The 288,358-nt window shown below is 44.1% G+C and overlaps 2 protein-coding genes across 6 annotated transcripts; both read left to right on the forward strand.

Moving 5' to 3' along the window:
• Positions 1-12,445: 12,445 nt before the first annotated feature.
• ARMC9 (armadillo repeat containing 9) lies at positions 12,446-167,372 on the forward strand. Of its 5 annotated transcripts, none has more exons than XM_083177456.1 (27): positions 12,446-12,644; positions 35,214-35,303; positions 38,514-38,639; positions 43,140-43,310; positions 47,852-48,007; positions 49,417-49,509; positions 52,419-52,443; positions 60,051-60,196; positions 86,574-86,672; positions 95,421-95,456; positions 109,570-109,604; positions 114,494-114,605; positions 117,775-117,930; positions 122,027-122,116; positions 122,310-122,403; positions 125,564-125,687; positions 132,157-132,296; positions 132,463-132,539; positions 134,140-134,214; positions 135,404-135,494; positions 137,995-138,053; positions 147,230-147,334; positions 152,829-152,944; positions 154,368-154,489; positions 155,415-155,541; positions 155,722-155,870; positions 166,681-167,372. In XM_083177456.1, the coding sequence occupies exons 2-27, from the start codon at positions 35,253-35,255 to the stop codon at positions 166,701-166,703; spliced, it is 2,598 nt and encodes an 865-aa protein (XP_083033582.1). In that variant the 5' UTR covers positions 12,446-12,644; positions 35,214-35,252; the 3' UTR covers positions 166,704-167,372. The 5 variants fall into 5 exon arrangements, with proteins under 5 accessions (XP_083033582.1, XP_083033583.1, XP_083033584.1 ...); XM_083177457.1 differs by having other exon boundaries at positions 12,448-12,644; positions 155,725-155,870; XM_083177458.1 differs by lacking the exon at positions 95,421-95,456 and having other exon boundaries at positions 12,451-12,644.
• A 66,435-nt stretch (positions 167,373-233,807) lies between these two features.
• On the forward strand, positions 233,808-274,265 carry B3GNT7 (UDP-GlcNAc:betaGal beta-1,3-N-acetylglucosaminyltransferase 7). The gene is made up of 2 exons (XM_083177461.1): positions 233,808-233,977; positions 272,409-274,265. The coding sequence occupies exons 1-2, from the start codon at positions 233,925-233,927 to the stop codon at positions 273,577-273,579; spliced, it is 1,224 nt and encodes a 407-aa protein (XP_083033587.1). The 5' UTR covers positions 233,808-233,924; the 3' UTR covers positions 273,580-274,265.
• Positions 274,266-288,358: the final 14,093 nt, after the last annotated feature.

Here is a 288,358-nt window from a genome sequence, read left to right on the forward strand (position 1 = left end):
ATATATATTTCTTAGTCTCTAATATAATTATTTAAAAAATTGTAGTGCTCACAACATCAATACAAAACATGAAATAATGCTTCTTTAATAAATCTTTCGGACAGGGGTAGGCCACAGTTGATGAATAAAAAAAATGTCAATCTGTCAGGGCAGGTGATGTTGCAGCCTGCAAAAAATCGGCTTCTAAGCTTTAGTTAAATTCCTTCCAGTTGTATCTTATTAATCATATAGGCTTATTCACATGCATGAATGCCATACAGTATGAGGCTTTAGCTGAAGTATCTCCAATTAACTCATAACCTCATGTGCTGAGTCACAAAAAGAATTGTATTACATTTTAATTAATAACTGCTTTCGTGCCACACTTCCTGTCTAAGGCTTGTGACAAAACATTCAGCTATCTCCATTTTATTACATACATACTCAAGAGGAATGCATTCCTGGTAATGCCACACTACTGCAAATAAACTTGTAGAAAGAACACAAATGTAAATACAAACTTTAGCAGCAGGACAATATAAATTGCTGAGTTTGGGAAAAACTAGGTGTTCAATACGTTCTGGATGTGCATTGCTGAAGATACAGTAGAGTAGGTACAGTACAATCAGTCTGCACTGTAAATCCTGCTTAAAGTCCTTGTGAAATGTCAAGGTACAGTATAACTGTATATAAGCAGCACTGCACACTGAAGCTGTGTGTATGGTCACTTCATTCACAAGCTCATTGTGGAGCTCACCAGATGCCAATGAAGTGCCATTGATTAATGACTACAAGAAGCAGTAGAGGTTTGACCAACTGCAAGCTGCTTTTGGGGAGGAAGCACTGCCCTGAAACACTGTTTGAGTAGCTTGCAGAATTTCACCGAAAGAGACCGTCCCTGAAAGAATTGCTGTGGCTAACTTGTGTCTCTCATCATAGAGGAACATTGCTGTCATGCAGAGCATAGTTTAGGTGGTCTCCAGGGCAAATGTGGATTAGAGGGGATAGGCATCTTATCGGTATCCATCTGCTGGATAATCCACTAGTATTAAGTGCACACTGAATGTCCATCTAGCTTAAGGTAACCACACTACAATTGCCGTGTGCGATGAGATGTGCGCTCCCCTGCATATCCCATTGTACAGGTCAAAAAGTATGTGCTGCATTTACTTTTTGTACTAGATTGGATCTCATTGCATTGCAAAACATATCCGATGCGATCTAGTCCAAATTGCATACAGTAATTGTATCGTGTATAAGGCACCTTTGTTCTGGAACAGAAAGTGGCTCAGGGGACTAGGTGTCACAACATGCAGGCAAGGTTTTGATGGCTTTCGCTCAAAGTTAATAAGTAGCAATAAATCCTAGATCTACAGTTTCAACCCGAGACCAATCTGTCAAGTGAACTGCCACATAAGTTCTGAGGTGAGCACAATGTGACCAGCTGATAGTGGCAGTTTTTGTGGCCAAGACTAATCATGTGGCTATTGTACCACTCTACAGTAGCAGGTTGGGACACCAACCAATGCTTTCTGCAGATGATAGGAAGCCATTTCCAGATGTCATCCCAAGAACTTGCATTCATTGTGTCCTCAATCACGACAATGCACCTGTCCACAAGTCCTGGAAAGGGGTGTATACGCTATCCCATGAATGCATCCAGGAACTTGGTCATTCCCTGTACTATCCAGACCTGGCCTCATGCAATTTCATGTTCATACAAATCAAAATCCTTGCTGGATCACTCTTTAATCAAGCAACAACATTGGCCAATATAAGAGTGTTATCCCCAAACCGGGAAAAGACCCCACTCTGTGTACTAACTGAAAACTGATCTCCCTTATTAAATGTGTATCTTAAAATATATGCAAAAGTCCTCGCCACCAGACTCTCTCTTTCCTTTGATAATTCACCAAGATCAGGTTGGTTTTGTCACAGTCTGTCAGGCCTAGGATAATACAAGATGGATCATTGACCCCCTGTATTCTCCAACAAAAATACCTCTAATTATGGTGCTTTTGATCGCATCTCTTGACTATTCATGGATACAGTGCTTGGGTCGACTGGTTTGATTTGGAAAATATTTTACAGGAATTTTAGCCTTGTATTTCTGCCCTCCTGCAGTTGTGTCAGTCACGGGTGTTACCTTTTGATGGGTAATGGTAATCATCAAAAGTGCCCCCTCACACCCCTTATTTTTGCGCAGCTCATAGATTCAATGCTACACTAAAATCTCTGGTATCAGGACTGGTGTAGCCCAGACTTGTCTATCCTTCACTTGTGTGAACAAGCCCTCAGAGGGCAAAATGGCCATCACTTCACACCATGCACTTTCAGGTTTCCATGCAGCGTGCACCTTCCTGGCATCAGGCACAGGGGAGAGATTGCACTGGGGGACAAATGTATTCGGCCTTAACAAGTGATAAAGTGAAGGATGACAAAAAGTGATAAAGTACCAGCCAATCAGCTCCTAACTGCCACGTTACAGGCTGGCTTTGAAACATTACGGATATAATTGGCTTTGTCACCCTCCACTTTATCACTTGTTAAGGCTTAATACATTTAGGGGTATATTCAATTAGCGTCGGATGCATTCCGATATTCTTTTGAAGGAATGGATTCAACACTACCTATTCGATGCAGCGCCCAAATCCAAATGTCGGATTCTACCGCTGATTGATGCTCACTCAGCCGGGAACTGGTGAGTGCGTCAGCGGAAGGTGGTGGTATGCGCAGCGGAAACAAGTCTTTGCAACTAAATGGGCGTTCCGACTAAATATAAACCATAGCATTTATCAACTCTATGAAACTGGTCCACTTACATTTTCTTTAGTTTCCTCTCATCAATGCAGCTCTACCTGAGGGCAACTCTGCTGTGCACAACATGGCGGACTGACTGCACATCTCTGCACATGTTGCATCTGCCCCACCTGCAGTGTACATGGTTTTGTTCATTTGAGAAGGAATTTGCCTTTGCAAGTGAACCAGAATAATGGCCTTAATGTATAGTGAAGCCTGTGTTCTGTAAAGATTGTACTATATAGGTATAATAATTATGTCTCACTCTCAGGAAGTCACTGAGACAACATATTTTGTGATTTCTAACACATCTGTCACCTTAGTTCTATTTCTGCTTCACCACTAGAATCTAATAAAGTTAAAAGCAAAATTCTAAGCAGAACAGAAGCCAAGCTACCAAGAATGACTGCATTACACAGTGGAAGCAGATGTGCTGGAAACAGGGCAGAGCGTCTCATTAACAGAGGATTTCACATCAGCAAATTAAATGGAGTATTGTGCTCATGTACTGTCTGCAAGGAGGTTTTAAAAACAAGTAAACATTTTGCTCATTGTTCATATTGTGTAGCCACTATATTATGCACATTTACTTTATCTTCTGTATTTTAAAATCTTAAACAATATGCATATTTACTTTAAAGAAAAACCATCTCTGATATTATAGAGCCAAACAATGTTCAATGTATTTATTTCTCCTGTTTTTAATAAGGACACATTTTAAATGAAAATAATAACATGGATCTCAAATATAATTTGATTAATATTCACATGCACAGGAAATTCCGGTCCATTGTGCACACCAGGAGTGTTTTTCATTAGAGGGAACCTGTGCGCAATTTCTGTGCACAATCCAGAGCCAGATGAACCATGGGGTGGGTGTAGCTGCAGCTCCAGGCCTCCACATATAAATAGGCCCATTAGCATGACAGAAAGATGATCACCAGCTGGCCACATGGTTGGCCATATATTATAAGTATTGTATTGTATAAGTATATATAATATATATATATATATATATATATATGGTCCCTGATGTATGGAGGCCTTAAGGCTGTGTACACATGGGGGCGATAGGGGCTGAAATCGCTGGGAATATGGTCGCAGGTGACCATATTGCCAGTGATGGGAGTGTGACCAGGCGATAAATCGCCGGGTGCGCGCTCCCGTTTTCAGCCCTGTTCTAATCGCTGGTCGCAGGAGCTTGCTGCTGCGACCAGCTGATTCCCTCTGCAGCACTGCCGGCAGAGGTTCCCTTTCATCAGTGACCATCTCTGGTCGCTGATGAAAGGGAGATACTGTGCAATATATCTCCCCCGTGTGTACGCACCTTAAGACATGGAAAGGGATGGCTTGTCCTTTCTGTATGATGAAGTCTTCGGTGCACCAAAAGCTGGGAAATTGGTTGTAGAAGATTTATGGTAAGCTTGGTCATTGCTTTATTCTTTGCCCTGCAATGTGATAGTGTTGTAAATAATTAAAGCCATTACCAAACTTTGTACATGTCTCCATTTTTTTGTTCTGATTTAGACAGATTAGTAAGGCACGTGCAGGTCTGCCTCTGCCCCTAAACAACACAAGCATTATATGCATTTTACCAGTAATTTAAACCAGGGTTGCCTACCTGATCCTCTCCTTCAGGGAGAAAATGCTCTGTTCCTGGAAAGAGAGGATCAGGTAGGCAAAATCGCATCCGATATCGCATGCGATGCGATTTTGCATAGGATTCAATGTTAACAAGGTCCTGTTCATTTCCCTACTATCCAAGTGGGCATAGAGTTGATTTTATATAGCGTGGCGAGCGCAGCTTGCCACCGAGGCCAAAGCGTGGCAAGCGGACGCGGAAAACATTTTACGTAATCCGCGGCCCCTCGCTGCGCTCGCCATGCTTTATAAAATCAACTCTATGCCCACTTGGATAGTGGGGAAATGAACAAGACTATGTTAACATTGAATCCTATGGAAAATCACATCAGATCGCATGCGATTCGATGCGATTTTTCCGACCTGATTTTAAAATCGGGCGCCCAGATACTACATAAGTACCACTCAATGTAATATTTTTACAAATTTTATAAAGAAAAAAGCTTTAGCTGAGGGGTGCTGCAGACCACACATCTGTTCAACGCATTTAGTGGGACAGTTCCATTTATCTGGGACTATCTCACAGTGGGGTCGGAGGAGAGTTGGCAGGGCCGGCGCCACCACTAGGCAAATCTAGGCATTTGCCTAGGGCGCCGGCCACTGGAGGGCGGCATTTTGTGCCGCCCGGGTACCTGTCCTACGGCGCTGTGTATTTAAATCTGGCGGCGGAGGCAGCGGGGGTCCCTGCAGTCCATTAGAAATCACGAGCGCTATCCGCCGGGCTATGCGGAAGCGCTTCTAGTGTGAAAACTCTGGCAGCACGGCGCACGCTGATCTCAGCCAATCAGCGTGCTGCCAGTGTTTTCACACTAAAAGCGCTTCCGCATAGCCCGGCGGATAGCGCTCGTGATTTCTATTGGACTGCAGGGACCCCCTCTGCCTCCGCCGCCAGATTTAAATACACAGCGCCGCAGCAGGACAGGTACCCCCCCCCCCCCCGCACCGGGGCGCCCCCACCCCGACTCGCCTGGGGCGCTCCGGTGCCTTGCGCCGGCCCTGAGAGTTGGTGGAGCATACACCACTGCCCGAGAGGGGGCGAGCGGATACTAATTTCCAGTGTAAAATGGAGGGGCCCGGCGGGGGCCCTGGTCTGCAGCACGCACCCTCCTTCCTCTTGGACTGCAGCAGCTCAACACGTGCTGTTGGGAAGAGGCTGCTGCTGAGTCTCTGCCAGTGTGATCCACAAAACCCTGGGTCTTTGGTGGGTCAGCGGCAGTGTAAATGGGTCACGCTGTGTCCCTTTACACGGGACTTCTACCCAGGTCCTGACCTGGGTAGAACACGGCTAGGACCTGGGTAGAGGGCGGTGTAAATGGGTAAGCCAGGTCATCCGACCCGGCTCCCATTTACATCAATGGGGGACGTGCAACCTGCGGACCACAGTGCCCGCAGGTTGGATGGGGGGCAGCAGGCGATCAGTATTTCCGGCGGGGATAACCGCGGTCCCGGCACTTGGAGAAAATGTCATCTCCAAGTGCCGCCTACGTCTACACCGCACTGCAGTGTAAACGGTGTAAATGCTGGATCCGACCCGGCTTGGATCCTTCTTCCAAATGCCGGGTCAGATCCGGGATTTTTGGTGCAAAAGGGGTATTGTTTTAATCAGTTTTCCCTAAGGGGACATGGCCATGTCTCCAGAGATTAGACCATGCTCCCAAATTTTTACCAGGGCCCAGTAGACATCTCTGCAGCACTGGGTGTGGCCAGCCACTACAATGGTTTGCCTAACCACTATAGAGTGCATGGGCTGGGTAGCAGGCTACTTAATAAATATAATATATATATATATATATATATATATATATATATATATATATATATATATATATATATATATAGAGTTATTCACGGCTGCTGGCGGCACTCAACTGAGGGTCTTGACAACATGAATGAAGAACACTGGAGCCGTGTACAGTTCGTGACTAACAGTTTCGGAATTTTAATTCCTTCATCAGAGTACAAAACAAGAACACAGTGCACTTACCTATATAAGCTCCCACCACATACCCCGTGCTGCAGGCTCCGGCGGCCCGGCTCCGGTGACAGAGGCAGACGTCATCGTGGCTGCGCCCTGCATCAGACAGAGCGGGTTGCCATGGAGACCTGCATAAACAAATAAGTGAACAAAAGCGGATAAGTATAAGGATATGTACAGGAAACGTCAGGACATGTAAAGCATATCAAGGAGAATGAACATAAGTACACAAAATATATAAAGAAAGCAAAACTGTGCGAGTTCAACAAACCCCTGAAAATAATAGCATGTTAAGGGAAAACGGTATGCACACGCAGATACAAGCAAGTGCCTGTATTAAACGAGAGTAGCTAGGAGAAAGGCAAATAATGAAAGGGAGAAAGAAACGGAGGAGGGAGACATAGAAAATATAAGCAAACTATGGGCAACAAGGTAAAGGCAGGCTATGCTGAATGTGTCAATGAAGCTTTATAGGAAACAGTTCAATGATAGATATTCATTGAGACCCGATGGAGAGATGGTATTGAGTCTATGAATCCAAGCCGCTTCCTTTTGCAGCAACAGTTTACCCCGATCACCTCCTCTTCGGAGCGGAGCCACTTGTTCAATCATCCAATATTTCAGTGATGGTAAAGTGTGCCTGTGTTCTTTGAAGTGACGTGCGACCGGTTGGTCCGATACTGCACCCTCCAGAGCGAGCTTTATGGAGGAACGGTGCGCCGCCATGCGCTCCTTAAACGTGCGGGTAGTCTTGCCGACATATAGTAACCCACACGGGCATTGGATAACGTATACAACGAACCTGCTGCTGCAGGTGAAGGTTTGTTTGAGCACAATGGTGGCACCAGAGGTAGGGTGTTTAAATGAGTTCCCAGTTACGAGGAATCGGCAGGTGATACAACCTGCACATCTGTAGTTCCCTGGTTTCTTGGTAAGGAAATGTATCTTGGGTTTACGTATTCCGGTGACATCACTTTTGACAAGATAGTCACGTAGATTGCGTCCCCTTTTGTAGCAGGGTAGTAGTGTAGATGAACGAAATTGGGGGAGATCGGGGTCCTGGGATACCAGGGGCCAGAAGGTTTTGGCTGTATTCACAATCTCGCTGCTATATGTAGTAAAAGAATTAATGAACGGGATACGGCCCGCAGGAATAGTTTTGGTGGTCCTCGGTAGCAAGGTGTCACATCTGGGCGTGTTCATAGCTCGCTCCTTGGCTATGCGAAGTTGGGCCGGATTATAGCCCCTAAGGATGAATTTGTTCATCATCAGGTCCATTTTGGCAAGGGCATCCGTGTCAGAGCTGCAAATTCGTCTTACTCTTAGAAATTGAGAGAATGGAAGTCCCCTCTTGAGGGATGGGGGGTGATGACTCGATGCCTGTAGCAAGTTGTTGCGGTCAGTCGGCTTTTGGTACAATGTGGTGGTAATGCCATCCGGCGAGATATTAATGCACACATCCAAGTAATGCACTGACTTGGTGCTGCATTCAGAGGTGAACTTGATGTTCTCATCGAGACTGTTGAGCTCGATCAGGGTCGTGGCCAGGAGGTCTGGGGGTCCTGTCCATACAAGGAGGACGTCATCGATGTACCTCAAGTACAGTGCTAAGTGCTTGGCGATGAGTGGTTTGGACAATATGAGATCTCTCTCAACCTCGAACATGAACGCGTTGGCGTAGGTTGGAGCCACACAACTGCCCATCGCGCAGCCTTTAAGCTGCAGATAGAATGCCCCATTGAAGACAAAGTAATTTCGGGTAAGCGTGAGTTCAAGTAATTGTAGGTAAAATTGAATGTCAGGTCCAGTGTACTTGTTGCTGCCAGTGATGAGCCTTCTAGTCGCCTGCAAGCCCCTGTGGTGGGGGATGTTGGTGTAGAGACTGACTACGTCCATTGTGCAAAGCGTGCTTTGAGGGGGTAATGCCGGCAGGGTCTGCAGTTTAAGTATAAGATTAGTGGTATCTTTGAGATAGGCTGACTGCTCCTGGATCACAGGTTGAAGGAAAGCGTCCAGATACTGAGAGATCGAGTAGTACATAGACCCCCTGGCAGATATTATTGGGCGTCCTGGGGGATGCGTGGGGTTCTTATGTAACTTAGGAATGGTGTACAACAGTGGAATGGTGGGATTGGTAACCGTCAGAGCCTCCTTGCAATAGTTGGAGATGATGTTGTCCGCAACAGCCATGGTGAGAATATCATCAAGTTCTTTTTTGAATTCATTAGTGGGGTCCTTATCCAGTCTGCGGTACACCGTCTCATCCGCAAGTTGTTTATATACATCCTCGATATAAAAGTCAAGATCCATGACGACAACAGCACCCCCTTTGTCGGCAGGTCTGATATTAATGTCATCATACTTGCTGAGGTTGCCAAGGGCTTTAAGTTCAATTTGCGACATGTTCTTGTGTCCTGATGGACTAGCTTCTGCTGTAGAACAGGCTTTCTTGTCCAGAATTTTATTGTAGCTTTTCAGCGAAGCACTGTTAGAAGGGGGGTCAAAAACAGATTTGATACGAATAGCAGGTGGAAGAGTGCGCGGCAAGGATATGGTCTCCCCAAAATGCTCTTTTAATCTGAGTGTGCGACCAAATCGGTGCAATTCAACCTTACTGGTGAAGGTATCATGTTGATTGGTGGGCACGAAGGACAAGCCGCGGTTGAGAACTGACATTTCAGCTTCGGACAGGTTTCTGGAAGATAGATTAAAAACTAATGTCTCTGTCCCTTCCCTCCTCTTCGTGTCTCTTTGCCACTGCCCCCCTCGCCTAGTCCTGGCTCTAGGGTTCCTGGCCGGGCCCGTGTTTTGGCCCCAGGCGGTGGTTTTCCTGCAGCAGTTGCCTGGGAGTTTTTTGACTGCTCAGGTTCACTAGCCGAGGAAGTGCCAGATGTCTCAGTGTCGAGATTGCGCTGTCTCCAAGGTCTGGTGCGTCTGCGCTGGCGAAATTGCTGGTTGGTGCCAGTCGTGTTATACACCCACTCGTACACCTTGTTCTCAAGGTAATCTTTTTGTACGGTTTGTACTTTGTCCCGTTTGAATTGAATGAGGTCTGCACGATACTTGCTAATTTGATCCTGCAACTTTTGCATCCAATCTGCAGATTTGTCGTTGGAGATTGTTGCAAGGTGTGTAGCCTCGAATTGGACAATTTTTTCTTTCACGTTTCTCAACTCCCTACCCGACTCCTCTATGACAAGGAGCATTAAATCAAAAGATGCTTTGTTAAGAATTGCCACCCAGCGTCGGCAGAATTCTAGGTTGTGACGACCAATCGTGGGTACATTCTTGATTCTGAAACCACGAGGAATATGGTGTTCTCTGAAATAATCAGACAACGTTATCCCATGCAGCATGAAATCGATTTCACGTTTTTTGAATCTGAGTAGTTGAGTGAATAGTCTTTCTGGCGTTTCCTCGCCACCAGTTGATGCTAGATTCTGCGTAAACAGTATTGTGTCCGCATCGGATCCTGAAAACGTAAGGGTATCAGCCGGATTCAGTTGTATTCTTGAGAAACCACTGGTGGCTTGTGTATCCATTTACTTGTCCGGAAAACAAAAGTGCTAACACCCGTGGCAGTGAAGTGAGGTCGCTCCGGTATATGAAGATGTCGGGTGCCTTGAAAAAACCACCGGGACACCCGGCTGGTGAATATAACAAATGTTGATATCCGGCACTCCTGTTTAAGGGGTATAACAGCCCCCGGTGCCCTCCAAAAGAGGATATGCAGAGTTATTCACGGCTGCTGGCGGCACTCAACTGAGGGTCTTGACAACATGAATGAAGAACACTGGAGCCGTGTACAGTTCGTGACTAACAGTTTCGGAATTTTAATTCCTTCATCAGAGTACAAAACAAGAACACAGTGCACTTACCTATATAAGCTCCCACCACATACCCCGTGCTGCAGGCTCCGGCGGCCCGGCTCCGGTGACAGAGGCAGACGTCATCGTGGCTGCGCCCTGCATCAGACAGAGCGGGTTGCCATGGAGACCTGCATAAACAAATAAGTGAACAAAAGCGGATAAGTATAAGGATATGTACAGGAAACGTCAGGACATGTAAAGCATATCAAGGAGAATGAACATAAGTACACAAAATATATAAAGAAAGCAAAACTGTGCGAGTTCAACAAACCCCTGAAAATAATAGCATGTTAAGGGAAAACGGTATGCACACGCAGATACAAGCAAGTGCCTGTATTAAACGAGAGTAGCTAGGAGAAAGGCAAATAATGAAAGGGAGAAAGAAACGGAGGAGGGAGACATAGAAAATATAAGCAAACTATGGGCAACAAGGTAAAGGCAGGCTATGCTGAATGTGTCAATGAAGCTTTATAGGAAACAGTTCAATGATAGATATTCATTGAGACCCGATGGAGAGATGGTATTGAGTCTATGAATCCAAGCCGCTTCCTTTTGCAGCAACAGTTTACCCCGATCACCTCCTCTTCGGAGCGGAGCCACTTGTTCAATCATCCAATATTTCAGTGATGGTAAAGTGTGCCTGTGTTCTTTGAAGTGACGTGCGACCGGTTGGTCCGATACTGACTATTAGTGCGTGCATGATGTGAACTGCATTTTAAAAACGCACCCGACAATCGCACCGTGTGGGCAACATTAACCTTTCCAAATACCTCACAGATGAGTTACTATCTAGCTGTGTACACACGGGGGCGATATATTGCTCAGTGTCTCCTTTTCATCAGCGACCACAGGTGATCTCTGATGAAAGTGAACCTCTACCGGGGGAGCCGCAGAGGGAATCAGCTGGTCGTCGAATTACTGTATCGCTGGTGCACACTCCAATCGCTGGCAATATGGTCACACAGTGACCATATTGCCAGCGTTAAATGCCTGTGTGTACGCACTTTTTTTTTTTTTTTTTGATAACTGTTTTTATTAGGTTTTTTACGAAATATACATATATAAAAAGCATTTCTAAAGTTGACATGGAATTCACAACATTAGTGTCATCTTACAGTATTGCCATCATGAACTGAACAATATCTTTAATTTGTTATGTTTACACCCTGGTGTCTGTCTCTCTTCTCTATGTAGGAATGTCCGAGACTGGTTTCCCTGTGCTCACTCAACATGTGTTGCACTAATCTGACTAACACACTTCAGCTTGGTAAACACCTACAGATTTATGTGCCCAATATATCTGGTGTGTACAAAAATATGGTAATGAATGCATATGACTATCAGTTAATTCTCTCATAAGGTGGAAAATGGACAAAAACAATTATTTGAACAAATCGGTTAGATCAAATGGATTTGACCAATTTCTCTGAATTATCATTGTCTGTTTTCTAGAATTTTAGAGCAGAGTCGATTGTTATTTTACAATACACCACCAGATTTTTGATCCCACTAGACCAGTGATGGGGAACCTTCAGCCCTCCTACAGGTTTGCTATTTGGCCATTCTAAAACTGTTGCAGGGCATGCTGTGATGTGTAGTTCAACAACAGCAGGAGGGCTGAAGGTTCCCCATCCCTGCACTAGACAGATTGGAAAGCAGCAGCACATCACTAGAGGACTGTGGGGCAGATTTATTAAGCCTGGTGAAGTGATAATGTTCCTGGTACTTTATCATCCGCCAATCAGCTCCGTACTGTATTTTTTCAAACCCAGCCTCTAACTTAACAGTTAAAAGCTGATTGTCCGGTGATAAAGCCACTTTATCACTTCACCAGGCAGGCTTAATAAATCTGTCCCTGTGTCGCCGAAACGACTAGCTGTCTGGTTTATCCAGGCATAATCTATAGCGAATGCCTTTAAAAAAAAAAAAAACTTTATTGTTTTTCTAACAGTTAACAGGTCGGGACTGACGCCGGGTTGATACCCTTTGCAAATACTTGCATAGATTTGTTTTTTATGATAACGCTTATTCTCCTCATTTACATGGCAGGTAAGAGGACGGAATACTGTTGTATTGTGTGCGGGGTCATTCTCCACGTCCGCCTTCTTAATCGCTGAATTGCTTGTTACAGCTAGAGAAGCGCTGACATTTTGTGTCGCGGCTTCTGATTGGTCTCGTTGGCGCAACCCGGTAATGACCGGCTTCTTGACTTGATTGGTTGACGCTCCCAGTGCCAGAAGTGTGTGGATGGAAGCTGAGCGTTGCCCTGGTTACCGTGTAACAGTCTGTTGGGCCTGCTCGCTCTTGCTGCTCCGGGCGTAGTGATCTTGTTTGTTACCGTCGAAAAGAGGGTGATAGTGCTCCTCACGTCTCGGATAGCGGTAAGCTTTTTGTACCAATTGGGGTTTTCTGTTGCTTATAGACGTTTAAACCATGGCAGTTGTGACACTCTGTGTTTATATTCAGTTACCATATTATATTTATAATCAGTTTCCAAAGAATACGGTGTGGTAGAGGCTCTTTTATACGTCTCTCTCTGTCCCTCCTGCGTTTGGTATCTCTGTCCACACGCCCCCCTCCCTTTTTTTGTTTTAGTATACATGTTGTAGTGGCAACAGGACCACATGGAGTAGATAGGTCCATCATCATGGCAGCAAAGGCGGCTGAGCATCAAAAATAGAACATTTGGTACTTCCTCATCAATGGCATATATTCAATGCCGTGGGCGAGCGGTGACTGCGAGCAGGACTTTTTGCTCGCTGTGACCGCTCACCCTGTCAGTATTCAACTGACCCCCCTCATTCGCAAATTCCCCCTCGCTCCGTTTTTTGAGCGAGGGGGAATTTGCGAATGTGCCTCCAAAAGCTGCGAGAATCGAGGCTAATTACAGCGAGTTTGCTGCACTAGCCTCGGCTCTCGCAGTTTAGGGGAATCCTCGCCGTTCTGTGACTGCGAGGATTCCCCCGGAACGTTGCATAGTGCGAGCGGCCAGCGCGGGGGTTAAACTGCGAGGATCACTGGTTTTCTGTGATCCTCGCAGTTTAACCCCCTCGCCGGCCGCTCGCACCGGCATTGAATACCTGCCTTTGTGGCCACCGCTTACGATACGGAACTTACGTAGCACCATTGTACCTTCACCACACTTTGGGCTCGGTGGCTCGCTCCGCTTTGCTCGCCACAACTTTACTAAAGGTAATAGATGGTGGTGTGGACACAGGAGAGTGAGGTACTTTTCTCGCCTAAAATCCTTACGTAACGGCTAACGTAACTGGTGTAGCTGTGGCTGCAAAGATGAAGAAGGACCGAAAATGTTTATTTAACACCAGCTTATTGCAGCTGGAGCACCAGGTGGCAGCCAGGTAAAGACAGCTCTGGTGGCATTTCACATATGGACTCGGCCACAAGCCAAGCAGAGCGTGCAGACCAGTAGCCAATCAGGAGTTGGTGTGGGGTTGTGGCAGCTCCTAATTGGCTGCTGGGGTGGGGGGTTGTTTGTTTGTAGCCAGTATATCTGGGAAACCCGCTTTTATAGTTTATAGAAACCGCCTGGTTTCAGAACCCCCGACAATTGGCTTGCGCCGCCCGCTCCCTACCTGTGGAACCACAAGTCCCCACATGGGCGTTCCAGCTTTGGCAGTATAGTCGCAAGAACGGCCAGCATATTGATCACACACTGCACTTTTGTTCCGATATGGGCCCATCCTGTCGGATGAAAATTGAACAGCACTGAACCTTCGACCGACCGAGTATGGACGGTCAAGACCGGTTTTGCCCGTTTATCGCTCGTACAGGACAGCGTACACACCTATACAATTGAACGGCCGTCCGACCCAGAATAAAAGAACGGCCTGACGATTGTATGTATGTGTACCCAGCTTTAGTGTGTTAAAGGACCTTTCACGGCCAGGAGAAGGAGCAAGGCCTGTGGCTCATGCCCTGAGGGTGGAGAAAGGCATGTGGCCTTGCAGTGTCACTGTCCATGCCTCCACCAGTTGCCTTTAGTATCCAGGTGGCGAGTGAAGCAAGCTATCTTGGCAAGCAAAGCATGTCTGCAAGGGGCTATTTGGGCTTCCTTATTCAGACCCCACCCACCCTGTTCTGCCATGTCATGTGACAGGTCCTTTCTCCTAATAGGAAATGGACTTAACCTATTCCAGTACTGAGTGTCATTCTGTAGGGCCCTATTTGCTATGATAAACATCTGTGGGATGGTAGAGCTATTTTCTGCAACTGGATCCTAGAGGGGGACAAGGACATTAGACAAGGCATACCACCCAAATTTTTCATGACTTTCGGCTTACATTGTGGGCCTGATTCAGACCAGTTAAAAAGGCTGCACTTTTTGCAGATAGACAAAACCATGCTGCACTGCAGGTGGGGCAGATGTAACATGTGCAGAGAGAGTTTGATTTGGCTGGTTTATTCTTACATTGCAACTTAAATTTTCGCTTGATCACACCCCACCCAAATGTAAATCACTCTGCACATGTTACATCTGCCCACCTGCAGTGCACAAAAATTGCAGCCTTGCTAACAGGTCTGAATTGGGCCCAGTGTATGTATCATCATAATTGCTTCTTTTTCAATCAAGTAATTCAGTGGCGGAAGTTTATACCAGTTGCCCGGAGGCAAGATAAATACTGGTGCCCAAAAATAGCCCTATCCGTTTAGTTGTCTGTCTCCAGTAAGACAGGTCAAGGGTTCTAATACAGGGTGTGACACTTGCAAAAATGATGTTAAGAGGGGGAGTCAGCCACAGAAGCTATATCAACATCTTTCAATGAACTGATTCAAACTGGCAGGGGAGGAGAGGTGCCCCCTTGGGAGCAGGAGCCCGGCGGCAGATGATTTTATTGCCTCCCTGAGATACGCCTCTGCCAAGTATAGCTTGTCATAAATATTTGTATAATTTATATGTTGCCACAAGGGTTTCTCAGCGCCTAACAAAATACATGAACAAATGAGCAAAACAGGAAAACAATTCCAAGTTGAAAAGTTACTGTTGGGCCGGGTGTGGTATATTACGTTGAACTTTCAGATCCTTGACATCTGACATCTTCCTTATTAAGAGTAATAATATCATTATTTGTCATGTCGACACTAATGTTATGTTAACAATGCCTTTGTAATTGCAATTCTATCCCTAACCTTAATGGTAATTTTAATATTAAACCTAAGCCTAATGGTAATTCCTTCTCTGGGTTTGTATAAAGCAAAGTGCTTACATCCAAGAGGGGGTTATGCTGCCCATACACATATGCGATCAGATGCGATGCGTCATCGCAATGCGATGTCCCATTGCATCTGATCGCATAAAGTGGTGCCCAGTACAGCACCCGATGTCATATGCAATCTGCGATGGACATCGGGTGCTGCGGCGTACTACCTGGCTGGGGACGGGAGCTGTCAGGCGGTGGGACTCAGCAGCGGCAGCATATGACTTTAAAATACTGGACGGCCCTCTCTCAGCCAATCAGCAGCCTCACATTCAGACCACTGATTGGCTGAGAGAGTTCTCTCTCAGCGGCCTCAGCCAATTAGAGGGCCTTCCAGTTTTTCATCTGCTGCTGCCGCTGAGTCCCGCAGCCTGAAAGCTCCACCGCTCCGGTCTCCAGCTCCCACTAAGGTACCGGCTCCCGCTCCTCGTCCGCCAGCTCCGGTCCCCATCCCTGCCCCGCTCCCGCTAAGGCACCGGCTCCCGCTCCATGTCCGCCGCCACGGCTCCGGTCCCCAAAAACCACATGCGATTGCTCATGTTATTCGATAAATATTATGTGCAGCTCGTAATATTTATCGATGCGACATTCGACGGCGTGCCTGCGCATTGTGTCGAATGTCAGCTTAAAAATGCATGCAATCATTCGATTTATCGGCCAGATGTGGCCGAAATCGAATAATATCTGACATATGTATGGGCAGCATAAAAGGCAAGGATGCTAATAACTATTTAACAGTTCATCTAATTAATTAACCACTTGCAAAAGTAGTTTCCAGTTTACCCAAGAAATTCAATTGTTTTTGCTCTAATACACCCAGAGGTCTGTATAACATACTTCCCTACTTTTGAAAACTAGTTTCAGGGAGATTATAGTTGGTGGTAGAATTTTGCACAGCGCCCCATTGAGAGGGCATGTCATGCTCCACCCAAAGGGCGTGTCCAGTTCCATATATGGGGATATTGTGAAAAGAGATTGTGAATGTGGCACCTGGAAGCGTGGGTGTGTACTGCTACATCTGAGAGGAATATTTTAAAATGACTTATATCCAAATGTAGATGAGCCCCAAAGCAGTTATTAAGAGCTACTATACTTGGTAAAGTGCTGGGAAATGGTGCTGATGATTCAATGTAAATGTATCTATCTCTCATTCCTTTTTTCCCCAAAAAATGTAACCGTGTAATGTGGGCTAGGTGACATAAGGAAGATTGCTAGACTAATGAGGGAGAGAGGGAGATTTCTGCTGTTTCAAGGAGTCTCCTGCACAATGCAGGAGGGTAGGCAACTATGCTGTATAAAGCTGTGTACACACTGTGCAATATCGCTATCAATATGGTCGCTGAGCGACCATATTGCCAGTGATTTGTTTGTGCTGCAGCAATCAATCGCCAGGTGCATACTCCCCTGTTCAGGCCCCTAATGGTCGCTGGTCGCTGGTCGCAGGAGCTAGCTGTTTCCCTCTGCTCCCCAGCAGAGTCTCCTGTTCATCAGCGACCATCTCTGGTCACTGATGAAAACTGGACACTGAGCAATATATTGCACCGTGTGTACACAGCTTTGAGGCCTACACACGGGGAGAGATGTGCTGCAAGAGTTTTCTGAGCGATATTAGATTGCTCAGAATGCTCAGCACTGCATAGTGATGTGCCGCTGAGCGATCTGTCATGGCCGCTGAGATCACTGGCCCTGATCCTGGCGATTCTGTTGTCATTACGATTTAAAAAGAGTCATCTTGCTACAGTGTATCAATGATAAACTTCATCTGGTGTATTAATGCCTTCTCCCTGTCACCGCTCGCCCGGTCAGTATTTAACTGACCCCCCTGCATACGCCGATTCCCCCCTCACTCTGTTTTTGGAGCAAGAGGGAATAGGCGTATGCGGCCGTTAAAACAGCAAGAGACTCATGGCTAAATGCAGCGGGCTCCGTACATTAGCCACGAGCCTCGCTGTTTGGGGAATCCTCGCTGTCATGTGACAGCGAGGATTCCCCTGGAACGTTGAATTAAGGTAAGGGGCGGGCGCAGGGATTAAACAACTTCATTTCTGCGATCCCTGCCATTTAACCCCCTTGCCGGCTGCATTGAATACGGGCCATATGTTGATATTAAGGGGATATGGTATATGGCTACCACATTAGAGATTCTCTTGTTGCTCATCATATCTCCTTGATATTATTGTGGTGTGGTACTTGACATAGCTGTGGAATGGTTTTTTTCACAGTTTGGTTGCCTGTCTTATAAGAAAATCTTATCTGTTATTTTTGGGACCAGGAAACTATACTATCGCTGCAAAGATATGGTGGCAACTGTTATCCTGGCCATACACCAGGCATTTGACCTTGCCATACACTGTCAGAATTGGTCTCTTAGGGGGGCATTTATCATTCAATATTTGCAGCTAAATCCCCCGAAAACTCCGGGGTTAGCCGCAAATTAAGTATCACTAGAATGTACCATAGGGGGACCGCTCCAGGAATCTCCCCCGCATCGCTGCTGGCCGCATCCCCCATACGTTTCTATGGGGAATGCGTGTCCACATTGGGCAGCAGCACTTCGCATCCCTGGGCTACTGCCATTCTGAGATGGTGGTAGCCCATTGGGTACTTATATACCTTCACAGCCCCCATCGCATGCCATATGTAGTGGCATGCAATGGCATTCGATGCGATGCGATTTTCCGGGTTTGCATTTGTTGTAAAAATCGCATGTCATCGCCTTGCATGCCATGCGATGCGATGACATGCGATTTTGATCACAAATGCATCCAAATGCATTTAAATTAGTAGCAAACATGTTAAATGCACCCCAAATGTATTTTTTCACACTGTACCACCCCCACTATCAACGCCAACCCGAAGCGTGGCGTATACACCTCCTGAGGAAGCCGCTGACGTGAGTAGGCGGAGAAACGCGTAGAGGGCGACAGGGACATCTGGTGGTGACTGGAGACAAGCCTAAGGGGAGCACAGCACGCTGTAAATGACCGCAGTGAACTGCTAAAGAATTGGTCGATACAAACTCCCAGGTACCAAGAGCCGGATCCCCATGTGTCAGCTACTAAAACCTCAATGAGAGTGAGTTACAAACCACTAACCATGTGCACATGAGTGGGGGACAATTATATATATATTTTTTAACAGCTGTGAAGCAATTGAAAGTATACTAACCGGTTTACTAATGGACTAACAAGATAAATACAGAGTAATATCATTACTAACAAACGTTGAAAAAGAGCATTTTTGTTATATGTGTGTTTGTCTTGTTTGTCACAGTGGCCACCTAACATCAATTGTATCATAAAAGTTTTTTTAATATGTATTATATGTTTTAATAAATTGTGTACTATTTTGCAAAGCGCAGCCCCACTGCTTTTTTCTGACCGGTCAGAGGGCTGAATGCTTTGGCCGGGGGGACTTGTATAAAAAGTCTCCCCCGGCTGTGGCATTACCCTGCTGGCTGGTTTGGCCTGGGGCTGGTTCTTAAAATACGGGGGATGTACAGGTACAGGTGTGTACACGCGTGATCGGACGGTCCGACGGGAGTACGGTCGGCTGAACGGTTGCAAGAAACAGGGATTGTATAGATGTGTACCCAGCTTAAGAAGTAGCAGCAGCTGTTGAAGTCAGGAGGTGGGTAAACTATCCGGCAAACCCCACTCCCTTCCAGACATTCTAAGTAAAGTGGCGCTGCTGTGCAGAGCAGTGCTTCTCAGCCACCTACTCAGCCACCTACACAGGGGCCGCTCCCCAGAGGCAATGGAGGGATGGAGTAAGAGAGGCTCACGCTGCTACACTAAGGGCCTTATTCTAGTTCACTCTTTCTGACAATCTAATTCTCTCTGCACATGTTACATCTGCCCCCCTGCAGTGCACATGGTTTTGTCCATCTAAGAAGGATTTTGTCAGAAAGAGTGAACTAGAATAAGGCCCTAAGTTCCAGTGTTGTCTCTGCCAAGAATCCTGCAGCATCATCGACACAAGCATTAGGTCGACATGAGGAAGGTTGACAGTCAAAAGGTCGACATGGCTTTTTTCACTTTTTATTTTTAAATCGAAATGTGCTGACAGGTGGTATTTAATGCCCTACCAAGTATTGAATGCTCAGAAAACAACAATTAGTTGTCAGAAGCTGTATGAACCGGTGCCTGATCATCTTGGTATAGATAGACCTGGTCAGCCAAAATGTCTCCATAGCCTTGGCAGTGACTGAACCAAGCATAGTGATAATGGGGTCAGCTGAATACCATGATATGGCTGCCCAAATCATCAAACCTCCGCCATACTTCACTCTTTGAACCAGACGTTCCTTATCGTACACTTGGCTCAATGTTCTCCAATGTAAACTTGTCCTACAGGGTGAAGGACCCTTTCATCTGACCAGATCAGTCTTCCATTGATTGTCGGGCCACGATAATGAGTGTTAAGGCCCCCATACACTATGCGATTTTCGGCTCTTTGGGCCAATAAATCGGGTGAAATCGGCCCAAAATCGCATGTGTTTGACATCTGATCTGATGCGCGGTCCCACGCGCATCGGATCGGATCACGGCGTTGGACCTACAGAACATAAGATATATCGGAATCTGAGCCATCATGGGTGCTTTTTAGCACCCACGATGTTCAGATCCGATATATCTTTATATACAGCCCCCCTGTCTTACTAGCAGCGCCCCCCCGCATTGACGGCTCCCTGCGGAGGTAGTGCAGGTGGGGACCGCAGGCGTCGCAGAGCAGAGACCGTCGGCGTGGCGGGAGAATAGGAAGAAATCCTATTCAAAAGACCGGGCGGCCGCTGATTGGCTGAGCTCTCAGCCAATCAGCGGCCGCCCAGTCTTTTGAATAAGATTTCTTTCTATTCTCCCACCGCGCCGACAGTCTCTGCTCTGCGACGCCTGCGGTCCCCGCCTGCACTACCTCCGCAGGGAGCCGGGAGCCGTCAATGCGGGGGAGGGGGGGGCGCTGCTAGTAAGACAGGGGGGCGCTGCGGGGGACACAGAGTTGGCAGTAACAGAGCCGGGCAGGAAAAGCTGTCAGCGCTGGAAAAAAAAAGCCCATACAATGAATGGGCAGCCTGTGATTGGCTGAGCGCTCTTTCAGCCAGTCAGCCAATCACAGGCTGCCCATTCATTGTATGGGCTTTTTTTTCCAGCACTGACCGCTCCCGCCTCCCCCTGCCCGGCTCTGTCACTGTCCCCCGCAGCATCCCCTGCATGCTGCCTTAGCAGCGCCCCCCACCAGCAGCCCTGTTCTGCAGCCCCCCCTGCTCCCTGGGTTTACATGTGATAAATCGAGACGATTTATCACATGTAAAAAATGGCACATCAAGTGCCAATCTTATCAAGCTCCCCCGGGGAGCTTCCGGGGAAGCTCAGGGGGAAGTCGGGGGCGACTTGTCCTCAGGACAAGTCGCCCTAGTGTATGGGGGCCTTTACATCACTCTCTCCGCTTCTTGTCATTAGCAGAGTTTACCAGTGGGATGGGAACTCCTGGTCTCCCATACTTATGGAATTCCCTTCTCACTTTTCTTGCAGACACAGAGGCCCTTATTCAGATCTGATCGCAGTACAAATTTGTTTGGAAAATGGTAAAAACCATGTGCACTGCAGGTGGGGCAGATGTAACGTGCAGAGAGAGTTAAATTTGTGTGTAAAAATAATGCAGCCAGTATTTACCCTGCACAGAAACAAAATAACCCACACAAATCTAACTCTCTCTGCAAATGTTACATCTGCCCCACCTGCAGTGCACATGGTTTTGCCCATTTTCCAAACAAATTTGTACTGCGATCAGATCTGAATAAAGAAAGAAGTCACATAGAACGCGCTGGAAACATTTTATATAAAAAAGAAAACATATTTATTACACTAATATTTACTGGACAGTGATATGGTACACAATTAAAAGTGAAATTGAATTAAATTTACAATATAAAAAAACAAGCAGATAATCTGACACAGCATATGATTTTTAAGCGTCCCAGCGGGGATAGATGGTATTTATAGAAAGCACTGTTGCTATTCCCAGCTCTATGGTGTCCCCCTGGGGAGTGGATCAATGATGATGATAATAAGTCCACTATAAGGAAGACAGAGGCATGGGCTCTCTGTTAGCTTGTCTGGCCAGACGCAAAAATTGAGATTTAAAAAGAAAGGGAGGTACCTCCCTGTACCTGCAGTTTATACACCGGGTGGCTGTATTCAGCAGTAGTCCAGTTCTGGAAGCCCGGGCTCCTACTTTACAGCAGACAACACACAGACCTTGACATTCCTCCGTAGAACATACTTGTACAAGCCATTTTAATGTCTTCCTTTATGGTACCATTTGATGTAAGCCAATTTCTGTTTTCCTTGTTATATACTCATACATACAACACTAATACTAGACAATAACAGATGCTTACCAGATCTATAGGGCTAAGGTTATAGACTTCTATGCAAACTCGCAAGATGCTGATACAAAACTGGAGTAGTGCAGTAGGTGAGTGAGATGGAAATCCTTGAGTAAAAATACATAACTATTTTCCAGGAATCCTTGCCAACTTTAATGGGATGTAGGACGATGATCTTTTCTTCTCGGAGTCTGTAGGGCAGTGGTTCCCAAACTGTGTGCCTACGCACTCTAAAGGTGCCGACACACTAGAATGAATTTTTTTTTTTTTGCTGATTTCTGACCGATCGGCCCCAAAACAATTGCTGATTTTTACTGATAATCCGCCGATATCGATCGGTTGCAGGCTCCCGCGGATATTTTGCTAAATCTTCTGATCTTACATGCTTAATGAAGGATCAGAATATTTACCAAAAGATCCATAGGAACGCACAGTGGATCTTAAGTGAAATCTTTGGTGAAGATGTGTGTTTGCCTGAAATCTTTTGTCCAGAATGGACAAAAGATTTCTAGGCTAATTTATGCACACATCTTAAGATCGCAGATCTTTCCAGTGTGTGGGCACCTTTTATATTTGGGGGGGAGAAAAAATCCCTGATAATTGACCCATTTTCATGGTCACAATTGTGAATATTGTGTTTTCTCCTGAACCTGTTTTTTTTTTTTTTTGAGAGGATGCTCTGTAATTGAAGTGACCAAGAATGAAAACTTGGGGCAAAAAATCAGGGTAAATTCCTTTTGTTTGTCCTTAATAGAATAATGCACCTCTGTGTCTTCTAATGTCCAACAAACTCTTTACTGAATGCTACAGTAAGTTCAGTGGTACTTGTTTCCTAGCACGGCGCCCATCGGGTCCCATTGCATACCTTAACTTAAGGTATGCGATGAGACCCGATGGACCCGATTTTCAGGCTTTTTTTGAGGTTTCCCGACAAATGTGAAATCGGGTCCATCGCATGCCATTATAATGGCATGCGACCGACCCGATTTTACATTGTAAGCATTGTATGTAATGTTAAATTCCTATGTAGAATCGGGGGTACTTGTGGAATATCACGGCTCCCATCGCATGCCATCGCATGCCATATGTAGTGGCATGAGATGGCATGCGATGAGATGCGATTTTTACCGGTTTTTAGCAAAAATCGCATGCAAACAAATCGCATGCGATGCGATCGCATCCGATTTTGCACTGAAATGCAGCCAAATGCATGGAAATGTGTTGCAAACATGTTAAATGCCCCCAAATGTCATTTTTCAGAGTGTACCACCCCCCACTATCAACGCCAACCCGAAGCGTGGCGAGCGCAGCGGTACGCGTCCTACAACCTTTTCATACCCCCACTATCTACGTCGGCGTGGAGTTGAGAATAGAAAGTGTGGCGAGCGCATCGAGCCACCGTGCCCGAAGCGTGGCGAGCGGACACCTGTGATGCCCGCGAGGGGACGCGTATACCTGTAAAGCCCGCGAGGGGACGTGGATACCTGTGAAGGTATCCGCGTCCCCTCGCGGGGCTCGCTGCGCTCGCCACGCTTCGGGCTCAGTGGCTCGCTGCGCTCGCCACACTTTCTTTTCTCAGCTCCACGCCGACGTGGCATTGATAGTGGGGGTGGTACACTCTGAAAAATGACATTTGGGGGGCATTTAACATGTTTGCATTTAGTGCAAAATCGGATGCGATCACATCGCATCGTATGCGATGCGATTTTTTAGCATACGATGCACATCGTGGGAGCAGTGATACTCCATAAGTACCGAATCGGGTCCATTGTATGCCATTATAATGGCATACAATGCGACCAATGCGATGGACCCGATTTTACATAGGAACCAATGTTAAATGGTCCCCCATACCCAATTTTTGATTGTATACCCACCCTGATGGGTAATTTCTATGTCAAATGCCCCCCATTGTTAACGCCACCCCACGGTGAATGGCAACCCGAAGCGTGGCGAGCGGACGCGTAATACGTCTGAGCCCGAAGCTGCGCTCGCCACACTTCAGGCTCGGTGGCTCGCTGCGCTTGCCACACTATATAAGATCAACTCCAAGCCGACATGGATAGTGGGGGTATGAAAAGGTCGGCGGACGCGTACCGCCTGCGCTTGCCACGCTTCGGGTTCACGTTGATCGTGGCATTAACAATGGGGGGCCTACAATGAAAAATGGGGTCTGGGGGGCATGTAACATTGGGGCCAATGTAAAAAATTGGGTCGGTCGGGTTAATCGCATCGCATGCAATTTGGTTGCATGCGATGCGATTGACCCGATTTTTGCAACCTGATTGCATACAATTAAAATCTGTGGCACCATGCGAGGAAACAAGTACCAGTTCAGTAAACAATGCATTATGCTCTGTTCTTTAGGTGCAGTATTTTAAATACTTCTGTTTATTGTCTTTACTTGTGGAAGTTTATTTTAAACATGAATTGGTCTGAAAAACAGTTTTGCATCCCCTATGCTGGGAACATGATTGGGCTGCTTTACAGCATATAATCATGCAAAAGATAAGCCAATATATTAACAGTTAAATACATTAAAGTGCATTTTGCTGTAATAAAATAATACAGCTAATGTTTAGAAAAATAAAATCAAGAACATTGATTCAATAATAACAGGTTAATCATTCTATGAGTGGTGTGCAGCAGTACATATATGCCAATAACTGTGTTAATTACTAGGCAGGATTGATCAGCAATACTTTATTTCCTTTTTATGTGCTTATTGACCCAATTTAACAGTCTAATAATAGTGGACATCAATCACAAGTGGTTTGTATAAAACTGAACTCAAAACACAACATAAAAAAATAAGACCATACTGTATGTGCAACAACTTTGAAACCTGGTATTGAATCAATTGATTTTATTTTTCTAAACATTAGATGTATTTGTTTATTACATCATAATACATTAAAAAGTGTATTTAACTGTTAATATATTGGCTAATCTTTTGCATAATGATATGCTCTAATGCAGCCCAATCATGTTCCCAGCATAGGGGATGCAAAATATTTTACATATCACTTCTGTTTATTGACAGAAAAACTGATACATTAGACAGTTTTAACTGTTACTTGTAATACTTTTTGTAACAGTTACTGTTTTTCAACAGACTGCAACAGTTAAGGCCCCCATACATTAGTCCGACTTCATTCAACTCCCAGGGAGCTGCAGGGACAATGGGAGCGAGGGACAGCAGCGGGGGTATGCCTGCGACCATAGGGCGGGGTGGGGGGCGGCACAGGGAGCCGGGCGAAGGGAGCCGGGCAAGAGAAGACTCTGCCGGGCAGTGGCGAGAACAGACGAGCACTTCACTGATTGGCTGAAAGAGGTCTCAGCCAATCAATGGCTTCCTATTCGTTTGTATGGGTCTTTTTTTTTTTTTTTTTTTAAGTGCTCTGCTCGCGCTGCCTGCTCCCGCTGATGGCAACGGCTTCTTCCTCTGCCCGGCTTCCTGCAACGCCCCCCTGCTCCCTCCGCCCGACTCTGGTAGCTTCCCTGCCAGCTGCAGTCCCCCGCACGGCTCCAGGCAGCGCATACGATTTAGCAAATTTTATGTGCAGTCCGTCAGACCTTCCGACTCCGATCCGATGCGCACGGGACCGCGCATCGGGTCGGAGGGGATCTCTCCATATGAAACGGGCGAAATCGTGCCCAAATCGCATAGTGTATGGGGGCCTTTATTTCTTATTTATGTACACAAGATTGTCTATCTTTGTAAATGCACTGCAAAGAGAGCAGCATAAATCCAATTACCTCCTCACTGGAATGGAATTAGCAAGATCGGACAACCAGACACTGTTATTGATAAGATAAAACATACAGTGCTCCAAAAAATGCTAAATAGTATGTTTTTTTATTTTTTTTATTTATAGATTTCAAAAACAGTGCAGGGATTTTATACTTGATTGCCATTACTATCACAAAACATTAAGGTGACCATGATTTGTACCATGTACCTCCACAACCACTGTTTGCAAAGCCTGTAGGCTGCACCATCACTGGTTGACAGCTATGGAAGAAAAGTGCTACATAAATAAAATTAATGGTACTTGTTTAGTTTCACGGTGGCACTTTCCACTAGATCGTATGCAAATCGCATACGATTCGATCTGCGATGCGATTTAGCACCCCCCACTATCCACGTCAGCCCGAAGCTTGGCGAGCGGACGTGGTATGTGTCTTCCGGACCTGTTCATACCCCCACTATCCACATCTGCGTGGAGTTGACTTTATAAAGTTTGGCGAGCGCAGCGAGCCACCAAGCCCGAAGCGTGGCGAGCGGCCTCGGAAAACGAGATCGAAGCATGGTGAGCGGACATGAAATACATGTCAAGTAATCCGTGTCCCCTCGCGGGGCTTGCTGCGCTCTGCACGCTTCGGGCTCGTTTTCCGCGTCCCCTCGCTACGCTCACCGCGCTTCGGGCTCGGTGGCTCGCTGTGCTCACCACACTTTATAAAATCAACTTCACACTGACGTGGATAGTGGGGGTATGAACAGGTCGGGAGGACGCTTACCTCGTGGACATAGATAGTGGGGGTGTGCTAAATCACATCGCAGATAGAATCGTATGCAATTTGCATGCGATTTGCATACTATTCGATCTGCAGTGCCACTGTGAATCTAAACAAGTACCACATTAATATTATTACTGCTATCATTGAGCAGCATGATCAAGATGGCGCTGCAAATGGCTGCCTAGGAACTGTGTCACTCAGCCATATGTACCCCTGTGTCTCCTCTGTCTCGCACACTGCATAGCAACCTAAAACTGTACTATCCCTGCTTAACGGTTACCTAACTGGCTGTTGCAATGACCAGTGGCACCGCCGTTGGCTGCCTAGGCAATGTGCAGCTTGGCGGGTAGGTGTTCCCTGCATCTACAATCCCCAGGGCACATCGAGCGTATACCTGTATGTGTTATGTATATCTGTACTGTCACTGTTTAACTGTTACCTAAATGGCTGTTGCACAGCAATCCAAATCAAATTCCTAGTATACGCAAGTATATCTGGCCAATAAAGCTGATTCTGATTCTGAGGTTGCGAAAAATATAATCAGCTTTACTCCATATGTGCTATTGTCCTATTATTATATGGACGGTTTGTAGGACATTACTAGTGAAAAGATAATGAGGCTTTTCTGTGAACTGTTCAGACCTGATCGCAATACAAATTTTTTCTCAAAACAGGCAAAACCATGCTGCACTGCAGGTGGGGCAGATGAAACATGTGCAGAGAGAGTTAAATTTGGGTGGGGTGTGTTGAAACTGAAATCTAAATTGCAGAGTAAAAATAATGCAGCCAGTATTTAGCCTGCACAGAAACAAAATAACTCCCACAAATCTAAAGGTCCATACACACTGGGCGACTATGCATACACACTGAGCGGCTTTCCCCCTGCCCGGCGCCGACGGAGGACGGCGTTGCATAGCACAGAGCTATACAAAGCTGTCCTCAACGCCGCACATCTGCTGGTATTACCAGCAGTTTATAGCGGCTTTCTCGGCGATGATGCGGGACCGCTCATCGCTGGGGCATACACACTGGGCGGCTTTGAGCTGAAAGCCGCTCAAACAGGCAGTTTTGAGCGGTTTTCAGCTCAAAGTTGCCCAGTGTGTATGGGCCTTAAATCTCTCTGCACATGTTACATCTGCCCCACCTGCAGTGCAGCATGGTTTTGTCTATTTTGAGAAAAAATTTGTACTGCGATCAGGTCTGAATAAGGGACAAAAGGCAGTGATATATTTCACACAGTGTCACTGAAATTCCATTTAGAGTATTTGTGCTTCTTCTATTCTAAACATATTCAGGAGAAAACACAATATTCACAATTGTGACCATGAAAATGGGTCAATTATCAGGGATTTTTTCTCCCGCCAAAGTCAGTCACTTTGCACTAGGACAAGTTCGTACTCTCTTTTACTAAGCTAAAGTATATTAATGAACCACTCTAAGACATCCTGACATATTTTTAACTAGATCGGAGCTTCTTCATAGGTTCCATTATTTTCACCTAAAAAGCGAAACTTTAGGTCTCTTGCCAGAAGAAGATGTTGATGCTTTTGCACGTTTCTTATTCAGGTCAAGTCACAACTTTTCCACACTAGCCGATTTTGAATATCTCAATTTCAAATTTATCACTCCGCCCTACCTATCATTATTTTTTTTCTTCTTTTGAGTGATTAACATAAGTCTGTGCATGCATCAAAGTGTCACTGCACATGTGCCAAAATGGTCTTGTGATGGCGGTCAAGGTGATTGACAGTCACAAACAGTTTGGGTGCGGTAACAACAATGCTGTTTTGGGGGCGTGTTTGAGACTACAATTTTGAATGCTACTCTCAGCTATGATAACCAACTGTTCTAAAATGGATGCTGCAGCCACTAGGATTTACACAGCTAACGGTGAGCATCTCACTATAAATCCAGGTAGTAGTGACCTAGTGCATAGTTTCACATCTTAATTGTGAAGCTTATTTAAGTAGGCTCTGCACCTACTAAAAATTCAGTACAAGAGAAAACATGCATAGAGGGTCTGATTCCATGATCATTTGCATAAATCTCTTAATTGGACCCTTTGCGTGTTTTCTCTTGTATTGATTTTTAGTCTTGGCAGATTTCATTTAAATGAGCTGCTTAATAAAGATTTAGATCTAGTAGGTACTCCAGTGTACCAGTTTCTGTTTACTTCAATCTCCACTTGCAGCTCAGTGCGTGTAATTGGGCAGCCACTGGGTGTTCTGTAGGTGCACAGATGGCATTGTGGATGGATCTGATGTGAGCGGCTCATTTCGGGTAGATCTCCTACATCATGCATAGGGCTAGGGCAAATATGCAGTGTCAGTGATGGCTACGTTCTCAAGTGGATGTGTAGGGAGTGGTGTGGCCCAATAGATATGTTTATCTCTGAATATAGAATGAAAACTGTGAGTGCCTGCATGGTTTTTTTGCATGTGCAATGTACTTGTACTGTGATCAAGGTTGTTTACTGCAGGGGTAGTTTAGTGGGGTCAATAAAAATATATTTTTAAGTTTCTTATCTGGGATTCGAGCATTTGTTCACCACTGCATGTTAAATGCTTGTTTGTGAAGCCCCATGACAATAGCCAGTCATGGTAGCCCATACAGTTCATGTTTTTCAACGGGGTGCAAGGAAAAACTTCCAGAGCCTCAATTGCTTCCATTGCTTAGTCTTTAATTCCCTATTAGGCTTTTTATAAGGTATAGTTGATGTTTATTTTTTGCTTGTGTTTAAAGTTTGAAAATTAAACTGATTTTCATTTTTTTTTTCCTGTCTTTATCCATATGTAAATAGTGATTTTGATACAACAATGCTCATTCTAAAGGCCCCCATACACTAGGGCGACTTGTCCTTAGGACAAGTCGCCCCCGACTTCCCCCTGAGCTTCCCCGGCTGCTCCCCGGGGGAGCTTGATTAGATTGGCACTTGATGTGCCATTTTTTACATGTGATAAATCGTCTCGATTTATCACATGTAAAAAACCGGGGAGCAGGGGGGGGCTACAGAGGTGGGAGCAGGGGGGCTGGGGACGCTGCGGGGGACACGTCTGTGTCCCCCGCTGCTGGGGACGTTGCGGGGGACAGCGTCTGTGCGGCGAGGCGGTAGAGGGAGCAGGGGGGGCTGGGGACGCTGCGGGGGACACTTCTGTGTCCCCCGCTGCTGGGGACGTTGCGGGGGACAGCGTCTGTGCGGCGAGGCGGTAGAGGGAGCAGGGGGGGCTGGGGACGCTGCGGGGGACACAGGCGGCATAGAGCCGGGCAGGGGGAGCCGGCGGGAGCTGTCAGTGCTAGAAAAAAAAAGTCTATACAATGAATGGGCAGCCTGTGATTGGCTGAGCGCTCTCTCAGCCAATTGCTGACTGGCTGAGAGAGCGCTCAGCCAATCACAGGCCGCCCATGCATTGTATGGGCTTTTTTTTTTTTATTCAATACTGACAGCTCCCGCCGGCTCCCCCTGCCCGGCTATATGCCGCCTGTGTCCCCCGCAGCGTCCCCAGCCCCCCCTGCTCCCTCTACCGCCTCGCCGCCCCACCTAGTAGGTCCCAAGTCGGGTGGTCGGACGTGCAGCAGGTCCGACCACCCAACGCAGATCCGATGCGCACGGGACCGCGCATCGGATCTGAGGGGACATCAAAACTAGCCGATTTCGGCCAGATCCGACTGATCTGGCTGAAATCTGACCAAAATCGGCTAGTGTATGGGGGCCTTTAGGCTGGAATCCTATTAGTAGCAGTAATTCACCACTATTAATACTGGGGCTATCCAATTATCCCTGATAACCCAGATTAATGGGAGGGTCAGGGGTTCAGTACCCCTGATTCCCCCCCCCCCCTTCCTCCTGAGGAATGGGATCATTCGTCAGACTGCATTTAGGTCTACAAGCATTAGGTCGACTTGCATTTAGGTCGACCTGACTGAAGGTCGACCTGACTGAAGGTCGACAGGGTCATTAGGTCGACAGGGTCATTAGGTCGACAGGGTCATTAGGTCGACATGTGTTAGGTCGACAGGGTCATTAGGTCGACAGTGAAAAAGTCGACTTTAAAAAAAATAAAGGTACTTGTGTATTTTGGCGGTGCCGATTTCAGCATCGTTCGATGAACGCATCGCATGCCATGTACCCGATGGCATGCGATGCAACGCGATTTTGACCCCCTATGCGATGAAAAATCGTATAAGCACCCTAAAGGGTGCTTTTGAGCACCCTAATGGGTGCTTACAATGTTAAATGCACCCCCACACCACCCCCCCACTATAAACGTGAACCCGAAGCGTGGCGAGCGCAGCGAGCCCGTGAGGGGCGGCGGTACGCGCCCTACGACCTTTTCATACCCCTACTATCCACGTCGGCGTGGAGTTGAGAATAGATTAGTGTGGCGAGCGCAGCGAAGGGACGCAGATACCTTCACAGGTATCCGCGTCCCCTCGCTGCGCTCCCCACGCTTCGGGCTCGGCGGCTCGCTGCGCTCGCCACACTAATCTATTCTCAACTCCACGCCGACGTGGATAGTGAGGGTATGAAAAGGTCGCAGGACGCGTACCGCCGCCCCTCGCAGGCTCACTGCGCTCGCCACGCTTCGGGTTCACGTTTATAGTGGGGGGGTGGCGTGGGGGTGCATTTAACATTGTAAGCACCCATTAGGGTGCTTAACATTGTATAAGCACCCATTAGGGTGCTTATACAATGTTTAATCGCATCGCATCATATGGCATTGTATGCCATGTACAATGGCATACAATTTGAAAATTGTATGCCATCGTACACTAACTAACGAAATCGCGTCGCATCGCATACCATCGCATGCGTTATGGTATGGTATGCGATGGGCGCCGCCAAAATACACAAGTACCAAAATAAATTCAAAATTTATTATTATTTTTTTTTCATTTTTTTTAAGCGTCAACATAGCACCGCGTCCCCTCGCATGGTTTTGCTGCGCTCGCACCACCACGCCCTAGTGGATGGTAGGGCATGAAATACTGCCTGTCGGCACATGTCGACTCATAAAACAGTCAAATTACCCCATGTCGACCTTTTGCCTGTCAACCTTCCCCATGTCGACATAATGACCCTGTCGACCTTATAAAAGTCGACCTAATGACCCTGTCAACCTAAATGCATGTCGACCTAAATGCAGGTCGACCTAGTGGTGTAGACCTAATGCTGTAGACAATATGACCGTATCCCCCTCCTGAAAGGGCCTTTTAAATGTGAAAGCATTTATAATATGTGTTTGTTTTATCTCATTTTAGTCCTTTTAGTCCCCCTGTCTGAAATACCCCGGGCCCTCCAGAGCCTTTATCCTACTCAGTGCAAAGCACAATCCACAAAAAATGACCCTCAGAGCTGCAATAACACATGGGATAAGATTCTGGTCCCAATGTGTTATCCCCCGAAAATGGCAAAATTTTCTGACTAAAATAACCTGGGGGGGGGGGGGGGGGGAGGGGGTGTTTGGCTACAAAATTATTTAAAGGAACCATAACTGATTTAATGAGCCAATCGCAGTTTCACTGTACCGGTGAAACACATACCGTATATTCCGGCGTATAAGACGACTTTTTAGCCCATAAAAATTTACCCTCTAGTGGGGGGTCGTCTTATACGCTGGGTACGGCATATATTCACTAAAGGGTACCTCTCCTCGCCCCCCCCCCCCCCCTTCTTATGCATACGTACCGTACCTTAATAATAAAAGATAGAAGTACGGTATTTGTCTGCATCGGTGTTTTCTTCAGCCTAACGGCCTGTCAGATTGCACATTTGATGTCGGCGGCAGGCTCGGGTGTTTTCGGCGGGGCTCGGGGGGACTCGGGAGCGCTCAGGCACACGAGTACCCCCGAGCCCCGCCGAAAACACCCGAGCCTGCCGCCGACATCAAATGCGCAATCAGACAGGCCGTTAGGCTGAAGAAAACACTGATGCAGACAAATACCGTACTTCTATCTTTTATTATTAAGGTACAGTACCTATGCATAAGAAGGGGGGGGGGGGGCCGAGGAGAGGTACCCTTTAATGAATACCAAGGTACCCTTTAATGAGGACAGCGGCATCACTGCAGGGAAGCTGCAGATGAGGGGGTATTAAAACTTTATGTGGTGGGTTATGCTGGGGCAGGACAAACCTGCCCTGATAGGTTTGTCCTGCCCCAGCAAAACCCACCACTCAAGGGACCAGACAGCTGCTAGTGACAGGGAGGTGTGCGGAAGAGGGGGTAGTCTTATATGGCGAGTATATAACAAACTCTACATTTTGAGTGGAAATGTTGGGGGGTCGTCTTATACGCCTAGTCGTCTTATACACCGGCAAATACGGTAAGTGTGTTGTTTTCAAGACTTTTGTAGACTGTGTATATAATTATATGAGAAGTGTCAGGCAATACGTAATAAAGTTACCTAGATATGTAATCAGATTATATTTTCTTGAGTCTGCATCATCCTCCATCTGAACCGAACAAAGAACAGTACGCTGCAGTACAAAGTGTTCTAATATAATAAATCCACCTAAAGTAAAATTACCCCTTTTCTACTGGAGACAAGAATTGTAAATAAGTACAGGTTGAGTATCCCCTATCCGAAATGCTCGGGACCACGAGCATTCCGGATAGGGGAATTTTTCGGTTTTTGGAATATTTTTTTTAAAGCATACTTACCTGTCCCCTGATGGTGTCCGGTGGTCCCTCGGCGTCCACGCAGTCCCCTGGCGTCCACAGCAGGCCTCCAGCATCTTCTCTGGGTCTCCAGTGGTCCCAGGAATGCATTGCGCGAGTGTGCGCGCGCACCGGTGACGTCACCGGCGCGCGCGCACACACTCGCGCAATGCATTCCTGGGACCGCTGGAGACCCTGGAGAAGATGCCGGAGGCCTGCTGTGGACGCCCGGGGACTTGGTAAGTATGAAAAGAGGGTTAGGGGGGTTAAAAAAATAAAAAATAAAAAAAATTCGAATGATTCCAAAAACCAAGGTGTTTGGAATAATTCGGATAAGGGATGTCCGGATACAGGATACTCAACCTGTAACATATTTGAATGCTACACTATGGAGAACACTCAAGGAGTGTGGTTTCTGACAATTGTAGAGTAGTTGGGAATATCTCGGGATTTAGGCTCTATGATCTTGATTTAAAATAAATGATAATAGTACCCTTTATGGTCAGGAATACAAACTGACTCTCCATTGAAATACCTTGGAGTAGCCATCACCAGACACCCCGCTTGATTATTTGAGGCCAACTTCACTCCCCTTTTGACTAAGCTTCGTAATGATCTGCGTTCTTGGAGAGCTTGGCCCTTTTCTTGTTTTGGGAGACTGGGAGTCCTTAAAATATAACTTCCTTCCTATGATCCTGTACCTCCTGCAAGCCCTATCCATTAAGATCCCTCAGCGTTGGTTTTGGGATGTCCAGACCATCATCCGAGATTTTGTATGTGGTGGAAAAAGACCATGGGCCAAATGTAATAGGGTGAGAGTTTCAGAAAGTGAGAGATTTGGGAGAGTTTTCCCATGTTTTTTAAAGCAGCAATCAATTACATGGCAAAATCAGCCTGGTTTTGCAGAGTAATTGATTGCTGCTTTAAAAAAAAGGGGAAAACTCTCCCAAATATCTCACTTTCTGAAACTCTCACCCTATTGAGAGAGAAAGAGATTATTATTATTATTATTATTATTATTATTATTATTATTTTATTTATAAGGCGCCACAAGTGTTTCGCAGTGCCGTACAAGGGAACAATACAGGGAGACAAAGCTTGGCATAACATTGAATAAATAACAAAAATACAGTACAAATAAAGAGCGCACAGTTCAATACACATTACAGCTTAAATGTAAGTAGTGAGGACTCAATCAACATACAACTAGAGCAGTGGTTCCCAACCTGGGGTACTAGTACCCCTGGGGGTACTCTGCAGACCAGTTGGGGGTACTTGGAAATAATATTGGTAATGGCGGAAGAAGAAAAAGTATCCCAATGGTAAAATAAATCTACCATTGACATGGAAACAAGCCACGTTGTGTCATTTCCAGTTCCACCTGCAGCGTCATCAGCGTCTACTCGTGCTTTTGCCCAACCAGCAATTCACTGAGAGCTACCTGCAAACATCTGCCCCACACTGACATGGGTGGAAGAAGCATTAATCCTACAGGCGTTAGCGGGAACTCTGGAGACAATACACAGCCAGCGACCAGACAAAGACGGACCTGATTCCTGACCATATACTAGTCCACGGCTTAATATTAGGACACGCATACTGCTCACTTCCACTCATAAGTACTGTGGAAATTTCAAATTGAGAGGAGGGGTACTTATAAATGAAAAGCCTAAACAAGGGGTACGGGAGAGAAAAATGGTTGGGAACCACTGAACTAGAGGCTTGAGGCCAATGATGGAGATGAGTATGCAGACGAAGATGGTCACTGAGTGTTGGAGTATAGGAGAGCTGTGAGTGAAATGTGAAGAGAAGTGTGCTTTGACAACAGGAGGGAAGAGGGCCCTACTCGGAGGAGCTTACAATCTCTAGTAGGAAGGGGAGACAGACAGATTACAAGAGGTGCAAGCGAGTGAGTGGTGGTTAGATAGCAGGATGTAAACAGGCAAGGGGTTGGAGAACCAGCTGGTTTATGCAGTGGAAGGGTATGCTTTGATGAATAGGTGAGTTTCTCTTTGATGTGAGTTTCTCTTTGATGAAGAGATGTAGTTTTACTTTCTGACAACAGATGGCAGTGTTTCAGAGACACAAATACACTAGACATATATATATATATAGATGATCTATGTATGTTTTTCACTTTACCTTGATTTTCTTTTCTTTGTTTTTTAGTCTTTCTGGCTATGTGAAGTTTAAAGCAAGTTTTCTAAAATGGGTGATATTTTGGCTTATGAAGCAGACTTGCTTGGATTAGTGAAAGAGGTAAGTGTAACATGCGTGGCATTATACATGGATGAAAGTCTTAGTCTGTGTTTTTTCCATTAACAACACTTTAGAAGTTTTTTCTAACAAATATTTACTAACATTACTGCAATGCTTCCAATTTGTTATGTATTCGTATCAGCTGGTAAGTTTGTATTACATTTTTTTGCTGTGTGTTTACATTCATTCTCTCCCATATTTCTGTCTCTCAACACTGCCATTCATCTTCTCCATCACCACTTCTAGCAGGCAGCATGCAGGAAGCTGTGCTGAGGTGGTCGTAGTGAGGACCATTAAAGCCAGAACCAGAGGAAACTTGAGGACCGTATGGGGGCCAGCATATTGTGACTCTAAAGACTGGTCCCCATACTGGGCTGATTTGCTAGAATAAAAGAGAGACTAGATCATTTGTAATGACCTAATTGCCTCTGCATCTAGTAAGTGTATGTTGCCGTGCAGCAACAGCTACTCCTTCCGAATGATCAGTATTCTTAGATGTAATAAGAGGTACTTATGTAATATCTGGACTCCCGTTTTTCTTAGGAGACCGCGTCCCCTCGCGGGGCTCGCTGTGCTCACCACCCTTCGGGCACGGTGGCTCGCTGCGCTCGCCACACTACATAAAATAAACTCCATGCGTAGTTGGATAGTATGGGTATGAAAAAATGGGGTGCATTTAACATGGGAGTCCAGATAATACATAAGTACCATCATATCACTCAGAAGGGCCCTTGTACACGCAATATCATTAATGATGTGTGCTCCCGCGCATTGTAAGTTCTGCAGAGGAAGGTCTCCGTTAACGATGACCATGCTGGTGCAGCATAGCTCCCCCCCAAGTATGCACTTGCCAATTCCGGCACCCTGCTGCCACCAATATCTGTGTCAGCAGGGATCTTCTAGTGTATATGCGTTGAAACCTTAGGCTTAAAGTAGAGAGTAAGCCATAAGATAGGAGCCAGCAGTTTTGACATATAACATTGTGAGACGCGCTCTTAGATGGGCTGTATATTTTACCAGGATCAGTCCTAATAATAACCAGCTGCTGTTTCTGGAAGCATTCCATTTTATACATCCCGAATAACCTTAATTGTCTTTGAATGCTGTGCACAATACCTATATCTAGCCCACAGTTTGCCAGTCTGTACCCGAATAACAGATGTTTCCCTCCAGTTGTTATACCCAATGCCAGTCAAATCTCCAGCCTTTATTGTATCCTTTTCTGTACAGCCATGAACTTTACCCAATTCTTTTTTTTTTTCTTATTTTCTGTCTTTTTCCTACCCTTATTCCCCAATGTATGCCTCCGGGTGACTAAAGTAATAGATAAAGAGGGGCCATAAATGTAGCTTATCTAGACTTTAGTAAAGCTTTTGACACTGTTCCACATTGCAGACTGCTAAATAAACTTGAACATAGGATTGGATACTAATGGGTACATTCACTAAAACTTCTAAAAAGGTTATGTGCGTAGCAACCAAACAGATAATGTCCTATCATTTCTCTATTGCATTCTAGAAAATGGCCGCTACGGGCAAAATCATCTCTATTCTTTTTTTAGAATCTTTCGTAAATTCTAGGATGGTTGAATGGATATCCTTGGTTGCAGGATAGGAAGCAAACAGTTGTATTAAATGGAGTACAGTCACAGGAGGGAAATGTTACCAGTGGAGCACCCCAGGAATCTGTACTTGGGCCAGTATTTTTTAAATATGTTTATTGCTGACATTGCAAATGGTATTGAAGGGAACGGATGCCTTTCTGCAGATGACACAAAGGTATGCAACAGGGAATACAAACCAGGATGGTTAAAACAAATGATTGACCTAGTCCTAGGTAGACTGGAGGAATGGTCACGAGCATGGCAATTTCAGTTTAATGGCAAAACTCAAAAATCATGCACTTGTATCTCAAAAAAACAAAGTCTATATGTCGTGTTAATGGCACTACAGTATATTGAAAACTACTGCGTAGGAAAGGGATCTAGGAGTCACTATGGGGCAGATTTATTAAGCTCGGTGAAGTGATAAAGTGTCTGGTTTTTATCACCGGCCAATCAGCTCCTACCTGTCATTTTTCAAACCAAGCCTCTAACTTCACAGGTAGGAGCTGATTGGCCGGTGATAAAAACCAGACACTTTATCACTTCACCGAGCTTAATAAATCTGCCCCTATGTCATATAACTTGAATACAGGTAAGCAATGTAACAAAGCAATGAAGAAGGCAAGTCGGATGCTTGATTGCATAAGGAGCGGAATCAGAAGCAGAAAGAAGTAATAATGGGGCAGATGTATTAAGCCTGGAGAAGAGATAAACTGGAGATAAACTGGAAGAGTTAATGCACAAGCCAGTCAGCTGTGTTTGAAATATGACAGTTTAGATCTGATTGGCTGGTGCGTTATCTCCTTCCACTTTATCTCCAGTTTATCTCTTCACCAGGCTTAATACATCTGCCCCAATGCCACTGTATAAGTCATTGGTACAACCTCATCTAGAGTACTGTGTTCTATTCTGGAGGCAGTATATCTCTAGAAGGATATTTAGACAGTGTACAAAGAAGGGCAACTAAAATGGTGCATGGTCTACATCACAAAACGTACCAGGAAAGACTAAAAGATCCTAACATGTACAGTTTGGAGTAGAGAAGGGAAAGGTGGGACATGATAGAGACTTTCAGATATACAGTATCAAGTATATAAAAAACATTTAGTGACAGAGGATAGTGTTAATTGTAAATTTGTAGCTCCTCTAAAACAAATATATATTCCCTGTAACTCTGACTTTGCCTGAAGACCATATATACATATTTAATGGTTAAAAATGGTGAATATAAAGTTGTGCAACATAAATATTATTCGTTCAATGTGCAGAATCAATGTTAGTCTTCCCATGACCTGCACTGGGCCCCTCATCAAACAATCATTGCGTGCTCTGGCTTCCGTTTTACAGAATGTGCATTAAAACAACCTACGTGGCTCTCCATATATACAAATATTCTGCTTCCAGAATAATTGAGTGGAATACCACCAAAGTAAAATAAAACAGATTTAAAAGTTTTGCAAAGAAAATATTAAAGATAGTTAAAAGTGTATCTGATCATACACAAACTGATTGCCAGTATTTATCCACATAACTACATTTTGTTATCTCATTAAATCTCCAACATAGTATATTGTTCTTTGAGTTATGTTTTATGTGTTGTTTCTTAGTTTCTTAACTATGAGGAATTCGGTGAGACCCTGAAAAGCTTTGTGAAGGAGTGTAAAGTTAAAGGAAAACCTCTTCCAAGAAGTAATGGATCTGCCACAAGAGACTCGAAGACTTTACTTATACAGGTAGGAACATGGTAATGATCTAATCAGTTCAGATTTAGGACATAGCCTTTAATATCACTGTTGGGTGTAGAAAATAACTAGATTTATAGTTACAATACAGATCCGTATAAAGATGCTTAATGCTGTATCATTTTAAAGATCCATATAATGTATTTAGTTTTCATGTTGGCATTATAATTGCTATATCAGAAATTACTTATGGGGGCACTTTTTTTTATCACAATGGAGACAGGACAATGTTTGATTGAAATAGAGACCTGAATGTTATTTTCATATTCATCCATGTATTTATATTTGAGCTTTATATGTATTTTGTACATGTATTTATAAACAGCCTTATGCTGTGTACACACCGTGAGATTCCCTTGCTATTCGACATTAGGTGCGATGCTCTCTCCCGCGGGCATCTCATCGCATCTTGCTGGACATACTTTGTGTACTGCCTTAAGATCGCATCGCACACAAATCGCATGCAAATCTCATGCGATTTGATTGCATGCGATCCGATGTGATTTAGTACAAAACGCACGTGAAAAATCTTACCGTGTATGGGCACCTTCAAGATTCGAGAGCTATGCAATCTTTGCTAACTGTGTACTATTTACATAGAATTCATGCTGTCTGCATTAGATTTCCACTATATAATCATTGCTGCCCTGTCTATCTGGGTTTCGATTTGTGCTGTCACGGAAGCGTGCATCGGGATCCCAAGGTGAAAACCTGTGCGATCTGCATGCGATTTTGACTATATAGTCAAAACCTAGGGCCTTATTCTAGTTGACTCTTTCTGACAAAATCCTTCTTAGATGGACAAAACCATGTGCACTGCAGGGGGGCAGATGTAAAATGTGCAGATAGAATTATATTTGGGTGGGGTTTATTTATAGTGAGATCTATATTGCAGTGTAAAAATAAAGCAGCCAGTATTTGCCCTGCACAGAAAAAAAATAACTCACCCAAATCTAATTCTCTCTGCATATTTTACATCTGCCCCCCTGCAGTGCACATGGTTTTGTCCATCTGAGAATGATTTTGTCAGAAAGAGTGAACTAGAATAAGGTCCCTAATGTCAAATCTCACCGTGTGTACACAGCATTAGATCCATCTCTGCCCATTAATATCACAAGTGCTGCAATAGCTTACACACAATAAAATCTTATTTGGCCTGTGTTCGCATCACACTTTGTTTGGAGAGTACTTGAAGTACAGTTGAAACTCAGAAGTGCTTCTATGTCCTCTCAAATATTATCATTTTAAACAAAATTAAAAAACAACAAAAAACCCATCACTTTAGCTTGTGAGGATTTTTCGCTAGAGAACTGCAGGTGTAAGGATGAAAAACAGAAAAATCAGTGTTTATGGGGGATTTTCTTTTAATACTGTCTGTTTAGACCTAGGTTATTTTTCTTGCAGCCAAGCCTTATAATTTTGTTTAACTAGTAATAGATGGAAAACCTGCACACCTTTTTCATATTTCTGGAGGAATCCTTTTCTGTGGTGTGGGGATCGTCGTTTTGGTTGTGAATGTATTTAGGAATGTTAAATATGTGTATGTTTACCAAGCTGTTAAAAAGTTCGCAGACTTGCAGGAGAATATCATTGGAACATTTATTGTTATTAAAAATGTAAGCTGTTGTGAGTAACATTTCTGGAACAGATAATTTAGCAATGTGTGGAATTTTTACTCTGGGGAGGGAGAGGTGTCTTTCTGGTAGCACGTAGCTACACCCTGTCTGAGCTGATCTTCACCTTCTGGTGCAACCTCCTGCAGACGGGTGGTGAATGGTAGGAAATGTCCTGTCTGTCAGGATGTACAGTGTTGAATAATTATTCTGTATTTATGCCAGATAGGGTAAATTAGGATAAGGTCATCCTTCCTGTCATGGGAGGGGGAGCACAAGGGTATTGGGGTATGTATGTGTGTGGTAGGAATATGATAAGGAAACTCCCTATCTAATTATAAAGTGACTGATGATTTTTTAATTAACCTCCATCACACATTCATTATCACAAATTTTTTCTGCTATTTTTATATCACTCTATAGCAGGCATTCCCAAACACGGTCCTCAAGGCACACCAACAGTGCAGGCTTTAGTGATATCCAGGCTTCAGCACAGATGGTTTAATCAGAATCCCTCAGGTACTAATTAAGTCACCTGTGCTCAAGCCTGGATATCTACAAAACCTGCACTGTTGGTGTGCCTTGAGGACCGTGGTTGGGAATGCCTGCTCTATAGCATATAAGGCATTTTGCTTGCTTCTATAGGAGTAATGCATTGATTGGACATTGTTGTTATTATTTTATTAGGACCTCCATTAATATACAAATAGTTTTCCATCACTATATGAGTAATGCATTGTACGTTATTATTACCGTACCGAGGGTCCTGAATCAGACATGTATGCAAATTACACAGGCGCGGCATCTCTTTACGCAGTGGCTGTGTGATAATATGAGGTGACTTGTGTAAATAGGCGCTTCCTGTTGGATTCTCTGGTCCTTTGCTGTGGCTGAGGACGCAACATCAAATCATCTGTGTGAACATTTGTTATATGGGTAGCCCTCAGGTTACTCAGGCCAGGGAATTCATATTGCTGAATCCAAGGACACATCTACTTACTTCACGCCTGGACAACGGGTAGGATGGAATGAGTTGCAAGTCTGGAGGTCTTGCGGGAATGCTCGCCTAGCTCTTTTTTATTTTATTTTTTTAAAGGGCAATAATTTACAAGGCAAAACTATGCTTCGTAAATGGCCGCCCCTTTTTATAAAAACAAAAAACCAAGTTCGGCCGGCATTCCCGTCGGACTTGCAACGGTATCCGGACCAGTCCTAGACAGACTCATCATCATAGACAGAGTAAAAATAGGTTATTTGTGTAGTTTCACGGCGGCAGTGCCCGCGGATCGATTTGCATACGATGCGATTTAGCACACTTCCACTATACAGGTCAGCCCGAAGCGCGGCAAGTGCAGCGAGGTCCGCAAGGGGCCGTGGTACGCGTTCTCCCAACCTGTTCATACCCCCACTGTCCACGTCGGCATGGAGTTGTCTTTATAAAGTGTGGCGAGCGGACGCGGAAAACGAACCTGAAGCGTGGTGAGCGCAGATGACTTGTATTACTTGACATGTATTTTGCTTCCCCTCGTGGGGCTTGCTACGATTCGGGCTTGTTTTCCACATCCCCTCGTGGGGCTCGCTGCACTCGCCACACTTTATCAAATTAACTCCACGCCGACGTGTATAGTTGGAATATGAACAGGTCGGGAGGATGCGTACAGCGTCCCTTCACGTAGCTCGCAACGCTTCGTGCTGACGTGGATAGTGGGGGTGTGCTAAATTGCATTGTATGCTAATTGTATGCAAACGTGTGTGATTTGCATACAAAGAGATTTGTATCCGATGCGGTCCGTGGGCAGTGCCGCTGTGAAACTACACAAGTACCTAAAATAGTCCGAAGCATGGCGAGCGCAGCGCTACACTTAGACCGTGTCCATGTCAACCTATGTCGACATAGACACCCTAAAAACATTAAAACCTCATGTTGACCTTTTGACCCTGTCGACATTTTGACCCTGCCGATCTTGTGACTGTCGTCTATAAGTGGTCGACCATATGACTGTCTATGATGAGTCTGTCTATGATTTATACCATAACCCTTGCAGACCATTATATCCCACCCAGCATGTCCCAATTTTCTGGAACACTGCCTGTTGCTGCCCCTGCTCCAACCCCTAATGATAAACAGGATGTGGCATCCAGGGCACTGCGAGCGATTGTTGCCATGTGAAGATGTCACCGCATCTGAGATGTACATAAACGATGGGGTTTGCAGTTAGGCCCACTGCAACCTAGACTTACATTAGTAAACCTTCTCTGTAGTGAGCCGTGGAACGTGCCGCTATGTAAATATAGGTTGTTGGCAATAATGTTGGTACTTATGTACTAACTGGGCTGCCGATTTTGAAATCGGGTCCATCGCATTGCATCGCATCCGACCATATCGCATGCCATGCGATGCGATGCGATGGACCCGATTTTTCCATAGGATTCAATGTTAAAATGGACTGAGTCCATTTTAACATGTAATTCAATGGGAAAAGGGGTCCTTTTCATACCCCTACTATCCAAGTGGGCATGGAGTTGGATATAAATCTGTGGCGAGCGGACACAGAATACCGTCCGCTCGCCACGCTTCGGGCTCAGTGGCTCGCTACGCTCGCCACAGGTTTATATCCAACTCCATGCCCACTTGGATAGTAGGGGTATGAAAAGGACCCCTTTTCCCATTGAATTCCATGTTAAAATGGACTCAGTCCATTTTAACATTGAATCCTATGGAAAAATCGGGTCATCGCATCGCATGCGATATGGTCGTATGCGATGCGATGCGGCATTGCATCGCATCTGATTGTATGCCTTAAGTAAAGGCATACAATCAAAAAATTGGCAGCCCAGATAATACGTAAGTACCATAATGTTTTGTCTTTTCTTGCAGAAAGATCTTCTCCTTGCTTTTGAAGATGGGGACAGGAAAGCTTTCTTTGATCAGTGGGAGGAGCATGTCCCTCAGGAGATGCGCAGCAGCGACCCCCTGGCACAGAAGTTGGAATTTTATCTACACATTCACTTTGCCATTTTTCCCTTAAAGCATACTGCAGGCCGGATTGTAAGTTTACTGCCTCACTTAAACTTTTTATTTTTCTGGGGGGGGACATGGCAATATAAACAAGGGGCAACACGTGATCTATTTAATGTAAAATGTGTACGGTTAACACCACCCATCTGGGATTACTCCGGACAGTCCAATAAATAAGTCCGGAGTGGTGGCGTTCCTGGCCTATACAATGTGCAGGAATAGGCAGCTAGTAGCAGCCTAATCCCGGACATTGTATAGTCCTGGAACGTGACCCCTCCAATACAAGCCAGATTGGACTGTTCGAAAGGCAGTCAGTGGGAGTAGTCTTTTGAGGTAAATTAACTGTCTTAACTATTTGTCTATGTCTGTGGTACCAGTAACACTGTGGTACCAGTAACACAGTGTAGACTGTGCATGCATTGCTGTGGTGTAGCACTAGTCCTCTGCTACTTTAGAATGGGAAAATCCTATTTCTCTGGTTTCTGTACAGAGGTTCATGTGTGACTGGATAAATGAGGTAGACCTTGTTATATGGAGATTAACCTCATATGATTTTGCTCCAAGGAGTCATACATTAATCTTCAATAGTAGATTGAATAGTTATTTTAACCAGATGGATGGCTTTGTAAACAGAGAGTTGGAGAACAGTGTTTTAAATACCGTTATTTCAGCGTAACAATCCTTTTTTTGAACTGAAAGATTAATTTATATGTATCTAGGCAAAATAAATGGTTTTAATCAATGATCTAGTGCAATAGACTACATTCTAAAATGGAAAAATGTTTTCTCTCTGCAAGTAATAATCCGTAAGATCACATTGGGATGGACCTGCAGGAAACTCTAGACACGGGTGTAGGTCTACTGTACCATTAAAGGTTTTCTTTCCTATAACTCAGAGGGTGTCTGCTCAGTGCATACATTCATTTTTACACGTCTGGTTGGTGATTATACTGAATTTGACTTAATTTATGTGTCACAGTCTCCGGTGTGGCTTGCTTTTCTTGGCTTATTAGAGATAGCTACTCATATCCTTGTCATCGCAACTTTTGAATGGTCTATTGTCTATGATTATTGATGTCCTCTACTCCCACTTTACTTGACTGTATTATTTCTGTACTTCCCTTCATTTGATGCTGTAATAGGCATATTCCATGTTATGATGTAATAGGCATTGGATACACATAACTGATAAATTATAATGTTCATTCTAGCACCTGCCATATTTGAAAACCCATGTAGTTCCTCTTCCCTGCCTGGGGTGTCGCTGTGTGGTGTAGTTCTTCTAGCACAGTGTGGTCTGTATATCAGCACTGGTATGCAAACCAGACCTGTGCTAGAAACACTACAGCAGACAGCGACACCCCAGGCAGGGAAGAGGAACTGCATGGGTTTTCAAATATGGCGGGTGCTAGAATGAGCACTAAATTAGACCATAGTGAAAGTTCAATATGAAGTGTGTCCCAAAGTCATTGGTGCAGATTGTGAAGTAAATCACCTGTCACTTGTGTTATAATTGTCTTTAGTTCACTTGAAACTAGTGCTTCACCAAAAGGAATGCTGAATGTGTTAGAATTTTGATGTTAGGCTTATTGCGGATGTGTGTTCCATTTTCTACTTTTGACCTTCCAGTCACTTGTCCCAGTAGGGAACTGACAGAAATGACACCAGGACTGAATTAATTTAATTATTAACCATTGCATTGTTTGTGGTTTCCTTTTTTTAAATATAGGCTGTAATGTGGTAATACTTCTGTAGCACTATAAAATGCTGAATATACTTCTGACTATAAAAGTAGATCATATGTTTAATAATAGATTGTAGTTTTGGTACTTGTGAGTTATCTGGGCGTCCGATTTCTAAATCGGGTCGGATCGGGCACATCGCATCGCATCGCATGCGACCATCGGATGCGATGCGATGCGATGACCCGATTTTTCCATAGGAATCAATGTTAAAATGGACTGAGTCCATTTTAACATGGAATTCAATGGGAAAAAGGGGTCCTTTTCATACCCCTACTATCCAAGTGGGCATGGAGTTGGATATAAACCTGTGGCGAGCGTAGCGAGCCACCGAGCCCGAAGCGTAGCGAGCCCCGCGAGGGGACACGGAATACCGTCCCCTCGCGGGGCTCGCTTCGCTCGCCACGCTTCGGGCTCGGTGGCTCGCTACGCTCGCCACAGGTTTATATCCAACTCCATACCCACTTGGATAGTAGGGGTATGAAAAGGACCCCTTTTTCCCATTGAATTCCATGTTAAAATGGTCTCAGTCCATTTTAACATTGATTCCTATGGAAAAATCGGGTCATCGCATCCGATGGTCGCATGCGATGCGATGCGATATCGCATCGCATCGCATCTGATTGTATGCCTTAACTTAAGGCATACAATCAAAAAATCGGCAGCCCAGATAACTCACAAGTACCGTAGTTTTTAAAAAAAATGGAACCCCTTTTCTGAATCCTTTTTATACTTTCACAAACCTGATTTAGAGGCTGATAACCCTTTTTTTTCTAGTAAGGTCATGTACTATTAGACGTATAATTGAATGTTGTGTGTGTGTGTGTGTGTGTATGGATGTTTCATGATAACTCTCAAACTAATCTTCTTCAAACTTTGCACACTACCTTATCACCTAAAGAGACCATCTAAGTTTGAAGATCTGTATAATCAGACGACCCCTCAAAGGATCTGTATAATCAGACGACCCTTCAATTCATGCTATTTCTGTTTTTATGCATTGTGATATGTCCTTGGAAAGCTTATGACTTTCTGAATACATCCAGGGGCGCTGAAAACCCTGCTTGGCCTTGGTAAAAAGAGGTGTGGTCATCAGTAGGGGGTGTGGTTGTGGCTAATGGGAGGGGGTGAGGTCACACACCTGTAAAGTAAAAAAAAATATTGCAGGGGGTGTAGGCTGTGTGCTGGTGCACAGGCTGCAGCTCCCTCTCTCCCCCACTCAGCACACGCACTTGTGCGCTATGTGCTGAGTGGGGGAGAGAGGCTGTGCTGCTGCGGCAGACTCTGCTCTCTACTGCCGGTCGCTGCAGCAGGGAACGGGGATGTTGGACCCGGGACCCTCCATAAGACCCACCCTCCCCTCTCGAAAGAACTGAATACAACACCATAAACAGACTCCCTTAAGTGGACCATTAACCCGTTGAGTGGTGGGTTTTTCTGGGGCAGGACAAACCTACCAGGACAAGTTTGTCCTACCTTACAAATACCACTGCCTTCTGCAACAGCCTTTGCTCCCTTGGGGCTGCTGCTGCCAACGTCGCTGAGCGGCAATGGGGGCAGTGACAGGAATGATCGGCAACTGGGGGGGGGGGGGGGGGGATCAGCCACATGGGGGGATGGTGCTGGAGGCACCACTGGCACACCCTTTCTTTACAGTGATATGCCAGGAAATTTCTCTGCAGCCCAGCCAGAGAAATTTCCTGCCATACCACCGAAGGAGTTAAAGACCTATGAGGGTCCATTAAATGAAAAACATTTTCACTTTACAAAACTTTTGAGAATTGTATAAGCATAAACTAGCCCATTCGTTGGATGCGCCTTAAGACTAGTAGCTGTACATTTTCCTTTAATAAACAGCTCTGTATTATCTGAAATTGATTGAAAAGTTGGCCACTGAACACTGCTACATTTTCCATTTTATATCATCCAGCCACAATTTATGAGAGATCATTTTACTTTTTCATACAGTGTTTTTGCTCTACTTAAACCTGGTTATTCCTGGATCAGCACTTGGGTGCAGTGCCAGTACTTGGTGCCAAAAAAGTATCTCTCCCCATTCTGTGAACAGGTCCTCGGTCAGGTGACCCAGGTTACCTTTTTTCCACTGCAGTTCACCTGGGTGCATGCCATGTAAAAACCTGGTAGCTACTAAGGTTGGAAACTTGGCTCACTGTACACTGGTGTACCCTGTTCCACTGAGGGGTAGATTTATTAAGCTCAGTGAAGTGATAAAGTGTCCGGATTTTATCACCGGACAATCAGCTCCTACCTGTCATTTTTCAAACCAAACCTGTAACTTTGCAGTTAGGAGCTGATTGGCCGGTGACACTTTATCACTTCACCAAGCTTAATAAATCTGCCCCTGTGCAATTTACTGTGACTTTACCATATTACTTTGCCTTTTTCCTCGGTTCTCTTCCCTCCCTTACAATTATCTATTGTTTGTTCTGTTCGTGAAAAGTGTTCATGTTACCTATAAAACCGCTCACATGTGTGACCTATGCTTTCTTGCTTTGTACCTGTTCTTTTTTTTATTATTCTTGCTTGAACAAGAAGTGCTGACTTAGTAGTTCAATGCTCTCATATCAAGTGATGGTGATGGTGATGGTGTGGGGAGTGGGGTATGTTTTATTAAGGAGTGGGTTACAAAAGTAGATATTATCTTTTAACTGCCTGTGTAACAAATGATAGATGTCTCTTTCATGGAGTTATTAATGTTGTTTCTGTTTTGTTTTCTTGTTTTTATACATTTTCTGTTTTTGCAGCATGTACCAAAATATTTTGTTAATAATAAATAAAATTGATATGTTATTTTGTGGTTTATTTTAGGACCGGGCTGACTGCGATGAGAGGATTTCGCACTTCAAATCCTACTTGGAAAACAGCGGAGCGGCACTGAGTCAGACTACAGAATTCCTTCCATTTTATGCCCTTCCCTTTGTTCCTAATCCAGCTGCTCATCCATCTTTCAAAGAGCTTTTTCAGGTAGCTAATAACTTCTATTAAAGTACCTGGCTGTAAAATGAAAATGTGTCTGATTTAATTTGTTACATATATTTTATTCTTTAGTTTGCCCAATTTTTGATTTGATGGGTTTTTTCCTACACGTGACTCTATTGAGTTCTCCTGAAAGTAATACATGCGAAGTAAAACACTTGAGTACCAGTTCAAAGTTATACGCTATGTTGTAACCCTTTTAGTAGTTACCATATAATTGTAATCTGTCTGTCTGTACAAAACCCTCCAGGCCATCTGAGAGGCACTTAGGTTAGGAAATCAGTCTAGAGCACTTAAGAAACTCACAGGATATGTTTCTTGTGAGTATGAAGAGGGGACTCTGTATGTCAAGAGACTCTACATAAACTGCAATACTCTAGGGAAATATTACCAAGTAGTAGCTTTCAGCGACTGATGCAGTGGTATGACAATAGATACGATCTTTTTATTATATGATGACTGAAAATATGGATTTTGAGCATCGAAGGGATGCACATATTTCAGCTATTCTTAAGTAAACAAATGTAATATTTTGCGAAAAAAAAATTTTTTAATAAAAAAATAAAAAGTTTCTTGTGATCAATATTACGCTATTCATTTAAAACCTGTTTACATTAATCATGTTATTGCTTCAAACAGGAAAGTATTTGTATATAAGGTAATGTAAAAATGCAATTAAAAAAACCTTATCGTACTCCTAATTACACACTAGATCTTGCCTTCACTTATTTAATACTTGAATGTTTTAAACGTGCTTCTTTTTGTATACAGTACAAATGTTGTTGTTTTTTTAAACTATAGTACTTCTATTGTAAACCAGAATTGGTGACATTGTTGGAGAATCGCCTTCAGTCTCTTGACAATGCATTTACATTGTAACATTGGCTATGTTGTCAGTTGGACAATGCGGGTGTGTTCCATTGCCACTTGTGTGGGGTATCTAGTTAGCCCTGAAGAAACATTGGGTGCACACAATGGATGGGCCCCATTGAGAGTTGGGCACACGTGCCGCAATGGTCTTTGTAAGGCCTCCAGTAGGCATCTCCGTACCAACCAAGTCTGCTGCTACGTATCTGATTTAAGCCCTATGTCTTTATAAGAATTGGATGTCTCTATAATCAGAGGGAGAGCTAAGCAGAAACCCCTCTTCCAAAGAAATGTTCTGCATTCCGGTACATTGAATCATCAAATACCATCTGCCCGATCTGTGAGTTCACTGAGATTCTTTAGCTTGAGGAGAGCATTGTGATGGGAGTTTGTGATGTCTGGGATCTCACTACCATGTTTAGAACATTCTATTGCTTGTCACACTCTGAGATTATCCATGTGATGCTTTATAATTCCCATTGCAACACAATGTGTTCTGTGCTCAAAAACTTGGTATGTTTCATTCACAGGATTCGTGGGCTCCTGAGCTGAAATTGAGATTGGAAAAGTTCTTGTCTTTGACCCTGAAAGCTGGGACCACCCCTCGTCTTCTTACATTATATGTATCCTTTGCAAGTTGTAGAAGCTGATGGAATGGGCAGTTAGAACTAGTTCTCTCGTGTCTCACTGAATGTGTATTGCAGGCAAGCATCCCCTTGATAAACAAATCTGTCATGCAAGATGTTTAAGATGATGTTACTGTTTGCTTAGCAACTTTAGATGTGAAAAGTTACAGAGAACCTGCAAAATACCCACTGAAGTATTGTGTAGATGGAATCGGTACATCTATCAGAATGAACTTAGGTCTACAGTCATTAGGTCGACCCTACTAGGTCGACTGGCAGGAAGGTCGACCTGATTTAAGGTCGACATGGGCCAAGGTCGACATGACTTATGGTCGAATTTGCATAAAGGTCGACATGAGGAAGGTCGACTGGTCATAAGGTCGACATGGGGTTTTAACTGTTTTTTGATCCGAATGTCGACAAGGTCGACATGGACACAGTTGGCAATGAGAATCGGACCCTCGCATAGCTCGCTTCGCTCGCAATGCTTTGGGCACGTTGGCTCGCTTCGCTCGCCACAGCTTTAATAACCTCCTCCACGCCTAGTGGATGGTAGGGCATGAAATACCGCCTGTCGGCACATGTCAAAAAACAGTGAAAAACCCCATGTCGACCTTATGACCAGTCGACCTTCCTCATGTCGACCTTTATGCAAATTCGACCTTAAGTCATGTCGACCTTGGCCCATGTCGACCTTAAGTCAGGTCGACCTTCCTGCCAGTCGACCTAATGACTGTAGACCTAAGTTCATTCTAATAGATGACCGCTTCCCGTGTAGATAGGCTTGTTGAAGAAAACCATTTAGGTTCACAATTGTACAGTTCTTGAGCCCCCCAGTGGCCTTCAGTGACTATTACTTTAACTTCCCCTTGTATATAATTAAATTACAGTGCAAATAGAATATATATAGTGTTGAAATTCTTAGACTTTTTTTTTTTTAGTCGTTGCTGTAGAATATGTGTGAACAACATTTTATTTATGTATCCTATCCTGGAAAGCATTTTAATGGTGCTGCTATCAATAAGTAAAATAATTCAGTCTTATTAGCGCTTAACCCTTTGAGTGGCAACATCTCTGTGAGCTTTTGTTATAGAAGTTAAAAAAAAATGTTGTGTAAATAAAAAAGATTATATTTCCTATATAATATATAAATTACAGGTCAATATGATGAATAAAAATGTTTGCTAGGCAATTGTTATACCTATATTGTCAAATTCACTTGGCACTTAAAAGGTTAAGCAACAATTAAAATAAACAGTGTTAAAACTTATTCTGTAAAAATAGATGAATAAATATTAACTAATGGTTGAATGGTTTTCAAGTACTGTCCATCATCTGCCTCATTTTGATAGGATCACCTGTTTTCATGGGCTGGTGGGTGCGAATGGGACGGTGAACTTGCAGTTCACCATACCGATTCACACCCGGCATATGCTCATACGCAGACTTCAAACATCAATCCCCTGTGCGAACAGACCTGAATAAGGTCCTATATCTGGGGACGAGAAAGGAAGCTATAGCCTAGTCCCTTTGAATTCAGACTGCAGGAAGATTGCTTTTAGGATCACCCGCCCTTCTGAAGCCCAGTTGGCAGGATTGTGCTAAAAAAGAATTTGGCGAGGTATCAGAGGGCTCAGCAGGATTCTGCTGAGGAGAGATTTCGGTACTTGTGTAGTTTCATGGCAGCAGTTACGCTGTCCGCGTCGCGTCCCTGTCAGACTCAGCGTAGTAAATATAGTCAGAAGTAGCGTAGCCCAACGGCTGCCTTACTTGTGTAGTTTCACGGTGGCAGACTAAGCTACATTATCAGCGTAGGCTGCCACCGTGAAACGACAGAAGTAACTACCATACTGTTGTCAGGAACTGCATCTCTATCCCCGACGTCCCTGGCAAGCCTAGTCAGCGCCTCTCTCACACCGCTGGTGCCAGCATGATCCCCTCTCTTTGGTGCAGAGGTGATCATGCTGGCGCCGGTGGAGAGGCGCTCCATCTGTTTGAGACGCGGGAGCGTCTTAGACGCTCCAGCAATGAGACGCTCTTGCATCTGAGTAGCTATTGCAGCATTTGCCAGTGTTCCATGTTACATACTAGCAAATGCCTCCTTTTCAAACCCCCACTATCCACGGCAGCCTGAAGCGTGGCGAGCGGATGCATTACGCGTCCTCTCGACCTTTTCATATCCCCACTATCCACGTCGGCGTGGATTTGATTTTATATAGTGTGGCGAGCTACATGTATATGTAATCTGCGTCCGCTTGCCACGCTTCGGGCTTGGTGGCTCGCTGCACTTGCCACACTATATAAAGTCAACTCCATGCCGACGTGGATAGTGGGGGTATGAAAAGGAGGCATTTGCTAGTATGTAACATGGAACACTGGCAAATGCCACAATAGCTACTCAGATGCAAGAGCGTCTCATTGCTGGAGCGTCTAAGACGCTCCTGCGTCTCAAACAGATGGAGCGCCTCTCCGCCGGCGCCAGCATGATCACCTCTCCGCCAAAGAGAGGGGATCATGCTGGCACCGGCGGTGTGAGAGGCACTCACTAGGCTTGCCAGGGACGCCGGGGACAGAGATGCAGCTCTGTTGGGCTACGCTAACGTAGCTTAGGCTGCCGCCGTGAAACTACACAAGTAAGGCAGCCGTTGGGCTACGCTATTAGCATAATAGGAGAGACATAATTGCGCGCATCTCCACTTGTGTATTTTTTTGGGTAACCGCTGTGTGTCTGCATGTAGGCGTATTGTTCCAAGTTGTGTTGGCTTTGGTTGTGAGGTTTTCACAAACATTATCAACTATTTCAGTCAAGTATATACTATTTGATATTCAGTATATGTAATGTGAATAAATCTATTGCGATAAATTGTCTTGCCATTACCTTTTTTCTTTAACCTGTTTTAACAAAGAAAGAGAGCACCCACCACAACAGAGGTAATCTTAAATGTCTGGTCTTTTTATTCAGTTTTTGTAACTCCAGATTAATACTTGCCATATATAAAATTGCAACCTACAATTGTCACTTCTGCGTAGTCTTTATCAGATCTTAGAAAGGGTGATGATCTTGTGTTTCCTGCGCACCCCCTTGCTGCCTAGGTCAAAAAACTTCCTGGTGTCTTCCCACAAGGCACCGAAAAAACTGGAGTAGGAGAGTAGGTGGAAGTGACCTTTGGCGCACTGGGTATAGGGATTTCTTCCAATTAATAGTGGAGTAGGTTGATTGGAATCCAAAATGTATTTTATTGAGACACAAAATTGATAAAAGGCAAAAACAATAACATCAAAAATCCTTTCTCACCCAGCTAGAGAGGTGGAGCCAAGGATGGTGTAGACAGAGTGTTCCAGGGGGTACACCCTGTAGGCTCCACAAACTTTAGACTGGGTAGTACTAGGCACAGAATAAAACATCAAATATAGTGGATACAATTTTCTAAGTCCTTCTCACCCAGCTGAGGAAATGGAGCCAGGATGGTAGGTTGACAGGGGGTCCAGAAATGAGGGCTCACCCTGTCGGCTCCACAAGCTTAGGCTGGGCAATGATCCTCCGTGGTAAGCTGCAATCCTGTAGGGCCAACGCGTTTCAAGTCTAGAAGACTCTTTTTCAAGGCTAAGGATTGCTGTGGGGATTTCCTATTTATTGAAGAAAAAGGCGGGAAATGATGGAGGTGGGGAGTGGGTGTGTCTCCAAACACCATCCCCGGATTTGTCGTGTCCGTCTGTCATCTCCGGCGCAACTTCCGGTTCTGTTACCGGAAGTGTGCGACTGACGTGATAGCGGCAACTTCCGCCGGAAGTTAATGTTCCGTCCATACGGGGGATGATTTAGATAGTGTCCCTGATCATCCTGATGAGGAGGCGGCGTCTACCTCCAGAGGTGGGAATTCCGTCTCTTCATTGCGGAGGTTCTTTGGCTACATCCGTGGCCATTTTGGAAAAGGGAAAGATTCATGATGTATGGGAATCACCGGGCGCCATCTTAGGATCGGGTTATTCACTATTATAGCGGTGGCCATCTTTAATGTGGTCACAATATCGAGAAGTCCGGAGTAAATAGTACCTCAGGATAAAACAAAAGGACATGATTAGGAAGGCAATTGATAACTAACGATATTCAATACAGTATTCATCTGAAGTAAAAAATTCCAAACTGCCCGAAACGTTGGAGCAATAAAGCCATTTTTGACACGCTTGCAAACCCTGTTGAGTGCCGCTGCTTGTTAGCTACCGTCATATATATATATATATATATATATATATATATATATATATATATATATTCGGACGAAGTCTCTGACAAAACGCGTTATTAGGGCGTGGTCTGTGATACCCGTTCTTGACTGTGCCCGGAGCTTTCCCTGACCCGCGTCCTCCTCGGCTGTTGGTGTCCGAGCCCTGCCTGCGCAAGCCAGCGTCTGTTGGTGTGTCTGGATCTTCTGTCCCTGGAGTGAGCAGTGGAGCAGCTTTTGCCCGGGTATTTACTATTTGTGTCATGTGGTAGCCAGCCTACAGTGATATCTTTTATTGTACGAGCATCTGCTTTTATTTGTTTGCCTGGAGTTTAGTGTCTCCTAATTAAATCACTTTTACATGCACCATGGAGCGCCCTTTGTTTCTTTATATTTTATATATATATATATATATATATATATATATATATATATATCTCCAAGTTATTGGACCGGCACTCAGGACTTAGTTTGAGCCCAAACGACGTAGCTTGCCCTGGTGCCAGCTATTGGGACTTTGCAGCCCCTTGTAGATAGGCGACGAAAAGAATGGGCACTCAGGGACTTGCACTTGCACTGTCCTATCTTCACCACGCAAGTGCAAGTCCCTGAGTGCCCATTCTTTTCGTCGCATATATGTGTGTGTGTGTGTGTGCGTGTGTGTGTGTGTGTGTGTGTGTGTGTGTATATATATATATATATATATATATATATATATATATATATATGTGTGTGTATATATATATATGTATATATATTATAAAACCTATATATGTATTTTGAGAATGCAGTAATAAAAGGATACAGAATTTTGTCAGTTGATTGTTAATAGGACAGTGAGAGTTAACTTCTTTCCAGGTCTGTCTAGAAATAGTTGGGAAATCAGCCAATGTCTGAAAGAAACCATTTTGGAAAATTAAATTGATGGTTATCAGACTGTGTTCGGAGAGAAGTAATGTGGCCCTTATTATGGTCTGGAAGGAAAGCAAAACACGATGTGCCCTGAGAGTTAGATTTGGGTGGGGCATGTCAAAACTAAAATCTAAATTGCAATGTAATGATAAAGAGGTCTAACCTTTGTGGGCTACATGCACTATTTGCCCTGCTCACAAATAATATAAATGTATTTGCGCCACTTACTTTGCAACATGGTTTGTTTGATGCTTTATTTCTAAATCAGAATCAGGCTCCTACATATTGAGAGCTTTATTGCACACAGACTATGGGGGGTATTCAATGTTAGGCGTGCTCCCGCAGCCATCTCCCGACGGGGGAGATGGCTGCGGGGCCCAATTCAATGCTGTCTTCCCCGACAGCATTGAACAGGGGTTTTGCGCAGAACGAGCCCGACAGCACAAGCTGTCGGGCTCATTCTGCCGAGAAAAGCCGGAAATAGGCGAGCTCCTATTTTCGTCATCAACTCGCGGCCACGCCCCCTTCTCGCCGCTCGGCGGTCGTGACATTGAATCCCAACTGCCGAGCTCCAAGCGAGCAAAACGAAAACGGGACAGGGGCACGGCTGTCGAGCTTGCTCGACAGCCGTTCCCTTGACATTGAATACCCCCCTATGAGTGGATAATTTATTGTTACTGAGATCTAACCAATTTGGTATAATATAATTCTACTAATAATGTAATCCGGATTAAAGTTTGCACCCAATTATTTATTTTTAGTGTCTTTATGCTGATTACATACACGTAGGCCAGAAAATCAACTACTTTCCTGGACTTGTAGGCAGGTGCATTGTTGTGATGGAGAAGGGCACCGCAAATGCCAGTTCTGGAGATGGCTACCAGCAATTACAGTTAGCATTGGTTGGCATTCCATTCCCCAGTAACAGTGCACTGCTGCACGAGTGGTACGGTAGCTACATGACCAGTCTTGGCCACAAAAACAGCCACATCTGCTTGGCCATGCTGTGTGCTCATGCCAAAACTTCTTTGGCAGCACACCTCCAACTGGAGTTCACTGGGCCAATGTTTGGTCTCGAGATCAAAACTGTAGATCCAGGATTCATCACCATTGACTATCTCCCAGGCAGAGTTTTAGTGACTACCATTCAATCTGGCCAGCATCTTGAGTCACCCAAGTCTTCGTCTGCTCTTGAGTCAGTTGATGGGGAACTTTGCATGCAGAAACCTTGCTCAGGCCAAGCTTTTCATGGAGTATGAAGTGGATGGATCTCAAGGAGAGGAGTATCTCCTTCTCTAACACCTAACCTATGACCTGCATGGCAGCAACGTTTGCCTTGGGGATGATGGACATTGGTCAGCTGCAGAACTAGTCATCTTCCAGGGACCATCTCCTCCGCCAGAATTCTGCAAACCTCTCAGATATAGTGATTTAGGGTTATGGTCCTCTTCAACAACAACAGTTAGTCAAAACACTTCTGCTGTCTTACACCACTCTTGTAGTAGTAGAAGATCTTGGCTCTCCAGTGGCCTCTGTTGAGCTCCATAACCAGTGTGTAAGGGAAGTAAACATACTGACTTCCTTGTGTGCCTTGCTGCTTATGTAAGTTCTGTGCCTTTTACATTTCACAATGACTTTAGTCTAATATAGTTCACAACCAGACAATCTGATTGCATCTACTCTATGTATGCACTACCCATCTGGAAACTTATTATATACCCCTGGTACCTTAGACACAACCAAGCTGCAAGATTAACAAATTAGTAATTGCTTTTTTTCGGCGATATATACTTCAAGCTTCTGAAAGGGAAATAGTAAATAAAAAACAATCAATACTGCAACTATGCAACTACAAGTTAAAACCATAATTGAATTGTTATGCTATATGATAAATGTACGATTCATAGTTGTACGCTATGCCAGTGTTTTTGTAGTGGGCATTTTTTTTTCTTTTTGCTGTTGCACATGTGTGAAATGCTGAGGAAACTTTTTTTACTCCCTGAAGCAAAAAGAGCCTGGTGCACGAGCATGTTCTTAAAATGTTAAGATTTTGTCTATGATCATGGTTGTATTCCCAGTTACAGTCTCAGAAGCCATTATTAGAGAGAAAAGTGAACTGTAATCTCCACAGCTCAGAACTTGCTTGACAAATCGATTTGCATCCGATATTGCATCAGTGGTAATGTGTTCTCCGTCCCCAGTGGAACTGCACAGAACGCAGATAGGGAAAGGGGGTGTAGCAACATTTGCACAGTCTGTTGCACACTATTTCAGGCGGGGAAGCTGTTGGCAGGCATTAGCATATCTTCACACATAACTTGCAAGCGTGATCGTGGCTGCAAATGCAGTGGCATAAAACTATGAACCAGGCCCTCTGTTCCATAACTGGATTGAGTCACTTTTATTTTATTTTTTTAAATAATTTTTAAAGGTTTTGATGTGAATGTTATAGTGCAGAAGTTAAAATTTGCTTGCTTATTTATCTGTTTTTTTTTTTTTTTTTAATAACGTATTTCTTACATGTTACAAACATCCAAAACTATATCAAAATAGAAAATGTGGTATAATAAGCCACAAAGCAGAAACAATTAGGCAACCACATGTATCACAGTATTTGTAAAATACTGGCAATGCAATAATAATAGGATTCACTTGTAATTCCGAAGAACACGATCAAAATCCTTATACCCCCCCCCCCCCAAAAAAAAAAACAGTCTACACACTTCCATCACCCCATATTCCCTCCTGCCAAATCAAAAGCACCAGAATTTATTGTGCTTGCATACCTCCTAACTTTCCCTGTTTCAGTGGGACAGTCCCGTTTTCATACTCTACCGAACCCCCTTTTCTTTGTTTTGCAGTGTCCCATAGGCAGGGGAAAGGTTGGGAAGCATTTTAATCAACTCTGTTCTGTGCAGTTCCCTGAATAGATGAAGTGCAGGGTAGTGAGCCTGGGGCTGCTCGGGGATAGAAAAACATATGGTTATATCAGAGCATGAAAGGGGTTTCTTCCAGGGAAATGCCAAAGAGACCTATCATAGCATCCAATGAAGGCAAAACAGGCGCAGTCTCTCTAATACAGTTCCAAACTTTAACTCAATATTGTTGCACTTCCTGCATTTCCAGTAAGTGCTAGAAAGACCCACTAGGGACTCCTGTGATGTTTTGAATCAGCCATACTAAACAAACCCATGTGCATATAATACAGGTTGAGTATCCCTTACTTGGGTTTTTGGAATATATATTTTTTAACATACAGATGGAGCCAGCCTGTTCTTTGCAGGGGATGGCGGCAGAATAGCCAGCCGCCATCCCCCTGCCATCTGATATGCGAAAGGGGATGCACGCGCACGAGATGCGCGTGTGTCCCCTTCCGACGGTGCTTCACCCGGGTCCCCACCGCTTCCCCCGGGTCCCCACCGGCGGCGGTCACCCTGGGTCCCCACCGCCTCCCCGCACCCCCCCTAACCCTGTCCGTCTCCCTGAAGTGGAGACGGACAGGGTTCCCGTCGCCCGGAAACTGAGACGCGCACACGTCTCAGTCTGATGGAGCGCATCGCTGCTGGCGGATCGCCAGCGGAGACAGTCTGGCGATTTTCCAGCAAGAGGGAGCCCGGCTCCATGTGTACTTACCTGGTCCCCGGCTTCCACAGCGGCCTTCAGGATCATCTTCAACAGTCCCACGGGTGCATTGCGCGAGTTTGCAGGCGTGCTGGTGACTTCACCGGCGCACCCGCACAATGCACTCCTGGGACCGCTGAAGAAGTTCCTGAAGGCCACCGTGGACATCAGGAGACTTGGTTAGTATGAAAAAAGGAGGCTTGGGGCGGAAGAGACAAAAATTCAAAATATTCTAAAAAACACAAGGTTTTTGGAATATTTCGGATAAGAGATCTCTGGATACAGGAGACTCGACCTGTAATATACATATAATAATATATATATATAATATAATAAACATATGCTGTGGTTCTTGTACTACTAATCACCCGTGACCATTGTTCATCGGTGAGAACCCCAGCCTCCCATTTAAGTTTGTGTCCGTAGTGCCCCAAGATAAATCTGCATAATGAGGGTAAAGTATAACATAGAGGTTTATTATTTATTTTATGTCTGAGCCCCAAAGATGTTATGTAATTGGATTGTATATTAAGAAAGCAATATTAGGAATGTTACATTACAATCTCTGACATTACTGTTTACCAATGCCATGCTAGTTTTGTTAGATCCCTCCCAACTATGCCTATTTTAGATTTAAGGGGTTGATGTATCAAGCAGTGAAAGAGTGTTTCCTCCAAGCCAGTTGGTTCTGTGGCAAACGTCTCCACTGGACAACATCTTTAATCTTTTTACTGCTTGATATTGAAAATTAAACCCCAAAATCACCAAAGCAAATAATCTTTCTTTTGAGTCTGATAAATTAGCATGCTCCAATTATTTCAGGGTCTTCTAAAGTGTATGCTTAGGTTGTTATTTATTTTATGGAAAACATCCTATATATTACACATTTGTTGGGATTTTTTATCCATGTATTTGAAACCGTATACCATGTATTTGAAAGAATTCATGAAAGGTGTGTTTTTATGTTTTGGAACAGATCTTAATTGTAAAGGCGCCCACACACTACAGTGATATTTGGGCCGTTCAGACGATTGGCAGTTTGCGAACGATCACCATCCGATGCGCACTCCCACGGCTCTTTAGCTGCATCTTCTGATTTCCCTCCTGCCGATCAGAAGATGCAGCTTAAGATCTGTGGGACTCTTGTGCATGGGTGTTCTGGTGCTTGGGTATTTGGGAGTTGGGGCATTCGTGCGCGCCAGTGTTCGGGTGCTTATGTATTTGGGCACGTTTGGGTCAGGGTATTTGGTAGTTGGCGCTCGGGCACATTCTGGCATTCAGGGGGCATTCAGGCACTCGGATACTCAGGTGTTCGGCTGATCGGGTATTTGGGAGTTGGGGCGCTCAAGCGTATTTGTGCGGTTGGTATTGGGGTGTTTAAGTGCTCCCAGACAATTGGTGGTGGGGAAGCAGTGGCGGAGGGTGGTTTTATGGCTTGCAGTTGATAGGGTGAGCTACATGTCAGCAGCATTCAGGGATATTTTTCCGCGCTGCTCAGTCCAGAAAATTTCTGGGCATACCACCAAAGGGGTTAAAATTTTGCTGTAATCATAAGATAAATCGTTGTCCAAATGTACTCTTTTGTCCAGGACTGATGGGGAGTTCATGGGAAACCTTAAGACGAATCTCCTCTTTTACACATCTTTCTAGTGTGTGGGCACCTTTACTCTTTTGCAGTATAGTTGGAAATCATAAGTTCCCTTGATTTCATACTATGATATTTGATAGCCGAGGTACTCTTTGCACATAGACTCTAAACTACTGCCTTTTTATATTCCGCAGAACTGCAGCAGCAGTTGGTGGAAGCTGAGCATAAAGCTATCACTTATATGAAGCGCTTCAATAAGATGCAGTCTGATTATCATAAACTGATTGGCGTCACTGCTGAGCTTGTAGACTCTTTGGAGGCAACAATCAATGGAACGCTGGTAAGGACCGTTAGATTTTGGATAATTTCTGTTTAAGTATTTTAAAGTTGTTTTAAATGTAGAATACAAAGCTGCTGCTTTAACCCTTAAACCTTTCTGTGAGAGATGGGCAAAAATATTTGCTAAAAATGCCGAAATCTATGTGAGAGTTGCGCCAAATATGAGTGATAACAGCTCTGTGAGAGATACGCAAAATATCGTCAAAATTTTTTTTTTGTGTAAAATAAGATATTTGCTATATAAGGTAAACTTTACAGGTCATCATGATGAATAAAAATGTTGACTTTCAATTTTCACACCCATTTTGACAAATTAACTTGGCACTTAACAGGTTAAACTGAAGCTCAGAAAAGTCAAAAATACACATGTTTTGGTTTTAGGAATTTGCGAGACCTGGAAATATTTTGAATACGATTTTGATCATGGGGGACGGTTTATGGTCTTTTTTTTACATTTGATTATTAGTAAATCTGTTGAACACCATATACATTAGAGTATTAAAATGGTGAGCCAGAACAATACCAAACTGGTTAGCAATTTCTATACAAACCAGGCCACTATCAATGCTCTCACTGTTCTGTGGTTTCCTCATGTGGTTTAGTCATGCTGTATTCTGATACAAGGGCCCATTTACAATGCAATCTGGGCAGATTACCACCCAGGATCGTGTTGTAAATGCGATCCTATTGGTGTCATGTGTCATCCCCTACGCACAGGGACAGGGCTCCAAAAGGATGATGTATACCCGGAGCAAGCACTGTTTTAATTTGAAGACGCCGGAGACCAGGAAGCGGGAGGAGCAATAGAATGGAGACCCGCAGTGCCAGAAATTTATGGCGAAAAGACAAGGAGCGCGCGGCCACCAGGGAGCATTATAAATAAGGGATAAGGCAGGCGCCCACTTGCCACTAACTAAGTATGTGCGCTATGTCGCCTGCCCCGCATCGCCGCACGTTAAACCCTGCATTGCAGGTGTCATAGATCAAGGGAAGAGCTATCCCCTGCAATAACGCACAGTGATAGCACATATTCCCCTGATCGACCTTTAATAAATCTACCCCTAGAAGCTGGGTTACCTGCAAGGAAGCACATGCAGTCATCATTGCTTTGCAAAAAAAAGAAGAGTTTCACAGGCAAGGTTATTGCTGCTAGTAAGATTGCAACTCTATCAGCCATTTATCGGATAATCACGAATTTCAAGGAGAGAGGTATAATAGTTGAAAAGAAGGCTTCAGGTCTATCAAGCACCAGGACCGTCTGCTTAAGTTTATTCAGCTGTGGGATTGGTTCACCACCAGTGCAGAGCTTGCTCAAGGTGTGTGGCAGCAGGCAGTTGTGATTGCATCTGCTCACACAGGGGTGTCATTAAGATGTGAATATATTGAGTATGGGATGTTGCCCATAGCAACCAATCAGAATCTTCTTATTTAGCACCTTTTTGTCGACCATAGATAGAATCTGATTGGTTGCTATGGGCAACATCCCATCTTCAAAACAACTCCCATCTTCAGAAATAAACCCACAGTGAGGCGAAGTCTTTTGGTGTCAAGAAAGGCAGAAAAAGTAGCCACTTCTCCTCAAGAAATATTGATCCTTCTGCGAAAGTCATCTCTGATGAATCCCCTTTCAGTTTGTTTGATGCATCTGAAAAATGTTTGTTTGTAGAAAGAATGAGTGCTACAGTCAGTCCTGTGTCATGCCAACGGGGAAGCTTCCTGATTCAAGATTTATTTTTTTGCTTCTCTAGATATGTTATATTTAAAACTCTTAAAATCATCAATTATCAGAGAAATTGTCGATATTATAAATGATTATCCTCCTAGGTAATCCAATATTAATGGCTGTATTCAATTAGCAGGGATAATTAACCATGGACTAATTGTCTGCTTGGGCTCTTCAATTAAAGCCCACAGGTTGCACTTAACACAGATTTCTGTTTGAGTCTGAGGGCGTCTCAAAGTAAAATCCGAGGTAATGCCTTTATTGTGGGTGTCACAAATGCACAAACCTATAGTTCTGGGTATTAAGCACAAATTGTATGAACAAATGCACATTCGCTACAAATATACCAAGCTAGAAAAGGGATTTAGTTACCCCTCACCGTAAATGACTTACTAATTAAATTCTGAATCTAGGAATTTAAATGGCTCGCTCACACTAGTAAATAACAATTACATAGAAGATCTCTAAATACTGACATTTAATACCCCTTTCCTCTACCTTCCCCCATGGCAGCCATTACTATGGGTTCCTCCCTTCTGGGTAGTCCTTCGGAAAAGAAAAAAAGACACCAGCCCCTATAAGAAGGCTCCACCTCCCTGCTCCGGTGTCTTTTTTTCTTTTCCGGGTAGTTGGAGAAGGGCTTACCCTGTGAAGTGCTGCCTGGATTAAAATAGACCGCTGCTCAGGTACTTGGACCTTGCTGCAGTCGGTGGGATCCGGTCCCAGTGTTTGTGTGCCGCATGCGAACCCGTTTGCAGGGGGGAGCTGAGTCGGTGGCACCCGCAGGGATACACTGTTAAGCGGCGCGGGGTAGCGTTGTGGTGTATTCCCTGGCCTGTGTTAATCTGTCTAAGAGAACAGGCGGGTGTCAGGTGGTGCGCGGCGCGAGTAGATGACGGAGCGGGAAACGTCACCTGCATATTAAGTAGCCGGCTGGGGAAGAAGCCGGAAGACGCCGGAGACACGAGGACGCACTGCGGCGGAGAGAAACGGAGTCGGCTGGACGGGTAAGAGGACTCAGGATAACCGCTGTACCACCAATGTTGCTGAGGAGACATAGTGATTATGCATATATTACAGTGTGTCAGGATACCGGAGTAAATAGCCAGCGCTGTGGTTGTGGTGACTGGACGCTGTCAGCAGGATTGGAGGTGATTTACTGGTCTATCTTAATTGCTATTTGGAAATGAACAGTGTTTTTTCTGGCAATTCAGTGGAGACAGAGTCTTGAATGTTTATATATGCTTATAGTGCGCACCACCTAAAAATTATGGAGGAGGAAAACCGGCAGGCTGCTAGGAAGTCAGGGTAAGCCCAAATAAGTTTTTTTCCTATGGTGGTGGTCATTAGGTTTTTATTTTTTCTGAGTGACACCGCTGTAGTGATTAGGCTGTTCTTTGTTGGTAGGTCTGAGACCAGCAGAGAGAAAGAAGCCAAGCAAAAGAGATCTCATAAAGCTAAATGCAGTTCTTGTGACAAATCATTGTCTGAAAAGCATGTGGGCAACCTATGTGAGGCTTGTAAGACCCCGCTGCAAATACCAATGGTTCAGATGAACAGTTTGGTGAATATGCTGAGAAAGTCTCTGTCGGATACTTTTATGACAAAAGAGGATTTTTCTAAAATGAGATCTAAAAGAAAACATGCTGTGTTAAGTGATTCAGATGAATCAGTGGAAGCAACCGGCAGTGTGCATATGCTGGATCAGGATCCTGATATTGATGATGAGGATCAGGTGCAGGACAAGTCTGAGTCTGACTTTAGCAATGACATGATTAATAATTTGTTGGGACTTATTCACAAGTCGCTTAACATACAGGATCAGACAGAAGATCTTAATTTACAAGAAATGTTGTTTAAAGATAAAAGGAAAAAGAGTAAAGTTTTTCCATTGTCTCAAACCTTGAAGGAGGTGATTTCTGATGAGTGGAAACACCCAGATAAAAGGATTGCTATTCCAAATAGGATAGCAAAAATGTATCCGTTTGAGAAGGAGCAGGTGTCATCCTGGGATGAGGCCCCTAAGGTGGATGCAGCAGTCTCTAGGATATCCAGGAAGACTACGCTTCCACTAGAGGACGCAAACCTTTTTAAGGATCCCATGGAAAGGAGGATCGAATTGGGCCTTAAAAGGCAGCATTTGGTGGCAGGGGCGGCATTAAAGCCCGCTGCGGCAATGGCAGTGACCTCCAGAGTTCTCAGAGGCTGGTGTCAGCAGCTTGAGGCTGATGTATTAGATGGCATAAAGAGGTCTGAGTTAATCAAAATGATCCAGGACATACAACTGGCAGTACAGTTCTTGTGTGAGGCCTCGTTGGACTCAGTGCGCCTGGCTGCAAGGGCAGGGGCCACTACAGCAGCTATCAGGAGAGCATTATGGCTGAAGCCATTGGCTGCAGACGTTCAGTCAAAGAACAAGTTAATGTCTCTTCCGTTCCAGGGGGATTACTTGTTCGGGAAGCAACTGGATGATCTGGTGACAAAAATTTCTGGGGGCAAGTCGGTTTGGTTGCCCCAGGATAAAACTGCCAAAAAGAATGTGCCTAGTAAATTCAACAGATACCAGCCACAGGACTATAGGGAGGCCAGAAGTTATAGGCCTGGTAGGGCCTATAGAAGGGGATCGTGGATATCCAGGGCGAATTTTCGGACCCAAAGGGGCAGAGAAAATAGATTCCCTTCCAAAAAGGAACAGCAATGACGCCGACCCTCAAAGGGTAGGTGCCAGGCTGTTAAAGTTTCATCAGGTCTGGCAAAGGTCCACCACAGACAGGTGGGTCTTGGAAATCATCCAGTCAGGATACAAGATAGAGTTCAAAACATGGCCAGGAAATCTGGTAGTAGAATCCCCTATTCCCAGGGACAAAGAGGAAAGGGAAGCTTTTTTTTTGAGTTTGGAAGAAATGATGGCCCAAGGCGTGGTCACTGTAGTACCAAGAGGACAAGAACCTCTAGGGTGGTACTCTCGTTTTTTTGTTATAAAAAAAGCATCCGGAGGCTTCCGTACTATTCTGGATCTCAGGCGTCTCAACAAAAGGGTGCGGATCAGGCCTTTCAAGATGGAGTCAATCAAGTCCATACTTCCAGAAATAGGTCCAGGAGATTTTATGACTTCAATAGATCTCAAAGATGCATATCTTCATGTACCAATATTCGAGGGACATCGAAAATTTCTGCGCTTCAGAATTCTAGGTGTGAGTTATCAATTCACAGCCCTTCCATTCGGGTTGGCAACTTCCCCAAGGACATTCTCAAAAGTACTGATAGTACTAGTGGCAAAATTAAGACAAGAAGGCATAAAGCTATGGCCTTACCTGGAAGACATACTTATAGTGGCCAGCTCCAAAGACATTGTGCTACGTCACACAGAAAGAGTGATTCAATGTTTGGAGCAACATGGGTGGCTTATAAATCGAAAGAAAAGTCATTTAGAGCCAACTCAGAGAATACAGTACTTGGGGGTGATAATAGATTCCAGCCAAATGAATGTAGCATTAACCGCCGGCAGGAGGTTGAAGTTGATACAACAGGCCAATATGATGCGGATGAGATCAACAGTGAGGTCACAGGACTGTATGAAGGTACTGGGACTCATGGCGGCCGCACTGGAGACAGTGCAATGGTCCAGATTTCACATGAGGAAGATGCAGGCTTGTTTTCTCATACAATGGAACAAGGACAGCAAAAATCTGATGCAAAGAATAGTTTTGACAAGGGCGGCAAAATTAGATTTGGCCTGGTGGTCAGACGACGATCGGCTAAAGCAGGGAAGGTCATTCGCCGCCATGGAACAAGTAGTCGTGACTACAGATGCCAGTCAAACAGGCTGGGGGGCAACTTGTGGTCCGGAGATTGCACAAGGAACATGGTCCCCATCCTGGGGAAAGGCACACTCCAATGTGAGAGAAATGGAGGCAGTGGTCAGAGCGTGTCGTCAGTTCCAGAGGCAGATTCAAGGCAAAGAGCTCATCATCAGATCAGACAATCGAGCTGTAGTGGCCTATATAAATCGCCAAGGCGGAACAAGGAGTCGCAGTCTGATGGAAGTGGCAGACAGATTGTTGGCCTGGGCAGAGTCTTATGTTCTAAATATAACATCGGTCTTTCTAGCAGGAAAGGAGAACTACATGGCAGACGAATTAAGCAGGAAGGCCTGTCTTCCAGGAGAATGGTCGCTCAACAACGAAGTTTTCACCATGTTAGTGAGGAGATGGGGTCTACCTCAAGTGGACCTCATGGCCTCAGCAGAGAACAACAAGGTGCCAGTGTATTTTTCTCGCTTCAAGGATCCACAAGCAGAGCAATGGGATGCGCTGACGGCCACCTGGTGGATGAGGCGCGCCTATGTTTTCCCTCCGATTCCGGTAATTCCGAGATTGTTGAGGAAAATTCAGAGGGAGAAAGCAGAGGTGATTGCGGTTTTGCCTTATTGGCCACGGAGGGCGTGGTTTGCTTCAGTACGCCAGATGGCGGTGGAAGAACCGTGGACGCTTCCGTCAAGACCCGATCTCCTAGTTCAAGGGCGGATATGTCAGCCGCAACCATCGACCTGGAAGTTGACGGCCTGGCGGTTGAAACCAGGTCATTGACTGAAAGGGGTTTTGAGCAGGAAGTGGTTCAAACCCTGCTCAAGGCTAGGAAGGGGTCCACTTCTGCAGCGTATTACAAGGTGTGGAAGAAATACGTATCAAGGTGTAAGGAGAAAATGCAGTCACCAAGGGAAGTTACATCAGTATTAAGTTTTCTGCAAGTAGGACTGCGGATGGGACTGTCCTTAAGTACTTTGAAGGTACAGGTCTCAGCCCTGTCGGCAATGTTGGACTGGGACTTGGCAGGGGACAGGTATGTCCGAAGGTTTATTCAGGCAGTGAGAAGACTGAAACCTAAATTTAGATCTCCCGTGGCACCCTGGGACTTGAATTTGGTGCTTGGGGTGCTTATGGAACCTCCGTTTGAGCCCTTACATGAAATTTCATTGTTATTTCTTTCTTGGAAAGTTTTATTTTTGGTGGCAATTACGTCTGCAAGAAGAATTTCAGAATTGCAGGCGTTGTGGGCGGAAGAGCCTTTTCTAAATTTTTTTGAGAATAGGGTAGTTCTAAGAACTAATCCACAATTCCTACCAAAGGTTGTGACAGAGTTTCACATAAATCAAGAGATTGTTTTGCCTTCTTTTTGTATGAACCCTACAAACGAAAAGGAAAAGCGTTTGCATAACTTGGATATTGTGAGAGCGCTAAAAGTTTATGTTCAGAGAACAAAAGAAGTTCGAACAGTCAAGAATCTTTTTGTTCTAACAAGTGGTGCTAGAAAGGGACAAATGGCCTCAAAGGCGACATTGGCACGGTGGATCAAGGACTGTATCCTTAAAGCGTATCAAATGAGGCAGAGAGAGCCACCTGTGAGTTTGAAGGCACACTCTACAAGAGCAATGGCCGCTTCCTGGGCGGAGAAAGGATCCGCTTCAGTGGAAGAATTATGTAAGGCGGCAGGATGGTCGTCGATACATACATTTACAAAACATTACAGACTGGATGTAATGTCTTCAGCAGACGCTAAGTTCGGAAGGAAAGTTCTTAGCGCAGCTCTGTGAAAGTTTGAAGAAGTTTTTTTCTGAAACTATGATTTACGATTATTATGATTTCGAGGAGGCAACAATTCGGTCTGGTTGTGAGTATGCCCTCCCGAAAATAATAACTGCTGGGGTATGACCCATAGTAATGGCTGCCATGGGGGAAGGTAGAGGAAATATCAGATTATTACCTGGTAATATGTTTTCCTCTACTCCACCATGGCAGCATATATTCCCATCCCTTACGAATTGTTGTGTATTGTGTTATGTGGAATAATTGTTTCTGTTTATATATTTAAGCTGGAGAATGCAAGACACCGGAGCAGGGAGGTGGAGCCTTCTTATAGGGGCTGGTGTCTTTTTTTCTTTTCCGAAGGACTACCCAGAAGGGAGGAACCCATAGTAATGGCTGCCATGGTGGAGTAGAGGAAAACATATTACCAGGTAATAATCTGATATTTCACATCGCCGACACGTTTTAAAAACCGATATTTTAAAACGGTAATTAAAACGGGTCAGAGCCTTAACATTGCCGCAGATTACCGTTTTAAATACCGGTTAAGTCTCATTCAACATAGCAGTCAAACCGTTTCAACCCGAACACGTTTCAAGCCAGAGTGTCAACATTGCCTGTCATTTTAAAGGGGACAGCCTATCACTGCTCTGTAGCTTGTGTTGTTTGCCTGAAATACCGTTTCAGACACATTGTACACATTCACATTGCTCAAAAAACGGCAAGGAACCGGAAGGCTTAAACGTTTTAAAATGAAAAAAAAATCGTCAATTTACCGTTTTAAAAGTGCGATGTGAAAGGGGTATAACAGAGCTGAACTTGAGTACATAAACAATATATTTTTTAATTATTATTTACTGTTTTTTTATTGTTTTGATAATATGTATCTGAGTACTAATATATATACAACCTGGTGCTTCCAACTATAGTCATGCCAGAAATTTGAAAGGACAATGCTTTTAAAAGCCATGTTTTCTAGGAATAAACGTGATTGCAGTTATAGAACCTGGTGCTTCGTAAATAAAGCCCTTAAGGGGTGTACACACGCTTCAATATTGACAGGGTTTTTTTCGATTTTGCTTATAGCATCAAAATCGAATTGAAATCGAATGATTTTTAAGACTTTCAATCTGCATTCGATTCAATGTGCGCTCCCGGTTTTCTCTAGATTAAAAATAAAAATAGACTGTGCAGGCAACGAAATATCAAATTCAATCCAGTAAATCGAATGTGTAGACTGTGCCTTGAATGCACATAGAAATAGATATCAAATGCAAAAGTGCAGATCAAATGTGAAATCGAATGGAAAGCAAAGGCCAAATCGAAAGGGGGTGGAATTGGGGAAATCAAAAGCAAATGGAATTGAAAGTAAATTTATGCGTGTATACACACCTTATGTCTCAATGATAGTCTCCTGTTGATCCTCTTTTTCCATTTTCTTAATTATTCCCACAGAAAGTTTACCCTTCGCTATACCATTGTGACATTTTTAATTCTTTTATGTAATCTATGTACTTTTTTCTACTGTCTATTCCAAAGACGATTTAAATCCCCAATGTTTTTTTAGATGTGATATTGTATTTATTTATATATATACATTTACTACCTGGATTGATTTTTACCACCAGCATCTTGTTGATGGCAGTTGTTTACTATCAATTCAGTTGCATATACTAGGACCACTGGGACCATGGGTTGATAGATATCAGTGATAATCACAGCAGTGATCAATGTTCCTATATCTAGTTATAGACTTTGAGCAGGGCACTTTTGTGTTAATATATTGACTGTGACATTTCATTAGCTTTGTTGGGAATGAGTAATGGAGAGTAAATGTGCTATTCCCCATTTCTCCCATTGTACCACAGAGGGAGACCCATTCTGTACTGTCCTGACTATGCCACCCTCTTCTACTCATTCTGGGGGAAACAAGCAGTTTAGAGATGTTTTCTGCAGCCAGCCATCAGGGATTCTAAAAAGTGTACATCCCTCGTAGCTGGCTCAGTCAGCTACGCCGCAAGGCACCAACAGCAAAGACTGGATTTGCTCTATAAAAAAAGTAGGATTTTATGATTTTTACCCCACAGGAAAGCCACCTTTAGCTGACAAATACAACACATCCACTGCACAAAGGAAGCCGTAGTGTGTAGTATAATGTTCTTATTACTTTTCAGTTGTGGTTGTCTGTTATTTGTCTTCCTTGTGACTTTGCAGTGCCCACTTTTTGCACACTTTTCTTTTCACCCCCCCCCCCCCCTTGACCACTGGTACCTGCCTGCAGGTTGCGCCCTTCCTCCACGAACAAAGCTGTTCCCCCAGTTAGCGGCTCTACCCACCGTAGGTGCTCCTCCGGTGTGGAGGTCCCCGGAGATCTGCTGCCTGCCTCTGACGGTACTCACAACTGCTCCTCAGTGCGGAGACTGCTGACACCATTGAGGGGGGGTGCCTTGCTATACTGTCGGTCACCACGGCAAAGGGCCAGCTGTACTTCTTTTTCCCTTGGCTGCTTGGTGGCACTGGGGCAGCTGCTGCTGCAGACCCGTCTGTCCATTGCTGGTATTTGCTGTTCAGAGTCTGGAGGTGCAAGAGGATGCCAGCAACTCCCCGGTCCTGATGTCTATTGTGTACCCAGATCTCCCTGTGCCTGATCCAGGGAAGTTTTCAGAACACAAGACCTGTGGGTTGGAGATTCCATCAGGTGGGAACACTGATATACAGGTTGAGTATCCTTTATCCAAATATCCGTTATCCAAATTATTCCGAAAACCATACATTCCAGCACAAATGGGGACATCTGTAACGGCACTACTGGGGACATATGTAATTGGCACTAAATATGTGCAAGAAAATGATTGCTTGGCACTTAAATTCAGTACCTGAGATGCTACACAAACTTTGTTTCATATTTTGAAACCTTGCTTTATGCACAAATAAAATATATGTGTGTATTTCATGTGTTTGATGTGTTTGTGCAACATAAATGCAAGATAACTGAAGATACATCATTGAAATATAAATATATTCTGAAATACGGAATAATCCGTTATCCAAAATTCTTCTGGTCCCGACCATTTTGGTTTGGGATACTCAATATAAATATAGATAGATAGATAGATAGATTTATCTATCTATCTATCTATCTATCTATCTATCTATCTATCTATCTATCTATCTATCTATCTATCTATCTATCTATCTATCTATCTATCTATCTATCTATCTATCTATCTATCCCTTTTTACCACTGTCCTGAATTGTGTGAAATCCATGGCTGTAGTTTTAAATCACAGTTCACTTAACAGGTGAACTAGAGCTCCACCTAGTGTTCTTTGGATAAAATTGCATTCATTTCACTACATATACTGTATATCTATTGTCATTGATGATGCTCCAACAAACCTAGCCAGTGACACTGATTCCCATCTTTTTTAGTGTGTAATCTTTAACCTATTTTCATATACAATAAGACTCACCTAGTGGCAAGCTTATCAGGTTCCAGAACTGCCTACATAACCTTCATAAACATTTCCTATCAAATGACATTACCGTGCAGCTCAAACATGCTTGCTTATTTTCTCTCTAACCATTCCATCCTCCTGACCTCAGGCGAATATTGCTGGGTCACCGTTCATTCAGCCCACCAAGAACCCTTGCAGTCTTATGGACCATTATGACATAGATCACCTCTCTCCTTGTGTAACAATGCCTATCTCCCTAGAGATTGTAAGCTTGCGAGCATGGCCCTCCTACCATTTTGACTGTCTGTAACTACCCTTTTGTTTAATCCCTATCTTCAATTGTAAAGCGCTGCACTGTGTAAGAAACCGTTTATAAATAATAAATAAATATGCATTGCCCATTGGTCACTCTAAACTAGTCATGTCCAATCTATGGCCCTCCAGTTGTTGTGAAGCTACATGTCCCATCATTCCTTGCCATAGTTTTAGCATTCTCCAATAGTAATACTATGGCAAGGCATGTTGGGACTTGTAGTTTCACAACAGATGGAGGGCCATCGTTTGGACATGCCTGGTGTAACCAGTTTGGACAGAGCCACAATGCCTGAAAAACAAAAAATCCCTGGCTGCTTCAGCCGATTTCTTTGGAAACAAATCTAAAGGCTCGATCGGTTCTATATTTCAACCCAAATCACCATCTTTGCTTTAATTTCCTAAAATGGGCATTGATCCTCAGATTCAAGCAGTTATTTCTACTCTACTAGAAACAGTCAGCCTTCCACTAGGAACTTTCTAAAGCTGTCTCAGACTTTAAGCCAGAAATTGCGTCCCTAGGTTCCAGAACTGACCTTCTAGAAACAAAAACTGATGCTCTCTGAACCTCCCAGGGCCATCTGTATAAAGTACTAACAAGCCTCAATGAGTAGATTGAGTCTAAAGGCCCATACACACTGTGCAATTTTGAGTGGAAAGCAGCTCCGTTTTGTCATTTGAGCTGCTTTCAGCTCAAAAGCCAACCAGTATGTATGGGCAGGTGGTGAGTGCTGATGCGCACTTCGGCACCATCGCAGGTGGCCGCAGTTGGTCTGCTGGTATTACCAGTAGACTGAACGGCTTTCCATAGCGTCCTGTAGGGTGGCCAATCCCAGGATTTGGCCCCAAAATTGCCAAAATTTCAATCCCAGATTGGATTTTCCAATCCCAGGATTTCAAGATTAGACTGCGCATGCACTCGGTCAGACGCTACATGGCTTCTCCCATCCCCGGTTGTGCGGCTCTATGTTCAGTGGTCAAGCTGCGCTGGCCTCACAGCCACACCGACTGCCCACCCAGCTCCTGGCTGTGCTGCCCAACTGGCTCCTGGCCACACCCGCCCATGTAAGTAAATATATGGGGTCACCAGTGTGTTTATTTTAAATTAGGGAAGCCAATCCTGGGATCCCGGGATAAAGCATTTTTCAATCCCGGGATTTGCTTCCCTGTTGTCCTGCTATAGAAAGCCGATAACAACGGTGAAAATCACTGGGCAGGGAGGAAATCGCTCAGTGTGTACGCACCAAGATATTTTCACCCCAGCTTGTATGCACCTTTTTAGGGTAAACAAGAGGATCACTCTATACACAATGATCTTTGGATCCGAAATGTACAGGAATCCTTTCTGAGCTCAACACGACCTTTTTCAACATATTGCTTTGGATCTCTTGACTAAAGATTGCCTCCTGGATAGAGCTCTCAATGGTAAACCCTTCCTCGAGATATTGTAGTCCACCTGCACTATTATACATCAAAAGAAAAAAGTCATGTCTATTTGTTATTTATTTTCGAGATATGCAACAGCAACCGTTCCAGGACTTAGCTCCTTCTACTATCCAGAAGCGCAGAGATCTGCAACAGATCATGAAGATCCTTCAACAAGATCACATCAGATACATATGGAGATTCCCCTTCCTACTACAAGTATTCGCCAACAATTCAACACATCAAGCGAAAACATAAACTCAAGGACAGCAATTGGATCTTCTTCCAGAACAAATCTCTATATCTCCTCGTAATGGCTCTCAGAAACCTCACTGAACCAGACCTCCTCAGCTAGAATGGTCACTGGTGACTCGCAGTAACAATAGTGTCTGATCTCCCCATGAAGACCTCATGCTCTTTTCTCTCACACCTGGACTTGAGTCCAGCAACCCATTTACCCCTCCGCAGTTAAGGATGTGTTCCTTTTATCTCGGTGGTCTACTCCGCTGTATCTTTTGCAAGTTAATTTGTTGTCCTTTTTGTTCATTACACTTTTTTCATGTATTTGCATATTTAATTGCTATTACTGTAGGGCTTTGATATATGGTGTGATTGGTGTTTTTTTCCTACCTTCCACTGCTTCCCTTTCTGTCTTTTCCCGGCCCCCCTTCTCATCCTAGATTACATACCTCTTCTCTCAATAAAAGGCCTTTCCATTTTGGCTTTGGTTGTGCTACTGGGAGCCATCTGGCTGTATCTGACTACCCCCCCCATGCACCCTCTTATTTGTTTAGCATTGCCTAGATTCATATGTTGCAGTCCTGAACAGGGACTGTTTTTTTTGCAGGGTTTTTCCCATTAGGATTATTTATCTGTCCTTCTTTCTCTTCTGCTCTTTATTTACCATGTGGATCACCAAACCTTGGGGTGATTCAGGTTGGCTCGCAAAGCACATTTGGTTTGCTAATGGACAAAACCATGTGCACTGCAATTGGAGCTGATGTAACTTGTGCAGGGAGAGTTAGATATGGGTGGGGTGTGTACTTCAAACTGATATCTATATTACAGTGTAAAAATAAAGCAGCCAGTATTTACCCTGCACAGAAACACAGTAACTCACTCAAATCTAACCTCACTGCACATGTTACATCAGCCACAACTGCAGTGCACATGGTTAAGTCCATTAGCAAACCAAATTTGGTTTGCGAGCCAATCTGAATACCCCCCTTGTTCATTGATTGGAAGATGGGATTTATAAATTCTAGTGTGCTTTTCCCACTTGTTCTATCTGTAAATGTCATTGGGCTTAACTCACCTAAGAAATGGACCGATTTCCTGGAGGGACCTGCAGGAGAGAGGGGAAATACATAAGGCCCATACACTCTGGGTGATTTTGAGCTGAAAGCAGATAACTTTTACCGTTTGAACAGCTTTCAGCTCAAAAGATGCCCAGTGTGTATGGCCTGGTGGTGAGCACTGATGTGCACTCCCGCATTATCGCCGGCCGCTATGGAAAGCCGTACACCACGGGGAAAATCGTTTGGACGGGTGAAAATCGCTCCTTGTGTTTGCACTGAGCAATTTTCAGCCCAGCAATTTTTTTCTTCTTTTTCTCCCCATCGACACTGTGCAAACACGCTGGGCAAACACTCCCAGTGTGTCTGCACCTATAGTCTTCCTACACGAAACCCATCTTACTGGTATTTACTCTCAACTGCAAGGTAAACCATTTGCCCTGGCCTTTTTTTTCATGTGCTAGAAACTCGATGTTACAATTTTAATTCACAGTAATATATCGTTCATACATATTTAAAACTACCAGACCCTAAAGGGTGTTACTTAATTGTATTTGGCTGCCTCTGCTCTGAAACTCTTACTCGTCTCTGCTTATGCACTTAATTAAGACCAGTCACTCTTCTTTAAAGCTTTGTTTCACCTCTGTAGCTAGGGTATGCGCAAGTTTGTGGACTTTAATACTATGGTGGATCCTGTCTTGGATAGATCTGGTTCTCTGAGAACAAAACAGGATGCAGCTTTATCTAAGGCCTTTCTCAGTCTTACGTTTACCATAGACAATTATATATATATATATATATATGTCTAGTGGCGCTCTTTATTTGTACTATATTTTTGTTATTTATTCAATGTTATGCCAAGTTTTGTTTCTCTGTATTGTTCCTTTGTACGGCACTGCAAAACACTTGTGTAAAATTATAATATTAATAATCTACTTGCTTTGTAAACATGTGCTTGGAGCGGGCTTACACTGCCATCTGTTGGCAGCAATGAAACTACATCTACTAGCTTTCTAAGCATTTACTTGGAGCAGGCTTACAGTGACATCTGTTGGCAGCAATGAAACTACATCTACTAGCTTTCTAAGCATTTGCTTCGAGCAGGCTTACTAGTATAAGGTTGTGGTATAACACATCGACAGTCGGGATTCCGACAGTCATTAGCCTGACGTCCGAATCTTGACTGCCCAGACTCACCACACTGGCGGCACAGTGGCTCACTATGCTATTCTCCCTCTATGGGGGTCATTAACCCCCACGAGGGAGAATAGCCGCTGCCCGTGTGTTGAGCTTTTAGCAGTCGGGATTCCGATGTTGGGTGATGACTGTCAGAATCCCGACTGCCGGTGAGTCCTCTGGCACCCGTAGTATAATATATATGACTCTTGGTGACTTAGATATTCCTTCTCTGGAGACTACACCCACTACTCTGCCTCTCACCAGTTCTACATGCCTATTGACACGACATAAGTTTCTCATTTGATAACTTCAGCTATTATAGATGCAGGTATTGCCACACTGTCTTGTCAAACCATGCAGGGGTATAAATATTTCTGGACATATACAGAGCTCCTTGCAAGTGGCGCCTAGATGACTTATTGCACCCTTTAATATTCTCTGATATCAAAATGGCCATTTCACACTACTTTTCTGCAGCTTCAGGACAACTAAACACGATTGACATGTTGCTTGCTAATAAACTTATATATATATATATATATATATATATATATATATATATATATATATATATATATATATATATATATATCTAGGGAGAGATAGATATGTATATGTGTGTTTGTTATGAAGGAAAGCCCACTAACATGATAGGTCACATTAAATCGCATGACTGTATTATTTCCCAAAGATCGCTTCTTTCAGCTGAAACTTGCAGCAGCCCTATGCTAGGTGCCAATCATCCATCTGAGTATAGCCTCACTGTCATCAATACACCCATGTCACTTCAATAAAAAAGCTGCTCCCCTCTCATTCACCCTATCCTTGCCCCAGGAAGGGCTCCTGGGTCATCTGTGCTGCTGGATGAAGAATGGCGGCTGGAACTGAATCACGATTATTATCACATTAGGGAGAGATGGGGTGAGGATATACTGTATATGAGATGTGATAGTTTCCTAAAGTACTGCAGTACCACTCTTGGACATTGGGCCTTATTCTAGTTCACTCTTTCTGACAAAATCCTTCTTAGATGGACAAAACCATGTGCACTGCAGGGGGGCAGATGTAAAATGTGCAGAGAGAATTAGATTTGAGTGAGTTATTTTGTTTCTGTGCAGGGTAAATACTGGCTGCTTTATTTTTACACTGCAATATAGATCTCACTTTGAAGTAAAACCCCACCCAAATCTAATTCTCTCTGCACAAGTAATCTGCCCCACCTGCAGTGCACATGGTTTTGTCCATCTAAGAAGGAATTTGTCAGAGAGAGTGAACTAGAATAACCCCCATTGTGTGCACTGTAGAACACTATCAATGTTCTCTTCCTGAATATGTCACTTACTAAAATTGTCACTGGACAGCTCTCTTTCGTCATAGATAAATGGGTACTTGTTTCCTAGCACGGTGCCCGTTGGGTCCCATCGCATACCTTAACTTAAGGTATGCGATGGGACCCGACCGACCCCGATTTTCGGGCTTTAAAGACGTTTTTAACGCACTTTGTAACGTTGTAACGTTTTTAACGCACATTATAATGGCATGCGATGCGACAGACGCGACCGACCCGATTTTTACATTGGACCCAATGTAAAAATGGTCCCTGAGACCCGATTTTACATTGGACCCAATGTTAAATGCCCCCCAGACCTGATTTTTAATTGTAAACCCACCCTGATGGTTAATTATGTCAAATGCCCCCCCATTGTTAACACAACGCCACGATCAACGTCAACCCGAAGTGTGGCGAGCGCAGCGAGCCGTGAGTGGCGGCGGTATGCATCCTCCGACCTTTTCATACCCCCACTATCCACATTGGCATGGAGTTGATTTTATATAGTGTGGCGAGCGCAGCACGCCCCGCGAGGGGATGCGTAATACGTCTGAAGTAATGCGCGATGCTCTCGCCACGCTTTGAGTTGACATTGATCGTGTCGTGGCGTTAACAATGGGGGGGGGGGGGGGGGGCATACAATTGAAAATGGGGTCTGGGGGGCATTTAACATTGGGGCCAATGTGAAATCGGGTCTCAGGGACCATTTCACATTGGTTCCAATGTAAAAATCGGGTCCATCGCATGCGATTTGATTGCTTGCGATGCGATCGACCCAATTTCATACAATTAAAATCTGTGGCGCCGTGCTAGGAAACAAGTACCGATAAATGTTTTATTTGGCACCTATACCTTTCTAGAGAAATGTTATATAAAATGGTAAAAACCTCTTGAAAATCCAACTTTCTCAAGGTTATTGCTAATGAACAGACAGATGCTTACAAGGAACTTTATTGTGTGTGTGTGTGTGTGTGTGTTAATTTCAAAATATTCTTCAGAGGGGAGCTAGGTACTGCACCTCATTTAATGATAAAACAAGAATATAGCTATTGCATCTGATTACAGGTCTAAGTATCTGAGTAATGGGTTCTGAGCAGTGTTGGCAATCCGGCACTAGTGTTTTGACTATTGTGATGCCAACTACACTTCGTTTTGAAAACCGGCTTCGCAATTTGTCAGCAGATAAAATGTTAAGCATGGTCTCTCTCTGCATCAAATAGATGCACTGTAGGTTTATTGATCATTTGCTAGATGATCCTAAAGTCTGGTTTATTTTTAGCAAGTTTCATCCCCAGCAGTTTAGTTTTGGGCCACAGGAGGGCAGCAGAATTCAGTTATTGTTTGGACAAAAACTTGGTTGCTATTATGTAGCAGAACTGTATGAATGGAAACATTCTTGTAAATCTGTATCTACAGCAATGGTAAAATAGTAGGTAATGATTAACTGTCAGATTGCATTGTGCTTTTTATTTTTCACATAATAAAATAATTTAATGAGCCCCTGTATCTTAAGATCTCAGTTTTGAGTGCTGGAACATGGGTGAGACTTGGTAGTATGACTTTTTATGGGCAGCACGGAAGGTGTAATGGTTAGCATTACTGCCTCACAGCACTGAGGTCATGGGATTGATTCCCACCATGGCCATACTTGTGTGGAGTTTGTATATTCTCCCCGTGCTTGCGTGGGTTTCCTCCGGGTACTCCGGTTTCCTCCCACAATCCAAAAATATACTGGCAGGTTAATTGGCTCCTAACAAAATTAACCCTAGAATGTCTGTGTGTGCGTGTACATGTGTTAGGGAATATAGATTGTAAGCTCCATTGGGGCAGGGACTGATGTGAATGTTCAAATATTTTCTGTAAAGTGCTGCGGAATATGTGTGCGCTATATAAGAAACTGGTAAAATTAATAAGGTACTTGTGTAATATCACGGCGCCTGGCTACGCTACATTTTCAGCGTAGGCTAAGCTGCGTTGTCAGCGTAGACCAACGGCTACCTAACGTAGTCAGCGTAGCGCGCCTGCCAACGGCTGCCTAGCATAGTCAGCGTAGCGCCCCTGCCAGCTCTCCCCAGGGAGCAGCTTGTACTGCCTGTGTCCCTGGGAGTCCTCCTACCCCCCTCACACAGCCTCCGGCGCAGGCAGGGAGGCTTCCATCTCCCTGCCTGCTGCCATTCCCCGCCTCCCTGCGGCATGCAAATTTATACCAAGTTTTGTGTTCTTTAGTACTGAGAAAGGATTGGCGTGCGAATTTATACCATGTACTTTAGTACTGAGAAAGGATTGGCCTGTGAATTTATACCAAGTTTCATGTACTTATTCCCAATAAGAAGGGTTTAAAGGAAATTATACCTGGTGTATTTAAGTGTGTTTAAGTACTTAGTACTGAGAAAGGATACCGCTTTTCACTTAGTGTCCATCGGTTTGGGATTATTTTGGCAAATGCCTCCATTTCAAAACCCCACTATCTACGCCAGCCCGAAGCGTGGCGAGCACATGCGTTACGCGTCCTCCCGACCTGGTCATACCCCCACTATCCACGTCAGCGCGGAGTTGATTTTACAAAGTGTGGTGAGCGCAGCGAGCCCGAGGCATGGCGAGTGGACGTGGATTACTTTACATGTATTCCGCATCCCCTCGCGGGGCTCCCTGCGCTTGCCACACTTTATAAAATCCACTCCACGCCGACGTGACAGGTTCTGCAGCCATTACGCAGTCACTTCACCTTCACCTCTGACTGACTACGGTACTGCGTAACGCTGACTGACTACGCTGAATCGGACAGGGATGCTGACTATGCTGGCTGTGGGAACACTACGCCGAACCTGACAGATAAGCGGACTACGCTGGCCGCGGGAACACTACGCTGAATCTGAGAGATACGCTGACTATGCTGGCCGCGGGAACACTACGCTGAATCTGACAGGGACGTTACGCTAACTACTTAACGGGCGCCGTGATATTACACAAGTACCAATAATAATGTATGGGAGAGTGCTGCTTGTGTGGGAAGTGCATGCTCCCAGCTTATGTGCATGCCTAGCCCATAGGTTCCCAAATGCCATTCTCAAGGTACCCTTACAGTCGAGGGTGTAGGTATATCCATGCTTGGCCACAGGTGTTTATTGGGTACCTCAGTCACTTTCAAATAACCATCTGTGCTAAGCCATGGATTATCTTATTCCCTAGCCCACAGAGTTAACAATATCCATGAGAAAATCATAATGTAGACAGAGGCTTCATTTTCTAAGTAATACCTGACCTTGTGCTTAGCTATGTTAATTGTTAATGGTGTGTTAAGAATTTTAATAGCTTCAAGGGTCAATTTAGGGAGATTGCAGCTAGGAAAATAGTCCTCCCATTTATCCTACAGATCCACTGATTTGCAAAGTTATCATCAAATACTTCAAAAATAAATATTAACATTAACTCAGTCCTTTGAAATGTCTTTATATTTGGTACCTGTTTCCTAGCACGGCTCTCACTAAGAAATTTGCTTAGTGGGCTATTCTGCGTAGTGAAATCGCATCACATCGCATGGGCCATTTTAGGGCCATGCGATGTGCGATGCGATTTTCCTATGTAATTTATTCACTGCTCTCTCATCCCCGGGCCATCTCATTTGCCGCAAAATCGAATGCAATCGATTGTCATTTTATAGGGTGTATACAATCATATGATTGTATGTCCCCAAAAAAGTTTAACGCACCCCCCCCCCACTGTCCAGGCCAACCCAAAGTGTGGTGAGCTTCGGTTGAACGCGTTCTCAGACTTTTTCATTACTCTACTATCCACGTTGGCATGGAGTTGATTTTATATAGTGTGGCGAGCGGATGCGGAATACATGTAAAGTAATCCGCGTCCCCTCGCGGGGCTCGCCACGCTTCGCGCTCGGTGACTCGCTGCGCTCGCCCCACTATATGGAGACAACATTGAACCTATAAAAAGACAGAGGTAGTTTTTTAATTAACCCAAATGCTATTACATTGGTCAACTTTGCATAATCGTCTTCCATTACTTGTGTCATCCTCATATGACGCAAGGTGACGCCAGTTCCGCCGCCATTTCTCACCTTTTGAGGAGACAGAAGTTGTTTATGATACATGTCAATGCTAAAGGTGACCAAGCACTAGTATGTTTTGGCCCTTTTTCTAGACGATTTGAATGCATCGGGCCAATAAATCATTTGAAACGAGTCAGATTGTATGCAATTTACGTAAAATTCGGATGCGCGCGGCCTGTGTGCATCAGATTGGATTTGCATAATGGGCCCGATTTCAGATCTGATCGCACGGCTCGTAAATATATGTTTAGCATTGTGACTCTCAGAGACTGCTTTATCATTAGAGGTAAGTAAGAAATGGACAAGTGTATTGGACAATAATTGGGTGCAATTTACTATTTGCAGATTTTATACTTATGGGTCTAATGCCACTTTATTGTATGTTTTTATCTATATAAAAATCAATCCAAGCGTAAACAATATAATTCTAATGTATTCCAGCACTGCTACCCCCACCAGTATTTATTTACCTCTTTATCCAGGTCTAACTACCCTGTTTACTAGCAGCTGCTAACATTGTTCAAACAGCTCAGGTCAAACTCCCCCCCTTTTTTTTTGTAGACACATGAAAATATCGACATGAGGTTTCTATTTTAATTGGTTTCAATTTCTATACCTGCCAACATGGACCCCCAATTAGTGTAACGCGTACCCCCGCACTTTGCTCACCATGCCTTTGGGCCTGCACAATTTACAGTTATCGGTTGTAGTCCAAAAAGTAAAAAAATATGTAAAAGTCCAAAAAATAAAAAAAAGCCAATCTTTTTATGTGTCTACCTTTTGCCTATGTCGAACTTTTGACCCTGTTGACCTATAGTTGTCAAACTATTAGTGTCATCCTATTGACTGTCTAACTAGACACTGTAGAACTATCAACCAGAACCACAAAGTATCTTGGGGCAGTGAATGGATTGCATGCGAAACATTGTATACAAAATGACCGCATATGAGTTGCAGAGGCACGGAATTGACAAGGTATTGCATGCAAAGCTGTGTGCAATTCTTCCGCCTAATATATGGGGACCTTTAGCCACACTGCAGCAATGCAGGATATCTCTCAGCAGAGTGATAAGGGGCAGCATAATACATCATCTCCATGATGAACCAGCAGTTCAGGAATATAGCTTATCCGTGTTTACCGGTCAGTAGAGTGTGTCCAGGTAGTGTAAAAATCAGGTGGAGGTTGATGAGATCTCAGAGGATAGAGTTTGTTTTCCTGTAACAATGGGGCAGATGTATTAAGCCTTAACAAGAGATAAATCCAAGGGTAATAAGGAGAGATAAACGTCCAGCCAATCACATCATAACTGCCATGTTACAGGCTGTGTTTGAAAAAAGTCAGTAAGAAGATGATTGGCTGGTCGTTTATCTCTCCTTATCACCCTTGCATTTATCTCTTGATAAGGCTTAATACATCTGCCCCAATGATTTTAATATGAATGTATCCCCTTCCTGTTTAACTGTTTTGTAACTATGAATAATGTATAGGTATGTGAAAGGATCCCATGTGATGATTCGCATGTGACCCTGCTGCTCGGGATGGTCCCGGGCGGCTCGCGTGGGAACGGCTGGCCATACACTGCTGCAAAAGATCATAGTAGTGTATGGCCAGCTTAAGTAAAGCAAAAAACAAAAAAAATCAAGTATACCTTCTTATTGCTCTTCAGAAACTGGTAAACGGATATAGATAATGACCATGTCATTGAAAATTGTACTTCTTATAATAGTTCAGACACTGGAAACACTAATCCAGATTAGATATAGATAATGACCATGTGATTAAGTGAAACAAAAAAATAAACTTCTTTTAATACATCCGAAACTGGTAAAACTGGTGCAGAGAAGATCTGGGTAATGATTTGGTATTAAATGACAAAGAAAGTGCGCATTGTAGTTTAGAAACTGGTAAAGCTAGTGCAGGCCACTTATAGATAATTTCCATAGATAAAGCGCTTAGGTCAGAAATTTGTAACAATGGAAGAATGGTTTCTATACCGCGCTCACCTGTGGTTATTGTTTTTGTTTTGGCGCTGCTCTAGCCTCAGGGGTGTCCCGTACCCCCTGTGGAATTACAAGTTACAAAGAGAAGTAAGGCTGAAGCGCTGCCTGTGTCTAAGTAGAATGAAACTTAAGTCCGTATTGCGTGCATAAAGTGCTTTATTGAAAAATACAGATTAGTGCAGATGGAGATATAAATAAATAAGTGAATTGTGAGAGGGTGATGAGTACAGTGCGGGCCCGTGGCGTGCAGCCACAGAGAGCCCCCTCGGGGAATCAGGGAGTCAGCGGATCCCTTTACACCATAAACCCGGCCTGGGTTTATGTCTCTCTGGGTTTGTGCGCCGATTTTTCTGGGTAGGCACTGTGGGGATAGAGGGCCTTATTCTGGTTGGAGCGGCCGGGCCGTACGCGCACGTCCCGGGGTTTTTAATGATCTGCGCATGCGTACATTCGCTAATGCGCAGGCGCGAACACTCCACAACGCTTACGGCCGGGTCTCTACGTGCGAAAAAACCTGTACGCGAGTGTACGGGCATTGGGGGCGGCATAGGGGCGTGATGAGGGGTGCGGCCGAAATAATGAGGGAAAATGGGCGTAAATATGGGCGTACACGGGGGTGTGCACCAAAAATGAGCGGTGCTACTACCGCACGATCGACTAAAGCACCATTCATTTCGGACACAAAACAGGCGGCCGCCAACCGCCATCTCAAACCACCCCTACAGATACCGCATGTCAGCGTGCGCCTGGGTTAGCTAATTTACGCGGATTACTACCAAACACATACACCTGAATGTAATAAGCAATGCTGCAGTCTATTAAGTCCAAACCATGATTTCACTACCTGCAAGCCACACACATCACTCTAACACATTGGAAGCTTATCTTTCTATACTTCTCCCCCACCCCCGATGATGCTCCGTTCTGCCCCGTATAACATCAGTGAAATGGCAACATTGCTGGGTCGCAGAAGGGGCCAGAGAAAGCAAAATACAGGGTTGCTTCAGGACTGAACCACTTCCAAATCAATAGTGATCTGAATTCTTTATTAATCTCACTTGGGGTGTTGTGATTAGACTCCTTATAATGTGCCTATAAAGTCTAAACACTGGGCCTGATTCAGAGGTGGGCACTGCTATATTCGCATGTTTGTCTATGGGCAGAGATACGGGAGGGATAATATGCAAATGTTGTATTCAGCGTTCCCCTCATAGAGATGCATGCATCTGAATGTGCATGCACTGGGACACCCACTTTCTGTCCTTTGAAGGTAGTAGTACGGTCAGTGGTTCTAGCAATGCCACCATCTGTGCACCACTGGTCATTGCCCCTGTCTTATGCCAAAATAGTGTTTTCATCTGGAACATGACCACTGTAGAAGCAGCTGTGTGTCTGAGAATGTAGCTGCGACATGCCCAAGAGATGGTGTTTTTTTTTACTTCAGGCCACCCACTAGTCAATGCAGAGGAACACCGATCACTTTTCTGCCACCTTTTGTGCGTACACTCAGGGTAATGCATGAGCTATTGGAGTTATTCGTAGCAAATATTCGCTAAACTACATGACTATCAGCATTGTGTGCCCCTCTGAATCAGGCCCACTGTGCAGTTTATATAACTTACATTGTTGCTAATTAATTTGACACTGTGCTATACATAATCTTAACCTAGTATAAATTCAAGTCCCTGATAGTTTTCTTTCTGTCTGTTTGGGCTAATCTTGAGAACCTCTAAACTGTTTTTAATGCAGGTTTCACAAATCTATAGATTATTTGTCAAGGAAGGTTTTAGGTGTATGAAGATTAATCTATGACAAAAGGGAGCCAAGCAATGGCATTTTAGTGAAGAAAGTCAGAGAAAAAAAACTGCCTATCCGTGACTTCTTGGCCTGCACTACCTAATCCATTAAAGATATATCACAACCAAAGACTCTTATTTCTTACTATGTAGAGGTATTACCTATGTATTATCTGGTTTCTCCATAAAAATTGATGTTAGCTCTGTTCCTATAAACGGTACTTATATGTTAGTTGGGCGCTCGCCACGCTTTGGGCTCGCTGCGCTCGCCACACTAGGGCCCTTATTCTGATCGGTGCGGATATATCCGCGTGCGTTCGGCCCGCCGATGTTTTGTGTCTGCGCATGTGCAGAGGCGTCTCTGCGCATGTGCGAGCGGGGCGTACGGCCAAATCCCGCATGATATGTGAACACTCCGAACAGGGGGTGGAGAGGGGCGTGAAGGGCTATTTGGGCTCATTACCATATGCATACGCCCCACGTTTCATGGGAGTTCCCATGAAAACGCTGGGCGTACGTATGGTAATGCGGCCGTGACGCACGTGTAGGGGGCGGACATATGACATCGCCGGATGTCAGCTGCCCGCCCAGATCCCTGCTTTTGCAGGGAGAAATGTCCGTGTGGTCTGAGGTTGCGGGTGCTGGTGGAGCACACGGTCCTGCATTCTGCGACCATCGAATGATGGGGGAGGTTCCCTTAGATGGAGGAGGCGTATTCCGTGAAAAATACACGTGCGGTCCGTTCGGCCAGCTTGTTACCGCATACGGACGGAGTTGGCGATCCATATGGAAGGCGGGGTTTCGCACGCACGGTCCTGGCCGCATAATCGGCTCCGGCCGCACCGATCAGAATAAGGGCCTATATAACATCGACTCCATGCCGACATGGTTAGTGGGGGTATGAGCGTACTAACTATAGTGGGCGCCCAACTAACATATAAGTACCAAAAAAACTATTATTTTTCCTCCAAAGTAATCATTAAGACCTCAGGTAAAAAAAAGCCAATCTCTGTAAATTTAAAATAGCTCCCATGCAAAGCCATTGTGGGTCGCTAGTTTATAATAACAGTAGCCTTTGACCAAACTGCTGGGTAATTTGGCTATACCACAAGAAACCAAGTATCTACTGTAAAGCGATATGGCTTATAATATGATCAATGGTTTGTGTGTAAATCTATCAGAAATTACATAAGGGATGGACTCAATTTCTGCCAGTTTTAATATTTATGACGCATTCTGATATTTTTTACCCTTTTATTGTTGATGAAAATGTGTACGTAATGACTTGATGCACTCAGAAGATTCAACTTGTTTATTTAGTAATCACAAATAATAGAAACAAATATATTTATAGGTATGAGACTATTCTATACATGATTCATCTACTGTGAATTAATACATTGAATGTGTATTTAGAAGTGACATCCATGTTTTTTGGATACAAGATATTGTGGAAATGGGAGCGCAACAAATTAAAAGGGTGCAGCCCACTTTACCATAAACCGTCCCCAAAAGGACAATTGTACAACAAAGAATAGTATGGTGTTGCGCAACCCTCTTAAACAGGGCTGGGCAACACCGGCCCTCCAGATGTTGATGAACTACACATCCTAGCATGCCTTGCATCAGTTTCAGCATGGCCACATAGCAAAACGAATGCAAAGCATCCTGGGATGTGTAGTTCATTAACATCTGGAGGGCCGGTGTTGCCCAGCCCTGCTCTTAAACAATGTTACTGACACTTATTGCATGAAAAGCAAATTTTATTTGACATGAAGCAGAACAAAATATGGGCTATGCTTTGGATCAAGACTGCGGCACCACCGCAGTAGGCTCGGGTAGTTGATTTCACAGTAGATAAAGTGCAGGTGCTTTCAAGAGTAAGGTGCGTCCAAATAAAGTGATCCTGTGCCAAAGTGCTGTATTCTCAAAGTGAAAACGGCATGGATGTAGCAGCAATATATATTTTTTTAAATGATCAGGTCCAGATATTTTCAGGACTTGTCACAGTTTCAGTATTTAGTGAAAATTACTGTTTTTTTTTTTTTACTGTGCCTCGTATCTGTTCAATCTCCCATTATCAGCGCTTTCTGGGGAATTTATTTCCTTTTTAAACCATAATATGCCACAAACCTGAATAGTGTTATTTTGACTTGAGTAGCATTGATGTCCTCGTTCACAAAATAATTTAAGTGCTACTTGTGTTTTCAGATTACTCCTGAATATCTGCAGAGTGTATGTACACGGCTGTTTAATAGCCAGATGAGACAAAGTGCTGTTCAGAGCATCGATTTCACCAGACCTGGAACCGTAAGTACACAGGGGGATGGAGTCCTCCTGTTTTGTTGCAACATTTTTGTTTTTAAACCTCTCTACCTATAATTTTGACCATGATGTCAGTGTGGTTCGGCATTGTGACAAATACATTTAACACATATGCAAAAATACCAACAGCGTGCACACGATTATCACACTTACAATGTAGGCGTGCTATCATGATTCTTTATCAGAATTTAATCTTCTGTTATATTTTTACAGGTGTATAGATTAACAATTTGCATAATACTTTTGGCATGTGGCTGCATTCCTTAGGGTGGTGTCATGCAAGTGTTTGAACACTAGTGCTTTTGTAGCTGGGAAAGGACTAGTATTTAAAACTCGGGTCCACCGCCACCCTTATAATCTGTTTTCGTTCCTGTTCGTTCTTAGGATTCTTGCAAAAAAACAAAAAAAAAAAGCTTGTTTAAGGAAGTATCATGTGCATCGTAGCCTAAGAAAATTTTCAGTAGCATGAAATAGTTAGAATAAGTAAAAAAGTAATTCCGAATGAGAATACACCAATATTGTTTTCAAAGTAAAATGTTGTATTTTTTTTATTTAGTTGTACTTAAATACATAGGTAATAAGTGAAGTGGTTGATTATTAAAAACAATCCAGTACTCCCAGTACTCCCATGCTCTAGCAGGCAGTGTGCAAATAAAGCTTCAAACATATTGGACAGATCCGAGTTAAATATTAAACCATTTATATACCTAATTAAAGCCTCTTAATGACCATTTGCAGCTCCATGCACATAATTACCCTTATCCTTCCTTGGAGGCCTTTAGGTGCCAATTCCTTTTAAAATGTTCTATCTGAATGGCAGTCTCTCTAGATGGTTTAAGTTGTCCTTTTGTGATGCCACACAAATGTAAAAATAGATTGGTTCTTAAAATGGTGTGCCAACCAAATGCCCATTTGTTTTTGTAACCTGTCAGTACAGTGTTTCATCTGGGATTAGTATCTTCCTGAAACTGGCTAGATAATGGCATAACTGTTGGGAGAGTAATACCAGGAACAAACTGTCAGATTATTGTTACTGTACTTTCTGTTTACTTAAGCAAAATATTAACACTGATTAATAACCAGTTAAGAGACTGGTATAATTGTTATTAACAATGCTTTTGTTATAGAGGGTGTGTAATACATCTGTCAATTTGTAATAGGACAGTTATGAACAAGATATATGCATAAGTAGAATTGAATGACGTGTGTGTGTGTGTGTGTATGTTCCAAGATAACGCCCAACATTTTAACTATCGTCTTTAAGCTTTGCATACTATCTTATCATCCAAAGGGACAATGGGCCACATATCAAGCATCAAAAAGTGATAAAGTGGAGGGTGATAAACAACCAGCCAATCTGCTCCTACCTGTAATTTTTCAAACCCAGCCTTTAACACGGCAGTTTGGATCTGATTAGCTGGCTGTTTATCACTCTCCATTTTATCACTTTGACGCTTGATACGTCTGGACCAATCTAAGTTTGAAAATGGGTTTAATCTAATGACCCCTTAAGGGTGCTGTGATAAGGATCCATGCTATTTCTGTTGTTTTCATGCATTGTGATATGTTGTTGGAAAACGTATGACTTTCTGAATACATCCAGAACTGAAAGCGGGCCCCTGTAAAAAAGGGTGGCCAACGGAAGGTTGTGTGTTCGTCTGTCTGTTCAGGCATCTCTGTGTTTGGATGCCCAAACACACAAACTGTCATGTGGGGCCGATCCTCCTCCAGCGGTAAGTATCAGCAATTGGGGATCAGTGAGGGGGGGGGGGGGGAGGCGGTGCGCCAGTGTTTCACCACTGTAGGCACCACTGGCGCACCCTTTCTTTACAGTGGCCTTCCCCTGCTTTTTCGGGAGAGCCGGTATCTGTAAATAAGCACAAAATGAAAAGGAGAGGTATGCAGAAAGTGTTGGTGGGAAAGATAGAAAAAGGGGGAGGGGTCAAGGATTTGGGGAGCAATTATGGGAGGGGCAGAGCGATGGAGAGAAAGGGGTGGTGTTAGTAGAGACAGAGAGAACCAAAATAAATGTCATGCAGAGCAGGCATTAAAGTTAGTCCTGTTACCAGAATAATAGCTGCTTGTTGCACATGATTCCATTTGATGTGGTGTAACTGAAATTACCCCAACACCACTGTTTCCTAAGCCATATGATTTATTTATGGGAAATGTAGGTAAGCTGTTAATGGAATGGTGGAGTGTTGCCTGTCCATGTAGCAGTCTATAGTATATACTGTTTATAAGACTCTAATGTATTGCATGCTATCAGGGTGGCTCAGGGGGGTTGGATGGCCATACACTGCGCGCGATACATGGCAGTAGTGTATGGCCACCATAACAGATCAACAAAGAGGTAGGAGGGCCCTGCTTACAATCTGTATGGATAATAGGAAGGATACATAAGGATAGTAATCTATAGCATATCAGTCCCACCAGATTGCAATACAGTCCTGATGGGATGCAGTTAGATATGAATGCTATCGTATAGATCAGTGTTTTTCAACACAAGTGTGCCTAGAGCTATTCTCAGGTGTGCCACTAGAGCTAGAGATGTCCACACCAGCGTATAGCCATTACCACCAGTTCAACTATTTTTCACTGGTCTCTTGCTTTCATGTGAGGGCCAATGTGTATTATGTTTGTTACCTGTGGGAGCCAGTGTGATTTTTTTTTTCAAGGGGGTAATGTATTTTTTTATTTCTGTGAGTGCCGATGTGTTTTTCCCTGTGGGGGTCTGATGGTGTGCCTTTGCAATTTTAAAATCTTGTTTGGTGTGCCACGAGTTGAAAAAGGTTGAAAATCTGGTATAGATCAATATGGGGAGAGCTCTGTTGCGTGCTTGGTATATTCTGGTATAAACTAATTTTAGCAAAGTCTCCTAGATTGTATTACAGTAGTACAACCCCTGGAGTACAGTAATATGGACACAGAGAGAAATAAATGCATTATACAACTTTTTCCTGTTACTAAACATCACAAGGTCTATTATGTCCTCATGCCTAACTGCAGGAACAAAGACTCTGCTTTATATCACACAGACTGAAATGACTTAATTAAATTGTATTACATTTTGGTTATTGGCATAGCGTACTGCCCTGCAGTGTAAATCATTCAAAGGATTGTTTGATATTATTAGTCCAAATCTTCCAATTACTTTACAATATTACTAATCTGAAGCAGTCTTTAATTCCATGAATCACAATGTCTATTGGATTTTACTTGTCCAAATCTGATTTTGTGATTCCGTGTGCCTGCAAGAATGTTGCAGTATGAGACCTATATTAAGCATCCTCCAGTTTACAATGTTAGGTGCAGATGGGTAAATTCAGCAGAGCAGTAGATTTCTTGGAATATGTGCTGTGGATGTGTCCCGCCTGCTGGCCTAGGAATCATGATGTTGGCTGTGCCTTACTGAGCATTGCCACAAATGAAGGTATCTATAGAATACGGGGAGGTACAATATATTAATGACCCTCTCAAATACATCAGAAAATCTAGTTCATATACTTATATCCTTTAGGAAGCTTCAAGTAGAATGTCTGAATAATTCTGTATTTGGTTCTGGTAAATACAGAGGCGGATTTAGATCTCATGGGGCCCTAAGCAAGATACCAGTTTGGCCCCCCTCCCTCAAACAATTCATTGCACTATATGTTTGCTATTGATTGCAGCTAGCATTGATAGAGTACCTTGTCACGTGGGCAGACTATCCATAAATGCTCTCTTGTGTAATAAATAGCATTGCGTATATCAGACTCGTGGTCTTTTAGAATTCGGCTCAATACCTGTTTCACATTACAGTGGATGAAACCATTTTGTGTGTCCAAACATTTTTTATCTGGTCAAAGAACATCATAAGGATTTTGAAGGTGCAAGTGGCTCTGTGTGATGTCATAATGCCACAGGGTAGATGCGCATTGATTTATTAGGAATGTTTTGGGTGACCATGATATCTTTATGGGGCCCATTGGGACCTGCTGGGCCTTGGTTGACTTGTTGAAAATCTGCCTATGGCTAAATGATAGCTTATGTACAGAACTGGGAAAGGCTGCTGTACATGCAGTTGTAGGTACTTCTAAACACATACAGTGCATTCCCATTTATTGCTATATGGGTTAATACAGCCACAGCTGCTGTACCTTTTATTACAATAATCTATATTACATTACTTGCTTTTATTTTTTTTTGTAAATAACTGAGATTTTATATTAGTACAACCCACTTTACTAGCCTAAAAATAGCCAACAGCCCAAAGAATCGCTCCATTTCCATCACTTGTGAGCAGGAAAATACTATTTTAGAACCAAGAACCATATGTTACTAGAAACCAATGTATTCTACATTTTGACAGACTTATACGGCCTACACACATGCCGATATTAAGGCATTTTCTAAGCGATTTTGCTTAGTTTGGCAAAGTCGCTTAGCAAATGCCCTCACATCGGTGTATGTGTGGGGGCTATATCGGCAGCCGTGCGCGTCCCCGCGCGTCTTTATCGCTGGCCGAGATTGATGGACAGTGTCCATCAATCTCGGCATCGGCAGTGTTCTCCCACCGGAGAACACTGGCGCTGTCTGCTCGCTTAGCACACAGAGCTGACAGCTCGCTCTGTGTGTGGGTTGTCAGCTCTGTGTGCTATGCGATAGCGGCGCAGCACAGCCCGACCTAGCATAGCTAGGTAGCCCTGCCCACATCGCTATGTGTGTAGGGCCCATTAGAGTGAAATTTAATAGGATGAGAGATTCAGAAAGTGAGAGATTTGTTAGGAAATCTCCAGTTTTTTTAAAGTGCCAATCATTTACACCAGTTTGATTTTGCAGTGTAAATGATTGCCGCTTTAAAAAAACTGGAGATTTCTTACCAAATCTCTCACTTTCTGAATCTTGCATCCTATTAAATTTCACCCTTAATGTCTGGCAATTGGTTTCATCAGTACTTTTGGGATACAATGGGTGATATTTAATAGGATGAGAGAGATTCAGAAAGTGAGAGATTTGGTAAGAAATCTCCAGGTTTTTTTAAAACGGCAACTCTGACTTTCTGAATCTCTCATCCTAATTTCCCCCAATATGTTCCAGCACTTATGTGCTAGTTATACCTCATTCAGCTTTAGTTGAGCACAGAAAATACTGTAGTAAGTAAACAGGTGGGATGTTTCTGATTTGGAATAGTAATACCATATATACTCGAGTATAAGCCTACTTTTTCAGAACATTTTTTATGCTGAAAAAGCCCCCCTCGGCTTATACTCGAGTGAGGGTCCCACTTGAGTCAATAAGTTTTCCCAGTTTTTTGTTGTAAAATTAGGTGCCTCGGCTTATATTCGGGTCGGCTTATACTTGAGTATATACGGTATATATATTGTTGTATGTGGCAGAGACACAGCTGTAAAGGGCTAACCACAATGCAGGAATAAAGGAAGAGCACACTTTTTTTCTTTTAATTAATATAGTATAAAAAAAAAAAAAGGATCATTACATGTCACATATGCTTTTAGAATAGAAAAGATGTGAGACATGGAATCCTAAGACAAAAGGAAGATGAAAACTAGAATTGATCCCAGAAAGGTAAAGGGAAATAGATGTCTGCTTGGCTATGCTTTGTTATTAGACAGGGTTGGGGGGAACTGCAGATGCATGCATCAATTGTTTTGAATATTAAGGCCCCCATACACTGGTGTGACTTGTCTGGGACACAAGTCGGACCAGTTTTACTTTGAACTACCCCAGCAGGAGTCTTTCTTTTGACTTGGCACATAATGTGCCATTTTTTACATTCTATATATCGCACATGATTTATCCACATATAAAAGGACTCCCAGGGAGCTGCCGGGGAAGTCTGATGTGATACTGCACAGTGCGGATGCTGAAAAAGCACATGCTATTTGTAGCTGATGGCTGCGCATATGATTTCTCTTATGTGCAGCCTGTCTAACCTCCGACTCGATGTGCAAGGGTCCATTCAGATGTCAAACACATACGATTTTTTCCTGATTTCCAGCCGATTTATTGGGCCAATCCATCGTAATCGAGAGAAAACAGGCCAAATTGCACTAGTATATTGGGGGCCTTTAGTGTATGTGTATTAAAGAGTGAGAGATGGTCTGAAATTTCCAAAATGTTTTCCCTTCTAGAGCTTCTTTCTAGAGTTTGGTATTTGCACTGTTGGTGCAGTCTATCAGGCTAGAATGAGCTCTGTTGGCTTGTCAGCAGCTATCAAGCATAATAATAATGATGATATTTATATAGAGCTTTTCTCCCAATAGGACTCAAAGTGCTTCACCATTGTCTTTACAGCTCAAAATACAAAACAAGCTTAACAGTGAATGTCTGTGAAATGCTTGAGTAAATGGGTACGTCTTTAGACTATTCCATAGAGTTGGAGCAGCAAAGTTGAAAGCTCGACCCCCAGATGAATTCAGGGGAATTCTGGGTACTGTTAGTAGTCCTTCTTCAGTGGATCGTAGTAATCGAGTAGGACAGTAAGGAATCAGAAGCTGCTGCAGGTACCTTGTGCCCTGATCATCTAAGGCAATGATTTTCAACCTTTTTACCTTGCGGCACACTAAATAAGATTTTTACAATTTCCAAGGCACACCATGAGATCCCCACAGGGCAAAACACATTGGCCCCCACAGGAAAAATACAAACCTATTGGCCCCCATATGAAAAACAATCACACTGGTCACCACAGGTAACACAAATAAAATACATTGGCCCTTTACAAGAAAAGAAGAAACCAGTAAATAACAGTTGAACTGGTGTTGGCTGTAAACTGGTTTGGGCATCTCTAGATCTGGGGGCACACTTGAGAACAGCTCAAGGCACACTAGTGTGCCACGGCACAGTGGTTGAAAAACACTGATCTAAGGCCTTGAAAGTGAGTAAGCCAATCTTTAAAACGATTCGCCATTTTACAGGTAGCCAGTGAAGGGCGTAGAGAATGGGAGTTATGTGGCTGGAGCGGGGCTGGTTAGTTAATAGTCTGGCGGATGCATTTTGTACCAGCTGCAAGCGGTGCAATTCTTTTGCTGGAAGACCCAGGTAGAGAGCATTGCAGTAGTCTAGTCGTGATGATATAAATGCATGTATGACTTTAGGCAGGTCTTCTGAGGGAATTAAATGCTTGATTCTGGCTATGTTTCTCAGATGAAAGAATGAGGATTTGATTGTGGCTGACACCTGATGTTTAAGTGTCAGGCCATTATCCAGGACAACACCAAGATTCCGCACATGATCAGAGTTTTTTTAGTGCTGTGCCCCCCAGCTTAAGACCTGTCAGTTGGCTATGCTGCCGTCTTGTCCTGTGATTTATCATCAGGACTTCTGTTTTATCTTGGTTCAGTCTCAGCCAACTGGCACGGTTCTTATCGTGTAATCGGTGCCTGGAGCAAAGGACAGGTACAGTTGGGTATCATCTGCATAGCAGTGGTAGACCAGGCCATGACGTCTGATTATGTCACCAAGTGGAAGCATGTATACTGCAAAAAGCATGGGAGATAGTATACTGTCTGATTGTGTGTAATGCTGGAGTTGTAATATTTTTAAATGTGTATTTGTTGGGGATCATTTAGTTTGCTAATAATGGCTTACTGTTGCACCCCACGGAGGCCAAATTGAAGCAATTTGTATTAGTTTTAAATTACATAACACCCTCCTGATTGATCGTGCAGTGATATCAATACATTCTAAATATGTATTCTGGCTTCTTCTTCCACTTTCTCCATCTCTTTCACATCTTGGTAATGGTTGCTCTAGAGCAGGGTTTCCAAACCACCTAGCTGGTGCACAGGTGTAGTCATTACTAACTGTCACATGTTCAAACATGCTGCATTCATTCCTAACCGACACATTTTAAAGATCCACAAGTGACTTGGAGAACATGAACTGTTGGTAGATCCCAAGCTTTTGAAAAAAAAGCCATTTAGACTTGTGCTTTGATAGGATCATGTTACAAATGATGTCGGTTTAATTTTTAGCTTGCTGAAATGTTTTTCCGTTTAAAACTATTCACATAATTTTCTGTAAGGGGTACAGTAGAAAAATTACCACCCACGTATCAATTGTGGTAACCAGCTCAATCAGTTGGTATCATGTATCATTTTGGTATTTGGGCAACATAGCTGAACTAAAATCAACACTTGTGAAAGTGACAAAGAGGTGTATGTACTAAAACAGAGGGGCTATTCAATGATTGCTGGATTTTTTGGCAGGCAAAAATTTGCTGATCTGTATTCAATCACAGCTGTTTTCACTGGGTTTTAGTACGTTTTTGCTTTTTTTTGTCAAATTGTCATAGGCAAAAATGGCCCACAAATTCAACAACCCACATGGATTGGCTGCAAATTCACCGATCCGCATGGATTTTTCCCATGCCTGCTTTTTCGTCCAAGCAAAAATCATCACAGAGATAGAATAGGGCGAATCTTGTTCACCCTAAAAATGGATGGAAATTGCAGATTTTTTGCCTGGCGAAAAATTTGGCACAGATTGAATGCCCCCTTAAAGAAAGAGAAGTAGACGGAGATAAAGCACCAGTAAATCGGCTGTAAATGACAGGAGTTGGTTGATTGGTACTTTACCCCAGTCTACCTGAACTCTCTCCTAGACTTAGTGCATAGACACCATACTATATACAGAACATGAATGCATCCTTTTCTTTTATGACATCTTTTCTACATTGATTTTATTCTACTGACTTTTTTTTTCATGGCTTGATTGTGTCCCAAGCAGAGTTGGCATTGTGTGGGCCCCTCTCATGGCACAGATGTAAGTTACTTCTCTGCATCACCATCCTCCTGCATCTCCCCTGCCTGACCCTGTTGCCACTTGAATGTACCTGGTTATTTTAATGGCATGAACCACATCTGTGAAATCATTAGTGTCAGCCATATGATATCTTAACATATTTATATTTGTCTTTGTGTATATATTTATTTGTTGTATATAATAGAACACATTTGTTCAGGCAATTGTAAAGGTAACTGTATACATTTTGTGCAAAATTGAAACAACATTCTCTTGCATCTCGTCAGATAATTGCTTATAGTTGTTACACTGTATAGCAAGAAAGAGGAAATGTTGTGTCACAGCTAAAAGTATATTGATATTAAACTAGTGTTCACTCTAGAATTTGTGGTGTAGGGCAGGGTGCTGACCCCCAGGCAGGGCACTTTTTTTCAATCGGAAGGGCACATTTTATATTAGAAATTTACATTAGAAACAACCCCCCCCCCCCACATATATATAAAAAATTGCACACTAGATTACGCCCATTAAACATTGCCATACTCTGCTATGCCCATTACATATTCTGTCAAAATGACATCTTACACAAAATGCCTCTTACACATTATACCACACACCATAATACCCATTACACATGATGGCATATACTGTAATACCCATTACACATGATGGCACACACCAAAAGTTCCCAGTGGCATGTCAGCGCGGTGGGGGGCAGCGTAAGTGCGCACAGTGCCACACACAAAAAAGGAAGGGTGCATTTTGAGGTTTTAAAAATGGGCAGGGTATGGCAACCTGCAAAAAAAGCGTAGAGGGAACACTATTAAACACATAACGATCAAGGCAGAATGCGCTAATTAAAGTGTGTAATATCTGCTGTGATGACAGCCAAACGGTGCAGAACCTTGTGCCTGATTCAGACCTGATCGCCTCTGTGCGAATTTGTAGATGTCCGCAAAAAGTTTGCCACCGCCCTGACCAAGCAAAATCCCGCCATGTGCAAGTCTGCGAATGACTTGCTAATGGATGGCTGAGCTGCAAATCTATTCACAACTCCCTCACCATTGAATGATATTGCCCAGTCTGTGCAAGTGTGTGTAACTCTGACCCTTCCATAAGTCTGCGACAGATACAGGATGATCAAGGCCGGAACTAATGTCACACACCCTTCCTGAAAACACATGGGCACGCCTGCATTTTTCCTGACACTCCCAGAAATCAGCTGGTTACCACCCCCAAATGGCAACTTACTGTCAGGCAAACTGCCAGGTGATGGCGTATAGATTCATTGCTGTTTTTTGTCACCGTTTGGCTTTATGCATGTGCGCTGTGATCCAGAGAGATGCTCTTGTCGTTCGATAATCGATAGGCTGGTGAATTTGCACAACAGAGATCAGTGTAAATAACCCCCGTGATCCCTTCTATAGGTCACGCCTAGGACCTATACAGTGAACGGCAGAGTTTCCAAGAGGACAGGAACACTGTTGAGATGCGGTATGAAGTAAATGTAATTTACGGTGAACCCCCTCCCTTTTAATATGATTTATCCTCAGTCCTATGTCCCTGCATCACAGATGGGATTCCACATTGTCACTGAGGCACCCTGGACGATGCCTGAGGGCAGGACATTCCTTGAACAAAAAAGGATATTAATGTCCGACCACATGATCTCTATGCTAAGACGCAGGAGATAAAAACATAAGCAGTGGTTCATTTTATTCAGCCCTTTTTGTGGAAAACAGGCTTACCATAGGACAGGTAACTTTTTGTGCAAATTGCATCATATGATACTGCTATGTAATGCAGTTATCAAATAACTAATGCAAACACTCCAACATACAATGTTGTAATAAGTGATTTATTTTATTTTGAATGGTGTGTTATTTTGAATGGCATTACTGCTATCTTTCTTCCTGGTCTATAATAGAAATCTCATTCATTATTGACCTTTTTTTTTCTTTAATAAACTTTGAAAAGAAAATGCATTGTAGGTTTAGGAGTCCAGGGTATAAATTTTGTTTTTTTTGGGGAAAAAAGTCTCATTACTAATTTAAATAAGTATTGGTGCAGCGTAGTTTGTAAATGATGATATTTTGTTTCTTATTTTTGACCTAAAGAGGATGTAAAAGAAACTAAGTACATAAATGTTTTGACACTGGCACCAGCCCACCCACATGCTGCTCTGTATTAAGTCTGTATATAACCTCTGTATAATCCTACAGGATCCTCCTGTGACAGGAGGTAGGAAGACACAAACTGATATGGGCCCTCACAATAGAGGCAAACGTGACTCATAAGTCCTTAGTTATGTATAGTTTTTCATTAACATTTAGTGTGCATTGTTTGTAGTGGATTGGTTGTATTATGATGCAGTGACTCATTGGTATGCATAATAGTTACCCAATGAATGCCCTTACCTCACCAGTCATGCTTTCTGTAATTGTACCTGAGCCATTTTCATCTGGGAACCATTCTGGTGCTAATCGCATCTATTCTCATGGCACAATAGGTATTGTGTGGTAAATGTAAGTTGAGACATAGCTAGTAATAAGACTCCCACTCCTTCTGAGATTTTTTTTTTTTTTTTAGAGATGTAATGCTATAACTGTTATTAAAAATCTAGTGAGGAAAGAGGCCCTTAGTGATGGCGTGATGTGCCTCTTGTGACAGGACCATTGTTATGATGTGTGGAATGGATTAAAGTGGGGCTCAGAGATTGCCCTCACAATGTAGGCAAACTTTCCAAAAATTCCCAATCAGTTCGTGTTATACTCCTGCAGGGAACAACAACTTAATGAACCTGAAATCAGAACAGTATAGTGTTCAAATATTTTATACTAACTTGTGATTTATAGGTAGAACACACATATCTTAAAAATAACCTTACAGCTCTCCTACCCCTTAACATAACTGGGTACATACAGGGCAGACGACGGGGGGGGGGTTTAAAAGGGATACCTGTACTGGGCTCCGAGCTTGTAAGCATTGCAGTGCTTAGCAATGGTTCATAAAGGGGCCGGCGAGCCAGCCAGCCGTCTGCCTTGATACCCTGAAGGGAACCTACCATGACACCCCTGGGTGTGGTCACCTGTTCGGCTACCCATGCTAATGAGTTTAGTGACATTACCTGATGCACCAAACCGCACGATGCACAATGGTGTGCGCTCCATCTGCTCTTCACTAATCTGGCCCTGCAGTGGCGATGGTCTGAGCAGGACTGCAGGTGATACACAGGCATCGATGACTAAAACCTGGAGCCTGGTTATTGGCGCCGGTGGTAACAGGGAATTGCTTTGGTAAAAGTGACACTGCGAAATTGCAACTATGGCTCACTGTGCTCAGCAGTAGTGCAGCGGATTTTTAATACATGTTCATTTTTTCCCCCTAATAATAAAAAAACACATTCAATATGCAATGCAATACAAATCTGTTGCTCTAGGGGGGCAGGGTTGGGGTGGGGAGCCCAGATATCAGTGTACCAGCCACCAAGATTTCTGTTTGAGGCCACACCTGAATCTTTCAACATTCCAGTGTCTGTATACTGACCGCCGGCATCCTGACAGCCGGGATGCTGACTGCATCCCAACATAACATATATAATAAGCAGTACTCACAATAATGTATTGGGGCCTACACACGGGGCGATTTCAGGGCATTTTCTAAACAATCTGACTTAATTTGACTAGATCGCTTAGAGAATCCCCCTACATCTCTTCATGTGTAGGGGCCATACCAATAGCGATGCATGGCCCAGCAGATTGCTCACCACACATCACTGACATATCGCTGCAGTGCTGTGTGCGGAGCGATCTCGAGATCACTCAGCAAAATCTCTAAGTGTGTAGGCCCCATAAGCCTTCAGATGATGAAAAAGCAGTATCTCTTGTATGACTAAAGGCCCATACACACTTCCGTTTTGAGCGATTTTCAGCTGTAAATCGCCAAGTGTGTATCGCCCAGTGCTGCCTCACCAGTGTGATTGCGCTCCCGGCGACAGTCTCCCCGTACGCACAGGGATGTGGCTACAATTGCCCCATGTGTTTGGGGCTTAAGCGGCACTTATGTGGCATAATATGTAATGGGCATTACGGTGTGTGCCATATTGTGTAATGGCATTACAGTGTGTGGCATTGCGAGGTGTGGCATAATTTGTAAAGGGCATTACGGTGTGCATAATGCCGCTGTCACATAAAGCCAGGGACGGATCCAGGAGAAAATGACGGGGGGCACCATGATTGGGGAGGGTGTTAGTGGTGCCAGTGTGCCCGCTCAAAGAGCTGAGAGAGGGCAGGAATGGGATTATAAATAGGCCCTGGCATTTAAAGTACACAGGTCCCCCTTGGTGTCAAAAGTGAAGGATGTAGTTGTGGCCACTCAAAAGGGGCGTGTGATTGTAGTGTACCACACCACATCATATACCACTTCTACACTTGCAACAAAATAGTAGACCCAATTATACACATAATGCCACACAAATTAAGCAAAATTCACATAATGCCACATTGATTGAGCCAAAATTCACATTAAATTCCACCAACAGGGACATTGCGCACCGAAGGCGGGCGTCAAAAATTTACACCGTTAATGCCCATTACACGTTAAGCCACACACTATACTGTCCATTACATATTATGCTGAACACCGTAATGCCTATTATAAATTATGCTACATATATGCTGCTTACCTACATTCTCGTTGCCAGGGGTTCCATGCTCGTTGCCAGGGGTTCTATGCTCGTTGCCATGAGGGATTACATGGTTATTGCCATGTGGGATTCAGTGGTGTAGCTAGGTTCCACAGCGCCCGGAGCAAGGGCATGTTTCACGCCCCCCCCCCCCCTTTCCCGATTTGTAGTAGGTGGGACCCTTGCACGGCGAAAAGGGGGCATGGCCTAACCTTATACCACGCACCGTAATGCCCATTGCACATTTTAGCGATTTTCGTAATACCCATTACACATAAAGCCACATGCCGTAATGCCAATTACACATAAGGCCACACATGATTCCCATTACATACTATACTAAGTGATTCATTGCGCCCTATGGGCACTCTTCGCACCATCGTAAGGGGCTCAGCCCCCTTAACCTTCCATAAGTGGATGTGGGGGTACCAATATGATGTACCTATTATGATAATAAACCTTCCTATGTACCAACGGGATGCAGTTACGATCCCGGCGGTCGGGATCCCGGCGTTCAGAATCCCGACGCCTGAATTCCGACCGCCGAAATGCCGACACATTCTCCCTCCTGGAGGGAAAGCGCAGCAAGCCCGCAAGGGGGGGCGATCCACGTCCCCCCCTTGTCGGCATTTCGGCTGTCGGGATTCCGTCGTCGGGATTCTGAACGCCGGGATCCCGACCGCCGGGATTCAATACTGAATCCGTACCAACGGATTGGAGCACTGTGTGCTCTCTCTATATGAATGAATGAAACAGCGCTCCTGTTGATTCCTATAATAATGAATAGACAGTGCAGAATAGATTATGTGAATACTTTAATCTAAGTACAGTAAATGGTGCACAATGACTAAGGGGGCTAAAATATACAGAAATGGATGCAGAGTGTCCATGCAAAGTAAAGCAAGTTAATGCAGTCTCTGTGGATGAGGGGGTCGTGTTGCAGGGAGCTGGCCTCCCGACTCCCTACAGTGCACGCCCCCTAAAGGTACCTGGAAGAGTCCCGGCGATGCTACCACAGTGGTGCAGAGGTCCCCCACTTTTGTGTTGGTCCCCCGCCGTCTATTGCCACTGTGCTGTGCGCTTTCTCCGGCAGGCAGCGGTCGTGGTGAGGTCTTCACCGGAGCTTACTCACACGCCGCTCAGTTTGTCCGGCGCGCGCCTGGTGATGACGTCACCGGGCGTCGGACTTCACTACGCGGCTCCGGACTGATTGCTGGAGGCTGGTCAGACGCCGTATATGTGGTGGTCAGTAGGGAGATGTGCGTGTCTCCAATGTTTATTGTGTCTAGGGCAGGGCAGGGGAGCCGGCGGCAGTGCTCCGGCGCCAGGTGACATGTCTGCGCCTGGAGCATGTGCTCCGCCGGCTCCACCCTAGCTACGCCTCTGGTGGGATTACATGCTCGTTGCCAGGGTATCTATGCTCATTGTTATGCTACATGTTCGTTGCCAAGGGGGAATAAATGCTCATTGCCATGTGGGTTACATGGTCGTTGCCATGTGGGAATACATGCTCATTGCTAAGGGGGAATATATGCTCCCGGTAACGGGGGGACAGAGGCCAGGCAGAAGTGACTTCCAGGCAGAGAGCCAGTGGCTGCCCGGCTGTATTCAGAGCACTGCACGTCCCGGCAATTTGAAATCTCGCGCTGCTGCCTGCTGGGTCTCAGGAACGGCAGTGGTGGCTCCTGATTGGCTGCCGGACCCGGCAGGGGGCAGCGTGAGATTTCAAATAGCCATTACCCTTTACTGCGAGCGGCTCCTACATGCCCAGCGGTGGTCTCCGAGGGACAAAAAAAATTCACAAAGCCATGCCTTACATTTTTCGCAGGCCAGCAATGAATGTATAATGTTACTGCCGCCACTGCCCCAATGTATATTTTGTTATGACAGTTATGTATACGTTGCTGGTTCAGGTGAATGGATTTCTCCCTATGTGCATGGCTGCAAATGAAATCATAGCCGTGCACATGGGCGGGATTTTCCCCGGTCGGAGCAGCATTTACCTGATAGCTGGGTTCTGAATATACACAACCCAGCAATCAGTTCTGAATCAGGCCCCAAGAACAGAAATGCTCTGAATAAAATTGCCCCTGCTCCCACCCTTGGAATTAAAACCCAGCCCATTACATACCTCCCAACTGTCCCGCTAAACGCGGGAACGTCCCCAAAAATTCCCGCCTCCCTCCCGCGGCCGTCAGTGTCCCGCTGCGGGCGGGGGGGGGGGGGGGGGGGCAGTTGGGAGTTCCCCCCAATCTGACCGAATTGACGCTGTGCGCACGAGCACAGCGTCTATTCGCGGGCGAAAATGGGGGCGTGGTTTAATTAGCATAAGTTGCACCCTCATTTGCATAGACCACACCCCCTTTCAGGTGCTAGCCGCGCGAGTGTCCCTATTCTGCTATGAAGAAAGTTGGGAGGTATGCCATTATGTTAATATCCTTTTATATGAAAGATTTTCAGCAAATTTTTTTCACCTCGCCTCCTGAAAATCTCTTGCTTTTTGGGAAAATAGCTCAGTGTGAATGCACTACTATGGTGAAACAGTAGATCTTAAGATCCATAAACACTGGCCGATTTATATAGGAAAGCCGCTTAAACGAGAAAACTGAGCGGCTTTCATGTGAAAGTCGCCCAGTGTGTATGGGCCTTAACAGAGATTTTCTCAAAGTCTTTTGTAATGAAAATCTACCAGGGTGTATGGGCCTTTAGTTACAATGTTGCTGTCACAGTGAAATATGAAGATATATTTTATATATGTGTGTGCGTGTATGGATTTTTTTTCTATTGTGCTTTATTGGTTCTGAAGCAATAACAATACAAATTACACAAATGACTTCACATTAGGACAATACAATAATATAATTCTGAGAAACATCTGCTTACAAGTGATATTAAATAAGGAAAAATTGTACTTCTAGTAAGCACAAGGGAAGTTGACAACTCATAGCAGGCACAGCACAATACAAGATAAAGGGCCTTATACCCAGAGTAGGTTTCTTGGCACCCTAGTCAAAACTTCGGACGGGCAGCTGCTGAAGGATGTTGGGCGGAAACTGCACCACAAATGGGACCCTTGAAGGAAGAGCACCCTCCAGCGACCGGCACTCTAGGCAGCTGCCTAATGGTAGCGCCGGCCCTGCGTATACCATATATTTATTTATTGCATAACATACAGTATAATACTGTATGATCTACTTCCCTTACACCTTTTGCCAACCCCAGATCAGTACCGTAGTATCAAGAAACATCTAGCAGATGCAAACAATAAATATATACTTTCTACTTTCCCTATTAAATTTATATTTATCTTTTCTGCATTTGAACCAACATGCTAATTTGTTTAACAGTTTAACTTTATTTGATATCCACAAAGGAATCATTTTTTGAAGTTAAACAACAGTATTTTTGTGTATGATGTGCCTTAATCCAAGTCATTTTAGGAAATGAGAGTTACAGATCTCTCATTTATTACTGTTCCTATGTTTTTCTACCCAATCAATAAACAGATATTCCTATATTTCTCTACACATAAAGGCTCTTTTATACCAGGCTTGCCTACCCCCGGGAAGGTGGGCAAGTCTCCCGCATTCTGCTAATTGCCCCCACTCCCCCCTTGCCCGCTTGCGTAATTACCTGAAATCGCGGGTCCGCTGAGAGGGGGCGGGGCTAAAATGACGCAATCGTGGCATGTAAGCCCCGCCCCTTCTCCCCGGCCTGCTAATCACAGAGTTTCCCCCCTGACATGTTGCCTCTCCGGGCTTCTCCCAAAGAGGTGAAATTAAAAGTAGACAAGTATGTTTTATACATTGATTTATATCAGTGCTGTTTTATTTTATTTATATATTTATATTTTTTTTATGATGAAAGTACGTCATAAGCTATGTGGTATAAGTCACCAAAGAAATATCAGAGAGATAAGACCGACTTCATTGCTATTGACAAATTTGTTTGAACAGGATGTTTAATAGGCACACCTAAAAGTCTAGCTTTCAGAATAAGGATTGCAAAAGGTCCATGTATATGCGCATGTATATGTATATGTGTGTGTGTGTGTGTGTGTGTGTGTGTGTGTGTGTGGAGTAAAGTTGGAAAACTAGGCACCTCAGGTCCAGGTGTTTTTTTGAAAGTTTAAATATTCGTATTGAAATGCCAATAACAACATTAATTACGCTTGACATTACATCAGGGCAAAATTTCTTTAAAATCGAGGAGCCAGACAAACTAAAAATAGTTTGTGTGCGCCGAAGGAGTGTGCAAAAATTTACACCGTAATGCCTGTTACACGTGTCACGCACCCATTACATATTATACCACATGCCATAATGCTGATTACACATTATGCCACACCGTAATACCTATTACATATTATACCACATGCTGTAATGCCTATTACATAATATGCCAGTTAAGTTCCACTTACCTACATGCTCGTTGCTATGGGTTTCATGCTTGATGCCAGGGGGTAACCTGCTCTGCCAGGGGTAAACATGTTCTGCCAGGAGTAAATTCTTGTTGTCATGGGGTTAACATGCTCTATCAGAGGTTAACATGCTCTGTTAGGGGTACATGCTCTTTGCCATAGTCATAGACTATTCGACGGGAGCTCACACACAACAGTGCGTGGGGCGCTGGGCATTCTCATGGTAATTCCTCGATGGTGCGGGTGGTGGGCAGCCGACCTCAGCGGATGTCTGCTGCCCCCCCGCTTCCCACGCAGGGTGCCCACATATCTGAGACACTACAGAGTTGTCTCAGATCTGCGAGCGCTGGAGAAATCATTCAATTGTCGCCGACCATTGAAGGATTTGTCCCCTATACCCAAGGCTCTGAATGGATGATTATGATAAACGTCCATTCGCAGCCATGCGAGTCAACCAGAATAACCTCCATAGTGTGGGTAGGATACAGTGCAGGTCAGATATACTGAGGGATATACTGTGGTTTTGATACAGTGCAGGTTGCATACAATGGGGAATATAGAGCGGGTTGTATACAGTGTGGGATCCAAAGCGGGATACAGAGTGTTGGAAATAGATAAAGTGCTACAGATCATTTGAGTTGAATACAGAGTGGGTTGGATATGGTGGGGGATGTGTACAGTGTCAGATACAGTTAGTGCAGGATATAGTGCAGGATATAGTGCAGGTTGGATAAAGTATGCATTGCAGTGCGGGCTGGATACAATGCAGGATGGAAAGAGTGTGGGTTGGATACAGTGTGGGATATACTGTAGAGCAGATTGGATACAGTGCAGATCAGATATTCAGCTGGTTGGATATAGGGTCTGATTCAGACCTGTTCGCGTGGCTGTGAATTCACACAGTGGCTGATTATCGATGAATTGCGCATGCCTGCCAGCGACGCCTGCAACTTCTTCTGATCGCAAGCCTGTCAGGAAAAAAACACAGGGAAACACAGGCATGCCTAGGAAACTGCTAGGTGTGGCACAGCCTGTTAGGGGAGTGTTTGTGATATCCGCTCCAGGCCGGACAGGCTGTTTTTCATTGCAGCACTGAGTAAGTCCTGGGCAATGCGCCACCTGCTATGACTTGTCAGCGTAAAAATAATTTGATGGTGAGCCTGCAACGAGGAAATTGGACATATATGCATGGGTGCGCATGGATGTGCACCCGTACACATCTATTGGCACAGCAATCACATTAATTCACAAGGTGGGATTCCAATGGAGTGGGGCGGCGGGTTAACCAAGCTCTGACCACTGCACATTTGCAGCCATGCGGTGTGAATCGGGCCCATAGTGCGGGATGCAGAGCGGGTTAGATATAGTGTGTTTTGGATACAGTGCAGTGGCATATAGGGGCTTATTCTGGTTCACCCACCCCATCCCATCCCCAAACTAAAGGCCCCCATACACTGTGACAACTTCTCGACTCTGAGAAGTCACAGGCAGTTCTCCCTTGAGCCACCCAGGAAGATCTCGGAAGAATCAAGGGAACATGCGGTAGTTTTACATGCAATCCTCAGCCAAGCCGAGCGTAATGCGCACAGGACCACACATTGCATTAGACCCACTTTCTGTCATCTGCAATTAAAGTTCTTTACCTGTGAATAATTGCTGCAATCACAGGAAAATAACTAAATTGCAGGTAAATTGCCCAGTGCATGGAGGCCTTAACTGTCTCTCTTCTTCTGTAAGCCCCCTGGTTCCTGCCCCTGTTGCAGCCTTACCCCCCAGCGACCCCTCTCTCACTTTTGTAACATTACAAACTACTCATACAGCCCCCACGTACTCTGCATCTGCTAATTCATTATGCCCCTCACCCCTCTTCCGGCCTTCACCTCATATTGTGCTCTGTAGTAGAGCACATTAGTAGGGGCAAGCTGAGAGAGGGGGGGGGGGGAGTGATGTGTGGGTACTTGTGTAATATTTGGGCGCCCGATTTTGAAATCGGGTTCGAAATCGGTCCGATTCGACCCGATTTTTACATTTGAACTAGTGTTAAATGCCCCACAGACCCCATTTTTAATTGTATACCCACCCTGATGGGTAATTACTATGTGAAATGCCCCCCCATTGTTAACGCCACGATCAACGTCAACCCGAAGCGTGGCGAGCGCAGCGGTACGCAAACTTTTCATACCCCCACTATCCACGTCGACGTGGAGTTGACTTCGAGCCCGAAGCAGGCGAGCGGCCGCAGAATACATGTTAAGTAATCCGCGTCCCCTCATGAGGCTCGTATTCCACATCCCCTCGCGGCGCTCGCCACGCTTCGGGCTCGTGGGTCGCAGCGCTCGCCACACTAAATAAAATTAACTCCACGCCAACGCGGATAGTGGGGGTATGAAAAGGTCGGAGGACGCGTACCGACGCCCCTTGCGGGCTCGCTGCGTTCGCCACGCTTCGGGTTGGCTTTGAATGTGGGGTGGCGTTAACAATGGGGGGGGGGGGGGCATTTGACCTAATAATTAACCATCAGGGTGGGTATACAATGAAAAATTGGATCTGGGGGGCATTTAACATTGGATCCAATGTAAAATCGGGTCTGATGTACAATTTAACATTGGGTCCAATGGCAAAATCAGGTTGGTCGCATCGCATGCCATTATAATGATTTTTTTAATTGTACAGGAACGTCTTAAAAACTCTGAAAATCGGGTCCCATCGGGTCCCATCGCATGCCTTAAGTTAAGGCATGCGATTAAAAAATCGGACGCCCAGATATTACACAAGTACCGATGTGTGCCCAAGCACTGTCCCTTAATCCATCCCTGCTGCAGTGTTGCCTGACCTGCCTGGATGCCAGAGAGAGGCAGCCCTGGCCCTTGTAGCAGCTGCATCAACAGTACTTGCACCTATGAAAACAGAATAAACAGAAAATAGAGCCTCCAGTGACTGCCATACTGTACACACTCCAGTGACTGCCATACTGTACACACTTCAGTGGCTGCCATACAATCAATATAAAACACATTTTTATGACCCCCACACAATGCAGAGAGCATTTTTATAACATCATACAATACATACTAGACAGCCACTGGATGGCCCTGCACTGACTGGTTACCAGGGGCATACTTTTGGGGCCTGATTCTGGTTGACTCAGCAAGCTGCAAAGATCGCACCTTACCTAGTACCAGAGATGCCCTAACCCCCCCCCCCCACCACCACCGCCAGATGTGTTAAAACACATTCCCTCACATGTTCCTGCAGCAGGAGAAATCTTTTGATGGTCGGCGACCATAGAATGATTTCTCCTGGGCTCGCAAATATAAGTCAATGGGGACTTATACTTATATTTGCGGGCACTGGGGTGAAGACAGGGCGGGCAGCTGACTTCAGGTGACATAAATGCGCAAACCACGATCATCGGGGAAGGGGCTGATTTCGGTTCCCTGTGAGTGAACCAGAATTGGTCCCATGGTGCTGACGGCCTAATTGATCCATAGGGGTCTTTCTGCACAGCACACACTCGAATTTATGCAAGGAGACACCTCTAGGCTGGCGGATGTGACAGGGTCCATGCGAACAGTATCAGGCTGAGCAGACACCACAATCCTGCTATTTTTATGTACAGTAAATGATGGTCTTTTGCCTGTCATAGTGCCAGATTTTATTCTTTAATCTTGATTTATTATTACTAATCTGGCACTAATATTACTGCATCTGGCATTCCCCTTCCCCATTAGTTCATGTGTGCAGGGCCAGCTCTACCATTAGGCAGCTTCCTAGGGCAGTGGTTCCCAACCATGGTCCTCAAGTACCCCCAACAGTGCATGTTTTGCAGGTCTCCACACAGAATCACAGGTGATGTAATTAGCTCCACCTGTGGATCTTTTCAAATGTGCCTGAATAATGAGTGCACCTGCCGGGTGACCTGGAAAACGTGCACTGTTGGGGTACTTGAGGACCAGGGTTGGGAACCACTGTCCTAGGGCATCAGGATCTGAGGGGGTGCCACAAGTCTGCCTATCACAAAATTAGGGATATCTATGAGGAAAACATCCTTGTTCTACTTGATGCTGATGGTGGCTGTGGAACTTCTAGGACACAATCCTCTCACTTTCACTTGAGGGGCTAGTAAGTATGAGGGGTGTGCTATAGGTTTTCTGATGTTCTAAAAGTATTATATTTACAAAGTGAACATGATCTTTTTCCAATGTGTTTATTTATGCACACTGCTTGTTAAATTTGATGGGAATAGGGGATGTACTTTCAAATGTGACAATAATACTTGTAATCACCAGAGTTTGTAAACATATGAGTTTTTTTTTTTTAATATATATCCTACCATTGTGGTGAGTGTGTGTGTGTGTGTGTATAAGCAAAAATGGTTAGAGCATTGCAGCATACAGGTCTCAAAGCATAGTACAAACTCTTCAGAACGCTCCAGTGGTCCTTACCATAGCCCACACCTCGGCCTATCACTTGGACAGCTATTCCACCATCAAGAGGCATGACCCTCTAAACTGGAAACACCTTTTTTAGGAAGCCACAGGTGCTGCATGATCATATCAGTTTTCTTGCTGCTGCTGTAAAACCTGGATTGGATCGTTCACATTATGAACGGCACTCAGGGGACTGGATAATAAAACAAACGGCTGTGTTTACATAATCAAAGGTTACATGCATATACAGTATGTATGTGTGTCTGTGTATATACACGTGTGTGTATAATATGCATAGAGAGAGAGTGAGAGATGGTACTAATTTTGACTTAACTGATTTTTTTTTTTTATTATCTGCCATTTCCACCATTATTACCCATTACTGTATTTACTTGATATTCTTGGTAACAGCTGCATGATGCATACATATATGTTTGTCACTCTGCCTGTTCCTGTCCAATCACCCACTGCTTTCTAACCAGCATAAATACATAATAATCATTCTGAAACATTTCTAAAGTATTTCCATTCTGTTCATTTGTGAATAGCTTGTTTTTTAAATTCATATTTTCATTGTTTTTTTTTTCTTTTTCTTTTCAGGCATCTTCTATGCTGAGAGCGTCAATTGTACCCATGTACGTGTTCTGCTGTGAAGAACATTGTATTTACTGTATATTAACCAAACCAGCCGAACAAGATAACAGGCCACATTAACAGATTACAAGACTATGTACACATACACTTACTGACCTGGCACACATTCCAGTTGCCTTAAGATGCAGCATATTCCACTGCCTTGTCACCCTTTAAGTAAAGCAATGTTGCAAAGAAAATATTTTTGTAGCTTTGAATAAATATATACATTACCAGCTATTTATGGCTTGTGATGGAAAATATATATACACATTATTTTAGTTCATTTACAATTGTGTTCAATCAGTGCCGGCGCCACCACTAGGCAGCTTTAGGCATTTGCCTTGGGCACCGGCCACTGGAGGGCGGCACTTTGTAGCTTGGAAGCGGCGACCGAAGCACTCACCGTGGAGCCAGGTTAGCGGCATCCAGGTCGGCGGTGGTAGGTCGGACGGGCTGCATATTAGATTTATCAGATCGGACCCATCACTGGCACATCGAAGGTGCTTTTTAGCACCCACAATGTGTTGCATCTGATCCCAGTTGTGTACCAGCAGTGAAGCATCGCTAGAACACACCTATGTGCAGCGGCAGAGTCTGTGGGGGGAGCACAGCAGGGTTCCTGCAGCGGCTGGAAACTAGTAGCGCTATTTTGCCGGGCAGCGGGGCAGGAAGCAGCTTCACACTCAGTGAAATCCTATTTTGAAAAGACTTTCCGGCCGTTTATTGGCTGAGAGAATTCTCTCAGCCAATCAGTGGCCTCCCATCCCAATAAATGGCCGGCCAGTCTTTTAAAAATATGGTTTCACATTCAGCAACCACTTCATAAAAACACAAGGGGGTACACTGCGCTAAAGAAAGTGGTAATAAACAAATATGTGCCAATGGAATGAAAGGTATTAAATTTTAATTAAAAAAACATATAGAAGAACATGGGGTATGACATAGAAATGTGGATAAAAATCACCAAGTAAAAACAATAGAGGGGTGTTAAAAATTGTCCAGTAGATACGGTACCGTATTAATGTAGCCACTGATAAGTAAATCCGTTCCTATATTGTCTCCTTGTAAATAGCTGGGTCATGTGGTGACCAAATGTCCAGAGTCGCCCGCGGTAGGAGTAAGTGTGGAGTGTTGTTCTCCTATTTAGAATAGATGTCCTCCGTTCGGGTTCGATCCTGGATGGGCCCTAAAAGAACTGGGGTTACCTGGTGCTAGCTGCAGCACTCTCCCTCCTGCCTGCCATGCACACCAGGAAGGAACGTTTCCCTGGTAACACAAGGAGACAATATAGGAACGGACTTACTTATCAGTGGCTACATTAATACGGTACCGTATCTACTGGACAATTTTTAACACCCCTCTATTGATTTTACTTGGTGATTTTTATCCACATTTCTATGTAATACCCCATGTTCTTCTATATGTTTTTTTAATTAAAATGTAATACCTTTCATTCCATTGGCACATATTTGTTTATTACCACTTTCTTTAGCGCAGTGTACCCCCTTGTGTTTTTCTGTATCCAAAAGGAGGTTGACTACCCCCTACCCACACTGCAGCTTGGCGAAGCACCCCATATCCATTGCGCCCCCTACACGAGGCGGTAACTAGTTACCCCCTCTCCCCCCATCAACCACTTCATGCCTGCTGCCCGGCAAATAGCGTTACTAGTTCCCAACCGCCACAGGGACCCCGATGACTGCCCCTCATAGCAGTCACCCCGCGCCGCAAGGACGCTGCTGCCCGCCGCTTCCAGCTCCCCCGGGGATATACATGCAATAAATCTCATGCGATTTATTGCATGTAAATTTGGCACATCAAGTGCCAAATCGTAAGCGAGCCTCCCGGGGAGCTGCCGGGGGCTCACATGGGCAAACTGGTCCGACTTGACCTTAGAACAAGTCGGACTAGTGTATGGGGGCCTTAAAGGTGAGAGCTGAGATCTTAAAGGCCCCCATACACTATGCGATTTTCGGCCGATTTCGGCCCTTTAGGCCGATAAATCGGGTGAAATCGGACCAAAATCGCATGTGTTTGACATCTGATCTGATCTGATGCGCGGTCCCGCGCGCATCAGATCGGATCACGGCGTCGGACCTGCAGAACATAAGATATATCGGAATCTGAGCCATCATGGGTGCTTTTTAGCACCCACGATGTTCAGATCTGATATATCTTTATATACAGCCCCCCTGTCTTACTAGCAGCGCCCCCCCCCCCCCCCCCCCGCATTGACAGCTCCCGGCGGAGGTAGTGCAGGCGGGGACCGCAGGCGTCGCAGAGCAGAGACCGTCGGTGCGGCGGGAGAATAGGAAGAAATCCTATTCAAAAGACCGGGCGGCCGCTGATTGGCTGAGCTCAGCGGCCGCTGATTGGCTGAGCTCAGCGGCCGCCCGGACTTTTGAATAAGATTACTTTCTATTCTCCCGCCGCACCGACAGTCTCTGCTCTGCGACGCCTGCGGTCCCCGCCTGCACTACCTCCGCAGGGAGCCGTCAATGCGGGGGGGGGGGGGGGGGGGTGCTGCTAGTAAGACAGGGGGGCACTGCGGGGGACACAGAGTTGGCAGTACAGGCAGGAAAAGCTGTCAGCGCTGGAAAAAAAAAGCCCCTACAATGAATGGGCAGCCTGTGATTGGCTGAGCGCTCTCTCAGCCAGTCAGCAATTGGCTGAGAGAGCGCTCAGCCAATCACAGGCTGCCCATTCATTGTATGGGCTTTTTTTTTCCACCACTGACAGCTCCCGCCTCCCCCTGCATGGCTCTGTCACTGTCCCCCGCAGCGTCCCCTGCACGCTGCCTTAGCAGCGCCCCCCACCAGCAGCCCTGTTCTGCAGCCCCCCCCTGCTCCCCGGGTTTACATGTGATAAATCGAGACGATTTATCACATGTAAATAATGGCACATCAAGTGCCAATCTTATCAAGCTCCCCCGGGGAGCTGCCGGGGAAGCTCAGGGGGAAGTCGGGGGCGACTTGTCCTCAGGACAAGTCGCCCTAGTGTTTGGGGGCCTTAAGTTGTGCACATAAATTAGCTTTGAAATCTTTTGTCCTTCCTGGACAAAAGATTTCAAGCAAGCACATATCTTTACCAAAGATTTATCTCAAGATCTGATGTGCGTTCCTATGTATCTTTTGCTAAATCTTCTGATCTTTGATGCAGCATGTAAGATCAGATGATTTAGCAAAAGATCTGTGGGAGCGCGCGCCCGATTTTGCAGTAAAACTCGGCCGATCGGTTGAAAATCTGCAAATAAATCGCTCTAGTGTGTGGGCACCTTTAGATTGGAATACAGTGGTCTATAGAATGGTGAATAAAGCAGTGCTAGTTTTACAACTGTTTTTATTAATTAAACATAGCACACTACCGACAGTCCATGTTCCATCAGAGTTGTTAGGGGAGTAAGTTCCACATTCTGGGAGGCAGTGGTCTGCAAGAACAGTGGATTCTCTGTTCTACTATTTTCTCCTGCTCCTGGACAAAGCATTCCAGGTTGGGCTTATTTGTGACATTCTAGAAGTATCTGAGAAAAGCTTTAGCCGTTAGCAAGGTACACAGATGGTAATATGTCTCAAAGCCACCTATTATTAAGAGGCAAGGGACAGCCATCTGCAAAAGGCAAAGAAAGTGAATTAAATGGTCAATTGAGAAGCTTGCATGAGTTGCAAGAGTCTTACTTTGCATACCCGGGTTGGACCCTGGTCCTGTGCTTTCACACTAAACACGGGTTGCCCAATATACAACGGGCGACCCGGGTTTTACCTTTCTTTTAACCTCTGTCGAATTAGCGGGTTAGTCAACCCATGTTATAGGCTGTGGTGTTTTCACACTACATCTCGACCCGGGTCCATACGTCACCAACACTGTAATAACCCGGTTCCGAGATGTAATGTGAAAATAGTATGAGTGTTTTAGCTTAACTTATATAGGAGAACTTTCTTCCTCACTCCCCAAATGCAGTACAGATTTATTACAGGTGCAAGTGCTATAGTAAGCCATGAGTTAGATATACAGGGTCTGTCTGGAAAGTAATGAGACTAAATCCGGGAAAACATTTTTTTTTTAACTTTCAGATGCATAGGGTTAATAATCTTCAAAGTATGACTCTTGAGCAGTGATACACCATTGCCAGTGTGTCTGCCATCTTGCTACACCTCCTGGAAGCCATTAACCGGAACGCCCTTGAGCGTCCTTGTCGTGGCAGCTTCGAATTTGTCTGTGGTCTGAAAACATTGTCCTATTAGGCCGCATTTGATCCCGGGGAGCAAAAAGAAGTCAGCCAGGCCAGATCCAGACTGTAGGGTGGTTGAGACAGCGTTGTTATGTTGTGCTTGGCCAAAAACTCCATCACTTGCAGCGATGTGTAACTTAGCGCATTGTCGTGAAGAAGGACCCAGGTAGTGCCAATACCCTTGCGGACATGGAAGACAACCGATTGAGCACTTCCATGTAAAATGCACCGTTGACAGTTTGATTGGTCGGTAGAAATTCCTTGTGGACCATACACTTAGCGTTGAAAAAGACAATGACTATGGATTTGGTCTTTGATATGCTCATTTAGTCCTTTTTGGAGTGAGGCGACGATGGTGTGTGCCACTGTGCTTTGAGCATGCTCCAAATGTTAGCAGGAAATCGACACATGCTTGTCTTTGAGGCTCACAAGCAACTGCCGCTGAAGGGAATGTGTAGTGGAGACACCCCTCCACCCAACTCGTTCTACAATCCCTTCTGTGTGGTATGAACAAATCGGTCTCTTTACTTTCCGGAAAGGCCCTGTATAGTCTTGGAATTCCAGAGCATTCAAATACAAATAAAATAAAACAAGCACAGTAAATGTCAGTTACAACTGGTATCCGGAGAATGTCTAATTTTAAAATCTTGTTTGTTACAGAAAACCACATGAGGTGCCATTGTTGCCCTCTTTAGATTATGAAAAGCTGAAAAAAGATTTGGTATACGGTAATGATCGTCTTAAAGCATTGATTCTGCAAGCCTTGCGCTGGGTAAGTAGCATATGGGACAACAGATACAGGGACAGTGCACTCAAAAATTTCCACCGTAAAGCCTAGTACGTCATACACCCATTACATATTATTCCACATACCATAATGCCCATTATACGTTACATCACATATTACGTCACACCATGATGCCCATTGCACGTTTTGTCACACACTGTGATGCCCATTACACCTTATGCCAGGGCTATACAAATGTTTGGTCAAATCTAGGAGCCAGGATGACAGTGTATGAGCCAGATTAAATAAATCTAAACAGGGACAGCGCGCGCAGGAGAAGCGCGTCAAAAATTTCCACCGTAAAGCCTATTACGTCACACACCCATTACATATTATACCACATACCATAATGCCCATTACATCACACATCATAATGCCCATTACACGTTTTGAACACACCGTGATGCCCATTACACATTATGCCTAACACCATGATGTCGTTTACATATTATACCACACACCGTAATGGCTACTACATGTTATGCCATATAAGTGCCGCTTACAGTACCTACATGTTAATAGCCAGGGCCTTCATGCTTGATGCCATGGGGGATTACATGCTCATAGAGCATTTGTAGTGAATGAATCGGTGGTCTGAGGAAGGCTGAGCTCGCCATGAGGGCTGAGCTCGCCATGAGCTGCCCAGCAGCAGTCCAGACCAGTCCTTTCCTCCAGTGGGGCCACAGCCTGGGCCTGTACTAGTAGTACCGGTAGCTGGGAGTGCAGGTCGGGAATAGGGCGGGCCGGCTGGGCTGCGCAGCCTACTGTACTACCCAGCGGTAATACTGTGCTGCACCACAATTCGGTCCGTCTGACCATCACCAGCGGCACAACTATCATCACGCAGCGAGCACCACAGGAGCAGCCGGAGAGGGGGGGCACAAGACACACTGTCCCTTAAGCATAGTCGCCCAGTGTGTATGGACCTTAATTCTTAAGACTCTTAAGTCTTTTTCAATTCACTGCTGCGCCCGCATGTGCAAATCTAAAAATATAGGAGGTATACATAAACAACGGTATTATGTACATCTGAATTAAATCCTCTATTCTAAAAATAAGCAATTTGGTACAGTATTCACCTTTGCACGTCATTCACAAAATAGCAAAACGAGTTTGAGCTCAAGTGATTTCCTCCTGCTGATTCCCTTTAGCTTCTGTGCTGAGTCATGTCTAACAAAGTCAACTTTCAGGTTCTTCCACACAGTTGGGCAATATGTGGTTACCACACAACAAAACTGGAACTCTGACACGTGATTCCGCTTATTCAGATAGAATCACTTTTATCCAAATCCATACAAGCAACTGACCTTGTGTTCTAGGTTATAAAGCTGAGCACTACAGATATACAATATGGTGTTAATCCAAATCAGGCGGTGAACTCGCAGGTGCAAGTCATCGTCACAGCATCCACACTTCACGGCAGACGAGATACACACAAAAGTGCTTGCTGCCCCATAGGGCTCCAAATACCTTGTGCAATGTGGGGCTGTTTTCAGTCTTGAAGGGTGCAAATTCAGGTGCCGTTACCAGTGTTAAATGGCGGAGGCAACGGCACTTTACAATGTTTGCATAGAATAGGATTGACCCCTACGATAAAATAGTTTTTGTTTGAGAGTATTTTAGTGTGTATGGCATGGTTTTAACACCTAGAAAAACATTTTATGAATATATATATATATATATATATATATATATATATATATATATATATATATATATATATATATATATATATATAGACGGTTCCAGTGTAGATCACCAGAGAGGGCACTCACCACCAATAGCAGGTAAAAGAATTGATTTATTTGACAGAAGTCAGCATAAGTTGTCGACGTTTCGACCCCGAAGGGCCTTTTTCAAGACAAAGTAAAGCGATGCAGTGTGTCACCAGTAGAAGACCAGGAGTACACTGATCAGCTTCAGAAACCCATATATACCTTAGCCAATCAATTGAAATCAAACATTTAGCCAATTATAATCAGGTATGTCCTCAAGGGGGGTGGCTACGTTGCTATAGTAACTGAACAACCATGGTCACGTTAGGTACACAAACGCACAAAAGTACAAAAGCACAAAAGTAAATCCATAACACTATCGTCAGGTAACCTGTATAATTACCGATGGGGCAAGCGGCAGCGTGTCCATGCCATGTGTATGCAGAGACTCTGCTCCGTCTCTCCGGCTGTGATTACCGGAAGCCGGAAGTGCGCGCGTCATCTGCGCTCCACTGACACACGAAACCCGGAAGTATGCGTGTCAGATGCGCTCCAGCGCTGTTATATGAATAAATCTACTGATGTTAAATAGCGGTGTCAATAGAATAAATAAGGATCATGTAGTACCTGCAGAGCTTATGTTATGGGTGAAACTACATATCTTTCTCTCACACATGCACAAACACAGAGGCAATTGCAAGGTAGCAGACTAGCTTTCGAGCATTTGCTTTGAGCGGGCTTACTAGTCCTACATATTTTACATCTGTTATATTGTTGTCCCAAATTTTACGGTACTGTATCCTGTTCAATCCCTGTCCCCTGAACACATGTTGTCCTGTTGAGGGGTCAGTATTATCCATACTTGCCTACTTTTGAAAAGCAAAATGAGGGAGATTTTAGATGCTAGCAAAAAATGCACCAAGCGCAGCGTCGCGCACCATTGAAGGGGTGTGTCATCAACCAAACGGCATGTCTAGTGACACATATGGGCGTATCTTTTTCCACCCAGGGGTGTGTCCTGCAGTGGCTGGTGATAAAAAATATGAAGAGCCGCATACCACCAGAGCAAGTTTGTATAAGGGCAACCTACAAACAGAAACTGTACAATTGAAACCAGCAATCATGTGTGTTTGATGCTCATGAAATATTTTCATATAAATAAGGGCATGTTTTCAGTCAGGCTGAAAAATTATAATAGAAAAGCATATGGGCACAGAAAGACATAGCAGCATACCTCCCAAGTTTGGTGTGATAGAAGTTGTGACCTTGAAAATGGGTGGGGCTCTGAATAAAGGGGCGCGCCCTGGCTTTCTCCCTGAACTGGAGTTTCCATGAACATGTGCATGGCATCTCTTCAGCTATCACCGGTTGCTCGGTAGGGCAGCTGAGATCTCCAGCTCCCCCAACTGACCCAGCCCACTGGACACTGTCACCCGCAGGAGGAACAGCAGGACAGTCTCCAATTAGTGGGACTACTACTTATCCGGAGTGCCGGGGATTCCCTCTACACACACATATATACTGTATATATACCAAACCAGCCGGCGGCGGGTGTACGGCGCGCTACGGACATGCTCCCTCCTCTCCTTTATAAGGTAAGCACTGTCCACTTTATCTTTGTTATCATCCACATGCCTTGACAAAGGGGGACCACCTCCAAAACGTTGGCTAATTTGCTTTGAAATACAGCACGTTTGATTCAAGACCCTGGAGTGCCATCCTTTCTTCCGTCTCATACCATTCATATTGGAGGGGCACCAGGGCAGCTGACTGCCACGGGTGCCACCCGCTGCATACTGTTATATTGGAGCGAGCTTCTATCTCTCTTCCCCTGGGAGGGCACCCGGCCCTGTTTTTCTGCTATTTGGAGTGCCGGCCATCCCCTGGAAACCTGTTTTACTGTATATATATATATATATATATATATATATATATATATATATATATATATCCAATCAGGAGCCCGGCACACACTGCTTACTTGTAGAAACGTTCCTGGTGCCTTCCGTGCGGCGTGCACAACAGACACTCCGATATACACACTGGATGCGGCGGCACTCAGTCCAAATAATTCACCAAACAGACGCCTTTAGACGCCCAAAGGCGTCTGTTTGGTGAATTATTTGGACTGAGTGCCGCCGCATCCAGTGTGTATATATATATATATATATATATATATATTTATTTTTTTTTCCAGTATAGCCCGGCACTCCACAATAAATAGCTTGCAATAATTTCCCGGTGCCTTCCTCTCTGGACCCGCGGGTCCGTGTAAGCATGGGATATCGATCAGGCGGCACTCCCGGAATTTGGTGAAAGCAAATGTGGTTTATTTTTCCAACATGTTTCGGGCTATTGCCCGTCCTCAGGGAACCTGAGGACGGGCAATAGCCCGAAACATGTTGGAAAAATAAACCACATTTGCTTTCACCAAATTCCGGGAGTGCCGCCTGATCGATATCCCATATATAGGTACTCATCCACACAGCACTCCAGGGTCTTTAATCAGTGGTGTATTTAATGGCAACGTTTCAGAGCACGTAGCTCCGTTGTCAGACAACAAGTGAACAATTCAAATAAGTGACACTTACCTCTTAAATAAGATTCCAGATCACAGTGCGCCGTTCTCCGTCCTCCCTCCGCTGACAGGCGCTTGGGGATGACGTCAGCATAGTTCCAGCAACTGCAGGGAGCTGGTCTGTAGCCGCGCCCCCCGTCACCTAGCAACCCCGGGACTCTGGATTATCGGCGCTTGCTGCTGTCTGGAAATATAAGTGTACAGGTGTAAAACAGTGCATATAAAACAGTAAAACGAAGAGCATGAAGAAGTGAATAGATTAAGTTAAGGAAAATAGGTGGTTTAAAAAGCTGGAATACATATATTAGTAAATGTATATTAAAATATACTATATATATATATATATATATATATATATATATATATATATATATACACACACATGTACACACACACACATATTTATATATATTTTTATATATGCAATATGGCGAAGGCGGCACAGAATTTGCATTAAAGAAGTCTCTGAGTGCCGCCTTTATTATATTGCATGTCATATATATATATATATATATATATATATATATATATATATATATGTTTGTCTGTATCCCTGTAAGTATATATGTAACCTGTATTATTGTAACTTGTCCTGATGAAAATTGCGACTATGCAATTGAAACGTTGATGTCACATAAAGACTCTGTGTCGTGCTTTTGAAGTCCGTGGAGTGTCACCTCACACGCTGTATGTATGTATGTATGTATGTATGTGTATATATATATATATATATATATATATATATATATGGGAACACAGTGAATGGCACTCGCGCAGTCAATTTTTTGGGGGGAATGGGACAAAAACCATGAGGAACCGAGGGATTTGCAGGGGAGCGAGAGGAGGATTAAAAAACGGGAGCCTCCCACTAAGGGGCCCATTTATCAAGTAATATTTGCGGCTAAATCCCCCAAAACACCCGTTTTGGGGGGTTAACCGCAAATATTAAGTATCACCTAAATGTATTAAAGGGGGCTGCAGCAGGAATCTCCAATCCCTGCCGCGATCCCCCCCTGCAGACCCGCCGGCCGCATCCCCCATAGGTTTCTATGGGGGGTGCGAAGCTGCCCAATGTATCAACATCGGGCAGCCCGGCATCGCAGCCCTGGGCTATCGCCATTCTGATATGGCGATAGCCCATTGTAGCCTATGGCTGCGGGATCGCACTGCCGAGTGGGGCAGTGCGGTCACAGGGGTCGGAGGGGGTCAGCGCGTAACAACGCATGAGCAGACCACCCGGTTTCCGGCTCCTGTATTGCAATGTCCGGCGATGTCACCGTGCCGGCATCGCTCTCTAATGATAAATGCGCCCCTTAGAGAGGGACACATAAAAGGGATCCCACGGATAAGAACACAGCACACAAAGTGTGGCACCAGACATTATACCAACCTTAATAGCCTCCATGTACTGTACATATCACCTCTGGTAACCTAGCCATATATAAAAATGTGTTCTTCATCACAGTATTCCCATTTGGAGCTCAGCCTTTGCAGGCAAGCACAGATTTGAAAGGTGAATGGGCGGAGCTTCAGAAAGTCAGTGGTCGGGGTTTTGGGGGCTCCGTGTGTGGGCAGGGCTTACACTATTTGCATGTAAATGAGCAGTGCTTTAAGGTAGGTACAGGTTGAGGGTCGCGGCTGAGGATGGTGGTGTTTTACTGGCTTGGGGTTGCTCTGAGAGAGTGGGGTTTCAGCAGCTTTGTGTAATATGGCAGGGCTTTCAGACAGCTGTGGCTCACTGTTGATGTGAGACAGTGTGGCTGAGGTCAGCAGAGAGTGAGTGGACGGGGCTTTGCACTGCTGTTCTGGAGGTGTGGACAAGACTTTATTTTCTGTGCTGCTGCCGGAGCTCTTACCCACTGTTTGACCCTGGACACGGATAGTATACTGATGCTTCTTCCCTACACACATCAGAGCCCCCAGGACCCCCTCCCTCCCCAGAGTGCCGGAGCTCTTAAACGCTGATTGACCCTGGACACGGACAGTATGCTAATGCTCCTACTTCCCTGCCTGCACACATCAGAACCCCCAGGCCCCCCCTCCCCAGAGTGCCGGAGCTCTTACCCGGGGGAGAGAGGTTGCAGACTGTATACACTGCTGGTGGTCCCGGCTCCTGCTGCCACTCACAGTCAAATGTTGACACTTCACAGTCTCCGCGCTGCCCTCCTACTCCGTGCGCTTCCCGGCTCCCGCTCACACTCTGCTGCTGCAGTGCTGCCGCTCGTGGAAGGCGGAAGCTGCTCCTGCTCAGACCTGTCGCACCACGGCTCAGTTCCCACACAGCCCCGCGGTACCCGGCATATTAAATGATGTGACGACTTCGCGCATTAGAGCCCCGCCCCCGAAACATAGCGCTCGCGCATGCGCAGTCCATTTTTTTTTGGAAATAGGACAAAAACCGGGAGGAACTGAGGGATTTGCGGGAGAGCGGGAGGAGGCTTCAAAAAACGGGAGACTCCCGCTAAATGCGGGAGGGTAGGCAAGTATGGTATTATCAATGCACGTAAGTACAGCACTGCCTGGAGCATCTCCCCCCTACAGGCTGCCTGCATCCTGTATAGCTGCAGGGAACATCCAAAGGACGCACTGGGCAGCTATACTGGCTGCAGAGTGCTGTTACATGCCACCCACCACTTGTGTATGAAGAAACAGATATCGGATGCACATCAGTTAACAATCAACCTTCAGAGTAACACTGTGGTCACTCTATTAATTCACTTAGCCAAATGTAGTAAATGCTGCCAAAGGTGCATCATAAGGGTGGCTGACTTTACATAATAGTGGAGAAGAATGCAGGAGCTCACCTACCTAATTTTTCTGGTAAAAGTGACAACTTGCGCAAAATTACTTTTGGCCCAGTGTCTCCGTGATGACATCACTTAAATTGTAAGCTCCTTTAGGCAGGACTATCTCAGTTTTCTGTTTTAATGTTGTAATTTTATGTATTTGAAAGGATCTTGTATAGTTTAGAAGTGATGTAAAATAATTTTCATATACACCAGTACAAGCAGGAAGGGAAAAATTAGCGCTGTGAAACACGCAAACATACTGTAAGATGTGTATTATACTTTAAAATCTGGGTGTGTTTCAATATGTCTCCTTTTCCCCCCCAGCGCTTTACGTGTTCCCAGCCTGGGGAGCAGAGAGACACCGTTCTTCAGGCTTATATAACAAATGATCTTTTAGACTACCAGAGTGGAAAGGTAAGCAGGACCTAGAAGGCAAGCATTTACCAGGCCCTAAATGCAAGGCTTAAAGAAAATCAGTGCACAATCTTCCCTGTGTCCTCATTAATGCTGAACCTACCCTCCATCTCCTTGAACGTGAAATCAGAAAAATTGTACTATTGTATGAAGATATCTGTGAAAACGTTTTCCTGTTTGTTGTTGTCTTCAGAATAGAAATGTTTTGCAGCTGCTCCACTCCAAAAACGACGTTGTGAGACAATACACTGCCCGCCTTATCAATGCTTTTGCATCGTTAGCTGATGGTAAGTCACTAAGTACATATTTTATTGACCAGTTTATGTACAATATAGTAATATAATCATCTACAGTTAGTGGCATGTAAAGAGAAGTATGGAGATAAGAAATGCTGTTATATATTTTTAATAATAAACATTTTAGGGGTATGCCCTCTTTTATATATGACTTCTTAGGGCAGCATGGATGGTGTAATAGTTAGAATTACTGCCTCACAGCATACGGTTCATATGTGTTCAATTCCCACCATGGCCCTAAATGGGCAGCATTTGTATATTCTCCCCGTGCTTGTCCTCTCACAATCCAAAAATATACTGGTAGGTTAATTAACTCCCAACAAAATTAACCCTAGAATAAATATGTGGTGTAAATGTGGTAGGGAATATAGGGGTAGATTTATCATTAGGCGAAGTGTATGCGCTATCCCCGTGCACTAAAGCAGGGGATAGCGCATCCCCTGATCTATCAAATCCGCTGTGCAGGTACTTTAACGGCAGCAGTTCGGGGGCGGGGACTTAGCGCATGTACTAGTTTTAGTACAGTGCGCATTAGCCATACCTAATTTATGATCCTTCTTTATGTGCCCTTCGTTTGTGTTTGCGGTGCTGTCCTTATCGCCAGAATTTTCTGGCGCTGCGGGTCTCCTGTTGTATGATGTCACGCAACGCTTGTTGGTCTCCGGCGGCTTCAGATTAAAACTGTGCAAGCGCCGGGTACACAGCACCCCAGCATCCCCTGTGAACATTACTCGGCGCATGCGCAGTTTTATTCTGAAGCCACCGGAGACCAACAAGCGTCGCGTAACATGGAAAACTGTGCATGTGCCTGGTACGTATTGCGAGGAAAAGTATCCGACTCATGCGCAGATTACACAGCCGGACGGGAGCGAACGGAACATTATGGGAGGCAGCGTATCCCCGTCAGCAGGGGATAACGCACTCCCATAACGTACAAAACAGAGTTGATAAATTCAGGAGAATTGCAGGTTCGCTTCACCACGATAAAGTGGTGAAGCGAACCTGCATAAATAACGATCGTTATGCCCGCAATGATAAATCTACCCCATAGATTGTAGGCTCCCCAGGGGCAGGTACTGATGTGAATGTAAAGCGTGTGTGCGCTAAATTAATAACTTATAATAATAATAATAATAGTCTCTGCCAATAACCTTCATTATCCCTGGGGCCCTTCTGTAGCAGCAGTTCTGTTTACCACCAATCTCCTATTATATTCCCAGTTATGGAAGGTGATCAGCACCACTCAGCTGACTAAATGTGAATGCTGGGACCTGTTAAATAGAGCCCATGTTACTGTTGGAATATAAAATTATTTTAGCAAGGTTTCTAAAAGTGAAAAGACCCCTGTACGTGCAGCACTGTTCCATTACCTGGAACTGTTTCCACAGCCTTGTACTTCCGGGTGCCGGATGACACCCCGACAGTCAGGATTCCGACAATCAGAACTCCGACATAGGACAGTCGGGATCTCATGGGGGTCCACGACCCACATGAGGGATAATAGAATCTGTGGTGAGTGCAGTGAGCCACCAAGCACGTAGTTGGAGTACCGGCGGTCAGGATTCCGATGTCGGTATACTGACCATCGGAATCAGTGGCGTAAGTTCATACATGTAGCTCAGAGGCAAGATATAAGCTGTTGCCCCCCACCTTAGATACATAGCTATAAAGAGGGAGAATGAGATAGGGGGAGCAATGGAGGCAAAGAGAAGAGGAGTATCATAGATATGGAATCATGGAGAAAGAGAGAAACAAGTGTCAGAGAGAGAGAGAGAGAGAATGTCGGAGGGAGGGGGAGTCAGGAAAAGTGAGGAAATGAAAGGGTAAAGCGAGAGAGTGTCAGGGTTAGAAAGAGAGTGGGTCTCTCAGAGGAGAGGGTGTCTGAGATTGAGAGGGAAAGAGAAGAGGGTGGTGATAGATATACAGCGTCATGGATAGAGAGATGGGTGGGTGAGAGCGTGGGAGGAGAGAAGTTGTTAAATAAAGAGGGGTGAGAGAGGGTGTCAGGAATAGAGAGGGGGAGGGTGTCAGATATAAAGAGTGGGGTGAGAGTGAGGGAAGATAGAAAGAAAAGGGGTGAGAGATGGTGTCAGTGATAGAGAGAGAGTGGTGAGAGATTGTAAGGAATAGAGATGGGGTCATATATAGAGAGAGAGAGAGAGAGAGAAGGGGTGAGAGATTGTAAGGAATAGAGAGAGAGAGAGGGGGACATATACAGAGAGAGGGGGTGAGAAAGAGATCGATGTCAGGTAGAGAGAGGGGTGAGAGACGGATTAGGTAGAGGGATAGAGGGGGTCAGGCAAAGAAACTGATGGTGAGAGAGAGGGGTTCAGGCAGAGTGAGAAAAGGGGCGGTTAGGTAGAGAGAGGGGTGTCAGGCATATATAGAGTGGTGTGAGGCAGAGCACGAGGGGGGGGGGGGAGTCAGGCAGAGATAGGTGAGAGAGGGGTGTCGGGGAGAGAGGGTTCAGGCAGACACAGAGGGGGTAAGGTAGAGAAAGGAGAGTCAGGCAGAGAGAGAGAGAGGGGAGCTAAGGCAGAGAAAGAGGGATGAGGGGTGAGGCAAAGAATGAAGGGGGTCCGGCAGAGAGAGAGTTGAGGTGGTTCGGGCAGAGAGAGATGGGGGTAAGGTAGACAGAGGGTTGTCAGGCAAAGAGGGTTCAGGCAGAGAGATAGGGGGTAAGGTAGACAGAGGGTTGTCAGGCAAAGAGGGTTCAGGCAGAGACAGAGGGCGACTGCTTAGGCATGATCAACAGCTGCCTGCGCAGCAGAGCTAGCGGCTGTCAGAGGGCTGTCGCGGATGGGGGGAAGCCCGGTGATCCTTTCTCCCTGAGCTGGCCGGAATTGTGGCAGAGCGAAGTGCTCCTTCAGGGCTTAGTGCCCTGCGGCTGGAGCCTCCATTGTCTCCCGGAGTTCCGCCACTGGTCGGGACACCATACTACACCTGTACTTCCATCTTCTATATTTTACATATAGTGGAGACCACTTAAACAATTTCCGGCTTGTTGTTTTGTGTTTGCAGAGTTAATTTATATAAAGGAGGCATGTGTACTCACATAAACAAGCCAGTAACGCACCTAATATTTATACATACAGTAACCGTAGGATTCATGATGTACCGTTTGAGGAGTTTACACCCTTCTGTGTTGCAGGCCGTGAATATCTCAGCCAGAATCCCAATTTGCTGCACTCATTAGAGGAAACCCTGAGGGCAGAAGAACAAGATTCCATTACCAGGGAGAATGTATTAGGCTCTCTGCAAAAACTTAGTCTCGGGTAAGAATCTGGAACTGCTGGTTGTGACAGCTTGCCATATAGACAATGAGTACTTCACTTATGTAAACATAATTGTTTCAAACGTTAATAATAATAATGTTTCATTTAGTGTGTGTAGTTATGTATGTTCAGTGTGATATACTGGTATTTATATTTTCACCTCTCTGTATTCATCTTGCGTATTTTCCTGTTATTTTTCTTTCATTCACAGTAATTGCCTTTTATTGGTAACTCTAGCCCTTGCTCCCATACCACTATGGGGGGTATTCAATGCTGCAGCGAGCGGCCGGCAAGGGGGTTAAACAACGAGGATTGCAGAAAACCAGCGATCCTCGCTGTTTAACCCCCGCGCCGGCCGCTCGCTCTATTCAACGTTCTGGGGAAATCCTCCCCAAAACAGCGAGACCCGCGACTACTGCAGAAAACTCGCAGTTTTTAGCCGCGAGTCTCGCTGCTTCTGGAGCTGCATCCGCCAATTCTCCCTCGCTTAAAAAACGGAGCGAGGGGGAATTGGCGTATGCGGAGGGTGTGTTGAATGCTGTCAGGGTGAGTTGGGACAGCGAGCAGGAAGACCTGCCAATGTATTTTCCCCTACTATTCATGCTGGTGTTCTTTATTTCATGTAAATCACAGGGATATTTTTTCCCTGATACCACAATGCCTTTTTATCCTTATTACTGCGTATGTTTCTTAGTGTTTACTTTAGCAGGTGTAACCGCAGAACATGATCAAAAGCTTTACACAACAAGACTTAGAAATAGGTCAAGATGATGTATGGCTTTGCCGCTCACAAATGGAAGTATTTTATTTCACCTTTGCTATGCAATATGAGGATCTATTTCTTCACATGATTGCGTGAACGCTCTCAGTTGTTTTAGGTCTCTCTTTATCTAGTGATAACCTTTTTAGTGTTATTTTTAGCTAAGCAAATACACTGATGCTAGGTAACTGAGGGTACACTGTACACTGGTAGGCTATTCACCATTCTTCTTTAAATTTACAATTGTACAAAAAGTCTCCCTCTCTTAGGGCCTTATTCTGCTCGGTACGGTGGGACCGTATACGGGCGGATCGGTTTTTTTTTATCATCTGCGCATGCGTAGCTTTCACACCGCTCACGGACGGGTCTCTCCATGCGAAAAAACCTGTCCGCAAGAGTACGGTCATTGTGGGCGGCATGGGGGCGTTTTTAGGGGAGCAGCCGGAATAATGAGGAAAACTGGGTGTAAACATGGGAGTACAAGGGGGTGTGCACAAAAAATGTACGGTGCTACAACCGCTCGATCGGCGAACGCACCGTGCATTTTGGGCCAAAAACAGGCGGACGCCAAAGAGAGCTCCAGACCACCCCTAGAGATACTGTATGAGAGCGGACGCCTGGGTCTGCTAATTAACGCTGATTACTACACCTGAATGTAATAAGCAATGCTGCAGCCTATTAAGTAAAAACCATGATTTCACTACCTGCAAGCCACACACAGCCCTCAAACACATTGGAAGCATATCTTTCTACACTTCTCTACATGTATCCTCTATGGCGGAGGCGCTGATAGTCCTCATTCCGAAACCCGGTAAAGACCCATTATCCCCCGACTCGTATCGGCCCATATCCTTGCTATCTACCGACATTAAGATATTGGCTAAACTACTGGCTGTGCGTTTAAATGCGGTTGTACTAGAATTGGTACATGCTGACCAAACTGGCTTTATGCCTGGTAGATCGACGACCCTCAACCTACGCCGCCTCTTTACCTACCTACAGTGGGCTAGAGAAGACATGGACGATGCGGTCATAGTCTCATTGGACGCGGCCCGCGCATTTGACTCAGTGGAGTGGGTCTATCTATGGGATGTTCTGGGTAAATTTGGGATAGGACCGAACTACTTGGCGTGGATTAGGTTGTTATATTCTGGCCCTGCCGCCCGGATAATGGTTAATGGTTTCACCACAGCCTCCTTTGACTTGGGGAGGGGAACCAGACAGGGGTGCCCTCTGTCCCCCCTGCTATTTGCTCTTGCGGTGGAACCATTGGCTTGCTACATAAGGGCCTCTCCATTGATCAAGGGTTTTGGGATCGGGAGTGGTGAGGAAAAAATCGGGCTATATGCTGATGATATGATCCTGTATCTGACTAACATGACTTCCTCCCTCCCAGCACTCCTCGCTTTAATGACGGAATATGCCCGGTTCTCCGGGGTGGGGATAAACTGGGATAAGTCAGTTGTGTTTCCTTTGCTCCCTACCACACAACAGCCCGTAACATATAACTATCCCCTTCGTTGGTGTACACAATTCAAATATTTGGGTGTACAAGTCTCCCACTCTCCTTCTGATTTTATAGCTCTGAATTTATCCCCGCAGATTGCCTCGTTACGCCAGAGGGCCCGTGTCTGGCAAACGCTTCCTTTATCGGTCACTGGCACAGTGAACCTCATTAAAATGACTGTTCAACCAAAATTCTTATATATTCTACAGAATTCCCCAGTATATATCCCAATCTCCCAGTTCAAACTTATCATGCAACATATTGTCTCCTTTGTCTGGGGAGGCAAACGTTCAAGGATAGCAGCCAAAACTCTGTGCAGGTCTCGCTATGATGGAGGCCTGGCACTTCCCGACTTACGATTATATTACCTGGCAGCCCAGCTGGCTCAACTGGTTGAGTGGGTTGCGCCTGCGCACTATGGGAACTTACCTATTGCCCTTCTAAGTAAGGCGGGCTTAACTTTTTCACCCTTGCAATTCTTACTAGCACAAACCCCCCTGGCAGTGCTCCCCCCTCTCCTGCAGCAGGCCCGTAGGGTATGGTTGGCAGTGGGGGTCATAAGAGGCAGTCCAGTGGTAGACTCCTGCTCCCCTATATGGAGGAATAAGGACTTCCCTGAACGCTATAAACTGAGGGCTGGTACGGAATGGGTACCTTTTGGGGTTTCTGAGATCAGCCACCTTTTCCAGGATGGGATACTTCACTCCTTTGAACAAATGGTGACTAAGTATACAGTACCACGCCACCACTTTTACAAATATCTCCAGCTTAGACACGCAATAGGTGCGCAATGGAGGGGGAATGTACCTGAACTCATGGAAAGTCCAGTCCGTGCAATGATCCGTAAACTCCCGGATCGGAGTAGGGTCTCAGCTCTGTAATCTCCTCTCCTCACCTTTTCTGGCATGGATCAGTTGAATGCTCTGAGAGCTAGGTGGGTGGTGGACATAGGGCCTATTGGGGACGAGGATTGGTCTCACATACTGAGCTCCCCTAGGGGTGCCACGGCGTTTGCCAGGTTCCAACAGATCCAGCTGCATATCCTGCACCGAGTCTACTGGACCCCCCATAGGCTGATGCAGATGGGTGGTACCGGGTCGGACACCTGTCCTAAATGTCAGGGACCTGGTGCTGACTTCTGGCATCTGCTGTGGCATTGCCCGCGGGTACACTCCTTTTGGGAAACCGTCCTGGCTAATGTTCGGGATACGGGTGTGCAGGCCCCGCTCGCTGACCCCCGCATTTGTATCTTTGGCTTGGAGCTAGAGGAGCTACTCCCTAAGCACCAGAGGATATACGTAAATAACCTTCTTACCCTGGCCCGTGTATGCATTGCTAGAGCTTGGATGAGCCCTGCTCCCCCATCCTCCAATATGTGGGTTGCGCTTGTTAATACCACTGTATCACATGAGCGATTTATGTACACTAAACGGAATTGTCTGGGGAAATTTAGCAAGGTTTGGGACCTGTGGCAGACCTCTGCACTGTACTTACAAGACCCCAGCACGTAATTCACTAGAACTACCCGTATGTCTAAAAAGCATAATCTAATGTCTGTGTCCGGGACCCGCCCGCGTGCCCCCATGAACTCACCCCTTACTCTACTTATATCCTATAACCACAACTGTCTATGAACCTGACAACTAATCCTAGACTGTAAACACATTTATGGAACTATAGTATAGTATAATACCTCTTGAATGATGCAACACACATGTAATGTTTAATTTTCTTTATTGTTAAGTCTTGTTTTTCTTATTTGTTTGTATGTTTATTACATATATAGTATATGTTCCTTTGAAAACTCAATAAAAATACATGATTTAAAAAAAAAAAGGAAGGCACAATTACATCAATACAATATCAAAAGCATTAGATCAGCTTATTAAAAATAGAAGAAAGGGCTAACATTCGTAGAAGGAAAGTAATGAGCTCACTAAATTAACTAATAATAGTTAACAATAGAGATTTAGTTCATGTATTGATCAATGCATATAAGCCTGCAGCCCCCTTCACGGGACCCCACTTTTCTGCTGGTCCTACTCCATACCTACCAAGATGACCCTCTCCAGGAGGGACACAATGCTCTGCTCCTGCACTTTCCTCTTAAATGTATGATTAACATCACCTGTGTTGAAGCATCTTTCTTAGCAATTAACCTGTTCAACACAGGTGTCATACATTATGAGGAAAGTCCAGGAGCAGAGCATTGTGTCCCTCCTGGAGAGGGTCATGTTGGGAGGTATGCTACTCTATTGCTGAAAATAATTACCATAAACATAGCTATTACATTAGTGTTAGAATTCAGGCATGCTACCTGGTTTATTGCTCACAGTTGACTATGCTTTTAAAAGTGACGCATTACCAACACACCTGTTGCAAAGCATCTAGGAAAATAGTTGACACAGGCTGTGATAAATAAGCTAAAACAGGGTGCATGAGAGAATGTGACCACAAGGAGACGAATTAAATATTGATTCTAATAAACAATATACACTAATCATCGGCACTCCCCTTTCCTAGTGTTGTGGTGCTCTATGGCTTGTGACCACATTGTTTAAACAGAAATTGCAGGGGCTAAACAGTGGAGCGTTAGTTAATGCATTGCTCATATACAATACACCGATGCAGTGCCTATGTTGACTGTCGACATCTGGGACAAAAAAGTGAATACCTCATGTCGACCTTTTGACTGTTGACATTCCCATGTTGACCTTTTGCCTCTATCGGCCTAAGGCCTGTCGACCCAATGCATGTCTACCTTAATGGTGTCGACCTAACAACCGTATTCTGTTTATCCACATGCAAATACAGGACATGTTTAGCTGGCACAATTACAATTTTTTTTTTTACATGCTAATAAATACACCACACCATTGGGTGTGTGACATTTCCCTACCCAGAACTATAAATCAGTTAATTGGTTGTTTTACAGGACATTCTTCCACCATGATTATAAGATTCAGGCCACATATCCACTGTCGTTCTAATACTATGTAAACATGATGGGTGAAATTTACTAAGATGTGAAATACACTTCCCAGGTCATGTTGCTATGGGTAACCAATCACATCCTGTCTACTATCTTCTAGAGGGTGGTAAATAAATAAGAAGTAGATTCTGATTGGTTGCCCATAGCAACATGACCTGGGAAGTGTATTTCACATCTTAGTAAATTTCACCGTATGTATCTTCATAATTTTCAGGTTGTGCAATCATACTCAAAGCAACTACAGTAGCAATTTACTTTTGCAAAAAAGAAATGAAAACCACATAGATAGTCATTTTTTGGACTATAGTACTATTTGGCAAGTACTCTGCTACAGGGGGTTATTCAGACCTGATCGCTGCTCTGCAAAATAGCAGAGCCCTGTGATCAGAAATCCTGCTCTGTGCAAGGCTGTGAATGGCTAGCGAAATATTATGCTGCTCGGCGGCGAACTGAAAATGCTTACATAACTCACCGGCAAGTGAGTTCCCCAGACTGTTCTTTGTGCGTAATCTGCCTGTGCAATAGAAACAGGCTGATCAAGCCCAGAACTGATGTCACATGCCCTCCCTGAAAACACCTGGACATGCCTGCTATTTTCCTAAAGGTCCATACACACTGGGCGATTTTGCACAAATCTTTTCACCCTTCTGAGCAATTTTCCCGTGGGTGGAGGACTTTCCATAGCAAGACGCTATGCATAGCCCTCCACCCGATCGTGGATGAGCAGCGGTGGCCAGCAATGATGTGGGAGAGCGCATTTTAACGCTCACCACTCATAGCTGACCTGCACACACCAGGCGGCTTTTGAGCTGAAATCAGCTCAAACGACAAAACTAAGCTGCATCGAGCTGAAAATTGCCCAGTGTGTATGGGCCTTAACACTCCCCGATACTGGGCAGTTACCACCCACAAAGGCCGGCTTCCTGTTAGTCAGAAAGCAGCCATCTTGCAATTTAAAAACTTGCTGATTTGTTTGCGTTCGATAATTGCTTGCTGTTTGAATTCGTACATCAAGATCAGGTCTGAATAACCCCCATAATGACATAAGCAGAAATGAAGCAGTGCAGTGTGTCAGAACTGTGACCTAAGCTAAGCAGACACATGGTAAACTGGACATTTCCCTCCCTTCAGACCAGTGCATGAGTAAGTAGATCACGTCTTACTTATTTTACATTAAATTACATTTTTGAATGAATGGCTTCTATTCCAGGCGCTCTATGCAGTCCGCCATGATAAAGGATGGTCTCATCTACTGGCTCATACAAGAATTGGAGGACACGGAGCATCTTTCTGACTATACCGTGGAGTACTCTGTAGCACTGCTCATGAACCTCTGCTTACGTAGTGCAGGTGTGTACATATACAGCATATCTGCTGTGACTTCATACATAGCTCACATACCCAGTAGCTTTGTTACAGATGAGGAATAATAGTGTGCTTGTACTGTATAATGATTGTATCTGCTTGTATAAGATGTAACCAGATAACTGCTGCTGCTACTGTTTGCCTTGTACAGGAAAGAAAATGTGTGCAAAAGCTGCAGGCCGTGTTCTCAAAGTCCTGTCTGATTTACTTGCCCATGAGAACCATGAGGTACAGTATATGTCGTCTGGGACTGATTCTGAGTTTTGTGCCTGCAGACAACTATAAGTTATTTGTCTTGTGCATCTCTACTTGCAGCTCAATGGGTATAACAGGCCAGGGTCCTGAGGTCCTTGAGCAGATCTCTTGCACCACAGATATAGGGCTGGCACAAATGCACGAGGATGGGTGCAGTGTGCCCACATTGGAGCACATTCAGAGTAGTATGCAAGTTTGTTGTAAGTGCATTCATGGAAAAGAATGCATATTCACATTGTGTGCATTAGTGTCTCTGATCACATGGCACAGGCCGTGCTTGTTTTCTGCTTCAGAAAGGGCACCATGCAGATGATCCACATGGCCCTATGTACAGTAGGATGACAGGGCAACATGTCTGTGAGAATGCTGACCAAAATAAAAACCTCACTTAGGGTCCGATGTATCAAGCTTCAAAAAGTAATAAAGTGGAGAGTGATAAACAACCAGCCAATCATTTTTCAAACCCAGCCTGTAACATGGCAGTTGGAGCTGATTAGCTAGATGTTTTTCACTCTCCAGTTAATCACTTTTTGAAGCCTGAAACATCTGGCCTTTAGATTGCCTGCTACCACTTTAGTACCCGAAATATCATTTCTACTTAAAATACTGTTTGAGCTACACTTATGCATTGGATAAATGAGGACATTGTTGCTGTCTATGTTTCAGTAATCACATTTGTGCAGTTTATTATTAGTAGAATATTTGTGATGTCTCATCCGGTACTTGTGTATTATAGCGGCGCCCCCGATGTACATCGTACGATGAACGTATCGCATCGCATGCCATGTACCCGATGGCATGCAATGCGACGCGATTTTGACCCCCTATACGATGAAAAATCGTATAAGCACCCTAATGGGTGCTTACAATGTTAAATGCACCCCCACGCCACCCCCCCACTATAAACGTGAACCCGAAGCGTGGCGAGCGGCGGTGGTACGCGCCCTACGACCTTTTCATACCCCCACTATCCACGTCGGCGTGGAGTTGAGAATAGAATAGTGTGGCGAGCGCAGCGAGCCACCGAGCCCGAAGCGTGGCGAGCGCAGCAAACCCCGCGGATACCTTCACAGGTAAACGCGTCCCTTCGCGGGCTTCACAGGTATCCGCGTCCCCTCGCGGGGCTCGCTGCGCTCGCCACGCTATTCTATTCTCAACTCCACGCCGACGTGGATAGTGGGGGTATGAAAAGGTCGTAGGACGCGTACCGCCGCCCCTCGCAGGCGCGCTGCGCTCGCCACGCTTCGGGTTCACGTTTATAGTGGGGGTGGTGGTGTGGGGGTGCATTTAACATTGTAAGCACCCATTAGGGTGCTTAACATTGTATAAGCACCCATTAGGGTGCTTATACAATGTTTAATCGCATCGCATCGTATGGCATTGTATGCCATGTACAATGGCATACAATTTGAAAATTGTATGCCATCGTACACTATCGAACGATATTGCGTCGCATCGCATACCATCGTATGCGTTATGGTATGCGATGCGATGGGCGCCGCCAAAATACACAAGTACCTCTCATCCTTCTGTATTTCTTTTGGAATTGATTATGAACTTGATGTTTTAACAGATTCGCCCATATGTCAACGGAGCACTCTATAGCATCCTTGCTGTAACATCCATACGAGAACAAGCCAGAGCCATGGTGAGAAATACAAAATCAGAAGACTTCGGCACAAATATAATAGCCTGCCTGTTGCACGCACTGATTTAATTACTCAAGTCTCCAGATTTAAAGCAGCATTTTAAAAAAGTTCTAGCTATCATGTGTCTATTGTATGCTAGAAAAGATAGATCTAATCTGATTGGCTGCTATGGACAATACACGCTGTTTTAGCAACTTTAGAGTCTTAGTTGGTAACCCTTTAGGGGGGTATTCTGATTCAATCGGTCCCCGTGCAAGCGCGTGGGGGACCGATTGAATCATTGATTGTTTGTAACTGCGCATAGGTTTTTATGCCCATGTGCAGCCACTGTGTGTGAGCACCCATAGCGCTCGTACACAGAAGTTCGGGTGGGGGGCATGGAGTGGCGGGCCAGGCAATTTTGGTATGGTTATGCCCAGCGTTTCATGGGCGTTCCCATGTGAATGCTTGGTGTTTCCATGCAAATTGTCCGGTGGCGCAGGTATGGGGGGCAGGCAGCTGACGTCAGTAAAGCAAAAAAAAGCAACTGGGTAAAACTGTGGATGGGGCAGATGTAATATGTGCAGAGAGATTCAGATTTAGGTGGTGGGGTGCATGCAAAAGCAGGCAGTATTTATCCTGCACAGAAATATATTAATATTTCCTCCCCTTGCTTGCATGGCAATGTGGATTGCTGTAGACACAAAGGCAATTATTCAGATCTGATCGCAGTACAAATTTGTTCTCAAAATGGGCAAAACCATGTGCTCTGCAGGTGGGGCAAATGTAACATGTAAAGAGAGTTACATTTGGGTGGGGTGTGTTGAAACTGAGCCAGTATTTACCCTGCACAGAAACAAAATAACTCACACAAATCTAACTATCTCTATACATGTTACATCTGCCCCACCTGCAGTGCACATGGTTTTGCCCATTTTTAGAACAAATTGGTACTGCAATCAGATCTGAATAAGGGCCAATGTTCTTTTCTTTTTTGCTTTACTTACAAACATGAATCAGTCATATATTGTTCTCTCTTTCTACAAATAGTTAATTGTCAGCAGTGTTTTTGTATAGTTTAGTTATGTTGCTTACATTTCATAGCCATTGCTTTTGCTCATCCCTTAACCATTTTCTAGCTTCATGCCTGTCATAAGCTAGTTTTACAATAAGCATTAGCATTTAAACTATTGTGTGTTTCACTTCTAGGGGATGCAGGAGATTCTGAGATGTTTTATTAATGAAGGCAACACAGACATGAATCGGCAGATTGAATTCATAATACGGCAGCTCAACTCAGGTCAGCAAAACACATAATAACTTGGTCCGCAAACTATTTGGGTAGCATATGTAGCTATTTATTAAAAGAGAGGCTACAATTTACATTTACACATGCCCTTTTTTTTTTTTTACCCTCTTTTTTTACCCTTTTTTTCTTACAAACCCTGGCACCTTCAGTCTTTTTCAATTTATTGTGTAATGTGCAATCCAGGCAGATTTCTCCACTCCATACAATAGTTATGGCAGAGATGTGTGCATGTGTTTTCAGTATCTTATACACAATAACAGATATATTTTACATGGTTATGGGCTATTTATAACTTTGTGTATGAGACGGAAATTCATATATTTTAAATTCTGTATTTACTTGTACATTTTGAAATTTTAGTCACCTTCAAAGTACTCTCCACTTCAATATATTTACTTAAAAGATTTTGCCATTGATCAAAACATTTTTTAATCTCCATATTGGCGATGCCTTTTAGTACTTTTGACGTTTTTATTTCGCCTCTTCAATATCTGCAAAACATTTTACTTTTAGGCCTCTTTTCATCCAAAGAAAAGATCGGGTGAATACAGTGTGGGTGACAAAAAGGTCTCATGTTGTTTTAGGTTAAAAAATGCTTAACAGGTGCATTCTCATGATGGAAAGCCAGTCATCTATTTGCCACAAATTGGGACGTTTTCACCTCAAATCGTGACTCAATGTTTTCAAAATTCCAAATAAAATCCCAGTCAACGCCATGAGTTTGTCAGTGGTCCGACTTCAATCTTCCAGAATGCCTTGACAAATTTTCATGTCATTTTCATCAGTTTTCTATGCAACTACTTTTCTATGCAACATCATCTGGCACACTGACTCAAAAGGGTTCCCCAAAAATTCCCCTAGCGGCGTAAGCCTGTACTTACAAGTGCCCCACCCTCTAGGACACGATTCCTCTCATGCCCCTTTAACACTGACAGATATTTACTGGAATTTTTACATGAATGCGCAACAACCCAGTATATATATATATATATATATATATATATATATATATATATTGGTCATTGTAAAAGGGGAACAGAAAAAGGGACAGAGAAGAATGTCTTTTTTGTTGGCGCACAAAAGTAGTTTGAGAGAAATGTATGAATTAAAATTTAAATATCTTTATTGAGATATGTTTAAAATAAGAACTGTCCAGTCAGTGATTCATTTACTCATTGTAAAAGGGTCCTGAAAGATTGTCCCAGGTCCAATGTTCCGGGATTTCAACCCAGGTCTTGACCAGGGCTGGACCGGGATGCTCGTGGGGCCAGGGGCAGTGTGAACGGTGACCATTCACTGCACTGTAAAGGCGCCGCTGGAAGATGCTGACATGTCCCAGCACCGCCCCGGCCCCACCTCCTGATTACGCCACCTGCCTGGCTTTATGCGAGGTCGGACGGCTAGTGTGAAAGCGCTTGCCAGCTGGGTTGCACCCAGGATTTTGTACCCAGCTTGCAAGCGCTTTCTAGTTTAAAAGGGGAATTACTTTTGGGTACCCCCACGCATCTATTTTTTTGCAGAGAGCGCTATTTAAGTTATGTTGGGAGGTAACCGTCGGAGCAGAAGAGATCCATTGAGAGCAGAATCTTGGTTCAAAAAATGCACATAACCTTCCAGCATCCTTGGTGCTTGTGTGTATTTGATTTGTGTCATGATGTCCTTGCACATTGGTGGGCACACTGTCATCACACTTTACTGGCTAGCTCAATGGTTTCACACCCATTGTGAGCGCTTTATGTTCCTGTCATCTTTTGCAAAGTGCAGCGCTGAACCATGTGAACCATTCAAGTGTTGGGTCAAATAAGTTAAGGTATAGTTACTAGGAAAGGGACTCTGGGCCTGATTCAGAGTTGTTCGCAAAAGTAAAATCTTTCTTTAATGGGCAAAACCATGTGCACTGCAGGTGGGGCTGATGTAACATGTGAGAGAGATATATTTGGGTGGGTTATATTGTTTCTGTGCAGGGAAAATCCTGGCTGCTTTATTTATACACTTGAATTTGAACACACGGCACCCAAAACAAAATCTCTCTGCCTGTTACAATTTCCCCACCCACAGTGCAACATGGTTTTGCCCATTAAAGAAAGATTTTGCGAACAACTCTGAATCAGACCCAAAGTCCCTATCCTAGTAATTATTACACCTTAACCTGTTTAACCCAGCACTTGAATCGGTTGAAATTTTTTTTAGATTTCTTGATTGATGGCTAATTAAGAAAAATCTGGTGGAAATCATTCAATATTTTTGCGATATAATGAAAAAATATTGAAGGTGGAAGACTACCCACCCAGGACAAAAGGAGTTCAAATAAAAAGAATTCCTCTAATTTACAGTATAATCTACATTTGTAGAACACCGCTTTGCAACACATTCTAAAAAAAAAAAATGTTTCTTTTCCCATTTCTTATACATATCCAGTAGCTTAAATAACCAGATGCTAGCTAGAGAAGAAATTAAGTAACTGGATTTCTGCTTCTGTCTTTACTACCAGAGGAAAAATTTGATGAATCTGCAGAATCTGAGGATGAGGAAGAAGTGGAAGATGAAGAGGTGCGTACTTTACTGATCATGAATACACCTATAAGGATCACATCATAGTGTCATCAAGAAACAAGCTGTAGCTTTCACTCCTGTGATTCCACTCTGCTTTTCATATGCTGATAGTAATTTGCTTAAGTTAACTTTATACAGACACAGGATTTTATGTTCATATTTACATTTGATACACAGTGTGCGACTGTATCTACGGCTGAAGAAGCTATGCATCGCAAATGCTCTTTTTATATTAGAGAGGATCTTAACCCTTTGGCAGGTATTCAATGCTGTTTGCAAGTGGTGACAGCGAGCAGGTCTTCCTGCTCGCTGTCACCACTCACCCTGACAGCATTCAACACAGCCTCCGCATCCGCCAAATCCCCCTCGCTCCGTTTTTTGAGCGAGGGGGAATTGGCGGATGCGGCTCCAGAAGCAGCGAGACCCACGGCTAAAAACTGCGAGTTTTCTGCAGTAGCCGCGGGTCTCGCTGTTTTGGGGAATTCTCGCCGTCCTGTGACGGCGAGGATTTCCCCAGTACGTTGAATAGAGCGAGCGGCCGGCGCGGGGGTTAAACAGCTGCCAGTGTCGCTCACATTTGTTATATAAATTCAAATGAAAAATTTTGTTTAAAAAAAGATTATATTTACTATATAAGGTAAACATCACAGGTCATTATAATGAATAAAAATGTTTTCTTGGCAATTTTCTCACCTATTTTGACAAATTCATTTGGCATTCAAAGGGTTAAAACAACTACTTCTGGCAAATATCTCGACTGTCTGACAATTAGATTATTATTATTATAATTTTATTTATAAGGCGCCACAAGTGTTTCGCAGCGCCGTACAAAGGAACAATACAGGGAGACAAAACTTGGCATAACATTGAATAAATAACAAAAATACAGTACAAATAAAGAGCACCATAGTTCAATACACATTACAGCTTAAATGTAAGTAGTGAGGACCCAATCAACATACAACTAGAGGCTTGAGGCCAATGATGGAGATGAGTATGAAGATGGTCACTGAGTGTTGGAGTAAAGGAGAACTGTGAGTGAAATGTGAAGAGAAGTGGGCTTTGACAACAGGAGGGAGGAGGGCCCTACTCGGAGGAGCTTACAATCTAGTAGGAAGGGGAGACAGACAGATTACAAGAGGTGCAAGCGAGGGGGTGGTGGTTAGATAGCAGGATGTAAACAGGCAAGGGGTCGGAGAACCAGCTGGTTTATGCAGTGGAAGGGTACGCTTTGAGGAATAGGTAAGTTTTCAGTGCCCATTTGAAGCTTTGCAAGGTCGGGGAGAGTCTAATGGAGCGAGGGAGTGCGTTCCACTGAAGGGGTGCAGCACGGGCAAAGTCCTGTACTCTAGCATGGGAAGCAGTGATCAGGGTGGAGGAGAGACGACAGTCGTCAGCTGACCGTAGAGGGCGGGAGGGTGTATGAATGGAGATGAGGTTAGAGATATATGGAGCAATGGAATTAGAGATGGCCCTGTATGTGAGTGTGAGGTGTTTGAAGAGGATTCTGTAGGGGAATGGAAGCCAGTGCAGATTTTGTTGAAGGGGAGTAGCAGAGTTAGAGCGGCGGGAGAGGAAGATAAGCCTGGCTGCAGCATTGAGGACAGATTGGAGAGGAGCTAGTTGGGATTGAGCGAGGCCAGTGAGAAGAGCATTACAGTAGTCAAGCCGTGAGATGACTAATGAGTGGATAATCAGCTTAGTTGCACTCTGTGAGAGAAAGGGCCTGATGCGAGCAATGTTGCGTAACTGGAACCGGCAAGAATGGGCCAGGGCTTGGATGTGGGGTGCAAAGGAGAGGGGGGAGTCAAGAGTGACACCCAGGCAGCGGAGTTGGGGAACAGGGGAGATGATGGTGTTGTTAACAGTGATAGAGATATTAGTAGGGGACATAGCTCTGGGTGGGGGAAAGATAATATTACATATTGATTTTTCAATTTATTAAATTATTTACTAATCATGGCTTCTTTAGCCAGTTTGTTTGAAGTATCATGGGTGTTTATTAAGGAATCACCATGAAATTTGGAACACCAAGGTAACTTTTCCTCCTGAATCTAAAAATGTCTGTACAAATCTGAGACTGGTGGTGGACTTTTTTTTTTGTGGTGATCTGATGACCTACCTGTTTATGTTCCGGCACTTGCATCTAGTATTATTTAGATGCCTTTTATAGCCAAGATGGCGATCCGGGACGGGGCTCCATAAGGAACGGAGCCTCACATCGCCGGATCATAGCTCAGGTAAGGTGCAGGCGCCCCTTTTAAAATATTGCATCTGCATTAACCCTCCTGCCCTGCACATAGATGTCATAGATCAGGGGAAGCGCTATCCCCTTCCATAACGCACGGGGATAAATAAATCTAGCCCTTTATTACAATAATAGATACATTGTATTGAGGAACTCTTTTTCTCTCCATTGACTGCTATTGATGCACTAAAGGCCCCCATACACTATGCGATTTTCGGCCAATTTCATCTGATTTCGGCCCTTTGCCGCACCGACGGTCTCTGCTCTGCGACGACGGTCTCTGCTCTGCGACGCCTGCGGTCCCCGCCTGCACTACCTCCGCAGGGAGCCGTCAATGCGGGCGGGGGGGGGGAGGGGGGCGCTGCTAGTAAGACAGGGGGGCGCTGCGGGGGACACAGAGTTGGCAGTAACAGAGCCGGGCAGGAAAAGCTGTCAGCGCTGGGAAAAAAAAGCCCATACAATGAATGGGCAGCCTGTGATTGGCTGAGCGCTCTCTCAGCCAGTCAGCAATTGGCTGAGAGAGCGCTCAGCCAATCACAGGCTGCCCATTCATTGTATGGGCTTTTTTTTCCAGCACTGACAGCTCCCGCCTCTCCTTGCCCGGCTCTGTCACTGTCCCCCGCAGCGTCCCCTGCACGCTGCCTTAGCAGCGCCCTCCACCAGCAGCCCTGTTCTGCAGCCCCCCCCCTGCTCCCCGGGTTTACATGTGATAAATCGAGACGATTTATTACATGTAAAAAATGGCACATCAAGTGCCAATCTTATCAAGCTCCCCCGGGGAGCTGCCGGGGAAGCTCAGGGGGAAGTCGGGAGCGACTTGTCCTCAGGACAAGTCGCCCTAGTGTATGGGGGCCTTAATTAATCTAACTAAATTCCTCACAGGAATAAGAAACAAGCGTTGACATCTATTATTTATTAGACATCACTTGTCATCAGAACCTGGGACACATTTAAACACACAAGGACACATTATCCCTGAAAATATTGGCCTTTATGAGACAGTTGTCCTTTACATTTGAAAACACTTATTCTTTTCTTTTCACTCTTATTTACTGTGTTTTATTATTTCACCTATTTTTTATCTTGAACAAATAAAAGGTATACTTTTTATATAATGATAGGACTTCTAGTGCACCCATTCAGTACTTTATTTTCTTGTGTGGTTGAGGGCTTAGGTCAACACCTGCAATAGTTTGACATGCCTAAGGTCAGAAGGTCGACTTAAGCATTGTGCCAACACTTGCAAAGTTGACAGTCAAAACATTTTGCCAGCGATTCACATGGTTTCGCCCACTTTTGGTTGAATTTGTGGGCATTTACGTTTTTTGCCCATGCCGATTCGCCATAAAAAAAAAATTGGAAAGACTTAAAAATAAAAAATAAAAAAGTACTCAAAAAGGTCAGAAAACGCCCACAATTGAATACTATGGGGGTGAGCAGAAAAAAGGGCACTTAATTGAATAACCCATGACCTCCCAGCTAAATATTCTTACTTTGGATAAATTTAACATCTGTATTTAAACACTAACCATATCTAGGTAAAATACAGTAGCCCAAAAAAAACATTTTTTTTTTTTGCATTTCAATTGGTTACATTGTCTTTCAATCACTGGTGAAAAATGCCAGGGTATAATGAAATTTGTCAAAAAGGCATGTTAAAAGCACAGCATTCAGATTCAGCTGGATTATGTATATATTCTGCACAGGGATTTGGATACATGTGGTTATATAACGTCAAGCTATTTCCTTCCAGAAGCCATAGCTGCCAGCATTACAATAAGCAGTCAGTAGGTCCTGTAGATCAGGTCTGCCCAGTATCTCACCTTAGTTTGACCCTGGAAATGTCCTCTGTTGTTTAAGGTTTTCTGTTTTTTCATGGTATTTTTTGTGACATGAAATAGTTTTCGAATGCTTTGATCCTCTTTCCGAAGGATCAACTTGTTTTAACATGGATTTTCCAGTAAACAAATCCTCCATCCAGGAGAATGGTCCTTTTATCCTAGACAGTTTTTACAGGTAGTTGAGAATTGGGGTCAATCAGATGTTGACATGAGTCAAGTGAATGGTTAATCTTTGAGGACAAATATCTACATTTCTTTCTAGGAGACATCGGGTGAAATTTACTAAGATGGGAGATCTATTTCACATGCAATGTAGCTATGGGTAACCAAACAGATACTATTATCTTCTAGAAGATGCTAAATAAATAAATAAGAAGTAGACTAATTGGTTGCCCATAGCATCATCCTACGTGAAATAAAACTCCCATCTTACCGTGTTTCCTCGATAATGATACACTGTCTTTATTTTGGGGGGGGGGGGGGGGCTTATTTTCGGGGTAGGGCTTATTTTAATTAACATTGACAGTCCTGCTTTTATCAACATCATGAGCCTCAGTCCTGCTTTTACCGTATCCACATCATGCCGCTCACCTTATACTTTCGGCACAACCGCTTTCCTTTAGTTTTCCTTCCGCGTTTTACAGCCATTCCGCCGCCGCTGTCACTGTGCTCCCGCCTGTATACCGTACAGACACCGCTCAGTCTTGGATGGTGCGCGGTGACGTCACATGCACAATGCATCCCTGGGACCACTGATGCCAGCAGAGGCTTCAGCGGTACCAGGGTTGCTACCGCAGCAGCATCCATTTCATGTGGGGCGGGAGGAAGGGGTAGCGGGGGCGGAGCTGGAAGCATTGTAGTTTAGCGCAGGGACTCAGGAAAAATGGGGATTTAGCTAGGGCTTATTTTCAGGGTAGGGCTTATTTTGGACCATTGTCCAGAAATAAGGGTAGGGCTTATTTCGGGGTAGGTCTTATTATCGTGGAAACACGGTAGTAAATTCTCCCCATCGTGTTGGTTCCTTACAATTTTTAACTATTTCCTCTGGTAGCAATGCTTCCAAGGATTCTTTTCACCAAGACCAAGCTCAAAGAGAAACACAATGTGGGCTATGCATAATTGTGTGTAAATGTACATATGAATGTTTGTCAGATGCTTTGCAGCTTAATATTTTTTGTGTGGGGGAAATTGTTTTTGTTGTCTTACTCCTTGTCACCTGCATTCTTATTTGTGCCTCCCAAGATCAACACTTTAGGATAGCCATGTCCAAACTGTGGCCCTCCAGCTGTTGTCAAACCACAAATCTCAGCATGCCTTGCCATAGTTTTTGCATTTCCTAATAGCAAAACTGTGGCAAGGCATAATGGGAATTGTAGTTTCACAACAGCTGGAAGGCCATAGTTTGGACATGCCTGCTTTAGGAGGTCCGTTATACTTTGATAATTGACGCTGTCAGTCTAAGCACTGGTTGCTTATATTACTTTGGTTATCTGAGCCTTGGGACGGAGACAGTTGAAGAGTGTGCTGTCAGTCTGGGAGGGCAGAGAATGGGAGTTTAATGATCAATAATTAAACAGAAAATTAAGAAATGTAAGGTGTTCTATTCAAAAAAGCAAATAAGTTGTATATGTATATTGTATCACAGGGTCTATTAGTTAGATAGTGGGCGTGATTAGGTTCTCTGACTTTTTCAGGAGATTGAGGTTGACCAAGCTGAATGGACAGAAATTCTATTGAGTGGCTGGCCACCTGTGCAAGTGACAGATGGTTCGTAGTGATGTACAGCTACGAGTCTCCTTATCAGTTGTACACACACACGCCCTTCAATATGCCGATCCTTTGTGTGTTGTAATTGTCATGTATTTTGCCTGTTACACCCTTTAAGATACAGTAGTTGATTAATTAATCTCTGTAATGTTCAGTTTATTTAACATGTGCAGATGTTCAAGAACCTGATAAGTTTGCATAAGAGAAAAAAAAATAATAATGGTAAAAAGACCAGCTGTAAACTAGCTACAGATGTGTCCTTATTCAACTTAGTGTCTGTTCACAGCAAACACAACTTATTTGCTGCAAATAGTGTACCCACTAGTGTGCGTGTGCACTATAATCGCACTTGCAATCCATAGTGATATGGTGCTTACACATTCCGTTATTCTTTTGTCGGAATGGATCCGACAAGCCCTATTCAATTGAGCAGCCAAATCTGACTGTCAGCTGGATTAAGCCATTCCTGTTCTCATTGTGCTGCGGCTGTCAGCAGCTCCCTGTGTGTAAAATCACAGGGAACTGCTGGAGGGAGCCGCACTGGCAGCCTGCTGCCAGTGAGCACTGCTGGAAGGGCCGCCCTTCAGCGCCGGGAGGAGGCCCGGTGGACAGTGCCGGGTGAGCTGCTGCTGCTCGCCCGGCACCGTTCTCCCTGCCTCAATCTTTAAAAAATAAAAAAAAAGTTGGATTGAGATTTTCAGAAACGGGGCCAAAACGTGGTTGGATTTGGCTGCGTTCCCAACAAAAGCAGGTGGATTGGTGGCTGTGCGCTAGGGGTGTCATGCGGTGCAGTGCAGGTGTAACCTGATCACTTACCTGCACCGCACCCTCTCACCTTCAGGCCATGACAAACTATGGTCCTGGAAATCTCTTGCACCCGGACACGAACACCTAGGGAGAAGGAGAGGTGATTAGTACGGTTCTTCCTGGACGCAAACTGATGCACTCTACATCCCGCAATGTCTCTACAACAGGAAGCTCTGGGCTCCGGGAAGCATCATCATCGGCACCCCGCCTCAGAACCCGGAGTGTCACCTATTGGCACTTGTGCACCTAGCTGATGAGTTGACCTTGCACGGGGGTGCAAAGTCCACGTATGCCCTTAAGAAAGAAGGAAAGAAGATAGGCAGAGACGGACACACAGAGGGACAAGATGACACTCACCATCCTCACTCTTGTACTGGACTCCTCAGTTCTCCTCACAGGTCCCTGTAAGGAGACAAAAACACCAGACACGTGCAGAGCCTAACACAACCTAAATGTGGCACGACTACTTTAACTTCAACACAAATCCTTAGAACTGACTAAGTGTGTGTGGTGCAACACAACTATTACATACAACCTGAAGAACTTTGCTTTGCACAGACACAATATACAAACCGTACAAGACTTTACCACCAAACAATCACTTCAAACCTCTACCTAACTTTTGAGGTTACACTTCCTACCTACTGTAGCTAGAGCTGGCCAGCGTATGCACACTCTAAAATATTCCTGTTAGCTACTTAGCGACCCACGAGGGGTCTCCCGCACATCCCGTCCACCTCCTACTTCAACCACCCATGGGAAACCTCATGCTCTGGGTAAACCACAATGTTGGGCCTAGAGCCTGTCCCTACTAACCTGCAGACCTAGGGGCCTGAATCACCCTTCTAGGCCTAGTGCCTACCGATAAACTACACCAGTGACTCTGGCCTAGTGCCAGAGTCACTTACCATCCTACAGACCTAGCTGCAGCTCAGGCCTAATGCCTGTCACTGATCACAGGCCTAGTGCCTGGCTTGAGGAGCCAACGGGCCTAGCGCCCGGCTATAGGGCCTCGGGCCTTGCACCCGGCTATAGAGGCCACGGGCCTACTGCCTCATACAGGGTCACAGGGGGAAGGGGACCAGGGGCCTGGAGGCCCCAACTCTATAGGAATCAAGGCCTAGGGGCCCAACAATGAAATAACCCCCAGGCTGAGAAGGCCCGACTAGTATGACCACAGGCCAGAAGGACCTGACTATGCCCACGGGCCTAGTGCCCGATCGCCTGGTGGTCTAGGGAGGTGTGGGGTAGGTGGCCCTGGGGATTTATTACATTATATTGCAGAACATGTGTGCGAATAGATAAGACATTATTATGTTAACAATTAGTTTAAATTAACTATTAGTTTCACTATTCACATGGACATCGAAATGTTAGATGTGCCTAAAGCGTGGCCAGCGAAGCGGGGTTGCAAGGAGGCTTTTTAATGATCTGAAACTGTTTAGTCATGTTCTGAACTTTAACCACATTTGGGTCGATACTATTCAGAACTATGTTATAGTGCCAGGAGCAGCTCACAGCTCTATCCTAATCAGCGCGCTGCTAAGTTGGAGAATGCCGGTACACACAGGTGTTTAGTTGCGAGTACCGGCATTTTCTGACATAAGTGCCTCGTGGCAATGCTGTTTGCACTGCGCTAGGGCACAAAACAGCATTGCCGCCCTGTTTTTTTTGCACCTCAGGACCGACCACCTGATCAATTGCTTTCAGAATACGATAATAGGTAAAAATTGAGTATCAGTTACTCTTTTGTAAATATAATTCAGCAGGAACTACCATGTTGATGAAATATACTGCCAGCTGCTGGTCTGTTCCTTAAATGGCTGAGGGTGCCCATACGCGTGCTCCTGCAGGCATCTCATCGCACAGTACAAAAAGTATGTGCTGCACATACTTTTTGTATTGCCTGCCGATCGCATTGCATCGCACGCATACCTTGTATGGTAACCTTTACTTTACAATCTCGGTTGTATAATATTTGATTGGCCCTGTATCACAAGTTTGTATGCAACACATTTATCCAGAATGATATTCTTTGAAGCTGAATAATAGATAATTTTCTTTGCAGCAGACTGATTGCTACATAGAGTAATTGGTATATTAGAGTAATTGCTTTAAAAAGGATGTTTTAGTTCACAGATTTTACAGAAACATAAAAGAATCATAAAAATGGTAAATTAAGTACTGTCTATATACTATAGCGTTTATTCAGTCCCCTCACTGGAGGCAGCAATATTGAGGAGAGTGTGTCATAAAATTTTCATGTTAAAGAAAAAGCGAGGTGAGCAATTTCCTATTTTGTTGATTGAGACCTCTTAGAACAGAATGAGAAATTCTCTTGCTTATCAGAATACAGGTCATGAAAATAAAATATGCTACTGTTCCGAAGCAGGGTTGCAGGTAAAAAAAATAAGCACACCGCTATTATGTGATCATGCATATTTGAATTTGATAACAATGAAGGTGTTATACTCTCAATAAATGGCACACGTATACTGTGTTGTATTCAGGAAGAACAAGATGTCCTGGAAGCTGACCTAGACAAGGATGAAGTCATTCAACCGCAACCTGGAGAACTGACTGGAGAAAAGCTACTGACCACAGAGTACTTAGGGGTATGTCTACTTCCATAGTCAAGATGTATTCTGTAAGCTACAATATTGTCTTGGTGCACTTTTAGCGCTCTAAAACAGATTTTCACACATATTCAAGGCTTTATTATATAGTAGAATAAAGGAAAAAGAAAAGGTTCTGTGTCTGAAATTGGCTGTATAGACCAGCGGTTCTCAAACTGTGGGTCCTGACCCCAAAGTGGGTCCCGACCTTCACAGTATGGGGTCGCGACTCCCTGTTGCTGAGCAGCAGGCTGATGACTTTTCTAATCTTCACTGATTCAAGGAGTCTGAAAATCTGTTGAATTGTCTGTTATTTTGGACTCCTCCACAATTTGTACCTCCACAATGCTGCCATGTATGTGCTGTCTGCTAACAACACATGTAAAAAATGTGTCCCTTGCTGGGGTCCTGTAATTATTTTTGTTGTCTAATAAGGTCCCAGAGCAAAATGGTTTGAGGATCCCTGGTATAGACTGACAGCTCGGTCTACAGATACGTCAACAACTTGTATTTTTTAAATGGACAAATGGTTGGAGAGAAAAGAGAACTCTTTTTCTGGGGCACTCTTATGATTTTAAATGGATTTTGGTAATTTTAAAATAAAGCTTTTATTAGAGTTATAATAAAATAAAGGGTTTGACAAACACACATATATTATATATGACAAAAACAAATTGTTAGTACGATGTGTTGCTGGATACCCGTTGATATTATAAGGGATGTATTATTCTAATTCTCTTCCCTATTTCAACTTGGTAATAAGTTAATGGAGGTAAATTCCTCTAAGCACAGAGATTTTGATACAGTTTAACAAGGAAGTATGATTTTGTAACAGATGATTCACATAATATGTTACTTTCCAAAGTAAACTAGGCAGATAGGTATCTCTGCCTGGGTTTCAACAATAAGAGGGTATTCTATATTCCCTTCTAAATAAACACTGTATTTTTCTAGACAGCTTGATATTCCCTCTTGTATACACTCAATCTGTTGAGGGTTTTAACTTATTCTTATTCTTTTGCCCACATTAATATCACTGTAATTATTCAATAACAGATATTGCACGGACAAAGTATCTATGACAGGATAAATTACACTTAATGACTACAAAGCAGATATTCCAGCTGTACCACCAAAGGGGGAGAGAAATGTCCAGATATCTATTAGCTGGACCATTCACCCACGCACTGGGTATGTGTCTCTTTTAATGCGAGCTGGCTGTGCTAATGTAGCGAGTGATAAGATGTTGTGCCTCAAAGTTGGATCACCGTGATATTCTGTTGTCTCTAGGTCTTGCAGAACGCTGCATAGGACCCAAGATGAGAGATATCGGGTGTATTTGAGGTCAGAAAAAGACAGTAAAGCCACACTTCTGCTGTCAGGTTTCCATGGTTTTGTGGGACCTGTTGCTTTAAAGCATTGCAGGACAACCACAGCCCGTACTGGCTGATGAGAGAGTGTGGGAAATGCTCAGGATTGCTAGGTTTTGAAAGATTGTAAGTAAATAAGCTATGTTAGAAATAGCGATTGATTACTTGTTTGCCAGTAAATAAGGATGTTTTAATTAATCACCAAACTAAACTAAACAATCCTATAGTCAATTAATTCAAAAGTCCAATCGACATAAGCAAGTTGACATGAGCATTGTATCAATTCACCAACTGCCTGGATTTCCCTAGACAGCACCCACATACACGCTACAAGGTAACCGGCGGCTCTCACATCAGCGTGCGGCTCCCGGCGCTTCCTGCAATACAATTCAGTAACAGGACTCCGGGACCGCAATACCTGATAGGGGAAGCCGTCGATCTCTCTCTCTTTCTCTATGTCCCCTAGCCGGACTGCGCTCACCTGCACCTCTCTCATCCTGTGGGTCCGCTACCGTGGTATGACCCCAGGAAAGCAGAAGGTAACTTGACTGCACAAGGCCTATCTCTATCTCTACTTTCTAACCAACCACACGCACCAACTAATTGGTGAATTGATACAATGCTCATGTCAACTTGCTTATGTCGATTGGACTTTTGAATTAATTGACTATAGGATTGTTTAGTTTAGTTTGGTGATTAATTAAGACATCCTTATTTACTGGCAAACAAGTAATCAATCGCTATTTCTAACATAGCTTATTTACTTACAATCTTTCAAAACCTAGCAATCCTGAGCATTTCCCACACTCTCTCATCAGCCAGTACGGGCTGTGGTTGTCCTGCAATGCTTTAAAGCAACAGGTCCCACAAAACCATGGAAACCTGACAGCAGAAGTGTGGCTTTACTGTCTTTTTCTGACCTCAAATACACCCGATATCTCTCATCTTGGGTCCTATGCAGCGTTCTGCAAGACCTAGAGACAACAGAATATCACGGTGATCCAACTTTGAGGCACGACATCTTATCACTCGCTACATTAGCACAGCCAGCTCGCATTAAAAGAGACACATACCCAGTGCGTGGGTGTATGGTCCAGCTAATAGATATCTGGACATTTCTCTCCCCCTTTGGTGGTACAGCTGGAATATCTGCTTTGTAGTCATTAAGTGTAATTTATCCTGTCATAGATACTTTGTCCGTGCAATATCTGTTATTGAATAATTACAGTGATATTAATGTGGGCAAAAGAATAAGAATAAGTTAAAACCCTCAACAGATTGAGTGTATACAAGAGGGAATATCAAGCTGTCTAGAAAAATACAGTGTTTATTTAGAAGGGAATATAGAATACCCTCTTATTGTTGAAACCCAGGCAGAGATACCTATCTGCCTAGTTTACTTTGGAAAGTAACATATTATGTGAATCATCTGTTACAAAATCATACTTCCTTGTTAAACTGTATCAAAATCTCTGTGCTTAGAGGAATTTACCTCCATTAACTTATTACCCAGTTGAAATAGGGAAGAGAATTAGAATAATACATCCCTTATAATATCAACGGGTATCCAGCAACACATCGTACTAACAATTTGTTTTTGTCATATATAATATATGTGTGTTTGTCAAACCCTTTATTTTATTATAACTCTAATAAAAGCTATATTTTAAAATTACCAAAATCCATTTAAAATCATAAGAGTGCCCCAGAAAAAGAGTTCTCTTTTCTCTCCAACCATTTGTCTTAGTTATTTCGGACTCATGGGAGCACCACCAACCTAAAAATTTGACCCCTTGTGGGCCTAATTCTGTAACGATGTTGGTTTAGGCTACTCAGGCCACACCCTCCACAACAAGTATCCGCCCACTCTGAAGTGGAACTTGAGGTGGGGGTAGACTCTGTGCGGGACTCACACCCCTGTCTGCTCTATTTTTTAAATGGATTAAGACATTGAAGGCTAACCTTGACACCCCAGCTGTTGTTGAACTACACATTCAAAGGCCTCTTCTCTATCCTCATCCAGCTTGATCTGTCGGCTGCCTTTGACACTGTTGACCACCCTCTCCTGCTCAACACCCTCCGCTCCTTTGGCATCACTGGCACGGTCTTCTCCTGGTTCACCTCATACCTCTCCGATCGCTCCTTCTCTCCTACTACCCCGCAGCCAGTCGGTGTTCCCCAAGGGTCAGTCCTTGGCCCTCTCCTCTTCTCCCTCTACACCACCTCTCTGGGCACCCTCATCAGCTCCTATGGTTTTCATTACCACCTTTATGCTGATGATACCCTAATCTATCTCTCCTCCCCCGACCTATCCCCATCACTCCTGTCCAAGGTCTCCGAATGCCTCACAGCCATCTCAGCCTGGATGACCCAACGCTTCCTGAAACTAAACATGGCTAAAACTGAACTTCTAATCTTCCATCCCCCGAACATCCCCTCTTCTCCCACTATCTCCATCAGCATTGGTGAAACCGAGATCACCTCCACCGACCAAACGCGCTGCCTCTGTGTCATCATTGACTCCTCCCTCTCTTTCACCCCTCCACATTCGTGCTCTCACAGTCTTGCCACTTTCACCTACGCAACATCTCACGCATCAGACCATTCCTCTCCACTGACGCGACCAAAATTCTCATTCATTCTCTTGTCATCTCCCGCCTTGACTACTGCAACATCCTTCTCTCTGGGCTACCTCTCACCCACCTCGCACCTCTCCAATCCATTCTTAACGCTGCTGCTAGGCTCATCTTCCTCTCCCGCCGCTCTACCTCCGCCTCCCCCCTCTGTCTATCTCTTCACTGGCTCCCCATTCCTTTCCTGAGTTCTCTTTAAACTCCTCACCACCACCTACAAGGCTCTCTCCTCCTCCACCGCTCCTTACCTCTCTTCACTGATCTCTATCCACACTCCCTCCCGTCCTCTTCGCTCCATCGCTGACCGCCGACTGACCTCTCACCTAATCACCTCCTCCCACTCCCGTGTCCAAGACTTCTCTCGCGCTGCCCCCCTGCACTGGAACAACCTCCCGCCACCCATCAGGCTTTCTGATTCCCTTGCCTCCTTCAAGCGCTCCCTCAAAACCCCCTTTTTTTGACTAGCCTATCCCTCCTCCTAACCTCTTTTGATCCTCCTATCCTGCCTCCGTTCCTACTTATCCTATTGTTTTTCGTTCGTCCACCCACCTATTTTTAGTATGTTAACTCTTATGAGTAGGGCCCTCCTTCCTCATGTACTCACCCTACCTCTTTACCTCACCTGTGCTCCTGTCCTGTTCTTCCCTTCCTCTACTTCATCTTCAGTCTCCTCGACAATTTTGACACCTACTTCAGAGCTGATGCTGATTTTAGTTTTACCAGCTATACCCCTATTTATACTGTATTTTTCAACACACCCTGTACGTTACCTTGTAGTTTGTTTTTTGTTTGCTATGTACAGTGCTGCGGACACTTTGCGGCGCCTTATAAATAAACGTACTACTACATCCCAGCATTCCCTGCTACAGTTTTACTATTTGGCCATGCTAAAACTGATGCAGGGCATGCTGGGATGTGTGTAGTTCAACAACAGCTGGAGTGTCAAGGTTAGCCATCACTGGACTAAGAGATATTGGGAGAGAGGCATGCATATATGTGTGTATGTGTGTGTTAGTATATTTCTAGATATATTCACTTTAAATAAAGGCTTAAAAAAGTATTTATTGGCAAAAGAAGTCCATAGAAGTTTCTTGATGCCAAAGACATCAATGTTTCATGCTATTAAAGCCATTTCTTCAGGATAGCACCGTAAGAGTGTAAACTGCTGGTGCTTTATTCTGTTTGCACCAGCACTTTACACTCTTATGCCGCCATCCTGAAGAAATGGCTTTAATAGCCATGAAAGGTTGATGACGTTGGCAAGTTTTTGCTGTATCAGGCACTTTTTACAAATCAAAATATTTATATGAAAAAATCCCATGGAGTGCCGCCTATTCTGTTCCTCGAACTACGGTATCTATAAATTATCTTCAACTAAGCTTAATTGGGACAAGGGCTGATTAAATATTATCTGTAAAACACTGTATAATATGTGCATGTGCTACATAAATAGCTATATATGATAGTCCTTTTTATCTCCGCCTCTCGCAGATCATGACCCATACTCTGAAAGTGAAGAGGAGAATGTTTCCAGGTGTCCTGCAGAGTGTGGATGAACCATTGCAAAGGCCTGTAACCCCTGGTACTCACCGGGCTGTTTATACAATGTATGTAGTCAGGTGCTCTATTAACATAATACAATGTGCTAATTGATTTCTGTACTTTGTTGAATAACAAATAGGATCATAAAGATATATATTTGAAATACTTTTAAATGTGTTGTAGAGAGCTGAGTAGTACAAGTGTACACTTGTATACTATAGGTGAAATTTAATAGGATGAGTGATTCAGAAAGTGAGAGATTTGGTAAGAAATCACCAGTTTTTTTAAAGCGGCAATCATTTACATGTCAAAATCAAACTGGTTTTGCAGTGTAAATGATTGCCGCTTTAAAAAAACTGGAGATTTCCTCCCAAATCTCACATCCTATTAAATTTCCCCCCATACTACTATTCTCGTAGTGTGTTCTTTATGAAAGGATTGTTTGGTTCTGTCGGCTCTTTAAAATGTGCAGCATAATACAGAAAGGCTTAGCAGACATAGGGAATTCCCAATGGGTTCAAATGCAGACTTTCCAGTGGAGTATGAAATTGGCTTTACTTATGATGAGCCATAAAATTGCTTCTGGGGATGGTGCACCGATGGAATTGTGCATGTAAGGAATCAGATCTTTTTTAGAGTGCAAATGGACTTGATCAGTACAGATTCTTGGAGACTATGGAAATTTGTTTTCTTCTTAGTGGGTTTCCAGAAAGGACCTTTTCAATATGGAGATATGCTCATGAAAAAGCAGTAGAATGTAAAGACAATAAATGCCAGATCTTAGAAACCATAGAATTTGACGGCAGATAAGAACCACTTGGCCCATTAAGTCTGCCCATCTTATAAGTGCATGGCACACAGACCCTTTCTCCTCATACTGCTCTGAGTTGCAGTTAAAGCAAGCTTTTCCAAAGGATCATTGTTTGTCATGCAGAAGACGCCTTGGGAATATGAATAAAAACTCAAAGTGCATATAGTGCTGTAGTGTTCATACACTACAGCACTATATGCACTTTGAGCGCATCCTGATGAAAAGGCTCACTGCCTTGAAACGTCGATGATGATGCCCATATGATGCCACCTATACCACCTTGAACATTAAATTCTGATTTCTTAAAGTCCGTTTGAGTGCCGCTCTCTGTTCTATCCTGGACTCTTGGGAGACACGTTAGAACTTTGGACTACATTACCTCATTGAGGGCACCACGGTAGTTGGCCTTATTGTCCGGAGTGCCGAGCAACACCAAAAAACTATATATATATATCTATATATCTATATATATATATATATATAGATATAGATATATATATATATATATCTCTATATATATATACAAGTAGCACAAGTAGCAGAGGTCAAATGAAGATGCTGCATCATGGATTGTAAATACCTTGTTTTATTTTGTGTGTGTGTGTGTGTGTGCGCTTTTTGTGTTTTCAATATTGAGCTTGTAAAATGTTCTATTTGCATATATTTTTCTTTACCAGGCCAGAAAACACAGTCTTGCCATCAGTTTCTTCAAACTCTTTCAGAATTTTACAAGTGTCAAGACCACCCACACGTAGTGGAAGCCGCCCTGGTACTGCCGATTACTCGGCCTCATCAACATGTAAGATATTCTTACACAAGTATGCTTATCCTTTTTATCGCCAAAAGAAGGCAAAGCTGCCTAAAATGTAACCATCCTTTTTCAAGATTATTGGATTCGATTTTGTAGACCATTCTTGTGTGATAACAGTCTTCATCTAAGTGCAATGCCATCATGTACAAGCAGTGATCTATGGTAGCAGTTGTATCTGTAAAATTGTCTGCGTAGAACAAGACAGTGATTGCTTGGAATGTGAGGTCCAATGAAGACTTTACTTGTGGAGCAATTATGTGCCCTAAATAAGAAATAGGTTCCTGCATCACCAAACGGGGGCCTTGGATATCAAATCTTAGTTCTTGGCATTCAAATAGGGACAAAACCGTTTAACTACGCTGCCTAAGGTCTGTGTGTGATTTTCTCAGCACTAAAACCATATGTAGAAGTCTTACACAATGTCCGCTCTTTGGCCCCAGAGCAGGTGTAGCAATGACGTGCAGATGTTCAAAGAAATGTCCAAAAACTTCTCCAGAGAAATCAGGAAATCTGTCTGTTTATCCTGTGTGACAGGAAGCAGTCTGTGTATGGATGCTCTAGTTGTGTGTGTCTGTGTTGGGAAGTAACCAGCATCAACACATCTGACAACAGTGCTGTTTGTCCCTCGGAAAAAAAAATTAATAAAATAAAAAAAACGTCTTTTGTGGCAAACAGCAGATTAACAAACATTTTAGGATAGATACATTGGGAATAGAATTTAGTATGACTTGTGGTAATGCTTTCCTTCTTTGGTGATAGTGTATTTGCTGACTGTTTAATATGCAGGCATGACGTGATTTCCAGCTATATGCCATTGCTGTATGGATCCTTATATGGATTACATAAATTTTTTGGGATTGATTCATAGATTAGATTATTGACTTCCTACTTACCATCCTATTCTTTCGTCTAGCCATTGACACAGAGTCATCCCAGCTGTTTTCCTCGCCCAGTCGGTCAGAGCAGCGTGGACACATCTCTCCTTCTTCACCTCGAATTCTAGATCTTGGTTTGGAGAAGACCAATGGGCACAGTAACAGGTGATTGCCTCATGATCTTCCCAACAAATAATGATTGGTGAAAAGGTTATAATATCATGTTAATCAATATGACACTGTGCTTTCACTTCATGGTATCCTTTCACTACATAGATTAACTTTTTACCTGTAACTCGAGTAACACACTCTTACATTGCCACCTTTCCCCATAATCTCCCAAAGCAGAACCTGGCACCCGCGCAGTCCTGAAGTGCAGAGTACCAGCCCCCGCAAGGCCAAGACACCTACAATAGCTCCTCAGTTTTCCCAGTCTGGACCACAACAAACCAGTCGCCCTAGTTCTGCTGGATCCTCAACCCGTAGCAGACAGAGTAAGTAAAAGAAAAGCGGGATTTGTTCCATTTTATTTGCAGTATTTTTTCTTTAAAAAAAAAAAGGATGGTTGCTCTATAGAACTAGTTTTATATACTATAAATCAGGGGTTTTATAAGCAGCCCTCCAGCTTTTGATGAACTACACATCCCAGCATGCCTTGCCTTAGTTTTGCTATTTGACCATGCTAAACATGACGCAAGGCATGCTGGGATGTGTAGTTCAACAACAGATAAAGGGCCGTTTATTGCCCACCCCTGCTATAAATGTTTCCTTTGCGGTGGAGGATAAATGATAACTGTAATATCATCAGTCTTTTTGTTACTGCTTATGGGTCACATCCTCTAATTATCTGGGATGGAGCTTGACATATGCTTCCTGCTCAGCTAGGCCATCAGTTTAGGACCATGTGTTTCCAGCCTGACTGTGCTACTTGGCACTGTATACAGAGGATATTCCAGAAAGCTCTGGACTCACTGTTAATATTGAAGTCTTTCCCCACAGAAATATTCAGCAGAATATAATGTGCACCCCATACAGCGGTCACTCTGCAGACACAGATATAGCTGTCATTATTTCGTTCAATGAAGGTGTTAGCCAACAGTTATTACCATTTCTGCTTATCTACATGCGAACATAATTCATGCACTTTATTGTCCAACTAAGACCTAAATAATTAACCTTTATAAAATAGCTTTTGCAATTTGATAAGACTATTCAGAAGCAGGGTGTGCCGCTCTGTCTTATGCAAGCATTGTATATTTCTTATCATTCTTCCCAGCCCAGTCATCACTTTTCTTGTTCCAACAATCACCGTTTTATTAGATGTATTCTTGTCCCCCATTAAAATATATCTAGTGCCTATGCTTAATAATGAATACTATCCTACTATGACTGTGGTGGCCAACCCGTGGCTCTTGAGCCTCATGCGGCTCTCCCCCTTGTAAAGTGCGGCTCCTGCTCCCACTGCTGCCCGCCGCCCGCCGTCCGTCCCAGTCCCCCCTGCTGCCGGTTCCTGAATCCCTTCTCCTTCTGAGGGGAGGAGAGCGCGCATCGCGCATCTCTCCTACCCCTTACTGTGCATCCTTGTGACTGGGCCGTCCGCCAATCAGAGCTCGTGGGCCAGCAGCCAATCAGGAGCCGGCCAGCGAGCTTTGATTGGTGGACGGCCCAGTCACAGGGAAGTGAGGGGGAAGGAGATGTGCGGTGTGCTGTGCTGTGCTCTCCTCCCATCGGTGACATGACAGGAGGACTGCAGGGGGACACCAGACTGTCCTCTCCCCGCCTGGCAGCAGCAGCAACAACGGTGAGTGCTGCTGCTGGGAAATTTGCACTGTGGGGGCATAGCAGTTTGTGGCACTGTGGGGGCATAGCAGTTTGTGGCACTGTGGGGGCATAGCAGTTTGTGGCACTGTGGGGGGCATAGCAGTTTGTGGCACTGTGGGGGGAATAGCAGTTTGTGGCACTGTGGGGGGCATAGCAGTTTGTGGCACTGTGGGGGCATAGCAGTTTGTGGCACTGTGGGGGCATAGCAGTTTGTGGCACTGTGGGGGCATAGCAGTTTGTGGCACTGTGGGGGCATAGCAGTTTGTGGCACTGTGGGGGCATAGCAGTTTGTGGCACTGTGGGGGCATAGCAGTTTGTGGCACTGTGGGGCATAGCAGTTTGTGGCACTGTGGGGCATAGCAGTTTGTGGCACTGTGGGGGCATAGCAGTTTGTGACACTGTGGGGGCATAGCAGTTTGTGACACTGTGGGGGCATAGCAGCTTTGTGGCACTGTGGGGGCATACCAGCTTTCTGGCACCGTAGGGGCATACCTGGCACCGTGGGGGGCATATGTGTATCTGGCACTATTGGGGGCATATGTATATATGGCACTGCACTATTGAAGGCATATTTGTATCACACCCACCCAGGGGGTCAAAATCGACTACGCCCCTTTTTTTGGCGCATGCGCCTTAGGCGCGCGCATGATGTCGGCTCTTAAGCTTGACTACCAATATTTTTCGGCTCTTTACCTCTGACCGGTTGGCCACCCCTGTACTATGATAATCTTGCATTATCTTAAAAAAATGAGGCAATAAATCTGTAAAACATCAGTTCTGTTTGTATTATATTATATTACACAAGTGATACTAGTATACGTATAAAATCCATATACACGTGTTCATTTGCATGCTCAGATGTCATCACTTAAGTGTTCATTACAAAAACTTGTATATTTAAAGAATAACACACCCATTGGGTAAAAGTTTGACCTTAATTTGATTACGGGAGTCTGTGGCAATTTATAATGTAATAATGGATATAATCTTATTAGAATTTACAGTAGTGGGGGTACATAGTACCATACAGTTCATAGACTAAATTGGGGATAAAAAATAAAATAGTGGCAGTTGTTCCAGTAAAAGTATAGGAGGGTAATCAATGCTCCACCGCTTTTCCCGATGGGGAAAATAGTGGCGGGTCCCTATTCAATGCTGTCTTTACCGACAGCATATAAGTGGGATCACGGCAGAATGAGCCCGACTTCAGAAGCTGTCGGGTCTGTTCTGCTGATAACGGCCGTGGATTGTCGCGATCCCGTCCGCAGATCGACAATCCATGGCCATTTACGCGGACACGAACATTTTTACCAATGGGCAGACGGGACATTGAATCCCGCTTGCCGATTTGCTGTGGCAAAACGTAAACAGGCCTGGATCACAGCTGTCAGGAGGGATCAACAGCTGTGATCCTGGATTGAATACCCCCTTTAGACTGAATGCTTTCACCACAGCGCTGTAATGCAGTTAAGATTGGAAATAGGGATATAGTCAAAAGGCCAACAATAGCAATGACAACCTAAAAGTGACAGTTACATGACTGATAGGACTGGAAAGGTAAACCTTTAAAGGTTTAAAGGTTAAACCTTTAAACCTAAAGGTTAAAGTCGATATTCTAACATGTTGACATTTCATCAGTCATAGTCAACTTTTTTACTGTATTACATCAGAAACTACATGTAGCCACTGCAGCTCTTTTTTTTAATGCTAATGGTGTAAACCAGTGGTTCCCAACTCAGTCCACAGGGACTCCCAGCAGTGCATGTTTTCCAGGTGTCCTCACAGATTTTAGGAACTACTGGTGTAAACCAATGATAAGCGGTCTGTCACAAATCATTAAGTACAGCGATACAAATCACAAAGTACAGTTTACCCCTACTCTTGCCCAAAATTATGCAAAGAACCTCTTGCTTAATTGCAAATTGTCACAATTCAGCGGTTCCGACACTTACCCAACTGGATCATCCCGGAAGGTCTAGTCCGTCATCAAATAAAACCTCTCTAACGCTGACCAATTCCAGTCTTAGCCACTGTTAGCCAATCAGCAGCTACTAGGGGGTATAAGGTGTTCTGGAACAGCAGGAACTTTCATTTCATCAAGCTTCATTGCCAATTACCTGTTGAAAACGCCCACTCTTTCTTGAGCTCTTTGTATCTTGGCGATAGATGGTAGTTTTATCCCAGAAGGTTTGGTCGGTCAGCAAACAAATCCTTTCTAACTTCATGGGCCATATTTTATAGGGTGTGAGAATTATAAAAGTGAGAGATATTGAGAGAGTGACGTGGTCAGAGGTAGAGATGAGCGGGTCCGGATCCCCGAGATCCGACAGATCCGAATATCGGGGATCTGGGCCAGATCCGAGCCGGCTCGGGAGTTCCCGCCTGAATTCCGGACCAATAACGAGGCCGAACGTCATCATCGCGCTGTCAAATTCTCGCGGGAGCTTATAAAAGACGCACGCGCAACCCGCCATCTTCATTCCAATCTTGGAGAGGGAAGAGGGTGGTTGGGAAGCTCCGTGTGCTCTGTGCCATGTGCTCCGTGCTGTGCTCCGTGACCTGCCCTGTGCCCTCACTGCCCTGTGCTGTGCTCCGTGCTGTGCTGTGCTCCGTGACCTGCCCTGTGCCCTCACTGCCCTGTGCTCCGTGACCTGCCCTGTGCCCTCACTGCCCTGTGCTGTGCTCCGTGACCTGCCCTGTGCCCTCACTGCCCTGTGCTGTGCTCCGTGACCTGCCCTGTGCCCTCACTGCCCTGTGCTCCGTGACCTGCCCTGTGCCCTCACTGCCCTGTGCTGTGCTCCGTGACCTGCCTTGTGCCCTCACTGCCCTGTGCTGTGCTGTGCTCCGTGACCTGCCCTGTGCCCTCACTGCCCTGTGTTGTAGACTTGAGAGTCAGTGACTGTTTATAGGCCTGAGCCCTGTAGTTTAACTAACTAGGTGCTGCAGTGCTCACACGCAGGGGCTGCAGTGTCCACTGTCCAGGGGCTGTCCTGTGGCCCGTGCCCTGTTGTGATTTATTTAGCCCTAAGCCCTGTGTTGTGATTTATTTAGCCCTGAACCCTGTGTTTTTTGTGATTTAACTAACTAACTCAGTGCTGCAGTGCTCACACGCAGGGGCTGCAGTGCTGCTGAGTAGTACACTGTGTACAGGGGTTGCAGTAATACAAGGGGCTGTGTCCAGTGTGACGGCCTATATCTTATCCATTGTCCAGTGTCATGAGTCACTCACGACATATATCCTGTGTCCAGTGTGACGACATATATCCTGTGTCCAGTGTGACGACATATATCCAGTGTCCAGTGTGACGACAATATATCCTGTGTCCAGTGTCACAAGTCACAACATATATCCTGTGTCCAGTGTGACATGTAATGTGTGCCGACATATATCATGTGTCCAGTGTGACGACATATATCCAGTGTGACGACATATATCCAGTGTCCAGTGTGACGACATATATCCTGTGTCCACTGTGACGACATATATCCTGTGTCCAGTGTGACGACATATATCCTGTGTCCAGTGTGACGACATATATCCTGTGTCCAGTGTGACGACATATATCCTGTGTCCAGTGTGACGACATATATCCTGTGTCCAGTGTGACGACATATATCCAGTGGCCAGTGTGACGACAATATATCCTGTGTCCAGTGTCACAAGTCACAACATATATCCTGTGTCCAGTGTGACATGTAATGTGTGCCGGCATATATCCTGTGTCCAGCGTGACATATATCCATTGTCCAGTGTGACGACATATATCCATTGTCCAGTGTGACGACATATATCCAGTGTCCAGTGTGACGACTTATATCCAGTGTCCAGTGTGACGACTTATATCCAGTGTCCAGTGTGACGACATATATCCAGTGTCCAGTGTGACGACATATATCCTGTGTCCAGTGTGACGACATATATCCTGTGTCCACTGTGACGACATATATTATCCAGTGTCCAGTGTGACGACATATATCCTGTGTCCAGTGTGACGACATATATCCTGTGTCCAGTGTGACGACATATATCCAGTGGACAGTGTGACATCTAACCATTGTGTGACGGCATATATCCTGTGTCCAGCGTGACATATATCCAGTGTCCAGTGTGACGACATATATCCAGTGTCCAGTGTGACGACATATATCCAGTGTCCAGTGTGACGACATATATCCAGTGTCCAGTGTGACGACATATATCCAGTGTCCACTGTGACAACATATATCCAGTGTCCACTGTGACGACATATATCCAGTGTCCAGTGTGACGACATATATCCAGTGGCCAGTGTGACGACATATATCCAGTGGCCAGTGTGACGACAATATATCCTGTGTCCAGTGTGACATGTAATGTGTGCCGGCATATATCCTGTGTCCAGCGTGACATATATCCATTGTCCAGTGTGACGACTTATATCCAGTGTCCAGTGTGACGACTTATATCCAGTGTCCAGTGTGACGACATATATCCAGTGTCCAGTGTGACGACATATATCCAGTGTCCAGTGTGACGACATATATCCAGTGTCCAGTGTGACGACATATCCAGTGTCCAGTGTGACGACATATATCCTGTGTCCACTGTGACGACATATATCCTGTGTCCAGTGTGACGACATATATCCTGTGTCCAGTGTGACGACATATATCCAGTGGCCAGTGTGACATCTAACCATTGTGTGACGGCATATATCCAGTGTCCAGCGTGACATATATCCATTGTCCAGTGTACAGGAGCTGTGTCCAGGGGCGGTGTCCAGAGGCTGTGTCCAGTGTGACAGCTGTGTCCATTGTCCAGGGGCTGTGTCCAGTGTGACGGCTGTGTCCAGTGTACAGGAGCTGTGTCCAGGGGCTGTGTCCAGGGTGACAGGCTGTGTCCAGTGTCCAGGGGCAGTGTCCAGTGTCCAAGGGGCTGTGTCCAGTGTGACAGGCCTTGTCCAGTGTAAAGTAAGAAAAATAAATAAAAGTAATAATTAAAATAAATACACATTTTTGAAGGATGATGGAGGAGGAAATAGTGGGAGTGCTGAAGCTGCTACCACCAGTCATGACAAGGCCGATACCTCTTTGTATTTGCTGTTTGGAGCAGTTCTCTTTTTTTGGGATAGTTTATTAAACTGCCACCCTGTCTGCCCCTGCAGTGCCGCTCTGCCAGGTTGGAAGTGTAAGGTCCACATGTATGTGATGCCGACTGCTGTCGCTTAGCTTAGTCATCCAGTTACCTCGGTATACCCTTTGGGCCCAACTACAGTAAATGAAAACAATTTTGTAAGCTGTGAAGTGATCAAAATTGACTAGAAATGAGTGGAAACTAATGTTATTGAGGTTAATAATACTTTAGGGGCAAAAACAGGCCCAAATTCTGTTATTTTAGCCATTTTTAGCATTTTTTCATAAAAATCCAGATCCAAAACCAAAACCCACAAGGGTGGTTTTGCCAAAACCAATCCAGATCCAAAACACGAAGGGAGATCCAGATCCAAAACCAAAACCCGAAAAAGTGGCCGCCGCACATCTCTAGTCAGAGGTCAGAGGTCACGACCGCCCCACTCCTGGCCTTAGTGAAGGGAATCTCGGGATTGAACAATTTTCAATCCCTAATGCCAGGATTTAAAAAATGCCCCAGGATTGGCATCCCTAGGCTCAGTAATGCCCCGGATGTCATTCAACAGTTTAATAATTAGATTTTCAGAGATCTTTTATATTGCTCTGTAGTCAATTTAGACAATATATAAATTTTTTCCCAGAATTTACTTGATCATCATTGTCAAGCTCAAGAGGTTCTTCAACATTTACAGAGACTTTTTTTGTAACTTAGAGAAGTGCGAATTCGAGGTGACCCCTTATTGGGGTACATAATTTGATACTTGTGTATTAGCAGGGCGCTCACTAAGCTATTTGCTTAGTGGGCTATACTTAATTTTAAATACACGCATGCACACCCTCACTATCCACGTCACCCCGAAGCGTGGCGAGCGGATGCGGTTACGCGTCCTCCTGACCTTTTCATACCCCCACTTGATTTTATAAAGTGTGGCGAGCCACCGAGCCCGAAGCGTGGCGACCACAGCGAGCCCCGTGAGGGGACATGTAATACTTGTAAAGTAATCAGTGTCCCCTCGCTAGGCTCGCCACGCTTCGGTCTCGGTGGCTCGCTGCGCTCACCACACTTTATATAAAGTCAACTCCACGCTGACGCGAATGGTGGGGGTATGAAAAGGTGGGGAGGACGCGTAACTGCATCCTCTCGCTGGGCTCGTGCTCGCCACGCTTCGGGGTGATGTGAATAGTGGGGGTGTGCATGGGTGCTATTAAAATGAAGTACCATCACATCTCATGGTATGGGTGCTTATACAATGAAAAATCGCATCGCATTGCACAGATGCGATTTTCCTATGGTGCTGTATGTATGCAAACACACAAGTACCCGTAATTTTAGGATCATGGTTACAAATGGATCCGGAGTAACTTGAAGCAGTTCTCAATTGGACTAGTCCCACTACATTAAGGTCCAGACTTGAGTTGACTATGCAACTCAAGTCTCCTTAGTCTTTGTTGTAAATAACAAATTCTGTCAAGTGCCACCGCACCTACACATCTATTTGCTCCACATCAAGCTGGATTGGATGGCACCGCAGTGGTTGAACAATGTTTTATAAGCTGACTGAAAAGCCACTCGCAGTCATACCTGCTACTGTAGCTTGGTCCGAGTGCTCTGCCAGAGGCCGGTGTCAAGATCATGCTGCCACAGCCTTGTCCAAGCTCTGGGATATACCTGGCTCTTGTTCCTACCACGCAGGGCACCCATCAAGGTCTGGTAGATTTTAAGATTAAGATATCACCCTGCGTTAACGTAATTCATCCTCTGGTCTACAGACTAGTTACCATCTTTCTACTGATCCCGAGCTCATTTAATATATCTTTGTTTAAAACCATTAGCTTTAAATCGATTCCAGACAACCCCTCCTAAGGGCCCTAAAATTTTAACCCAACGGGTGTGGAGTTTTTAATTCAACCAATCCTGGACTCCCAACTCACATTTGGTCATCTGCAATATCCGAGTCCACCCCAAAAGGAGGGAGGGGAAGGGGGGTACTTTCACAATTCTGACGCTTACTTGTCTGTACGATCTATTGGCTGTTATTGTTACTCCTCTGGACTTATAAATCTTCAGTCTTCAGCTCCAGTCCACTTAGACTAGTTACTCCTCTGTAATTCTATTTCTTCAGTCTTTATCTCTATTCTGCTCAGTCCAGTTACTTCTCTGGACTTATAATTATTCCGTCTTGAGCTCCAGTCAAGTTATTCTTCTGGAAATATCATCTCCTCTATCTTCAGCTCCAATCACCCGTACTTTGACTATTCTTCAGCCACCACAGTTATTATCACTTGTATAGCTTCTATAGATCACCTCAGTACTAGTCTAGAAAGAATGCCCGGGCAGGGGGCCACCACTTGCAGATAAGGCACTGCAAAAATCCATACCTCCTGGTGAATACTCCTGATGTGTTAGATTCCACACCCCTGTTCTGGGTTAAAACAATCCCTCTCTTATGGTTTTCACACTGTCTCCATTTATGCACAAGCAATACATAAAACCAGATAAATTACAACTCCCGAGTTCCAATCCAAAGAGTACTCAAGACTTCTAGCCGGGCCCACAATCCTGTGACACAAACTTATTACAGTTCTAATTAGTAACATTTGGAGAGTGCACTCTTTCTTTCTGTGTGTGGCACTAAAAGTCAGAGCATGGTAGCATTACATATAGTTAGGGGGTACAGTCTAATGGTGTGTGCACACGGTCGCCGGCCGTGCTATTCGATCCAGATGTGATCGGATCGCAAGGGGATCAAATTGCACTGCAAGCCAAAAGACACGCATGCAATTTTGACTGTATAGTACAGATCTGTACTATATAGTCAATGTAGCCCTGTCTATCTGATTTCGGGATCGCAAGGTAAAAAAAAACCTGTGCGATCTGCATGTGATTTTGACTATATAGTCAAAATTGTATGCTGAATTGTACCCGTGTGTACACACCATTAGGCCCCCCTATATACCCTTTGGTACTTGTGTATTATAGCGGCGCCCCCGATGTACATCGCGCGATGTACATATCGCATCGCATGCCATGCACCCGATGGCATGCGATGCGACGCGATTTTGGCCCCCTATGCGATGAAAGATTGTATAAGCACCCTAAAGGGTGCTTTTAAGCACCCAAATGGGTGCTTACAATGTTAAATGCACCCCCACACCACCCCCCACTATAAACGTGAACCCGAAGCGTGGCGAGCGCCGGCGGTACGCGTATTCCGACCTTTTCATACCTCCACTATCCACGTCGGCGTGGAGTTGAAAATAGAAAGTGTGGCGAGCGCAGCGAGCCACCGAGCCCGAAGCGTGGCGAGCACAGCGGATACCTGTGAAGCCCGCGAGGGGACGCCGATACCTGTGAAGATATCCGTGTCCGCTCAGTGGCTCGCTGCGCTCGCCACACTATTCTATTCTCAACTCCACGCCGACGTGGATAGTGGGGGTATGAAAAGGTCGGAGGACGCGTACCGCCGCCCCTCGCGGGCTCGCTGTGCTCGCTACGCTTCGGGTTCACGTTTATAGTGGGGGGGGGGGGGGGGGGTGGCGTGGGGGTGCATTTAACATTGTAAGCACCCATTAGGGTGCTTATACAATTTTTAATCGCATCGCATTGTATGGCATTGTATGCCATACACAGTGTCATACAATTTTAAAATTGTATGACATTGTACAATATCGCGCGATATCGCGTCGCATCGCATACCATCGCATGCCTTATGGTATGTGATGCGATGGGCGCCGCTATAATACACAAGTACCTACCCTTCTTCCTCACATAATATGCTGAGTTATTTAATACCCCCCATAGTAGGAATGTATACTTGAAAGAATCTGGTTGCAGCAGATGAAAGCTTGTCCTCATATCCTTGTCCACAAATGGTGTAAAGTTTCTATCTTTGTGTACACTATGTATCTCTATCTTTCCATAGGTCTTTTATTTATATATGATAGATAGATAGATAATATGCACATACACAATCACACATTAACTTTGTTTTGGCTTTGTAGAAAAGATCAGTTAGCTGCATTATAGTTTGCAAATACCAGTAATAGAAGAGTTGCTATCATCAGCCATGCTTTCAAATCCTAAAGCATTTTACTGGTTTTAAATTTCTAATTATTTTAGGTATAATTCCTATGCGAATATTGTTTTTTAAATTTTATTAACGTTTTGAAGTAGATTTATAATTTGTATATTGTTTGCAATACATGTTATCTGGCTCAGGAAAATATGAAATGTTTTTATTATAAAAAAAAAGCCATGTATTTCTTGCATGTGTGCTTATTATATTCTAACCGTTGTAAGTGATCTAGGTATGACAGGCTTCACTATTCAGCTATATTTCTGGAGTCTAACCTATGCCTTGTTTTATGTACTAGGCAGCCAATCCTACAGGAAGTGAACCCTTCTGCCGCAGGAACATCAGTGAGCTAAGCGTTCCCTTACAGTACACTACCTTGGCATTGGAGTAATCTTAGCTGGAACCTGTCTGCCAGAAGAAATGGTTCTGCATGTCACAGTTGTACAGTATATTGCAGATGCTTATTGCAAAAGAGCATATTGTTTGCAGAGTGCTTTACAGTGGTTGATGCTAATCCGTATTCATATATTGGACCAAGGATTACACCTTTCCGTATATTTATTGATTGATGACTCATAAACTTTAGTGTGCACATGGCTAATAAATGGCGAGCATTGCAAATGTAATAAACGCGATACTTGGTCCAATCTGGGGTTCACCTTTTAAACGCTTTGGGGTTGATCCAATAAGCCCCAGTGATTTCACTAGTTCAAATCATCGTGGCAGCTGCACTTTATGGCGGACAGAATTCGAATCCAGCCCATGAAGGGTGCAAGATCGCAAGTCATTGCTGGCATGTAAATGCCGTGGTACGGGCACCTCGCACACTTCGCATATAATAAGATCGACCCCTTAGTCATTATGAGATCTATTGTTTTGGTTGGTTTATTTATTTATTTATATAATGCTTTGTTGTACAATGTAATAACTTGATTTCAAATCAATTTTGTATAAAATTTGTTTTAATTTTGTATTAAAATGTAATTCGAATCTTTTTGCTTTTATTACGACAGACATATACAGTCCACAAAAGCACATATACCGTGTATAGCAAATAATGTACAATTGCATTATGGCGTAAAAATATGGTTGTGCTTGCTGTCTGAAAGTATGAAAATGACCCATATAATAAAACTGTCTATTCTATTGTGCAATTAAAAGAAAGCCGTACCTAGGAAAAAATAATGATACAACATTGAATGGTGTTGCACTGGCTATGGAAAGGGAGTTGCGCTGGCTATGGAGAGGGAGTTGCGCTGGCTATGGAGAAGGAGTTGCGCTGGCTATGGAGAAGGAGTTGCGCTGGCTATGGAGAGGGAATTGCGCTGGCTATGGAGAGGGAGTTGCACTGGCTATGGAAGGGGAGTGGTGCTGGCTATGGAAGGGGAGTGGTGCTGGCTATGGAAGGGGAGTTGCGCTGGCTATGGAAGGGGAGTTGCGCTGGCTATGGAAGGGGAGTTGCGCTGGCTATGGAAGGGGAGTTGCGCTGGCTATGGAAGGGGAGTTGCGCTGGCTATGGAAGGGGAGTTGCGCTGGCTATGGAAGGGGAGTTGCGCTGGCTATGGAAGGGGAGTTGCGCTGGCTATGGAAGGAGAGTTGCGCTGGCTATGGAAGGAGAGTTGCGCTGGCTATGGAAGGAGAGTTGCGCTGGCTATGGAAGGGGAGTTGCGCAGGCTGAGTTGGGCTGGCTATGGAAGGGGAGTTGGGCTGGCTATGGAAGGGGAGTTGGGCTGGCTATGGAAGGGGAGTTGGGCTGGCTATGGAAGGGGAGTTGGGCTGGCTATGGAAGGGGAGTTGGGCTGGCTATGGAAGGAGAGTTGCGCTGGGTATGGAAGGGGAGTTGCGCAGGCTGAGTTGGGCTGGCTATGGAAGGGGAGTTGGGCTGGCTATGGAAGGGGAGATGGGCTGGCTATGGAAGGGGAGTTGGGCTGGCTATGGAAGGGGAGTTGGGCTGGCTATGGAAGGGGAGTTGGGCTGGCTATGGAAGGGGAGTTGCGCTGGCTATGGAAGGGGAGTTGCGCTGGCTATGAATTGGCGGTTGCACTGGTTATAAAAAATGTTGCACTGATGCCAGCAACTATAATTTGATTGCTGCTACAGTTCATAATATAACTTTGACAACTTGAACTGATTCTTTTATTTTTGCAGTGGACAAAGTGGTATTTAGAAAAGTTTATAATTACTGATGTTGTGCACAAACAGAACTAGGGAGGAATTCTGAATGCAGGAGAGAAAGCACAGAGTTAATGCTGAGAGAGGACATGGGAGATATATTTGCTCTTCCTGACCTGTTGTACAAATCAGACAAGGTGTGGAGAGAAAGCTGGCAGAGGAGAATGGATTCTGCTTCCTCCTGTAAAGATAAGATCCAGCTCCTGTAAAAGAAGTGCAGTCTAACAATCCATCTATCCACAGCGGAAACATGGAACCTTGTCCGTTAGCCAGTGAGCTGGGGGCTGTCGGGGCAGGTTTTACGGCTTCAGACATTGGGACCATTGGGTTAACAGTAATACCTAGGAAAAGACATGCTTGCAATAATAACACCTGAATGTTCAATGTTGCTAAACATGTTGCTTTCTAAATAAATCATTAGTAATTAGCTGTTGCAATGTCAGGTACCCAGTAGAAGCATGGATGTCTGCATAACATCCAGTGACAGGATAACTAGCCTGGGTTTCCCTAGAATGTGCTGCATGTGACAATATATGACAACCTAATTGTATTGTACAGATGTGTGCTCATTCACCTAGACTCAATTTGTGGCTGAGCAAGCTACACCTTTTATCCCTAATGTGTGTTCAAGTCACAATTGGATGCAGCAAAACCTTTTCAGGAGATTGCACTGATTCATTTGAGAAAGGGTCTTAATCTGTATATGGAGCACAATGGAGCATGCATGAAAAAAAAAGATGTGGCTTTATTTATATAGCACTCTTTCTCTAATCGGATTCAGTACGAAATCCCGGCGGTTGAAATACAGACTCCGGAATCCCGACCACCAAAATACTGACAAGGGGAGCAGTGGATCGCCAAACCCCTCCCCCCCCCCCCCCCTGCAGGCTCGCTGCGCTCGGCTCTATGGGTGTCGTGGACACCCATAGAGGGAGAAATTGCTGGCATTGCGGCAGTCGGGATTCCGGCATCGGTATTTCGACCACTGGGATTCTGACCACCGGGATTTTTACTCCATCCGCGCCAATCTACTCTAGGATCTTAAAATAATACAGTATAGAAACAATGAAGTACAGAAATTTTTACATAAAATACAGAGATCGTGGAGATATTAAAGGAACAATAAAGGAAATACTTGCGTAAACAGAAAAGTGGGGCTCTCGAACTGTGTGGGGAAGTGTTTTCCATAGTCGACCCAGTGCCACAGGGTTCGGTATTAGGGCCCATCTTATTTAACATATATATCAACGATATCGGGATGGGGATTCTCAGCAATGTATCCATCTTTGCTGATGACACAACATTGAGTAGAGTTATTAAATCAGCAGAGGATGTCATCACACTTCAAAGTGATCTTAAAAATCTAGAGGAATGGGCTAAAAAGTGGAAGATGAGGTTCAATGTGGATAAATGCAAGGTTATGCACCTCGGGAGGCATAACCAGTGTGCTAGTTATAACCTAAGCGGGGAGGCATTGGGTATTTCAGTACTTGAGAAGGATCTAGGCGTCCAAATAAATAACAAGCTGGGGTGTAGTGCTCAATGTCACATTGCAACAAAAAAAGCCAACAGAATTCTAGCATGTATTAAAAGGGGCATGGATACTAGGGACTCAAAAGTAATTATTCCACTATACAAAGCATTGGTTAGACCTCACCTTGAATATGGAGTACAGTTCTGGGCCCCACACTATAAAAAGGACCTTATTGAATTAGAAAAAACACAAAGAAAAGCAACTAAGCTAATCAGGGGAATGGAGAATTTAAACTACGAGGAGAGACTGAGCTCTTTGGGATTATTTACACTAGAGAAGAGACGTTTAAGGGGGGACATGCTCAACATGTACAAATATATCAAGGGCCAATATAAGGAACTGTCAAGCACACTTTTTACTGCAAGAAAGGAATATAGGACACGGGGGCATGAGTTTAGATTAGAAGAAAGAAAATTTTGTTCCCTCAAAAGAAAAAATTTCTTTACAGTCAGAGCAGTCAAACTGTGGAACTCTCTTCCTGGAATGGTGGTGTCACACAATAGGTACGTTTTAAGGTAAGGTTGGACAAACATTTTATTGGATAACAACATCCAAGGGTAATAATAAGAATCATATTCTGAATTTGAAATTAATCATATTCTGTCTTTTACAAGGGATAAGCTACTAACTCGATGGACGCAAGTCTTTATTCAATCTTATCTACTATGTAACCATGAATGGCTGAAAGATTGACCACCAGATGAATTTAGTGAGAGTCCAGGTACTACACAAGTTCTTTATATACATATGTTTGATTCTGGCTATGTTCCTCAGATGAAAGAATGAGAATTTAATTGTGGCTGATGTGTGATGTTTAAATGTCAAGCCACCATACAGGACAGTTTGTAGTTCTGAACACCAAAATAGAAGTCCAGTTGGTTCGCTGGGCTGCAGTCTTGACCTTCGATGTTGAGGCCCTATCATAAGGACCTCTTTGTTTATCAAGATTCAGTTGCAGCCAAATGGCACTCATCCACTCCTTGAGCTCATCTAGGCAAGGGTTGTTATTGGGTTCTTAGTACCAGGAGCTAAGGACGGGTACAGTGGTGTATCATCTGCATAACCGTGTTATACCAAGCCATGGTACCTGATTATTTCACCCATTGTTCACATGTATACTGCAAAAAAGTATGGGGGATAGTATAGAACCTAGTGGGACACCACATGGCAGTGGCACTGGTGACAAGTATACTCCTGAAGAAACTTCTGTGACCTTCAGGTGAGCAATGATTTAAGCCAGTTTAAGACTATGCCATCTAGTTCACAAAATTGAGTTCAGTATAAGAGTCTTACAGTATTACAATTTATCAGCATAGCGAGAACCACCTCTATGGGGGTATCACATGAGCCACCTCTGATATTCCTGGACTAGACCAGCCAAAATATCTTTCCATCTCTGGTAAATGAGACGTACTCTGAAATCTAAACTGTAGAACTCTGGGAAGCGATGCTCTCAAAGGAGTGGACCCTAAGTTTAAGTGCTTTTTATAGTAGTTTGTTGGGATGGCAGCTTCTGAAATAGTCTCTGTAATACATGCAAAATCTGAAGATTTAATAAGGTCCACATTTATAGCGCTCTTATTTCTTATAGATTTGGCATTGCAAAGGACAGACCTCATTGGGCAAACAGATGGTCCTGTAGATTTGTTTGTTAAGTACAATGGCTCTGGGGGTCGGATTCCCAAAGCAATAATTTACAGTTCTGCTTTTCCAAGTGCAGGTCCATCTGTTGGATACATTTCCATTTCTTTCCTCTTCAAAACTGGGGGTGAGCAGTTGGGCAAGGATTTAAGTGGTTATAGGGGAAAAGTTTTTGGTCCTATTCTGATCTGATCAGACGGCGGCTGATTATTGATGAACTGGCGTATAGACCTCAGTGCATGAAACCCACCAGGGTTTGCCTATTCTGAAAATAACTATATGCTGCCCCTCCAGCTCTGTGCTTCTCATTACAACTCTGATTGACGGGCTAAATTCCAGAGGTGCCTGTCTGCGCTAATATCGTGTCTGCAATAGCCGGTGTCGGCTGACGACTACATTGAGCAGCTATAACCTGAGGGATACAGCTGGGTCCCTGCTGGGCACACACGGTCCTTAATCGGTGAACAGATCTCCAGGGCCATCTGCCTGCAGCATCAGGGACAACTATAGCAGCTGGGGAAAATCGCACGTACATATTCTCCAGCTGGCAAGTGATTGACAGGACGCTGTCAACACTCTCCACCAGCACAGGACAGACACAGCCACAGCCAGGCTGCAGGACAGTGGTAACTATATTACAACTATATTAGAGCCAAACTGATCCCCGCTGGGAACCGCATGATGCCAATGTGCATGTAACATAATGGATATATATATATATATATATATATATATATATATATATATATATATATATATATATATATATATATATATATATATATATATATATATACATTATATTGGGAAAAAAGGGGTGAGAAACAGCACTCTCTAGTGTGATAAGGGGGTTTCCAATTTTTGGTGAATATATGGTTATGCGTACCGTGAGGAGAATAATAAAGTGCCCATCAATATATGATGTTTGGAACTCCTGTCCTTGGGTTACCAGGATATTGCCCGGAGATTCAATTCTGCCTTTCACAGCAATAGTGTCCCATGGGTTCATACAGGGTCCAAAATCATCAGTGCCACGTGATAAATATAAAGGAAGAAACTCCAATTATAATTTAAAAGGAGTTTATTTTCAAAAGTGTACAATGTGAACAAAAAATAAAAAATAGCTTACATGAAGGTGCTGTAGTAGAACACAGACCGCTCTTGAAAGAAGAATTAATGGGGGAAATGTAATAGGATGAGAGATTCAGGAAGTGAGAGATTTGGTAAAAAAAAACCCTGGAGGTTTCTTACCAAAGCTCTCACTTTGTGAATCTGTCATCCTATAAAATTCCACAAATTGTGGTCACAACACAAATTGATTTTAATTTAGCTTTCTCTTCTGTTCATTTGCATTTTGTTATTTGCTAAAAAATAAATGAACACCTATTTTTGAAAGTTTTCTTACTTTGCAGCATTTTTTACACCCCTGCCTAAAACATTTGCACAGTACTGTGTGCTGTGAAGTTTTCACTGTATACCACTACGGGTATAATCAATAGCAGTCGAAAGTGCCGTCTTGTTGGAAAGACAGCAGCTTCCAACTGATTTAGGTCAGAAGGGGTTCTGACCTATTCGATTAGGGCAGTTTTTTTCTGAAAAGTCAGAAACTTGGTGGATTGGCAGAATAGCCACTAATCCACCTGCTTTTGTCAGAAACATGGCCAAATCTGACAGGTTTTGGCCCTGTTTCCGAAAATCTCAATCCGACTTTAAAAAAAGATGGACTAAGGCAGGAAATCTGTCTCCGGGTGAGCATCAGCAGCAAACCTGGCACCATCCAGCTGCCTCCTCCATCTCTCACCCGTCTCACCGCTGGGCGGGGTGAAAGCAGCTCACTCGGCATCGTCCCACTTCCCACCACTTCCTCCTATTGTTCACTCAGTCCCGGCGCCGGCCATGTGAGCAGCAGCACCCAAATCCGACAGTCGGATTTGGCCGCTGATTGAAAAGATAGTGTTGGATCCATTTCGAAAACTGAATGTCGGAATGGATCCGACACTAATTGAATATACCCCTATATCTGCCTCTCATATCTTCTGCAGCTAGTCTCCATGAAGCCAATACAGACCTACACATGTGCATGTTCCTTCGGGGATAAGAGCAATTTAACTTGTTATACTTGTTCAGTGCCCATTATGTCTGTGAAAGGAAAACTCCCTAATAAAATGAGTATATATTGAGGCATTGCAAAAGAGTAGTAAAGAAGTGCCAACGCAGTGTAATAAATAATACATTTAATGAGTGTGCAGGAAATGCATTCTCTATATAAAGTACTGTACACATACAATGTATTTATAATGTATTTGTCAAGGGAGTTTACAGCACTACCCAGATGTGCCGGATTCAGAGAACACTGGCGCGCTGTGTGCACCTACCCCCTGGCAATAATCATGTAACCCCCTGGCAATGAGGGGGCACAACATTTCTAGTTATGCCACTGCTGGAAGGACTAGTAGCCTAACTACTGCCTTCTGGGGATGCTTCCATAAAAATACAACATATTTACAATTAAAATGCGGCGCCGGTTGTATACCGGCTGTCGTGGTTAGTAATTGGCTGCAAGGCCGCAAGCTATGATTTGCTCGCAGGCCAGCTCTATATTTGAAATGGCTGCTGGACAAAGCGACTAGGTGAGAGATGCGTGGGTTCCATGTTCCCCCCCTTGGCGAAGGCAAGTGGAAGGAACAGCGGTGGAGGCCAGCCTGGCCCAGGCGGTAAGTAGTGTATAAGTGGCACTACAGTGGGTATTTTGTGTAAGCAGCACTTGCGGGAGCAATATGGAAGCAATTCAGACCGGATCACTGCTAAGTGAATTCGCACAGATTATTTATGAACTGTGCGTGCGTATGGACCGCAATGCGCATGTGTGATGTCTGCTAGCAAAGGAATCCTGCTACTTTATTCGTTTGCTAGCCGTTCCCAAACTAATTGTCAGGAAGTAGACATCTGGTGGGTGGCAACAGTCTGTTTCATGGGAGTGTTAGGCATGCAAATATAATGTCTGTATCTGTGAAAAAGCAGGTGTGCCCAAGGGTTTTAGGGGAGGGTGTATGACGTCAGTTACAGGCCATATATGCCTGTATTCATCACAAGTCCTGGGCTACGTGGTGCTTTTAGTTAGTGGAAAAATCATTTGATGGTGAGCCTCTAACAAAGGATTTTGTCATTTCTGCTTGGCTGCGAATTCTATGCAAGCTGTATACATCCAACGTGCACCGCATGCACATTAGCTTGCAAAGCGAAATTTCACTATAGCATGGCAGCCTCTATGTGAGTGGCCATGACAAATTGAACACACATACACACGCACTCGCACACAGCAGTGCAACTTTGGGGCGGCGGGCCGTGGTTGCGCCCTTGGGAATGCCCAGTGAACACTGGGTGTTCCCATGGAAATTCACTGGTGACCCAGGTGAGGGGGGCGGACAGCTGACATGAGCCACAGTGTGAATACTACACAGAGCCGGCCTTAGGCATAGGCAAACTAGGCAATTGCCTAGGGCATTTGGAATGCCTAGGGGCATCAACAGCTTCTGCTGATTATTATGTGTGTGAGTGAGGCTGTATCTGCATATGAAATAGTGTATTCATGGAAATCACTGTAAAATAGCATTCCGTATGCAGGTACAGCCACAGTCGCACACAGAATATAGGCATGCCGCATATCATTTTAATCATTGGAAGCTCCTTGTATGTGCTGGTCATAACAATGCAAATAAGATGAATTTTCAGCAAAAAAGGCACCCAACATTAGCAGAACTGGCCAGGCGCTGCATGGCCTATTGAGGCAAGATGTATGAGGAAACATCTGTATCCAAGCAGAGGCAGAGGTCACAGTGTTAGCGGCTGTGCGAGTGCTATCTGCGGGTGGGTTGGTTTTGCAATAGTGTTCGGCATATGTGTAAGGGGCATTATGTGTGTCATGTATAAATGCATTAATAATGTGCGACATATGTGTAACATGCATTATGTGTGTGATGTGTATAAGGGCATTAATAATGTGCAACATATGTGTAAGGGGCATTATGTGTGTCAATATGTGTATGAAGGGCATTAATAAAGGTTGGCATAATGTGTAAGGGGCATTATGGTTATAAGGACATTAATCATGTGTGTCATGTGTAAGGGGCATTACTGTGTGGTATTATCAGGGGTGCAGAGAGAAAGGGGTAGGGGGTACAACTTACCCAGGCCAAAGTCTGATGGAAGGGCCCAGTGGGGGCCCCGGCCCCCTCCCCTTAAGTGACAGAAGCAGCTGCAGCTCTTCTCCTCTGCCCAGCACACACTGCTTTGTGCTGGGTTGCAGTGTGGCCATGGAGGTGCTTAAAATACAATATTTTCTCAGGATTTTTTTCTAAGGGTATAATGTGAATAATGTGAGGAGTAATGTACATAAGGTAAAGTGGTACTGCTGTGTGATGTAACGTGAATAAGGGACACCATCACATGATATAATGTGAATAAAGTTGCACTACTGAATTGGGGGTACTATTGTGTGGCCATGCCCCTTCACAGCAAGAACACACCCCTCTTTGGGCTGCGCACCGAATGTGTGCGCTGTTTCTATTTAAAATATTGCGGGTAGGATCATCTAAATGATGACTGCTATGATGTGGGTTGGGGCTGGGAAAGGGGAGCAGGGTCAGAGGCGGAACTAGTGGCGGTGCTAGGGGGCACCAGCCAAAATCTTGCCTAGGGCATCATTTAGGCTAGGGCCAGCTCTGATACTACATACCGCGAGGAACTTTAACTGTGCACCTCTCCATATGCTGGTGAGTGGGAGGCCCTCGTTACACAAGAAGGCTCCATCTAACCATTGCTGCTTCATTGCCTTTGTGACAGCTGATTCCGGCTGCCGACGGAGGCTGCACATTGGCCCATATTCTGGTTCACTCGCAAAGGTAAATTCCATCTCAAATGGACATAATCATGTGCAGGGGGGGGGGGGGGGGCTTAATTATTGGTGTACAGCATTGTTTCTTCAGTATAAGTAATTAATAGAAAACTAGAGCTAACATGAATAGATCACCTGCAGTGTAAGAGATAACAACCCAATTGAAAATATTACCAATATTAAGGGTTCATACACAGTATCGTGGTGAGCAGCAACATGCAATGGGGACAAGGGTATAAACAATACATATTTAACTAGTTTTATTACAGTGCACAATGAATGCAATCCACTTCCCCTTTAATTAAGAATTTGGGGCCTTATTCTAGTTCACTCTTTCTGACAAAATCCTTCTGAGATGGACAAAACCATGTGCACTGCAGGTGGGGCAGATGTAACGTGCAGAGAGCATTGGATTTGGGTGGGGTTTTACTTCAAAGTGAGATCTATATTGCAGTGTAAAAATAAAGCAGTCAGTATTTACCCTGCACAGAAACAAAATAACTCACCCAAATCTAATTCTCTCTGCACATTTTAAATCTGCCCCCCCTGCAGTGCACATGGTTTTGTCCATCTAAGAAGGATTTTGTCAGAAAGAGTTAACTAGAATAAGGCCCTTAACCACTATTTATGGGCACAGGGGATTCAAAGTGCAATGCTAGATATATCATCATACTTACCAACTTTATACAGGTAGGTCTCCTCTCTGGGAAGCTGGAGAGGAGACTCTGCAGGCAACTTCTGGGGGGTAGGGGCAACCAGACCAGGCTAACACATCATTAACCCTTTCAAGTCCAACGTCTACTCAGGCTCAACAGCCCTAGCGATAGTAGCAGATACAGTGGCAAGCCACTTTAAAATAAGAACATTAACATCATTCAGCATTAAATGTAGACCATTTTTGAATAAATTTAAACCAGACTTTTTGATTGCAAAACAAAATTTGGACTGCAAATGGTTAAGCCCTGTCCCATAGTAGCAAAATGCAGAGATTTGTAGGTCAAAAATGAAGGGATGGGGATAAATGCAGCAGTTTCACACCATTTTTGCCCCACTCAGGGCCATCTTAATGTATGGGCTTCCTGCTTAAGGACCCCACAGCAGGTATGGATTGGGCCAGGAGCATAAAAGAACCACTATCCCTCTTCACAAGCTGTGGTGCATCTTGGTAGGCTGGTAGAGAATACTGCCCAGCCACTCTTATTGTGAATTGCACATAATCAAAAGAGCCAGGCAGCGTTCTCTACCTGCCTCTCAGCCTGCGCCAGACAGTGAATTTCTGTTAGTATTGTAATTGCCAGATGGCTGTAGCTATCCACCAATCCGAGTACAGCATTCTCTAGATGCCTACCAGCTTTCAACCAGACAGTAAATTATATGGCTTGAGCTATCCACCAATCAGTGCTGACAGCCTTTCACTGTACAGAAGCATGTGGAGAGATGGCGCAAGACAGGAGGAGGGGTAAATTATTAATTATTTTACCATTTTCCTGAGAATGAGTGTATAGGGGCCAGAGTGCATTGCCTGGGGATTACAATGCTATTAAGATAACTCTATCCAATCCTCTTCAAAACAGCTGTGATTTCCTATGGTTTCTCCTAATCCTTCCTGCTTTTCATGAGCCAATCGAAACTCGCGGTCTGGCAGCCAATCAAAAGCCACCACTGACCATGAGCTTTGATTGGTTTGTGAGTCGGCAGGAGATTTTAAATAGCTGCAGACCTGCTCTGAGGAAAGCCGGCAGCCCACCACTCTCTGCCCGGCTGTCACTGCTGTCAATTCTGCTTAGTTGGCATTGGAATTTTACTACCCCGTGACAATGAGCATTTCACTCCCCTTGGCAATGTGCATTTAACTCCCCCAACCCCCCGGCAATGAGCATTTAACTACCCTGTGGCAATGAGCAGGTAATCCCCCTTGGCAATGAGCATTTCACTCCCCCTTCGCAATGAGCATTTCACTCCCCCCTTGGCAATGAGCATTTAACTATCCTGTGGCAGTGAGCATGTAATCCCCCTTGGCAACAAGCATGAAATCCCCTTGGCAATGAACATGAAACCCCGTTGGCATCAAGCCCCAAATTTTTGACCCTCACCTCCGGCAAGCACTGTTCCTATTTTTACGTATCAGTTGATAATCCACCCACAATATCAACAGTGAGGGGTGCTAAAAATCTATGTTTGCTTACCAAAAAATATTAGACTAGGGCCAGCCCTGCTTGTGCCAGTACTGGGGTCAGTGTAGGCCTCAACTGTGTTAGGTGCTGAACATGTGTATGCAGTAGCATCAGACTGCCATTTAAGCTAAACTGATAGGGGAGTCCTATCAGTGGGGATGATTACTGACACATACTGCCTAAAATGTATGGGTGCCGGAAGGGGACCTGACAGTCATTTACCCAACGCCAGGATCCCGACTGTTAAAACACCGACAGACGGGTTCCCGACGGCCATCAGCTATTCTCCCTCGTGGGGGTCCAAGACCCCCATAGAGGGAGAATAGAATAGCGAATAGTCGGTCTAATGACTGTCAGGATCCTGACTGTCGGAACCCTATCCCACACCCAAAATTTACAGTCAGATGAATAAGAGGCAGCTTACTGCTGATATAACTGGTGGCTGGTGCTGCGAAAGCCTGCCTGTATGTTTGCTGAGGATAACACAGGGGGTGGGGCCCGCACTCACAGAAGGTCTCATTTACTATTAAATGCACCCAATTCCCCAAAACCACTCACAACTGCAGCAGTAATCTCTGATCCCTGCCCTGCCGCCAGCCACATCCCACCATAGGTTTCTATGGGGGATGCAATGCTGCCAAATATATCACTATCGGGCCGCATCACATTCTGAGATGGCAGTAGCATACGGACTACAGACTGCACATGGTGCAGCTGTGCGGCAGTGCGGTCAGTGGGGCTGACAGTGCATAGGCAGACCCCCGGCTCCCGGCAACGCAGTGAAGATGGCGGCGGCCACGGGTGTAGCTTCTGAGCGGCCTGTAACAGTGAAGACACCGGGAGCTGCAGAGGGAGACCTGAGGGCGGCGGCTGCAGTGAAGACCCCGGCGGCTGATGACAGTAGTGGACGATGGGGAGATGTGCAGCTAAAGACGTCAGGACCTGCTGGAGGATTGGAGCAAGCCACATAGGGGGAGGCTTGCCGACAGGCATCTATTGAGCCTAGGTAAGTGCCCTGTGTGCAGCTATTCAGTGGGGTGGCATCACAGAGACTCAGTAAGCTGCAAGCTTCGCAGCTTACAAAGTCAATCAGAATGACCCTCATTGTGCCACACACCGCAATGACCATTACACATTATGCCAAACTTCATGCTCAATGCCAAGGGGGTTTTACGCTCAATACCAAAGGGGTTTTATGCTCGATGCCAAAGGGGTTTCATGCTCGATGCCCCAGGGGAGTGAAATGCTCATTGCCAACGGGGATTACATGCTCATTAGCCTTGGGAGAGTTGCATTCTTGTAGAGTGACAGATGGTGGGCAGCCCAGCTGTATTCAGAGCAGGTCAGCGGCTATTTCAAATCCTGCACTGCTAGTGAGCCATTTGGAGCTCACAGTCCAGCAGCTACCACTGCCGCTAGCAAGCAAGCATAAGATTTGAAATAGCTGCTGGCCTGCTCTGAATACAGCCAGGCTGCCCACCGCTTTCTGCCCAGCCAGTCTCCCTGTTACCGTGAGCAGCAGCACACAGTAAGGTTCCATAGTAATCAGGGTGATGACAGCAATGGAGAAGAAACCGTCAGCGCCCTGATTACTACGGCGCCTTACTCAACTGCATAGTCTGCATAATGGGTGGCCCAGCCCTGCTCATAGCACAGCAAACAGGTCTGAATTGGGCCCCTTGTCACCCACTGTCTCCTTGTCACCCTTTGTCTCTCCCTGTCACCCCTGTATCTTCTTGTCACCCATTGCTTTGTGGCATATTTTGAACTTGGGTTGAGGAGGATGAGGGCCCAAAGCATATTTTGTGTCTGGGCCCAGAACTCATGGGTTCCACCACTGCATATTATCTTTACTGATATTCTTTGTAATGTATGTATAAAGACATTGGGCGGTATTCAATGAGGCTGATTCGCCAGGTTTTTATGGCGATTTTGTGCTGTAAGGCGAATTTCTGACTAAAACGGTGAATCCCCCTATTCAATGACCAGATAGCGAATACATTTCAAGGTTTTTTACGCCATGATTCACCGAGTAGCAATCGCTATCTTTTTATGGTGAAGTGAAATGTGAACTTTTAAACTAAAGTGTTTAGTTTTTTACATTTGGTGTCAAAAAATCTGGAATTTTATTCTGAGGAAGGGCATGCTATTTTTATTCATGTGCTGTAAGCACATGAATATATATTTAATTTAAAAAAATATATATATTTTTTTTTTTACACAGACCAGCCAGCAGGGGGAGCCGAGCCGCTCATTAGATATTCATATATTCACTTCACCCGATCATTACATATGCATGATCGGGTGTAGTGATTATACCCGGTCCCCTGCTGGCACCCCCGGGGGGCAGCCTGTGCTGCCTGGCACCCGGGGAGCCCACCTCCCCCCCACAAACATTCTGGGGCAGGCAGGGAGACTTCCATCTCCCTGCCTGCCACCGTCCTCAGGCTCCTTGCGGCATTCGCCGCAGGAGCTCAAATTCGCCAGTCAGGGGCAGCGAGCCCCTGACTCGTTGAATACCGGAGCCGGCGAGGCTCTGGAACGCAGCGAGCAGTGGCGAATGTGCAGCGAATCCTAAACAGGATTCACTGCACGTCGCCGGTATTCACATTGAATACCGCCCATTAGCTACATATTGGTGTCACTTCATGTATTGCAGTTGAACCAGTGCATGTACATAAATCTTGTTAGAATGTCAGTGAGGAAGTCATTACAAAAGAAACTGCTTTTAGCCAGAAGTTATAAATATTTGTTCAGCGCACAGACCTAAACCATAGTAACCAGTCCATACTACATTGTTTAGCATGCAGCTAAAGATTTAAATCAATGTAAACAAGCACTTTTTTTGATTAAATATATGTTAAAAATATTTAATAGAAATGTGTACGTGGGAAACATTTTTCAAATGAAGAGAAGTATTAGAACACGAGGACATGCACTGAACCTGGAGGGAGGGAAGTTCAGGGGAATTCTGAGGGAAAAATCACTTCACAGAATGGGCAGCGAATAAGTGGAATAGACTCCCATCAGAGGTGGTAGAGACAGAGGGGACACATGGGGGGTTATTCTAGTCCATTCTTTCTGACAAAATCCTTCTTAGATGGACAAAACCATGTGCACTGCGGGTGGGGCAGATGTAACTTGTGCAGAGAGAATTAGATTTGGGTGGGGTTTTTCTTCAAAGTGAGATCTATATTGAAGTGTAAAATCATGCAGTCAGTATTTTCCCTGCACAGAAACAAAATAACTCACCCAAATCTAATTCTCTCTGCACATGTTACATCTGCCCCCCTGCAGTGCACATGGTTTTGTCCATCTAAGAAGGATTTTGTCAGAAAGAATGAACTAGAATAAACCCCATGGTGAGATATGCACTATTTTTTTATTCGATTTTGGTTATAGAAGCAAAATCGAATAGCCATCCAATGGTTTTTCTACAGTGTCTGCTCCCGTGTAGTGTAAATCGAATAGAAAAATAGTCTTGTCTCAGGCAAGACTATATAGTATAGATCTGTACTACATCGTCAAATTGAATGCATTTTGTGTACCGTCCAATTCGATCCCAATCGAATTGCAAGCAAAATCTCACCGTGTGTACCCACTATTAGACAGTTTAGCGGTACTTGTTTCCTAGCACGGCCACAATCGTTTGGGACGCGTATAACTTCACAGGTATACGCGTCCCCTCGCGGGGCTCGCTGCGCTCGCCACACTATTCTATTCTCACTCCACGCCGACGTGGATAGTAGGGGAATGAAAAGGTCGGAGGACGCGCACCGCCGCCCCTCGCGGGCTCGCTGCGCTCGCCACGCTTCGGGTTGGCGTCTATCGTGGGGTGGGTTGTACGACGTTAAATTTGGGGGGGGTTGGGAAATATTTTACATTGAATCCAATGTAAAATCGGGTCCCAGGGACCCGATTTACATTTCATAAAAAAAAAAAAATCGGGTACAAAATCGGTCGGTCGCGTCGATCGCATCGCATGCGACCAAATCGCATGCGATGCGATTGACCCGATTTTTCCGACACGACCACCCCGATGTAAATCGGTGTGGCCGTGTTAGGAAACAAGTACCAGTTTAGCAATTTAAATATGCATGGGATAAACATAAGGACATCCTTACAAAGAAATAAGGATCGAATAGGGTTTGAGCTTATATTACAATATTGTTAAAAAGGGACAGATTTATAGGCCAATTGGTTCTTATCTGCTTTCAAATTCTATGTTTGTATTAAAGGGATAAATATAGAAATGATATAAAACACTAGTCATTCCATTATATACAGTATGAGGAATACAAAGGGAGCTTTGTTACTAACACAAATGTGCTTCGATTGTTTTCAAAGGGCAACATTTTCTTTGTATGTTCTCTTAATCAGTAAAATAAGCAAATAACACAATTCTTAAATGAGGTGTAGCTGATAAGATGTCCATATGTTCAACATGTGCGAAAGATCTATACATTGATCCATCAGACATTAAACAAACCCTACAAATTGTCTATGAATTTTCAAAGTATTAATATCCGTTGCTCATGAGTTTTAAGGTCCATACACACTGGGCGATTATACCCAGCGTGTATGGACAGTGATGATCACTATCATCGCTGGGGGGAAAGCTGCTCAGTGCATACACACTGAGCGGCTTTGCCCCTGCCCGGTGCCGTCAGCAGGGAGAGGACAGCTTTGCATAGCGCAGCCGTCCTCAAAGCCGCTAATCTGCTGGTATTACCAGCAGATGAACGGCTTTCCCAGCGATGATGCGGGAGCGCACAGCATCGTTCACCGCTCATCGCCAGGCCATACACATTGGGCAGCTTTCAGCTGAAAGCCGCTCAAACTTGCTGCTTTGAGCAGCTTTCAGCTCAAAGTCGCCCAGTGTGTATGGGCCTTTACTTTGATTTTTCGCCCGGATGGGACATTCGTAGTGATCACAAACTTCTTTAGAATTAGCTGTGGACATATCTATCTTACAGAACTAACCAGAAGTGGCAGATACGTACAGATAATGATGCCAACCAAGACCAGAAGTAGGAAAGAATTAACGAAAATTATATTAAAAAGAAAAATTGAGTTTCTGCGCTAGTAGTAATTTTAGGCACCACTGATGAATGCACTTCACACGGAGGGGGAAATTTACTAAAGGAAATTTGTAAAAAAATAGGTGTATTTGTATTTAGAAATACACTTATTTTTGACATTTACTATCCCGAAAATACGGCAATTCCTATTCATATTGATAGCACATCAATACGAATAGCCGTATTTTCGGGATAGTAAATGTCAAAAATAAGTGTATTTCTAAATACAAATACACCTATTTTTTTACAAATTTCCTTTAGTAAATTTCCCCCGGACACTCAACGTATTAATATACAAATATATTATAGGCGGCCACCTACAAATCAACAATAACAATACATGGTACTTATGTAATATCTGGGCTCCCGTTTTTCTTATGAGACCGCGTCCGCTCGCCACGCTTCGGGCACGGTGGCTCACTGCGCTCGCCACACTATATAAAATCAACTCCATGCGTAGTTGGATAGTAGGGGTATGAAAAAATGGGGTGCATTTAACATGGGAGCCCAGATAATACATAAGTACCCAATACATTACTTAGCAAAGTTAATATAGAATAAGAAATTCATACAGTTAAATATAAGCCTTGGGATAATTTCATGTATATATCACTATATAAATTGATACCCAGTCCATAATCCAGCACAGATTAGTTTATATATGTATAATGCATTTGCCGTCACAAAATAAGAATGAATAGATCTCCAAATAGAAACAATTATTTTGCTCAGTCACAATTACAGTGGTGCCGGGCAGCGGTACCCACCGAGTGAAGTCTTTGATTAAGTATCGTTCACCAGTTGTATACATTTTGCATAGAAATGATGCAGTAAGCACACAGTAGCACATCTCTCACCTGCGCAAGCTGTGCGCTAAGGATCCAGCTGATGTTTGAAATAAGAGTGTCCCTCCGGTGAGAGGGATGTCGGGAGACGCCGTATGGATGGTAGGCTGGCGTGTCTCTCACCCATGCTGCTAAAGATGACACTGCAGCGGGGCCAGGGGCAAACGCAGGATTTTCAGAAGGGGGTTTCCAGAGGGGCGGAGCAAAGCACGGAGATGGACACTTAGGTGACCTAGTATATGCCGGGTCAGTTAAAGTATCATAGATAGACCAAATGTATATAAATATATAAATAATAATAATAAAAAAAAAATATATATATATATATATATATATATGGTAGATAGGTGCGGCACTCGGTTCTCTCATGAATAAATAAAGGACGACAGGACTATGTCAACATGTCGTGTCAACGTTTTAGTGCTTTATTCCGCACTATCATCAGGATACAAAAAATGGTACAGTGATCAAACCTTAAATAACATCACCAATGTGTTAGCAGCATGCAGGCGCCTCCTCCCGCAGGCGGTAGAGGATGACGTCACTGTCATGCAGCTGACTCAGATTACAAAGCATCAACTTCAATTAATGCAAGTACATATACAGCTGTCAAATAATGTGACCAAGTCATAAAGAAATACAAATGTGAATACATATAATAGTGACTGAGTCATATAAAAGATATATAAGACATATAATTATAAAAAATTATAAGAAATTTTTGAAATTACTGTGAGATGTCTACATAACAAACGTGCTAGATTGAAAAAAGAAAACAATGATAAATATATGAAAAAGTGAAAAAATACAAAAATGTAAAAATGAGGAATGTTGCAATGACAAATGACCAAAAAACGTATATTATTATCAGTCATTATCAAAAACAGTTTCAACGCACATTATTTGAACAGTATTCAAAATTATTGTAAACCAGATCTGCGGGAGGAGGCGCCTGCATGCTGCCAACACATTGGTGATGTTATTTAACGTTTGGTCACTGTACCATTTTTTGTATCCTGATGATAGTGCGGAATAAAGCACTGAAATGTTGACACGACATGTCAACATAGTCCTGTCGTCCCTTATTTATGCATGAGAGAACCGAGTGCCGCACCTATCTACCCTATGAAAATGCTTGTTTGAAGCTGTGGGGCACCGGTGGAAGCTATTTGCTGCAGTTAGAGTGCCGATCCACCATGGATCCTTTTATATATATATATATATATATATATATATATATATATATATATATATATATATATATATATATATATATATATATATATATAGGATCCCAGTGTCGGTGCGGCACTCCAAGTATACTCGGTGATAATAGGTAAAGTAGATATCTTTTATTAGCAACGTTTCGATGCTACGCAGGCATCGTTATCAAGCAGAATATCACACAAGCAACCAACTGCTGACATGTCGACCACAGATCACAGAATCTTCTGAATTGCTACCTTGGGTCACAACCTATAACCTGATGAGCCCTAATGTCAAACAAATTGTCAAAACACACTGGCCTCTGGTCCAAACCGACCCAGATGTGGGCATTCAAAATGCAAGACTCTTGACCAGCTACAAACGCTCCAGGAACTTAAAAGACATACTGGTTAAGTCAGATGCTGCCCCTGCTAAACTTTCCTGCACTACACGCAAAATGGGTTGCGTGCGGTGTCCATGCGTTACTTGCCAATTCCTTATACCTGGTTCCACATTCTGTCATCCCAGGACAGGACAGAAATTGCACATCCGTTATACTCTATCCCAGGGCTGGGCAACACCGGCCCTCCAGATGTTGCTGAACTACACATCCCAGCATGCCTTGCATCAGTTTCAGCATGGCCACATAGCAAAACTAATGCAAAGCATCCTGGGATGTGTAGTTCATTAACATCTGGAGGGCCGGTGTTGCCCAGCCCTGCTCTATCCTGTAATACTACTCATACTGTTTATCAAATCATCTGTCCCTGTGGGCTGTCATATGTCGGGTAAACCGAGCGCGCCTTCAAGGAGCCCACAGATCCGCTATAAAAAAAGCCTTGGCATCAGGATCAAGCGACCAGCCTGTCGCACGCCACTTCGCCCTACATAAACATAGTGTCATTTCTATTAAATATAGAATGATTGACCATATTCCCTTAACTTTGAGAGGAGGAGACAGGGGAGCGGCGTTATTGAGATGCGAGGCCAGGTGGATTATCAGACTTGGGACAATAGCCCCCCATGGTCTGAATGAGTATACGGGCATCTCCTCATTACTTTAGTTCAGTTTATGTTGCCATTAATGCTCATCTGTGCTCTTTCCCTTTAGAGCTTAAATGATTATTTGTTACATTATTGCTTGCGACCTTGTAACATTACGTGTTGCCTGCCGCTTACGGTGTCAGTCCTATTCAAATGTTTTGTTTGTCTTTATTGTCATGGTGACGGGTGCACCACCAATCAGAGGCCTGATCGTCAGTACGGCGGATGCCGCTGACGTCACAGACCTGCGCCGCATGCACAGTGCCTCCGGGCACGGCCGACGCTGAAACACAGGGTGCTTATATAAGGTATGTTTGTCTGTTACTTGTGTGATATTCTGCTTGATAACGATGCCTGCGTAGCATCGAAACGTTGCTAATAAAAGATATCTACTTTACCTATTATCACCGAGTATACTTGGAGTGCCGCACCGACACTGGGATCCTGTATGTATCTTTAGTGCGGGCACCCAGAACGCACTGATTAAGGAGGTTGTGCCGGGCATCTGGATTTCTATATATATATATATATATATATATATATATATATATATATATATATATATATATATATATATATATATATATATATTAGAGATGTGCGGCGGCCACTTTTTCGGGTTTTGGTTTTGGATCTGGATCTCCCTTGTGTTTTGGATCTGGATTGGTTTTGGCAAAACCACCCTTGCGGGTTTTGGTTTTGGATCTGGATTTATTTGGAAAAATGCTAAAAATTGCTAAAATAATAGTTTTCGGGCCTGTTTTTGCCCCTAAAGTGTTATTAAGCTCAATAACATTAGTTTCCACTCATTTCTAGACAATTTTGATCACTTCACAGCTCACAAAATCGTTTTCATATACTGTAGTAGGGCCATAAGGTTATCCCGAGGTAGCTGGATGACTAAGCTAGGCGACAGCAGTGGGCATCACATACATGTGGACCTTACACTTCCAACCTGGCACATGTTGGAAGCAGAGCAGCACTACAGGGGCAGACAGGGTGGCAGTTTATTAACCCCCCCCCCCCCCATTGTAGCTGCGCTCCCCTGTTAGAACCTCCACACAAGTACCAAGAGCCCAATGTGGATTGATTTTGCAGTTTGGCATGTGCAGCCAAGGAGCAATTAAATCTGTAGTAGTACACACTGGCGACTGGATATATGTCGTCACACTGGACACAGGATATATGTCGTCACACTGGACACAGGATATATGTCGTCACACTGGACAATGGATATATGTCGTCACACTGGACAATGGATATATGTCGTCACACTGGACAATGCATATATGTCACGCTGGACACAGGATATATGTCGTCACACTGGACACAGGATATATGTCGTCACACTGGACAATGGATATATGTCACGCTGGACACAGGATATATGTCGTCACACTGGACAATGGATATATGTCGTCACACTGGACAATGGATATATGTCGTCACACTGGACAATGGATATATGTCGTCACACTGGACAATGGATATATGTCGTCACACTGGACAATGCATATATGTCACGCTGGACACAGGATATATGTCGTCACACTGGACACAGGATATATGTCGTCACACTGGACAATGGATATATGTCACGCTGGACACAGGATATATGTCGTCACACTGGACACAGGATATGTCGTCAGTCGTCACACAGGACAGGACACAGGATATATGTCGTGAGTGACTCGTGACACTGGACAATGGATAAGATACAGGCCGTCACACTGGACACAGCCCCTTGTATTAATGCTGCCCCTGTACAGTGTACTACTCAGCAGCACTGCAGCCCCTGCGTGTAAGCACTGCAGCACTGAGTTAGTTAGTTAAATCACAAAAAAAAACACAGGGTTCAGGGCTAAATAAAATAAATCACAACACAGGGCTTAGGGCTAAATAAATCACAACAGGGCACGGCCACAGGACAGCCCCTGGACACTGCAGCCCCTGCGTGTGAGCACTGCAGCACCTAGTTAGTTAAATCACACTACAGGGCTCAGGCCTATAAACAGTCACTGACTCTCAAGTCTACAACACAGGGCAGTGAGGGCAGGTCACGGAGCACAGCACGGAGCACATGGCACGGAGCACATGGCACGGAGCACAGCACAGGGCAGTGAGGGCAGGTCACGGAGCACAGCACAGCACGGAGCACATGGCACGGAGCACAGTACAGGGCAGTGAGGGCACAGGTCAGGTCACGGAGCACATGGCACAGAGCACAGCACAGAGCACACGGAGCTTCCCAACCACCCTCTTCGCTCTCCAAGATTGGAGTGAAGATGGCGGGGCGCGCGTGCATCTTTTATAAGATCCCGCTCCCGCGAGAATCCGACAGCGCGATTATGACGTTCGGCCTCGTTATTGGTCCGGAATTCAGGCGGGAACTCCCGAGCCGGCTCGGTTCTGGCCTGGATCCCCGATATTCGGATCTGTCGGATCTCGGGGATCCGGACCCGCTCATCTCTAATATATATATATATATATATATATATATATATATATATATATATATATATATATATATATATATATATATTCACACACATATATATATACTTATACATACATATATATATATATACATACAGGGGCGTCAACAGCAGTGTAGACCCCTGGGCATAGCAATGAATTGGGGCCCCTACCGATCCTCAGTGGTAGGGTGGGGGAAGCTTTGATATTCCGCGGGTGGTAGGGGGTATTATATCAACCGCTCAGCATGTAGGGCCTGGATCAGTAATTTCCACTAATTACCCCTTTACTGCACAGATGGTTGGAGATGGGGTGGGAGAAGGGGGCATTAGGCTGAATAAAGGGGCCCTGATACATAACTTCCAGGGGGGTAGAGGATGTTTGCAGAGGAGGGGTGTATAGAGGAGTGGGCTTATTATTCTTAATTTTTTTGTGGGAGGACAGTTTGCTTGACTGCAGATATCTCCAGTTCCCAGAAATAGATTTCTTAGACTTTAATGGAATTAAAAACTAGAGAATTAGACCTACCAAATGGAACTGGGGACTAGGGGATCAGAGTTCAGGAGGCAGAGCAATCTGCCAACGAGAATATAAAACTACATACCAGGTGTGTGGAGCTGGAGCAGTAACCAGCTGCTGGAAGGCTCATATCTCTGGTTCTGGGAACAGTAGAGTCAAGCTTCTAGTGTCCTTCAAAGGGGAAGAGTCCCAGCTTTTGGAATATATCCTCAGAAAAACTCTAAGTCAGATAGAACCTGAAATATGTCACTGGGAAGAGCAATATATGTGACTGGGAAGAGCAATTAACAGGCTTGGATGGGGACCACTGTTTTGTAGTCAGATATCTCCGGTTCCCAAGGGCCAATTTTTTTAATTCTTGTACCCATGGAATGAGGGGACCCTCTGCTTTCAGCCTATGGCCCTAAGACTCCTAGGGTTTTTTCTGGGTACTCAGAAACCCCCCCTGCATGCGCCACTGGGGCGGCTAGTGCTTCTCTCACCCGCTCCCACCGGAGTTCTCTTTGTGGCTCACTGGTTGTGACAGTGCGTGCTGACATCAGGTTCTCCAATCTTTCTCCAGGTGTGTGATAGCAAGCACACCAATTTGGACAGGACAAATGTAGCTGGTTTCTGGACTGGTATGCCAAGATGCTGTGAGCTGGGTGGTTGCCATCAATGGCAGTAATGCAACTAGCCATTGATAGTGTTAAGCTATGCAATGGATGACCATCGATGATTTTACCTATTGATGGTCATCCATTTTTTTGGACTGATTGACCTGCAGCCCAATCAAAACACAGAGGCGGGGCTTTGTGGGTGATGGGGGGCAGAGCTATGCTCCGTGTCCCGACACTGCTGTGACATCAATGGAGGAAAACCATCTGGTTCTCCCCCCCATCGATGGCACAAGTATTCAACATTGGCCATATACTATCGATTATGTTGAAAATTGATAGGTCGATGGCCATGCCTACTACGGGCCCATTTACTATTTAATATTTGTGTCTTATTCCCTGAAAATACCCGTTTTGGGGGTTAGTTGCATATATTTTGTCTCCACATGTATCATGGAGGGCCACAGCAGGAATCTCTGATACATGCTGCGATCCCTCCTATCCAGCCCGCAGAAGCATACTCCTATTGGTTTCTATGGGGGATGCAGAGACCCTGCCCCTGCATCTGCAGACACATACATTCAGCCAAAAGGATCACACAGTTCATTTGGGGGAGAGGCCATTTGGAGAAGATGATGGGGAGTGACTGCATGTTGTGACTGTAATTTCATACATGTAAAACGTGTCCCTCTTAGTCCTCAAGTACCAAAAACATGTGATGTACAGTATTTAGAATTTGTGTATGTAGAAACAGGTAGAATTTTAATGCTGCTATTGTTTCTCTTAGTTTTTATAGTTAGTTTTAAACAATTGCATCTTTTTTGGCAATCATATTCTGGACAAGTTTATTACCATAACTGGCACCATCATATAGCGCCTTATCTTTTGTACATTGCAATGCTATTGAAATAATGCGTGGGGTGGGGTGAGACAGGGGAGGCACATCCTTTCCTGTTATACTAGCATATCTGCCGGCCTTTTGAATTGATAAAGCATGTCAAATATACAAAGACGATATATAAAAAAATTCTTATTTTTATTATTTTATAAATTTTTATAGTCAAAACTCTGGAATAAATAGTCTATGGCAGGTGAGGCAGTGCATCACTGGGCTATCTTTTCTGCACATCTCTTATCAAAACTCAGTGAATCTCCAGCAGTGTATACTGCTGCACATGTGTATAGTGCTGGCCTGTATCCCATGGCCCGAATAGTGGGTGACATTTATTAGAGGTCGATGTTGGGTTTTTGGCGATTTTTATCGCAAAAATGGCCGTTTTCGCACTTTTTTCCGAATTTGCATAATTAATGAGATGAGAAAATAAAAAAAAATGGTCTAAACTTTACAAAAAAAATAGACCTGATCCTGATTGGCGATTTTGTCAGAAACATAGCGATTTTGTCAGAACCATGCACGGATCTGTGTATGGTTCTTTGGTAAAATATGTGTAAAAGTAAAAACAAAAAAAACAAAACGGCGTGGGGTCCCCCGTCCTGTACATAACCAGCCCCGGGCTCATTGAGCCGAACCTCCAACAGCCCGCAGTGTCATGCCACAGCCGGGGGACACTTTTTACATAAGGCCCTGATTGGCTGAGCTATGCGTCTCCATGGAGACGCATAAGTCGAAGACGCTCTCAGCCTCTGTTGCGCTGGGACAGCGCGACAGAAGCTGTTAGCTGCATCGGAGAAAGCCGGTTGTCCCCGCTGTCAGTGCGGGTGGAGCCGGCTCTGCTGCAGAAGGGAGAGCAGCGCTGGATCCTGGATCGGTGAGTATAGTGGTGTAAAATTGATATGTGTGTGTATGTGTATGTAATAAAGTTTTACTTTTTTTTGCTGATAGGCTTCACAGCAGACAAAATAAATAATGTTTTAGAAAATAATATACAAAATAAAAATAAAACCAGACAGGACAAAATGTGCCATCAACTGAAACATCTGGGGCACAACAGCTGCGTGCTGAAATGAAAGTCCACCCCAGCATAGGATCTGCATCATCAAAGAATTATGCTAGGCAGGATACAGGACATCAAACCAAAACCTTGCATTTACAGAGTGTGAACTTGGAATTTTGGTACTCTTTGCATGGGAATAGAAAGAGTTTGCCCACAGGAAGCGGCCCTCCACAACAAAGGACAAGATTTAGAACAAAAACACAGAAAAAGTCAATAAGGTGGCACCACATTATTTTTTTGTAGCCCTTTTTGGCCTTTGGTGGTGAGTACTTGGGTGTGGCTGGTCTGCGCCCTCATCTGCCCGTGGGGTTTGGGGGCTCAGCTGCTAAGGAAGGTGGGTCCCTTCTGGCAGCACGAGGTGGGGCAGCTGGATTATTTGCTGCTAGGGCCACAACAAGTGCCCTGGTGGTGCTGGCAATCTCCGCCAGAATTTTATACTGGCGGATGGACTGCTGCGCCAGAGTGGTCTGCGCAGCAGCCATCTTATCCAGTACCATCAGTTGACGGCCAGCCAGTCTGTGACCTCCACCCCCTGCTGACGAATCTCCCTCAGCAGCTGGGTGTTCATGCCCCCCTCGGGCTGTGTGGGTCGCTGTTCTTCTTGTGGCCCTGATTCGGAAGCTGGTGGGGATGGTGGAGACTCCTCCTCAGCTATGAAATGAACAAAACATTGTTACAATCACATCAATATAATATGTATGTGAACAAGAACAAGGGATTTTGCACATTTATCAGCTAGCTCTGCAGCAAACACCTCCACCGGGAGCTCACTATCCATTGGGGCAACCACCCTGATCTCTGCCACATCTATACAGTCCTGCACCTGTAGATCCAGGGAGGTCAGCTCCAAGTGGGATGGATAGGGTCCACCCCCGGTGGTCTGGCTGTGGGTCCTCTTTAGCGCACATTTGAAGTCCTGCCACCTTAAAAAAAACGAAAAAAATAAATAAAAACACATGTAAATCAACTACATATGTAATGGTCTCAGCTACTAGTGAAAAGTTAGCATTGTGGCTGGTATTATCTAAATCAATATAAGTTTGCTGATTCCTGATTGTGGACTAAATAACACAGCATCAAACTATCACATATTGCAACCCATTGAAGGGAAACATCATCCATATGTTTAATGGCCACAGTTTTGGACTATTTTTTTTGACCATTTCCCCAAATCCTTTGTGGGTTATGTTCAATACCCACACGTATTTATTCTCCCTCTTGTTTGCACACACAATTATGAGTGAACCCTCTCATATACAAATCTTGTCCATGGTGCAAGGGGTCAGAATCACATCACTTGGACAGCACTCCCCTCTATAAATGTGCTCACACGTGTAAATGAACTAACGACATATCATCAAACTCACCTTTGTCCAACTAAATATCAGTTAAAAACACACACTTGCCTTTTGCGCACACCCTTGACATCCCTGTGCTGTGGTGCCACCTTATTCACTTCTGTGATTTGGTCCCAAATCTTGTCCTTTGCAGAGGTGGTTAGCTTCCTCGATCCATTCCCATGCTCTGGGTACCAAAATCTGAATTTCACACTCTGTAAATGCAAGGTTCTTGGTCTTTTCCCCTGCATCCTACCTACGACGTTTCTTTGATGATGCAGATCCAGTCCTGGGGTGGACAGTCACATCAGCACGCAACTGCTGGGTCACAGATGTCTCCAGTAATGGCACATCTTGTCCTGCCTGGTGAGCTTGGCCCTTGTTCTGGCTGGGAGCTTGGCCCTTGTTCTGGCTGGGAGGTTTGGAGTTGGTCCTCCCTCCTACTCCTCCGCTCCTCTGCCTACTTGCGGACGTTCTCCATCATGGAGATCATTTTGGCCAAAATTACCTCTGGGTCTGATCTGGCTGTATCAGAATCTGAATCAGACATGTTTGCAGCAAACTTTCCATCTGGGCGGTTACCTATATATACGCTACATACAGTACCACCCACTTTTTTATTTAAAAAACCCAGCTGAAAACATGTCGAAATTATGCCAAACGAGCGCACGTGTGCAAGCGAGATCACACACAGGATGAGTTGAATGTGTGGGCCATGCCCCACTGTGTCATTCCTTAATCAATGTGTTGCCGCCATGTCTGCAGAGCATTGTGCAGCACTTCATACTCACCTAAACGGGCTCTGTCCTCCTGGCTCTGCTGCTGAGGTCTCCTACAGGTCCCCGCTGCCTTTGCCGGCTCCAGGTTTGGGGCAGATTCCTCAGGGGGTCCGGCTATTTCTGTTGCCGACTCCCAGAATGGGCACCGCCATCTTGGTTGTGGCAAGTCGGTCTAGGGGCTGGGTCTGATATAACCTCTGTTGGAGGTTGGACCCATGACATCACAGCCTGGGAGGAATAAAAGGTAGGTCTGCTCATTCCCCAGTGCTGCTGCTTCTACTGACTTAGGTCAGTTCTCAGCTGACAGCTAGCTATACAGTGTTGCTCTGCTGGATCCTCTCTGCTAGCTAAGCTGAGTTCCGTTATATAGCCGAGTGTTTCCTGAGTTCCATTATATTTAGTTCCATTATACCACCAAGTTACCATCTAAAGCTTCGCCACGCCAGTGGGTTTCCTGTGTTGCGTCCTTGCATCCCGCCATACGATACATCCAAGGCTTCGATCTGTCTCCTGCCAGTACTCAAGCCCCTCGTAGGCTCCCGTCAGAGGGCCAGGACCTGCTGGGTGGATGCAGCGGAGTCCAAATTCCCTTGCGGGGACCGTCACCCAGTTGGACTCCGCGAAGGCAGTATATTAGACCGATGATACTTTGTCCACCTCTCCCATCCGTATCGGAGCACCCACCCTCAGTGTATACACAACAACCCATTGTGACATATGTACTTTGTGCTTCTGTATATGTCTTTGTGCGCTTTGGTGTTATATTGCAATCCGAAACTAAAAGCCATGCCAGACTTTCCCAAAAAGGACACCAGAACAGGTGTAATTAGGTGATGTATTGCCTAACAAATGTACCTCTCATATATATAATATATATATATATATATATATATATATATATATATACACACACATACATACACATATACATACACACACACACACACACACACACACACATATATATTCACCACTGTGGCGAATGTTTGCTTCTGAGGGTGTTATAGATGCATTTGCTGACAAACACCATCATATATTTACAGAAGTGCTTGGAAAGTACCCGTCAATGTTAAATGTGTATAAACATGTGCTACTGTTACATACATGTACATACACAGGGTGACATTTATAGGGTGATTTAATTTTTTTAATGTTATGTAGATGCTTATTACTCGCTGAATACACTTGTAGGCAGGGTAATTGATGCAAGTATTCCTTGTCAATAATGAATAATTCATAGGTATATTTCACACAGTACATGGACGCTACATACATATGTAAGTATGTGTACGCCTGTATAGATGTGTAAATTGTGGCGTAAATATAAATGCATACATACTGTTAATATTTGAAAGATTAATAAAGTTTATATCAAATAAGAATGTTTGCAACCAATCAGAGAACACCATAACTTATATATGTATCTGCAGTTGTTTGGTGCGCCATTGCCAATATGAATCAAGCACCAACCTTCACGGGGAGAGAGCTCCTGGTCCAGGTCATGAACTGGTGCCTGGGGCCAATGGGGCCCTATATCTCCAATGCGGAGAAGCGCCATGCCTACAATGCAGCATGGTGCAGAATATATGCCTGCATGGGCGTCATGCGCACCATTGCTCAGCTCGAGCGGCGGTGGTCAGATTTAAGGAGGTGTCAGCCTGAGTTGCTGGGAAGGATCCGCCACTAAGTATGCCGCTGTAAGTAATGTATATTATACAAACAGTATGTACATGCGATTGTTTGCAAATGTTTGAGTGTGTGTGTATGTCTGTTTGTATGTGTGTGTTTTTTTATTTATAAAAACACAGGTACTTATGTAATATCTGGACTCCCGTTTTTCTTATGAGACCGCGTCCCCTCGCGGGGCTCGCTGCGCTCACCACGCTTCGGGCACGGTGGCTCGCTGCGCTCGCCACACTATATAAAATCAACTCCATGCGTAGTTGGATAGTAAGGGTATGAAAAAATGGGGTGCATTTAACATGGGAGTCCAGATAATACATAAGTACCAAAACACAATAATAAAATTGCCATTATGTTTGTTGTTTGATTAAAAAATGTAAAAAAATTTTTTCCTATCCCACCAATACTACAACACTATGGCCCTTATTCTGGTTGGTGCGGTAATATCCGCGTGCGTTCGTGCCGCCGATGTTTTGTGTCTGCGCATGTGCAGAGGCGTCTCTGCGCATGTGCGAGCGGGGCGTACGGCAAAATCCTGCATGAAATGTGAACACTCCGAACAGGGGGTGGAGAGGGGCGTGAAGGGCTATTTGGGCTCATTACCATATGCATACGCCCCGCATTTCATGGGCGTTCCCATGCAAACGCTGGGCGTACGTATGGTAATGCGGCCGTGACGCACGTGTAGGGGGCGGACATATGACATCGCTGGATGTCAGCTGCCCGCCCAGATCCCTGCTTTTGCACCGAAAAATGTCCGTGTGGTCTGAGGTCGCGGGAGCTGGTGGACCACTCGGTCCTTCATTCGATGGTCTGCGACCATTGAATGATGGGGGAGGTTCCCTGAGATGGAGGAGGCGCATTCCATGAACAATACACGTGCGGTCCGTTCGGCCAGCTTCTTACCGCGTACGGACGGAGTTGGCGATCCGTATGGAAGGCGGTGTTTCGCACGCATGGTCCTGGCCGCATATTCGGATCCGGCTGCACCGATCAGAATAAGGCCCTATATTTTGCAGAAACCAAACAAGTGTAAGCTGCAAATGTAAAAAAACAACATTGCTCTAGCAACAACAAGCGTTACTTAAGAAAATTGCCTATAAACCCGATATTGTTCGGGTTGTGGGGTTGATGTGTTAGGATATTGAGCATGGTCATAGTTGTACTGGCCATATGGCACTGCACTTGTGTGTGGTCTTGTTGTGGTGCTTGGGTATTGTTATTGGTACTTTGCATACAGCTAAACATACGCTCAAAAAATGTCATCTGCCGCTATTTGTGTCATAACTGAATCATGAACTTCTTTTTCAGATGCCAAAAATCTGGCAATTCTTGCATCTTCATGAGTGTTCAAATCGCTATCCACCTCACGTAGATGATCCACAATAATTGTTGTTATTGCTCTCACCGATTGTTCTGTTCTGTTTGGTTTCGGCTTTCTTTTCGGAATGTTATAGACTGTGAAAGGGATAAAAAATTATTTGTTACACACTTAGCATATATAAACATTGCAGAGTTTAGAAAACACGTGTTTGTGGCCTTCCGCTACCTGCACACTAGCTATAGTGCAACATTACCCATTATGTTTTCTATCCTTTTTCAAAAACAGTTTAAAGGTATTGTGGGGTGTAATATTGTTCTAGGTTGCCACTCATCTATCCACACATCCCAGCATGTGTTAACATAGTTTTTGTGTTACGTATGGACTACTGCGGCAACTGTGAAACAGCATGCTAGGATGTGTAGTACCAAAGGAGCTTGAAGGGCGATAGATTTGACACCACTGCATGATGTGTGCGCTTGTCTGTGTGCAAATTTAAAACTTAATATTGGAGCGCAAAGTTGTGGGCTTGGGTGCCTGTGAAGTCTCCGGCTGAGAAGCCACTACCTCCTCATTTACAGCGCTGATGGAATCATCATTCATGCTTGACTCTTCCAAACTGCAGTCAGATATGAGCAGCGGGGATGGGGGCCCACATTGTAAGCTGGAGAGGTTGTGCTGTGTTTCCGCATGGTCCTCCTCTACTGACATCTGGCTATTAGCACAGCTGGATGATGATAGTGCGATGGGATTAGTTAGGGCACTTTTGCCAAAGACACTGTAACATAGCTCATAATATGGCCAATCAATATGTTCTTGCGATTATGGTCGTGTGTTTTCGTAAATTGTTTGCGTAGTGCCTTCAATTTGTTGACCACTTGCTGCTGTGTTTTTGTTATGCCTCTGTCTGCCAGCATAAGGGATATGTTCTTGTACACAACAGTATCCTTTACTGTTCCCGTCATCTGCCTTCTAATTTCTTCCTCTCCCCGAATATTAAGCAGATATTTATCTCACTGTCTGTCCAACTATGGCTAGACATGTTTTGCTGTTGAAATACCTGCTTGTGCCCAGCGTAGGAGGGAAGCTGCTATGATGGCTGCTTGTGCCAGCGTAGGAGGGAAGCTGCTGGGATACTGCTTGTGCCCAGCATAGGAGGGAAGCTGCTTGTGCCCAGCGTTGCAGAGCTGCTGCTGGGAAGCCTGCTCATGGTCAGTGTCTCCCAGCGTGTCTCCAGTGTCTCCCAGCGCGTCTCCAGCAGATTACATCATCTTCAGGTGCCCCTGAAGAACCGGTAAACGGCCTCAGAGCGTTACCCGGATATAAAAACCCGGGTAATGTGCATTTACACTGCGCACAGACACGTGTCATTGCCGTGTTTTAACCTGGTAAATATCAGGGTAGAATTCCCTGGTCTCTCTACCCGTGTTTTGGAAGTCGGACCTGTTCACACTAACAAAAAACCCGTGTCGGTGCACGTCCCCGCGCAAAAACCCAGATAGAATTTCCTAGTGGAAAAGGGGCATCATTAATCTGGCTACTCGGACCATCTGGGAGAGGGGAAGACCCCTCTTCAGAGCTGGCGGAAGGTGGCTAGAGGACATGAGAAATGAATTTCTATCAACGTCCTTAAAGAATACATCGGTTGAAATGACATTATTCTCGATTATTCTTCAATAAACGTGCTGTGGATTTACTGCATGAATAGGTATACCTAATGGGCGATTCACTTCTAACATGAGAGCATCAAAGCACTCCTGCCCACAGGACGAACACGTCGTCTATGTAGCGGGTGTACAGGAGCATGTGCTGCTTAACTTCAGGGCGATTCAGGAACACCTCCTCTTCTTCGCTAACCATGTATATATTAGCGTAGGATGGCACCACGGCGGCACGGCCGATCCCATTGCACATATGCAATGAAGGTAATAGTTACCATCGAAGAGAAAGTAATTCCGTTGAAGCATTAGGCCCAATAAATCAAGAAATAAATCATGATAAAACAAGAAAGATCTCACAGCTGCTAAGACCCCAATATGAGGTATTGAGGTAAAAAGGCTGACAATATCGAGACAACACATGATAGTACCATATGGTACTTGCGTAAATTCACTCAACAATTTCAAGTCAAGCAATTGAGCCACGGGCTGGTATAAGAAACCACGGGCTGTTATAATAGGACGCCCAGGTGGATTCCTAGCGTCTTTGTGCAATTTGGGCAAAGTATATAAAACAGGCACTAGGGGCGCACTGATGGAGAGGCAATAACGTATCTTAGAGGTCAAGAGACCTTGTTCCACAGCCAAAGACAATATTCTGGACGATTTTAGTTGTTATTTACCAGTAGGATTACCAGGTAATTTACAGTACACCTGAACATCAGATAATTGATGATAGATTTCGGCACCATAGTCGTCTGTATTGAGGACCACGATGGCTCTGCCTTTGTCGACGGGCCTAATGATAATATCTTCATAGCCTGCCAGTTGTTTAAGGGCTACAGATTCCTCAAATGATAGATTTTTTTAAATTTTCCCTGGGGCTGCTGGTAAACGTCCAAATGTTTTCATATTGGCATTGGTGGACATTGGGTCAAACTTGGAACCTGAGGCTGATGCAAGAAAACCCTCAAACAATGTACCAGTTTCCTGGATGGGTTTACACTGATAATATTCTTTCAGCCTAAGTTTGCGCATAAATTGGTGATGTTCACATCTCCACCCAAACTGATCAAATGCATTTGTCGGCACAAAGGTAAGTCCTCCATTGAGGACCGATAACTTACAATTGGTGAATACACGATCAGATAAATTAAAGATCAGGGTTTCTCAGGGCCCTGATTCCGCTGAGGAATACCGTCCCACTCATACATGGGGAGAAGATGTATCTGTGCAAATAACGTGCACTGATACCTCTTCTCCCCCATATCAATGGTTCATCCACAAGTTCTCTTTTGCAGAACTTAACATACACCAGTTCAGAGTTTACTCATAAAAATTCTAAGGCAATGTTTCTGAGCAATTTCATTTTATAATAAAGAATATACATCTCAGTCTTTACGGGTGATACATCACAATACACTGGGCAAGATTTTAACCAAGGGACTGTCTACAATGCAATGAGTTTATTCTATAAATGAAAATGTCAATTATCTTGATTTTCTTTTCATTATTTAATAGCTCTCCTCACCAGGACGTCATTGGTGACATCTACTACCTCCTACACCCCTTACTGCATTTCTAGACCTGCAATTAGCATCTCTAGACCTGCAATTAGGCAGAGCGCCACAATCTTGTGACAAGGATCCCAGTATTAACAAATTCTTCAAGAGAGTAACAATGCCAAATAGGAATGTACAGTAGCAAGCAAGAATACGCTTGCAGTGTCAGTGCAACTCCACACACAGTAACATACTTATTTTCTAATATATATCTTAAAGCCACCATACACTACAGTGAAAAAAACCCATGTCGACCTCGCGACCTGTCAACGGAAAGTCATGTTGACTGTTTCACCTGTACATTCTATATGTCGGTATTTTGTCCCTGTCGGGATTTTGAATGTCGGGATTTTGTCCTTGTCGGGATTTTGTCCTTGTCGGGATTGTGACCCATTTGGGATTTCGACCCTGTCGGGATTTTAACTGTTGGGATTTCATACCGAATCCCTAGACACTTCAGGGGTGGTGTTAAGTGGGCAGTCACAGACTGAGGTGACATTTATATTTTATTTATTTATTTACAGTTTCTTATATAGAGCAGCATATTCCGTTGCGCTTTACAATTGGAAACAACAGTGATTAAACAAACTGGGTAGATACAAACCAACATGGAGGTAGGAGGGCCCTGCTCGCAAGCTTACAATCTATAGGGATAATAGGAGGGATACATAAGGATAGAATTCCATAGCATGGCAGTCCCACCAGATTACTAGACAGTCCTGATGGGATGCAATTAGATATGAATGCTACTGGAGGTTGTGTGGGGGTCCTGAATATGATAAGCTAGCCTGAAGAGTTGAATTTTCAGGGAACGCTTGACATTTTGGAGGCTAGAGGAGAGTCGAGTCTTAGTGTGCGAGGAAGGGCATTCCATAAGATGGGTGCTGCCCGACAAAAATCCTGCAAGTGTAAGTTGGAGCGAGTAATGAGTGTGGATGAGAGACGCAGATCTTGTGCAGGGCGGAGAGGTCGGTGGGGATATATTTTCAGATAAGCAGAGATATAAGTCGGTGTAGTCAGAGTGATGGCTTTGTATGTTGAAGTAGAGTAGAAGTATTTTATATTGAATGCGTTAATATACAGGCGACCGATGTAGGGACTGGCAGAGCGGATCAGCAGACGATGAACGTCTAGCCAGGAAGATCAGCCTCGCAGCTTCATTTAAAATGGATTATAGCGGTGAGAGTCTTTTCTTAGGAAGATCGGTAAGGAGGCTATTGCAATAATCAAGGCGTGATATTATGAGTGCACAGATTAGAGTTTTTGCAGTGTCTTGTGTAAGGTGCGGACGAATTTTGGATATGTTTTTTAGATGCATGTAACGTGATTTAGAGACAGATTGAATGTGAGGAATGAAGGACAGTTCAGAGTCGAGGATGACATTCAATATGTTGGGTCCCTTTACTAGTATGTATAGGTATTGTGACAAGGAATCACTTACACTGGATAAGATGAAGTCTTGGTCTTTATCTTGTAGCAGCTGAACAGCATACCAGGTACACAGCATTGGCAGATGTCACAGCATAGTACAAACTCTTCAGTATGTTCCAGTGGTTCCTACCATAGCCCACACCCCCTGCCTAGCACATGGATGGCTATTACACCATCAGGAACCATGACCTCCTACCTGGAAACACTTATATCAGGATAGAACAGGTGCTGCTAATCAGCCCAACATCGATCACATCAGTTTTCCTGCTGCTGCTCTAAAGCTCTCCCCTTGCCCTCCTTTAGTTGTGCCATTTGCCAGGGTACACAGCCCTCCATCAATTTCCAGAAGTCACACACCTCCCCTCTTCCTCCTCCCCTAGCTTCTCCATAGGGTTGCTTGGAGGATCAGGACCTACAAACTTCCTGGAAAGGGCATCCGCATTGAGATGCTGTTTCCAGGACAATGCGGCACCTCACACTTAAATGGCTGTAAGGCCAAACACCAACAGTTCACACATGCATTCACCTCTTTGTTTGTCCATTGCAAGGGTGCATGGTCTGTGCTGTGACCGAAAAAAACTCTTGTCCCAACAAAAAATATTGTAAGGACTTCACTGCTTACTTAATTGTCAAGCACTCCTTCTCTACAGTTGAATACTTGTGCTCTCTGGGCAGTAATTTACAGTTAAGGTAAAGGATCGACTTCTCCTCTCCTAAATGGCCACCCCACAAATGCGTATGTGCAGATTCCAATACCAGCCACTCGAGTTTTCGGGGAACTAACAACTGTTCTACTCTTTTCCCCTGTAAAGCGGTAACATGATTGTCACAAACCTGGGTGTTTGTTCTTCTGTTCCCCAGTATCTACATGGTATTTCAGTGTATTCTGCCTGGATTCATTCAGCCTGCATCTAGGCTGCAATCACTGTGTGTGAGACTATGGTCAGCTTTTCCTAATTAGACACATGAGACTCTAGCCCAGTGTTCTGACCGGTGTAACCCCTTAGCTCCCTGCTAGCAGTAGTTCAGCATTTCTCCATTTGAACTCTCATTGAATTCCTCTTTAAGTAATTAGTAAAACCTTGGTAACAGCCCTTGATTACCTCTGCAAATCAGTGCTTTGTATCTGGATTTGAAAGCCAGCATTCCCTGTGCATGGCTTCAGTGTTTTACAGCCTACAAGGCCTCTCTCCACTTCAAAGCCTACCTGGAGTACTGACATCATAGGGTCTGATCATCTGACCATGAATTATCCAATCCTGTGTCAGCCTGAGTCTCTCTGAATCACTTGTCTACAGTCATCCATCAACTACAGTAGGTATAAATAGAGAGACCTGGGACTCCAAGGCTGTCAGTTCCTCAAGTCACACAGCTTAGTGCCTGAGCCGCCTGTGTGAGTCATACTGACTACCCTGGTTCATGCCTCTGCTCCTGTCCGGCAGCTCTTAGCTATTATCTTGCATCCAGCCCGGTCCAGTTGTATCCAGTCCTGCTCATATCTTGTCCAGTCCGGTCCTATTCATATCCATTATCCAGCCCGGGCCAGTCGTATCCAGTATCCAGCTGGTCCAGGTCTATTCATGTCCAGCATATCAAAAAGAAACAAACACAAACTCGTACCTTCACTTTCATAGTTCACACCACCCCAACTGGATAAAAAACATCCCCAAGGGTCAGATGCTTCGTTTAAGAAGAAACTGTTCCGAATTGACCACCTATGAGGAACAATCCAGGGATCTCAGTAGAGCTTTCGTAACACGTGGATACCCTGAACCCCTGGTTGAGGGAGCTAGAGAAGAGGCCAAAAAATACGATAGAGACTCCTTATTAAAAGGAAAAAACCGTAATAATCAGAATGGTGATAATATAGAAATCCAACATAATGATGTAAACAAAATTGCATTTATTTCAACTCTCAATATAAAGAGGTGAGAAATATATTATCCAAAAAAACTATAATATTTTGAAACAAGATAATACACTAAGTGAAATTCTCCCACCTAAACCAACCTTCATCTATAAGAAAAATAAATCTCTTAAAACAATATTGGCACCAAGTGAGCTAAAAGTAACCAAAAACATCAAAGAAATCATTCCAACAGAGTTACCCACGATGTGGCTCCCACAGAAAATTACAGGTTGCTACAAATGTGGAAAAACCTCATGCATAACCTGTGGGTTCATACAGAACAGAACCCTGAATATCACACTTGATGCAGAATCTAAGCCCATTGATATTAGGGGGTTCATTAACTGTAGTACGACCTACGTGATCTACCTCCTTAGCTGCGGGTGTGGACTACGTTACGTAGGTCGTACTACAAGAGCTCTTAAAACGAGATTTCTGGAGCATCGCAAAAACATCTTGAATAAAAACCTCCTACATAGTGTATCGAGACATTTTGCAGAATGTCACGAGGGTAACCCAGAAGGACTTAAACTTCTGGGTCTTGAACACATAAAAGCAACCACTCGGGGGGAAATAGATTTAAAACACTTTGTTGTCAAGAAATTTATTGGATATTTAAATGCAATTCACTGTTTCCGAAGGGACTGAACGATTCAATGGAGCTGAATATTGTCCTATAAATCACCATCATATACATGTACGGCTCCCTCCCCTATTTTTGTTTTATGTTTTATGTCTTATGTCTATGATTAATCATCATGTATACAAAACTTTTCTCTCCACCTTGAATAACACCGCCAAATTATTAATGTTCCTGAATCTCTACAAATAAGCTACTATGGTCCTATCTTTTTGGTCTTTTCCTATATAATCCAATCTCTACGTCCCCCTCTCCCTTTTCTACTTTATATTTATATTGATATCCATTTGCCTGAGGGTTTTGTATAATGGATAAATTTATTGGGTAATGGTACAAGAATACCCCCCTGATGAGATCTTGGTCGAATGATCCCTATAACACAGCCTGATTAAAGATTTAATATAATTACAATAATTAAAAATATTAAAAATATTAAAAATATTAAAAATTAAAAATAATTAAAGATAATAAATAAAGAAGAAAAAATCTCTCTCTCTGTAAAGTAATTTGTTCTGAAATAATCGCCATTTGTGATTCGAAGACTGAAAAACCTGGATAAACATGAACCTAATGAAATGATTTATTGATTTATGTGTAGATGATCTAATACCACATATATCTGAGTAATAGAACACTTCTCAGAAACATTGCGTTCCACCCCTCACACGCTTCCGCGTTCCAAAGCCGTATCAAACGGAAATGAACACTTATAGCGATGCACTGGTTAGGATCTGGCACGCGTAAGATAGACTGAGCGGTGGAACGCAAACATCCCCCAGACCACGAATAGGTGGCGGGGAATGATTTTAGAGACGTACGGACGCGCCATGACATCATTTCCGGCGCTTCGGGTCTCCGGAGTTAATGTCCATAAAGAGACTAACTTAAAGACGGGGGAATGATCAGTGAATAAAAGGTATGCACGCAAATCCCCCCGGTTAATCCATAGATGCTATAGATGGTTATTTAAAACCAATAGGCACTTACCGATAAGCCAAGCTATGATATAATGATAATGTTTTACTTCCGGGACGCAAGTTATAACGTAACGTCACTTCCTGTTAACAATAAGCTGTATATATGTATATCAGAGGTTCTATATAATGATCTGTAATGTATGTTGTCTCCGGTTTATTAAATTTCATTAAGGGCAATGTGCCTAAAGGGTCTGAGGTTTCTTGACAAAATTATTATTATTATGTTTTGAAATGTCATGATATAACTGATCCGGAAATGACCCGGAAGTATAACTCCGTAACTAAGTTACCATTTATAATATAGTCTATCTAAATGATTTATACTGTCCTATCCTGCGATTTTTTAACTTATTTCCATATATGAATTGTACATGAATTTAGCTCTGTCCTCGAGCATGTCTTTGAGCTTATTATTGTTGCAATTGCGAGTGAATCAATTTCATATGGTAATTACCTAACAGGAAGTATGGGTATAAATACCCCTAAGGCACATCCTTATAGACACCTTGATAAAGCTGACAGGGGTCAGCGAAACGCGTTGGTGCCTAGTGGATCCTTATCTATCACCTGCCTGCTAAACCTTCTAGACCAGAGTTCATTGTACCCAGGAGAGCGCATCACCACCAATCGGGATTTACAATCTTCACCGCATCAATTGTTGAGGTCGGACCTTCCGTGGGTAAACCCTGCCCTAATTCAAAGAAGGACTTCATTTCTAAAATTACCTCCAGCGGCCATTCCCATCATTGTGGTTCACACTTGGACTTCTCCACGGGACTCTGATTCGTCTAGAGCAGGTTATATGACATATCCAAAAATCCACTTTCATCAAGTTTTGCATTTTTAACATTTTTTATGATATAATTCTATATCCGGATTACTGTGTATTTTTTTATGTGTTTTTTTATGTGTTATTAAATTTGTTACTACTTCCCACTAATTGATTCACTCGCTATTAATTAATAGATTATTGTAGCGCTGCTAATCTGTTTTTCTTTTGTGCTATTCATGTCCAGCATTCAGCCCTGTTCCATTGTATCTAGTTCGTACCAGTTCTACTTAATATCCAGTCTTGTCCTTACAGCACTGACAACCAGTCCAGTTCAGTCACACATTCATCATTCTGCTATCCACCAACTCCCTGGTGATCCCGTGGTTAGTGCTGAAGCCCAGGTTTGATTCCCGGTCTGGGATCGTTCTCTGTCTCTACGCCTCTGTTTACACCCTCTCGCACAGACGTCACACATACGTCGGGTTCACAAAACTCATAGCCATGTCAACGATATAGCAAATCTTCAACACAAAATATGGCACATCCTAGTAAAGCAGCAATCACCCGGTGTGTGAAACCGGAAGCGGGACACTGTTAGTAGGTGACACATAGAGGGCGTCATTACATGACACTACGTCTGTGCCTCCATAATTGGTGCACTCCATCTATCCGGCTGGATGCTTCACAAGCCGGCAGCGGGACTCTTCAGAGACATCAGTAAACTCCGCTTATTGGGTGACGTGGTCAGCTGACTTCCGGCTTTGTGTTCCACAGACCGGAAGTCACTGATGCGGTCCACTGCGGCTGGTAACGGCGCCGTTGATTTCTATACAGGTAGGGTGATTTGGGGCCACCTCCACACCTTATTTTTAACTTGCACTTATCTTAGATTTTATGCCTAACAGGCACACATTATTTACCATTAGATGATAAACTTTACACGCAATTAGCGTGACCCGTAAGTGCTCGCTCCATACTACTATTTAAACACCTCCTGTTCACTCACTATCTACCTTGAAAAAGGCGGCTGTGACCGCCGAAACATGTTGGCTGATAAGTGAGTGTTTTTATCCATCATTGTTTTATCTGCTGTTATTTTTTTTGGACCTTCTGTATGTGGCTATTGGCCTATGTGCCACTTAGCAGTTGTTCCATTATTAAATTCTTTTATTGAGACCGGTCCTCCTCCTTTTTTGCATATACCTCTGTCATTGAGGTTTACATTTCCACTGGAGGAAGAGGAATTTGGCTTTTAAAAGAAACCGCTATATGTGTATCCTACCTACCCCATCAGTGAGTACGGTAGGCACCGCCCCCACTTTTTGGCTGTTGTGACTGTCACCTTTGATGTGTTGGCAAAGATACCTTTATGTGCGTTTATGCTCCTGATTGTTCAGTGAGTACGGTACGCTGTCTGGATATTGTCCTCCATCATCTGGTATTGTCTTGAATGTTTTCTACACGGGTGGACCCATAAAGATACTGTTATATGTGTATAACACACCACTATTTAGTGAGTCTGGGTACGAGTTTCCCTCTCTTTTCCCCCACAAAAGTATCTTAATTTTGTACATCAACTTACACTTGATTTATTTCATTGTTTCATATCTCTACAATCATGAGATCGTATTCCACGGACACACAAGCCCAGCGCCATCAGACCTTTATTTGTTCCGAAAAATCTACTAGAAGAGGATTGCCTTGTGGTCCTCCATTTTGGTTTGTGGCTGCAAGGGCGGATAGCGCCTTGGGACTTTTCCTTACACCTTTTTGTATACTTTTGTCAGTGCCCAGATCTCCCAGTCTTCCAACTGTACCAGTATCTGGAACAGGGAAGACTCTGATTGGGATACACCCGCAGCAGACATGCTGACCATCGGCCTATTCACTTTTCCTGCACTGTAATCAGGGCCGGTGCAAGCGTCCACCGGGGGGGGGGGGGGGGGCTGGAGAGTTGCGGGTGGAGGTTTGCCTGCTCCCAATTGCTTAAAGCTGCCTAGTGGTGCCGGCTTTGACTGTAATCCATCAGCTCTCCCTGTTTTTGAGCAGTCCCACTGCACACGATCAGCTCACCACATTCAAAGCACACCGTGGGAGGCGGAGCATTTGGCTTAACCCCTGGGACCTGAGTTCTGGGCTTTGGTAATGGCACGAACCCTGACCATTGCCAGCTCCTCAAATGTATAGTGGTCAGCCTGAATGGCCCACTGCTGCACAGAGCGATCTAACATCCCCATAGCCTGGTCCAGTGCGACTATCTCAACAATTTGCACTGCAGAGTTTTTATCCAGCTGCAACCAGGCCCTAGCCAGGCTAGTTTGGCCAGCTGAAGCCTGGAAGGCTCAGAGCCCTCCAGCTGCTAGTCATGTCCACATAAGCTCTCTGCACCAGGGAGCCAGTCTATCAGATAATAAATAAAAAGATGATTAACCTAGGTTAATCTAGAGCGCCTGTTTATGTGCTGTTCCCTTAAGAAGCTGCTGCTTTCGGGGGTGGTCAATTCCCCAAGTGGATAATGAACATAAGACAGAAAGGAAAAAGCAGAGCTGAAAAAATTCACAAAATTACGTACATCAATGAAAACATTTTAAATTTAATAACACATTAAAAATACACTAAAAATAAATTAAAATAATATGACAATAGGACTCAATTAGGAAATATAGTCACCACTTTGTTGTAGATTAACATGCACTGATCTAAGTTGTAGTCCAATGTTCAGAGGAAGTCCTTTATAAACCGCTTTAAGTTTCCTGGTTGGTGCTTGGTTCAACCCGTTTGGCTGTAGATGTGAATTGGCCAGCCCGGGTTACCTTTATTTTATATGCAGTCCAATATCCAGGGCAGACACATGGCACAGGTCCTCAAAAGATGGTAGGACAGGATCAGAAGGTTTAAGCAGGTGGTCTACGATCATCAGGTGGAAATGGATTGGTCCTCAGCTCTTGGGTCCAGAATCACCAACGCATTTCGCTGTGTTAACTAACAGCTTTATCAAGGTGTCTATCAGACCATTCCTCTGCAGGCCATTTTAAACGCATGGTGGTGCACTCAAATGTGCAAAGAAATGCCTAAATGTCATCAGCTGGAGTGTGCTTTGGCATTCTTTTCCGCTCCTGCCCACCTTTTCTCAGCTCCTTTAACTCCTCATGCAACAGCTGAATTTTAACTTGTTGTCCCTCACACAACATCTGAATCTGAGTTTGCGTCCCCTGAATCTGGGCTTGCTGTTTAGCAGCCAGATCTTGTTGCCCTGCAGACAGTTTAGCAAACATTATTGGCTCCATAGTACCAAGTGTTTCAAATTTAAATTCAAATTTAGGAGGCTTAATATAATGTGCCAGACTCACAAAACAGACTAAGCCAACACCTGCTTTTCTGGCCACTTGACACAAAACGGCTAAAAAATTTTAATGACACTGTGGACTTTTAAGGCTGGCTGCCTTCCACACAACCCCCTATTACTCCAAGTTTCCGTGTAATTCCACTGCAGGCACAAACTCTGGATGTTGAATAGGCTAACCAGCTCAAGACACACTCCAATTAAAAAGCTTTCCTGGCTCCCAGGCCAGCTGCACAGTGTGTAATCAAACAAAAAAACTTGCCAATTTTAAACACATTTAGCTGTCTTATGCTGGCCACACATCAGACCAACTTTCATCCAACCACCCAACTAGTTGGTTGGATGGGAAAAAAATCTGGTACTGGATGGGAGCAAATGTAATTTGTAATTCAGTAATTTGGTCCGAAAATGTGGAAACAGACAAAACCTGTCGCTCAGACAAAATAATGTAGTTTGATTTACATAATCTCACTGAATGTTTTTGTCCATTTTCCTGGGTTTGTGAGCAAATTGCTCTTTGTCATTTGCTCCCATCCAGTACCAGATTTGTATTCCATCCAACCTACTAGTTGGATGAAAGTTGGTCTTATGTGTGGCCAGCATTACCCAAGATTCTCTGCTGTGTGTGGATTCCAGCTGAGATGTGACCCTGTTCGGGTGCCAGATGTGACAAGGAATCACATACACTGGGGATAAGATGTCTTGAGGTGACATGTAGTAGGTTGCGATTTTTGGTAAGGTTCCAAAATCGCACTAAATCGCATGTTTGGAAATCACTTTTAGTACTTGTTTAGTTTCACGGCGGCAGCGCGAGACGCTCTAGCTTGAATATTGGGAGCTTGCAAAACTGACTTAAGCTGCGCTATCAGCGTAGCGACTGTTTGAATTCTGTCAGCTTGTCAGCTGCTTACTTGTTTAGTTTCAGGGCGGCAGCATGAGGACGCTCTTGCCATGAATTCTGGCAGCTTGCCAGCTGCTTAGTTGTTTAGTTTCAGGGCGGCAGCCCATGCCGCCTTACTTCTGTAATGTACGTTATCAGCATGCTACGCTTACTCCTCTAAGGAAGCCCAGTCCTGCTACTCCTAAGCTCCTGTGAAGCCTAGTGAGCGCCTCTCACACATGGAGAGGGGATCATGAGGGCGCCGGCAGAGAGGCGCTCCATCTTTGTGATAGGTAGGAGCGTCTCAGACGCTACAGCAGGAATGCAATGATACACTCTCATCTGTGTGCTGACAGGTCGTTGTGGCGCCACAATGACCTGTCAGCGTAGTGAGTCGGCGGCACCTCAGTGTTGACAGTACGTCTGAATTTTGCGTCTACTGCTTAGACGCTATATTGTCCAAATAGTACAGGCAAAATCAGCTACTGCTTGGATGATGTAGCGTCCAAGTAGTAGAAACAAAATTCAGTTGAGTATAGGGGTACATAGGGGTGCAGTGTGCACAACACTATTAAACCTGTTCACAATGACAGTAGTCGACGTAACAGCTGTCGACCTGGTTTATTCCACCATCCACGCGGTACGCGTCCTCCCGCCTTTTTCATACCCCCGCTATCCACGTCGGCGTGGAGTTGATTGTATATAGTGTGTTGAGCGCAGCGAGCCACCGAGCCCGAAGTGTGGCGAGCGCAGTGAGCCCCGCGAGGGGTCGCGGATAACTTCACATGTACTCCGCTGCGCTTGCCACACTACATGAAATCAATTCCACGCCGACGTGGATAGTGGGGGTATGAAAAGGTCAGGAGGACGGATAGCGCGTCCGCTCGCCATGCTTCGGGATGGCGTGTAGTCGACATAACAGCTGTCGACCTTGTTTATTCCACCATCCACGTCATCCCGAAGCGTGGCAAGTGCACGTGGTATGTGACCTCCCAACCTTTTCATACCCCCACTATCCACGTCGGTGTGGAGTTGATTTTATATAGTGTGGTGAGCGCAGCGAGCCCCGGCGAGGGGATGCGGATAACTTCACATGTATTCCGCGTCCCCTCGCTCCATCTTTGTGATACGTAGGAGCGTCTCAGACGCTCCAGCAGGAATGCAATGATACACTCTCATCTGTGTGCTGACAGGTCATTGTGGCGCCACAATGACCTGTCAGCATAGTGACTCGGCGGCACCTCAGTGCTGACAGTGCGTCTGAATTTTGCGTCTACTGCTTAGACGCTATAGTGTCCAAGTAGTACACACAAAATTGGCTACTGCTTGGATGCAGCGAGCCCCGCGAGGTGACGCGGTACGTGTCCTTCCGACCTTTTCATACCCCCACTATCCACGCCGGCGTGGACTTGATTTTATATAGTGTGGTGATCGCAGCAAGCCATCGAGCCCGAAGCGTGGCGAGCGGATAACTTCACATGTATTCCGCGTCCTCTCGCCACGCTTTGGGCTCGGTGCGCTCGCCACACTATATAAAATCAACTCCATGCCAACGTGGATAGTGGGGGTATGAAAAGGTCGCGTGGATGGTGGGGGTGTTTCAGGAACACATTCACACCTGCAAAATCATACACCCGAGACAGTAATGACGACATGTGTTAACTGTTCAATGATTTTTTTTAAGTTAAAGATAATTACATGAGAATACAATTAATTAGAAGAACAATAAAAAGACAGAAAAAACAAGATAATCTAGGAAAAAGTCATTATTGAGGAACAACAGTGCCGTCATCAGTACTTGCAGAGGCAGCAGCTGCAGATGTGTCATCAGCACTTGCAGAGACAGCAGTGGCAGATGTAGATGCTGTCACCTCAGGCTGTGCGGTGGCTGTCGACTCAGGCTGTGCGGTGTCGACTTTTTCGGCCTGGGGGAGCAGGGTCAGCGCCTGTAGAATTCACTGAAAGGGGTCCTCTGTGCCAAGACTCTTCCTCCAGATAAATTCCTGGAGGTATGAGCCCAGGTGATGATGCGCAGTCCCCCTTTGGCGCTTATTCCACCATTTACAGGACCCCCACAGCCTTTCTATGTTCTGCGCATGCACACCGCTCTCTGGATCCACAAAGTGGAATCGATGGTTGACCCTGGCATCATGAAAGCCAGCCTGCTCCAGCTGGTCGGTCTGGTAGGCCCTCCAGCAGTCGCTGTATATCATGGTCCCCGGGAGCACATGCCTCTCGATGGCAGCCATGAGCGTGCTGGCATCCCGCCTCTCCACTGCCGTCAGGAAGCACTCTCCGGTCTGCCTCGAGATGCCCCCAAAGACCCACTGCTGGAGCATTAGGCGTCCAACATTGGCCTTTCGGTGGGCAAAAAGGCTCTCATCAACCTCCACTATGGTGCCTGACTCACCAATCTTCTGCTGAGGCTGTGATAGGAGGTCGACAGCACAGGCCTCCCGCAGCAAACTGTTGTACTGGACAGTGGTGGCCTGGGACACGGAGAGGTGGCGTCTGCAGAACCGTACACTGGTCAGCTCCTCAGCCCAGCAAAACACAAAATGCAGGAGTGTCACAAAGGTCAAGTGACATCCTGCAAACCACTGAGCAGCCCTCAAACTGACCTTTCTGCCACAGGCACTGATATGGCAGCGCCACATCCGCTCCCTAACAGAGAGCCTCATCGGGTGCCCATTGGGGCAGGTCTGAGTCTCTGGCAGGAAATGCTGCCCCTGCAGAAAAGCCACTGCCTCCTCCTCACTCTGAGGCAGCGTGAATAAAGTCATCCTCTCTACAGCCATATCTGTGATATACAGTAGTACGTCTAGCTCTCACAAAATACAAGAGCTGACTGACTAAAAACAGTGAGTAGGCAACATATGCGCGCTCATACAGTTACTAGGCAACATGCAGGCAATCATACACTTACTAGGCAACATGTGGGTGGTCAAACATCTGCGCGCTCATACAGTTACTAGGCAGATTCATAGCTAGAGCGGGCTGGGACTGAGACGCTCCTACAAAACACTAAGATAGAGCGGGCTGGGGCTGCCACCACTGGAGCGCCTGAGACGCTCCTACGTAACACAAAGGTGGAGCGCCTCTCCACCGGCGCCATCATGATCCCCTCTCCACAGGAGAAGGCATTTTATGTGGGCACAAGCGCTGTGTGAGAGGCGCTCACTTGACAGGAGGTTAGGGGTAGCAGCGCTGGCCTGCCACGGAGAAGTCAGCGTAAGGTGGCACGTGATGCCGCCCTGAAACTAAACAAGTAGCCTGATAATGTAAGGCAGCTAGGCAGCTGGCAAGCTGCCAGAATTCAAACAGTCGCTACGCTGATAGAGCAGCTTAAGGCAGTTTGGGAAGATGCCAATATTCAAGCTACAGTGTCTTGCGCTGCTGCCGTGAAACTAAACAAGTACCTCACTCTTTTTTTGTGTGATTTATTACACATGTATGATTTTTTACACATGGTAATGTATGTTTTTGTTGGTAATATTCTTTTAAAAAATGGCATGGGATCTACCCACCTAGCATAACCAGCCCCGTGCTCATTGAGCTGGTCCTGGTTCCCAAATACGAGAGGGAAAAAAATCATAGGGATCCCCAATATTTAATAAACCAGCATCAGGCTCTTGGAAATACAGGGGACAAAAAACGTAGGGGGTCCTGAATATTTTGGAACCAGCACAGGTCTCCAACAACCAGCGGTGTGATGCCACAGACAGGGGACACTTTTTAGGCAAAAATATACGTTTTATGTACAAAAGTTAACTCGCAAGGACAAAGGTAGCGATAACCGCAGTCCCTGTGAGTTACTTACTCAGGGGAGTCTGACACTGCACATGTGCACAGTGTCAGTTTCCACTGTTGGATGGAGGCTGTGGAAGGAGGATCAGAAAATGTTTCTCCTGCGAGTAGGCCTCCATAGGCTTAAAGTGATCTAATCATCTTGTAATGGTGTAAACCACTGGTCGGGCATCCAGGATAAATTACCCCAAATGGAGTCAAAATGAAATTCCTGGGGGTAATGGACGGCAGCACAGCCGAGACACAGCCCGGCATGCATATAAATCTATATACATGTCCTTCTGTGTCTCTGCAGCGCGACCGTCAATTACCCCCATGAAGCTCCCAGCTCAGCAGCTCCGGCATGTGTGCATAAGCAGTGACCTGGCGCATGCATAGGTCACTACTACTAAAAAATAGTGCTTATTCTTTTTGATGAAGTCAAACAGGAAGAAACGCGTTGGCTGATCCTAACCGCCCACCTCACTAAAAAGATAAGCACTATTTTTTTACCTCTTGTTGTTAACCTTGTTTTTTGTTAATATATATTTTTCTTGTTTTATTGTAATAAAAAAATGTTATATATATACATTTGAGCCCTGTAATATTTTAATTTTTGAGAAAATCTTATCACTGTTATCCGGGCAGTATTACTCCTTTGCACTATTTTAAACTAAACAATTTGTCGCTGCAGATTTATTTACTGTCAACATATATATTTTTGCAGGGGCTCTGCACTCACTAAATTAAATAATTTTAATAACAGTGGAGACTTAGTTCATGTATTGATCAATGTATTTAAGCCTGCAGCCCCCTTCACGGGACCTCACTTTTCTGCAGATCCTACACTACTGCTCAAAATGATTACAATAAACATGGCTATCACATTATTGCATAGTTGCCTACCTGACCCCATGAGGGATCTCCATGGGGTCTTCATGAGGGAGAAAATGCTCTGTTCCTGGACTTCCCTGGTAATGTATGATTGCCAGCACCTGTGGTGAAATACCTTTCTTATCAATTACCTAGCTCCCCACATGTGATGGCAATTATACATTACCAGGGAAGGCCAGGAACAGCATTTTCTCCCTGAAGGAGAGGGTCAGGTAGGCAACTATGCATTAATGCTAGATTTCAAGCATGCTATCTGGTCTTATGCTGGCCACACATCAGACCAACTTTCCTCCAACCATCCAACTAGTTGGTGGGTTGGACTGAAAATCTGGTACTGTATGGGGGCAAATGCCAATAAGCAATTTGCTAACAAATGCAGGAGATTAGACAAAAACATTCAGTGAAATTAGTTAGATCAAATAGGTCCAACTACAGTACATTGTCTGAGTGACAGCTGTTGTCCATTTTCAGATTGGGAAACAAATGACTTAATTACAAATTACATTTGCTCCTATCCAGTACCAGGTTTTTATTCCATCCGAGCAACTAGTTGGACGGTTGGAGGAAAATTGGTCTGATGTGTGGCCAGCATAATGGCTCACAGAAACTATTCTTTTAAAGGTGAAGCAATTACCAACACACCTGTTGCAAAGCACCTAGGGAAATAGTTACCATAAATAAGCTATGAAAAATAAGTTAAAACAGATCAATACATGATCTAAATCTCCACTAATTTAGTGAGTGCAGAGCCCCGGCAATTACTATTTAAGCAATGTGGTCACAAGTCATAGGGCACCCCAAAACTAGGAAAGGTGAGTGCCGATGATTAGTGTATATTGTTTATTAGATTATTTTTTATTTTAGTCTCATAGTGGTCACATTATCTCATACACCCGGTTTTAACTTATTTTTCATGGCTTATGTTAACTATTTCCCTAGGTGCTTTGCAACAGATTTGTTGGTAATTGGTAAGAGAACATGCAAGCTAATAAGGGTTGGAACAGTGGGCCTTAAGGGCGTGTACCTATGGTGAGATTTCGGCTATAGTTCTAATCAAACTGTGTAAAGGTTCATCCTATGCACAGCCCTGCTGTGACAGAATCTAAAGTAGATATAGATTGCGCAGAACAGTCTATTAATACTAACTCATAACAAGGACCAAGCTGCTCAATGTAGTATGGCCTCTGCTACAACCCCCCCCCCCCCCCCCCCGCGCTGCCGCTCCCTTCCAGCCAGCTGATGCTGTTACCCCGGGGGCCCTGCGGCCGCCGATATCGTATTGATATCGGTGGCCGCAGAATTGCACCATGTAACACATACCTCCCAACATGACCCTCTCCAAGAGGGACACAATGCTCTGTTTCAGGACTTCTCCCTTAATTATGATTGCCATCAACTGTGTTGAAGCACCTTTCCTATGAAGTATCCTGTTTGAAACAGGTCATTGCAATCATACATTAAGAGGGAAGTCCAGAAACAGAGCATTCTGTCTAGGGTGGCCAATCCTGGGATCGGCGGGATCCCGGGATTTGGCCCCCAAAACACCGGGATTTCAATCCCGGGTTTGGAGCATGCGCAGTCTAATGCCGGGCAGCGTCTGAGCACATGCTCAGACGCTGCCCGGCTTCTCCCATACCTGGAGAGCACATCGCAGCGTGACATCAGAGGTCACGCTGCGCAGGAAGGCAGGCAGAGATCACGCCCGCCCACAGCAAGGCAGCAAGCGACTCCGCAGAGTCTGCAGTCCCGCTCCCGGCAGTATAAAGGTGCATTCCCGCCCGCCCACCTAGCCAGCAGTCGCCCACCTAGCCAGCAAACAGCAACCCGGGGTTCCGGCAGTATGAAACTGCCCACTCACCCAGCAACCCGGCCGCAAAAGTAAATGTGGGGCGGCCAGGGCCTTTTTTTTATTAGGAAAGCCAATCCCAGGAATCCCGGGATTGAGCATTTTTCAATCCCGAATCCCGGGATTGAAAATTTTTCAATCCCGAATCCCGGGAATGAAAAAATGCCCCGGGATTGGTTTCCCTAATTCTGTCCCTCCTGGCATGAGTCATGTTGGGAGGTATGGTAACATGTGCAGAGAGAGTTGAGGTACAAAATAGAGACGGGCCCCCGTGTGCCGTCTAATTCCAGTGGTGCCGCCATGTGTGCCGTATAATTCCAGGGGTTCCGCCATGCGTGCCGTATAATTCTGGGGGGCCGCCATGTGTGCCGTATAATTTCAGGTGTGCTGCTCAATGTGCCTTATCAATCCTATGGATTATGCCACACAATGTAATGCCCACTTCACATGCCACACACTGTAATGCTTCATTCACTTTAAGCCATACGCTGTAATGCTTCCACTAGTGCTGCTTACACAGATAATGCCCCCCTGTAATGCCACTTAATTACACAGATAATGCCCAATGTGTTAGGATACAGGGACCCGTACCGGCAGTCAGTGGCGGGCGCAGGGCTCTGGCAGCCTCAACCATAAGCAGCGAGAGGAAGCGCCAGGTCCCGTTTGTTGCTTCTGACGCTGAGGTTCCTGTCCATCCAGTTTCCTTGCAACTGGAGGACACTGGGCGGCTAGTGTTTAGTCCTGGCTGTTACTAAGCAGCCAGGATGCCACTGCTAGCACGCCCAGCGGCATGTTCACAGTCAGAGGGTCTTGGAGGCTAGTTTGTCTTGCTCTTCAGGACTGGCCAGTAGCTTCCCTTTAAGGAAGCCAGGCCTGTCAGTAGACGCCAGTGATAGCTTCTGGCTTTGCTATTGCTGCATGCCTTCTTTTGCTGCAGCCACAATCATTCACCTTTCCACACCGTTTGCTATATCACTGCTAGTTCATCAGTCCATAAGTTACCCGTGTTCTATGGGTTGTTGCCGTATGTTTTCTGTGGATTTAGTGTGTATTGTGTGGTGTATTTCTATTATTGTACTTTGGCGTGGTGTCATTATCTTATTTATTTCAGGGTCTTTAGCTCTTGAGATTGTGTGGCGCACATTCTTGTGTTTGCAATGAGGTTGCTTGTCTTTTGTGGTCATTCAGTTGTTTGCGACAAGGTCGCAGGTTATTTGGTTGTTTGCGATGAGATTGCTTGTTATTTAGTTATTACTTATTGCAGGTAGTCCTTTAGGTAGTTCTCCTCTTGCCTACCTCAAGGGATTTCCAGATCATTATAAAGTGTACAACCTGGTGGCACCATAGTTGGGGCGGACCTAATTTGCTCCCTCAGACGTGGTTATTAAAGGTGAATCCTAGCACCGCAGCATCTGGTTGTGCATAGGGAGATGCAACATAGATAGAGTAGACACTCATTGTGACCATTCTATAAAGCAGTCACGTCCTTAGGGTTCACACCTGTAATGCTGCTTACAGGTCTGTCTCCTTTACAGGGGTGGCTTTTTTTTATGGGTGCAGGGTCTCTGTCTGCATGAGGACTGAGTGCAGCTTCCCCCACCAGCTGCATCTTCTGAGTCCCGACGCAGTGGAGGATGGAGGAGATGGAACCGGCGGCGTACCTTCTCTCCTGTTTGGCTCCCAGAGCCACCATTCCTACACCTCTGCACCTAAATGGTGAGATATTGGTTAATGGCCAATCTTACTAGATTTTGGCAAGATGTACTGGAGATTTTGACTAAGCTATTTTGTCTAACTAATGATAGTCTATGACTTAGTCAAAATTGCATTGCCTGCACAGTCTATCTATGCTAGGAGATGCTGACAGCATTTTTATCTTAAGGGGCTGATAAACCAGATATTTATCTGATAAGATTAGATATGATAAATAACCCAAACCAAATAGATTTACTTTATTACCTTTAAATATAACGGCAACGCTGAAATGATTGCACACCCACACAACCTTGTTATAAAAGGTATGACAATGCTTTACTTAAAGAATAGATTCATTACAGATATTTGCAAATGCAGACTAACACAAGAAACATAAAATTGATTAGCTAATACTTAAACAGTAATTCTAAATCAAATAAAAATGGACACCTTTCAAGGACAGTGATCAGCCATGATTAAACCTCCTTCATAATTACCTCCAGCCCCCCGTGCTTGCGTGTTCTTCCTCAAATCCCTTCCCCCTCCTTCTATCACTCTGATATTTAAACCTTTATCACATTAATTAATTAATTACTCATAAGCATTGAGTCTTATTGGAAAGCTCTGCTTTCAATCATGATGTCATAATTAACCCAACACCCAACTTCAGTGGCCTTGTGGGTCTACGCATGTGTGGCCTTGTTCCCATCTTATTCAGTTTGTGGAGTCTAGGTGTCTGTCCTTGTTCTCTGTTACATCAATAAGGCATTCTTAAACCCAGAAATCCAAAACAATATCTCATAAGAAATTACTTATTTCAGCAGTATTCTAACTCCACACGCCATCTTGTAACGAGATATGCAAGTCATGCCTAACAAAATGGCTGCTGCTTCTAACATATAATAACTGTTTAGCGCAAAGGGAAGGCCTCATACGCAATGAATAGTACATTGTGCAACAAGCTAAAGTCATCTGCAGCAATAATAACAATATTTGAGAAAACAGAGTATAACAAAAGTATATAATTATTGATGCGTTATTTCAGTTTTAACAGTCCATCCTCTGAACTTCTCCAAAGAAAGTTCATATCTCTTGCAAAACGCATCATTTGTTTCTCTCTTAATACATCGGAAAACCTTCTTGAAGCATTTCACTAGTATACAGAAAAATCAATAATATTATCTTGGCAAAAACATCAAACTTCTTAAAGCATATATAACATTGACTTATGCGAACCAGTTATTGGGGTTCAACCAAATAAACCAACTGTAGGGAATCACATCACTCACACCTGTTCAATAAACTAAAAAATTTTTCAACCCAAATAATTTAATTCAACTTTCCTTTTAACGTCACCATCAGTTTAGTATTTGTGATGCTTGCACCACATTTCAATTACATTCACAAATTCAAACACAATTTTATAAACTTGGGACAATGTAAACAAGTGTGTCTCTTCAATATACCATGTGCCACTTTCAAATCTTCACGTTGAATCAACACTGCATCAATCAGTAAAAGTGAAATTTTATTACAATAGATCTTGTTTGTAACCATTTATAAATCTTATAATCCTTGTGGTAATGTCCATGGCTTATGAGACGGTATGTTTGAGAAAACCTCATAAGAAACAATTCAATGAGTACCCCTTTTATCTAGGGGTACTAGCACACCCAACTCTGTCACATAACTACATGTTTTGTTGTACTCCAAAATATCTCCTGTTATTACACTCTTTACCAATTTTAAACCTAGGGAGAGTCAGTAACCTTATTGTTCTTTTTATCAGCTCATGATGAGCGTCTTAAAGAAGAAATGTCAGTTTGCATATAGATATTATATTTGCACCATTGTTACCATCCTTACTTAGAATGCCTCTTCTTTACTGATACCTTACTAGATGTATTCTATCAATGGTTCTGGTGTGGGCGTTCTCAGTTACTTTTATGTTATTACTCATATATTTATTTTAAACCTTCTAATTAGTTTAACATATTGGCTATCAGTATTTTATTACCATCCTCTGATGCATACCGAAACCTGGGAGCATCAGTAGTATGACGTATATGTGTGTCTGTTATGATTATTACTATACTTGTGGGATTAAAATTAAAAGCAGAAGTAGAATACACCACCATGACTCTAGTAATACCTCTTTGATAACTATACACACTGTCCTTGCCAGCAACCAATCCCTGGTAACCCTCATTCACTATAAAAATATGAAAACTTAAAAAACAAAAATGACTTCTTCAGTTAGTTAGTGTATGGGAAACTTGGTCACTCATGGGGATCATTGTTTTACACCTTGTCCACAACCCGCAGGGACACCACTAAGGGTATCCCCCGATTCCGTGGACCTCTTCTTGCCCACAACCCGCAGGGACACCACTAAGGATGCCCCCCGATTCCGTGGATCTTGTCTTGGTCTGTGTGGGGGCCCTGGACAGGCCCATCATCAAATAAGTTTATTAAGTTAGAATCACAGTCACAATATTTATCTGCATCAGTTTCTATTTCTTTCAACTGATATCACCACCAGGTCGGAAACCTTCTTGCAGTGAGACGCATTAATTCAATCGGTTTGTTTCACAGGGACGGGTCTTGCCTTTGATCTACGAGACATTTAATTGTAAGAATTTTCTCACCATTGCATAGTCTCCAGGCTGGACCTTATAACAACATCCCTTCATAAGCTTGTTTGCTTTTCTGGCAAAGTATTTAGATGATGTGAAAATTAGAGTGACAAGTCTGCTGCTGGATGTTGAATAGGGATTGATGGTCTCCCAAAAAAATAAAAAAATGTATATATAAATTAAAATAATGATCTTATAAGGGGACAGGTTCAGTGGCTGCTGGGGAGTAGTGTGAATGTTATACAAAACCGAAGACAAAACTTCAAGTCAACTCATGGTAATTTCCACACCCACCCTAAATAATGCGTTCTCAATGTGCATTTGTTAACATGTTCAATTTTGACTAAAACCTTTTAGTGTGTGGTGAGTGCACCCACATTTTCATACCTATATATTGACTTATTCCTTAGAATACCTTTCCTGTCAAATACCTCTGATTTTTTTTTTTTTTAATACCATATACCTTATGGGATAACCTATCTGAACACAAATTTCTTAATAAATTTCTTTGCTGTAAAGGATGCTGCACATGGGACAGCTGGGATGTTCCTTCTAATCAAGATAACATATCAGATACCATTTAAATATAATGACAATTTTAAATGCATGTAAATTCCCAAAAAAATAATTTTAACCTTAGGAATGGACCAGTGGTAGGAGAAATGTTTGATGGTTCTATAGGAATAATTTTCCTGAGTTCATTCTTCTGCAGATGCGTTTGGGCCTCTGCATAAGATGAAATCAACATACATGCCCTCTCTCTCCTTGCATGGGTCATCCCATGGGCAGCTTCCGCATATGCCAGGAGGAGGGGTTTGGGGAGCTACTGGTCTGCCCCCACCATCTTTACATAGGCCATTAGCCTTTTGACTGTATCCATTCATCATCCATTGGCACATTCCTTTTAAATACACAACTCTTGATGTTTTATGAGATTCTGCTGGTCAATTGTAAAAACATTAAATTGTATAGTGGTGTGATTCACAACAGTGGCCATCTTATTTGTTACCAAGTGCAACAAGATCACTTTCTAACATGTGAGCTTGACACTTAACAACTACTGCCTTTGCAGGGAGTTGCACAGCCTCAACGAGCTCCTTTACTTGCTGTGATATTAGCGTATTATATCATAGCAAAATCACAATGGAAAATGAGGATCTCTAAATCCAATACTACCGCATATCCCGTATATGGCCATCCTGAGTCTCCTTGTTGGTGACAACTACAATCTTTGTAGATGGTAGTGGCGTGTCAGAGATATCAGGTCTAATTGGAGAAATTTTGCTTTAAATATTCCTCACAATCATGTTCTAAATCCTGCCTCTCATCCATCCTCTGGGACTCCCGGGTCCCACCAGGTAGCAGAGTAGCAGGATTTAGCGTACCACACCTGACAATAGTCAGGTCATGTGGCGCTGGGAGAAAAGTTCCCAACGAGAGAACCATGCACTGGAAATGTGTCTTGTCCGTGAGGAATTCAGTAGAAAAGATGTAGCATTAGAGGCACATAGTGTGCGGTGTTCTGTAATTTCTATACAAAGGCTGCAGCAGCCGCCACAGTCCTTAAACATGTTGGTAAAGCAGATGCCACTCGGTCAAATGTGCAACTGTAGTACCTGATGGGTCTATGTGAACCCCCATGTATATGTGTTCAAACTCCCAAGGCCGCTGCTTGTTGTTCATTACAGTAAAGACAGGTATATGATAAATCTGATATATCCAGTGCTGTGGTTTCTGTCAGTGCGTGTATCAGAGCCTCAAATGAAGCAATTATGTCAGTATATTGTACTTTGTCAGCTCTGTGTCAGTTAGATTTAGTAGTAGTAATAGAAAAGGTGTCAGTAAGAGAATCCTGTAAAGAATTTAAACACATCATTATATCATAAACATATTGAATCAGCATGGTGGTAGCAATCATGCAACTCATTGTGGGACATAGTGGGGCTGTCCATAAAACTTTGGTTTAATTGAGTCCACGTATATTGGACTGTGCTGTAAATAAATGTAGTAAGTCCTGACTATCTGCTATGTGATCGTAAGAGATATGCAGATCATAAATCAATGATTAGATGACTGTAATACTTCCATAACTGTAAAATGAATTGATTTACACTAAAAAAATAATAAGAATAATCGCATTGGGTAGATAACCTGCAATAACGGAGTGTTGCAACTACTATGGGTATTAGATAATATACTTTGTTGTAAAATCGGAAAAAACTATTTCCTGTGGTCCATAGATGTTTAGAAACTTGTGACATGATTAGTAATGAAAAACTCATCAAAATCCTCTAACCCTGTGAGGGTCCTCATATCGGTTAGTGCCTTCTGACAGCAGTCTCTCATGGATTCCTGTTAATAATACACAATTTCTTCCAAACCACTCTGAGGAAAAAAATAATCATTAAATCATTACAAATATTTGAGAGAATATCATGATTAGTTGTGCAGCAAATGTGATTACTAATAGCAGTACCCAGTTGTGCTGCACCTAATTGTGACCTCCATTCCTTATTTGTGGGCTCATATGCATGACCAATGGATCTAGTAAAGTGGCAACATGCAATCAGATAAATCAGTAAGCATAAAAATGCAACTCAATATGCATCTTATAATAATCACTATAAAATCTGTATTTTCCAATAAGGGCTTTGATAAGGATTCTGCAGAGGTACCTGCAGACTCAATATTTTTTCTAAATAATTTCTAGTGGCTCAGTAATAATAATAATAATAATAATAATAATAATAATAATAATAATAATATTTTTTTTAAAACACTTGCTTTTTCTGTGCAAAATGAAATGCATCAATTTGTAAATTAATAAATTAATCTTTTCTCTGGAATGGTCACACCTCTATTGGCTGGGATTAATTAAAATAAAACAAGCAAAAGCAATAGCATTATTAAGCTCAGACATCATATTAGCATTTGTCATTTGGAAAAAAAAATGGCAGTTTTTAAACAGATGTTGACAAAACAACATTATCACTTGAGGGAAGCAATGGGGAGGGGGCTGGAGGTCATCCTTGGGTATGGCTGATCACTGTCCCATACAGAACATTGCAATAACTTTAATCTATTCATTGTGCTTTTTCAAAAGGGTAAACAATATCTTCAATTCTAAAATCTTTCATGTCCTTGTTATGGAAAACAGTTCTGTGACACTCCTTGGATATTTCACATTATTTAGGAATAAAACTTTACTCTCTTATCAATCTCATTAACCATTTCCTGCCTTTAATCTCCTACAGAGTTATTTCTGATGTTACTCTCACCTCATCACTGAAAAAAAAACTTCTTCCCTTCTGCTTTTTCAAAAATAAACAAAACATTTCAAAATTATTCTTTTTTTTCCCCATTTTTTTCTTTTTCTCCCTAAGGCTCTAAAAGACATATCACCTCTCCTCACTTCTCACTGAACAGAATTAACCCCTCAGTGAGACAGTACAATCTTTCCAAACATATGTGGGTTAGTGGGATATACTATCTCAATTCTTGAAGCTTTCACCACCTGTCACCAGACCATTGCGCGTTCACTCTCATCAAATAATCATTACCTCACAGGTGCATCATCATCGCCAATTCCAACTAACTATGACCAGCATAGTATTTTCTATTCCTTCTCACTTGCTCACACTAGTCACATACTCAGAGTACTTTCTGTGATCCCATACAAATGCTTAAAAAGGTGTTACCTCTTTCAAAGTCAAAAATGTAAATAAAATAAATGAAAAATTTCCCCAAAAAACCTAACCATGCGTTATGTGTCATTCATTGTTACCACACCTACGCCTTCCACATCCTGTCATTCCTTGTTACCAGTCTTGTGGGTCTCTACTGTCATTCTTTGTTACCAGTAGTCACGTGTCCCACCCCCACCCTGTCTTCTTTTATTATTTTTCCCCATATATTCTACCTTGTACGTAGGTGGCAGATACCCCCTGTGAATCTCGCTACCGGTCAGCACTCTTCACAGGAAAAAATCAACTCATCAAATCAGAAAAAAAAATTATATGCAATATGTCATTCTTTGTTACCATATCTGCACATTGTCTAAGTGATCATTACACGATTAGATCACTATCTCCCCTGGTTATCTAGCTAACTGTGGCCACAGTATTAACCCATTAAGATACTCTATCAATTTAGTACCCTCCCCCTTTCAAAACAAACAAAATTAAATTAACACAAATCAAAAACAAAACAAAAATTGGCTTAAAGAAAACCCCACAGCCTTGAGTCAGTTATCACTGATTACCTTCCATTCATAAGAATAAAAATAAACCCAGGATTTATCTGCGCATTACTCAAGGTATATCTGATGCAATATATGTATCCAGATCAAGCAAATAGGCAACAGAAATTGCAAACAGAAAACATGGTCTAATATATCAATATGAACCTTTAAGAATAGATGTTATATTGGACTTATATCTCATCGATATATATATATCACTTTTCTTATTCAAAATGTATTACTCATTAACTGAAAAAAACATTGAATTCACATGATCATTTCCTGTTTCTTCACCTAACATGGACAACTCCTTATCTCGCATTACATCAACTGAATCCATCACTTTAGAGTTTCCAACTCACAGCTGCTTTGTTTAATAAACCAAAAAAAATTAAATCAAAAACCCATAGCAGAAAAACATCAGTCCTACATTACGGACTTCATCTCCGCAAGACAGTAGACCAAAAAAACTTTACAATGAGATAAACTCGATCTTTCTTTGTTTGTTATAAACAATATTCCAATTAACTTTATTTATTCTGGTGGTAAAAATGAACTGTTACTTGGCTTACAATATTAGCGTCTAGTCCTTTAAACTCTGTATTTTAACTGACCTCTGTCTATGGATATAAAGAAACTATCTCAAATTGTTATTGTAATCCGACTGCTTGCTAGCTCTAACAATGCAACGTATACTTAATTATTTATTAACATTTTCTTATATAAACCATATACAGTAGAAAAAAATCCGAGGGTTTCCAAACAATACAGATTATGGATAAATCATGCATTCCATTTCTTCCACATGTTGCTGGCCAGTCAACCAGAAAGAGACGTAAATGCACAATCTCCTCTACCTATCTCTAATCACCAAATTATAAGCACGGGAAAACCTACAACAAATATATGCAACTTCTTTAAAATTTATAGATTGGACAAACAAAGAAACTCTAATTATCAAAACAACCGCTACAGATTAGTTACTTCAGCAATATCCTCAGCAGACAATATACATCAAACAATCCAACCGCGGTCAAAAAATAAAAACAAACAAAAAAATACTGTAATTTAAAGAGTTTTTTTTTTTTTTTTTTTAAAGTAGAAAATTTATTGCCAGCATAACCTTTATACCAATATGCTTGCTATAGTCTGCATGCTTTGCAAATAAACTAAAGAAATACTCTTCCTGACCCAAGCAATGTTGTTTACAACTTCTTGCCAAGTTTCTCGCTGCTCTCCTTATCTATTCTCTGACACAGAGAAGAAATGGGCGATGCGGGGGGGTTTAGCAAGCTGACAGTCTGCAAAATGCAGCGTTGTCTTTCCATGCCTTAAATTACGATCTATTTGTTTTATAATTAAATAGCAAAGTTTCTTCAAGCAATATTGGATTAGCACACTTTAACAGATGTTGAGAAAGATAAGGGTACACGAAATGCACCGACTTTACAATTTTTTCTACACATTTTTTTTTATTTATTTATTAATTTTTTTAAATAGCAAATTTTTTTTTTTTTCAAACTTTGATTTTCTCAACTGACAAAATGTGAAAACCAACATCATTGAATCTCGCTGGGGCCTCCAACTGATAAACCAGATATTTATCTGATAAGATTAGATATGATAAATAACCCAAACCAAATAGATTTACTTTATTACCTTTAAATATAACGGCAACGCTGAAATGATTGCACACCCACACAACCTTGTTATAAAAGGTATGACAATGCTTTACTTAAAGAATAGATTCATTACAGATATTTGCAAATGCAGACTAACACAAGAAACATAAAATTGATTAGCTAATACTTAAACAGTAATTCTAAATCAAATAAAAATGGACACCTTTCAAGGACAGTGATCAGCCATGATTAAACCTCCTTCATAATTACCTCCAGCCCCCCGTGCTTGCGTGTTCTTCCTCAAATCCCTTCCCCCTCCTTCTATCACTCTGATATTTAAACCTTTATCACATTAATTAATTAATTACTCATAAGCATTGAGTCTTATTGGAAAGCTCTGCTTTCAATCATGATGTCATAATTAACCCAACACCCAACTTCAGTGGCCTTGTGGGTCTACGCATGTGTGGCCTTGTTCCCATCTTATTCAGTTTGTGGAGTCTAGGTGTCTGTCCTTGTTCTCTGTTACATCAATAAGGCATTCTTAAACCCAGAAATCCAAAACAATATCTCATAAGAAATTACTTATTTCAGCAGTATTCTAACTCCACACGCCATCTTGTAACGAGATATGCAAGTCATGCCTAACAAAATGGCTGCTGCTTCTAACATATAATAACTGTTTAGCGCAAAGGGAAGGCCTCATACGCAATGAATAGTACATTGTGCAACAAGCTAAAGTCATCTGCAGCAATAATAACAATATTTGAGAAAACAGAGTATAACAAAAGTATATAATTATTGATGCGTTATTTCAGTTTTAACAGGGCCTACATACGAGGAGATGTGCTGAGCATTCTGAGCAATGCTAGATCGCTCACAAAGATTGCTCAGCACTCAACGATGTCTCAGCGATGTGTGCTTAGCGATCTGCCAGGCCAGTGTTCTCCGGTGAGAATTCTGGACATGCCCGGTGATTAAGTAGATTTATCCAGCATGCTGGAAATTAATCTCCGGGCGATAGTGGCAAGCAAAGCAGCGCATCTCAATGGCCCCTACACACGGAGCGATATAGGGGCATTTTGGAATTTATCTAGTTCTTAGAAAATACCCTCAAATTGCCCAGTGTGTAGGCCCATTAATCAGGAGAATAACCGGGAGATTTTGGCTAACCTTCTCACCATGTGTACACCCCTTAAAGCCTAAGCACTATGCGATTTGGTCCCGATTTCACTTGATTCGGATGGATTGGGTAGTGAAATTGGGCCAAAATGCATGTCGACACCCCGTCCGACCAGATGCGCGGTCCTGTGCGCATCGCATCGGAGTCGGGAGGTCGGACCAGCTGCACATAACATTTGCTAAATCTTATGTGCAGCTGGGCAGGGGACGCTGCGAGGTGGGCAGGGGTGGTGGACAATGCGATGTGGCTGGCGGTGGATGCTGCAAGGAGGGCAGGCCCGGGGGAAACACAGAGGTGGCGGACGCCGGCAAAGGTAATGTAGAGCTGGGCAGGGGAGCCGGAGCAGGGAGCTGTCAGTGCTGCAACGAAAAAAAAGCCTATACAAATTAAATGGCCGTCCGTGATTGGCTGAGCACTCTCTCAGCCAATTGCTGACTGGCACTCTGACCGGCTCTTCATTACCCTTGCAGGCGTCTGCTGCCTCTGTGTCCCCCACCCCGCAGTGTCCCCTGCCCACTGCTCTACTCGCAGCGTCCCCCGCCAGCTGCCTTGCAGCGTCCCCCGCCCGCCACCTCAATGTCCGCCGCCCCCCTGCTCCCTCTACCTTCCAGCTTCCCAGGAGTTGCATATGATAAATCGCATGTGATTGATCATATGCAAAACTTGGCACATCAAGTACCTAATCGTGTGTGTCCCTCCCGGGGAGCTGCAGGGGAAATCAGGTCCGACTTGTCCTTAGGACAAATCGGACTAATGTATGGGGGCATTAACAGTCTCTTACATGTTACATATGTCCCTCCTGCAGTACATTTAAGGCCCCCATACATTAGTCCGACTTGTCCTAGGGACAAGGCGGACATGATTTCCCCTGCAGCTCCCCGGGAGGGGGACACACGATTAGGCACTTGATGTGACAAATTTTACATATGATAAATCTCATGGATTTATCATATAAAGTCCCCGGGGAGCTGCAGGGGGAGACCCGGGTGGGGGACGCTGGGGAGCTGCAGGGTAAGCTGACAAATAGTCAGCAGGCGGGGGACACTGTGATCCGGGCATGGGGAGAGGCTGGCAGGGGCAGCTTACACATAGGCAGTGGGCGGGGGGACGCCGGTGAACAAGCGAGGGGAACAGCTCACGTGTTGGGCAGGAGAACCAGGGCGGCAGCCGCAACTGCAAGGAAGAAAAACCCAATACAAAGAATGGGGAGCCAGTGATTGGCTGAGAGCCCTCTCAGCCAATTGCTGAGAGAGCTCTCAGCCAATCACTGCCTCCCCATTTGTTTGTATTGAAGCTGCGGCTGCCTGGTCCTCCTGCCTAGCACGTGAGCTGTTCCCCTCGCCGGTTCACCGGCGTCCCCCCGCCCGCTGTCTGTGTGTCAGCTGCCCCTGCCAGCCTCTCCCCATGACCGGCGTCCCCCACCGGCTGTTCCCTACAGTTCCCCGGCGTCCCCCGCCCGCTGACCCTGCCCGGAGACTGCACATAAGATTTAGGAAATCTTATGTGCAGCCGGTGCGACTGCCCGACTCCGATCCGATGCGCACTGGACCGCGCATTGGGTCGGATAGGGTGTCAAAACATGCGATTTGGGACGATTTCACAGCCCGATTCATCCGAATCGGGTGAAATCGGGCCCAAATCGCATAATGTATGGGGGCTTTTAGTTTTGCCCATTTTGAGAACAAATCTGCCCTGTGATCAAGTCTTAATTATCAAGTCTCAAGGCCCATTGTTCTTTCCATGTTTCCTTGGCAATGTGCACACACAATTCAGAATACCCCTGTGTTTACCCATTTTAAATCTTGTAACCTGGTTACAGTTCATTTAGTGACCCCTGTTGCCATCTGAGTCACTACGAGAGGTCAGCACTTGTTGCACACTCAATAGCCCATTGACTATAACAACAAATCAATGTTGAAGGCTTGTAATTTCCAGACAGCACAGAACAAACCTGAACTTCAAGTTTTGCATGATTTACAATCTGAAATACGGAATAAGGAAAAATACAGTTATCTGAATAAGAACAATGTCTCCTATACTTTATAAAATGTTTAAAAAAAAATAAAGATTGTTCATCTTGTAAATAGGAGATATATCCAAATAAATTTATTTTGCACAATTGTTATAATGAAAATAAATGGAATATAGTTTCAGTGCTTCACTGTGGTTTTTCTATCTATCTATCTATCTATCTATCTATCTATCTATCTATCTATCTATCTATTACAGGTAGCATCACTGGCATTGTGCTCAGAAACCATTGGCGGCTCCCAAAGGGCACTCATCATGGATCTGCTGCCATGATGATGCCCTCACAGAATACTCAGGGAAGCCATGGCTGTTGTCAACGGTCAGCCAGGAGCTACAGTAGGAGCAGGAAGCATCTGCTGTAGACACAGGGGAGACTGGGGGAGCTGAGCTGCCCGGAGGAATGTAACTAACCACTAGGGAAGGTCGCAGGCTGCACATTATAGAGAAGGGGGGGTTGGGGCATTATGTGTTTTGGGCACTACTCTGGGCATTATGTGTAAGGGGCATTACTGTACTGTGGGCATTATGGATAAGGGGCATGACTCTGTTATAATGTGTAAGTGGCACTACTGTGGGCATTATGCGTAAGTGGCACTACTGCGTGCATTAAGTGTAAGGGTGCTACTGTTGACATTGTTTAAGGGGTGCTATTGTTGACATTATGACTAAACTGGGCACTATTTGTAAGCGCCATTATTGTAGGCATTATCAATAAGCACCATAAAGCCCCATACACACAAGAGGATATTTTAACAGCAGGGGCAGATTGGCAATAAAAGTCACAGAGAATATTCCTGGTGGGTTGACGCATCGTAGTGGAATTAGCATAAATTTGCAGACAAAACTGCAGAAAAAGACCTTTAACAAACCCCACCCCCTCAACAGACCCCACCTCCATAAGGGCTGCTTCCAGAAATTTCCCGGTCTGGTTTTCCATCCCAATCTACTCCTGTTTAACAGATATCGCTCAGAAAGGGCCTACTGAGTGATATATTTCAAAATATCCTTTAGTGTGTACACTCGTGAAAGACCTATATATATGCAAAGACTGGCATGTTCAGCAGGTCCCTGGATGTTTATGTTTAAAAGGCACTATTACTGTTGGCATTATGTATATACAGTGTATATAAATATATATATAATATAAATGTATCATCTATATTTGTCTAGTGTCCTTGTGTCTCCGAAACACTGCCATCTGTGAAACTACAAACTACATCTCTTTCTCTCTCACACACAAACAGAGGCAATCACAAGGTAACAGATATATATATATATATATATACACAGATTTAAAAAAAATAATGACACTCCAGAGGCAATAAACAACATGACAAAATAAGGAAATGTATTGGCAAGCTTTCGGGGTTTGACCCCTGTCTTTGGGACACAATCCTACAGCAAAAGTACATACACAAACACAGGGCCGCCACTAGAACAGTTGGGGCTGGGACTGACCTACAGTCCTGGCCCCTAGCCGCACAGCACAGCCAACGGCAGCGTTGCCAAGCAACCGTCGCTGCTTGCGGTCCACATCACCCTCTCCACACCAGTTCAGAGACGCTGGCCCAGCGGCTGCCTGTGTGAACAGGGACACAAGCAAATAATACAGCATATAATTACATAAATACACTGCATGAAAAACATACAAACACATGAAGCAAACCAGATATAATGACAAACTGTTTTAACAGACTAAAGGAGAAACCCCCTCAATTAATCTTATCATTTAACCCTTTTGGGTAAATGGTATCCAATCTGAAGATCCATCTCGATTCGGCTATCAACAAACATATTGCTCTGTTGCCTCCCATTAGAATCGGGGATGTGATCTATCATAAAGTATTTGATCGAGGACAGTGAATGTCCCTTCGGTTAAAGTGGTGTGCCACAGGCTGGTCTATTCACATGCCAGATAAAGCCAAGTCAATAGCCGACCTGTGCAACGCCATCCTTTCTCGAAAAGATCTAGTCGTCTGTCCCGCGTAATAATAGCCACAAGGGCGTAAAATCACGTAGACAACGAACTCAAATCTACATGTGAGGACAAAATGAATTTGATAATTCTTGTCAAGATGAGGATGTTTGAACTTTTTGCATGCAATAAGATAAATACAAGTAGTACGCAGAAAAAAGCAAGTATCTTTTAGGGTGCACTGAGGATATCCTCAGTGCACCCTAAAAGATACTTGCTTTTTTCGTCGTGGGTGTAACAAGTAGTGGGTGGCACCTCCCAGCCTAATATCAGGGAAGAATACGTCTCCCTAGTATCTGAAAATAACTGGGAGAGGGGGATCACATCTAAGTGATATATCATACTGGTGCAGGAATTATCTCTTGTAGTGTCTGTATAGAAACCATCTAGTCTGAGTATGCTGGTCATATTCTCTAGGGGTGATTCTGATCACCACACTCCCCTGCATGTTCATGACACATCCATTCGCATTTGCGCGGTGGCATCCCTGGTGCCGGGAGAGGGGGGGGGGTGTTCGTGCGGACGGCGTTAAAATGACATGCAAAGCTGTGAATTTTGCAGCTTTGCGTGTCAATCAGAATAACCTCCTCTGTGTATGGAGTGATATCTCTTTCCGGTGTAGGAGGGCACACCAAGTGGGATGCAGTTACAATCCCGGCGGTCGGGATCCCGGCGTTCAGAATCCCGACCGCCGAAATGCCGACACATTCTCCCTCCGTGGGTGTCCACGACACCCCTGGAGGGAGAATAAATTAGTGTGCCGAGCGTAGCGAGGCACCGGGCCCGCTGCGTGGTGAGCGCAGCGAGCCCGCAAGGTGGGGCGATCCACGTCCCCCCCTTGTCGGCATTTCGGCTGTCGGGATTCCGGCGTCGGGATTCTGAACGCCGGGATCCCGACCGCCGGGATTCAATACTGAATCCCACCAAGTGAGGGTAGTGGTCCTTATAGGATTATGTTGGAACTCTGTTAAACTTGCACACATACAAGGTGTGAGCATGGCAGTAGTCCATAAGTCATGAAAGTTATTCCAGCACCACACTGACCTACGCAGGTTACATGACAGAGGAACCAGGGTGGGACTCACACCAGCTCACTACTCGCTATAGAGATAGTGTAGCCAGTCCTCTCTCCCGCCCCGCCTCTCAGCACTGCTCACTCTGGTCACTCACTCACTCACTAGCTGTCTCTCTGCCTGTCACGCACTGATGCTCCTCTCCTCGCAGCTTCGCAGTCTCGTCCCCGTCAGCATGCAGCAATGGTGAGTGCTCCGAGCTTCCCCAACACTGTCCCGCAGCCAGCCCTGTTCCGGCGCTTCACTACTCATATGTAACTCGTACTAGCCCATTGCGCCTACCTGACCCTCTCCATGAGGGAGAAAATGCTCTGATCCTGGACTTCCCTGGTAATGTAGGATTGCCATCACCTGTGGGGAGCTAGGTAATTGATAAGAAAGGTGTTTCACCACAGGTGATGGCAATCATACATTACCAGAGATGCCCAGGAACAGAGCAATTTCTCCCTTATGGAGAGGGTCAGGTAGGCAAGTATGTGCCCAGTAGCTGCTGATACCTCTGCCAGTGGCTGTTCGCCCGCTGCCGCCAGCATGCAGCGTTACCCAAACTCATAGCGCAGTGATGGCTGGAGCGTTGCAGCGTGCGCCTGGCCCGAGACGGGGAGGACATATGATGGGAGTTGGAGGTTCCTCAGGCTCCTGCTTCTGTAGTGCCGCATGTCCCCTCGTTTTCCTCCAAGCCTTCCTATGGGCAGGATGTGCCGTAAGATGCTCGGGCGGTAACAGTGCATCGCGTTGACTGACACTTGTATACCGTACAATAAGATGGGCATGAATTCATTCCTGTCGTTGCTCGTCTACCATTCTCCTATTGCGTTTCAGGGAGATTGTGAAAGCGATACCTGTGAGGGCAGCATTGAAGCTGGCATGTACCGCTCTGCCTGAAATGAATGATAAAGTTGACTAAAGATTGTTTAACAATATGCACAATAATGATCTAACTTTAGCCCCATACACGCTAGACTCTAACAGCTAATATTATGAACAATATTGCTTAGACAGGGGCTTCTGTTCTGAGTGACATCGTTCACAATATCATCTAGTGTGTACACTCAATATCATTAACGATGTGTGTCCTTAGCGATGACTGATGTCTGCTGAACCTGCAGGTCGATTTGGCTATATAGCCAAACTATGTGCCTGTCCAGCAGGTCCTGATGATGTCGCTGACTGATCTCGGCGGGCAATATTGTTCAGTGTGTACATGCAATATTGGGACCCATGCCCGATATGTTGTTAATTCTATCGGTTGTTGTTTAGTGTGTATAATATTATAGTGCATATCGTGTATAATATTGTAGGCTTGACAGTATTATAGTTCACATGGTCTAGTGCAGGGTTGGGCAGATCACCTAGTTGGTGCACAGCTGTAGTCATTACTAACTGTCACATTTTCAAACATGCTGCATTCATTCATACTATAGATCCACAGGTTGCCTGAAACACATGAACTGTTGGTAGATCTTGAGGACAGGTTTGGTCTAGTGCAGAGGTCCTCATACTATTCTACTCTCGGACCCCATTAGACCATAAAAATGATTCCGGGACCCCAGCAAGTGACTGCAGAAGGTCAGCAGACAGCACACACATGGCGGCAACATTATGAAGGCATAAAATGATAGTCTAAAATAACAGACCACTCAATAGATTTTTCAGACTCCTTGAATTACTGACTGAGATTAGAAAAGTCATCAGCCTGATGGTCAGCAACATGGAGTCGCGACCCCATGCTGAGAAGGTCAGGACCCACAGTTTGAGAACCGCTGGTCTAGTGTGTAAGCACTGTATTGTTAACAGCCCCCCTGTACATGCAGTCAAATCCTGACTATCTTGGCAGTGACAACATGCACCTGGATGTGGTCACTGAATGATATTGTTAACCATATCATTCAGTGTGTATGCATTATATCGTTTTTTTAGGAGCATAGGCAGCTAGTGGGAAAATCGTTAGTAATATTGTTTGTTAATGATGTCATATAGAGTGTACTCATATTTACATACAAATCTAAATAAGCCCCATATAATGTTGCAGTTTGTGGTTGTTGCTTAGTAAGGTCTGCATGTTGATTATAATACACTGACACTTTTCAGGGCTTGGTGAGAGATTGCATTGTGTTAGTCACAAGTTGTTCCATATAAGTGACTATGAGAAATGTTGTTTGAAAATGCATGTAGCATATTGATTTTCTTGCCTTCTAACAACATAGGGAAATAGTACTTAAGGTCCCCATACACGGTACGTTTAACGGATCAGATCGGGACTTAAATAGTACGCATCGCATTGCATGCATTGTGCATGCACTGCGATCCGATACGATGTTTACCTAGTACAAAAAGTATATGCAGCACATACTTTTTGTACCGTACTATGTGATGCGCGCATCGCATAGTACAGAACGGAGCCGCGTACAATGGAGCGTGTATGGGCTCCTTTAGTTTTATTTTAGTTTATATTTCTGATAAGTGCTGATGCATGTCTGTTGGCCTGTTTTACCGGCTAAGTGAACCACTTTCCTGCTTTAAAATAGCCCCCTCTGTGAAAATGTCTCAGTGTATGCACTTACCGACTTTTATGCCAGCGTTTTTCACATGATCACTCGCCATACACACTCAGTGTGTATGCACCTTAAGATGAAATCGGGGAGATTGCTAGACTATTCAGGGAGTCAGAGAAACTGCTTTTTAAGGGAGTCTTCCTGACCAGAGGCATAACTCTGGGAGGCAATGGAGTCATCTGCCGCAGGGCTTCTGCTCCCAAAGTTTAATCAGTTAATTGAAAGCCATTGATATCGCTTCTATGGCTGACTCCCCATTCCTAGCAGGACCATACACAACACACTCTTTATACTCTTTATAGATCATTTTAGCACGTGTCACACCCCGTATTAGAAAAATCTAGAAAACAATTTCGGTAAGGTGTCTGTCTTCAGTGAGACAGGTCACAGGTTCTAATCCTGGGTATGACTGCAAAGCAATGTATTTGTTTAAAATAAATAATGTAAATAAATGTGGTGCAATGTAAGAAGATTTATCAAAATATGTATATAGTTTGTGTTCTGAAATACAGGTTGAGTATCCCTTATCCAAATATCGCCTTTAGTGACAGCGGCGGTCGGGCCTGCACCTTTTCATGATGTCGCAGCCTGGGCACGCCCCCTTACGCTGCCCCCGTGCAGTGGCACCCTGCCTGCACAAAAATCCTAGAGTGAACACTAAAATGGTATGTAACTGGTACTAAATATGTTCAAGAAAATGATTGCTTGCCATTCAAATTTAGTGTCTGAGATTGTACACAAACTGTGTTTCATGCACTAATAAAATATATTTGTGTGTGTTTCACGTTTTTGATGTGTTTATACAGCGTAAATGCAAGATATCACATTCAAATATAAAAATATTCCAAAATTTGGAATAATCAGTTATTCAAAATGCTTCTGGTCCCGAGCATTTTGGATAAGGGATACTCAACCTGTATATATTTGTATATTGTTCAAGAAAGCCGGTAATTAAAAATGGTTAAAAAGGAGGATCCTACACGGTTCAGACCCGTTTTTAGTGTAGTGTGAACCGGTATTTAGGACCCAGGCAGCAGTGACCACTGTGCTGGTCCCACTCTGTGCATATCTATTGAGCGGGACCCAGCGCAGTGAATATTAAATGAGCGGGTCCCCGCCCCCTGCATATGTAATGAGCAGGACCCTCATTACGATATTGAGTATACACACTTATGCTGCTTTCCCACTGCCAAAGCTGCTCTGACACATTTTTTTTTTTAAACGTTTCTTTAACCGGGTCAGAGCAAGTTTTTAACCCCATTCACACTGCATGTTGTAAACGGTATATTACTGGTTGATTACCGTTTTTGTACCTTTCACATTGCACTGGTTGTGAAAGGTACACTGTAATTAACCAGTAATATACCATGCAGTAGGCAGCACTTAACACTCCCTCCAGCAGATCCTGCTCATTACATATGCACATTTGAATGAGCCACTCATTACATATGTGCATATGAATGAGACGCTCATTACATATGCACATATGACCATGCTGCCTGGTTCCCCAGGATTGCTGCCAGGTACCAGGGGAGGGGTTACCAGCTGCAAGGTGCCAGGAGAAAGGGGGGGCAGGAGAGAGACACGTACCAGGGGAGGGGGGAGACCAGTGTGGTATACCGTTTAAGACCCTTTCCCACTGCCAAAAAAAGGGGTCTTAAACTGACACTGCTTTTTACACATTTAACAAATACCGGTATTTGTCAAATGGGTAAAGCACCCTGGAGCTTTCCCACTGCAGCTCTGCCTGTTTAAAAGGGCAATTTACCATTTAAGAGCTGCAGTGGGAAATGGGTATAAATAAAATGGTAAAGGTCTTTCTGAGCGATATCTTTTACTATATCCTCTAGTGCAGTGTTTTTCAACCAGTGTGCCGTGGCACACTAGTGTGCCTTGAGCTGTTCTCAAGTGTGCCCCCACATCTAGAGAAGCCCAAACCAGTTTACAGCTACCACCAGTTCAACTGTTATTTACTGGTCTCTTCTTTTCATGTAAAGGGCCAATGTATTTTATTTTTGTTACCTGTGGGGACCAGTGTGATTGTTTTGAATGTGGGGGCCAAGAGGTTTGTTTTTTTCCTGTGGTGGCCAATGTGTTTTGCCCTGTGGGGATCTTAGAGTGTGCCTTGGCAATTTTAAAGTCTTATTTAGTGTGCCGCAAGGTAAAAAGGTTGAAAATCACTGCTCTAGTGTGTATGGGGCCCCACCTGCAGTGCATATGGTTTTGCCCATTTGAGAAAGATCTTGCATTTATGATCAACTCTGAATCAGGCCCTATATATCCAAGTTCCCGCATGGAGGATATCGGTAGCAATAACCGGTACTTGTGAGTTATCTGGGCTGCCGATTTTTTGATTGTATGCCTTAAGTTAAGGCATACAATCAGATGCGATGCGATGCGATATCGCATCGCATCGCATGCGACCATCGGATGCGATGACCCGATTTTTCCATAGGAATCAATGTTAAAATGGACTGAGTCCATTTTAACATGGAATTCAATGGGAAAAAGGGGTCCTTTTTCATACCCCTACTATCCAAGTGGGCATGGAGTTGGATATAAACCTGTGGCGAGCGTAGCGAGCCACCGAGCCCGAAGCGTGGCGAGCGAAGCGAGCCCCGCGAGGGGACGGTATTCTGTGTCCCCTCGCGGGGCTCGCTACGCTCGCCACGCTTCGGGCTCGGTGGCTCGCTACAGGTTTATATCCAACTCCATGCCCACTTGGATAGTAGGGGTATGAAAAGGACCCCTTTTTCCCATTGAATTCCATGTTAAAATGGACTCAGTCCATTTTAACATTGATTCCTATGGAAAAATCGGGGCATCGCATCGCATCCGATGGTCGCATGCGATGCGATGTGCCCGATCTGACCCGATTTAGAAATCGGCAGCCCGGATAACTCACAAGTACCCAATAACCATACTGCGGAATGCCGGCATGGCACTCTCTCCTCTGTCATCCCTTGTCGCACCTAGTATTGGCAAATGTGTATGCCAGGCATGTCCACACTATGGCCTTCCAGCTGTTGTGAAACTATCCCAGCATGCCTTGCCATAATTTTAGCATTCCCTAATAGCAAAACTGTGGCAAGGCATGATGGGGCTTGTAGTTTCACAACAGCTGGGGGGCCATAGTTTGGACATGCCTGGTGTATGCAATTGCCGATGCTGGGTCTCATCGCTCCCAACATCACTGAGTGAACAAATTGTGTAATTTGTGCCCAGCGTCACACTGTGAGCATGCCTCAGATTCCCCTAGAGGATTTTTTCACAAATACAAAAAACTGCAGGTTTCCCTAAATACATAGCCGGGATATAGTCCTAAAAAAGAAAAATATCCACGGCAAAACATAGTGCAAATATTGCAGCAGTACCAGAATTATTAATACATGTTCCTAATTGAAAAATAGGCCTCTATAATTACTTCCAAGACAGACCAAGCAAAAAAAAAAAAAATTCCAGCAAAGAGAAAACTAACCCGCAGCATGCACTTTTTTTTTCTTTTCTTTTGTCATCTTCCACATATGTTAAAGAGAGCAATGGGTTCTGTTCTGCTTCTAAAGCGTTGCTGTGTTGGGGAATGCAGCACGAGAACTTCCTCTTCCCAACTTACCTCTAGTGCGCCTACACAGAGATAGCATTATGCTGTGAAAAAAGGAGATGCAAAGGTTTTCTCCTATCTTTAAATTTCACACCTGTGCAGAACACATTGCTACCATGGAGCATGCAGGAACCTGACAGCTGAAATGACAAGGTGGAGATAGCTATCATTTCTTTGTATTTTTCACTTTAGTACATATGCAGTAACTGAATATTTTACACTCTCCAGCTAAAGAAAAGCCATTGAGGCCTTCTGTAAATACCCTGCTGTAAATATTGTAACCTGGATACAGTTTTCAATAGATAATGACCAATGTTGCCATATGAGTCACTGTTCGATATGGGGAGGTCAGCTCTTATCTTACACTCTGTGGCCCATTGATAGGAACATGCACATGCTGAGGACTTGACATGCCCAGTCCCCAACAGCAACTACAGATTATCCTGAATCCTTCAAGCTTTGAAACATTTAAATTAGCAAATACTATAAGTTTTAGAAAATATTTTAAGAAAATATAAATCAACTTATTATATCAAGCAGTGCAATGATGCATCATTTTCTATGTAAGCTGCCATTCCATTGCAGAGGTTTTCCCAGGAGGTGCTTGAGCTTAGTTGCAATATACAGTATAAAGAAAGAAAAGCAAACAGTTTTCCTTGTCATAAGTAAATATTACACTGTTGCATAACACTGGCACTGTATATGCTACGGGTTGGGTTTTCATTTAAACTCCAACTATTATCTTTGCGTAATCTGACTCCCTGCATTCACGTACAGTAGCTTTATTCTGACAGTTCCTGACCAAAGACTTTATGGGTAGATTAACTAGCTTTTGACTATTGGCCCAGGTGTGTTTGTTTGTGTACTTGTGGTAAAGAAGTTACTTCTCTGGCTTTTTGTCAGCGATCAAGTGTAGATCTACATGTACTTATGGAATTTAGAGGCATCTTATGGAAGTGAAGCAGGGTTATTTGGCGAGCTGCCTAATATGGTGCAGGTGAGCAATAGCAATCTGCAGAGTATATATATATTTTTTTTTACGATCCTTATAATATCCGCTGAATAAATATCAACATTGCTCACAGCGACTGTTCTTTTTAGTATAAATAAATACAAATACAGCTAAACCAATTATTTGGAGTTTAGTTAAATATTGTGCCCAAAGTGAAAAACTGTAGCTGTGAGCGATGCTGGCATTTTTAACAGATATGTTGGGGATCTCTTACAGAAACATTGGCACTCAAAGGGTTAAACATGAGAGAAATTTGTTTTTTTTTTTTTTTTCTGGTGAAGCCATATGGGTCAGGGGCTGGCTGTCACACCTTCGCCTGGGAGGCAAGAGCATATTGCTGGTTTTTGAGCCCATTCTTAAAAAGTGCTTTCATGGATAGAACTCGGGATGGATTTATCAAAATACGAATATTGTGCTGGAAAAAAACAGGCCCCTCTGTTTTACCATTGAGTGATGCTTATTACTAGTTAGTATCTCCCGAAAACCTGTTTTTTCAGGAAATATGCCGCAAAAAAATGGTTGTCTGAGATTAATCTTACTCCAGAGAAAATAATACACCCTTCCACTAAAGCCATACTTTCACAATTTTTGTGGGAGACACATGATTTTCCCCAGAAGCGTGGGCTAGTGAAGTGGTCAGAATGTGAAGATAAATACAGCAAAACTGTGGTTGCAGCAAAGGAGTTAAGCCAGTACACACCAGGGCGACCCGCTCACAATCACGTGATGTGCATCGTGAGTGAGTTCCGATCCGATTGCGACCCGCACCCGGTGTATGTTCGTTTTCAGATCCTACCTGCTGCAGGTAGGATCTGAATAACAACCGACCAGGCTGCGCATCGGATCTACATCGGATCAGAACAGGAAAAAAGGGCCCAATCTACCCACAATCTACATCCAATTGGTTGGGATTGGATCTAGATTGATGGGATTGGGCCCTTGTCATTCTGGTGTGTACCCTGCATTAGATTACTCAACTATATGCTAATTGCGTTATGTTAGCACAGCCCCTATGCAATGTTTCCTCTAATTTTATGAAGGCTGTGTGCGGCAAAAGATATTGGCTGTGCAACTTTGGAAGGAAATTAACATTTTTGTGGGTCACTTACATATATAACTGGAAAATGATGTTCAGCATTTGTGTTAACTTTACTTAAAAATGATATTAAACATTCAAAACACAGCGCACAATGTAGTTAATCTGTGAAACACATTAATTGAGTCCACAACTGCAAAAAGGGGACGACTGCTGCTTTGTGCGCTCTGTTGTAATGTCTGTGAGTGCGCTCGGCAGGTTGTGTGCGTGCGCACAGCTTAGAGGGAACACTGCCCCTATGCAGATGTTATTCAATCGTAGCAGTTATCTTACTATGGGGCACAACCAGAACCTCATGGCAGACTTAGCCTGGCCCTAATCGGTTGCCACCCATCTACTTCTCTCTGTGCATCTACTGACGAGGATAAAAATTAAAGTACAGTAGGTAAGTATATCCTAATCTGATTGCCCAGGTTATCGCTGGCATTTAGTCAGTCTAAAGGCCCCCATACATTAGGCCGACTTGTCCGAAGGACAAGTCGGACCTAATCTACTGACAACTCCCCGGGGAGGGTCACACACAATTTGGCACTTAATGTACCAAGTTTTGCATGTGATTCATCACATGCAGTCCCGGGGAGCTGCTGTCAGAGGGAGCCAGGAGCTAAGCAGAGCGGGGCGGCGGGGGGCTAAAAGCCCAGAGCCAGGACACAGAGGCAGTGAGGTTACTTACAAGGAGGCGAGGGGACCAGATTGCCGGGTAGCGTAGGGGAAGACGGGCAGCAGCGGGCGCACATATTAAAAAAAACACAGAAATGAATGGACAGCCAGTGATTGGCTGAGAGCTCTCTGACTGAGAGACCTCTCAGCCAATCACTGACAGTCCATTAATTTCTATGTGTGCCCGTGCTGTCCGGCTTCCCCCACGCTACAGGGTCTCTGCTACCCATCATTGCGTTCACCGCCCCGGACCACCGGCTCCCTGCTTGCGGCGATGAACCATTTAGCAAAGTCTTGTTACTATAAATGTGTAATCAAGTAATGTCAATTGTGAAACAAATCCACTATTTATTCAATTTGTCTGTCCTATTTTCCCCTACCCCTCAGTTGAGTTCACTCCATCAGGACACCCAGGTTGCTCTGTTGCATATGCTGGCTGAGGGATGTGTAGTGCTGTGCTGCTGCCAGCATGTTGCATGCATGAGAGTGGGGTATAGGGAGTAAGTAACTGGCCGTGCTGATAAAGTACTAATTTATTAATAAAATGCTGGTCATAAGTTATATGCAATCTGCAGGTGTGACTTTGGTAAATGGGTTCAGTAAGATTTCTCAAGACTCTTCCCCGACGCTCATTATACCCATTGACCGACAGTTAAAATACAAACATGGTCAATATACCGACATTTATTATGCCAACCTAGTTAAAGTGTTGACGTGTTTCTATGGGTTTTATTTTGTGTCTGTCGACATAGGTATGCTCGCCATGCTTTGGGCACGGTGCCTTGCTGTGCTCGGCATTCCAAGTCCATTGGGATGGTAAAGTATGAAGTTTTTGGGCTAAAATTGCTTGAAAACTCATGTTGGCATGTTAAGTGTTGGCATTGTGACTGTCGGTCAATTGAACATGTCGGAATAATGACAGTCAGTAAAAAGGCCATCTGTAAATTGACAGTAATTGCAAGTCCAGAAGAACATTTCTTACAAAGTGCAATCCATATTCTAACAATTCGGTATGTGTGAATGTATTTTCACATCGTTTCACTTTTATTAGGACTTCTTCAAACACTTGGATATGGAGTATGGAAAATCAACTTAAGTTGGCCACATACATGTGTTGAGCACTACTGACAATAGATGGCCAATTGACATTTACAGTATATTTATTTAAAACTCAGTTGTTCCTGACTGGAATGTGGGCCTAATGCAGACCTGACCGCTAATGTGAGAATATGCAGTGGACTGCAAGGTGTAAGCCGCCGCTCCCTAACCGCCCTTTGTAAACTTGCAATATAATTGCAAATGGATTGCTTATCGGCATCACCTTGCAAATCCATACTCCATTCAAGGACCATCAAAAGGATTTCATTATCTGCAAATGTGAGTAGCTCTCAGGCTTCCACTAATCTGCAACTGTGACAGGCTAGAAATGGTCATTGCAGATGTTGCAGACTCTCCTCAAAAACATGTGGGCGCGCCAGCAATTTTCTGACAGGCACGTTAATACCCATAAATGCCATTTTTTTGTAAATCAAACTACAAGAGAGTGAAGATCCATTTTCTGTTGCTAATTCCCAGCATGCATGCGTCATTCGATCAGTATGCCTGCGCAGACATCTTATCGATAGATTTGCAAAATAATGTAAGTAATCCATGTGGGAGCAGCAGATTAGTGATAAGATGCAACATGGTTTCAACACATTTCGAGCCTGTCAGGAACCCTTTGCAGCAGATTTTACAACACAAAAAGTGGAAAAGTTGATTTTAAATTTCCCTTGGGGAACATAGATGTGCTGCAGACATACTGTAGGATTCTATTGCTGTACACTTTTTTTTTATTTTTTTCCTCTCTGCAGGCTTATTAAATATATCCCTCTATCTAGTTCCCTGAGCAATGGAATACTAAATATCCATGCTTTATGTAGTGTTTGTGAAACTAAGGGTGGATTTCAACTGATAGCAGTAATATTTTACTTTGTTCATTTTGCCCAATATTTTTTCTGAGCAATTCAATGAAAGCCCTTTTCCCTGCTGTTAAATGTGTGTGCAATTGAGCGATAAGTTCCAGGATCTCTGTGTTTTTGCAATTGCAGACACAAAAACTATACATGTAAGTAATTTAATTCACGTTTTGGTGCAGATTACATTGTCTATATAGCTTGTATGTTTATGTGCAGGCCGCTAGTTTATTTTAGCACTTTTTGTCTGCAAGAACTGTTCTTGCTCTTTGTCGACATGAACAATGACATTGCCGACTGTAAAATTTTGAACACAGCATGCCAAAACCGTGCTAATGTTACTCAGAGCATCTTTACTGTAACTGTGTTGGCAATATAACTTTAAACATGGTGGCGAGGCATAATGGTTAAAGTTACAATGCTTTAACCAAGATTCTCACTCTCCTTTTTATACTGGGTTAAACATGATGCTGCCAACAATGGTATTGTAAACAATGGCAAATTAGCCACCCCTCTTTTGGAGCAATTAAATTGCTATGTCAAGTATCATATCAGTCAGACTGTATTTCCAGAGTTTGCTTTACATTGCGCAGCATCTGTGCTGAAGGATTTCTAGGGATTGAGTTTATTGTTAAAGTGGAACATTTCATTTGCTGTTATCCTTCTAATTAGTAGCTGTCTTACCAAGTACGTCATCAATGACCTCTATCATCTTCTATCCCCCTTTCTGCATCTCTAGACCTGCAATTAGGTAGACTCCCAGTATTAAATTCTTCAATAGACTTAAAGGGAGTAATAATGGCAATAAGAATGCGGAAACGGGAATACTATACTATACTAATACTATACTTTTTACAGTGTATTTAGAACTTAACATGTACTTTGTTTATGGTATAGATTAGAATCTGTGGACTACTGTATATAACCTTTAATATATTAAACGCTCATAACGATGCTATTTTAGATTAATTTCCTGCTATATAAAAATAAAACATGGTAGTTTTAGAATGTGTTATGCAAGAAGTGGCTTATCATTAAAGGAAGTCCAACAGAAAAATAACCTTTTCTGGAATAAGCACTTGACACCTTTTGATGTGGTAATTGGCAATGTTTCATAGTATAAGTGCTCCATTAATGTGTAACCTATTCCCACATGTAAATCAATATCAAGTTAAAAGGGCAGACATGTGCCGCGGTTGACCCTTTTAAATTGATTTAGGTTCTGTGGCTTATGTAGTTGATAGGATTCGTATTTGGTTACCGACATCATATCATTGCTTTTATCTACATATAATGTATATTTACCAAAGGGTGCTGCAATATTACTAAATGTCATACAGTATCTGATGTGCCTATCATTACTAATGGGTGTAATGTGGTAGTAGTCCAACATCGCAGTCCTGACTGCCGGTACCCCGACAGGGGGGCATTTGCAACAAAGCCTATTGTGGGCTATCTGCACTCGCCACGCTGCGGTCACCCCAGATTCTGTTCACCCTCTATGTGGGTTGTGGACCCCCACAGTCGAGATTCAGAAGTCGGTTTACTGACCATCCGGCACCCCTTGCTAATATCTCCACTCCCAGCAGTATCATGATTTCATGGAACGTCCATTCACCAGCTATAAAGGGAGCATGAACATTGGGCACGTTCCAGTTTCAGCAAATCCATTTTCGTAGTTTAGCCAAGTGAAATTTTATGTTTCTCCAGAATCTTTCTTTAGTAACATACTGGATGGTATAAGGTCCAGTGTTTAAGAAACAAACATCTGCAACAACACAGTAGAACAGTATTTAGGAATGTTGTGTATAAAATGAAGCCGATACAGAAGATAAACACAGTAACTATATGAAGTCAACTCACATACATATTTATTACAAACGCAATGAATCAATTTTCTTATTGGTTAGGATGCATTCGATCACTTATGTTGCAGATGAAAGCGGCAATAAGTACAAACTGAAATTGCTACATGCATTAGATTATAAATTAAAAGCAAAACATTGTTTAGAAATAAAAAATGGCTTATAAATCTATATATAAAGTCCAAAATTATACCAAAACTGGATTACATTGAGGTACAAAGTATGGTAAAAAAAATTAAAAGATCCAAATGATGTCTGTGGACAAGTGTCACCAGAGACGCAGAGATTACAGCCTCCCCATATGGGGCCTGATTCAGGTCTGATCACTGGACTGCAACTCTTCGGAGCCCAGAGATCAGGTAAATGCTGTCCCGCCAGTGTGGATCCTCGCCCCCTGTGCATGGCTGCAAATTTGTTTGCAGCCGTGCACATTAGGGGAAGTCCATTCATAATCACTCACCGTTAAATGGATTTCACTCTGTTCGTAGGCACCTGAGTAAGTCTACACTTACTCAATGCTGCAAAGGCCATGGGGAGATGGACCACTGCTGATGTCATAGTCCCGACCAATGGCTTTGAATTCACAGCCCTGCGACTGGGTCTGGACCAGGTCCATGGTTCATACCATTCCGATTGTAATCTCTATTACTCTGGTGACTGCTGTCCAAGGACACCATTTGAATCATTTAATTTTTGACCATATTAGGAGTCACATTGGCATCCAGTTTTGATACAATTATGGACTTATTAAATACTTATTAAACCCCTTTCAGACAGAAAAATCCCCAAAACCCATTTATTTCCCGGATACAAAAACTAAGGTAGAACTAGGCAGCAAGGTGCTGACCCCCTTTCACACAGGAACAAAAACCCGGGTATTTCCAGTGTCGACCCCTTTCACACAGAAGCTGGATTTTTCCTGCAAAACTCTGTGTGTCATAAGAAAAGGACAGTTTTAAAGGCACACAGAGCTGAGGTCATCAAACGTGGGTAGTGACTGCTCACTGAATTGCATTAACCATGGCATGACACAAGGATATGTTGTAAACAAGTTTTATTGTTTTTATATAGTAGAAGGTACATGTTACCTCACATGGCTCTCAGTATATTTGCAATGTTTGAGTACACTGACTGTGGCATCGTTAACTGTCCCAGTCATCTGTTTGCCGATATCCTCCTCCCCTCTCCCTGCCAGCAGCTCTCACCTCCTTGCTTCTACCAGTGGGCCATGCTATCCTTTCTTCAGCTCCCTAATGACCTCAGAGGCCAGCCCCATTGCCATGCCCTCCCAGCCAATCAGCCAGCACCCCACCAGGAGAGCCAATCAGTGCCTAACAAAGTGTAATAATCCCCAAAACCCGGGTCGTTTCCTTTCAGACAGCCGGCGACCCGGGTTTTTGTAATACAGACCCGGAAAAAACCCAGGTAAATTCCTGGGTTGAAGCCCTGGCATTTTAGACCCAGGTTGACCCTTTCAGACAGAAAAAAACCCCGGGTCTACCCTCCTGGACCAGGGAAATTCCCAGGTCTTTTTTTCTGTCTGAAAGGGGTATAAGTCATTTTTTAAACAATGTTTTGATTTTAATTTTGTAATGCCACAGACACTCTGTCCCAGCATCCTTCTGGACGCTGGTCCATTTCAGTTTGCACTCAGAGGAGATTCGGAGTTTGGATATGTTTCATGAATGGGGCCGACCCAGGTTGTTAATGCATTGAAAACTGAATTTGGTTTGGACCCTGAACTTACCCAAAAAGTGTTCTAAATTCCAGGTCCGACCCAAGACCGGTGGAAAAGGGGTATTAGGGCTGTATTCAATTGTCATATTGGGGCAGATGTATTAAGCCTTAACAAGAGATAAATTCAAGTGTGATAAGGAGAGATAAATGTCCAGCCAATCAGCTCCTTACTGACTTTTTTCAAACACAGCCTGTAACATGGCAGTTAGCAGGTGATTGGCTGGACATTTATCTCTCGTTATCACACTTGCATTTATCTCTTGTTAAGGCTTAATACATTAGTGCCCAATCTCCTGCCTAAAGCAGCTGTAGACTGCAGGGCCATATAGTGTGTGTGTGTGTGTGTGTGTGTGTGTATATGTGTATGTATATATATATATATATATATATATATATATATATATATATATATATATATATATATATATATATATATATATATATATATATATATATATATATATTTATTTATTTATTTATTTATTTTTTTTGTGCAGTGTTCTTGCTCATTAAGGTCGGGTTTAGCTGCAAAAAGTGGTTAAGCCCAACTAAACTAATGATTGAGCTGTGGAAAGTCTCGTTTGAATGGTCAAACGGGTGACTTTCGCAGACTTCAGCTCGACAGTCCTGGTGGTTGCTAGCTAATTTGGTGGCGCTGGCAGCTGTACATGCCCAAACAGAGCTACATATGAATAGCTTTGTTGGGCATTCACTTGTGGCTTCAAACAGTTGAATACGACCCTTTTTGAGTGTTCTGAGTGATGATAGCTTGCTCTGGACTCTCTGCAGGACCGTTCAGCACAGTGATTTGTCGGCGCTGCGTGCTGAGCGATCTGTCAAGGCTAGTGTTCACCTGGGCCGTGCATCGATATCGCGATGTGAGATTGGTAAGAAAATGCCCCTAAATCGCTGTGTGTAGGTTCCATTAGTGTTGACTTTCCAGAGCTGAAACCCTTTTCTAAAACATTATTAATTATATATGTTAGCCTTTGAAAACTAAATAAATAAAAAAAAATCAATCATAATTGACCCTTAGTAAACAAACCCTTTTAAATTGAGAGGGGGTGTTGCAGAACTCTAAACATTATTGTACAAGTAATGCTGACTAGCCCTTGCTGGCTACATACAGAAGCAGACATCATTTACCCTGCATGCAAAAAAAATAAAGAAATTGTATTTGCACATCTTGCATAGTTTGTCCAGGTGCAAAGTGGGGAAAAAAGTTTTTTACCTAATTCACAACTCTGTGCCCCTTAGTGCTCAATAATGATACCAACCAGTGTTTGAGTTATTATGTTACACCTCCAGCATGCAAAGAATACTACATTTTATTAAAAAAGACACAAATTAGATGAAGATGCTCTTTTCAAGTGAATAAATTTCTACTTACATTTTACAAAAACAAGCCTTTTCACATAATTTCACTATCCTCACTATGTAGAAAAGGGTTAATGGAGTAGAAGATGCAATTATCTTAATCATTAATAACTTATCGCACTGTAGTTAACAAGTTGTTGCTGTTTGAAGCACTTTAAAGTTTTTGCTATTCAGGTAGGAAAATGTAAAAAAACAAAAAGACAGAGGCAGGGCGGTTTAAATTCAAATAGCAACTTACATCCCAAACTTACTGACAGTTGGTGTGGCTCCCCTATTTGAATCTAGGACTGTTCTGCAGCCCCTCCTCTGGAGCCACCACTAAACAGAGGTATCTTGCCCAATCATTGGCCCTTATTCTACTCGGCTCGGTACGGCCCGCGTGCGGCCGTACCGCCGATGTTTTTGTTCTGCACATGCGCAGAGGTCATTCTGCGCATGTGCAGCCCCCTTCGCCGCAGACGGATTTCGTCCGCCGCAAAGGGGGCGTATAGGGGCGTGAGGGGCTTCAGCCCCTCATTACCCTATGTGTACGCCCCGCGTTTCATGGGCGTTCCCATGCAAACGCGGGGCGTATGCATGGTAATGAGGGCATGACGCCCTCATTACCATGACATGGGGGCGGAAAGCTGACGTCGCCGGATGTCAGCTTTCAGCCCCCTTTCAAGCTCCCACACGGACGATTGTCCGTGTGGTCTGAGCTTGCGGGAGCTGCCGCGGCGTGCGGGCCTGCCTTCGATGGTCGTCGACCATCGAAGGCAGGGGGCAGCTCCCACCATGGTGGAGGCGTAGCCTCCACCATTTTTGTGCGGATCGCCAGCCGTCCGTGTACGGACGGCCGTGGCGATCCGTCGGGTGGGCGGCCCTTGGTTTGTGCGGTCGGAGCCCCGTGTGCGGCTCTGACCGCACCAACCAGAATAAGGGCCATTGCCTGCTGCCGGCTGAAACTCTGCCCGCTCCCAGCCTCTCATTCGGTAACTGCACAGGCTGTGTTCCCTACAGCCCTTCCCTGTGTTTCACAGTACTGTATTTAAATTATTCTGCTCCCCCTCCACTTCTCTCTTTCTGTTGTGTTGCTGTTATCCAAAAGTATTTGCGGCAATGCTGACACTGTTGCTGAACAGTGCCCAAAATCTGTTTGTTTTTAATGTTATGTATTTATATTAGAGATGTGCATGTTCTGATTTCAAAACAGGATCTTATTGTCTATCCCAAATCACATAACAGTTGTTGACAGTTGATAGCCAATAAGATCCTGCTTTGAAATCCAAGTAAATTAGAGCCTGCACATCTCTTATTTATATAGGGAAAACCCAAGTTTAACTTTTTTGTGATTATTGCTTTGCTTGCGGTAAGTACATGACCTATAACTAATTATTTCACCCTGATATGGTACAACCCCTACACATTTATGTGTGGATTGAAAGTATGTGTATGTTTAACCAGTGAATTGTGAACATTATTTGATATAAATCTGAAATCATTGTCTAATGGGAGACTTCCCGGTGAGTGAGAGGTTACTCTTAAGTCAGTCAATGGGGACAATTCAATACGGTACACAGTGCAGAGTTTAAAATGACATAGTTCTAGTTTTGTCAGATTTCTGCTCGCACCCCATAATGGATGCCAGCAGAAATCCACCAATTGGAGTTAGCAGTGTGCTAATTGCTGTTGGAGCTCCCTCCTGCTCTATTCACTGTGCACCCTATTGAATGTACCCTTTTGTTTCTGTATAAAAACTTTGGTGTGAATGAGCTTACATATACCCCTTTCACAATGCACAAATACCCGGGTCCGATTCAGGTTGCTGCAAGGTCGACCCGGGCCCTCTGTGCGGTCTGAAAGCACCATTGGAAAAACCCGAGTCCAGCAACCTGGCATTCCAACATGGGTTAAAAGAGGGGTCGGATCTAGGTTGCGGGGCAGTGTAAATGGGTAACCCGGGTTGAGCGACTCGTTTATACTATAGGGAGGAGGCAACGTCCGCTGATTCCCCCCACCCCCCCTCTCCAATTAAGCTCTGCCCCGTGCCCATGTGACTGCAGCGAAAATACTTGTTGCTGAGGGGAGCTTCACCTTGCAAATGCCGGGTCGCACCCAGGACAGACCCATGTCCAAATCCTGGGTGCGAGCCAGAATTTGCAATGTGAAAGGGGTTTAAGTAGTTTTATATGCCCAGCCTCTCTCCAATTGCCCTGCATGCCCAGCCTCTCTCTGCTGGGCGCTGCATGCCCAGCCTCTCTCTACAGAGTTGAGACTGAGGTGCACATCACCATCTGTCTTGCCTCTTGAGTAGACTGAATGTGATTGGGTGATGCATCATCCGATCTCTGAAACCTTGCATAACACAATAAAATGTTGTGTGAGTAAGCAATTCATATTAATTATAGCAAATTCTATTTGTGCAGAAATTACTGTTTATAATTGGCAAAAAATAGATCTCAATATAAAGCTACCAGAGCAAGCTTAACATTATAAAATTACAGCTTTTATTTGTGCCTCACTTTTATATTCATCACTATGAAATTAATCAGTAACGCTCCCTCGACTGTCAATAATACAGGGATGATAAGCTTTAGTACGGCTGCATATTTTTTTTTCTAGTCAAGTGACTATAGAAAATATGTTGACTGAATAATATAGCCTATGCAGTAATAACATTCCTTAGTGAAGAGAAATATGATATATAGTACTTGTCTCATAAAGATGCATTGTTGTGTCAAACAGGTGCACTCGCGCACATATTATACAAATGATTGCAGTCATTTGAAATTGCTTCCTTTATTGCTTAAAAATTCTTACGATATGCCCTTGGCAACACAATATTTGAGATCGTGTGACAAACGCATACTGGATTATTTTGTTAACAAAACCATTTATTATATTCTTTCATAAAATGCTCCGTCACATTTATTTAACAAGTTACTTGCTGATCAATATAATTGTAGTTGGTCTTTTCACAAAAAAATTGTAAAAGAAAATATAAGAAGTCTACAAAATGCTGTCCTTGCCAATAATAAAAATGTTGCGGATTATTAGGTGGTATATTGAATAAAAACTGGTTTATACAGTGCCTTGCTAAAGTATTCAACCCCCCCCCCCCCATATATCTATCTATCTATCTATCTATCTCTATATATATATATATATATATATATATATATATATATATATATCACACCTATAAATATATATATATATATATATATATCTCTCTGACAATTGGTATATGCATATGTTTTCACTCCCTTTTGCTATGAAGCCCCTTGAAAGCTGTGGTGCAACCAATTACCTTCAGACATCACATAATTAGTGAAATAAAGTCCACCTGTGTGCAATCTAACTGTCACATGGATCTGCCAGTATAGACACACCTTTTTCTAAAAGGCTCCAAAGACTGAAACACCACTAAGTAAGAGGCCAAGGAGCTCTTCAAGCAAGTCCGGGACAAAGTGGTTGGAAAGTACAAATCAGGATTGGGTTATATAAAAAAAAAATTAGCCAAATTGTTGATGATCCCCCAGAGCACCATCAAAGCCATCATCTTCAAATGTAAAGAACATGGTATCACAACATACCTGCCAAGTGAGGTCTGCCCACCAAAACTCACAGACCTGGCAAGGAGGGCATTCATCAGAGCGGCAGCACAGAGACCATAGTATGAAGGAAGGTGCTCTGGTCAGATGAGACTAAAATTTTTCTTTTCGGCCACCAAGAACAAAAGCTATGTCTGGTGCAAACCTAACACATCCCATCACCTAAGAACACCATCCCCACAGTGAAATATGAAGGTGGCAGCAGGGACTGGGAAACTGATTTGTTGGATGGTGCTAAATACAGGGATATTCTTGAACAAAACTTGTTTGTCTGCCTGTGATTTGAGACTGGGATAGAGGTTCACCTTCCAGCAGGACAATGACCCGAAGCATACTGATAAAGCAACACTTGAGTGGTTTAAGGGGAAACCTTTAAATGTGTTGGAATGTATGGCGTTGTGGCTCCACCAGGAAGCCTGTTGCACGCCTGCACACCAAATAATTATGATATCTTTCTAGAAAAAGGAACCCCAAATTTTCTTATATAGACTGGAGGGGGTGCTGTTCCCAGCAGTCAGGCATGTAGCATTTTGGGACAGAAAGAGAAAAGGGACTGCTTTGGGGGAACGCACTAAGAAAACCGAATCATAAAATATAACTTTTAATTCTTTATTGTTAATAATCCCACAACTGACTTATATGGGGATGCAGCGAAAAATGAAGAGGTTAAAATGAAGACATACTAACATATACACACAATGTGCTCAGAAAGACAAGAAATAAAGTGTTGTTAAAATTACACTTGAATCCTGTCTGACAAAATGTTTGCTGGATATTAGCCAAACGATGTGGTGTTAAGATCAGAAAATTATATATACCCCCTGAGGTGGCTTCTACTGTCTCTAATATATACACCACTTGTCTCACTCAAACTAACTGTGCCCTAGATACAATATAACTGGTGTTATGACAATTCTCAGGGTATTATCCCAATGTAAATTTCCAATAGATTATTGGAAATTTACATTGGGATAATACCCTGAGAATTGTCATAACACACCACATGAAATCTTTAAGGTTCAGGTTCTAGTTCGTATTAAATTGCAATGTACTGTAAAGGTGCCCATATACAGGTCCAATGACCCATTTTCATCTGATTCCGACGTTGCATCAGATGGAAACTGACCAAATTGGAGGCGTTTGACATCATACAGGAACCGATGCGTGTTTCTGTATGCATTGGATCGGAGCCTAGCGATCTTGGGCCTTATTCTAGTTCACTCTTTCTGACAAAATCCTTCTTAGATGTACAAACCCATGTGCACTGCAGGGGGGCAGATTTAACATGTGCAGAGAGAATTAGATTTGGGTGAGTTATTTTGTTTCTGTGCAGGGTAAATACTGGCTGCTTTATTTTTACACTGCAATATAGATCTCACTTTGAAGTAAAACCCCACCCAAATCTAATTATCTCTGCACAAGTTACATTTTCCCCACCTGCCGTGCACATGGTTTTGTCCATCTAAGAAGGATTTTATCAGAGTGAACTAGAATAAGGCCCCTTATGTGCAGCACATAAGATAAATCAAAATCTGACCATCAGTGGCACATTACAGGTGCTTATGTATCACATCCAATCAGTGTCGTAACTAGGTGTGTGCCAGCTGGCACACACCTATAGTCTGCAGAGCGGGTAAGTGCGCTGGCAGCCGGAGATAGTGGCCGGCAGGGAAACTGACTGCAGTAGCAGCAGGCAGAGGATTTCAAAACTCCCATTCAGATCAATGGGCAGCCACTGATTGTCTGAGAGAGCTTAGCAGGTGATCTTGGAGGAGCATTCCCTGGAACTCAACCGGCAGCTCCTTTTTAGACAAATCGGACCTGTGTATGGGTACATTTTTAATACTGAATACTTAGAAGTACGTTCATGTAAACCAGGGGTGGCCAAACCTGTCCTCGAGATCTACCAACGGTCCACGTTTTCCAGATCTCCTAGCTGGTGCAGAGGTGTAGTCATTACTAACTGTCACATTTTAAAACCTGCTGCATTCATTCCTACTATAGATCCACAGGTTGCCTGAAAAACATGAACTGTTGGTAGATCTTGGACAGGTTTGGCCACCCCTGATGTAAAGCATGTTTGGAACCACTGGTTCAACTGGATATGCTGCTTACAGTATGTTAGTTTGTGCACTAAATGACACTGGTGAAAGATCAGCCTAGAGCTACTTGCTTCCATTTCCGATTGTTTTAAGACAGGGGTGGCCAAACCTGTCCTCAAGATCTACCAACGGTGTTAGTTTTCCAGGCAACCTGTGGATCTATAGTAGGAATGAATGCAGCAGGTTTTAAAATATGACAGTTAGTAATGACTACAGCTATGCACCAGCTAGGTAACCTGGAAAACTTGGACCGTTGGTAGATCTCGAGGACCGGTTTGGCCACCCCTGTTTTTTAAGATCTTGAAATGTATCTTTTTATTTATTTATTTTTACAAAAGAGGAAAATTAAATAGAGAATGCATTGTGTTGTACTGTAAACTAATAAAGACCGTTATATTTGGGCAGCACAGCCGATATAATGGTTATCATTACTGCCTCACAGCAATGAGGTCATGGGTTTGATTCCCACCATGGCCCTGACTGTGCGGAGTTTGTATATTCTCCTCGTACTTTTGTGAGTTTCTTCTGGTTACTCCGGTTTCCTTCCACAATCCAAAAATATAAGTAGGTTAATTGGCTCCCAACAAATTAACCCTATAGTGTGTGTGTGTGTGTACACATGTGTTAGGCAATATAGATTGTAAGCTCCACTGGGGCAGGGGCTATGTTAAAATATTCTCTGTAAAGCTCTGCAGAATATGTACAATTCCTGTTGAAAAAGCCACCCTGGGTGCGGCAAATGCGTCCTAGGATTGGATCAAGGAACCGCAAATTGATGGAGCGCAGGTGCAGTCAGTAATGGGGATAATTAACTGACTGAGACCCTTTTTTTTTGTCATCCCTGCCAGCACTAAAGGTGCTTATTTGTTGAAACCCAGCAAATATCAACTACTAATCAATAATATATACAAGGACCCAGAACTGAAGTCTGGTTTATTCATCTCAGTAACACAAGTTGCTTTATATATTGTTTTATACTTAAATGCTATTTTTATCAATTTAAGTTGTTAGTTTGATTACCCCTGGAGGTTCATTACATGTCAGTTTATTCATTTATGCTGCTTTAAATAAATGTATACATTTTTTTTAGATCATTGCTGTTTGTGATTTAAGCGCCACTTGCTTTGTATTTTTTTGGTCTATAAATTGGAGGCTGTCATCCCTCCATTCAAGTGGCTGCTGACACAAACATATGTGACCCCCTCCACACTTAAGTGCTAGTGACATAAATCCTATTTTTCTGCAGAATATGTGTGCGCTATATAAATAACTAAAAATAAATAATTAATAATATACCTCTGAGAAATCAAGGGTACTTAGTTTCCTAGCACGGCACCAGCGATAAAAATTGTATCCATCGGGACCCCCCGAAATCACGTTGATCGCATTGCATGCAACAAAATCGCATGCGATGCGATCGACGTGATTTTTACATTGGAATCAATGTAAAATGGCCCCCAGACCCCAATTTTTATTGTTTCCCAACCCTGATGGGTCAAATGCCACCCCACGATCAACGCCAACCCGAAGCGTGGCGAGCCCAGCGGTACGCGTCCTCCGACCTTTTCATACACCCACTATCCACGTCGGCGTGAAGTCGATTTTATATAGTGTGGCGAGCGCAGCGAGCCACCGAACCCGAAGCGTGGCGAGCGCAGTGCATTACTTCACAGGTATTACGCATCCGCTCGCCACACTACATAAAATCAACACCATGCCGACATGGATAGTGGAGGTATGAAAAGGTCGGAGGACGCGTACCGCCGGCCCTCGCGGGCTCACTGCGCTCGCCACTCTTCGGGTTGGCGTTCATTGGGGGGTGGCGTTAACAATGGGGGGGGCATTTGTCATGTAAAATACCCAGGGTATACAATGAAAAATGGGGTCCATTGGCCCATTTAACATTGTTCCCTATGTAAAATCGCGTCCATCGCATCGGTCGCATTGCATGCCTTAACTTAAGGCATGCGATGGACGCGATTTTTTTTAATTGTCGGGGAAAAGGCTAAAAATAGCCCTGAAATCACGTCGGTCGCGTCCATCGCATACCTTAAGTTAAGGTATACGATCACCTACGACGGGCGCCGTGCTAGGAAACAAGTACCAAATCAAGTAGACTAGTTTTGTGAGTAATTCTGAACACATGATTTAATATTATTACTGCCAAAAAAATACTTGAACCTTTTTTTTTATTTATTTCCATATGGGGAATGTGGTAGGAATGTGCATAGGAAATGAGTGCAGATGTCCTGGGTATATTGTGATGCTGAAGAGTCCCAGAATACTTCCTGTTCCCAGTTGACCGGCAGGTTTTTTTTTTTACATTGTAACTACATGTGCTAGTTTAATGCTGTATGGAACATTTATAAAACTTAATTTAACAAGGAAACCTGTATTTACTTTGTAACAAAAACAAACGGTGTATAAAGCGCTGAAATGCAGTCAGCTAATGGTATCCTAAATATAAAATAAGCAGATAAGTATATTGGATGTGGGATCCACAGATCTTCAGCCCACTGCAGCAGTCTATGGAAACCTCCTGTATAAATTTCCCTAAAATAAAGGAATTGTTTTGGAGAAAAGACTGCGTATGGGGGCACAAGATAAGTGCCAATTACGTTTATAATTAAACTAAGTTTGAAAAAAAGAGTAGATTTATTAAAGGAATTTCTTACAAGCTGAATAATTGTATATGTTCAATGAAACTAAACATACAATAATTCCTAAATTGCACCTATAAATTCCTTTTAGTTGAGGACTACTGTTTATAAAATGTCCTGTTTTTAAAAAGCAAAAAATGTTCCTTGTAGATAAGGGAGAATGTTCACATAATAACCTAGTGGTTAATTTTGGAGCTCCGTGTATCCTGATCAACTGGGAGTCCCCAGTATGTCAGTAGAATGTTCTGCTGGTAGTAAAGTATTAATATGTGGAAAGGTGAGCTCACCTGAGTTATACCCCTTTTACACGACAAATTCCGGATCTGACCTGGCATTTGGAAGAAGTATCCAAGCCGGTGTCAGATCAGAGATTTACACAGTTTACACTGCGGTGCCCACCAGCAGTGTAGACAGGCGGCGCTTGGAGATGACATCTCCAAGCGCCGGGATCGCTGATCGCCGTGCTGGGGGAAGCCCAGCACCAAGATAAGCTGCTGGGCTGCCCCAGCCCCCATGCACCCCCCCAGCCGTCATCCGGGAGGTGAATGGATGCCGCACACAGGCATCCATTCACCTCCTCCGCTGCCGCCGCTACTGTCATCCCCCATTGATGTAAATGGGAGCTGTCGTACCCATTTACACCACCCTCTACCCAGGTCCTAGCTGTGTTCTACCCAGGTCAGGACCTGGGTAGAAGTCCCATGTAAAGGGACACGGCGTGTCCCATTTACACCACTGCTGACCTGGGTCTGACCCGCTGAAGACCCAGGGTTTTGCGGCGGTGTAAAAGGGGTTTTAATAATGTCCCTGTTGTCTGTTTGGTTATACCTCGGCCTGAGGTGTATTTTTCGGTCTGGGATGGTTTAATTAAAAATTCCCACATGCAAGGGCCTGCGCTCTACAACACTGGGTCACTGTCACTGGGAGATTGCCATCCTCTCAATCACCGCCGCTGGCTCCAGGATCGGGCAGATGGTGGGCAGACTCAGGGATTAGGGCACAGCTCATATGAAAGGACCTTTTTTCCTGTCTACCTAGTGACTGTTGACTTTTATAGTGATCAACCTAATGCTTGTAGACCTAGTGAGTGCATCCCATCTGTGTTAATCCAGAACTGTGCTTGGATAAAAAATACTTTTTTTTTTTTATCCCGCAAAACTACTTATTTGAATTCTCCCTTGGTACTGTATTACTACTTATGTTATTTATGTGTGTTTAATACTGGGTAATGTGGAATATAATGTGGGGGGAGATTGTTTGTTTAAAAATTGACAAGCTGATTGATTCTCGTCTCTCCACTGTATTCCTCATATGGTGACCACAAACTAATGCTGTGTACACACGGTCCGATTTCATTTCCGATGTTGACGATATAGTCAACATCGGATCGGAATCGGATATAAATCAGATGTAGGTTGTATGTTTTTTAGGGCTTCAGGCCTCGATTTGAGGGCGATGCGTGCTCCCGTGTCCTCTGAAATCGGATCGTAAGTAGAGAGGGCAGGCAAGACTTTTTAGTGGAAATCTGAAGGAGATCGCATGCATAGTATGCACCTTGCGATGTCCTTCAGATCCGATGTCCGATCTGATAGTAAATCACATAGTAAATCTTATGGTAAAAAGTGAAAATCTTAAAGCAGATCTGACAGGAGTAGAGAAAAAATAAAAAAAAGGGGAAAAGTAAAAATCAAACTAAACATCGAATCGGAAGGCACATCTGACCGTGTGTACACACCATAAGCGTTTTAGGCATGCGATGCAATGAACGCTCCCTCACACATCGTCTAGTACAAAATGTATGTACTGCATGTAATTTTTGGACTAATGGGATCGCATCTAGTTTAAAATGCACGTTGCTTTAGCACATCGCATATGTTTAGAACTAGATGCAATAGAATCTAGTCCAAAACCACACATTGCTCATCGCACCATGTGGGGCCAGCTTCAGTGCCTTCATAAATCTCTTCCTTTTTTAATTAAAATACTCATGGCAGTGCCCTTTTTAATCTTTAAGTGATCTTTTTGTAATATTTGTAGAGCTTCTCATGCAACAGCTGGACGGTATTTGAGCATTAACATATTTTTATAACAATAAACAGGAAAAAATTCAGAGTTAAATGAGCAATTTATACATTGTTACTGCAGGTCGGGCAGATTTTAAAATGAAAGATTAATTTTGGGAGTTGCGGCTGAACAGTATTTATTCACTAATGCAATTGCACCCCTGCATTGCCACATGGTTTGTCACCAGTATCTAGGCTATATTTGCAAAGCTGCAGATTTTACAAGCCACTTCTGATAATGTAAACAGAACTCATTCAAGCTACACACGCACACACACACACACACACACACACGGTCATTTATCTTTTTTTATTTTTACAAATTTCAACCAATAAGAGTGACCATTCATTTAAAAAACACCCGCTGCTCAATTATCGAGTAGGTGGAAAGCTGAACGACCTGTCGTGCATGATTTAGCAGTGTGTAGGCATGGTGAACTATGCAATTGATGTGGTATATGATTTGTTATTAAATGACCCATGTAACCCTGTGATTGTTTGCGAAATCATTGTGTGTGTGCGTACATGATATTGTTTGGCCATCGCCCCTTGTACCCTTCATTTTCCTGTCTTTAAATAAGGCACTTGGAATTTTATCCACCATATTCAGTAAAATAAATCTTGGATCGGTGTTAGGTTTGGTCTTTATCAGCAGGTTTTGGGTATTAAGCACAATACAAAATTATGTATTTATTACTAAATATGGTCCTGCTTAGAAAACTGTACAGAGCAGAAAAGTTTCTCACACGTTTTGTGTATATATAATTCATTAATATGTAATTGTGCTTTAATACAAACATATACATATAGCATCAGTACTGTTACACATGTGTCCTGCTGCCAGAGAGTACTCACAAAGCACAGTTTGATTCCCATGTCCTATTCCCTTAAACAGCATTTTACTACTGGCAGAGGAGAAAGACGTCTTTCATTCCAAAGTCCCATTTAATTGCCTTGAAACTAAAGAGGCTTCTCTGTAATGTAAACGTGCCGGGCAGGGTGTGTGAAGGTGATCTGAATCGTGTTAATCTCTCTAGTCTCTATCCACACAGGGGCAGGAGAGCTGGTTGATAAGTGTGCTATTCAGTCCTTAAAGTAAACGCCATACCTACTCTCCCATCCCCCAGTGTGCAAAGTGATTACTTCTCCAGATTGTGTAGTGCATTTTGTGCTGTTTTGCTCTACACATTCTCAGAAAACGTGTCTGTGTGTGTGTGTGTGTGTATGTCATTCCACATCAGGTCGCCCCAAAATTTTTTATGAAAATATTTTAGTTAAGAGAGGATGTAATTTTTTTTCTGTCAAATATCTTGACTGTCTGACAATTTATTAATATTGACCCCCCCCCCACACCCTGCGCTTCTTTATCCAGTTTATTTGAAATATCACGGGTGTTTATTAAGAAATCACCATGAAATTTGGACATGTTTTGTAAATTAAAACTGCTAGGTTAAATAGACATTACATATACCAAATGTTATAAGTTGCTTAACAAATGTATACATTACTACTACAAAAAAAAAATTAGCATGTTTCTCTGTTTTTAAAGTGGAGTAAAAAAAAATCATGACGTTCTTGATTAACTTTGTACTGCATACATACTTTACACAATGGTAAAAACCATACCAAAAATGATCAAAGCTGAGTCAATGGACATCACTCCACTCCATATAGAAAATGAAACTTGACAGAAATTGATGGGTAGGTTATTCCCCTTTTAAAACTTGAATGAGGTAAATTGTTTGGTCAGTGTGGACCCACTGATATTAAAGTAAATTGGTTAAAATCACTAGTACTGTGGAACAATTCTGTGAAGTTATTTGTAGTACTGTTGATGATGCAACAGCCCCTCTGTATACAGCAAAGTCACAGGCTGCATACCTACACCAGACTAGATTTTCGAGAAAATTATTAATTTGTGTCGGAATGCAATTTAAGGATTCAGCTGAAACACTTCACAAGCAACACTCCACCCATTTTTTTGTATATTTAACACAAGCTGATTGTGGCACATTAAACTGTGTGAGTGTGTGCTTTATACCCTTGACCATATAGCCATTACATTACTGCAGTACAACATTAACTTTATTCACAGTTTCTTATATAGCGCAGCATATTCAATTGCACTTTACAATTGGACTGAACGCCAACTTCATTTTTTGTTTTTTCTCTATACCATGCTGATTTTTTTGTGGTCGTAATGTACACCTCTGTTTGTTATCCCAATTTGTTTATATAGTTAATGTCTTAATACTTAATAATTTTAACCTAGCATCTTTAATACGATTTGAAAAACTTTCCATAACACAAAATGTAAGGCAGATAAAGTAACTTGGTTTGGATTCTGGAAAAAAAGTTACCTTAAGAGACTACATTTCATGGTGATTAATAAACACATGTGACACTTCTAATAAACTGGATAAATAAACTGCCATTAGGAAAAATAAAACATTTTATAAATTGGAAAATCAATATTTAATAAACAAATTGTCAGTTAAGCTATTTGGCAGAAATAGTTGTTTTGAAAGTCTCTCAACTAAAACATTTTTTAAAAAAGCTGAAACGGGTGTTTGTGGGTCAACTCCCTTCCCCCTTTTGTGTGTGTGGGTGGGGCGGGGGTGTGACCAATACCACCTCTCCCCCTAAAATATACCGATAACGGATACTCGATCCTCGATTAGCATGTAAGGAGTGGCCATCTACAGAAATTTGCTGTTCTCCATGTTTTTTTCTTCTTCTATCCATAATAATAAAATCATGTGAAATAAGAGGTAAGAGGACCCTACTTGCCAGACTACAGTTTATAATCTAGTATTTCACAGAAGGATAAGTGCATGCTGCATATTGTCAAAAAAGAATTTACAAAGAATAATTATAAAATTGAACTTTTAATAATCATTTAAAATAGAGATTTACAGACATACAACACCAAACATAGATATCATAGGTAAAATACAGGTTGTTTTATAGAATAATGTTGTACAATCCTTTGGATTTTGTAGACTCCTGAAATTACCAGATGGGAGAAACAATCATATGAGCAATCTAAACGGCTGTACTTAGTGTCAGCTTGTCAATATATTCTAGTTCCTAATCCCATCTTGGTGCTAAAGGAAGTTTGACTAGCGAAATATGTATTTCTGAATATTATGACCAGAGAGGAATTGTCCTGCTCTGGTGCAGTCCGGACAGTGGTAATTATACTTATGGCGATTATTAACTGTATAATATTATTGCCGTTAATTAAGAACAAGGAGATAGATACTGGTGCTGGGTATTGTGTTGCGACGGTAACCGCTCAAACAAAGATGCAGGATATAGATACTAAAGATAAACAGGTGACAATCACAGTAGTAAAGATCACTGAGGCTGCTGCTGACTTTCGCAACCGTCCTGGTTCCCTGAGAGCGGAAAGCAGCGCACCTACACCCAAGAGTAAGACGCCTTCTGATACTTCCCTATACACACACTTACCTACCATTAGGGGCAGGTTTAGGGGGGAGTCGGGGGGAAGGGATCAGAACAGTCGCACAGGTTCAGGTATAACAATATTTTTAGAGATTACCCTCATGTATTATTTTATTATGATGTACTTCAAACAATGGAGGGTGTGCTACCACTGGACACAAGTTAATTATAGCAACAAGGAAAGGAAAGAATGTCACTATGTGGTGCACAAGAAGGTTGACTTAATCTAAAATCTAACTTTTTTATTAGGATTTTCTAAAATAGTAGCGAAGTATAAGACACAAACATCACAGAACATGAAACATAGAGTGATTTTAAAAAGGATAATATATCCTAATAGGTGTGACTGCAATACTTGTCTCCCCTTATTAGACTGGTTTATTAGATGTCAGTCTCCACGTCTGTATAAATTCAATCGGTGCCTGGAGACTGTTAAAGCCGAGTCTGCCCACTCTCTCCAAGCTTTATTTAGCTGTATGGAGTGTGCGCCCGCTTGTCAATCAGTGGCGGGTCCCGGGTTGGGGATCCGTTCTCCAGTGCTGGTATGCGTGCGGTGTCCGATGTGAGCTGCCACTATCACATTCAGACCACCGTTTTGCCGCAACCGCACGGAGCCGTGGATCGCCTCCCGCTGTGATACAGGTTTAAGCCGCGGCGTCTAGGAGTAATACGCCGGGGGTTAGAGCCCGTTTGACCGGTTCCAGGATAGTGCTGACATCAAGCACTGCAATCCTGGCCGGGCGTGTCCAGTGGCGACTGACACACGCTGGTGAGGCAGAGATACGGCTGTTGATAAATCACAATAATATATACATTGGTATGGGGGGAAGGGAGTAGGGAGTCACAACAAGTTGCTGACGGGTCAGCGTACGCTTCGCTGACCCGTCATCAGGACCACAGGTCCTGATGAAGCTCCCATAAGCGAAGCGTACGCTGACCCGTCAGCAACTTGTTGTGACTCCCTACTCCCTTCCCCCCATACCAATGTATATATTATATATTATTTATCAACAGCCGTATCTCTGCCTCACCAGCGTGTGTCAGTCGCCACTGGACACGCCCGGCCAGGATTGCAGTGCTTGACGTCAGAATTGACAAGCGGGCGCACACTCCATACAGCTAAATAAAGCTTGGAGAGAGTGGGCAGACTCGGCTTTAACAGTCTCCAGGCACCGATTGAATTTATACAGACGTGGAGACTGACATCTAATAAACCAGTCTAATAAGGGGAGAAAAGTATTGCAGTCACACCTATTAGGATATATTATCCTTTTTAAAATCACTCTATGTTTCATGTTCTGTGATGTTTGTGTCTTATACTTTGCTACTATTTTAGAAAATCCTAATAAAAGTTAGATTTTAGATTAAGTCAACCTTCTTGTGCACCACATAGTGACATTCTTTCCTTTCCTTGTTGCTACATTCTTTCCTTTCCTTGTTGCTACCATTAGGGGCACTCTCATCTCCGACAGGTACTGCAATCACTTAACCCTGTACTGACCATAGTACAACAGGGTATTTGATCTACTAAAAGTAGACAGTAGATGCCCCAATTTTGCTTTTTCTGACACACTTTTCATACAGAAAGAATATCACTGAACGCACACTGACTTTCAGGGAACCAGGACGGTTGCGAAAGTCAGCAGCAGTTTCAGTGATCTTTACTACTGTAAGTGTCACCTGTTTATCTTTAGTATCTATATCCTGCAACTTTGTTTGCGCGGTTACCGTCGCAACACAAATACCCAGCACCAGTATCTATCTCCTTGTTCTTAATTAACGGCAATAATATTATACAGTTAATAATCGCCATAAGTATAATTACCATTGTCCGGACTGCACCAGAGCAGGACAACTCCTTTCTGGTCATAATATTCAGAAATACATATTTCGCTGGTCAAACTTCCTTTAGCACCAAGATGGGATTAGGAATATATTGACAAGCTGACACTAAGTACAGCCGTTTAGATTGCTCATATGATTGTTCCTCCCATCTGGTAATTTCAGGAGTCTTCAAAATCCATAGGATTGTACAACTTTATTCTATAAAACAACCTGTACTTTACCTATGATATCTATGTTTGGTGTTGTATGTCTGTATGTCTGCAAATCTCTATTTTAAATGATTATTAAAAGTTAAATTTTATAATTATTGTTTGTAAAAAATCTCCCATCCCTCTTTCCCCCACCAAAACATGCTTTATATTGGTCAGCCATATTACATAGGATCTTGGTGGCCTGTATGATTCATTCGCCCAGGAATGTTGGTCTAGGGTCAGCAGGTTGCGAGAATGTAGTAAGAGAAAAAAATCTAAAGTTACGTGTGGACTATGAAGAGGGGAAGTCATTTGTAAAATAGCTTATGTAGGTTACATGGGTGGTTCTGGAATTTGATAGACTTACCTTTGATGAGGTGAGTTTTCCAGATAGTCTTTAGGTGACCGTACACTTATACGATAGACCTCTTTTGCATGATTTTCACACGAGTTTCACCCATTGGATAAATCATTTGAAAAGTACCATATCATATGTGGTCCATCCATCAGGAAGCTCTGCAGCCAGTAGCCAAGGTATCGCATTTGAGGCTGCGTGCGTACCTCCGCTTAGTGTATGAAGGGCTTAAAAGTTTTACAGTCTAGAAAAAAAGTATTGTTGTGCGAGGGAGGACATTACATAGAGTGAGTACATCCCAGAAAATAAACTTACTTGAAATATTCTGTAACCGTGAATGAAAGCGTTTATTTTTTTTTCATTAAATTAGCAACATGGAATAGTAATTGATAGGGTTGACTTTTAAATTAAATTAAAATAAAATATTTACAAACACATTTGACAATGTCTTATATAATTACATTTTTTTTTTAATAGGACGTGCAATAGTGTATTTTTAATTTATAATGTATTTTTAATTAATACAATATAATGTATTTTTAATTTATAATGTGTTCAGTGAACATTCAATATTGAGTTTTATAGGTAAACAGTACAAGTTGTGTTTCTTTTTCGTCCACTAGGGGGCACAGGAATTCACGCTGGGTATGAGAGGTGAGGTACCAAAGGGTTACAAAAATGTACCCAGCATGCTCCCTGCCTCCCTTCTCCCTCATACCCCGCCCCCTGACCCTGGGTCACCAGTTTTTTCTTTGGTGCCCAGGAAAGAGCGGCGCCATGTTCGTGGCTGTTAGAACAGCCATGAGGTTACAGAGCTGCTGCGGCGGGTGTTCTTTTAGGGAACGCCGGCAGCGCAGCTCCATCACCCGGTGACTGCATCGCTGGCGAATGGGCTGGGGACTTCCGTCGTGGGATCTCCTCTCCGGAGGCTCCCGCAGGCTGCGCTCCGTCCCCGGGCAGGTAAGCGGCGGTTCCCTGCATGCAGGGAGCCGCGTCTAGTGGCAGATCCCCCCCCGGTTTATGGGAGTCAACGGGGGGGCAGGCAGTGTGGGTCTGGCGGGGCCACCCTTCCACTAGGCCACCAGGGACAGTTATTCAGGCTATGTCCCGGGGGGTTGGTGCCTGGGGGGGAGTGTTGGACGGCCTGAGGTCCCTCCCCCACCCCTGGGGACGTGCTGAGAGCTTGCTCTCTCATCGCCCCAGGTGTCCCAGCTCCTCCTTTAAAAGCCTAATCAGCAGCCATTCTGGCACATGCTGGGTATAGAGACGGAGGCTGCTTGGATTCTCCCTCACACCTTGCTCCTGGAGCCTGGTTTATAGTAGTTTTCTCCTCTCCTGCTGCTGGCTGGTTTGTTGAGCTCTGCTACTTTCTTCTTTCCTGTGTGTAGGAAAGTTGAGTTGTCACCAAACAGAGTGTTTGCTTATGCATATACTCTGTCTCCTTTTCAGCTTGCTGAATTGTTGAGGATATTTGCCCTAACCAAATTGCTTTGCTAAACTTTGTGTGTAAGGCTGCAAGTGTGTTAGTGCCCCTGGGCCTTTCCTATATAGGGGCACTTGCTTCTTGTGTTTCAGGACGGTAACTGCTGGTTTTTGTCTTTTGCACGGTCACTATGCCTAAGGCGAAGCCTAGCAAGGAGGCTCCATCTCTGATGCAGCGTACCTGTAGAGACTGTGAGGAAATACTTTCACAGGAAGAAGAGGAGGTCTGTTCCAGGTGTTTGACGCTGGAAGCAAATCCTCCGGCGTTGCCTCCTGTCTAGCAGGAACCGGCCTGGGCATCGATGTTGACTCAGGTAATGACGCAGCTGGTTGACCGCTTGTCAACACCACCTGCTCCCCCTGCACCTCTGCCCCCGGTGCCCCTGCCCCTGGTTGCTGCGGCTAGTGCCAGTTTTGGGGCTGCTTCGGCTTATGTAGAGCCCCTTGGATGCAGTCCTTTGCACAGTCCGTGCAGGGTTTGACGGCTACTCTGGCAGGCAGGGGTTCTAGGAGGCAGCCTAGGCAAAGGAGTCCGGCGCCGGATTCTTCGGATCCGGACTCCACTACGGGGGGACTACCAGTTCTTCGGAGTCTGCAGTGGCCGACGACACGTTGTCTTCGGCGGAGGTTGAGTCTCTTGTGCGGGAGGTTAAGGCAGTCCTCCAGTTGGAGGATGAGGCTCCTGCTCCTAGGAGTAAGGCCCTGATGTTTAAGCGTCTCAAAAAGGTATCGGCCCAGTTCCCACCTTCGGCCCATATGGAAGATTTATTGGAGACGGCGTGGTCTCAACCGTCTAGACGGTTCCAGCTTTCCAAACGTCTTACTACGTTTTATCCAGTTCCTCCCACAGAGAGGGCTAAGTGGGAAAATCCTCCCCCAGTGGATGCTCACGTGGCGCGTTTAGTTCGCACTTTGGTACTGCCCATTCCGGATTCTTCTTCTTTGAAGGACCCTCAGATAGGAAGTTGGAGAATTTCCTCAAGACTGCTTATTCACAGGTGGGGGCTGTTACGCGTCCCTCTCTGGCTGCGGCGTGGGTTGCCAAGGCAGTGGCTGAATGGGCGGGCAAATTGGAGAGGGGGTTGGCCGACTGTTCTAGTCGCAAGTCTCTGCTGGCTCATGTTCAAAACATACAAAAAGCTAGTTTGTAGTTGGGGGAGGCTGCTCTGGATGCTGGAGTTCTGGCATCTAAGGCATCAGCTGCCACGGTTGCGGCTAGGCGTGTGTTGTGGCTAAGATCCTGGCGCGCAGATAGCAATTCTAAGAAGGCTTTAGAGGCTCTCCCGTTTCATGGAGATACTCTTTTTGTTCCCGAGTTGGACAAGATTGTGACTACTTTGGCAGCGTTCTTGCCCTCTGCAGCTCCCCCGCGGCAGAAGACTTCGTTTCGGCCCCAGGGCAAAGCCAGATTTCTAGATTTCCCTCGACCTCTAAGGCAGCCAAGCCCCGCACCAAACAGCCCTGGGCTACCAGACGTCCAGCGGCTAAGCAGAGTGACAAGCCGGCAGCCTGACGGGGCGAGCCCCCACCCGGGGATCCCAGGGTGGGAGGCCGTCTTCTGTCCTTTGCGCAGGCGTGGCGGGACACCACGTCAGATGCTTGGGTCAGGGAGGTGGTCTCCAGGGGCTATGCCCTGATGTTCCGGTTCCCCCCCCCCCCCCTCAGCGTTATTTTTGCACGGGTCTTCCAAAGGACCCAGCAAAACTTCAAGCGCTACAGCTTTCTATCCGATCCCTTTTGGACTCGAACGTCATTGATCCAGTTCCACAGGAGCAGAGAGGTCAGGGGTTCTCACCGTCCTATCCTGAATCTGAAGTTGCTCAATGTCTTTCTGCAAGTGCCGAAGTTTCGTATGGAGTCCCTGCGTTTGATCATTCTTTCACTGGAACCAGGGGACTTCATGGCCTCGCTAGATGTTCAGGATGCGTACCTCCACATCCCTATCCGGCAGGACCATCAGCGTTTTTTGAGGTTCGCCCTTCAGGACGAGCACTTCCAGTTCAGGGCACTGGCCTTTAGGCTATCCACGGCTCCCAGGGTGTTCACCAAAGTGATGGCGGTCATGGCTGCTCACTTGCACCGGCTGGGGGTTCGGATGATTCCGTACCTGGATGAACTCCTGATTTTGGCAAATTCCCCGGACCAACTTCAGAGTCATCTGCAGTTGGCGATTACTCTTCTGTTATCTCATGGCTGGAAGATAACCTGGAGAAAATCGTTTCTTACTCCTTCCAAAAGGATGCTTCATTTGGGAGCGCTGTTGGACACTCGGGTGCAGAGGGTGTATCTTCTGGAGGACAAGATCCACTCCCTGCTAAGTCACAAAAGGGTGTCTGTGCACAGATGTATGGTGGTGTTGAGCTCCATGGTGGCTTAGTTCGACATGGTGGAGTATGCACAGTTCCACTCGCGGCCGCTTCAGCTTCACACTCTCAGCCAGTGGACAGGAGATCATTCTCGTCTAAGGAGTCAATTGATCACGCTGCCCCCGGAGGTTCGCCTGTCTCTCACATGGTGGTTAAAGACAGACAACTTGTCTCAGGGCCGCCCGTTTTGGATTCCAGCTTGGGTCTTAGTTACTACGGATGCCAGCCTATGGGGCTGGGGAGCGGTTTGAAACTCTCTTGAAAGTCGTTTCAGGGGCGCTGGTCGACTCAGGAGCGTCGCCTCCCAATCAATGTCTTGGAGTTGAGAGCAATCCTTCTGGCTCTTCAGAGTTTAGGGTCCCTCGTCCGAGGGTGCCCAGTAAAGATCCAGTCCGACAACGCCACGGCCGTGGCCTATATCAACAGGCAGGGCGGGACACGCAGCAAAGGAGCAATGAAGGAAGTGTCCAGAATCTTCAGGTGGGCGGAGAAGTATGTTCCGGCGATTTCCGCAGTCTTCATCCCAGGGGTCTTCAATTGGGAAGCAGACTTTCTAAGTCGGCAAGACATCAACGCAGGGGAGTGGGAGCTTTATCCAGAGGCTGACGTCCCTATGGGGAGTACCGGAAATAGATCTGTTGGCATCCAGACACAATTTCAAAGTTCCCCGGTATGGCTCACGGACGAGGGACCCTGGAGCTTTCCTGGTAGACGCTCTCACGGCGCCGTGGCCGTTCCGTCTGGTTTATGCATTCCCCCCGTTTCAGCTTCTACTTCGTCTTCTGAGAAAATTCAAGAAGGAAGGAGGAATGATGATCCTGGTGGCCCCAGATAGGCCCCGTCGAGGTTGGTACGCCGACCTAAGGAACCTGTCAGTGGTGTCTCCTCTGAGACTACCTCTACGTCCAGACCTCATTTCGCAGGGTCCGTTCCGACACCCGGACCTGGGCTGCCTGGCTTTGACGGGTTGGCTGTTGAAATATCCCTCTTGAAGGATAAGGGATTCTCGCCTGAGGTCATACATACCATGTTGCGTGCTAGGAAGCCGCCTTCAGCATGAATTTACTATAGAGTCTGGAAGATTTATTTCTCGTGGTGTTCGTCTAGAGGTTTCCATCCTAGACGCTTTCGCGTTGCTCGCCTCTTGGCGTTTCTGCAGGCGGGCCTAGATCTAGGTTTGCGCCTGTAATCTTTAAAGGTACAGGTGTCAGCTTTGTCGATCCAGTTTCAAAAGAAGTTGGCGTTTTTTTCAGATGTAAGAACCTTTTTCCAGGGGGTTTTTCATGTCCAACCTCCGGTGATCCCACCTGTGGCTCCATGGGACCTGGCTTTGGTTCTCAGGGCACTTCGTCACCTCCTTTTGAGCCTTTGGAGGAGGTGGATCTGAAGTGGCTTTCTTGGAAGGTGGCCTTCTTTTTGGCTATTTCTTCGGCAATAAGGGTATCCGACCTTAGTGCTTTATCTTGGAGACCGCCCTTTCTGGTGTTCCACCCGGACAGGGTGGTTCTTCGTACCAAGCTGGATTTTCTTCCAATGGTTGTGTCAAAATTCCACCTTAATCAGGAGATTGTGGTACCTTCTTTTCCTGGATCTACTGAAGCGGAGGCTTCTCTTGATGTAGTCCGTGCATTGCAGATTTATCTTCACAGAACTATGGCGACTCGTAAATCGGATTCGTTGTTCGTTCTTTATGAGGCCAATAAGCGGGGCTGGCCCGCTTCCAAACAGTCCTTGGCGAGATGGCTCAGATCAGTGGTTCGTCAAGTGTATCTTTCTGCGCAGATGGCTCCCCCAGAGGGGGTTACTGCGCATTCTACCAGGTCTGTGGGTGCATCCTGGGCCGCTAGTCGAGGTGCTTCGGCAGAACAACTCTGCAAGGCGACTACTTGGTCCTCTTCCCAGACATTTATCAAGTTTTATGCTTTTGATACCTTTGCATCGGCTGATACACAGTTTGGTAGACCTGTTCTTTCTGCAGTCCAGGAGCGTCCCCCACCCGTGAGGGGACAGCTTTAGGACGTCCTAGCGTGAATTCCTGTGCCCCCTAGTGGACGAAAAAGAAAATAGGATTTATGGTCTTACCTTGATAAATCCCTTTCTTTGAGTCCATAGGGGGCACAGGACGCCCTCCCAGACGCACCTGGTAGCGGGGCTTCCTATGTAGGAAAGCTCCATGGCTTTAGGGCCTGTATGCTATGTGTGGTGTGTATGCTCTTCCTCCTTCTCTGGCTCCGCTCCTACCTTGGGCTTGCTAACGAAACTGGTGACCCAGGGTCAGGGGGCGGGGTATGAGGGAGAAGAGAGGCAGGAAGCATGCTGGGTACATTTTTGTAACCCTTTGGTGCACGCTCTGCTACCTCACCTCTCATACCCAGCGTGAGTTCCTGTGCCCCCTATGGACTCAAAGAAAGGGATTTATCAAGGTAAGACCATAAATCCTATTTTTTTATAATACACACAGAGGCCAGGATCTAATTACAGGGAGGTAACCTCAGGCACAAGTACAGAAATTCCATAATAGCACTTTTATGGCAATTTTATTTTCTAAATAAATTCACAATCGTACGCTGCTTCATCATTTGATAAATATATATATATTTTAAAATAATAGTGTTTTTTTTTCTCTGTTTCCAGGAAGAAGACAGTCTACAAATGCCTGTGCATCTCCTTCTTCCTGGTGGTCACACTTACCATATTCCATAGGGGAACATCCCCTGGTCTTTCTCTCATGCCAAAAAGTATAGATACAGAGGAACTATTCAGCACTAGGAAAAGAGACCCCTTTCCTGCGCCAGAAAGCTTTTGGTCATCCAACAAAGAGGAACAGGTCACAATTGATCCTAGTACTACTGAATGGGATGTAAAAACCATCAATTGCACTGCCAACAGGAACCTTACCAACTTGGCCTGGTTCAAGGAGCTGGAACCCAACTTTCAGCAATTCATGCTTTACCGACACTGTCGCTACTTCCCCATGATTATTAACAACCCGCAAAAGTGCAGTGGAGACATTGATCTGCTGATAGTGGTGAAGTCAATAATCACTCAACATGACCGCAGGGATGTGATTCGTAAAACATGGGGAAAAGAAAAAAAGGTGAACGGTAAAAAAGTAAGAACACTGTTTCTTCTGGGGACAGCTATGAAGGAAGAGGAACGAGCCAATTATCAAAAATTACTGGATTTTGAAAACCAAATATATGGAGATATTCTACAGTGGGATTTTCTTGATTCTTTTTTTAACTTAACGCTTAAGGAAGTTCATTTTCTGAAGTGGATGACCATCTATTGCCATAGGGTAGAATACATATTTAAAGGGGATGATGATGTATATGTCAACCCTGAAAATGTCATGGACTTTCTGGATGGCAACAAGTCACCTGACCTCTTTGTAGGAGATGTGCTCTACAAAGCTCGGCCCATTCGGAAGAAAGATAATAAGTACTATATACCAATCTCCTTATATAACAAAACCTTATATCCTCCATATGCAGGTGGTGGTGGGTTCATTATGGCTGGTTCTTTGATCAAAGCATTATATAAAGCATCAGAGACCCTTGCTCTGTATCCTATCGATGATGTTTTCCTAGGTATGTGCCTCGAAGTTATCAATGTTAATCCTATAATGCATGAAGGGTTTAAAACTTTTGGAATTGTAAAGAACAAGAAAAGCAAGATGAACAAAGATCCATGCTTCTTTCGAAGTGTGATTGTTGTACACAAACTGCTACCCGCTGAACTGCAGCAAATGTGGGAACTTGTACATAGTAACTTAACCTGTTCTCGAAAAGTTGAGATCCTTTAGTACCTGGACCAAAGGACTTGTAAAATGTGAAGATAAAAATATTACAGATCTATTATATTGTATTTTTATTAAGGTGGTTTCCCTGGCAGGTTTCGGGAGAAAACATATTGTTCTAAAAGATGTTGTTTTTTTTAAGTTATGTATATATGGATAATAGATTCTTGTGACTTTTTGTGAATGGGTTTTAGGGAACTATATCCAGGTACGAAATGCTAAATTATGTGACATTGAATGAAAGTATCTTTTCAGCATTGGGACTTTCAGCTGTGCTGTATCTGATGTGGACAAGGCTCTCAATGTTTAGTTGGACTTTTCTTACAGTTGAGCCTTATATGGTACAAACAGATTGGCAGCCCAAAGGACATATCCTTATTGCTTTCAACTTGAATATAAACTCAACACTGGGTATATCTGTAACATGGAGTCAAGCCATGCAGCTTTCCTGAACAGTGATCTACGATGGTGCAAACCAGCAGCCGGCCCAGAGAATGGTCATGGCCCTCTACAAAAGTGTTCAGATACGTTTTATAACTGTAAGCTCCAGAACTTTCTAAATCATGGAAGCAATTCGTTTTATACTATTTATATTCAAGCAAGTTGAGCTGTTTTGTTGATTGATTTTGAGATGTTTTTGAAAATTAATAATTTATAAAAGTAAAAATTAAATTAATGAGCACCAACATAAACAGAGAAATTTATTGAAAACCTATTTCATAAATGGTAAAATACATGGATCCTTTCTTAAAACACAAACACACACACATTTTTCCACTTCAGCACAATACATTTAATTAATTTAACTATGAGAATGAGCCTAAGTGTGCCCTGCATGCATGCATGTTGGGGTTTTGTGTGTCTAAAAATATTCTCTTTTAATTTTTTATTCTAAATAGAAAATCTAGTTCTCCTTTTAGTTGTCGTTCTCTTCAGACTTTTCAAGTATGTTGGTCTGGATATTTGAGTCTGCATTTCTTGTGTGTGCTTTACCTGACATTATGTACACTACATAAACGCCTAACTAATAACCATTGCATTGTAAGAATGTTCCCAGAGCAAACATGCAGTAATATGACACCTCTGCATTGCAACAGCATGCACCTTGGCAAATATCAAGTAGAAATAAGAAGTGTCGTATTTAATAGAATGTATTTGTGGCCAAAACAATTGACAAATGTGATTATACAATTTTAGGTACTCTTTACCTAGCACGGCGCCCACGATTTTGATCGTGGGCATCGCAGGTAAAAAAATCGCGGGCATCGCGGCCATTGAATGCACTAAAAATCGGGTGCGACGCGATGCCCGCGATTTCCCATAGGGATCAATGTTAAATTTCTCAATTGACCCGATTTTTCCATAGGAAACAATGTTAAATGGGCCACAGAGGCCAAATAGCCACCCTGAAGTGTGAAATGGCCCCTACAATTGTTAACGCCACCCCACGATCAACGTGAACCCGAAGCGTGGCGAGCCTGCGAGTGGCGGCGGTACGCGTCCTACGACCTTTTCATACCCCCACTATTCACGTCGGCGTGGAGTTGAGAATCGAATAGTGTAGCGAGCCACCGAGCCCGAAGCGTGGCGAGGGGACGCGGATACCTTCACAGGTAAACGCGTCCCTTCGCAGGCTTCACAGGTATCCGCGTCCGCTCGCCACGCTTTGGGCTCGGTGGCGAGCGCACTATTCTATTCTCAACTCCACGCCGACGTGGATAGTGGGGGTATGAAAAGGTCATAGGACGCGTACCGCCGCCCCTCGCGGTCTCGCTGCGCTCGCCATGCTTCGGGTTCACGTTGATCGTGGGGTGGCGTTAATTGTGGGGGCCATTTCACACTTTAGGGTGCCTATTTGGCCTCTGTGGGCCATTTAACATTGTTTTCTATGGAAAAATCGGGTCAATTGAGGCATTGAACAGAAAAATCGGGTCAATTGAGAAATTTAACATTGTTCCCTATGGGAAATCGCGGGCATCGCGTCGGCCGCGTCGCATCCGATTTTTTAGTGCATTCAATGCCCGCGATGGGCGCCGTGCTAGGTAAAGAGTACCCAATTTTATACTCCTTATTTTTGTCCCTCTTTTGGTGAATAACGTTGTGCAAACCTTTGCCCTTTAATAATTTGCATAAAATAATAAAAGTATTTATCTACTGCTTTTCTCCCAGTATGACAATGTACTACTGTACATATTAAAGATTTAAGCCATGTACACACGGGACTCAGCCCCAGCGATTTTCGGCTGAGCCCTGTGTGTATCAAGATGTAGATAAATCATCAGAGACAGCTAACTACATCCTTCCTGCAAAGGGCAAATACACAGTGTAGCAAGAAAATTCTTGCCCGCACTGTCTATTTGGCTGGGTGATTGCAACGCTCCTATGTTTACATGGGGCGATTCAGGCAAGCGATTTTGACGATTGTCCTCAAAATCACTTAGAAGAATCGCTCTGTGTGTACCCCTTAACATATTAATGAGAGGGGATGGAAGGAAGCATTAGTTATTAAGAGAAGAGGTGCATTAATGAAATGCTTCAGCAAACCGGGTAAGTCTTGATACTTCTAGTGTAGTGGCCTTTTGGACTTTTTGATGCCGTGAGCCAAAAGCAGGAATCACAGAGCTAAAAATTGTGCCTGGAGGAAGAACAGTATAGGTTATTCTAGATTCCGAAAGTAGGTGGTGATGGACAGTATAGGGAACCAGAAGCTACTTCAGGTGTCTAGGACTCTATATAAGGCTATGAATGGCATTCAAGTGGCATTCATAGGACTCAGCTAGACAACCAGTCGGGACCATATTTGCCTACCTGACCCTTTCCATGAGGGTGAAAGTGCTCTGTTCCTGGACTTCCCTGGTAATGTATGATGGGGACTGATATATGGTTCCTAGAACCTGGAGGAATGGATAGGTACAAGCAATGATGGCTAACTAATTCATAGTAACACGTTTATTGCAAATAGTACATTTTTGACAATCATTGCTATTAAGTCTGCAGAATTGGTATATAAATTCCATTTTAAATAGGTTGATATAACATATGGGGCAGCAGAGGACATCATTTCAGAATTAAAGACAAAAAAGTAGTAAAATTGTAGATACTGTACCTTTTTTTTTTTTAAAACAAGCATGTCTTCAGATTTTAGCTTTCCTTTTTCATATAAAATGTACACAGGGCATTGCTGTGAAAGGGCATCTGCACTGTTACATTTATTAAGGGACATAATTATTCATTAGTAGGAATTGGTCCCAATGATTATAATTTCTTATCGCAGCAGTAAGAAATGAGTATTGTTGGAATGTAACCATAATCACTTACATTGACAAGGGCTTTATAAGTTGCCAGTCCCTGCGATTTGTTGGAATTAAAATAATTTCTAATGAAATCACATTACTTTGAGGTTCAGGAGAGTGCCTGGAAAACATCCTAAGGTTCCCGCAACTGGAAAAGTTTGATGTAATGCAACCCATAGTCTACTTTGGGTACTCTTTACCTAGCACGGCGGGCATCGCGGGTACATTTATGTCTGGCCGCGACGCGACCGACGCGATGCCCGCGATTTCCCATTTTAACCCATGTTAAACATGGAAATCGCGTCGGTCGCGTCGCGGCCGGCCATAAATGTACCCGCGATGCCCGCGACGCGATGCTCCCGATTTGCCATAGGAATCAATGTTAAAAGGCCCGATGGACACGATTTGACTGTTAAATGCCTCAATGGACCCGATGTGGCCATAGGAAACAATGTTAAATGGGCCTTAGAGCCCAAATAGTTACCCTGAACTCTGAAATGGCCCCCCCAATTGTTTACGCCACCCCACGATCAACGTCAACCCGAAGCGTGGCGAGCGCGGCGGTACGCGTCCTCCGACCTTTTCATACCCCCACTATCCACGTCGGCGTGGAGTTGAGAATAGAATAGTGTGGCGAGCGCACGCGGATACCTTCACAGCTATACGCGTCCCCTCGCGGGCTTCACAGGTGTCCATGGCGACGCGGACACCTGTGAAGCCCGCGAAGGGACGCGTTTACCTGTGAAGGTATCCGCGTCCCCTCGCGGGGCTCGCTGCGCTCGCCACGCTTCGGGCTCGGTGGCTCGCTGCGCTCGCCACACTATTCTATTCTCAACTCCACGCCGACGTGGATAGTGGGGGTATGAAAAGGTCGGAGGACGCGTACCGCCGCCCCTCGCGGGCTCGCTGCACTCGCCACGCTTCGGGTTGACGTTGATCGTGGGGTGGCGTAAACAATTGGGGGGGGGCCATTTCAGAGTTCAGGGTAACTATTTGGGCTCTAAGGCCCATTTAACATTAGACCCGATTTTACCATAGGAAACATTCAGCCATTTAACATGAAAATCGTGTCCATCGGGCCTTTTAACATTGATTCCTATGGCAAATCGTGTCCATGTTTAACATGGTTTTCAATGGGGAAATCGTGGACATCGCGTCGGTCGCGTCGCGGCCGGGCATCTTTAGCCCGCATACGACGCGACCGACGCGATTTTTTACCTCACGATGCCCACGATCAAGATCGTGGGCGCCGTGCTAGGTAAAGAGTACCCTACTTTGTCTAATGCCATCTGAGAATGGCATTTGTTAGGTATGCGGTCACTGGGTAGACAATATCTAGGTTGGCAGTCACAAGGTTGACCACGAATGATTGACCGTGACTAGATTGACACCTTGAAATGGTGGCCATACCTAAAGTCAACATTACCTTATGGTTGACATGAGTTTTTAACTTAAAAAATAAATAAATACTTTACAATATAAGTGGGAGTATAATCGTGTAACGAGTGGACGTGGTACACTTCTACAGTGTCCATGTTGACCGACACCTAAACAAATGTGAAAACTCATGTTGACTATAAGCTTGTGTTGACCTTGGGTATGATGACCATTTCAAGTTGTTGACCTAGTGACTGTCAACCTAGAAGTTGGTATCATAACTATTTGTTACCAGGGCAAGGCTTAAGAGCTTGGTAAACTTGACAGGTTTGTATTACATGGATGAAAGACAAAATAATCTTTGGTACACAGACATTTTTGTAAATTACAGAATTAAAACAGCAGATTTTATTATGAAAGGTAAATGATAATGCCTATACGTGCTCTATTATAACTTTCAATAGTGTTAATAAGCTTACATGCTGCGGTTACATAAAATGTTGGATAAATTAAAGGTGCATACAATACACACTGGAGATCAATTTCCCTTGAACTTCCCCAGTGTCCTGGATGAAAAATATGGTGCATACACAATGAACAATTTCAACGATGAATTATCTAGCTAGACTCTATAGCTTTTTATAATCCAAATTGAGCTGTCTGCACAGTTGATGAACAACCCACGGGACCGTGCATTGTCTTTGTAGCATATACACTATGTGGTGAACGAAGAAAACGATCCGGAAGCGTGGCAAGCGCACACTGATAAATTGACGTGTATTCCGCGTGCGCTCGACACGCTTCGGGTTCATTTTCCGCGTCCCCTCGCTGCGCTCACCATGCTTTATAAAATCGACTCCACGCCGACGTGGATAGTGGGGGTATGAACAGGTCGGGAGGACGTGTACCGCGTCCGCTCGTTACGCTTCAGGCTGACTTGGATAGTGAGGGTGTGCAAGGATGGAACTGCGTGCAAATCGTCAGCAAATTGCGGAAAATCGCATTGCGGATCAAATCGGCTGCTAAATCGTATGCGATTTAGATGAAATCGGGCGCTGTGATAATACACAACAAACATTTTTTTTAATTTTATGGATCTGTTAGGGTGTGGACATTCTTTAGGTTGAACACTATTGGTCGATAGTGAAAAAGTTGATATGGACAAAAGGGTGACATGGAAATGTCGTTATGAGTTTTTCACTTTTTTTTCTTATTGATCGATATGGACCCCCAATTAGTGTAAGGTGTACCCACTTTACCATTTCTAGTCCACGTGGATCGTAAAGTATGAACAAGTTATCTGAGTGAAAAAAGGGAAAAGCTTGTGTCGACCTAGTGCATGTTGACATTTTAACCATATCTTGACCTATTGACTATCCACCAATCGGCCGGATACCGGACCAGATGCACTAAGCTTCAAAAGTGATAAAATGGGGAGTGATAAACAACCAGCTAATCAGCTCCTGCCTGACATTTTTCAAACACAGTCTGTGACATGGCAGGTAGGAGCTGATTGGCTGGCTGTTTATCACTCTCCATTTTATCACTTTTGAAGCTTAGCACATCTGGCCCACCACCTATAATAGTTATCCTGAGATGGGGAGACCACTATAATACTTATTAGGCTTACCCATGAAAGTGCTTGGTGGAGCAACAAACCGGTGGGTTTGATGCTGTTTCTATCAATTGCTATTAACCCTTTTGCATACAATGACCATAGAATTATGAGACCATAACAAAGATCATAATGCAATAGTTTTAGAAAACTGCATAAAAACTAAAATCGTATACATTTCTGTCAGTTTAATGCAGGTACAGTCTCTAATTCCTGCAGTTGTTTTTGTAGCGATAAAGGGTACAATTTATGAATGTCAAATAATATAGTATTGCTAAGAAAGTGGCAGTTTTCTGATTGTTGCCACATTCCTGGACATTGTGGCTGAGCTGTGTGGCTTAAACAAGAGGAGAAACAGATCACCCACAGGTAAGTCACACATTAGGAAGCAATGATTATTGTTGAGGAAAGAAAGAGGGAAAAAATGATTGCGCTTAGACAAACACGTTGTAACATATTGCCCAAAAATGATTACTAGTGACAAATTGATACAATGTCCAAGTCCCATACTCGGAATATGTTATCTACTCCACACAGAGATATAATCCAGATATGTGGTAATAAATTGCTTACTTCAGCATAATGTGGTCTTAAAGTCAAATGCTGGTATTCTAGCATATGTTAAACTGTAACTTTATGATACCAAGCCAGCAACCACAGGTGCAGGTCACTTTTCCTCTAATTATTAACTTTATAGGGCACCACAAAAGATATACAGCACCATACAGGGCAGGGGCGAATCCAGGAAAAAAATGACAGGGGGGTCACCACAATTAATAAAGGGGGGTGTCATTGTGTGAGCAGGTTTCTAGTAAAGGGTGTATAGCCTTATAAAACATGGTTGTGGCCTCAAAAGGTAATAATAGCGCACGCCACAGGTGCACACACTCCGAAAGTGGCCGTGATGAGGAGGAGTGGTTATATGAAACTAGAGGAGTGGTTACATGAAAATAGGGGCATGGCCACATTATGCCACATACACCGAAATTAATATTGCACATTATGCCACAAACTGTAATGCCCATAACACATTATGCCACATGCCATAATGCCCATTTACACATGCCACATGCCATAATGCCCACTACACATTATGCCACACACTGTAATGCCCACTGCACGTTATGTCACACTCCAAAATGCCCCCTACACATTATGGCACATGCCATAATGCCCACTACACATCCTAGTCCTCAAAGTTGCAGACAGGCATGTCTCAGGAATCATCGCAGGCAGGGAGCTCTGCTCTCCAAATAAAACTGGCAGCTGAGCTCTTCCCATAAGATAGCAGTCATTCATCCTCATCCATACCAACCTCCTCACCAGGGCTGGTGCAAGGGTGTTGGGCGTCCCCTGAAAACTATTAATTTGCACCCGCCCTTAAAAGCCAGAGGCATCTTCCACAATAAAAGGGGTGTCTTCTCACAATGAGTGTGTTCTAAAATTACTTATAAATACTTATAAATAATGCCACATATACATAATGCTCAAACTGCAGGATACACATAATGCCCAGACTGAGTAGTGACTCTTACACATAATGCTGGTAATAGTGCCACTTACACATAATGGCCAGAGTACTGCTAATTTGCAGAATGCTCCCTGAGGTGCCACTTATACATAGAATGCCCCCAATAGTGGTGCTGTTGACCCAGAATGCCCCCAATAGTGGTGCTGCTGACCCAGAATACCCCCCTATAGTGGTGCTGCTGACCCAGAATGCTCCCAATAGTGGTGCTGCAAACACACATGTCCCTTGTAGTGCCCACAGAAGCCCCCAGCAGTGCTGTTGACAGAGAATGTCCCCAGTAAGACTCACCACTGGCAGAGTGAGGGCAGAGCTGCCACTGGGCATTGCATCCTGCATTGAGCAGCGGGTGTGAGTGCTGAATTCTGGAATGTAGACACGGCGGGTGCAGGTCACATCACTTAAAGCAATGCCACATACAGGGATTATGCCGTGCACCACAGTAATCATAGCTACACCAGGCATAAACGTGTCATACACGTTCCTTCCAGTATTCAGCGATTACTGCTGACCTGTCGCACATACAGTACACACAGCCTTAAACTCCAGCGCAGCTTACCCGGCACACAGAGGGCGAGATTCAACAAACTAAAAATGCTGTAAAAACCCTGTTTTCGGGGGTTTTACCGCATTTTCATATGCAGCAAAGCCCCACCGCCAGGGCTTCGCTGCTGGGGGTTACGCCAGCAGGGCCGGCCTTAGGCATAGGCAAACTAGGCAATTGCCTAGGGCATTTGGAATGCCTAGGGGCATCAGCAGCTTCTGTTGATTAAAATGATATGCAGCATACCTATATTCTGTGTGTGATTGAGGCTGTATCTGCATATTAAATAGTGTATTCGTGGAAATCACTGTAACATAGCATTCCGTATGCAGGTACAGCCACAGTCGCACACAAAATATAGGCATGCCGCATATCATTTTAATCATCGGAAGCTACTTGTCTGTACTGGTCATAACAATACAAATAAGACGAATTTTCAGCAAAAAAGGCACCCAACATTAGCAGAACTGGCCAGGAGCTGCATGGCCTATTGAGGCAAGATGTATGAAGAAACATCTGTATCCAAGCAGAGGCAGAGGTCACAGTGTTAGCGGCTGTGCGAGTGCTGTCTGTGGGTGGGTTGGTTGTGCAATAGTGTTCAGCATATGTATAAGGGGCATTATGTGTGTCATGTATAAATGCATTAATAATGTGCAACATATGTGTAACAGGCATTATGTGTGTCGTGTATAAGGGCATTAATAATGTGCAACATATGTGTAATGGGCATTATGTGTGTCATGTGTATAAGGGCATTAATAATTTGCAACATATGTGTAAGGGGCATTATGTGTGTCATTATGTGTATGAAGGGCATTAATAAAGGTTGGCATAATGTGTAAGGGGCATTATGGTTATAAGGACATTAATAATGTGTGTCATGTGTAAGGGGCATTACTGTGTGGTATTATCAGGGGTGCCGAGAGAAAGGGGTAGGGGGTTCAAATTACCCAGGCCAAAGTCTGATGGGAGGGCCCAGTGGGGGCCCCGGGCCCCCTCCCCTTAAGAGACAGCAGCAGCTGCAGCTCTTCTCCTCTGCCCAGCACACACTGCTTTGTGCTGGGTTGCAGTGTGGCCATGGAGGTGGTTAAAATACAATATTTTCTCAGGATTTTTTTCTAAGGGTATAATGTGAATAATGTGAGGAGTAATGTAATGTGAGGAGTGATGTAATGTGAATAAGGGACACCATCGCATGATATAATGTGAGGAGTAATGTACATAAGGTAAAGTGGTACTACTGTGTGATGTAACGTGAATAAGGGACACCATCGCATGATATAATGTAAATAAAGTTGCACTACTGTGTGGCATAATTTGAATTGGGGGTAAAATTGTGTGGCCATGCCCCTTCCCAGCAAGAACACACCCCTGTTTGGGCTGCGCACCAAATGTGTGCACTGTTTGTATTTAAAATATTGCGGGTAGGAGCACCAAAATGATGACTGCTATGATGAGGGTTGATGGTGCTGGGAAAGGGGAGCAGGGTCAAAGGCGGAACTAGTGGCGGTGCTAGGGGGCACCAGCCCAATTCTTGCCTAGGGCGTCATTTAGGCTAGGGCCGGCTCTGTACGCCAGTTCTAGATGGCGTAAGCCTATGGGCTTCCCTTCGCGTCCCCCGCCGCCCCGCGCACCCCCAGTCGATCTGTGCTGCATCCCCCTTACCTGTGTAGCCTCCTGTTGTGCTGCCCGGACCAGTGATCTCCTCCTCCCTGCACCGCTTCTGAGTGCAGGGAGGAGGAAGAGGAGCCCTCTCACAGCCTGCTGAGGGTTCAGGGAGGGAGGGAGGGGGGACCCGCAGCATATCGCCTTTGCGTTAATAATCGCATATGTTACTGCATATGCGATTATTAACAATGCGAGTGCCAGCGATGTGCTGCGGGGGTTATTGGTGAATCCCGCCCATTGTGCGCAGCGTACTAGCCATACAGCACAGCTTCCCCGGCACACACAGACCTGCCAGAAGCAGTATGCCGCTCTTCCCTCTGCGGCAGACGCGTGGGCGGCATGACTTCACCCACACATGCCGGAGTCCTGGGAGGAAGGGGAGAAAACCAGCGCCATCTGGCATCATATTAGACCATGTCAGCGGCACCCTGCAGCTGCCGGCTGCTGCTGAGCCTGGCCCAGAGTGGCCTGAGCTTTAAGGTATTAAAAAAAAAAAAAATGACTATACGACAAAGGGGGGCATGTGCCCGGGTGCCCCGTCCCTAAATCCGCCCATGATACAGGGTAACAGCGAAAACTTTCACAGTACAGTATTAGAGCATACAGTTAGTTGTATAGCAGCAGACATGTAATGGAGCCGATTTGGTGAAATGTCTGATTTTTCCACAAAATTCTCACACATTTTTCAAAGTCGTCTGACTTCGTCCACATTTTAATGGTGTCCGAGTTCATTAAAAGTCAGACTTTTTCGGCTCTGAATGAGAGCAGTAAAATCAACAGATATATTTTCTAAATTTTTAAGGATAGAAATCATTTAAAAAAATGTTTTTTTGTTTGTAAATGTGCTGTAATTGTGTACTTGGTATTTACAACATTGGTGAATACAACTTACAAAAAAAAGCAGGTCTAATTATATACAGAGTATTAACGATGCATGACATTACTTTGGCCTAGTTCAATGTCTGACTTTGTTCGACTTTTTCCCTGCTAAAATCGGCTCTTATTACATTCGGCCCATAGTATTTTATGCTAATGTTTTTAAAGGAGGGAAGCTGCACTTTTAATATGAAAAATATAGAAATAGAAGTCTGCTAATTGATTAAAGGTCCCCATACATGCTGGGATACCAGCGTGCAATGCGATGCGTTATTGGGCGGATTGCAACGCATGCGTTTTGCATTCTATTTGCGTGCGATGTGATCTCCGGGCAGTACAAAAAGTATGTGTAGCACATACTTTTTGTACTGTGCGATGCGATGCCCGTGGGACCACGCATCGCGTCGCATTGCATACTGCTTATCGCAGCGTGTATGGGGACCTTTAGGCTAAAGCTTTTAAATGCACAGTTGTTTGTTTGTGTGTGTGTATGTATGTATAATATATTAAATAGCTCAAATTAACATCTGTTTCATTATCTCATTTATATAATATATACAGGGCTATTTTTCTGCAGGCTCCAGCAGGAACTGTGGCCTTTATTCTAGTTCACTCTTTCTGACACAATATTTCTTGGATGGACAAAACCATGTGCACTGCACGTGAGGCAGGTGAAAAACCCCACCCAAAACTAATTATTTCTGCACAAGTAACACCTGCCTCACCTGCAGTGCACATGGTTTTGTCCATCTTATGGTGTGTACACACGGGAGCAATATTAGGTAAAATCGCTGGGAATATGGTCGCTGCGCGCTCGCGTGTGCACTCCCTGCTGGTCGCTGGAGCATGCTCCTGCGACCAGCGGCTTTCCCCGGCAATCACTGTGCCGGGAGGTCAGCGCAGCCCAGTGCCGCTGCTCCCTCCCTCCTCCCTTCACGGAGGTCAGCGCCGGGGAGATCAGCGTTGATCTCCCCAGCCCCGTGCCGCTGCTCCCTCCTTCCTCCCTTCAAAGTGACAGCAGCAGCGTCTGCTGCTGCTGCACTCCCCCTCCGCCCCGTAGCAGTGTATCCTTTTCATCGCTGATGAAAAGGAGACACTGAGCAATATGATTGCTGGCAATATATTGCTAGCAATATATCGCTAGCAATCATATTGCACCGTGTGTACACAGCATTAGAAATATTTTGTCAGGAAGAGTGAACTAGAATAAGGGCCACAGTTCCTGCTGGAGCCAGCAGAAAAATAGCCCTGCATATATATATATATATATATATATATATATATTACACACACACATCTTTCTTGATAGAGAGCATAGTCATGTTAAAGCATTGTAAAGAGTAAAATAGTTTTTCTTATTAATAATTTGTGAAGACATAGAATATTAATTTATTAACAGTTTCTTATATAGCGCATACAAATTCCACAGCACTTTACAGAGCATAGGATACACAGCTCTCAAGATGACCGTGTGCGCACTCCTTCTTATACGGATAAAACCATTTGCACTGCAGGTGGGGCAGATGTAACATGTGCAGAGAGAGTTACATTTGGGTGGGGTGTGTTCAAACTGAAATCTAAATTGCAGTGTAAAAATAAAGCAGCCAGTATTTTTTTGCACAGAAACAAAATAACTCGCCCAAATCTAACGCTCTCTGCACATCTGGGTGGAATCTTTCTGCCCAGGATCGTATGTGATCCTATCACTGGGATGTATCTAATTTCAATTTGTTAACTGTTGTTATAATATATATGCACTGGTACATATTCCCTGTAGTCTACATGGACCATGGAGAATATTTACTAAACTCAATTTGAAGATAGAATTTTATGCTGTTTCAGACTAGGGATGAGTGCAGAGCGTCTTATGACTTTGCAGAAGCAGTTTTGCGTTCCTCCAAGGTCCAAATAAGGCTGCAGTACTGGACTGAAATACATTTTTTGATAATTTATGGAAAGTGTTGAGGCAGATCACCTTTCTCAACTACAGGTAATGCAGATAGCTTCTAAGCTTCAAAGTTCTTTGTTAAACTGTTTAGAAAAACAAGAGACCATAGAAAGTAAAATCTAGACCCTTATTCTAGTTCACTCGCAAAGGCAAATTCCTTCTCAAATGGACAAAACCATGTGCACTGCAGGTGGGGCAGATGTAATGTGTGCAGAGAGATTTAGATTAAGGTGGGGTATTTTGTTACTGTGCAGGGAAAATACTGACTGCTTTATTTTGACACTGCAATATAGATCTCACTTTTAAATAAAACCCCACCCAAATCTAAATCTCTCCGCACTTTACATCTGCCCCCATCTGCCATGCAAATAGTTTTGTCCATTTGAGAAGGAATTTGTCTTTACGAGTGAACCAGAATAAGGGCACTAGTCAGAAAAAAGCTACTAACACTACCTTTGAACACAAGCCAGCTGTATTTGACCTTCTGTCCCCATTAACTCTACAGCTTTTCATGTCTTCCAACTTTGTCATTTCACAACATTTTCTCAATTCGCACAAGGAAGTGCAAGTAAATATAAGGGTCAGAGCAAATGTGGGGTCTGGAATGAACAGAACAGACACCTAACCAAGCAATATGCCAAATAAGTGCAGGATCTAATTCGGCGCACTAAGGGGTTTATTCTAGTTCATTCTTTCTGACAAAATCCTTCTTAGATGGACAAAACCATGTGCACTGCAGGGGGGCAGATGTAACATGTGCAGATAGAATTAGATTTGGGTGAGTTATTTTGTTTCTGTGCAGGGAAAATACTGACTGCTTTATTTTACACTGCAATATAGATCTCACTTTGAAGAAAAACCCCACCCAAATCTAATTCTCTCTGCACAAGTTACATCTGCCACACCCGCAGTGCACATGGTTTTGTCCATCTAAGAAGGATTTTGTCAGAAAGAATGAACTAGAATAACCCCCTAAATGAGCAGCAATACAGAATATGTAAACAATATGTCACCCAACATACATACAAATAACATATAAAGAAAAACCGACATAAACCATATAACACTCACTTAAGAATATGAAAAAAAAAGTCCGTATGTAATCCAATATGGAAATCTTTCTTTATCTGTTTTCGGTGATGCTGTCGGGATACTTCTCGTCGGATATGATCAAAATCTGTGAGCACAGACAAGAAAGAAATTGAAAGATTGAGGGGTTGGACTGCGCACTCTATATGGGGTAGCGGTATATTGCAGTTGTATGGGTGCATTCAGTGGATATACAAAACGTGTACACTTGGTGTGGTCAAATGAGACTGTTGCCTGGCAATGCTCCGGGCTTCCTGCCTGTGATTGACGCCAGGCGTCATGACGTTGCTAGGCAATGCAACAAACTTCCACCTGGCATCCAGAGATGGCAGGGGCAGCAGCAGCACGGCTCCCATGCCAGTAGGCGGGGATTTCAAAATATAAACCAGCTCCTGCTGTAACAAGGCACCGGTTATAGCGTCCTGGGTGTCTCTCAGCAGCCTCAGTCAGTGTGTTCCCGGTTCCCGTGCAGCAGTACCTTGTTCTAGTCTGTCAGCCTGTCAGTTTGCCTGTCAGCTACAAGTATTCCTGGTCTTATCAAGTTGTCATCTTTTCAGATAAGTCAGCTAATACCAGTCTTGTGTATTTTTATTTATCTTTCCGGGGTCAGCTTGTGCATTGTTGCATTTACTATTGTTATCACTTTATCATCCTGTGTATTGTTACACCTACTGGTTCTCTTTTGTGTGTCACCTTTTGAGCATTGTTGCTCCCCATGGGATTCTGGGGTACCCCGTCCAGTGTGGGCCATTAGTTAGATTCACCCCTTGCCATCTCTCCGCCTTGACGGACACGTTGTCCTACATAAGACCTGGTGGCATCGGGGGCAGAGAAGGCATAACCAGCT

Source organism: Crinia signifera, chromosome 3, assembly GCF_055691185.1.
Source record: "Crinia signifera chromosome 3, ASM5569118v1, whole genome shotgun sequence".
NCBI lineage: Eukaryota > Metazoa > Chordata > Amphibia > Anura > Myobatrachidae > Crinia > Crinia signifera.

Coding starts and splice junctions, on each gene's coding strand:
- ARMC9 (XM_083177456.1), top strand. CDS start 35,253: ATGGGTGATATTTTGGCTTATGAAGCAGACTTGCTTGGATTAGTGAAA. Junction 49,510..52,418: donor CTCGTCTTCTTACATTATAT/GTATCCTTTGCA, acceptor GTTTTAACAAAG/AAAGAGAGCACCCACCACAA. Junction 60,197..86,573: donor CAACAATCAATGGAACGCTG/GTAAGGACCGTT, acceptor TTGTGTTTTCAG/ATTACTCCTGAATATCTGCA.
- B3GNT7 (XM_083177461.1), top strand. CDS start 233,925: ATGCTCCTCTCCTCGCAGCTTCGCAGTCTCGTCCCCGTCAGCATGCAG. Junction 233,978..272,408: donor CCCGTCAGCATGCAGCAATG/GTGAGTGCTCCG, acceptor CTCTGTTTCCAG/GAAGAAGACAGTCTACAAAT.